This window comes from Oryctolagus cuniculus, chromosome 8 (genome assembly GCF_051225735.1).
Source record: "Oryctolagus cuniculus isolate XC-2025 breed Fujian yellow rabbit chromosome 8, ASM5122573v1, whole genome shotgun sequence".
Classification (NCBI taxonomy): domain Eukaryota; kingdom Metazoa; phylum Chordata; class Mammalia; order Lagomorpha; family Leporidae; genus Oryctolagus; species Oryctolagus cuniculus.
The window spans coordinates 58,501,610-58,789,967 of record NC_142874.1 but is presented as its reverse complement, the minus strand read 5'-3'; positions in this window follow the sequence as shown (position 1 = coordinate 58,789,967).

Here is a 288,358-nt window from a genome sequence, read left to right as displayed (position 1 = left end):
AGAGAGTTTCCCAACTCTTGAATTCCTTTATTTTATCCATTTTTGGACTGAAGCTGAGGTACAACCTCCTCCCCCTCTGGATAAGCCTCTGGGTGTCCCATTGGATTGAGATTATCACAAGGTTAACTGCCTCATCTCCTTCTAGTGCTCATTCAATGTATTTTTACAAATACACCTACTGAACTACCGTTTTAGAAACTGCAGCCATTCTGCTCACTTATTCCCAATCATTTTGGCTCTGCTCTGCAGGTTTTTTCCCTTGGCCTTTATTAGTTTTTAACACCATAGACATATAATGCCTGTTATTTATGTTCTCTCTCTGCTTAACTGGAATATCAGCTCCACAAAACAGGGATCTTGCTGTTTATTTTCCTAGATTATCTAGACCACCTAACAATGCCTAAGGCATGTGAGTAGCTTAGTAGTAATTATTTTGTGAATGAGCAAGAGAAGGAAGGAAGGAAGGAAAGAAGGAAGGAAGGAAGGAAGGAAGGACGGAGGGAAGGAAGAAGGGAGGGAGGGAAGAAGAGGGAGGCAGGGAGGGGGAGGGGAGGGAAGGGGGAAGAGAGAGATAAGAGAGAATGGGAGGAAGGGGTGGTGGGAGAGAAAAAAGATGGAAAAAAAAAATGGAATCAAACCAGGTAGATAGGAAGTATTGTTGTTCTGGTATGGTAGTCTCATCCCCAGAAAGCAAACCAAGTTCAGATTACTGTTTAAGCATATAATATAGTTTGTCTCAACATGATTGCCTAATCTCCAGAGGTATGTCCATATTTAAACTGTTACATCCTAATTATTGATATTACTACATTTAGAATATATAAAAATTGCTAGCTAAGAATTTCTAGCTAAAATTCCTAGCTAAACCATACTGAGTTTGTCAGGTATGAACTTCAACTAAAGAGCAAAGAAATGTTTTTGCATAAGTACATCCAAATACTGTGTGAAATACACACATAAAAAAGATAACCAGTTGTTTATTCGAAATTCAAGTTTAGTTAGAAGCTTGAGTTTTTATTTTTGTAACTATGGTAATCTAACCAGGATGCCATTCACCCTCACTTATTTCATGGCATGCAGTGAGGTTTCTAAATCTTTGCTTGGCCTTAGTTAGCTAGTCTGTGTTTGGTCATTTCTGTTTGTGAAGATCTGAGATATGGATACATGTCTTATGCCCTTATGAGCCTACAAACGTAAGTGAAGCTTTTGATGTTCTCCAAAATTGTTCTGATATGGGGTTTATGGTCTCTCTCGGAAGACCCATAATCCCTATCTTCCCTATCTTCTACTTCTATCTCATCTGCAATTTTTTTTCTACTTTTGAAGACTGCAGAAATACGTAGATGAACCATCATGGAAATTTCTATCCAAATATGTATTTAAGTTGTGGGGTGATTTTGAGATTGTTGTTGTATCCTCTCTCTCCTTCTTCTCTAAGAATATTGGCTTTGGAATAAAAACAAAATCTAGGAAGTGGCTTGTAGGTTCATAAATCATTTGCTTTCTGGCATAGTCCTATCCTTTTGTAGGGCAAACTGTGAAATGCTGCATGGTTTCTGGAATAAGAATAAATAAGAATCAAAAACAAAAAGATAACAGGTTAATAATATTTCAAAATGTTTATCTTAATAAACAGTTGCATTATGTTATTCTAATTATTGATCAATTTTAAATCTGTTCCACTTAACTTAGGTAATAACTACATCTTACTCAATATCTTCAACCAAATGTAGAAGCAGTAAAACAAATATTTGAAGTCTTCATCACAGCAACATGTAAAAATGAATGTAACTGGCAAAACAAGCACATTTGGTTAATAGAACACAATTTACAAAGCCCCTTATTTTAAACACAAATTGTCTACTTAGACACTAAGAAGAAAAATTTTTAAATTTCCAATGTAAATTTACACTGAGCAACTGTATTTTCCCATTCCTCCCATGCATTTTATCTATCCTACAATAACAAAAGAAAGATCATATGAATTTGATTTAATTTAACTTCTTTCAAAGATCTAGAATTTGATCACTTGATTTAACTATAAAATTCAAAATGCTAGAGATATACAGGTACATCATATACAGACTCTGAAAGAGTCTGAAATTCTTATTTTATTCTTTATTCATAGTTATCACAGAAATAGGCATTGTGGTTCTGAAAAAATCTATGTCATAGAGAAATATCAGAAATAGTTATTCATTTATGTTGTCAAAATTATTAACTGTGAAACATCCATGTGTGCAACTGTGCTAAATAATATTGTAGAACTAGAAATATGACTACAAAATAAATATTTGCTTAATTAAATGGATTAGATCCATGATTATATATTCATGATTATATCACTGAAATGATTATAGATTCCCTTCTATCCCACAAAAATTCAGAAAATCCACACAAGAGAGAAAGGGAGAGTAGCTTCAGTTCACGGAATTAGAACTAAATGGTGGAGTTAGAAACGTGCCAGGAGATTCCAATACAATCCCATCAAGGTGGCATGTACCAATGCCATTGCACTAGTCCAAGTGATGAATTTCAGTTCACAACTGATCACACTGATAGGTCTAAGAGTCAAAGGGATCACACAAACAAGACTAGTGTCTGCTAATACTAACTGATAGAATTAAAAAGGGAGAGAACGATCCATCATGGGAAGCGGGATACACAGCAGACTCATAGAATGGCAGATGTCCTAAATAGCAACTCTGGCCTCAGAATCAGCCCATAACGCTTTCAGATATGGCTGAAGAGCCCATGAGAGTATTTTAGGCATGGAAAGCCAAGACACTCTGGAAAAAAAAAAAAAAAAAAGACCTAAATGAAAGATCTCTACGAGTGAGATCCCAGTGGAAAGAATGGGGCCATCAAAGATGAAGGTACCTTTCTCTGAAGGGAGGAGAGAACTTCCACTTTGACTATGACTCTGTCAGAATAAGATCAAAGTCGGCGAACTCAAAAGGCTTCCATAGCCTTGGCAACTCATGACTAGAGCCTAGGGAGATTACTGATGCCATAAACAAGAGTGTCCAATTGTTAAGTCAACAAGAGGAGTCACTGTGTACTTACTTCTCATGTGGGATCTGTCCTTAATGTGTTGTCCAATGTGAAGTAACACTATAACTAGTACTGAAACAGTATTTTTACATTTTGTGTTTCAGTGTGGGTGCAAACTGTTGAAATCTTTACTTAATATATACTGAATTGATCTTCTGTATATAAAGATAATTAAAAATGAATCTTGATGTGAATGGAATGGGAGAAGGAGCGGGAGATGGGAGGGGTGTGAGTGGGAGGGAAATTATGGGGGGGGGAAGCCAATGTAATCCATAAACTGTACTTTGGAAATTTATATTTAATAAATAAAAAATTAAAAAAAAAACAAAAAAAGATAATAAATACTAATACAGAACCCTACACAGAATTCTATACTTGTACTCCATTCATCTGCCAAATTGGAATTCCTGATTTCCCATTTTGAGTCTTTCTATAATGACTTTTTAAATGTAGTTATTATTTTTAATTGTTTTTTTCTTAGTCTTCATAATAAATATATGAATGGTTAAGAAAAAAGAACTTAATGTGAATTTTCCATGTATTTTTTGAAGCTTTTTGTGTATTCCATATTCTACTTCCTCTATGCTATTATTTGATGCTACTCCTTGTTATTTGTCATAAAATATCTTTGATTCATCACTATATCATTTGATAATTGTTGGTTTTCAGTTCTTTATAATAGAAAATATCTAACTTTAGTTGTGACACAATAGTTTGCATTTCCAAAAATATGTTCCAGAGCATAGATGAAACATTTGCAATATATTGGACAGAAAATCTCTGCAGATTTGAGGATTTACTGTTATTTTAATTTTATACCAATGGGGTCACTTTTTTTCAGAATAATATGTTTGATATAGTTATAGCAATCAAACTATTTCACTTGCCTAATAGATACAATGAAATGATATTTGTATCTAGAGATTCCAGAAATTGGAAAGAGGCATTAACTTAAGCCTTAGATCCTAGCAGACAGAGAAACTAGGCTATTTCAACACAGATAAATATAAGAGGCAAACCAATTAAATGAATAATTCAGTCTAAAGAAATTACACTGTCAGTTTTTTAGAAGTGACAAAAATGGTTTGAATCCTAAAATTATATATGCTGTTTATTTTTATCAATATACTAATATTTAGCCAAACTAAAATCATTTTTACTTAATACTAAAATATTCTTTGAAAATATGCATTGCTAAGCAAAACTGACTTAGAATTAAGACTATTTGCTAATACACAGTGTATTTTTGGTCTAATTACAAAAAGTCATCATATTAAGTTGTGAGATATGTGATATGTCTTGCTGATAAAAGTAGTGGAGAGATATAAAACAATGGACATAGTCACATTAATAATTGTACCAATGTCTTATTTTCTTTTAAGATATATTGTATTTATTTAAAAGGTAGAGTGTCAAAGAGAGACAAAGAAATCTTGCATTGGCGGTTTCACTCCCCAAATGACCACAACAGCCAGAGATGGGCCAAGGCAAAGCCAGGAGTCTGGAATTCCACCTCGGACTCTCACATGGGTGGCAGGGGACCAAATAACTTCGTCATTATCTACTGCCTTTCTAGGTGTATTTGCAGGGCTTGGATCAGAAATGGAGCAGCCGGAACTGGAACCTGTACTCTGATATGGGATACTGGCACCGTAGGTGGTGGCTTAACAGACTGAGCTACAACACTGGTCCCAACAATGTCTTATTTTCTAGATAAATTTTTAAACAAAGTATAAAGAAAAATCAAGAAACTCAGGACTGTTCTTGGTTTTCTTTCTTCCCTCCCTCAATCTAAGATACTAATGTTGATGTATTGTTGGCATACATAGACTTCTAGTAAGTATTTATTGAAAGAAAAGAAGCAGTTCATAAACTTAAGCTGGGAGAGCACATTTATTACACAGAGACAAAAAAAGTAAAACTATTCAATTCAAGAAGCTCATAGGACATGTATCCAACACGTGGGAAAACAATAGAGGAAGAGGCATGATGTCTGGTCAGAGACATAGTAAGAGTGGTCCCTAAAGGAGGCTTTGCTGTTGGCCATGTTCAACTTCAGGAAAGCCTACCTTTCCTGACTTGTTAGAATGGGCTAACCTACTTCTAAATGCCATGCCCCCATATGAAAGAGTATTGCTTATTCTTATTCAGGATTTTTCCTTCTTCTTCTTCTCTCTCTGTCTCTCACTGAATTTCAAATAAATAAATAAACCTTTAAAAAAAGATAACCTTTCCAAAGAAATGTGGCGGAGTAATGGTGTATCATTTCCCAGTTCCTGTGGTGTCCTGGCATCCTCATGTGCCCTGTGATGAGGGACTACCACATAACAGTGGAGACTGAAGACCTGGGACCCATCTAACCATTGGAGCCAGAATATCAACGCTGGTGCCAGAAACAATTAACTATGGTTTTTAATACTACTTTATTAAAAGAAAATTTTTAAGGAAAACTTAACTTATAATAAAAAAAAGTAAAATTGTGTCTGAGAAATTTACAGCTGCCCAAGGAACCACTGTAATACCCCCTCTCTCAGTCATGGGAAAATAGCAAGAAGCAGAATTTGTCTCTGATGGAAAGTAAGGCACCAAAGTGAGCACAAGTTTGTGTCTTGCATCAGGAAAGACCATTGATAAGCAGATAATAATTCCTGTCCCCAGGTCAGAGCCTGCAAGAACAACATCCCGAACCTGCTCTAATCCAGAGTAGAAACTGGTGGCCTCATTCCATTGAATTTATCTCCCAGTCAATACCACCTGTGGTTGGTTGCAGTGACTTCAGGCCACAAGGCTCCCTCCGTAGCAAACAGCCCATTGCAATATGATCCTTGGTTCTACACTATGCTGTACTATCCTCAGTGGACTGTGAGCTCTGAGTGTGATCTAGTATTTATGGCCCTAGGACCGCTAACTCCATTGTTTCCTAACACCTGGCATCATAACGTGGAGAAAGGAATTGGACTCTTGGAAGATGCAAAGGTATCTGGGTGATATGACATTTCATAGAAACCTAGGGTGACATGACATTTTTTTTTTTTTGACAGGCAGAGTGGACAGTGAGAGAGAGAGACAGAGAGAAAGGTCTTACTTTTGCCATTGGTTCACCCTCCAATGGCCGCCGCTGCCCGTGCGCTGCGGCCGGCACATCATGCTGATCTGAAGCCAGGAGCCAGGTGCTTCTCCTGGTCTCCCATGCGGGTGCAGAGCCCAAGGACTTGGGCCATCCTCCACTGCACTCCTGGGCCATAGCAGAGAGCTGGCCTGGAAGACAGGCAACCGGGACAGAATCCGGTGCCCCGACTGGGACTAGAACCCAGTGTGCCAGCGCCCAGGTGGAGGATTAGCCTATTGAGCTGCGGCGCCAGCCCAGTGACATGACATTTCATAGAAACCTAGAGCCAGCACTGAGGGTACTCACATGACCCTATCAGATTTAGGCAGATGCTTCCATGACCTTGGCCACACTTCTGAAAACTGTAGTATCCAAATTCTCCAGAATTCCAGGCTAGTGCTTCTACAAGACTGCCACAGCGACTGGAAGCAGACACTCCATGATCTCAGCTCTATCCCCAGGGATTCTTTTGAGACCCATGTATCCCTGCTGGGACTGAGAGTGGCACCCCACATCCACACCACTACTGTCACCAATTGCTATAAAATAAGATAGAGGGAGAACATGCTATAGTTTCTTCAGAAAATAAATCCATAATATCTTACTGAATATAAACCTGACTGCATGCTTCATGGAAAGGACTTTCACCAAAAAGCTTCTTGTTAAAACTGGCCAAGGGGCTGGTGTTGTGGCATAGTGGGTAAAGTTGCCACCTACACCACTGGCATCCCCTGTGGGCATCAGTTCATGTCCCAGCTGCTCCCTTCTGATCCAGCTCCCTGCTAATGTCCTGGAAAAGCAGCAGAGGGTTGCCCAAGTTTTTTGACACCTGCCACCAACATGGGAGACCTGGATGAAGCTCCAGGATCCTGGCTTCGGCCTGGTCCAGCCTTGGCTATTTCAGTCATCTGTAGAGTGAACAAGGAGGTGGAAGATTAATCTGCCTGTCTCTTCCTCTCTGTCTGCAACTTTGACTTACAAATAAATCAATCAAACTTTAAAAATAACAGATCAAAACAACTAAGCCACACATGTGTAAACAGGAATATAGGGACAAATGGCATATGAAAGGGAAGGCAACAAGCTAACCCTCAAAAAGCAACAATGCTTTAGTGAAAACTCCAACTGAATAAAAGTTATGAAATGACTGATAATGAATCCAGTAGAATGATTACAAGTATGCACTAAGAGACACAAAAGAACATAGCCAGCTGAAATAAATCAGGAAAATAATGCATTATATGAGTGAGAAATTCAGCAAAGGGATAGTGATCTTGGAAAAGACTAAACAAAAACATTGGATGTTAAAAACTCAATAATTCAAATGAAAAATTCAGCTGAAAGCTTTAAAAATAGGCTGGATCAAGCAGAAGAAGAAATATATGAATTTGAAGGCAGCCTTTTGAAATATCACAGTCATACAAAAGAGAAAGGAAGGAAGGAAGGAAGGAAGGAAGGAAGGAAGGAAGGAAGGAAGGAAGGAAGGGAAAGGAAGAAGGGAGGGAGGGGTGGAAAGAGAGCAAATGAGCAAGAAAGAGATAAGGAAAAGGAGAGGAGAGGAGAGGAGAGGAGAGGAGAGGAGAGGAGAGGAGAGGAGAGTGAAGTAACACCTTGACAGTAGGGACTCCATTTTGGAGCACTTGAGACTCCATTCTGGGAAGGTGCCCCCTTCCCCCACACACACATTGTGAGACTCTGGTCTGAAACTATGATCTAAAACAGTTGGACAATAGCAGTCCACTACATCACACTTGGCAGAGCATAGAAACCCCCTAGCATGATCGCTCAAGCTTGGAAGTGGATAGGCTACACCTGAGTTAATGATAAAAATGTAATTTGTCTGTGTCTTACATGATTAAAACCAATACCTGGATTAATGTCAAGATTATAATTGAAATTGTTAAAATTGTAACTGGTATTGTCAAGACTATAATTGACACTAGTTTCGCATAGGTTTTAGGTCAGCTTGATCCCAGTAACCATGTATTCCCCCTGTTCCTAGCAACCATAAATTCCCCTCCCGATTTTGTGGTTTTTGCCTTTAGAAACCCTGTTCCTTTGGGCTTCAGGGTCGAGAGTTCTTTAGGACATGAGCCCACTCTCCACCGCCAGCAATAAAGGACCATCAAATTTTATCAATGTGTGGAGCTCCTTTGTTTGCACTCGCTCAGGTACAACATTTTGGAGGCCCCAGCGAGATATGGAGACCACCACCGGGAAGACCTCACTCCGATCCTTCCAGGTTGGTGCTCTGGCCATAAGGCAGGCACCCCCTGATGATGTTCCAGGGCCCCGTGTCCCAATTCATCGACCTGGGAGGCTTGGCTCAACCTCTTCACTGACCAATTGGCCTTAGGTCCTCTGGTAAGTGACTCCTGTTTTCTGGTGACGCCCTCTGGGTATTAGAGGTCTGATGAGATGCCAACACAGTCTGCGTTCTGTTTGAGCACGACGGCTTTAGGGCGGAGACTCTGGTCTGGTTAAAGAAAGGCCTTTCCTGGATGTACTGGTTTCTGTTCCTGTTTCGTGGCCACATTCTGATGTACTGTCTGCATCCTCAATCCTGGGAGGTAAACTCTTTTTTCTGTCCTGCCTGTTTGTCTCCTTTATTGCTTTCTCTTTGGAGTCTCTGTCCCTTCCCTGAGCATGGGCTCTGCTCAGTGTAAGGGGACACCTTTTCAGTGTATGTTCAAATATTTCTCTCTTTTAAATCTAAAAAGATTGCTGCCTTAAAAAAATTGACTTGTAACTTTCCCAAAGTTTTCTGGCTTGGTTTTTACAGATCTGGATAAAAAATAACAATGGGTGATCAGCCCTGATGTGGATTTTTCAATCTCTGGTTTATGTCATTGATTTCTAGCTGGAGTTTTATAAAAAGAGTAAAATCCCATGTAAATGTAATTTTGACCTTATTTCAGATAAAGGTATGATACAATATCAACATGTTAAGTCACTGAGGTGTAACTGCTAAATATAAATTAGGTAAAGGTAAATGAGATAAATGTGTCTAAAAAATGTTTTCATTAGAGCCCATTCTCCACTGCCGGCAATAAAGGACCATCAGATTTTGTCAATGTGTGGAGCTCCTTTGTTTGCACTCGCTCAGGTGCAACAAGAGGAGAGGAGAGGAAAGAAGATAAAAGGAGAGGGGAGGGAAGGAGGGGGAAGGAAAGGAAATTTAATAATGATGATAACCTCTGAGACATCTAAGACAACAAAGTGAGCAAATATTTAAATTGATAATGAAGAGAGCAGTAGAAACTTAGGAAATCTATTTAATACATAATAGCTGGGGCCAGCACTGTGGCATAGAGGATAAAGACGCTACCTATGCCTGCATCCCATACGGGTACCAGTTCGAGTCCCTGCTGCTCCATTTTGGATTCAGCTCTCTTCTATGGCCTAGGAGAGCAGTAGAAGATGGCCCGAGTGCTTGGGCCCCTGCACCCGCGTGGGGGACCTGGAAGAAGCTCCTGGCTCCTGGCTTCAGATCAGCACAGTTCTTGCTGTTGCGGCTATTTGGGAAGTGAACCAGTGGATGGAAGATCTCTCTCTCTGCCTCTATTGCTGCCTCTCTATAACTTTTCCTTTCCAATAAAATAAATGAATCTTTAAATATATACATAATAGCCAACAACATTGCCAATATGAAGAAAGATATAAACACATAACTACAAGAGCTATCACTGCTATCACTGTCCATACTTAAGCAATGGCCCTCTTTGTTGAGGTGGTATTATCTTATGAAACCCATGAATAGATCTGTGAAGAGTCTTCCAAACCAGGTTCCCTCCAAAGTTCAAAAAATAAGAAAAGAAAGAGAGGGAAAAACAAGCAATTATAGTACAATAACTTACAGGAGTCACAACTTTGTAAAAGCAACAATGAAAAGAACACCAGGTAATCCCAAATAGAAGAGGCAGGAGAGCCAAGAATTGTGCTAAATACAGTATTTCCCAGTGTGAACCAGGAGCTCTGTACTCATATCACCCTGGAGAATGCAGTCATTGTGTAAAAGCTGCTGCTCCTCCGCACGCGGAGGAGCCGCACCGGACCGGGCGCTTGTTGTTCCCTTTTTTTACAAGTCCTTTCTATAGTAAAGTAAGAATAAGTAAACAGCAAACTCCCAAAGCAAGAATGAGTAGAGAGAAATGAGAAAGAACGAAATAACGAACTTCCCCGCGAACTCTCCAACGCACTCTCCAACCAACCCACACCACCATGCCGTCTCTCTCCTCCTATATAGTCCTCTCCACCAATCCCAACTCGGCTGCCCACACGCCGAGCACGCCGCTCTCCTCCAATCAGGAGCAGCTCCTGCAGCTTGTCAAGTTGGTGAGAGGCAGCTGGGTAGAAGCTGTTTACTTCTCTCCCAGCGCCATATTGTGGGAGAGCAGATGCATAGAATAAATCTTAATTCCAGTAACAGTATAGTCCGAATTGCTCCCCACAAAAGCAGACCTCTGGCCTCAGCCCAGAACTTCTGATTCCACGAGTTAAAGATTCAGGAACTTGTATTTTGTCATTTAGTATAAGAATTAATGCTGGAGCCAGAGCTGTGGAGTGGAACAATAAGCCACCATTTGTGGTACCAACATCCCATTTGGGTGCTGGTTCAAGAACCGGCTCTTCTAATCCATTTCCCTGTTAACATGCCAGGGAAGGCAGTGGAGGATGGACCAAGCACTTAGGGCCCTGAACCTACATGGAAGACCCAGAAGAAGTTCCTGGCTCCTGGCTCCTGGTCCAGCCCTGGCTGGGCTGTTTTGGCTATTTAGGGAGTAAACCAGTGGATCTCACATCCTCTCTCTCTCTCTCTCTCTCTCTCTCAATCTCTCTCAATCTCTCTCTCTCTCCCCCCTTCTCTTTATGCCTTTCAAAAATAAATAAATAAAATCTTAAAAAAGAAGTAATGCACACTGAACTTTTATAACTTTTGTCTTAGGACCTCTCACATATGTGCACCAAAAACATTGAGTAATAAAATACAAAGTAGGGAAATTTTACTTAGACAATGGTATTTTAGGTATCAGTGATTCTTGGATGGAGTATGGATCAAACTTCAACTTCTTAAATGAAGTGAAAAGTGTTAGAAGAAGAGAGGAAGAGGAGATGGAGAGCAAGCAGCTCCTCTCCCCCAGGCAAATAGAGATCTTTCCACACCCAGGTTTCAGGCTCCCACCCTTTGACCTTGGTTCTCAGATGTCATTCATCTCATGATGTTCTTGTGAGGCCATAAACCAGCTAACTGTGTGACCAGAGAGGAGATGGTGATGAGAAATAGCAATCATGGCAGTCGTGGTTGCTAAGAGGAATGGATCCTAAAATATACATATTGAAGTATATGTGACACACACAAGCGTGAAATGGAAGCGTCATTGTCTTTCAAAAAAGAACTGGTTGAGCTAAGAGAGTGGAGTGATGAAAGTCTACTTTTTGCCATAACTCTTTGTACCCTCTGAATTTTCTATCAATAACCTATTTAATTTTTTTTTTTAAAACTTCTCTCCTGGAAAAAAATCCCTAGAGCCAATTAGTGATTATTGTCATTTGTTAAGAATAAAAGCTCAGAATGAATAGCATGGATTTGTAATAGAATCACTCAGTCTGGTCTTGTTACTTTTGCTAGCATTCATCCAGATCAGTATAATGTTAATTTTATAAGGCTATTCATTGAGAAATAAAAAACACAGTAATGTATTAAACAAAGATGATGCAATTATCAGTAATTTGTAGGTTCTTATGCAAATGACACTATTGTCATCTGATATAGTATCTCTTCATTTACTCCATTATTCAGTCCCCATAATCTTCCATATTATTAAATAACCATATTTTAGTTTCTTAATATTCAATAGCATATATTCATGAGATGAAATTAAAAATTAACTTTCTAGAGTGAATTAGTTTAACTTCTAACTTTTAACTTTATGATGTCTCTGGTAAAATAGAAAAATATATGTATCCTAATATAACTTTTAAGAGAGCATCTTAAAAGGAAAGGGAGATTTTTAAATTATTTTTTCTTCATAAATTTGCTTTTAAAATAATTTAATTATATTGAAATAAGTAATTATTATAATTTTTAAGATTTATTTATTTATTTGAAATGCAGAATTAGAGGCAGAGGCAGAGAGAGAGAGAGAAAGACTTTCATCCACTGGTGTACTCCCCAAATGGCTACAATGGTCAGAGCTGCACTGATTCAAAGCCAGGAGCCAGGATCTTCTTCCAGGATCCCCACAAAGGTGCAGGGTTCCAAGGACTTTGGCCATCTTCTACTGCTTTCCCAGGCCATAGCAGAGAGCTGGATGGGAAGTGGAGATCCCTGGACTCGAAGTGGATACTCAAACCAGCACTTATATGCGATGCTGGCACTGCAGGCAGCAGCTTTGCCAGCTATGCCACAGTGCCAGTCCCAGTAACTGTTTTTTTCTATTCTTTTATTTTTTTACCTTTTTACTATATATTATTTACATGTAATGCTTGTACATTTGATTTTAGCACATATATACTGTAAAAACCAAACATACAAGGTAACTAGCATTTCCTTTTCCTTATCTTTTCTGATTGGAGCCTTCTTCCAATACTTTGTACAATATTTTGAGTCATAGTCACTCCACTGTGCAGTGGGACCAAACTTGTCACTTTTGACTGTGTTTTGTTACCGATTATTTGATATCCTTTTACTTCCCCTCCCTCATCCTTCCCTGCCTATAGTAATAACTATTCTAACTTCAAAGCAACTGTTGTTTTTTTTTTAACTTCCAAATATGAGGGAACATGTGGTATTTGTCTTTCTGTGTTGTTTTATTTCACGTAACAATGTTCTCCAGTTCCATCCACTTAGCTGCAGTTGTCAGTATTTCACTGTGTAAGGCCAAGTGATATTCCACTGGATATGTTCACCATATTTTCTTTATCTATTCATCTATGTTGATTTAATTTCTTGGCTATTATGAATAGTGCTGAAATGAATATGGGAGTACAGCTAACATTTTCATATACTGATTTAACTTCCTGCAGATATATACCAGAAATAAGATAGCTGAGAATATGTTAGATCTATTTTACTTTTTTGCTTTTTTGAGAAACTTCCGTACTATTCTCCATAATGACTGTATTAATTTTTGCATTCCCTCCAACAGTTTATAAAGGTTCCTTTTTATGTACATCCTTGCCAGTGTTTGTTATTGTTTGCCTTTTTCAAAATAGCTATCCTAACTGGAGTGAAATGATACCTCAATCTGGTTTTGATTTGCATTTTCCTACTGACTAATTGACACCGGGAGTTTTTCATGTATTTGTTATCCTTTTTTTTTTTTTTTTAATTCAGAAAGCAGAGAGAGAGAGAGGTCTTTTACCCACGGATTCATTCTTATTATGCTGATAAGAATCAGGGCTGGACTAGGACAAAGCCAGGAGCCTAGAACTCTGTTCGGGTCTCCTACGTGAGTTTTGTAAGATAACACAAACTTGAGGCCAGTGTTATACTGGGTAAAGATACCACCTGCAAAGCTGGCATCCTGTATTGGCATCAGATCATGTCCCAGGTGTACCACTTCCAATTCAATTCCCTAATAATGCTCATAAAAAGCAGCAGAAGATGATCCAAGTGTTTGGGCCCCTGCAATCCACATGAGAGATGCAGATGAAACTCCCATCTTTGGCCTGGCCCAGCAATGGCCATTGTTATCCCATGGGGAGTGAACCAGTAGTTGAAGTTCTGATCTAAAGCCAGCAGCCAGGACCTTCCTCCAGAGCTCCCATATGTCCAAGTACTTGCGCCATTCTTTGCTGCTTTTGCAGATGCATTAGAAGGGAGCTGGATCAGAAGTGGAGCATACAGGACACAGACTGGTGCTCATATGAGATCCCGACACTGCAAGCAGACGCTTAATCTTCTATTCCACAGCACCAGCCCCAGGGCCCCTCTTTTGTTCTTACCACAGCCAATACATTTAGGAATCAGTACATAACTACACAAATCATACAGTACTTCACATTTTATTTTCATAAAATTTTATCAAGTATACATTTTCCTCACCCTGTTTTAAGTGTAACAAATTATTTTGAGGAGAAGTTGGTTGACTGCATCTAGTACACTCATTTCTATCCATCTGTAATAGTCATCTACTTTTACCATCCTTTATTTAAATTTCCTCGTGATCAGCATTTAGGTGATTGTTCTTGATCATTACAATAATCATGCATAATCAACATTTAGCATGCATTCTACTGCTAGTCTGGATGCTATTGTTTGCAAGATATACAGAAAAATCCAATAATGTTACTCCTGATTTTGTATTTTACAGCAAGCTTAGAAAGATCTTACTGATTTTTTGAGTTTATAAATATGATTTCCCTTGTTTTTAATCACAGTAATTACATGTTGATGAATGTAAAATATGTTGTCACTATTGTAAAAATTGATACATAGATCCAACCTTCTATATTTGCATTTCTACATAGCTATTCAATTGTGTCTTCAACAATTCCTATGTTGCATATAGCCTAATTGCAGTATACTAAACTCCTTTTGAAGATTTTTTAAAATTTTTTATTTATTTATTTGAAAGGCAGAGTCATAGACAGAAAGAAGAAGAGACAGGCATAGGGATCCTCCATCCACTGGTTCACTCCCCAGATGGTTGCCATTGCCAAAGCCCGGACATTTTAAAGCCAGGAGCCTGGAACTCCTTCAATGTCTCCCATGCAGATGCAGGGGCCCAAGAATCTCTGCTATTCTTTGCTGCCTTCCAGGCCATAAGCAGGGAGCTGGATTGCAAGTAGAGTAACCAAGACTAGAACCTGGGACGCTGGCTCCACAAGCAGAGGCTTAGCCCACAAGCCACCACGCCGATCCCCTAAACTTCTTTTGAATGTGGGCATACTTCAGGATTCTTGATCTCCTAACATTTCTATATTTTCAGAATTTACTATTTCATACATATATTCACATCAGCACACTATGTGACTAAATATATCCTGCCAAGTTTTCATTTGCATTGCAGTGCATATGTAAATAATTTAATAACATCTAGTCTATTTTAGACAATCCATATATCTCCATTTATTGGATCTGGCATGTCCCTGAATTTCCTTTTATTCCTGAGAACGTGTGTGTGTGTGTGTGTGTGTGTGTGTTTGTCTATGACATGTCATATACCTACCTCCTACAAATAAATTAATTCCTGATAACTGCATCTTTCTTCCTGCTGTTGAAAAAAGAATCTCCTCATTCATCATATTGCATAACTAATTCTATTGAAAGGCTATTTCTTATCAATTTTTTAAAATACTTTTGTCATATAGATTACTGTTGCCAAAGTTTTCTTTCCTTTTATAAAAAATGTTTATTTATTTATTTGAAAGTCAGAGTTACACAGAAAGAGAAGGAGAGAGAGAGAGAGAGAGAGAGAGAGAGAGAGTTCTTCTATCTGCTGGTTCACTCCCCATATGGCCTCAATGGCTGGATCTGTGACAATTTGATGCCAGGAGCCAGGAGCTTCCTCCTGGTCTTCCAAGTATGTGCAGGGACCAAGAACTTGGGCAATCTTCTATTGCTTTCCCAGGCCATAGCAGAGAGCTGGATCAAAGTAGAGCAGCTGGGATTAAAATCAGCACCCATATGGGATGCTGACCCTGCAGACAGCAGTCTTACCTACTACGCCAGCCCCGCCAAAGTTTTCTTTATTTTTTCCAGATTACCAGGCATACTGCTGTGAAAAAATTGACACTCACACACTGATCTTGTGTAGCGTTTATTTTTGCCTTTATTTTCATTATATGAATTCTTCATAAATTTATGATGATACTTTTGAAATTCTTGTCTTTTACTTCAATATTATGTGGACATTTAACTTTTGGATTAACATATGTTTCTACATATATATATATATATATAGACGTGATTGTAATAAAGATTCAAATTCTCTTATGATGTTTGCTGAAAGATTTAAAACCTAGTCATCTCATCTTCTCATATTCTTCTAATGTTATCAATTTGCCAAATAGAAAAGCAAAAATAAACCAAAAAAAAAAAAAAACAAAAAAAAAACAGGCTCTCCTGATCTTTGAACAAGTTGGAAGTCTGACCAACACAAGTTCTGCCCTATACTTGTGTGGGAAACTTCAACTACCCCAGTCTCACCCTTAACCATGTCAAACACCAAAGTCAGTCGAAGTCAGTTCTCTCTCTCTCTCTTTTTTTTTTTTTTTTTGGACAGGCAGAGTAGACAGTGAGAGAGAGAGAGAGACAGAGAGAAAGGTCTTCCTTTTTCTGTTGGTTCACCCCTCAATGGCCGCTGTGGCCTGCGCGCTGCAGCCGGCTCATCGCACTGATCCGAAGCCAGGAGCCAGGTGCTTCTCCTGGTCTACCATGCGGGTGCAGGGCCCAACCACTTGGGCCATCCTCCACTGCCTTCCTGGGCCACAGAGAACTGGCCTGGAAGAAGGCAAACGGGACAGAATCCGGTGCCCCGAACGGGACTAGAACCCGGTGTGCCAGCACTGCAGGCGGAGGATCAGCCTATTGAGCCACAGCGCCGGCCTCTGCCTCCTCTCTGAAGCCATTTTCAGATTGGCTTAGGACCTTGCTCTGTTCTACTAGAAAACTTATTATGTGAGTAATAAATCTCTTTCTCTGTATATTTGTGTGTGTGTGTGTGATTATCTGTCTTGACAGATCCTTTACTCGGTGAGAAATACATCCTGCTTATGGTGTGAACACATCAGTAACCAGTGATAATTTATATGGATATTGAAATAGATTTAATTAATAATTTCATGTTAAAAATGTTCATCTATTCCTTTGATATTAAAAGTTATCCATCAGGGATATTGAATTTTATCACATTGTTCTCCATTCCCTAGAGAGATTATTTCATTCATTTACAATTTAACTTATGCTTCTGTGTTTTTATATTTCCTAGACTGGAGCTTCTTCTAGATCTCCCATGTGGTTGCAGAGGCCCCGAGGACTTGGGCCAGCTTTTACTATTTTCCCAGGCTAGTGCACAGAGCTGGATTGGAAGCGGAGCAGCTGACACTGAAACCAGCGCCCATGTAGGATGCCAGTTCTACAGGCAGTGGCTTTACCAGCTACGCCACAGTGCTGGCTGCCATATTCTGTTCTTGAGTGTTGTGGCATGAATTCGAAGTATACATATGTGGGCTTTTCTTGGGAACTTTTATGATACAGTTGCAAACTGACAGGCAATATGAAGTTTTTAATCTATAGCATTGTCATATTAGTCTACAAGGTATATCTCTGTTACTGTTTCAACCTAGAATTGTACTGCATTTTTCTTGAATTAAGGATTTAGAAATAGCTAAGTGAGATCTATCGCATTGAACCTGCTTAGATTTTGCTCACCCAGCATGTTTTCCTTATTCTGGAAAAAGTAATCAGAATTTTCCTGAGAATATTTCTCAGTTGTATTCATACTTATATAATGAGTTATAACTTCATTAATAAATGAGATAGAAGGAATACTGCAGAGGCCAATTATTAAATCAGTCTGACAATCTCTAGGTTTTTGTAGATTTTACTTTTCTATTGTTTTCTTCACCATCATCATTTTTATTTTATGTTTCTTAAGAAGCACTAGAGATGCGCATGGAACTTAGGTAAGAATATTTTGGACAGTGCCTCAAAAGTTGCAATTTCCTCATAAATAAGCATGGACATATTACCTAATATATGCTACTAAGTCTCAACTTGTGAAAATGTAGTTCATTGTCATTGTTTAGTTCATTTAGTTCATTGTACTCTTAACAGCTCTTAGGGAAATGTAAGTCTGAGTAGAGAACAGCTAGCAGGTTCAGAGTTCACTGGGGAGTGATGTCAACCTAAAGGAAAGCCAAACCAAAACATGAATGATGTCATGGCATTGCAAGGCCATAGGTAACGATAAAAGTGAGGCAAAACATATGCTTTTTTGATATCTACACCAATTTGAGTTGACATTATTTCTTACAGTGGAAATAGTTTCAGTGAAATACCTTCCTTAATACAGAGTATTTGTTTTCTAGGCCATAAATAAAATACAGGAAAAAGGCTATAAATTAAATCCAAAGTTAAAGTCTGTTTCTCATGAGCTGATTTTTCTTTCTTTTTTTTTAGTTTTTTTTTTTTATTTAGTAAATATAAATTTTCAAAGTATAGTTAATGGATTACATTGGTTCCCCCCGACCCATAATTTCCCTCCCACTCGCAACCCTCCCATCTCCCGCTCCCTCTCCCATTCCATTCACATCAAGATTCATTTTCAATTATCTTTATATACAGAAGATCAATTTAGCATATATTAAGTAAAGATTTCATCAGTTTGCACCCACACAGAAACACAAAGTGTAAAATATTGTTTCGGTACCAGTTATAGCATTGCTTCACATTGGACAACACATTAAGGACAGATCCCACATGAGAAGTAAGTACACAGTGACTCCTGTTGTTGACTTAACAATTTGACACTCTTGTTTATGGTGTCAGTAATCTCCCTAGGCTCTAGTCATGAGTTGCCAAGGCTATGGAAGCCTTTTGAGTTCACCGACTTTGATCTTATTCTGACAGGGTCATGGTCAAAGTAGATGTTCTCTCCTCCCTTCAGAGAAAGGTACCTCTTTCTTTGATGGCCCCGTTCTTTCCACTGGGATCTCACTCGCAGAGATCTTCCATTTAGGTCTTTTTCTTTTTTTCCAGGGTGTCTTGGCTTTCCATGCCTGAAATACTCTCATGGGCTCTTCAGCCATATTCGAATGCCTCAAGGGCTGAATGAGCTGTTTTTTCTACATACCCTTATTCTTTGTCTCCATCTTATTTTATAAATCCTGCTGTTAATATTCTTGGAATACCTATCATAATAAAAATAAACAATATGAGAGCCTTCAAAAAGTCCTAGATAATTTGCATTATCTTTTCATTCTGTTTGACTGTGAACCCTTTGAAGCCCTGCCATACAATCAATAATTTAAAAGGTCTGTATAATGTCAATAAGACACTGGTTCTTTAAAATTGAATTGAGGGATTTGAACTGATGTTAAGCCACAATCTACAATACTGGCATCCCATATGAGTGCAGATTTGAGTCCCAGGTGCTCCACTTCTGATCCAACTGCCTGTTAATGAATCTGGAAAAGCAACAGAAAATGGCACAAGAGCTCTGGTCCCTGCCAACCACGTGAAAGATGCGGATGGAATTCCAGGCTCCTTACTTCTCTGAGGATCACTGCAAACAATTACAACCATTTTGAAAGAACTAGCAGATAGAAGATATCTAATCCTCTCTCTCTGCCTCCCTTCCTCACCCTTCTATTTCTCTCTATATAATCCCTGCCTTTAAAATTAAAAGATCTGTAAAAAATAAATAAACAAAACTGAGGTGGAAATTATTATTTTTATAAAATATATTAGTTAAAACAAATTCTATTGCTGATACATAGAGTCAGAAAACTATTTAATATTGGCCATTTCACAATGCATATAAATAATAAATTTTTACCTAAGTAAATTTTATACTTGTCTTGTAATTGCAATGAATTTTAATATGTTAACATTTAAGTAGTAGACTCTGACAAATTAATTTCATACTAATTAATTCTTAAACTACTAATTGACACTTGATATATGTGTTAATTGATATAAATAGCATGGTCGTTTATATGTTAAATGTCAAATGTGTGTTTCTTAGAATTAAGATTTATTAACAATAAATTAATTACAAATATAGGCCATGCCATGTAATGTTAATCATATTAGAGTCTTGTCTGGAAACTTATTCCATTGAAAATTTTCAACAAACTGGTAAATGATGAAAGTAGTTTGGGTTTTTTTTTTTTTTTTTTTTCAAAATGTTTAGGTTTACCTGTATAACAGGAAAACTGCACAGTGTCATTTGTTTTCTGGATATAATAAAATCAAAAATTATTTTGTTTGAAATTAAACTTAAACAATACTAACAGAGGCACAGAGAATATATTCTCACCCACTCATCAAGAATCACTACTTCTTTTATTAATATAGACTCATAATTAAAGTTAGTAAATCCTAAATATCCAGAGGAGTCATAAATTCTGCAATGTTAAAAATTTTAAAGTAAAGGAATAAGATAAAAACTACCAATTACACTATTTCTAAATAAAAAGTATCAAGGTGGATAGAATTTACTAATCAATTGGTGAATATTCTTTAAAAATAAGATCAAGAATAAAAGAAAAAGCAAACCTTTTGAAATTCATACCAGAGATAAATTTTAATCTGTACTCCTCTTTAAGTTTTCTCTCCTTCCAATTAGGTTTTTCTCCCTCTTTTTTATTTCCGATGCTTCTAAAGGAAGAAAATTTTAAATTTATGATTTAAATATAATGAATTTTAAAATGCATATGATGTTCATTCTGTACAGACATCTAAGAACCTGAGCATTCAATACTTCTCCTATAGACTCATTAGAAGTCCATATAGAAAGAGTAGATAGATGGAGAGCAATATCACATATATGACCATGTTAAATGAACATGTAAACAAAATGGTACACTAGAAAAAATACAAAGGAAGTCCATATTGGCAGATATCAAAGACAAAACAAATGATATAGGTCTGCAGGAAAAAATTACAAAATAGCAGAAGTAAGGCATTCATAAACAATAGTTACCTTAAAGGTAAGTGGAAAGATAGGTAGGTATAATAAATAAATAAAACATATGCAATAATAAGCTTTATGAAGATACTCATAATTGGTCTATTGGAAGAATAATTTAAAAATAAAAAGATAGAGAAAGGTATTCTATGCAAATAGTATACAAAAAGGTGCAAAGTTAGCTGTATCAATATGGGACAAAACAGATTTTGTCAAAAATTGTTACATAAGATAAAGGACATTACATATCACCATTAAATATGAAAATTATAAACATGTACAACATATACAACTATACCTACTAAACATATTTTTCAAAGTGTCTGAAAATGTAAAAACAAACATTGAAAGAATTGAAAAAGAAATAGACTGCTCCATAATAATTAGAGACATCAAAACTCCATCTTCAATAAAGTATAGAAAATATAGACAAATTTAATAAGGAAATAGAGCCTTTAAACAACACTAGAAGCTAATAAAGATAATACTCAACAACATACTTAACAACATAACATAATAATCAACAAAATATATGATCTAAAATTTACATTGGTAATTCAATAGAATCAATCATATATAATACCAAAAATAATTTTCATTAAATGGAAAACAAATAAAAATCATACAGAATATCTTATCCAATCATTGTGAAATACAACTAGTAAAACAGAAGAAAAAATTTTAAAAATTGACAACTATTCAGCAATTTAGTAATATAATTTAGTCAATGGTAATGCTGTAAAACTAGAAAATGCTTTTAGATGAATAAAAACTAAAATAAAACATAGCCATGTGACTTACCTCTATTCTTCAGTTACCTTGTCTTTCCTGGGTCATAAACAGACTTACACATCTCCAGTGGAGACAGAAGACAGCCCAGCATGTTTGCGACCTGCACTCTCTTATGTATGATTCTTCTTCACCAAAGGAGCCTTGTAACAACACGAAAGAAATCTTATCCTCTAGTCAAAGGGAGCACATAAACAAGTCTAGTACCTGCTAACACTAACCGATGGAATAAATAAAGGGGAGAGTGATCCAACATGGGAAGTGAGATACTCAGCAGACTCATAGAATGGCAGATGTCCTAAACAGCACTCTGGCCTCAGAATCAGCCCTTAAGGCATTCAGATCTGGCTGAAAAGCCCAGGAGAGTATTTCAGGCATGGAAAGCCAAGACACTCTGGCAAAAGATCTCTGCGAGTGAGATCCCAGTGGAAAGAACAGGTCTTCAAAGAAGGAGGTACCTTTCTCTGAAGGGAGGAGAGAACCTCCACTTTGACTATGACCTTGTCTAAACAAGATAAGAATCGGAGAACTCAGAGGGCTTCCATAGCCTTGGAAACTCATGACTGGAGCATAGGGAGACTACTGATGCCATAGACAGGAGTGTCAATTGGTAAAGTCAACAACAGGAGTCACTGTGCACTTACTCCTCATGTAGGATCTCTGTCCTTAATGTGCTGTGTATTGAGATCTAATGCTATAACGAGTACTCAAACAATATATTTCACTTTGTGTTTCTATGGGGGTGCAAACTGTTGAAATCTTTACTTAATGTATACTAAACTGATCCTCTGTAAAAAAAAAAAAAAAAAAAAAAAAAAAAAAAAAAAAGAAATTGTCAACTCCCAACTTGACTCTCACTGGGATTAAACATGACAATAGGTCTGATCTGATTTCATCATCATTTAAAAAAATCATCTATTATTTTTCACTTTATGTTTCTGTGTGGGAGCAAACTGTTGAAATCCTTACTTAATGTATACTAAGCTGATCTTCTGTATATTAAGATAATCGAAAATGAATCTTGATGTGAATGGAGGGGAGAGGGAGTGGGAAAGGGGAGGGTAGTGGGTGGGAGGGACGGTATGGGGGGGAAGCCATTGTAATCCATAAATCGTACTTTGGAAATTTATATTCATTAAATAAAAGTTTAAAAAAAAAGATGCTGATATTATATAAAAAAAGAAATCTTATCCTCATTAGAATCAGGAGGCTCTCCGTAAGTTATTGTCCAGTAACTTTGGTATGTTATTTTTGGGAAATAATTTTAGAAGCCCTTGATCTATCTCTAAATGTTGCATTAACTACCTGTGATTTGAAATTGCTGTCTAGCTAGAATGCACCTGCTATCTAGAGTGAAGCATAATCTAAAATTATCTAGAGGTAGCCATGGACTAATATTTTCACTATTGTGATGGAACTACTGGAGACAAAGAGTCAATCACAGCTGTGTATCCGTAAGATAAAAGGCTGCTGCATTCTCTGATTTCATGGAGACTTCCACTTTCTGCATTGTTGAAAAAGCTTTTAGGCCACAATAAATTGTGATACAATTCAGAAAAGGACTTTTTAACCAATATTAGTTATTCTGATGAGCCTGTTGAAGGAGCATACTAGAGCAGTGGATTCACAGATGCAAGGAATCCATCTCCATGTAAACATGTTAGAAAACAAGGCAAATCCTTCAGTAACAGTGAAACTCAGTTCACTATCCACTGTTTTCTAAGATTTTCATTCTTAGAAAAAGTCTACCTCTATAGACAGGGATTGTCAAAAGTATAGTACACTGATGAATCTTCTCTATAAAGAGAAGCAACAAAGCTTTGAGGGTACTAGGAATTGTACACAAGTGCAAGAGGGTAATTTAATTGTACAGACGAGAGGGATGGAAATTTAATCCCACATATGTTTAATTAAAATTAACATTATTGTATGTATAGATTATATGGGCTCTCCAAAAAGTCATGATTTAAAGGAAATTTATAGATCTAAATGCATCTATTAGAAGAATCTTAAATTAATATCAAATTTTTACATATTAAGGACTAGAGAAAGAACAAACTAAATCTAAACCCAGGAAGAAGGAAAATCATAATAAATAATTTAGTAGAAATAAAGAAAATAAAGAATAGCAAATATAGAGACAATTAATGACATAAAAAGTTCATTCTGTAAATATGCCGGGAAGAGATCTTCATTAGGTCATTCCTCATGTATTTTATACAGAGTCAATATTCATGGATGTGATACCTAATGAAGCCAAAGTCTAAAGAGATTGTGAAAGACTATTCTGTGCCTTTAAAGATGTCATACTTGGTAATCTATGCATACATTACAAATTTATGAATCGATGCTAAATATATCTTGCATTTGAATTCCCTTTAAAGTCATTTCTTCACAAGGAAAAAAAGAAAGTCTTTGAAAAGATTAATAAAATTGGCAAACATTTAACTTAACCTAGAAAAAAAATGAATGAAGGAGCAAATACCTAAAACAAAATCTGGATATGAGGAAAGCTGTGAACTTTGTAATTACAAATATTACAAAAATATTACAAACTGTATGAAAACAAATTATCTGAAGTAGAAGATATGTAGAAATTCTTAAAAACACAAACCCCAAAACTGAATCAAGAAGTAGAAAATTTCGCTAGAACTATAACAAGAAACTCAATCAGAAATCAAAACCATTCCAATTAAAAGTCCAAGTATCAGCTGGTAAATTCTGAGAAACATTGAAAAAAAAAAAAAAAAAACTAAAGCAATTATACTAGAACTCTTTTTTTTTTTTTTTTTTTTTTTGACAGGCAGAGTTAGACAGTGAGAGAGAAAGAGACAGAGAGAAAGGTCTTCCTTTTTTATGTTGGTTCACCCCCGAAGTGGCCACTACAGCCAGTGCGTTGCGCCGATCGGAAGCCAGGAGCCAGGTGCTTCCTCCTGGTCTCCCAAGACGGATGCAGGGCCCAAGGACCTGGGCCATCCTCTAATTGCCTTCTCAGGCCACAACAGAGAGCCATACTGGAAGAGGTGCAACCGGGACAGAATCCAGCACCCCAACCTGGACTAGAACCTGGGGTGCCGTGCCGCAGCTCACTAGGCTAATCCTCCGCCTGCCTGGCCAGTTATACTAGAACTCTTTCAAAAACTTCTATAGTGTTAATGATCTGTGATTACTTAATATTAACTGTATTTGGTTGAAATGCTCATTTTTCCATTCAATTGTTGTTTATAGCTATTGTCTATATCCCCTCTTAGCTAGGATCTATTAGCGCTTTACTTGTTAGACTTCTTATTAGGTGAAGTATTAAGCCTTCTTACTGTAATGGAAATTTACAATATTTTATATAAAAATGGAGGGAGAAAGGTGGAGAAAGGAAAGGAGGGAGGAAGGGGTATGATTATGCTATTAGAATTGTATTACCTGTCACACTGAATCTGTTAAAAAGTAATTAAAAATAAAAATTAAAAAACCAAAAAGATAAACAGACATTTCCTAGCATTGAGTCCATCATTACATTAATACCAACCAGAAAAAGATACAAGAAAATTATAGGCTAATTTTGAAAAATGTATTTATTTATTTGAAAGGCATTGTTACAGAAAGGCAGTAAGCAGAGAGAGAGAGAGAGAGAGAGAGAGAGAAGTCTTCTATCTGCTGTTTCACTCCCCAAATGACTGCAATAGCTAGAGCTGTGATGATTCGAAATCAAGAGCCAGGAGCTTCTTCTGGGTCTCCCACATCGGTACAGGGGCCCAAGACTTGGGCCATCTTCTACTGCTTTCCCAGGCCATAGCAGAGAGCTGGTTGGGAAGTGGAGCTGCTGAGATTCAAACCAGTGCCTATATGGGATACCGGCATAGCAGGCGTGGCCTCACCCGCTACTCCACAGCATTAGCCCCAAGCCAATATTCTTAATACCTATGATTATATTCCTTCTCCTTCTCCTTCTCCTTCTCCTTCTCCTTCTCCTCCTCCTCTCCTCCTTCTCCTCCTCCTCTCCTCCTTCTCCTCCTTCTCCTCCTCCTCCTCCTCCTCCTCCTCCTTCTTCTTCTTCTTCTTCTTCCTATAATTCAGATTTTCAAATAAATATTTAAAAAATAATACTCAACACAAGAAGAGCAGAGGGAATTTCCTTAATATGAAAATGTCATGTTACTATCATACTCAACAGTGGATAACAGAAAAATGCCCCCTAATATCAAAGAAAAGAAGATGATGCGTGCTTTCACCACTGCTTTTCACAACATTCCTGGAAGTTCTTGTCAAGGAAGTGAGGCAAGAAAAAGAAGTAAAAGGTTTTCAAATTGGGAAGGAATAAGTAGAATTGCCTATATTTACATATGTCAGAATATTATATATAGAAAATCCAATAGAACCCAGAAAATAGCTGTAGTAGGAGTTTCGATATAGATAAAAAAGAGTTGTTGAGTTTTTTGTAAATCTATAATTACGAGACTTTTACCTGATTACTGTATTTTATTCCACGAAGTAAATAACTCAATCTTTGAAATCCATTGGAATGGCCGGCACCGTGGCTCACTTGGCTAATCCTCCGCCTGCTGTGCCGGTGCCCCGGGTTCTAGTCCTGGTTGGGGTGCCGGATTCTGTCTCAGTTGCTCCTCTTCCAGTCCAGCTCTCTGCTGTGGCCCGGGAAGTCAGTGGAGGATGGTCCCAGTCCTTGGGTTCCTGCACCTGCATGGGAGACCGGGAGGAAGCACCTGGCTCCTGGCTTTGGATCAGCGCAGCGTGTTGGCCGCAGTGGCCTTTTGGAGGGTGAGCCAACAGAAGACCTTTTTCTCTGTCTCTCTCTCTCATTGTCTAACTCTGCTTGTCAAAAAAATAAAAACATAAAATAAAATCCATTGGAATTTGAACAATAGAAATGTGTGATATTTTGTTTTTTATATTTATTAACAAATAATATTAACTTGGTAATACTCATAGAATAGTGGTTTTTTTTTTCTTCAGAAATACTTCACACATGTAACTGCAATCTGGATTTTAAATTGTGAACATGACAACTATTAGAACCAATAAAAAAAACTTAGTAAATCAAAATTAACAAGTGATTGAGATTTTCCTGGAGAACCTTGATTTTGAAAATGCCATACAGTTTAGGCAAGTAATTTGAGAAACTAGAGTTTAATTGATATTTTTATTTACATTTTCAAATATTAAATTATCATCAAAAGTAAGTTATAAATAGCTTACCATAAATTTTCTTCCTTTTGACAATAATTTTTGTTGTCACCTATGTATTTCATACAATAATAAAATACAAATGAAAAACATGGAGTTATTTTGTTAAAAGTTGGTGTCATGATATAGGAAGGTACTTCAAAAGGTTCAAGACACAGACTGAGACAGAGACATCCCACATCAGAGTAGTTGAGTTGGAAACACAGCTCCACTCCCAAATTTGGATTTCTACAAATGCACTAATAGGTTACAGGTGATAGCACAATTTCTTTGGTATCTGCCACCAACTTAAGAGACCATAATGAAATTCCCAGCTCCTGTGCATCTGGGGAATTTATCAACAAACAGGGAACACTTTCTGTTTCTCTCTCTCTTTCTGTCTGACAGCCTCTCAAATACTGTTCAAAAAGAAGGCAGCTATTTTGTTGCAAAAAGTTTTGAAAGCCATGTATATTTTTTGATAGCAAGCATTTTCCATGAAACGTTTGAAGATATTCCTTTGCATAGTAAGTCACTGATAAATAGAAATTTAGATTTTTACATTACACCATCCTTTTCCTTAGTGCACTGCCTATGAATGAAGCTGAATTTGGTAAAATATCATTTATTTAAACACAAAATAATACTTTTCTATTGAATATTACTTTTAGGCCTAACATAAAGTTGGAACTTAAAATGTACATAATCAAAATTTCCAGGTTTGCAAATAAGCAACATCTCTGAAAATATAGAAAATATGAAAAAGATACCATGCTTAATAAAAGACAAAAATAACTGCATTCCATCTGTTTGATGCATAAACATGAAGGGAACTCTTTTATAAACCAAATTAAGCATTCTTCACTGAGTACAGAATGGACCCTCTTATATAGTATCTCACCTTAAGTTCTTTTTATCTTTATATGATAACTTTTACATTAGACGTTGGGCTTTTAGGATGGCATCCAAAACAGAAAGAATTATGACATGAAAAATGATTTGGATGTTTTTTCTAAATAAATAATTGTAGCCAGAAACATATCAACACTGTAACCATATCATTTTAAGTACATAATGTATAAAGAAAAGGTCAGGCGGAATAAACAATTTCTACCTTCTTATATATATGCAAAATGTCATTGGCATCATTCACTGAATATGTTACTGTCTATGTAATTCTCTAATACATTTTAACTGTCATTTATTTGCATTTAAAAATACATTATTACTTTTACTCTTGACAATATGTCATATTAAGTATTCTGAAAACTCACACATTATAGACAATGGGAAATGTTGAATATGATAACACTTTTATATATTTTTCTGAATTCATAATAAAGCAAGGATAATAAACCCAAGTAGGATAATGAAGAGATAGCTTAAAATGGTTGTAAAATTATGCCAATGTTTTCTCTGTTAGTTTTTACTGATGATAGTAACTTGGAGTCCTAGAGTTTAATAATTTACTTGAGCCAAAATGTTTAATTATCAATAGGGGAGGTGTTGTCATACTGAACATTAGAAAGTCAGGACCATTGATTGATTGCAATCTAAATGAAAAAATAATAATGAAAAATTAACACTTGGCAAAGGAAAGCTACAAGATAACTTGTATATTTAGACCTTGGATTTATAAAGATACAACAGAATTCCACCTAAGAATTATCAATTATAAACTTCCTTCATATTGTTTTCACATCTGACTTTCCATTTTGCATTTTATCCTGGACATTCAGCATCAAGAAAAATTTTAGATATGTTGGTTTTGTAACTGAGTATATGGAAGAATTTGATGCAAATTTTCTATGGAGGAATACACCTGAATGCGGGTTCTAACATTCAGGGCTGTGCGAACTGGAAGCTGGGAATTCATTCCAGTCTTCAAAGTCTTCCATGTGGATGTCAGGAATCCAAGCACTGGAGCCATCACCTTTTGCCTCACAGATTGAACATTAATTAACAGGAAGTAAGAATCAGGACCAAAGCCAGAACTCTGGTGAAGAAGGGATACAGGCATCCCAAGAAAGAGTCATATTATCTGCTGCACCAAGTGTTCACCCACTTGATCTATTTTAAATTCACATTTGCTTTATTTTTCAAAATGAAATGATATTTGATGTAATAAAGCATTTTAGATAAAAATATTTTCCAAAATGTATATTACATCATGACACAGTTTATAGGTAATTATTTGTTATCATTTTATATTGTATATTAATAAAAATAGACAATATGATCTTTATTTTAAAAATAATTGAATGAGGTTATTACTCTAAAATGATACATACATAACACGCCAAGGCTGTGATTGATTCTAATTCAAAGTTAACAGCCTTTTTTATGCATTTTTTGTAAAGAGTATTGTCAATTATTTCAACATGCATTGAATAACTACTTTTTTTAGAATCTTTGTGTTTTGAAAAGCAGCATAGAACTTTGAAATCAGCAGCTGATCTAACTTGAGGGGGTACTTTAATGGAAAAATGGTTTATTGATGTTCATAAATATTTCTACATATAAACAAATGAAGGCTTTAGTTTTCATTAAAATATAGAGGTATGTTTTGCCTTTGTGTGTAAATATATGTATATTTATACAATATATTCCTTCTAAAAATCATCTTATGTAATGTTTATATAAAAATTTTTATTTACCTTCATTGTACAACTGATTTTTATTTTAACCATAAGGTGGAATTAATTTATGATGATTTTAATATTACAATTGATGACATAATGTAGGAGTTATGCATAGCAATACGGGTACTACATTAATCAACAAACAATATATGTATAAAAATATGACACACTGAGCAAAATATGTGATGCATGGTGTAAGGCTTAATCCTGCATGCAGCATATTAAATTTCACTACTATATATGAAAGTGAAAATTAAAATGCATAATTCAACATTTATTTTAAAATTATCTTTTTTATTTTTATTTCATATGGAAAGAAAAATATATAAACTCACATCCATATTTTTAGATTATAAATCATTTTTAAAGTTTATAAAATGAGCTTAACATTATGAGTCTGAAATAATTTAGTAAGCAACATATCTCATTTTAAGCATTATATATTGTAAATGTTGATTTCATATGAAAATCACAATGTTTCTACATGCAAAGTATTGAAACAAGGAATGGATTGACACATGCAAGGTACTGATTGAACATGGATATCTGAAATTTTGTTTTGGTTTTTAAAATGACTTCTATTAAATGCTTTCAAATGATACATACAGATAAGCTTTGTATTTATTATTGTTTACTCATTTGAAAGGCATAGAGGGAGAGAAAGATTGGTCTTCTCTGGGAATACACTCTCTAAATGTCAGCAATACTCAGGACTGGTCCAGGCCAAAGGCAAGGTTCTGTAAATCAATCCAGTTCTTCCAAATGGGTGGTGGCAGGAGCTCAATTACCTGAGACATCATTGCCTTCTGGTGTCAGTGTTACAGGAAACTGATGTCAGCAGCCAGAACTTAGAACAGAACCTAGGTACTCGAATTTGAGGCACAGGAGTCTCAAGAACCAAGCTATAAATAGGCTCTCTATACTTGGAACATATTTATGAAGTCATCAGAGTACTGTTTTCAAAGTTGATGACACATATTTTGTTTTATGTTGCTAATAGATTTTAATGAAGCAAGATTGCAAAACACTCTATAAGTAAATAATTATCTATTCCATAATAAATTGTTTCATTTTTTACTGGCAAGCTATATTGAAAGATAAAATCTTAAATAAACACTTTAATTTTTGTCATTTAAATTACAATACAAATTAAAATAAAGTAGATATATATTTTGGTATTAATATTAAATTAATTTGTAACCAAAATGATCTGTTTCAAACAGAGACTATATTTCTGAAATTACAGAAATGTATATGAATATAGTGAATCTTTTGTTTATACCAACCAGAAAAATGTACATAGTCTTTTTCAATAATTTGCAAGAGTACTGAAAGGTTGCATTTAAATTAACAACATTTTAAACAACAACAACAAAAGCAATGAATGGTAATTCATTATAATTTTGATTTTAATTTTTCTGATGGCAGGTGATATTGAATATTTTTTCACATGTTTTATTGGCCATTTGTATTAAACTTTTGAGAGCTGTCTATCCAGGTGCTTTGCTCATTTCTTACCTAAATTGGTTCCTTTTTTGTTGAGTATTTTGAGTTCCTGGTATTTTCTGGCTGATAGTTCTCCATCAGATAAGTAGCTTGCGATATTTTCTCCAATACTGTCAGTAATCGCTTAACGCTATTGAATGTTCCTTTGTTGTCCTGAAGCTTCTCGTGCATTTGTAAAAAAAAAAAAAAATCAGTTGACTGAACATGGATTCATTTCTGCAATCTCTATTTTCCATTCCATTGACCTACATTTCAGTTTTTACATCAGTAATCTGCTGGTTTAATTACTGTAGCTGTGTAATATGTTTTGAAGTCAAGTACTGTATTTCCTGCAGCTCTTTTTTCCTCAGAATTGCTTTAGCTATTTTGAGTCTGTCATGGTGTCACATGAATTTTAGGATTTATTTTTCTAATTCTCTAAAGAATGTCATTTGTAATAGAATGGGGTTGCATAGAATCCGAAGAATGTCTTAAGTAGTATGGACATTTTAACAATACTAATTTTTCCAATCCATGAACATGGACCATCTTCTCTTTTACTATGTTTCCTTTACTATTTGTTTCATTTGTATTTCATTGTTTTCAATAAATAGATCTTTTATTTCTTTGGTTAAAGTTTTCAGTAAATTTTTTAGCTATAGTGAATTGGATTGATTTCTTGGTTTCCTTTCATCAGGTTAAAATGATCTATGTTGATTTTATATCCTACAACCTTATTTGATTGGCTTATCAGCTCTAATAGCTTTTTGATGACGTGTGGGTTGTGCCATGTATAAAATCATGTCATCTACAAATATGAATATTTTGACTTCTTCCTTTCCAATGTTGATGCCATTTTTTTTTTCTTTTCCATAATTGTTCTTCTGATACTTCTAATACTATTTTGAATGAGACAGCTGAGCACAGTTAGAATGGCTATAAAGGGGCCAACACTGTGGCTGAAGCCCTGGCCTGAGGCACTGGCATCCCATATGGGTGCCGGTTCTGTCCCGGCTGTTCCTCTTCCAATCCAGCTCTCTGTTATGGCCTGGGATAGCAGTAGAGGATGGCCTAAGTCCTTGGGCTTCTGCACCCTTGTGGGAGACCAGAAGAAGCTCCTGGCTCCTGGCTCTGGATAGGCACAGCTCCAGCCATTGCAGCCATTTGGGGAGTGAACCAGCTGATGATGGAAGATCTCTCTGTGTCTTTACCTCTCTCTGAAACTCTGTCTTTCAAATAAATAAATATCTAAAAAAAAAAGAATGGCTATAAAGTCACAAGTGCTGGTGAGGATGTAGAGAAAGGGGAATTCAAACATTATGGGTGGATATTAAATTAATACATTTACTGGGAAAAATAGTATGGAGATGTCTTAAACCACTAGAGGGGCTCAGGCTCTGGTGTAGTGGGTAAAGCTGCTGCCTGAAGTGCTTGTATCCCATATGGGTGATGGTTTGAGACCCGGCTGCTCCACTTCTGATCCAGCTGTCTGCTATGGCCTGGGAAAGCAGTACAGGATGGCCCAAGTCCTTGGGCCACTACACTTGCAAGGGAGACCAAGAAGAAGCTCCTGACTCCTGGCTTTGGATAGGCCCAGTTCCACCCATTGTGGCCATTTAGGGAGTGAACCAGAGGGTGAAAGATTCTCTCTCTCTTTATCCCTCTCTCCCTCCCTCTCTCCCTCTGTCTGTCTCTCTGTAACTCCACCTTTCAAATAAATAATTAAAAAAAAGAAACATCAGAAATTCAACTGTCACATGACCCAGAAATCCTGCTACTGAGTATATATTCAAATGGAAGGAAATTATCATATTACAGAGATACCAGCTTCACCTTGTTCATTGTAGCACTATTTTTGAAAATATTTATTTATTTGTTTATTTGCGAAGCACAGATACAGACAGAAGGTGAGACAGAGAGAGAGGTCTTCTATCCACTGTTTCATTCCCCAGATGGTCACAATGGCCTGTGATGGGCCAGACCAAAGACAGGAGCAAAGAGCTTCATCTGGACTCCCATCTGGATAGCATGAGCCTATACACTTGGGACATCTTCCACCACTTCCCCTGCCTATTAGCAGAGAGCTGGAACTGAAGAGGAGCAGCTGGGACGTGAACTGGCGCCCACATGGGATGCCAGTGTAGCAGGTGGAGACTTAACTTACTATGCCACAGTGCTGGCCCCCACTGCAGCGCTATTAACAGTAGCCAAGATATGGAATCAACAAAGCTGTCTATCATCAGATGAATGACTAAAGAAAATGTTGAATAAATACACAAGGGAAGATTATTCAGCTGTAAAAAAGAACAAGACGCTGTCATTTGAAGCAAAATGGATGGAGCTGGAAGAAACGTTAAGCATAGTAAATCAGAGACAGAAAGAAAAACGTCATATGTCATCACTAATATGTGGAAGCTAAAATAATTTAATTTGAATGTACAATAGTGATTAGTGGAGTCTGGGAGGTGTAAGGTTGGATGTAGGGGTTTTGGGTAATGAGTCCCAAACCAGAGTTAGATTAAAAAAAAAAAAAACAAAAAAACAAAAAAACATCCTAGTATTATGCATCATAATGGGGTGACTATAGTTCACAAAAATTATTTTATATTTCATTATCAAATAGAAGAGTTTCATTGCTCCAATCATAAAGTACATAAAAGAGGGAGAAATGCTGAATCACCCTGATTTAATCAGTGCATTTTATCTATGTGTTTTGAAATGCCACACTGCAGCCCATAAACATGTAGCATTACTATTAATTGAAAGCTTTAAAAATAAAATGTTGAACTCAAAAAAAGCAATTGGAATTGTTGCAAGCTATTTATTTTATTTTCTCAGTTAAAGTATGTGAGAACATGTTTTTCATTAACATTCTGAGCTTTTAGCAATGATAAAATATAAATTGCTTTCAAAATATTTCAAAAAATAACCTTTGCATATTTTCTAAACCATTAGTTCATTATTTGCAGCTTTAAGCCATACCTATTAAGTATCTAATATAATAAATTTCCCCTAATAACTACTTTTAGCAGTTTACATGTCTCATGAATAAAACATGCTAAAATAGGGTGGTTATCTTGGCACAGTTTGGTATGGCTGCATCCCATTTAAGGTGCCTGAAATTGAGCCCATCCTCATTTCTGATCCAGCTTCCTGCAAATGTGCACGCTTAGAGGCAGCAATTTATGACTTCAGCACATGAGCCCCTGCCACCTATGTGGGAAACGTGGATGGTGTACGAGTCTCTTGTCTTCAGCGAGACTTAGCCCCAGTTGTTGCAGGCATTTGAGTGAACCAACAGATGGAAGATCCCTGTCTCTGTCTTTCTCCCTCGTAGTTTATCTTCCTTTCAAATAAATACATATATGAATTTTTAGAGAGGAAGAGAAAGAGAGGGAGAGAGAGAGTTTATTTTGGTGCAAAAGTACTTAAATCCATGACTTTTTATAGTATGTATATTTCATGAGGCTTTTAATAACACCGCATATGCATGAATTTCAATTTATTTTGCATCAAAATGAATTTATCTTTCAATTCATTTTCAACAAACATTCTGAAGTACCCAAAAATATACTGAATCCTTAAAGATAATGAACGAGAAAAGAGTTAATTATTAGTCATTAAAGCATGAGACAACCAAAAAAAAAAAAAGAGATTATTATGCAATATATAGTTACCAAACTTAGTTAATACGTTGAATAATAAGTTATAAAACAGAAGATCCAATATTTTGTTTGGATAGTTGAAATATTTTTTCAAGAATATGACCTAAATTTATATTTTGAATGTGCTTTTATAGTTTCTATACTTATGTGAGGATACAAAAATACTCATATATGCTCTCCAAAAAAAAGTAGATTAGATTGAATGGGTCTTCTCAGAATAGTCTTATTATCTTAGTTGTATACTGTTAGAGATAAAGAGGAAAAAATTTAAGTAGATATTCAATTTATTGTTGTTAATTTTTTAAGTTTGATTTATTTATTTGAGAGGCAGGGTTACAGAGAGAGAGAGGGAAGGACAGAGAGAAAGGTCTTCCATACACTAGTTCACCCCTTAAGTGACCATAACTGCTGGAGCTGGGCCCATCCAAAGCCAGGAGCCAGGAGCTTCTTCCAGGTCTCCTACAAAGGTACAGGGGCTCAAGCACTTGGGCCATCCTCTACTTCTTCCTCAGGCCACTACTGGAGAGCTGGATCATCAGTGGAACAGCTCAGATAAGGACTGGCTGGCCGTAAAGGATGGCTCAGCAGGCAAAGGCTTAACCTACTGGCCTATTTACTCTTCTTAATGATCTAAAAGGTTTATATGAAGTCGTGACTCTGGATGTGTGTGTGTGTGTGTGTGTGTATGTGAATACTTTACAAAGTCTTGAATCAAGGTATTATCATTCAGGTCCTTTAATCTTACTATTCTGAAAAGTATAGATGTAAGACAAATAACCCAACTATAACATTAGAGATGAGAGTCAATGCAGTAGAAATGAAATACTCTTTATATTGCCCATCATTTCTGTCTTCTTAACTATAATAGTAAAGAAAAATCTTTTTCTATATATAATTAAGTGAAATATAATTTAAGATATTTATTGGCTCTAAAATCATATTTTAGTGTAAAATAAAATTATTTAAATATATATTCATGAAATGACGCCATGATGTAGACTTAATAATATCTGTTAACACAAAGTACTAGCCTTATTTTATTTATTATTTTGCTTTAGTTGACTACATATATTTGTTTCAGTAATATATTTTCTTTGAAATACCATAAAATATTGAATTAAAGTGCCCATTTCAAATACACTTTACTGAATAACCAGTAAATTACTTAACATAAAATTAGATAAGCAATTCTGTTGTATACCATCACAAATAACTATAATTTCTAATGAAAGGCATGTTCCAATTACATCATTCTTTATCTACATAAAATAAACGTTCAGTTAGCACTTTGTATTTAAGGCACATAGAATACCTGTGGTTTGAAAACTGAAATGATATATTGAGTTTCAATAGCGACTTTAATTTATTGTTTCTTCTTTTCAAATCATGAAATACAAAGCATCCATATAGTATTCATGCTGGGCTAAGATTCAATCATTCTAAGCTCAAGAGTGGGTCTCATCATGTTATCACAAGATTGCAAACAGCTTATTATGCACTAGAGCTGTATGGACACCTTAAAAAAACCTTTTAAATGGTAACCATGCTGCGCTCAAATGAGACAATTATGGATTTAAATGGCTCTTAGTAGTATTAAGAGATTTATGAGTATTGTGAATGGTGAAACAAAAAAAAGTCTTTCCAAGTGGTGAAAATGCTGAATGTGATTTTTATTGCTAACAATATACTTATATGTCTTTTTTTATTTTATTCACAATCATAAAGATGTAACTGTCTTTTCTCAAATATAGACATTTAAAGCATACTTAGATTCTAAAGATGCCATTGCTGATTAAATACATATTATTTTTGGAAATTTAGCATTTTAGGTTAACTCTAAAATTTGCATGCCTACAATTTTACACATAACCTTTTATTATTTATTAGTATTAGTTTGGGGAAAACATTCAAATCTTCACACCACGGACGGGTCTAGATTTTCAATTTAATTAAGGAAAATGAATTTCTTTTGATGTCCATGAATTTTCAATTACTCCATTGTCTTGATCATTAGCATTTGTGCAGGATTTTGGTAGATTTTTTTGAAATATAGAATTCAGAATTATATGCATGGGAGGGCTGGCGCCATGGCTCACTTGGCTGATCCTCCGCCTGCAGCTCTGGAATCCCATTAGGGCACCGGGTTCTGGTCCCTGTTGCTCCTCTTCCAGTCCAGCTCTCTGCTGTGGCCTGGGAAGGCAGTGGAGGATGGTCCAAGTGTTTGGGCACCTGCACCCATGTGGGAGACCAGGAGGAAGCGCCTGGCTCCTGGAATTGGATGGTACAGCTCTGGCCCTGGCGGCCACTTGGGGGGTGAGCCAATGGAAGGAAGACCTTTCTATCTGTCTCTCTCTCTAAAACAACAACAACAATAACAAAAGAATTATATGCATGGGTATTATTTAACATTCCTTAATGATGTTCTCTTCCATAATGCATGTGTTTAAGTTAAAATTCATTTATAGTATAAATGTTTTCCAGTGTTCACTATCCAATTTTAACCATGATAATGACAAGACTCTAATGGTTTTCTCTAGATAGTTATAAAGGATTTAGATCTTTGTGAGAATCAGAGATTAATGGAGTTGTAGTCAAGAAGATGTAGATTTTAGTGCTGTCTCCTACTGCTCAGAGGAAGTTGGCCTCTTAAATCTTAATCTATTAACTTCTAATGATTGCACTACACTGGGTTTTCTCTTAGTTCTTGTGTTGATTTAAACAATAGTTGAGCTATTATATCAAAGAAAAAAGTAGTTCACCTTTGGGGTTCACTTCTTATTTTTTAAATTATCTTATATAAGCATTAGAAATATTAGAATTTTATGGAAAGTCTGAGAATAAAATGCTCCAATTTATATGGGAATAGAAAAATCACAGGTGGAGAATTATGAGAAAAAATGATATTTAGATGTTTCTCTGAGAAATAGGTGATTCTAGTTCATGCTAAACATGAAAAGGGCAAAGAACACATAGGTTCTCTACCCTGGGAATTTGATACCACCATGGTACAGGTATAGCCTGTAAGACAATGAGCTGTTTTTGTTGTTGATGATGATATAATTTATTTATTTATTTATTTACTTTTATTTAATAAATATGAATTTCCAAAGTACAACTTTTGGATTATAGTGGCTTTATCCAGCCCATAACCTCCCTCCCACCTGCAACCATCCCATCTCCCACTCTCTATCCCATGCCATTCACATCAAGTTTCATTTTCAATTATCTTTATATACAGAAGATCAGTTTAGTATATATTAAGCAAAATTTCAACAGTTTGCACCAATCCAGAAACACAAAGTGTAAAGTATGTTTGAGTACTAGTTATACTGTTAATTCACATAGTACAACACATTAAGGACAGAGATCCTACATGGGGAGTAGGTGCACAGTGACTCCTATTGTTGACTTAACAATTGACACTCTTGTTTATGGTGTCAGTAATCACGTGAGGCTCTTGTCATGAGTTGCCAAGGCTATGGAAGCCTTTTGAATTCGCCAACTCTGATATTATTTGGACGAAGTCATAGTCAAAGTGGAGGTTCTCCTCCTTTCAGAGAAAGGTACCTCCTTCTTTGATGGCCTGTTCTTTCCACTGGGATCTCACTCACAGAGATCTTTAATTTAGGTCATATTTTTTTTCTTTTTTGCTAGATTGCCTTGGCTTCACATGCCTGAAATACTCTCATGGGCTTTTTAGCCAGATCCGAATGCCTTAAGGGCCGATTTTGAGGCCAGAGTGCTGTTTAGGACATCTGCCATTCTATGAGTCTGTTGTGTATCCCGCTTCCCATGTTGGATCATTCTCTCATTTTTAATTCTATCAGTTAGCATTAGCAGACATTAGTCTTGTGTATGTGATCTCTTTGACTCTTAATCCTATCATTATGATCAATTATGAACTTAAACTGATCACTTGCACTAGTGAGATGGCATTGGTACATGCCACCTTGATGGGCTTGAATTGGAATCCCCAGGCTCATTTCTAAATCTACAATTAGGGCTAAGTCTGATTGAGCATGTGCTGAACTGTGCAACTCCTCCCTCTCATATTCCCACTCCTATATTTAACAGGGATCACTTTTCAGTTAAATTTAAACAAATAAGAATAATTGTGTGTTAATTAAACAGTTCAACCAATACCATTAAGTAGAACAGAAAAATACTAAAAGGAATAAAGTATATTACAGTAAGGACAAGGGCTGATCAAGTCACTGTTTCTCATAGTGTCCATTTCACTTCAACAAGTTACCTTTCAGGTGCTCGGTTAGTTTTCACTGATCAGGGAGAATATATGATATTTGTGACATTGGGGCTGGCTTAATTCCCTCAGCATGATGTTTTCCAGATTCCTCATTTTGTTGCAAATTACCGGATTTCATTTTTTTACCACTGTATAATATTCTATAGAGTATATATCCCATAATTTATCCAGCCTACTGTTGATGGGCATTTGGGTTGATTCCAGGTCTTAGCTATTGTGAATTGAGCTACAATAAACATTGTGAATGGGTTCGATCTTAGCAGTTCTTTCTCAGCCATGGAATTGTCTGTGTATACAAAGGCTGTTGATTTTTGTGCATTGATTTTAAATCCTGCTATTTTGCCAAACTGTTCTATGAGTTCCAATAGTCTCTTAGTGGAGTTCTTTGGCTCCCCGAAATAAAGAATCATATCATCTACAAAGAGGGATAGTTTGACTTCATCCTTCCCAATTTGTATCCCTTTAATTTCTTTGTCTTGCCTAATAGTTCTGGCTAAAACTTCCAGAACTATATTGAATAGCAGTGGTGAGAGTGGGCATCCCTGTTTGATACCAGATCTCAGTTGAAATGCTTCCAACTTTTCCCCATTCAATAGGATGCTGGCTGTGGTTTTTTCATAAATCGCTTTGATTGTATTGAGGAATGTTCCTTCTATACCCAGTTTGATTAGAGTTTTCATCATGAACGGGTGTTGTATTTTATCAAATGCTTTCTCGGCATCTATTGAGATAATCATATTGTTTTTCTTCTGCAGTGTATCACATTGATTGTTTTGCGAACATTGAACCATCCCTGCATACCAGGGATAAATCCCACTTGGTCTGGGTGGATGATCTTTCTGATGTGTTGTTGCATTCTATTGGCGAGAATTTTATTGAGGATTTTTGCATCTATGTTCATCAGGGATATTGGTCTGTAATTCTCTTTCAATGTTGCATCTTTTTCCGGCTGAGGAATTAAGGTGATGCTGGCTTCATAAAAAGAATTTAGGAAGATTCCCTCTTTTTTGATTGTTTGAGAAGAATTGGAGTTAGTTCTCCTTTAAATATCTGGTAGAATTCAGCAGTGAATCCATCTGGTCCTGGGCTTATCTTTGTTGGGAGGGCCTTTATTAGTGTTCCAATTTCTGTCTCAGTTATGGGTCTATTTAGGCTTTCTATGGCTTCCTGGTTCAATTTAGGTAGGTTTTATGTGTCCAGGAATCTATCCATTTCTGATAGGTTTCCCTGTTTGCTGGCATACAGGTCCTTGTAGTAATTTCTGATGATTCTTTTTATTTCTGTGGTGTCTGTTGTTATGTTTCCTTTTTCATCTCTGATTTTATTGATTTGGGTCTTTTCTCTTCTTTTTTTAGTTAGTTGGGCCAATGGAATGTCAATTTTGTTTATTTTTTCAAAAAACCAGCTCCTCGTTTGGCTGATCTTTTGTAATTTTTGGATTCAATTTTGTTTGATTTCTCCTCTAATGAGCTGGTTTCTTGACCCATTCCTAATCCTGTGTCTAGTAGAGATGGCTGGGCTGTGTGAACAGAGGAAGTTAGAGCAGAACAAATGTGACCCGGTAGACAGAGAGCCCTGTTTGTTCTCTTCAGACAACCTCTGGCTGTGTTTGACACAGATGGAAGTGTGTGGCCCCTCTGCCCTGGGAAGACAAGGAAGCATAGTGAGAACCTAAGCTAAACACAAAAACAGCATTAGCCACTGAAGACAGGGAGCATTAGTGGCACCAAGAGTCACAGTAAACTCTAAAACAGAAAAGCTATACATTTCAGAATTCTTTAGCACAGGATTTGCATTGATAACATTTTTTATTTAGTAAATATAAATTTTCAAAGTACAGTTAATGGATTACAATGGCTCTCCCTCCATAATTTCTCTCCCACTCGCACCCCTCCCATCTCCCGCTCCCTCTCCCATTCCATTCACATCAAGATTCATTTTCAATTCTCTTTATATACAGAAGATCAATTCAGTATATATTAAGTAAAGATTTCATCAGTTTGCACCCACATAGAAACACAAAGTGAAAAATACTGTTTCGGTACTAGTTATACCATTACTTCACATTGTACAACACACTAAGGACAGATCCCACATGAGAAGTAAGTACACAGTGACTCCTGTTGTTGACTTAACAATTTGACACTCTTGTTTATGGTGTCAGTAATCTCCCTAGGCTCTAGTCATGAGTTGCCAAGGCTATGGAAGCCTTTTGAGTTCGCCGACTTCGATCTTATTCAGACAGGGTCATAGTCAAAGTGGAAGTTCTGTCCTCCCTTCAGAGAAAGGTACCTCCTTCTTGGATGGCCCCATTCTTTCCACTGGGATCTCACTCGCTGAGATCTTCCATTTAGGTCTTCTTCTTCTTTTTTTTTTTTCTTTTTTTCCAGGGTGTCTTGGCTTTCCATGCCTAAAATACTCTCACGAGCTCTTCAGCCATATCTGAATGCCTTAAGGGCTGGTGACAACCAACTGAGCACCACAGGGGAAACCTGTTGAAGTGAAATGGACACTATGAGAAACAGTGACTTGATGAGCTCTTGTCCTCACTGTTGATGTACAATGTAATACTTTATCCATTTTAGTATTTTCTCTTTGTTTGGTTCTAGTACTACTGGTTGAACTCAGTGATTATCACACAATTATTCTTAGGTGTTTAAATTTTAACTGAAAAGTGATCCCTGTTCAATATAAGAGTGGGAATAAGAGAGGGAGGAGATGTACAATTTGGGACATGCTCAATCGGACTTGCCCCAAATGGTGGAGTTAGAATCATGCCAGGGGATCCCAATACAATCCCATCAAGGTGGCATGTACCAATGCCATCTCACTAGTCCAAGTGATCAATTTCAGTTCACATTTTATCACATTGATAGGTCTAAGAGTCAAAGGGATCACACAAACAAGCCTAGTGTCTGCAAATACTAGCTGATGGAATCAAAAAAGGAGAGAACGATCCATCATGGGAAATGAGATACACAGTAGACTCATAGAATGGCAGATGTCCTAAATAGCACTCTGACCTCAGAATCAGCCCTTAATGCATTGATAACATTTTAACAGGTGGGCTAAACTATATCACTACACACTTTACACCTTACAATTTGCCAGGTAGTACTCTGTACCCAGGTAACTACATGAAGCCAATTTATTCCTCCCTCCAAATTCAGTAGCTAATAAAAATCCCTTTTCTAGAAATCCAGATGCTATTTAAGAACGGAGGAAAGACGTGAAAAAATTTTATATACAAGAGTAGTTCAAAATTAAAAAGAATTAAAAGAGAATTTATTTTGGTCAATTGATATTTGAAAGTCTTTTTGGGGCCGGCACTGTGGCTCACCAGGTTAATGTCTTGGCCTGAAGCACCTACATCCCATATGGGCACCTGTTCTAGTCCCGGCTGCTCCTCTTCTGATCCAGCTCTCTGCTGTGGCCTGGGATAACAGCAGAAGATGGCCTAAGTCCTTGGGCCCCTGCACCCATGTGTGAGAACTGGAATAAGCTCCTGGCTTCGTTTTTGCACAGCTCCGGCCATTGTGGCCAAGTGGGGAATGAACCATCAGTTGGAAGACTCTCTTTCTCTGCCTCTCCTCTCTCTGTGTGTAATTTTGACTTTCAAATAAATAAATAAATAAATCTTAAAAAAGAAGGTTTTCATTATATGAATTTTCTATAAGTTTTTCAGTATCTCTTGCATCTCAAAGATATTATTTAAACATAAATTTGATAAATTTTTCTGTCAAACAACTCTTAAAGCTAGATAAGAAATAGAATTCTTTTTTCCCTAACAAATCATTGTGGTAGATGGTCCAAAGGACAGACCTGATGTATTATAAACAATACCATTTCTAATGCATTTTCCCATCTGAATTGTAGTGTGAATAAAACCGCATTGATGCTGCTCATGAATCATAATTTTTTAGCTAAAGTTTAAGGGAGTTTTAAATAAAAGACTGGGGGAAGGTGCTCGATTTGTTTTATGTGCCTTGCATTAATTAGTCAAATAAATAGCAACATTAATTATGCCAGGAGCAGAATAGCCTAAGGATGACAACACTGATTTTCCCAGATGTGACTCATTATGGATAAATAGAACTGCTACCATGGAGTAGGGAGTGAGGAGAGTACTGTGATGCCCCTCAGATACCCCTTAGCCCTCAGATGCATGTAGCCAGAGTTCCAGGCAACTGCAGTAGACAGCAGACCCTGTAGACTAACTAACGCCACGCAGCCTGGAGAGCATTCTTGGTGCTCCACGAAGGTAGATGCACATACCAAAGTGGGGTTCCCTCCACTGGAATCCACCCAAGGCCAGTCACATCAGGAAACTGTGCCCTGGTCCACTATTCTATTGGATGATGTGGAGAAAGAGGAGACGACATTTTATTTTGACTTGTTGATTCTGCTCTTTTGAGTTTTTTCTAACCCCAATCAGCCCTAGTCCTTATCCGATGTTTTCTGACTTTGTAGAAGTCTTCCTGACTCCTGGTATAGCTAATGAAAGTCAGCTTCGAAGGGGAGCATAGAACACGATATTTTATATCCCAACAAATGAGTTCTGAGTAAATGAAATACTGTTTCAGTAACAGAATTCTGCATATTTCTATTTCAAGAACATTTCTTTCCAACTTTGCATCTATTAGGCCTTATTTAAAATATAGAAGGGATTTAGAAAGGAAAATTGACTTAAGATTAGTTAATTCTACAGCCTGTTCTATTCATTCTGTAACACCCTTTTCTAAAGACAACACATTTCAAGGTAATTACTGCCTAGCGGAAACATCCTGTTTCAATGTCGAAATGAATTCCATTTAATACAATGGAGAAAGAACACACACTGAGAACATACACATGAGATCACAGACATAAAATAAACAATGGCATGTGTCTTCATGCCCACACTTCCCCCCTTCCACTTTTAAATGTAACTTTTCTATGACTGCTTTTCATTTAATTTAGAGGTTGTGGGCTTGACACTAACACGTATTAGTAATCATTTTGACCTAGAAATGAAACATTCTTTTGGCTAGTGAAAAATTACCTTTTCTCCACTCTAAACCCTGTATCTTCTCAAAACCTTCATTGCTATTTCAGTGTTTCTGAAAGTTAAATTTGCAAACTCCAAGAAATATTGAAAAGCCCTAATGAATTAAAGTTTGATTCAAGATTCTGCAAGTCTTCTTAGATAGAAGATTGCTCTGTTCCAGAAAAGACCTGAGCTTTTAATGAATGATTTTGGTGCACTTGTGTTTTTCCAATGTATGTCAGCATATAATTAAAACATCAGTTATGGTAGTTTCATGACTACTGTGTATCAGTATCCTATCTAGTCCTAGTGATACCTTACACATTTTTGCAAGATCTCGCAAAGTATAAATAGATCTCATATCAAAAACTTTAAAATTGGAGGCTGTTTTATAGAAATTTTCTATTTGAGTAACCATTACCAAAATATAGAGTCAAATGTGTTGATTAGAAGCCAAAATAATAATTAGAATATTAGGGAGTTGGGGCCAGTGTTTTGGCATAGTTGGTTAGGCTGCCACCTGCAATGCCAGCATCCTTTGTGTGTAGCAGATCCAGTCCCTGCTGATCCACTTTCCATCCAGCTCTATTCTAATGTACCTGACAAAGCAGCAGAGCATCATCCAAGACCTTGGGACCCTGTCATCCATGTGGGAGACCTGGATGTAGCTCGTGGCTCTTGGCTTCAGCTTGGTCCATCTCCTGCAGTTGTGCCCATTTGAGCAGTGAACCAGGGGATGGAAGACCTCTCTCCGTCTTTCCCTCTCTCTCTCTGGAGCTCTGCCTTTCAAATAAATAAAATAAATCTAAAAATAGAGAGATTTAGAAAGTCATTGTTTTTTAAGGCTTTCTCAGAACATTTATAATAAATCATGGAAAAACAAGTTATGATTTTCAAAATAATGTTGATGACAAACACTATTTTGCTATAAATTTTCAATTTTAACACGTCATTATTAAATTTTGAAATCTATACTATTTTATAATACTAATGATCTTATTTTCTTTTCCTTTGCTAGAATAGTAATCAATATTTTAAATAGTAAAGCAACTTATTTATTATGTTGTTTTGAAGATAAATAGCATTGAAAATGACACAAAACTATTTATTAACAAAAATATATTAAAGCCACGTAATAAAAATGTACTTTTAAGATAATAATGCTGTGTTTGCTTAATTTTTTCTAGGATTAAATAAATAATAATAAACCAAAATGTTATTGTTTGTATTATCTTCTGATAGTAACGTAATAAACAAATATGGAATAAAGTATGTTTAAGTAATATATGCTTGTCATAATTCAATGAAAAATAGTCTTAAAATGAAATCAGTCTTTTTTGTTGTCATTCAAATCATACAATATTTTTAAAGTTATTCTAATTACTGTAGAAATTGTATTGGAATATCCAGACAACAAAATAAATTATATGAATTTGGAACAAATATTTTGAATATTTATTTCCTTAACCCTTCTTTCAAGCAAGATTAGGTGATGCCAAAATTATCTACTGATATTCTGCTGTGCATACATAGTGTTCATTTTTTAAATTCAGCTTCATTGAGTTGGAAAATGCCTATCAGCACTGTGTTTTGTGATTCACAGTAATTACAAAGTTAATTTTGCAAATCTCATAAGCTTAGCAGTTTAAAGATTTATTTGAATTCCTTAAATGATGTGCTTAATAATATTCTGAGCATTTTAAACAACTTCATTTAACTCAAGTAAATAATTTTAGTTAAAAATGGCATTGGGTTTCTTTTAAATTAATTTATATTTTTGTCATTTTGAATTTTAAAGAAAAATGTAATCTTAAGAGATTAGCTAAAGAAAAACCCTCATCTCAAAAAGTTTCTTTTTGTCTAAAATATTTTAACTAGCCATCTCCCTTTGAAGATATTAGTATAGTTTCAAAGGAGAAGCTATGGTGTTTTAATCTGTTACTACTCATCAGTGTCAGTTTTAACCTATGTAAATCTAGTTTGTTTCCTCTGGGACTCATATACCTTCTAGTATTACATTATGGTGCCCCTTTTGAGAAAATAAAGTTATTAAAATATTGTTTAAGCATGTATTTTGTCACTGGAATTATATTTTTGGAATGGAAAAGTTATTATTTGTAATAATACAGGAATTTGGAGTGTTTTATTTTCAAACCTATTTATTTAACTGCTAGACAGAGAGAGATGAGACAGATAGGGAGAGAAGGAACAATCATCTGCTGGTTTACACACCACGTGGCTGCAGTGTCCACAGCTGGATCATGCCAGAGTCAGGAGCCTGGAACTGAATCCATATCTCCCTTGTGGGCTCCAGGAACCAAGTTTCTTGAGTTGTCATCACTGCCTTCCGGTGTCCTCATCAGCATGAAGGTGGAGTCAGGAGTCAGAACTAAGTTCAAATACAGGATTCCAATGTTTTATGTGAGCATTTCAACTGCTACTAAATGTCCTCCCTTGAAGTATTTTTAACATTGATTTGTTAGCAAAAGAGTTGAAGTTGGTTTGGAAATGAAGATAAAATATAAATTCATCTATAATATATAAATAAATATATAGTCATTGTGTAAATATTTAACATATCACAAGATAAAGATGAAATCCCTAAAGATAAGGATGAAATTCTAATCTTTCTTTCTGAACATTCTTATTTGTTGTCAATTAAAATTCTAAAAATTTTTTTCAAGGAGAAGGAAAAAGGATAGGCGGGAGAAAGAAGGAGGGAGGAAGGAAAGGAATATCATTATGTTCTTAGAATTTATAATAAACCACATTTAATCTATTAAAAACTAATTAAAAATTAAAATAAAAAAAATTAAGAAAAAATCCTACTGTTATAGTTATTATCAGACATGAATGAACACATGATTTTTTTAAAGATTTATTTATTTATATTTGAAAGGCAAAGGTACAGAGAGGTAGTAGGCAGAGAGAGAAAGAGAGAGGTCTTCCATTCCTTTGGTTCACTCCCCAGATGGCTGCAAAGACCGGAGCTGCACCAATCCAAAGCCAGGAGCCAGGAGATTCTTCCTTGTCTCCCTCTGCGGGTGCAGCAGCCTGAGGACTTGGGCCATCTTCCACCGTTTACCCAGGCCATAGAAGAGAGCTGGTTAGGAAGTAGAGCAGTCAGGACCTGAACCGGCGCCCATAAGACACATAAATTTAACACAATGAACATAATTCAATTTTTTCACGCTTTACATGTTACCAAAGACTACAGAATTGAAAATACTATTCTTAATATTCTTATTGTCAGTGTTTATCAAAGAACCTAAGTCAGATACTAAATAACTGTTTCATTAGTGAATAGGAGTAATAAGAGGAATTTCCAGTTACTATGTGATCCAAAAGTTTTCTAAACTGTACACCTTACCACTATACGATAAAAATATTTTTCTCTGAAGGGAGGAGAGAACTTCCACTTTGACCATGGCCTTGTCTAAATATGATCACAGTTGGTGAACTCAGGGGGCTTCCATAGCCTTGGCAGCTCATGACAAGAGCCTAGGGTGATTATTGATGCCATAAACAAGAGTGTCAATTTGTTAAGTCAACAACAGGAGTCACTGTGCACTTACTCTTCATGTAGGATCTCTGTCCTTAGTGTGCTGTACATTGAGATTTAATGCTATAGCTAGTACTCAAACAGTATTTTTCACTTTATGTTTCTGTGTGGGAGCAAACTGTTGAAATCTTTACTTAATGTATGCTAAACTGATCTTCTGTATATAAAGAGAATCGAAAATGAATCTTGATTTGAATGGAAGGGGAGAGGGAGTGGGAAAGGGGAGGGTTGCAGGTGGGAGGGACGTTATGGGGGGGGGAAGCCATTGTAATCTATAAGCTGTACTTTGGAAATTTATATTCATTAAATAAAAGTTTTAAAAAATGTAAAAATCAAAAAAATAAAAAAGAGCCTAGGGTGATTACTGATGCCATTATATTCATTAAATAAAAGTAAAAAAAAAATTTTTCTCAGTGTAATATATTTGCATATTTTATCATAATGTTATTTTTTCAAAGCATAAAAATTCAAAATAAAACAATAAAATTATTCTTTTAGTGTAAATTTTTAAAATTTTGCCAATACATTATATAATTATTACTACAATGAAGATACAGGCCAGTTTCATCACCTCCACATTTCCATGTTCTACTTGCATCAAAACCCTGTGCTCATATATTACATTGCTTATAAATATGAGTTGTTTTATATATATAAATGTTTTTATTATAGTACATAATATGCACATAAATATATATATATATATATATATATATATAATGTCTCATTTGAGTCTCTTACCACCCATGTAAGTTATGCTTCCAACCTCATGGTTTGTAAGCTTGCCCAGAAATAAGACCACTGTTGAACGACACAAAAGTATAAGTGAATATTTTAATGCCACAATCTTTCCTGCTGCCTGTGGAGTCTCTGCTGAAGTGAATCAGGATTGGAGCTCTCGGAAGAGACAGAAAGCAAAGCCACGTCATTTGCCAGGACACTGTGGGTCTCTGTCCAAGTGGAACAAGTTGATTTGGAACACTGGAATTTCATTCTATTCTGTTCTGGGGTGTTCTTTTTTTGTTTGTTTGTTTTCTTTCTTGTAAAGGCAATTAACTAGTCCCAGGAAGGATCCTTCAGTTATATAAAATTTTGTTTTATGAAATGTCATGGCTCCATCATATTTTTGTCTTGTTCTTCCAATTGGTATATACAGCTTTCAGAGCTCTTGTATTTGGAAGGCTGGAAGGGCCCGGACTTTGAAATAGTGTCTTGGTTTCACTTTTTTTTTTTGTTGTTTGCTTGTTGATTTTTTTTTAAACTAAAGCTATATAAAGCTTGTGGATTAAACAGAATAAATTTCTAAATTTAAAATTAAATATATATATATATATATATAATGTCAATATGTTCTACATATTTTAGTCAAGTAATATATTTGAAGTAGGCTTTGGGGGCATTTTAATGTTCAATTTCTGAACAATAAATAATGTTGAACATCTTTTTATGTGTTTATTTGCCAGACTTAGATGGTTGTGAAATATCAGTGCAAAACTTTTGTCCTTTATTTTATTAGGTTCCTTATAGTTGAGTTTGGGTAGTTGTTTATACATTATGGATACAATCACTTTAGCAGACAGATAATTTATAAATAATCTCACCATGTTGGTAGCTCATATATTTTTCTTAAGAGTATTTTTGAAGAGTAGAGTTATATATTTTATAGTCCAGTATGTGTCAAATTTTTCTTTTCTCGAATCATGTTATATCTATGAATCTGAAACCCAGCCTAAAGTCACACCAATTTTCTCAGATGATATTTCCATTAGAATATTTGTTTAAAAATAAATATATTTAGGCCTACCATCAGTTTTGAGTTCACTTGTGATAAGTTGCAAGGCATGGGACAATTTTGTGTGATGACATCCAGTAATACCAGTATCATTCATTGAAAAATATTTTATTGCTTGAATATTCTTTGTAAATTTATGAATTTACCATATATATGTGGTTTCCATCTTTGGACTTTTACTTTACACACAACACCGATATATTTATATTTCCCTCAGTACTATGTTATAATATCTAAAAATCAGGTATCTAGAATTCTTCTGTTATTCCAAAATTGTGTGTGTTTTGTTCCTTTAAATTTCTGGATACACCAATCATGCACTATTGTTAAACTTACAAGTTAATTTTAGTAAAGTACAGTAGTCCTTTTTAAAGTTTTACATGGATTTCCAATATAAACAACTATGTATATGTGGACAGAGTTTGAGCTATTGCATTTGAACCTTTATGCTTCTAATTTTTCTGTCTTATCTCACTGATTTGAACCTCTATTACAATACTGAATAAGAATGTTGTTAAAAGGCTTACTTGCCTAATTCCAAATTATAGGAAATCCATTCGGTTGTTCCCCATTAGCTATGACATAAATTGTCATTTTTAAAAGATACCCTTTGTACAATTACAGAAGTTCCCCCAGTTACTAGTTCTCTGTTTTTATCAAGAATGATACTTAAAATTTTAATTTGATTTACTGCTTCAGCTCATAATATAGATTTTTTTTTCTTGAATCTGCTCATTTGCTCAACTAAAAGTACTGAATTTTGGGTGTTGAAACAATTTTAAATTAAAAAAACCTGTTGATCACAAAGAATTTTTTTTTTTTTTTTGACAGGCAGAGTGGACAGTGAGAGAGAGAGAGAGACAGAGAGAAAGGTCTTACTTTGCCTTTGGTTCACCCTCCAATGGCCTCCACAGGCGGCGCGCAGCGGCCGGCGCACTGCACTGATCCGAAGGCAGGAGCCAGGTGCTTCTCCTGGTCTCCCGTGGGGTGCAGGACCCAAGCACTTGGGCCATCCTCCACTGCACTCCCTGACCACAGCAGAGAGCTGGCCTGGAATAGGGGCAACCGGGACAGAATCCGGCGCCCCGGCTGGGACTAGAACCCGGTGTGCCGGCGCCACAGGCGGAGGATTAGCCTAGTGAGTCGTGGCGCTGGCCACAAAGAATAATTTTTAACATATATTTCTAATCAGTGTTCAAGACAGGTATTTGCCTTTAGCTTTCATTTCTCGGGGATATGTTTGTGAGTTTTTTCTAACAGGATAATGACAAAGCTCACACCACAGAAGGAGCTAAGCAAAAATTTAGTTCATTTGTGTAGTCTCATAGTGCCACACACACCAAGAACTTGTGAAAGGTTTAGTATTCGCAAAAAAAAAACCTCATTTATAAAAGGGCAGACTTTTCAAGTTGACCTGGAAATGTCACTATAAACAAGGAGATTTGCTTTACCATGGTTAGGCGGTGAGGCTGGGTGCAGTTTCCTACACTGAGGCCAAAACTTACAACTGCTAGTGTTCGTTGATCATCTAGATGAGGTTGTGTTTGTCGGGGTTTTCTGGTGTGAAGTTATTTTTTTATATATTTATTTAATTATTGAATTTATTAGATAAAAAGAGAGAGGGAGGGGAGAAGGGTGGTCGAGAGAGAGAGAGATCTGATTTAACGGATAATCCCCCAAATGCTTGAAACATGTGGGGCCAGTCCAGGCCACATGTAGGGGTCAGGAACTCAGTCCTGGTCTCGCACATGAATGGTGGGAACCCAAATACTTGAAGCAGCAACACTGCCTCTCAGACTGTACAATTAGCAGAGAGCTAACTTGTAGAACAGAACCCAGACACTCCAGTGCGGAATGTGGCCAGCCCAATTGGCAGCTTCACCCTCTGACAATTGTCTTCCCAAACTATTCTTTTTTCCCCTTTCCACAGTGTACTCTTTGAAAGGAAGTCATTGTGGACAGTCCACACTCAGAGACTGAATCCATTCTCCTCAATTCTGTCCGCATTACTAAAAACAAAGTTTAAGAAACAGTCACAGTCAGAGGCTGGTGCTATGGCACAGCTGGTAAAGCCATAGGCCCTAGTGCTAGCATCCCACATTTGTGCTGGTTCAAGTCCTGGCTGCTCTACTTGCACCTCCCATCCAGCCCTGTGCTAATGCACCTGGGAAAGTAGCAGAAGATGGCTCAACTGCTTCAGCCTCTGAACCCACATAAGGGATCTGAAAGAAGTTCTTGACTCCTGGCTTCGACCTGGTCCAACCCAGGATATTGCAGCCATTTGGGGAGTGAGCCAGAGAAAGGAAGATCTCTCTCTATCTCTTCCTCTCTCCTTGTAACTCTGAGTTTCAAATAAATACATCTTATTTTTTTTTAAAGAAACAGTCACAGTCAACAGTTATGAGCCTGAGACATGTTTACTAAATACAATGTGGTATTCCAATGGGATCCTGAAATAGAAGAAAAATATTAGGTAAAAGTTAAGGGTATCTGAATAAAGTATAAAGTTCAGTTTATAATAATGTATCAGTCTTTTCAATAAGTGAAACATATGTACCATATCTCTTTAAGATGTAAGTATTAAGGCAAACAGAGTTGAGAAGATGGGAATTATTTGTAATATCTTCTCAATTTTCTGTAATTAAAATTAAAGTTACTTTCATACAAAAGAGTCTTAACATACGTAATAGAAATGGTTCTTTAGTCATTGATACCTGTGTGACTGTGGTTTTTGGCTCATTTATTTTATTTGAGAGAGAGAGAGAGTATGTGCTCCTATATGCTGGTTCATTCCCAAGGAGATGGGGTTGGGCCAAGGCTAAGACCAAAGAGAAGAATTTTAATCCAGGTGTCCCATGTGGGTGACAGAATGTAATTTCTTGAGCAATCATCACTGTCTCCTGGGTCTGCACTAGCAGGAAGCTGGACTTGGGAACTGGAACCAGGTACTGAGTCCAGCCACTCTAACACGGGACATGACATCTTAACCAGTAGGCAAAACACCTGGTAATGTATTTCCATTTGTTACAAACACAGAACATCGTTCTCACACTACATCTGTGTGGCACCAACCCTATGACAAAAGGTTCCTGCATTATTTAATGAGATGAAAATGAAGTTGTTTTTGGAGATTTCCTTTTGGATGTATGAAATGACTTGTGATTTTCTATACTTCAACTAATCAAGTAACAAGAGATAAATTCATTTTTAAAAATTAGAAATAAGTGCATTATTATGCAAGATAATGTTATTGTTATGCATATAACATATCATACTGAACAAAATGTAAAGTTAAACAATTTAAAAGTTACCACATTTTTGGTCGTTTCTGGCAATAAGTTTGTACCATTTCCCTGTGAAAATGCCTTTCCTGCTAGGATATTATGTCACTGTTATAGTGCCATCAAATTTCAGGTAGAGATGAAGTAATCAAGAAACCCAAGGTTTTCAATTGTTAAACCCCAACCCCCAGTATAGCTGTATTTTGAGTAAGAATTAATTAAAGTTCAACAAAGTCATAAGGATGGGGCTTTGGATTGTAGCATTAGTTTCCTTGGAAGAAGAAATACCAGATATTTCCCTGTCAGTCTGTCTTCTCTCCAACTGCCTCCCCCTGACACAGAAACACACACCAGGAAAAGACCATGTGAGTATTCAGAAAGAAGCTCGTTTGTCTGCAAGACAAACTGGCAGCTGATCTCAGCCTCCAGAACAAAGAGAAAATAAATATCTGCTGTTTAAGCCACTTTGTCAATGATGCTTTGTTTTGGTATTGTGAGTAGACTTATGTATCTCGGGAAACAGGAAAGTTTTAAATAGCATGTGCAAAATGAATTAAACAAAATGTATTAAGTATATTGGGTTTCATAAAGCTTGCAATATAAGAGAAATATAAAACAAGGCACTTTTTTAAGCATTTAATTTTTTTTTATTTATTTAAGAGGCAGAGAGACAAGACAGTGAGTTCCCATTGCTGGTTCACTCACCAAATGCTTGCAATATTTGTGGCTCAGCAAGACCTGAGCCAGGAGCTGGGAAATCAGCCAGGGTCTCACATCTGGCTGGCAGTGTCCCAAGTGCTGGAGACATTGCCCACTGCCTCCCAGGAGGCTGAAAGCAGGAGTGGAGTGGAGTCTCAAGCCAAGGCACTCTGACGTGGGACGGAGGCTTCCCAACCAGTGCATAAGCCCTGAGGGAAAACCCTGCCCCTTATTCTTTCAGCAGACATTATTTTATGAAAGATAAATGATGAAAATTATGTTATGATATGAATGGAAACAAGAAATATATTGCAGACCATAAACAATGTACAGAACATCTGTCAAAAAGTTGCCACATTTCACATATTGTACATCACTTTTACCTGTTATAGTTATCCTATCCTCTACATAGATGTGCTATCTATAAATTATCAGTTGTCAGAAAAGTATTTTAAACACTTTTTCTGTTTTATTTTTATTTTTCTTTAATGTATAATAAATTATTTTTAGACACCAGTAAAGAAAACATCATAATTGCCTAATGGTAAAGCTAGAATATGCTCTTTCTGTTACAAAATGACTGCTCAAAACTCTTTTTCTTTGTTTCAATTACCAAAAAAAAATTAACATTGTATATTTGAACCACTACACAAAAGTATTTAATAAAAGATAGAAAACATTTTATGAAAATGATTGTTCTATTAATCAATTATTTTAAATATTGTAGTTTTAGCTTCAGAGATATTGCTTTCTTCATGAAAATAAGATCATAATAATATAGTTCCTGTTATAAAATTGCCTTGATCATGTGGGTGCACACAAGATTAACAGAGGGAGAATGACAACAGATTCCCACAAATATGTCAAAAGCAGATTGGTGGGTGACTTTGGAGCCAACTCATTGTGGATGGAGTTGGAGTCCAACTAATTGATATTTTGCAATAGATGTGTAAATGTAATTAACCCTATCTTTTCTGATTTACCAGTTTCAACAATAAATTCCCAGTTAAAATGAAAATAAAACAAAACCAGTTATTTGAAATCATATTAATATAAAAACAACCAAGTCATTTCCAAGTTAAGCTGTTTTACTTTCTTAAATATAGCAGTTTTACCTATTTAAAAAGAAACAAAAATGGCTGGCATTGTGGCACAACAAATTAAACCTCCACTTGCAAAGCTGGCACCCCATATCAGACTACTAGTTTGAGTGCTGGCTGCTCTCTATCTAATCCAGTTTCCTGATATTGTGCCTGAGAAGGTAACAGAAAATGAGTTACATGTTGGGGACCATGGCACCCATGTGGGACACAAGGATGGTGTCCTGGTGAGTATCTTCACCTTTGCCCAGCTCTGACTGTTGTGGCCACATGGGGAGTGAATCAGAGATTCACAGATATTTCTTTCTCTGTGTCTTTCTCTCTCCCTTTGTCATTCTTCTTTGTAAATAAATAAATAAATCAGTAAAGAAAAAATGAAAGAAAAAAGAAAAATATTTTTCAAAGAAAAGCAAAATATAAACTAGACAATTTGTCATAAACATGTATTATGTAGAGTTTATGTGTTATTTAATAAAAGTTTATCTGAGAATTCCAGGAGAACTTATGAATTCTGTATTACAAGTTATTAACATTTTTGAAGATTGTTTATTTATTTGAAAGTCATAGATACGACCTCATAATTTTTAAAAGAAAAAAATCACTATGTAGATGAATTATCACCCATCATAATTAATAAATTAGAGACACTAAGACATTCAAGCATCTATTCTAAGGACCTCTTCTATCTGCACTGGAAAAAAAATTGGATGAAGCATTTGGAAAAATTGAACCATTTTATATGTTATGAAACTAACACCCACTTCCATATGTTCATGTTAATTAATTTCTCTCTCCCAGATATATTTATTTACTTGAGAGGCAGAGTTACAGGCAGAGAGAGAGAGAGAGAGAGAGAGAGAGAAAGAGAGAGACAGAGGGAGATTTTCAATCAGCTGTTCATTCCTCAAATGGCTGCAACGGCTGGAGCTGGCCCAATCTGAAGCCAGGAGCCAGGAGCTTCTTCTGGGTCTCCCACGTGGATGCAGGGACCCAAGGACTTGGGCCAACCTCCACTGCTTTCCCAGGCCATAGCAGAGAGCTGGCTAAGCAGTGGAGCAGCTGGGACTCAAATGGGCCACCCATATGGGATGCCGTTGCCATAGGCGGATGCTTAACCTACCAAGCCAGAGTGCTGGCCCTGAGAATTCCATTCTTACCCTATTACCCAGATCAGCAGTCAAAATTATCTCTGAAAATGCGCAGTTAGAAATGTAAAATATTTACACCCACCTTCTCTGAAATGAAGAGGCATGTGAAGGGAAGAATGGATGTCACACATATCACATTTATTAAGTGAAAACAAATAAGCTTATGAACTAATCTCATTAAAAATATCAATGACTTAAATGTAGGATGCAATGCAAATTTGCTGCCTTGATTGGATCAGTGTCTACACTTTATGATTTCTGTAGGCTACATTAATCCTTTAGCTTTCTTCTTCTTTTATCTGACTTTTAAAAAATGTTACTTTTTTTGAATGCAATTCTTTCATTAAATACTTTAATTTAGATACATCTTTCCCTCTTTGTCCTTCTATTCCTGCCATCTCATATGACCTTTTAACTGCTTTGCTAAATGTCCCACCCTTCTTTTGCCCCTTTTAGATGAATTTCAGCAGGACGTAATATCACATTCATAATGTGCTAAATGAAAAGACTGCTGCTTTAACAAATAGATTTGGGAGATGGTTCATCTGTTCAAGAGTTAGTTCCTAGTTTTGTAAAGTATTTAGTACATGCAAAAGGTCTATTTTCTTTTTTAAAGATTTTTATTTATTTATTTGAGAGAGAGAGTTACAAGTGAGAGGGAGAGACAGAGTGAAAGGTCTCTGTCCGCTGGTTCACTCCGCAGATGGCTGCAAAGGCCGGAGCTGCGCCGATCCAAAGCCAGGAGCCAGGAGCTTCTTCTGTTCTCCCATGTGGTTGCAGGGGCCCAAGGACTTGAGCCATCTTCCACTGATTTCCCAGGCCATAGCAGAGAGCTGGATCTGAAGAAAAGCAGCCAGAACTAGAACCGACGCCCATATGGGATACTGGCACCTCAGGCAGAGGATTAACCTAGTGTGCCACAGTGCTGGCCCCAAAAGGTCTATTTTCATGCAGAAATTACAACTTTCAAATATTTTCCAAATATCTTGCTTGTCTTTCTCAGGTAAGGCACATTAAGCTAGTAATAAAAATATTAGTTAAATCATATTTTGATTTTAAATACATTTAGTCTAAGCTATTTCACTTCGATCAATATGCATGTACTAATATAATATGCTTATCAGAAATACAGTCTTGAAAAATAAGGACTGCTGCCTTGCAAAACTATGAATTCAACCACAGGTTTGTCTTGACTTCTTTGTTCTGAGCTGTCGTGCATTTGACTTTACTATTCAGAGTTATCATGGATATAAAAGATCAATCCAGGGCTAGCATTGGGGCATAGTGGGCTAAGCCCCCACTTGTGGTTCCTGCATCCCATATGGACACGTGTTCTAGTCACAGGTGTTCCTCTTCTGCTCCAGCTCTCTGCAATGACCTGGGAAAGCATTAGAAGATGGTCCAAGTACTTGGGCCCCTGTACCCATGTGGGACCCTGAGGAAGTTCCTGGCTTCAGACTGATCCAGCTCCAGCTGTTGAGGCCATCTGGGGAATGAACCAGCAGATGGAAGACCTTTCTCTCTCTCTCTGTCTCTGTAACTCTACCTCTCAAATAAATAAATTAAATCTTCAAATAAATAAATAAAATGTTAATCCATAGAAGAGCAATAAAAGAATAACTTCTATGTGAATGACCTCTATGTTCTTGAGATACATATATATGCAAAACCTGAGTCTTTTTTGTCTATTTTTCTGTATTCTGGTCTATTTAAAAGTTGAAAAACCAATTTATCTGATCTAATTGCTAAGATATAACTAAGTTGCGAAATTCAATGAGCCCATAAGGAATTATATTTGTTCAATTTTAATGAATAATTCTGACTACTAGTCAAAGCATTCATGGTCTTAGAAAACTGTTAACTATCAGCAAATAGAATAAATTAGTCTTGTTAGTTTGGGATGTCAAATACCTATGAAACCTTTCCCCATTAGCACAGATGTGACTTTCTTACATATGTTTTGTATCCCAAGAACCTGTAATTCAGCTTTTATTTACACATGATTTGGTTCTAGTTTCCTAAAATAAAGAGCACTTATTCAAGATTCTGAAAGGCTTTCTATTTCTCTTGTCATTATCTAAGTAGACTAAAATGGTATTTCATAGTTGAGGTTCCATATACATACAATATTTTAAAGTATTGTCATGGAGACAACTAGTTTTTCTGAATCACTTAATCAGGACCATTTTGATATACCACTGTTCCTGAAATCTTAAAATAATAGTATGATTGGGGCCAGCGCTGTGGCACAGTGGGTTAATGCTCGGGCCTGAAGTGCCGGCATCCCATATTGGTGCCGGTTCTAGTCCCGGCTGCTCCACTTCCAATCTAGCTCTCTGCTATGCCCTGGGAAAGCAATGGAAGATGGCCCAAGCCCTTGGGCCCTTGCACCCACGTGGGAGACCCAGAGGAAGCTCCTGGCTCCTGGCTTCAGATCGGCGCAGCTCTGGCCTTGCGGCCAAGTTGGGAGGGAACCATCGGATGGAAGACCTCTCTTTCTGCTTCTGCCTCTGCCTCTCCTCTCTCTGTGTAACTATGACTTTCAAATAAATAAATAAATCTAAAAAAAATAGTATTATTTCAAGTGATATTGCATACTTTGGTTAGAGTTTTTAGATCATGTTCAAAAGATAGTAATAATTATTGCAAATGCTATAGTATAGTTTCTTATTAGTAATCTTCAATATATACTCTGTAAACATTTTCTTATAATGCATATCATTTTAATGATTTTACCATTACTCTTTAAGGAAATATTTAATATTATACTACTAGTAAAGAATGTAAGTTATGAAAATCTTTTTATATGTAAATTCCACTTACATTAACTTATGAAAGTCACTGAATGTAAAGACAGCAAAAGAACAGCTTGGGGGACTATTATGCAAGCCACAAAAAGCTAAATTCACCAAAATTAAAAATAAGTTGGAAATGTTATGATAAAGCCACATGCTAACTTTTGGAATTATTTCAGCATTTTCATACTTCTTTTATCTTCACATAAGCATGAATATTATCCATTTTTTTTAATGTGTCTCATCATTCTTCCAAAGAGAAACAAAAGGATTACATGGCTTATTATCATCAGTTTACATAATAAGTATTTGATATACTTCAAGAATGCTAATGTTTTTCATTTCCTTGATTGGCATTATATCATTCAAAGAAAGCAAAAGAAAAATTTGCATCACAAAATCGTTGGCTAACTCAAAGCTAAATTTATTATTTTTTATTTTTATTTCTTTCTTTGTGTTTGCTGAGGCAAAAATACCTGAAAATCAAGGTGCCCTCAGTTATAGCTAGCAGTCTAGTCAAAATGCTCAATATTCCAGGAAAGGAGAGCAATCCACCCTTACTCCATATGGTGTCTCCTCTGTTATGTAATACATGGATTCTTTTAGACTGTTTTGAATGTCTCTCAAATAATTTCATTTGCATATACACTTATTTGTTTAAGAAAGCATATGATGGCCTCTAGTGGCACAGAAAGAAACATCAGTGCTGACATTTACAAATCTTTAACAATGAAAAATATTTTGACTGAAGTAAAATAGATGAGTCTTATGCACATGTTGTCTAAGATATTTAGAAATTTTTAAAACATTAGTTTCAAAAAATCTACACACAAATAGCTTAATATATATATTTAATTTTATATAGAATAAGTGAATACTTATGTATTATAAAATTATTGGACATATTTATTCAGAGATGTGAAGACTGAATTTAAAAATTTTATGATACTTATTAATATTTTAATACTTAAGTATTTTTGAAAGTTATTTGTGAACAATATTAATAGCATAACAATAGTATTAGTTAATGTTAATTTGAATTCATTATGTGCCAAGTACTGTGCTGTTTTACATGTGGTACCATTTTTAACCTACAATAACCAGTTCATTTCACATTATTATAATTGATACTTTATAACAAGGAAAAAAAAGCTTTCAAGAATATATATATTGAGGTCAATATCTCATATTATAAGGACAGAAATAGGTTTCAGATTTCTGTGTCCTGAACTAGCAATAGCAATTTTATAGTAATTGCCAATGTAATAACTTAATTATACTTAACTTAACCAACACCTAACTGTAGAAAATAACCAACTCATCATTCAAAATGAGGCTGAAATTTTTACAAGAATTTGAAAAAACAAAATTGAATATCACTTTGATGCAATTTTTTTTGACAGGCAGAGTTAGACAGTGAGAGAGAGAGACAGAGAGAAAGGTATTCCTTCCATTGGTTCACCCCCAAAAAGGCTGCTACAGCCAGCGCACTGCGCAGATCCTAAGCCAGGAGCCAGGTGCTTCCTCCTGGGCTCCCATGCAGGTGCAGAGCCCAAGGACTTGGACTATCCTCCACTGCCCTCCCGGGCCACAGCAGAGAGATGAACTGGAAGAGGAGCAACTGGGACAGAACCGGCGCCCCGACCGGGACTAGAACCTGGGGTGCTGGCACTGCAGGCGGAGGATTAGCCTAGTGAGCTGCGATGCGGGCTGTAATTTTTAATGATTAAAAAAAAAGTGCATGGGACTTTTGTAAGATTATAATTCTTAAATACATTTATTATTGTACTTAAAATATACTTCAAAGTCACTGTTTTAAATGATTTTTATATAATTCACTTTATTTTTAGTTTTTCTTATTGAATAAACAGCTGACATACTTTATTAGAATACATAAATTACCAATAGTACAGAGAATTTGTACCCCTTTACCTAGAATAGTGATTTTTTTTAACAACTGGATATTCTAAGTGAAGCAAATTTATACTTATTTTGACAGAATTAGCTAAAAAAATCCACAGTTTACCCAATTAGTGGGTGCTGGTATTCTTTTTATTTTCCTTTCTTCCTTCCTTCTCTGACTCCCTTCCTTCCATTGTTTTTAGGTATTCCTATGCATATAAGTCTCTGATATTTTTGATATTTTAAAAATTTACCTGAACTAAAATAAATGGATTTTTTTGGTGAGAAATCTGAGTTTTAATAAACATAGAGGTTTGCCAAATTACTGCTAGCATCAGAATTATTTCCATCACCCAAAAATCTTGCTTCAGCTGCCTTTACCTTGAAATCCAATGCTTGACATCCATTGACCTTGTTCCTATGGTATGTCTTTTTCTACAGTAGCACATAAATGGGATTATGTACTGTATCACATTCTGATACTGAATTCGCTCACTCAGCAAAGTGCCTTTGAGATTTGTCTGTCATTGAGTTTATCCATAATTCAGTCCTTTTTATTGCTGGACAGGATTCCATTGTGTGAACATACAACACATTGTTATCAATTCACTTGTTGAATGCAGTTTGTTTTGTGTTTACTTTAAGATCTAGCTGGTCTTATAGTTATTACATTTAACTTTGTCAATGCTGACATGTTTGTAACTTCTGATTAACCTTTGAAAAATATTATTACCCATATCGTATTATTTTTTTGCTTTCTGCACGTTTTCCCTCTGAAACTGAGACTTCATATGAAGGAGATAAACTACTGTGGTGAAATTGCTAAATCTCTACTTTGATTTTATTGAGCCTTAAGATGATGTCTTTGTAGTGCTCACAGATTTCTCGTAAACAAAGATCAATTGCACAACAAACTTCTACAAATTATTTCCTTAATATTTGCAACTTATTTTAAAATCCATGCAATAATTATTATACATAAATATAAAAGGAGGATTGCATTTATGGATTTTCATTTCCTACATGCAGTGAACTATTTCCTAAGCAGACTTTTTTTACTATTAGGATGTTATGTAGGGACAAACGTGGGATAGAAAAGAAGAAAAAGCATAAGCATTGTTTTGAGCGTCTAATTTGATGGTTCTGATTAGTCTCATAGGTTAAAAAGGACCGCCAAGGGGAAAAAGAAAAAAGGTACTGTAAAAACAAATAGAGTAAAGACAGCTTTCCTTGGAGGAGCTGTCAGCAGCAGCTTTCAATATAGCAATGATGATAATGTGCAATGTGATATTTTAATAACAACTCAATTTTCTCATAAAATGTAGCTTTGCACTTTTAAAATATTATACTACTCTTGCAGAAATACTTTTAAAATATCATGTGTCTCAAGGGGAGAGGGAGTGGGAAAGGGGAGGGTTGTGGGTGGGAGGGACGTTATGGGGGGGGAAGCCATTGTAATCCATAAGCTGTACTTTGGAAATTTATATTCATTAAGTAAAAGTAAAAAAAAAACAAATAAAATTAAAAAAATATATTGTGTCTCATCATTTTTCTGTAGTGTAGTGGTAACCTCTAACTTTCACGAGTTCTCATCTATTCGAAAAATCTGCTTAGCAAAATCTCCTCTCATTCTCTATCTTTACCATCATTTATGTATATGTCTATGATATATAAATATATAATAATCAATCTTCTTATAAATAATAAATGCAGGCTAATATGTGTAAGAAAATTTTTATTTTGGATTTTTTAGTTGCCTTGAAGAGACAAACCAGTAACATCACAACGTAGTAGTTATTGTGTTGTAATTCAGGATATTATATCATCCTGAGCACGTTTGTTTGCTTTATTATTTGAAATATACCGGCTATATTTCCAAATTTATTATCCTACATAGACCAACATGAATTTGAGTTTGAGGACATTATTGAATTATTATCATTTCCCAAGTTCTTCTCCATCATCTAAATCTCTCATTCTTCCCAATGTCAAATCTAGAGATTGAAATTATTTCCAATGTTTTCAATCATTACTTTTTATATTTTATGCTACATGTCATATTAAATAAAGTCAGAGAATAATAATTATTTTCCTAAATCTGCTGAAAGATTTCGCATGTTCATTTTTCTTCCCTCTGTACCTAGTTGTACAATGCACCAGCCTGTTAATGGAGAGTTGAAATATATGATGAAGCCCTAACCTCTGTGTGACTGTATTTGGAGATTGTTCCTTAAACAAAGCAATTAAGATAAAATAATGTTACCAGGGTGGGATTCTAATACATCATGGCTTATGTCCTCAAAAATAGGAACACAGTGTACATGTGCCCACACAGAGCGAAAGTCATGGAGGACATAGAGAAAAGACAGCAAGGTGCAAGCCAAAGAGTGACCTCAGGAGACACAAAACCTGTCAATACCAGAATTTTGGATTCTAAATTCCAGCACTGTGAAAAAGTAAAACTTCTACTGTATCAATCAGCTGGTGTGTGGTGTTTGGTTATGGCAAACCTAGCCAACTAATACAGAAGGAATATCAGTTCAGTGAATTTCAAACCATGCTAGCAAGAGACCTTGATATAGGGACAAATTACATTAGAGCTTAGTGTTATTGAATATGTTTAAGGGACCGCATGTAGAGGGTGTTCATAAACTGGCAAAGGAACCAGTGTTCACAACCATCTCTTTGTTCCTTATTTTCTGCCAAAAGCTGCTTTATAAGCCTTTAATGCAGTGAGTTACTCATTACTTTTCAGTAACTTATTTTCCTACATAAAATGGCACAATATAATTTGATAATAGGAACTGTGACTACCACAAAGGAGATTATGATAAATAACCTGTATATTAACATGGAAATATTACTAAGTTTGCTAAACTTATTCTAGCTTTAGAGTGATGCCACTCAGTTGCCAAATCATATATGTATATTTTTGTGTGGTTTGACATACTCATGCTTTTGGGGAGAGTATTGGTACAGCAGTTAAGACATCACTTGGGGGCGCCAGTGCTGTGGCTCACTTGGTTAATCCTCCGCCTTGCGGTGCCGGCATGGCATCCCATATGGGTTCCGGGTTCTAGTCCCGGTTGCTCCTCTTCCAGTCCATCTCTCTGCTGTGGCCCGGGAGGGCAGTGGAGGATGGTCCAAGTCCTTGGGCCCTGCACCTGCATGGGAGCCCAGGAGGAAGCACCTGGCTCCTGGCTTAGGATCTGCGCAGTGTGCTGGCCGTAGTGGCCATTTGGGGAGTGAACCAATGGAAGGAAGACCTTTCTCTCTGTCTCTCACTCTCACAATCTATATCTCTACCTGTCAAATAATAAAAAAAGACATCACTTGGGATGCTTATATCCATATTGGAGTTCCTGGTTCAAATCCCAACCCCTATGCTTCTGATTCCAGCTGCTTAATAATGTACACTCTATGAGACAGCACATGAAGGGTCTCTGCCACCCACCTAGGAGACCTGGATTGTGTTCTATTATTTTTGATTCTTGGTTATAGCTAATTAGGTGAAACCTCATGTGGCTTTTATTTTCATTTCCCTGACAGCTAGTTATCTTGAGCATTTTTTAATGTATCTGTTGTCCAGTTGTATTTCATCATTTACAGAATATTTGTGTATTTCTTAAGTTGATTTCTTTGTTCTTGGGTGTTTCTGCAGCTCTCTGTATATTCTGAATATCAATCATTTATCAGACACATAGCTGCTGTTCACTTTGTTTCCTTTTGTGTGTACAAGCCTCTTACCTCGATGTAATCCAATTTGTCTACTTTTGCTCTTATTGCTTTGGATAAGGATGTTTTGGCAGTTTAGGGTCTTTTATGTTCCCATACGAATTTTAGGATTTTTTTCTACTTCCATGAAGAATATTCTTGGAATTTTGATTGTGATCACTGTGAATCTGTAAGTTGCTTTGGGTAGTTTGGACATTTTGATGATACTGATTGTTGAGATCCATTATATGGAATTTTCTTTCCTTTCTTGCGCATCTCCTTGTATCTCTTTCTTTAATGTTCTATAATTTTCATTGTGGAGTTTTTTTGTATCCATGGTTAAATTTATTCCAAGATAGGGCCAAAATATGGCATAGTGGGTTAAGCTGCCGTCTGCAATGCCAGCATCCCATATGGGCACTGGCTCACACCTGGCTGCTACACTTCTGATCCAGCTCCATGCTGATGTGTCTGGGAAAGCAACGGAAGATGGCCCAAATACCTGGGCCCTTGCACTCATGTAGGAGACCCAGCAGAGGCTCCTGGCTCTTGGCTTTGGCCTGTCCCAGGACTGGCCTTTGTTGCCATTTGGCGAAGATCCAAATTCATGAAATTAGAGATGCAAAAGGTGATGTTACAACTGATACCAGAGAAACACAAATATGATATATCTCCTATACATGTTTAATTTATATAACTGGATGAATTTGAACATATGTTGTGATAGTATCTCTACATTCAATGTAACGGTGTTCAACAAAAGTTTTATTGTCTTCCGTGGTGTTTCTCTGTAGGGGCACTAACATGAAATCTACACTGCCAGCAAAGCTTTAAGTATGCAATACCTTGTTGCTTACCTACAGACACTATGTTGTACAGCAAATTTCTAAAGCTAACTAATCTTATCTAAATAAAGTGTTACGCCCACTGAAAAGCACTCCCCTACATATCACCTCCCCTAGTTGCTGGCAGCTAAAGTTCTATTGTCTGCTTCTGTGAGTTTGGCTATTTTAGACGCCTCATATAAGTGCAATTATACAAAATTCGTCTTTCTGGCACTAAATATATTTCACTTAGCATAAAGTCTTCCAGTTTCATCCAAGTTGTTGCAAAAGGCAGAATTTCATTTTAAAGACTGAATGTTATATCATATACGCATTCCATATTTTCATTGTCCCTTCATCCACCAGTGGAGATTATATTGTTGTTGTCACATCTTGATTATCATGAATATTGTTGAAATGCACAAAAAATTAAGAATGCTGTATACTTAAAATTTGTTAAAAGGTTTTTTTTTTTTTACATTCTTAATCACAGTTTTTATGTAGTGTATTTTAGAGCACAGTAGCTGAAGCATCCTGCTAATTGTGCTTCTATAGCTAAAGAGCTACAAAATCTATTGTCATTGCCAATAGGGTCTATCACTTGCCCAGTACAAATCAGCTTGATGTTCAGTGATCAGTTCTCCTTTGGTTTATGTGAGCCTGTATTTCTAGAGGAAACTTGAAGAAAGTAGGTTAATGAGATGACATGCTGCTCTTTCACTGTAGTGACATTTGAGCTATGGTCACTTCTTAATAGCTTCCTCTTCTGTATCCATTCTAGATATTCCCACTGTAAGCTATCATATTGAAAGGGATTGGTGGTTTACCTGATGGTATGACTAAAACATTAGCTCTCAGATTCTGAAAGCTTTATAATTACATCCCCTTTCATTTTGAGGTAGCTGCAACATGTGCATTTCAGTTACAAGATGGCACAGGAATACCCGGAGACACTTGAGTGAATCGCACGTTTTCCACATTCAGTCCTCCCTGATACCACAAACACAGAACCCTACCCCTTCTAGTTGCTGAAAAGTAATTTCCATTGTGGTGAGTTTCATTCCATTAGTCCCTGAACACATATCATCCAAAGCACTCTGATAGTGGCAACCGTAACTTTTAATTCAGTGATTGCATTGGTTGTCCCCTTCACAAGCATGAATTTTTGGGAGATCAAGGACTCCCATCGAGTGAAATTCAGAGTTGTGGGAATTGAGTCATATAATCCTCCACTGGATCATTGAGGGTTATGGAAAGTGGGCCACTCACTCTTACTTCCAACCCTTGTTTGACAGACCCATGTACCATCTTTTACCTTATAGAGATCTTCAATTTAACAAATGCAATGCATTCTGAAGAATGAAACACTATTTCTTTTCCGAATATTTCCTCTCATTTTTGAGGGAAATAGAAGACAAGATGAATGTTCTTTAGATCATCTGCATTAAAAGGAATTTCTGACCAAACCATTGGGGAGTGTTCATGCCAAAGTTATTCATCAGAACAGATCTGTGTCTGCTAGGGATGGGTTTGCCTTGTGCATTACCACATTCATTCAAGGGTTGGGAAGCTTGGCTGCAGTACAGATATGAAAATGGGTTTCATAATGGAGCACCTAGATCTCCTGACCAATTAGACTCTGTATAGTCAGAGATCTCTCAATTGAGATAGAATTTCTTTTACATACAACTGAATGAGTAGGAAAAGCCCTGGTATGGTTCACTGATGGGTTACCTTAGAATGTATGTACAATTAAAAAAATAATGTTGTCATTATTATGGCTACAGTTAAGAAAGATCCTAACACAATGGAGAGGGAGGAACTTCCTAATGGCAAATCTGTGATTAGTGTATGTTTATTTGGTGCCCCATGATCAAATGTTACAAAGCCTACCAAAGTCAATAGTGGAGTAAGATATTTAACAATGCATAATATTGTGCAGAAGATAGTCCGGTCTTTTTGCAGATTATCTGAATTGTGACTTACCCACTGAAATTTCCTGTAAGCTTTTTACTTCTAAAAGAAAACAATATGCCAGATCTCATGTTTTAAGCAGCCAATCTTATCTATGGAAATATGACCCAATGCAAGTTCTTTTCTTGCTTTAGGAATAACACATAACTCATAGTTTTTTTATGAAAGAAGATATATGCTCAGAAAAAATAAGTTATGAAAGTATTTCATTTGAAAACCTGGATGTCCCATTAGGTCCAGTATTGGGCATTGCCTAAAACCTCCATTACAACATGGCACCTGTCGGATGTTCGAGGGGTGTGTCTGCGGCTGCTGTGGTTATGCCACATAAGATCAGATCACCGGCAGGGATAGGTCCACTTTTGTTCTGGACACGTGGACAGTGCATAATCCCTATACTTTGCTTAAGATGCCCCTGTGCGTGGTCCACCCACGGCTGCGTGACCTTTTCGCTGATTGGCTTCCCTGCTGCGCATGCCTTTTGTAAGCCTTATAAGCCTGAACACTTCCTCAATAAAGTAGTTCCTGCTTCGACAGAACTCACGGGTGCTTTCTGTGTTCTTGACCCGTCGACCTTACCTTTCCTGTTCGCCTTGTCGGGGAGTGCTTGTACTGTTCCCTGCTGGTCAGGGGCCAGCCTCGGGCTTAAGACCCCAACAGTCCAGTGTGTGTTTGTGGTGGCAGGTATAGGATACAACTCTTATCTCTTACATATGAAGGGTTACATGAACATGTCTCTGAATATTGGATCCTTAAAAGCCTCACTGAAGCAGCTGGCCTTTGTTCCCCCCAAACTTTCAATAATTTTACTAGAGCAAATGCATGTGTGGGAGACACAAGTAAGACTGAAAAGCAACTCTGGCTCTAAGGAAAGCAGAGGGGAGAAGATAGGGTGTATATGTCCTAGAACATCCCTTAGCCTGAGCAGGCGCTGATGAAAGCATGAAGGCTTGTTTGTTCCAGTGCCCTGCGACAGAAAGGACCTGTGTCTCTTAAGGATGGGTGTGATTTGTTGTACCAGCACATCATTCATAAATAGGCAAGTATGTCTGTGGTACAGATATTTCAGTGGGTTCCTGAGGGAAGCACCTGAGCCCCTCTTACTCAATAATACTCCTTGTATTTGGAGGTCTGCTGATGAATTCTTGTGAACATTTCAAAATATTTCACAGCATTAGTATGCACACATATATGCATGATCTATGATGTCAAGCAGAAATGATATTAAATCTTACTTCCACAAATTTTGGGAGCGTGGTCAATAATTGTATAATATACACACCTGGTATTATTTCAAATGTGTATAATAGCATGGTAGTACACCTGGAATGAATAAAAATTTTTATAAAATCTCTGGCTCAGAGTAGGTAAGCATGATAAATGCTCTGCAGTATTGACTTTTAGATGATCTTGATTTGCAAAAATCACTGAAAAATATAATCAACTGTGAATGTGAACGTGGGGTGAAATATAAAATGGAACGCTAGAGACTGCGTGTGTGTGTATGTGTGTATGTGTGTGTGTGTGTGTGTGTGTATTTAATAAAGGTTTCTATTTATACAATTTTCAGACCAGGACTCAGTTAGAGATGTCTATTATTAACGTTTTTAAAAGATAGGAAGAATTTTTTATGAGAGAATTTTGGCTGCAGGGAGAGCTGAAGAATAAAGAGCTAAATTACATGGCCACACAGTGGATTAGTAGTAAAGTGTAAGGCATTTTGAGCATACTCACATATCAAAGTGTTTTTTAAAAGAGCAAAATTAAGAAAAAAAAACATTTATCAGTGAAATCTGAATTAAATAAACCTGTTGATTATGTAGATATTTGTTATTTTAATATTGCCCTATCTTATTTTACAGTTGTTCAGGAATCTGAAATCTTATTCCCCATGCGTTGTAATTCTTTAAACATTAGTAATCTATATTCGACACTCTTGTGTAGGGCTTGTGTCTGGCTTCAACTGGACTTAGCAAAAAAGGGAAAATGAAGGAGACTAGCCATATCCATTACACTTAACTGTTAACAATAAAGAAAAGATTAGGTGGAATAAAAATTGCATTGCACAAGTACCTGCAGTAGAGGAAAAATTTATCAAGAGGATTAATTCTCTCTAATGAGGAAACACTTTTCTTTTGAATAGCAGGCTCTTAATGGTGGCAAGTATGAATAGTTTAAAATGAAAATTGTAAAATACTTAGTAGCCTGCAGTGATTTGGTCAGTATAATTTTCAAATCATTTACCACTTTATTTTGATATCCCTACTAAAACAGTTCATGCTGTGAAAATGTCTCTGCTTTTCAAAGTTAATATTAATCAAATTATTTAGAGCTGAATTGAAATTAATGATAACCATTCAGTTGTTTAGTAAATGCCCTTTAATTTCTTTTGGTTTTAGTAAAATTTTATTGTATGCAATGAATTAGGTGTTGAGTGTTCTGAAGGAACAGAAAGTTTATATAGGAAGCAAAAATTAAGTAGTTAAAAAGAGCAGGTGAGCAGCCGGTGTTGTGGGGTAGTGTTTTAAGCAGCCATCTGCAGTGCCGACATCCCAAATGGGTATGGTTCCAGTTCTGGATGCTTCTCTTAAGATCCAGGTCCTTACTACTATGCTTGGGAAACCAGCAGAAGATGGACCCGCCATCTCATGTAAGAGACCTGGGAGAAACTTCTGGCTCCTGGATTCAGTCTAGCCCAGTCCAAGCTATTGCAGTCATTTGGGAAGTGAAACAGCAGTTGAAGATTCTCTCTCTCTCTCTCTCTTTCTCTCTCTCTTCTCCAACCCCACCCCCTGTAAATCTGACTTTAAAAATAAATAAATAATTTTTAAAGGAGCAGGTGAATGTGTACTGAATTTCAATACTGCCTTTAGAAAATTGTACACTTTCTCAACTTGAGGACACAGAATTTTTTCATGGGCTCATTTTCAAATGCATTGCCATCAGGATTTGTAATATCTGTCATCTCTGAGTTTTATTTTGAATAACTTCCTTATTTTGTTTTTAATTTTCATCAAAACTAAAAAAATATATTTCTGGTAAGAAGCTTTTGAAGATGCCTGAATTTTAACCCGTAAACATTTTACAGTTTTTGGGGTTAGTTTGTCACGATAATCATTTGGAAAAAATTTTTAAAAATATGCACATTGGATCCTATTTCAAAGACAACAACTCAATTAATGGTTTTGGTTTTGTTATTTAAATTTTTATAGCACCTTATTTTTAATCGACACATAACAGTTGTATATATTTATGGGGTACAGAATGATACGTTGTGTAATGATCGAATTAGGGTATTAAGCATACCTATCACTTCTGATTTTTATCATTTCTTTTTGTGGTGTGGACACTTAGCATTCTCTTTTCTAGCTACTTTGAAATATACAGGGCGATATTGTTGACTATAGTCCCCTTTCTGTGTAGCTGAGCACCAGCAGTGATTTCTCTGATCGAACTGGCCCTTTGCACCCAGGGACTATCTTCCTTCATCCCACTCCTTCCACCTGTCTCAGATGCTGATAACCAATGATTTCTTTTAATCATCCATAAGTACAATACCATATTTAAGCAAGTATCCTGAGTGTTATTTTTCACTCTCCAGGTTGTTAAGCACAAATAGCTTTTGCCAAGATGAATTACTCTTTTGAGGATAGGAGAGGGAAAAAAATACTGAATAAGGGGATACATGGAGCAATATGAGACTTAAATGTTCAAGAGAAAAAAATAGGCAGACTAGAGCCTGCATTGTGGTCCAGTGGGTTAAACCACTGCAGTGCAGTGACACTTGCATCACTTATCATAGTACCAGTTGACATGCTGGCTGCTCCAGTTTCTTTCTTTCTTTTTTCTTTTTCTTTTCTTTTCTTTTCTTTCTTTTTTTTTTTTTTCTTTTTTCTTTTTTTTTTTTTTTGACAGGCAGAGTTAGACAGAGAGAGAGAGAGAAAGGTCTTCCTTCCGTTGGCTCATTCCCCAAATGACCACTATGGCCAGCACACTGCACCGATCTGAAGCCAGGTGCTTCCTCCTGGTCTCCCACATGGGTGCAGGGCCCAAGAACTTGGGCTATCCTCCACTGCCTTCCAGTGCCACAGCAGAGAGCTGGACTAGAAGAGGAGCAGCTGGGACAGAATCTGGCACCCCAACCGGAACTAGAACCCAGAGTACCACGTTGCAGGCAGAGGATTGAGCCACGGCGTCGGCCCCAGTTTCTAATCAGTCTACTAGGTTAATCCTCTGGTTAGGTTAATGCCACTTGGAAAGTAGCAGAGGATACTTGATCACTTGGTACCCTGCTACCCCTGTGTGAGTATCAGAGGGAGTTCTCACCTCCCAGGTTTGGTTTGACCCAGCTGTGGCTGTTGTGGCCATTTAGGATATGAACCAGTGGATTGAAGATTACCTCTGGGTCTTCCTCTCTGTGCCACTCAGCCTTTCAAGTAAATAAATAATTATTTAAAATACAGTAAATCTGCCATTAATATTGAAAATTGTTTCAGTAAAGAAATTCAGACATTCACTTCACCACTTTCTTTTTGGGAGTCCATGGTGTTGAAACTTGAGGGAAAAAGAAAGTGGAAGGCCTGGCTTTCCATATAGTGTGAACTTCCCCTATCAATTCATGAAGGAATAAAAACTGGAAATAAACAGGGGAATTTTGCGTTTCCAGATTCAGCCAAATGAAAGCAACCTTGAATATCATGTAGCTCAAGGTTTTTCTTCTCTAGGATAGATCTGATGAGATTTCACAAACCTGAATAACCAGAGTTACATTGCATTGGGTCATCCAAATTAATAAAGGTCAGTTAACTTTAATGAACATTTTTTTCTTTTAAATTAGTGAACACTATCTACACACAACTATTTATTTTGTAATTTAACAAGGTGTGATTTCTTCCAAAAGAGAAACTAGAGTGCAAAATCTATTCCTGACCAATCACTTCAGAACATCTAAGTATTAAATTAAGTACTAAGCATCAAAGTTCTAAGTTAAGGAAAATATTAGTCCTTCCTTCTAAAGATATTGAAAATTTATTCAGATCACCTCTTGATAAACAATATTTTGTTTTATTTAAATTATCTAAATTTAATTCCTTGACAGTTGCAATTTAACCATTTATTTTTAGAGAATATACCTTTGACTTAAAATTATTCACTTTTATTTATTAGTACTTTAGTTAACTGGAATAAGAAAATAGAAGTATTTACTTCCCTTTATTTCATATGGTCAGTTGCATTCATAAAAAACGAATATTATCAATTCAAAAAAATACTGCAGGGCAAGCTGTGAGCAATAATAATTCTACTGATGCAGTTGCCAAGCACACTAATTATCCTAATGATGATTCAGTTGTCTGGTAATCACATCCCCCAAGGACCACATACACTCAATCCAAACAGCTGCAGAGTCCTCTCCAGCATCATTTTGCCTTTCCCTGTCTTGGTAAAAACTATAGAATGATATTTTGTTAGCATAAAATAATCATCATAGCTGAACATGAATTGAGCATACAGATAGATAGGCAAATGTGGAAGAGTAATCGAAAAGACTCCTTATACAGGGAACTGAATCCTGTCATTTATTTCTCCAATGTCTGATAGAAACATAATTTAGATCACAAATCTCTCCAAGCCAGTAGATAGGGTTTATCAAGGCTGGCTCCAGTGCCTAAGGGTCCTGGCCATGGCAGCCCTTCTCATACCTGAGGTCTGAAAGATGACCCTTTATCAGCCCTCAGAAATCTGGTCCTCCCATGGGTTGTAAGAGCTCCTTAACCACCAGGCTGTTCAATTTACATTGCATAGAGTACAAACCAAGGTGGAATTTGTTGGTAGAATTTCCTTTTTAAAAGTTAGATAAGAAGAAAATGACACTGGGTTAGGCTTTCAGGTAGGAATTGAAATTTGACACCCTTTGAAAGGGCAGTGTGGGCACTAAAGGGGACTGGCTAGGAAAGTCTTCAGATTGCAATGACATTCTGAGAAACACTCAAGCAATCAATGAGCAGCCCTAGAAAAAAGATTATCTGATCAAGATAACCATCCTGAACTCAATGATTGACTTCGAGTAATCTGGGACTTAGTTTGCATGCTGATTTGGGTCTCTAAAATATAGAAAATATGAGGGATTTTGGGTGTGGACATGGTGGTTTAGTGGCTAAAGCCATTGCCTTCGACACTAGCATCCCATAAGGGTGTGGGTGGGAGTCCCAGCTGCTCTGCTTCTGATCCAGCTGCCTGCCAATAGCCTGGGAAAAGCAGTGGAGGATGGTCCAAGGGTTTGGGCCACTGTCACCCATGTGGGATACCTGGAAGAAACTCCTGGTTCTTGGCTTGGGCCTGACTCACCCCTGGCCACTTTTGCCATTTGGGGAATCGAAGATTTCTCTCTGTAGCTCTGACTTTTGTACAAATGAATAAATCTTTAAAAAGAGAAAAAGAAAAAAAGTATAAGGGGTTTTCAAAAAGTTCATAGAAAATGCATATAATGTAAAACATTATTAATGGATTCCAAAATATTTTTACACCAAAGTAATCTTAGCTTTTCATTCCATTTTCCACAAACTTTTTAGAGTGTCCTTATACTTGTGGAATCTGTCAGTTAAATACATTCCTAAAAGCAAGTCCTCTGGAGAGATTTGATCAGTGCACTCACATAGCTGCTGTGGCAGGGATAGTGAAATTTTAATCAGTCACTGTTCCTTCTATCTTGGCATGTCCTATGTTTCATAAACATTTCAAAGTTTCCATTCTAGAAATACATGACTAAAGATAAGTGCTCTTATGTTTTGTGTTCAGGGAGTATAATATAAATCTACAGTTCCCTGTAGTATAACATAAAAGTTGACAGGAAGAAACAAAATAAAGAACCCAAGGGATTCCAGAGCCACAGTGTAGGACAAGGGTCAGGAAAATTTCTCTTTTAAAGGGATGGAAAGTAAACATTTCTGGCTTTCATACCACATGGTGTCTGTTGCAGCTATCCAGCTCTGCCTTTGTAGTTTAAAAGTAACCATAGAGAGAGTACATAAATGAGTAAGTGTGGCTATGTTCAAACAAAACTTTTTAAGAAACAGTAGTGGGCAAAACTTTGTCTGTGGACCACGGTTTTCTTACCCTTGGTATTGAATAATTTACATTTGTTCCACAAGTGCTCCTCCTCTCTGCACTTAGAAGTAGGAATTAACCAATAGGCAATAGCTTCAATACAAGCTATATAGAAGCTAAACATGGAAGAATATGTTTTCATTGACAGGATATAATGATTGCTATTGAAGTGAATATCTTCAGAACATCACAGGCACACTTAGTGATGAATGGAGTGATTCTTCTGTGTTTTAAGACTGAGATGCAGGCCACACAGGCATTTATGCTTCAATGGAATAGATAAGTATGTGGAAGGCTGACATGGAGGTGGAGGAATGAACAGAAAATTTAATACTTTTCTCAAAATTTTCTACTTTAATTATTTCTTATATTAAAATGGAAACTATTTTTAAAAAGAATTAATATATAATTCATGATATAAGAATGTCAGAAAAAAATTGGAAATGTTTTCATTTTATTTTTCAGCTAATAAAACAAAATAGAGAGTCACTTGTTACCCAGCTGAATTTGAAATGGTTTGATTTACTTTGGATTTTCCTAAAACAGCAAGGACAATAAAAACTTAGATGTAGATGTACTTTGGAAATATATATTCATTAAATAAAAGTTTAAAAAATAAATAAATAAATAAATAAAAGATGTAGGCAATTCATTTGGGAACTGGTGTTAAGAAGTGGGGATAGGGCCGGAACCCTGGCACACTAGGTTAATCCTCCGCTGGCAGCACCGGCATCCCATATGGGTGCTAGTTCTAGTCCCAGTTGCTTCTCTTCTGGTCCAGCTCTCTGGTGTGGTCCGGGATGGCAGTGGAGGATGGCCCAAGTGCTTGGGACCCTGCACCCTCATTGGAGACCAAGAGGAAGTACCTGGCTCCTGGCTTTGGACTGGCGCAGCTCCGGCCATTGCGGCCACTTAGGGAGTGAACCAAAGGAAGGAAGACCTCTCTCTCTGTCTCTCTCTCACTCTGTCTGCAACTGTGCCTGTCAAATAAATAAATAATAATAATAAAAAGAAGTGGGGATAGAGTGAGACAGAAAGGATGGACTATTCATTTAATGGAACAACTGTCAGAGTCACCACAAGAGACATGCAGGTTCATTTCTTTTGGAAACTTGAGCAAGTACTGCTTGAGACTTTGAATGGCTCATCTGCAGACCATAATTATTCCTGAGATTTACTCAGTCATGGGCCGTATCATATCTTACTTTTTTGAGAAAAGTCCCCAAATGAGTAAAGGCTACCAATATCAGGGATGCTTGCAGAAGGATGCCAATAGGTTGGTGGTGTAATGTGGTTCACCAAAATAATATCTATAGTATACAAAACTGAAATCAGAGATGTGCATTAGGTTATTGTTACATATTAATGTTAGCTGTCACAAAACACACCGAACACCAGAGTAAGGGAAAGGGTTTATTGGGGAACACCCAACAGACTGGAGTGAAGGGGTGGCGAAGGGAAAGAGAGACCACGTGTCTGGGATGGGGGTCTAATATAGTTTTTCTAGGGGGTGAGCAGTGAGGTAGGAATTAGCCAATCCCATTAGGTTGGGGGTGGAGCTTGGCACAGGTAGTTTGGGCCATGTGGCTACCTGGCTTTCAGTAATGGTGGCTGGTACCAGGGCATAGAATGTCAGTAATGGTGGCCAGTACCGAGGCATAGAATGTAGATCGCGCCACAGATAAGAGACTGCACCTGTGCCATTTCCCTAACAGTTATGAAATACAGTGAGCTATCTGTCAATAGACTTGTAGGCGACCACTATGTACATTACGTATAATCAAGGTATTTTATATGTTTTCTCCTGATTGGGATACCGTTTTCTATCACTTTTTTAGGTAAATAAGGGAGCTATGTGCCAGATATCTTGGCTTTGCAGGTATCAAAATAATAAATATACTCACATGTGTTATTCTTTTATTTTTAATTAGCATTACTTAACATCTGCAATAGAGAGCAGACCATCCATTTAGCTGTTTGAAAAACTGTCTCATTTTCTGAAGATAGATATCATTGACTTACCCACCCAGTTTTCTTCTTTGTATTGGCATTGGATTATCTCATTAATAACCCATCCTTTCTAGAAATTTAAATTTTTGTATTTCCACAAAAGTTTTCTAATCCTAAAGACAATGGTGGGTTATATCAGCACTACCTAGTTCAATGACTAGCAGGGATATTGTGAAATATGGAGGAACTGATTCTGCCATCCTAATATGCAACTGAATTTATTTTCTTCACTAACTCTACATGTAGTCTGATGGGAAAATTCTACTTGGAACCAGAGCAAATGCAGAAGACAAAGGGGATTTGCTGGAGTTATTGGACTAGTTAGTACTCACACATATCTTTTTGTAGCCATATGATAAATATATTTCAATTTGTATATAAACTCTGACTAATGGGTGGTGACTGCCTGGAGGTCTGTGTTGAGAAGACTCCCACCTATATACAATGAATAAGCACAACTTGGCTTGTTATTTATATTTTCAGAACATAAGGTAATGGCTGCTTCTTAGTTATATATTTGCAACCTACCGTGGGGAGTAATTATAATGAGAGCTATGTGGGAACACATCTTCCCCACTAACTAGCTGCAAACTTGGCCTATTAACTCCATTGTGCTTGATTATTTATAATAAGGTTAATATTAAAACCAAACTAAGTATGTTTGTGTTTTTATAATCAGGGGTTGCTGAATTAATGAAGCAGATATTGTGAAGACACTTAGTAGACTGCCTGACAAAAATTAAGGATCGAAAAAAATGCTTGTAGTTATATTAATAACAATCATGATCTTTTGAACAATTAGCATCATTTTTACTTGTGTCAGACATGATGCCAAGAATTCACACTTCTTTTATTCTTGAACAACTATATAAAATAGCAATTTTTACAAAAGTTATGCAACAAAGAAAATTGAGCATTGACAACATCTTTCTGTTACATAAGGTCAAGAAATTAGATTTGGGAAAAGTTTGCTCTGATGAGGGATTTACTGACTTGATGGGAACTATTGTTACTTAGGAGTATATGTGCATCCATTCTTGCAATAATGGCATCATTTTGTGATACAAATAAAACAACAAATTTTGTTTGAACAACATATTTATGCAAGATGTGTTTGTAATTATCTGAGCTTGAGGAAATCAGTAAAATGGGATGTAGATATTGGTCTAGAAGTGGAAATTTTCCTGTAGAATTTTATAGAATATTTCTTTTAGAATAAATGGAAGCAAAATCACATTAACCAATTCTAATTTACAATTAGAAATATATTGCATTGCTAACAGAGCTACCATTAGATAAAATTTGCTTCTCCAAAAACATAAATAAATAAATATCCTTGAGCTGTTTGAAAAGCTTTTGGGAATACATAAGCTGATAATACAAGAACTCCTCCTGAAATTTCAACTCCAGGGAAAAACACAGTAAAAGAATTATGTGCACCATCCATTGTTACAAAGGAACTCTCCAAGCTCTTATTGTATTAGAATGTAGATTAGGTCAACAAGAACTTTGCATAGAAGGGCACATTCTTTTCTAAAGTTGATTTGTTTTGACCAATGTGTGCAGTGAAAAATTATCTTGTGGTTCTCTTAATGATTTCAGGAAAGAACAGAGGTTGGATGAGGCAAAGTAGTGTGTAAGATGTGAACAATACCCAGAGAATTAGTTCCCACACAACTAGTTAATATATTAAATCACACTAGACTAAGTGTCTTAACTAAAAATTTCTCTAGAGTTAAAAAAAACTTTGTAGTCATTCTACAGCAGAATTACAAAATGTCTGAACTGAAAGACAATGTAATCAGCATAACCAATACCCCTATATCTAAAAAATGTGTGATAGCATCTTGGTGAAGCTCTATCCTAGCAAAACCAAAGAGATTTCCTATGTATGTGCAGGGAAGAATTAATCATTAGAATCGTCTTTTTACGGGTGGTCCCCATTGTGATTAGACTACCTTTCCACAGAATGAAAGTTGACATTTCTTTCAATATCTATTAGTATATTCAGAGTCCTTATAGCCCTCTTAGTGATTTATTTAATTTTCTACTTCCAGTGAATATTCCATTTTTATTGTAGCTCACTTCAGATGTATCTACTCCTTTTTGCACTACCTTGCTCTGTTGTAAACAACCCTGGACCTAGAACTTACAAAAGAACTCCAAATACTCATTCTCTGTGAAAAAAATCTTACTTACAATTCAGGTTGTATTCACTGATTACATTATGACAACTTAAAAAATGTGGCCAAGCTGAATAATAGGTATCCTTTTTCATAAAAGCCTCATTGTCATCCTGACCTCAAAGAATATCTGATTAGTGGTTGTCTTCCACTTATTTGTCAACCAGTCTAATCTGCACTGTATCTGAAAGTGGAAAGTTGCTTCCAAATTTGCTAATTTATTCTGGCCTCTCTTTTCCCTGAACTAAATAGAATGTTGGACCTTTCTTTGGATACTCCAAATATTATTAGGAAACATCATGAGAATTTATCTATGTACTCATGGCCATATAGGCTTTATTAGTAACATAAATTATGACAGAAACTTTGAACTATGTGCCCTTCTTTCAACAAATAGTGAATTTGTTGAGTGTAGCTCCTTTCTCCATCTCTCAATACACATGAGAGAACATTTTTATGATTTATTTTGCCTGGCACAAAGCTATCTTTTTATTCTCTTTTGTGAAAGTAGAAGTGCCCACATGAAGTTTTTGTTTATTTATCAATGCTTAAATTTGCTTTTTCTTTCCTTTGAACTTCAGATTTTCATGGAGCCTTAGAGTTGATCTAAAATAATTTATTTTTCTCTATCCCAAAACAGCATTGCTGGGTCTTGTAACAGATAATAAATTTGATTACACTTGCCTTAAATACTTGGACGTTAAAAATGTCCAAAAAGATTCCATGCTATTTGGTGTTTTAATTATATGCCTTTATTTTAGTTATATAAATTATATCTATTTGTGCTTCTATAGCTTAAAAAAACACATCATAATGTAATTTTATTCCTTATGTTACAGAAGTATGATTCAAATCCTGTGTGATTTTTCAGTGTATAGGCAAAAAGATACAAATATAAAGTAAGTGAAAAATAATTATAAGAGAAAACTGTGGGTGTTCAGTTAAAAAATAACAATGAACATTGGCAAAGATCTAAATAAGCATTATTCAGAAATGGTGTGAGTTGATTGACAAAGATGTATTGCAGTAGGATTAGTCACAGATGCAAACAATTTACAGGATAATTAGAAATACTCTTTGGCATATTGACTGACCATTAAAAACTAAATTCATTTTAATAAATCTATAATTATGAAACTGTGCTGTGATGGATTTGTTTATGAGCCTCCCTGTCTTTCATCTCCACACCCGTTTGCTTATGTCCTTCACAGGCTGAAAAGCACACAGGTGCCTCTGCTTTAGTGGTTTGGTGTGTTCATTGTGTTAATGATGGTGTCTTCATCTTTGTTAGGAAAAGCAATGATGATCCGAATTAATAACCATATTGACCAACATTATTTAAAAATAAATTACACTGCCTAAATATACTAATAAGTCACTTAAAATTAGTTACTGCTTAAGGTTTTGTTGCATAAAATATGTTCATGTGATACAGAAATTGGGCAAACATAGGCAAAAGATACAGACTTTTTGAAATCTTAATCACATATTTTATTGTTTGGGCTTTTTGGATATCTTTCTAATTAATCAGAGGCTTGTAGTTAGCATAGCAATTAAGATGTGGGTTAAGATTTCCATGCCCCATATCACAGTGTCTGGTTTCAATATCCATTTCTGGATCCAGATTCTAGATTATTGCTAATGTGGACAGAGGGGCAATGGATATGACTCAATAGTTGGATTCCTGTAGGAGAGTATGACTGGAATAATTGGATCCGCATGGGAGACCTAGATGTTATTCCCATGTATGACCTGGGCTTTAGGACCCAGGACATGCAGATCCTGATTCTGACAGGTTAGACAACACTCAGAGTTGTTTCTGAGTTTACTTCTCCTTTACTCTCAGTAGCAGTGAGAAGAGCACACGAAACAGCCACTTGCCACCAACAGCAGTGGGGTCACAGAAGATACCTACCCCTGTGTGCATGGCAGCATCTGCACACACAGACACCTACACACATCCACACATGGCCACATACAGCCACATCTACCAATAGCCACATACATGTGGCAACACCACCTAGCCATGCCCTGCAATGGCTTATATGGGTCTACAGACAAAAGTGGCCCAGAGCCAAACTGTTACGTAACAGTTACTTACCATCTCACCAGTTACTCTAGAAAGAGATATGTGAGCACATGCAGAAGGGGGCCTCGGCAAAAGCTGTGGGGAGTTGATATATTCACTTGCCCAGGTTCATCTCCTCAATATCCTAGCTTCCACGTCCAGCTTTAGCTCATTGTGAACATTTGGGGAGTGAACCAATGAATGGGATATCTCTTTCTGTCTCTCTGTCTCTCAATTAAAAAAAAATCAAGAGACAATTATATTTTCCCCTGTTTTAAGGTACAAAATTAAGTTTAGAATATTCACCAGAAGGCAAACAGTTCCTTTCATCTTCTCAATATGAATATGCTTTATGACATTCAAAAGAATTACCTTGGCAGTTGACTATGTGAGTAACATAATATCATCAACATAAACTTAGTTTTACACCATTGCTAACTCTTCAGAACAAACTATCAATTAGTTGATTATGATTAAGTTTGGAAATTTATTTATCTGAGTACAATTTCAAAATGACTTCAGAAAACTTAATATTAGAATATGTTTCAAGCAATATTCAGGTACTGGGACACAACTGAAAGCAGGAAGGTAATCTAACTAAAGGTCTTTCCTTATTTTACTTTAACTGACAGAATACACATAGAACAGTTCCTACCATATCAGTCTTGGGACTCAAATAAATTGTGCAGTGTTAAGTACTTATCTGATTTATTTATATATATATATATAATATTAAGTCATATATAATATATATGTATAAAAGCAGAATTGTATCAGTAGAGATATTTGGAAAATTGCTAGTTTGACAGTGATACAAAAGTTCATTGCTTCTTTAAGTAAACTTTTTTTTTGTTCATCTTTGTTTTTTAGGACCAAATACTTGGGTCTGAGATTATGATACAGCAATGTAAGCCATTCCCTGTGATGCTATCATCAGGTATTAGAGCATAGGGTTAAGTCCTAGCTACTCTGCTTCTGATTGAGCTTCCTGCAAATGCACCTGGGAAGAAATCCTAAGATGCTCCAACTACTCATGGCCCCTGCCATTTATGTGGGAGACAAGATTGCTGTTCCCAGTTCCTAACTTCACTCTATCTTAAATCTAGCTGCTGCAGACACTTTAGTAGTGAATCAACTTTTCTCTTTCGATCTGTTTTGCAAAATAAATAAATAAATAAGCCTTTAGAAAAAAAGTATATATGTAAGGTTTTGCATGATTTTTTTTTTAATTTATTTGACAGGTAGAGTTATAGATAGAGACAGAGAAAAGTCTTCCTTCCGTTGGTTCACTCCCCAAATGGCCCACTACAGCCAGCGCTGCGCCGATCCGAAGCCAGGAGCCAGGTGCCTCTTCCTGGTCTCTCACGCAGCTGCAGGGGTCCAAGCACTTGGGCCATCCTCCACTGCCTCCCCTGGCCACAGCAGAGAGCTGGTCTGGAAGAGGAGCAACCAGGACTAGAACCCTGTGCCCATATGGGATGCCAGTGCCGAAGGTGGAGGATTAATCTAGTAAGCTACAATACCGACCCCTTGTACGAAAAATTTTAACACAGTATTTGAAATATATTTTGTACATTTATAATTTTCAATAGACTACAATTTATAATTCAATAGCACTCATCACAGAGCTTTGTTTTTATTGTTATCTTTTTCATGGCAAAATTTTAATGTGATTAATATATTGATAACTGGATGATGATAATGTAAATATTCATAATAAAAAAGGAAGTGACTCAGAAATCAACTATGGGTACTTTATATTTTTAAACAATTTAAAATAAGACAACCTTCTTGCAGATATTGAAGCAAGTTATTGATGATTAAATGCCATTCAGATGCAGTAACCAGAATTTTATGGCAAGCAATGTGTTATATTAGTCAAGAAGAATACAACAAATATGAAAATATGACATTTTTGCTCGGACTAATTGCATTAAGTTATGGAAGAAAACATGGAAAAGAAATTTGAAAATGCATTGACAAAATATTATCCATAGCACTTATTTTTAAATTTAAAGTTAAGCAATCATTTGGCTGGAATGACTTATTCACTGAAAATATTTTATTATAATGATCATAATTTTAACAAATATGAGTATCCTAAATCTTAATTATTATCATTTGGTTGTTACATGCAAAATTTTACAACTTTATAGTTGGGAGAGTGTTATCAATCTTTTAAAAACATGTACATTCACTTCAATATCACTAAACAGAAAGTCTCCAGGAGGGCAAATCTATTCAAGAGGTTTCCTTCCCTCCCCTTCTCTTTGTAGCACTCCAACTGTGTTAAATCATGCAAAGAGAAAAGGAACAAATAATTCACTCCAAGGCTGGAAATCAATGTTGCAGAATACCTGAGAGATAGAGGCCACTCATCAGCAGGCCCAACCAGGCATTAAGAAATTAATGTTGAATAACCAAGAGGATAGGAGCCTGCTGTGGTTGTTTGGTTCAACGCTTCATGGGGCTTGGCTCACACAGAGAGCATACACTTTAGAAATATGAGGTAGATGATGCTTTCTTACTTAGTCTTCGTTCCGTCTTTGAAGCAGTAATTGGTTGTTGAAATGAGTTACTAACAATACTCTTAGAATTTAATGCCCCAAAGTGTAGGCTAGAGAGGCCCTGCTGTTATTTTAGCTTTTACGTTGGTGGCTTAGTTTGTGCTGTTGGCATTGAAAGCACTCTTTCGGGAAAACAGAAAATTCTGAAACTGGAACAAATGATTACGATTTCCCCTAGGGTATTTTTTGGTTTAGGAGAAGTGGGATCCAAATCTTGCAACTTGAAAAGGGTTAAAGTGACAGTGTATCTAAGAAAGCTCAGAAGATTTCTTTAATTCTTTCTCGAAAGCATCCCTTTTGTTTTGACTGAACTAAAAGTCCCATTTGGGAAGGAGCAACAACATCAACTCAAAAGAAGCCACAGCTCTATTTGTTTTTCAATCACTACACTGATGTGTTTGGATTTCTTCTGAGTATGGGCATCCCTCCATAGATTATACAAATGTTTTAATAAGATATTTCACAATGTAATTATCTAGAAAAAAACAAAAGCCACTAATAATCGCAAATTATATATCCTCACCTTTATCAGCCGCAACAGCCTGGAGCTGGACCAGTCTAAAGCAAGGAGCCTGGCGCTTCTTCCTGGTCTCCCATGTGTGTGCAGGGGCCCAAGGATTTGGACCATCTTGTACTGCTTTTCCAGGCCATAGCAGGGAGTTGGGTTGGAAATAGGGCAGCTGGGACTTGAACCTGTGCCCATATGGGATGCCAGCACTACAGGTGGTAACTTTACCTGCTATGCTACAATGCTGGCTCCTATTGTCCATGTCTTTACTGGATTGTTTGCTTTTTGTTGAGTTTCTTGAGCTCTATAGATTCGGGATACATTTTTTTTTCAGTTGCATAGTTTTCAAATATTTTCTCCCATTCTGAATCTTCTCTTCATTTTGCTATGTACAGTAATACATAGTACTACTATGTAGCAGTACAGTAGCCTCTCAGCTTGATGTAATCCCATTTGTATATTTAGATATTTACTGTCTGTGCTTCTAGTGTCATTTACAAGAAGTTTTTGCCTATACCAATTTATTTTAGAGTTTCCCCAATGTTCTCTAATTATGTGATGGTATCATAGATTTAGTTCTTTGATCACTTTTGAGTTGATTTTTATGTAAGGTTTAGGTAGGGGTCTTGTTTCATAATTCTGCATGCAGATATCCAATTTTCCCAGCACCATTTGGTGAAGAAACTGTTTTTTCTCCATGGATAATTTAAGTTCCTTTCTCAAAGATTACTTGGTTGTAGATGTGTGGATTGATTTCTGGAGTTTTGACTCTGTTCCACTGGACTTCATGTCTATTTTTCTGCCAGTACCAGGCCGTTTAGATTACTGCCCTGTAGTATGTCTTGAATCTGGTATTGTGATGTGTCTGCCTTTGTTTTTGCTGCATAAGATTGTTTTAGCTATTCAGGGTCTCTGTTTCCATAAGTACTTTAGCATTTTTTTCTAGAAATGGGAATAATTCAATTGATATTTGCATTGTGATTGCATTGAATATATAAATTATTTTGGGTAGTATGGACATTTTCTTGCTATTAAATCCATCCATTCCACGAACATGGAAGATTTTTCCATTTTCTTGTGTGTCTTTTACTATTTCTTTTTTTGTTGTTTCATAATTTTTCATCACAGAGATCTTTTCTCACTTTGTTTAAATGTATTCCAAGGTATTTAAGTTTTTGTAGCCCTAGTGAATGGAGTTGATCTGAGAAGTTAATTCTCAGCTGTGCCAGCCTGCAGCACAATGAACCAGGTTTCCTGAAACAGAGAGTGGGAATGCGGGGACAAGGACGCAAAGAATGGAGCCAAGACAAATCCTGATCAAGGCTCCTTTATTCAACATATCCAGTAGTATTTAAACATGACCAGTTGTATACAAGAAGGCACACAAAAGATTTACATATCCAAAAGCCTTTTGGGGTTACAAAGAGTTCCCAATAAGGTTCTTCCTGCCTCTTCCTGGAATCTCCTTAGCCTTTTGTCTGTGCCAGGGTGTCTCCATCCATATTTTTAAGTGTAAACAAAAGGGGCGACTGCCTGTGGCTGCCCACTCAGCCATAACATTGTCTATATAGATAGGCCATTGATTTTTGGGTGTTAATTTTACCAAACTCTTAAAAGTTTTATGATATCAATAGTCTCTTAGTGGAGTATTTTCCTTCCTCTGTATACAGAATCATGTCATCTGCAAATAGGGATAGTTTGACTTTCTTGTTTCCAAGTTGTGTACCTTTTTTTTTCTTGCCTAAATGCTGTAACTAAAACATCTAGGGCTGCATTGAATAGCAGTTGTGAAAGTGGGCCTCCTAGTCTGATTACTGATCTTGGTGAAAATGATCCAATTTTCTCCTTTCAGTAAGATTTGGCTGTGTGTTTATCATAAATTGCCTTGCTTGTGTTGAGAAATGTTCCTTTAAGACCCAGTTTGCTTAAGGTTTTCATTTTGAAAGTATGTTGTAGTTTATCCATGGATTCACTGTCTCTATTGAGTTAATCATATGACTTTTATTCTTCACTTTGTTAATGTGATGACATTAATTGATAGGTGAATGTTGATCCATCCTTGCATATAAGAGATAAATCCAACTCTGTTCAGATGAATGATCTTTCTCATGTGTTGTTGGTTTTGATTAGCTAGTATTTTGTTGAGGATATTTTCATCTTTGTTATCAGAGATATTGGTATATACTTCTTTTTCTCTGTTATTTCTTTTTCTGGCTTAGGGATTAAAGCAATGGTGAACTCATAGAATGAGTTTGGGAAGATTCCTTTCCTTTTAATTATTTTGAATAGCTTGAGAAGAATTGGAGTTAGTTCTTCTTTAAATGTCTCATGGAATTTAGCAGTGAAGCCATCCGGATCTGGGCTTTTATTGTTCTGAGGGTCTTTATCACTGATTAAATCGCTGTCTTAGTTATTGATCTCTTTAGACTGTCTATGTCTTCATGGGTCAATTTTGATAGTTGCATGTGTCCAGGAATCTACCTATTATTTGTTGGTATTACAGCTCTTATAGAAATTCCTGATGATTCTTTTTATTTCTGTGGTCTCTGTGACCTTTTCTTTTTCATCTCTGATTTTATTGATTTGGGTCTTCTCCCTCTTTTTTTGGTTAGTTGGGACAATTGTGTGTCAATTTTGTTTAGTTTTAAAAATACACTTTTTCAGCAGGCGCTGCAGCTCATTAGGCTAATCCTCCGCCTTGTGGCACCGGCACACCGGGTTCTAGTCCCTGTCGGGGTGCTGGATTCTGTCCTGGTTGCCCCTCTTCCAGGCCAGCTATCTGCTATGGCCAGGGAGTGCAGTGGAGGATGGCCCAAGTGCTTGGGCCCTGCACCCCAAGGGAGACCAGGAGAAGCACCTGGCTCCTGCCTTCGGATCAGTGTGGTGCGGCGGCCATTGGAGGGTGAACCAATGGCAATGGAAGACCTTTCTCTCTGTCTCTCTCACTGTCCACTCTGCCTGTCAAAAAAAATAAAAAAAAATACACTTTTTCATTGACTTACCTTTTGCATTTTTTTGGTTTCACTTTTACTTCTGTAATTTTAATTATTTCTTTCCTTCTACTTATTTGGAGTTTGGTTTGTTGCTGCTTTCTAAGTCATTGAAATGTATTGATAGCTCATTTATTTGATGCTTTTCCATTTTATTGATGTAGGCACTATTGTTACAAACTTACCTCTTAACATTGCTTTCGCAGTATTCCGTTAGTTTTGATTCATGTTGTTATTTTCATTCATTTCCAGAAACTTTTTGGTGTCCTTTCTGATTTCTTCTATGATTGAGTATTCCTTCAGGATCATTTTATGCAGTCTCCCTGTGTTTGCATATATTCCTGAGATTCGTGAGTAATTGATTTCCAGTTTCATTTGATTGTGGTCAGAAGAGATGCATTGTATGATTTCAAGGTTTTTCAATTTGTTTGTTGATTCTTGTTTTATGGTCTAGCATATGGTCTATCCTTGAGAAAGTTTCATGTATTGATGAAAAGAATGTTTATTCTGCAACTGTGGCATGAAAACTTCTGTAGATCAGTTAGGTCCCTTTGGTCCATAGTGTAGATTAGCTCTGCTGTTTCTTTGTTGATTTTTTGTGTAGTTTATCTGTCAATTGACAAAAGTGTGGTGTTGAAGTTCCCCCATTATTATTATATTGGAGTTTATGTCTCTCTTTAATCCATTAATATTTCTTTTAAATAGCCAGGCACTCTGGTATTGGATACATATACATTTATTATAGTCATGCCTTCCTGTTTCATTGATCCCTTAATCATTACATAATTTCCTTCTTTTTCTCTTTTAACAGTTTTTGTGTTAATGTCTATTTAGTCTGATTTCAGTCCACTAGTATCCTTGTTGGTGTGATGTGTTTCTTGTAGGCAGCAAATAGATGTGTCTTGTTTTTTTAATCCATTCAGCTAGTCTGTAACTTTTAACTGGAAAGTGGAAGCTATTTACATTCAAGGTGTCAATTGATAAGTAACAACTTGACCTTGCCATTTTCCCAAATATATTCCTATTTTTATTTGTATTTCTTTTGTACTTTTACTGAAGGATTTTTTTACCTTCTCATTTTTGCATAATGATGGCTATTTTTATGTGTTTTTGTGAGTAGCAAATCCTTAAGCTTTATTTATAAGGCTGGACAATTGGTTCCAAGTTATTTCATTTCTCTTTACTATGCAAAGTCTTTATTTCACCTTCATTTATAAATGAGACCTTGCAGGGTGCAGTATTTGGGATTGACATTTCTACTCCTAAGATTTGGACTATGTCTCTATATTCTCTCCAAGCCCATAGGGTTTCTGATGAGAAATCAGATATGAGTCTAATTGGAGATCCTCTGAAAGTAAACTTGCATTTGTCTCTTGTACTTCTTAGAATCTTCTCTTTATGGCTTACTGTTGAAAGTTTGACTACAATGTGTCATGGTGACGATCTTTTCTGGTCATGTATATTAGGAGTTATATGTGCCTTGTGTACATGGATGTCCCTTTCTTTCTCTAAATTGGGGAATTTTTCTGTAATTATTACCTGGAATAAGCCTTCTAATCATTCTCTTTTCCCACACCTCCAGGAACTCTGAAGGCCCATATGTTGGGTCGTTTGTTAGTATCCCATATATCTCCAACACAGTTTTTAATTTTTCTAATTTCTCCTATTTTCTGGCCTGAGAAATTTCCAAGGATTTGTCTTCCAGCTCAGATATTCTTTCTTCCACCTCACCAAGTCTGTTGCTAATTTCCACTATATTTTTTATTTAGTGTATTGAATTCTTCATTTCTAATATTTCATTTTTATTTATCTTCAAAACTTAAATCTCATGGGAAAATTTTTATTCCATGGCATATGTGTAGGCAGACTTTGGACAAGTTAGGGTCAATCTTGGTTTGTGGAATTCTTGGGATAAGAAAGTCACATATTCCCATCCCGAAGGAGGATGATAATCAAGAACACTCTGTTAAAATTATCTGTGTTACCAGAGGCCCAGTAAGTTGCTTGCTATGTTGTTATCTTTTGTGCTTCTTTGTTCTGCAGCTGTTATGTATGAATACCACTGAGACACTAGAATAAATGAGCCTTGATCAGCCTTGTTGTTTTGGCTCCATTCTCTGTGCCCTTGTCCCTCTTTTCATTCCCACTCCCTCCTTCAGGTTCTATTCAACTAGTGTGGCTGGCCTTCACACATAACTCATGATTTTGCTTCTCATTGCTTCTGAATAATCTTATGATTAATCTTTTCAATTCATTTGAGGTATTTCATCAATCTCTACATTCTAATATTGAAGTGTTTTGTTCTTTTGGGAGAGTTTTGTTTTATTCATATTCTTTTTTCTTGAATTTCTGCATTTATTTTTAGTCATTTGTCAAAATATTTGTTTGTTTTTCTCCTCTGGTGGCTTTTATATTTGAATAATGCCTCTGAGACTTAGTAGAGTGTCTGCTCTTTAAGTAAATACCCAGAGGTGTGTGCTGGGTGTGGCCAGGGAGCTCTGGTTAGTGCTACAGTGTAGGGCAACTCTCCAGGGTAACACCCAAGTTGGCCATGGTAAATCTCTATTTGCAGCAAAGACAAATGTGTGATCACCTCTGTTGGTGTAATCACATCTTCATCTCCTCTCTTCCACGGATATGAATGGCCTGGGCTATCCTACGGTGGGTGCCACATTCACCCATGTTGCCATACGAATTATCTAAAGGATCTGCATGGTCCCTATATGAGTATGGATCCTGCTACAATGACCCATCCCAGGCAATCAGCAGGCTCTGAGCATCCTGCACCATGCAGACAGTGATTTCCATGAGACCTAGCTACCTTCTGTGTCCTATGGTGTTGTCACAGAATTTCAACAGTCTCATCACACAAGATTCCCACAATCATAGGGTACAGAGGATCTGCTCCACTCTGCTAGCTTGTCCTGTCCATGGAGAGGCAGAGGTGATCCTAGAGCTAGCTGCCTGTGGGTGCTCCACCTTGAGCCCTGGAGCATATGAGATATTGAGAGGCTGGGGGCACCTCACAGTCCTATGTAAGTGATAAGCCCCCTGTCAATCCTCCCAACCAGACTCAAAGTAAGTGGGGAACAAGAATTTTTAACTCTGAGAAAATCCCTGGATCGCACCCTTGCACAAGAGTCACTGCAGCTGCTACTCTTTTCTTATTTTTTTAAATTTTTAATTTTTTTTAATTTGACAGATAGAGTTAGATAGTGAGAGAGAGAGAGAAAGACAGTGAGAAAGGTCTTCCTTCCAATGGTTCACCCCAAAATGGTTGCTATGGCCGGCACTGTGCCAATCCGAAGCCAGGAGCCAGGTGTTTCGGTGCTGGGGCCCAAACACATGGGCCATCCTACACTGCCTTCCCAGGTAGAGAACTGGACTGGAAGAGGAGCAACTGGGACTAGAACCAGAGCCCATATGGGATGCCAGCACCGCAGGCGGAGGATTAACCTAATGCGCCATGGCGCCAGCTCCCATCTGCTCCTCTTTTCGAAATAGCACCTTCTCCCCACCAATTGTCAGGTGTTCACAGAAGTCATTACATCTGCTACTATGTCAGTGTGGCACCATGTCCCTGCCAGTTGCTGAGCATGCCTAAAAGTGCCACAGCAGCCGCTACCAGTGTCAAGATGGCACCCTTTTGTTGCTGATGCCTAGTTGGGGAATGGGGAGAGAAAAACATGCCCTATTTTCCCTGGGTTAGGCAGGTAATCTCTAGGCTTCCAGGCTGTATTCAAAGACAGCTTAGTCCTCCAGGCTGTCTCCCTCTAGCAATATCAATAGTGGCAAAGGCTACTGTGGTCTGCTCTCACTTAGCTCTCCTAAACTGGTGCCTCCTCCAGCTCTCAATTGCAGAGATCCAGTGTTGTGTTTGCTTTTGTTGCTATGCATCTGCAGTTTCCACACTAATCCACGGTGTCCCTCTACCTTCTGTAGAATTTCCACTGCAGATTTCACTCCAAATCTCCCCTAGGAATGCATTTCCTCAACTTTTTTTTTTTTTTGTAAGTCAATGGAATGAAAAAATTTTTTTAACTTTTATTTAATGAATATAAATTTCCAAAATACAGCTTATGGATTACAATGGCTTCCCCCCTATAACGTCCCTCCCACCCGCAACCCTCCCCTTTCCCACTCCCTCTCCCCTTCCATTCACATGAGGATTCATTTTCGATGCTCTTTATATACAGAAGATCAGTTTAGCATACATTAAGTAAAGATTTCCACAGTTTGCTCCCACACAGAAACATAAAGTGAAAAATAAGAGATGACTTTTAAATGATGATGAAATCAGATCAGACCTATTGTCATGTTTAATCCCAGTGAGAGTCAAGTTGGGAATTGATACTTTTTGTGGCTGTTTCCCCTAGCCTAATGCAAAATGTCTTTTCCCTTGGAATTTTCCCTACATATATTTGATACCCAATGGTACATTACTTTTTAAAATAGTTAAGATGTTAAGTTTCACAATATGTATATTTTACTTTTTTAAAAAATTTATTGAATGTATAGAAATGTCATGAATTTCATATATACAGTGATACTTTCCACCATACCCTCCTTCATACTCATGCTCCCTGCTTTCTCCCTCCTCCCTCTCTTATTCTCATTCTTATTTTTTACAAAGATCTATTTTCAGCTAACTTTATACTAATAAGATTAACTCTATGCTAAGTAAAGCGTTCAACAAATAGTATGAAGGAAAAGGAAACACTGTTACTCTACAGTTACATTTAAAAATTAAATATTTTTTGAATTGGTAAAATAACTAATTTCACAAAAATAATAAAGTACAGTCACTTTAGTTTGATACAGACATTATTTATTCCCAACAAGTCTGATTCCTATTAATAATAAGTGTTTTGGCAAAAGCTTCAGAGAATATATACTTACATATATTTTAGGTACTTAAGGTTATATTTTCTCTGTGCAATTAACTAATATGAATTAGATATGAGACGTCTGAAGCATCATACCCATAGTAATTGCAATGCTTGGTGTGAGTCCTGGAGATATGATCAGAAGTAATGCCTGTGTATTTACTGATGCAATATTTTAAAAGCATTACTTCAAAAGTAAGGTAATAAAAATAAAGTGAATGATTATATAAATTTTATTTATAGACATGATATATTGGTTTAAATAATGTTTTCAAAGATATTCACTAGCAAGGAATATCTTAAATAATATTCTTCATGAATTCTAAATAAAATTTCAATTATTATTTTTCCTTTTTTAACTTTTATTTAATAAATATAAAGTTCCAAAGTACAACTTTTGGATTATAGCGGCTCCCCCTCCCCCATAACCTCCCTCCCACCCACAACCATTCCATATCCCACTCCCTCTCCCATTCCTTTCACATCAAGATGCATTTTACAATTATCTTCATATACAGAAGATCAATTTAGTATATACTAAGTAAAGATTTCAACAGTTTGCACCCACACAGACACACAAAGTATAGAGTACTGTTTGAATACAAATTTTACCATTAATTCACATAGAACATCACATTAAGGACAGAGATCCTACATGGGGAGTAAGTGCACAGTGCCTGCTGTTGTTGATTTAACAATTGACACTCTTATTTATGACGTCAGTAATCCTCCGAGGCTCTTGTCATGAGCTTCCAAGGCTGTGGAAGCCTCTTGAGTTCACCAACTCCGATCTTATTTAGACAAGGCCATAGTCAAAGTGGAAGTTCTCTCGTTCTCTCCTCCGTTCAGAGAAAGGTACCTCCTTCTTTGATGGACTGTTTTTTCTGCTGGGATCTCACTCACAGAAATCTTTCATTTAAGTCTTTTTTTTTTTTTTTTTTTTTTTTTGCCAGAGTGTCTTGGCTTTATATGCCTGAAATATGCTCATGGGCTTTTTAGCGGAATCTGAATGCCTTAAGCACTGATCTGAGGCCAGAGTGCTGTTTAGGACATTCTATGAGTCTGCTGTGTATCCTGCTTAAATAAAACTAATTTTTATTAAGAAATTATAGAATTATTATTATTATTACTATCATTGTTAATTTGAAGAAATCAGATAAGAATTGCTTTGCTATATTTAAAAAAAATAATGACATAATTTTTGTCTTCCACCCTGCAGGTTCATGTTAAAGAAACATCTCGCTACATTTTTCCATTTTAAAGTTACAAATTTGGATTGAGGAGAGTTTGAATGTGGTGGAAGCCAGTCCTGACACTAAATATCTTCCTTGTTATAACACAAAATTAACTCAGGAAGTGTAGACTAATCACTTAAAACTTCCCCAGAGGCTGTTGATCTCCAGTAGTAATTAATTTCATTAGGCAAGGATTTGTTAAATGCCTACTATGTGCTATATATTATGACTAGTAATATAAGAACATATACTTATGCCATTGTAATCCATAAGCCGTACTTTGGAAATTTATATTCATTAAATAAAAGTTAAAAAAAAAGAAGTAAAAAAAAAAAAAAGAACATATACTTATGTGACTCTTTTACATCCCAGAATAGTATTTACTAAGTGATCTGAAGAAGGAAAAAGAATCACAGCCCAGTAAAATTTATTTCCTTGACTACAGTGTTCCTTAGAATCCAGACACAGAGAAGAAAGACGTGGCAAGATTTAAATAATTTTAATATAAAGTTAATAGGATTTCATAATGCATCAGGTTCATAATGCATCTTTCATTGTTTCGTGATAATTAACTCATACTTCATAAATAACAAGCTTAATAAAGAAGTGTAGCCAACCTGGCTTGAGTTCTGATGACAGTAGAACCTATGAACTTAAGCAAAGCACTGGTTTAATACTTGTCATTTCAAGGTAAGATATAATCTATAATTTAACAAAACATGACATAACTAAAAATTTAAATATTTTTGGAGAGCAAATGTATAATGGCAAAAATAAATAGAATTGGAAATAGAGCAAGGCAACAGAATGGAGCCATGACTGCCAATGAAGGCAGATTTCTTCATGTATGTGTCTATTTTGAAAAGCAAACTCTATCTTACATAAATTCTTTTTTGCTAAAGAATATTCAGACTATTGATGAATATAAAATTACAAAGTGTTATGATTCCATGGACTCAGATTTCTTCTTTAGATAAAAATATTCTGTTCAATGATGACCTTCAGCCAGGTAGTAATATTATACTTTATGAAGTAATTAAATATTTATGATAATCAAAGAAAATATAGACATATATATGTTGATGAACTTTATGTACACTCTTTAGGGCAGATATATGAAGTCATTGAGTAGAAATACTTCTGTTTATATATTTTGCATAGTGAAATGCCAATCAGCTAGCTTCAAAACAGTTGGAAATTGACTATATGCACACTTGATGAGTTTAGTACTTTGCAAGCCATTTTCAATGAATGAACATGTCGTATAACTTTTTCTGTCCAAATACTGACAGTGAACTGAGCATGATTTAAACTGTTTATAAGTTGATAAGTTTATAGTATGTGGTACTGGATAAGCAATCATCTTAAACAAATTTAAATGATTCTAAATCAAGCTTGGAGGCAATGTTGTTTACTTTGAAAATAGGAATATATTCTCTGTTTTTGTCACTGCAAAATAAGAGTTGTTACTGAAGATTATCTTATCACAGTATAGTTTAACTGGAAAGTTACAGAAAATTTATTGCACAAAATATTTCTTTTATTGCTCATTTCTTATCATTTTCTACTTTAACTTCTTCATTTTTGTGTTATACCAACACACACACATACACACACACACACACACATTCTTCATTTTTACCATACTATCATCTGATTGAGAAAGTAAGTGGCTACAATCAGATGTTAAATATATTTTTCATATTTCCTTGGAACCAATAAAGGAATTAGACAAATCCAAATGTAATGCACATATCATAATTTTTTAAAATAACATTTATTTGAAGAATTTTTGCAATGTGTCCTTTGATTTGATAAATTGAATAACATTAAAATTTAGAATATTAAGCATTTAAGATTTTTCTCTTAATTATAGCATGCATTTTTACAATGAATGCTTTATCTTTTATTTGTCCATGACATTATTAATTTCAATTAATTTCAGAAAATAGATTAGAAATGTCTTTAATATCATTAAACAACATTTATCATATCTATCTAACAGTACTGTTTTCAGGTAAACATATATTCTTCACTGTTCTTTAAAGTTTTCATACATGGGGTGCAGGAGGTAGGGTCTTATTTATACTTTCCCTTCTTTGTTTCCACACAATTTAATATTTAAACTTTTCCATACATTTTTGAATTTTTTAAGGTGATGATTTTCTTCATCCTTTCTCTATTACCCTTCATCTTCCACAAATCATTTATCAGATCTGGAGTACCCAGGAACTTCAATTAGCAGAACTATCTAAGACTAGGAATTCAGATGAGAATTGACACTAGGGATGAAGCTTGGTGCCAGCCACAGGTATTATGCAGTAGATACACGTTAAAAATCTGTCTTCCCCTTAGAGATGTAGATACTGGATATATCAGTGTTTGCAGTGTTCGGTGTTTTTCCCCTGATTGGACAAATATATTTTTAATTATTATTTGGAATTTTAAACATTATTTGGAATTACTACACTGATAAAATCAGGTTAGATTCTTATATGTCTGGTGCTCTGAGAGTCACATCTTTCCAGAGAGAAAACATGACGTTTGCATAATATATCTGATACTTTCTGTCGCTCCCCCTCTTCGTGGAGGAACGACACAGGACCCTGCGCTGTTCTTTCGTCTGCTCGGCCCTCCCCGGGTTTGCTGCTGGTTCTTCCCGGGTTGGCTACTGTCCCTTCCACCTCCGTGGAAGGGCAGTTCCCCCTGGCCACTTTCCCCACTTCCGCAGGGGAGCGGCACACCGCCGGCCGGCTCTCTCGGGGGCTGCACAGGTGTTCCCCTTAGATGTTCCCCTTAGATGTTCCTGGTGCATGCCGTCTCTCTCCTCCTTTATAGTCCTCCTCTGCCAATCCTAACTCGGCTGCCCACACGCCGTGTACGCTGCTCTCCTCCAATCAGGAGCAAGTCCTACAGTTTATTGGCTGAACTGGAGGCAGCTGTGTAGAAGCTGTTTTCTCCTCTCCCAGCGCCATATTGTGGGAGAGCAGATGCATAGAATAAGTCTCAATTCCAGTAACTTAGTCCAGTCAGGATTGCTCCCCACACTTTCCAAAGCACTATTATAAAAATGATACATTTTTTCTGTGGATCTGTGTTGCTCCCCATTTTCTCTAGGTCAACATTACTTAAATTTTTAGATGTATTTTCTCTCAACCTTATTCTCCAAAATCCCTCAAACCTCAATTGGAATTGAAATTTCTTCACAGTGATTCTCAATATTTCTTAATGACATGCTATGTGACTGATACTTCTATACACATTTATTATTTTTAATGTATTTTAATTGTTTGAAGGAATGATAGAAATATCTATATGCTGGTTCTTTCCCCAAATGCCAGTAACAGCAAGAACTAATGCAAGTCAAAGCCAGGAGGACAGAATTCACTCCAGGTGTCCCATGGGAGTAGTAGGATCCCAAGTACTAGAGCCATAAACTGCTGACTTTCTGGGTACAAATCAGCAGGAAGCTGGGTCAAAACTGAGAAATCTGGGACATGAACCAGGCACTCCAAAATGGGATGTGGGTGTCCCAAGTTTTGTCTCAACTTTTGTACAAAATGCCCATCTCTACTTTTTTGTTACTGTATTTATATAAATAAGTCTCATTAAGCAATACATACCATCATTTACTCCATCATCACCTACTATATAGCAAATAATTTATACGTTTGGTTCCATTTATTCATTTTTATCCACAAAAAATTTTTATTTTCTTTTTTAAAATGATGTTTTATTTATTTGAGAGAGAGGAGAAATAGAGAAGAGAGAGATTGCATCCACTGAGTCACTTCTCAAGTGGTCACAACAACGAGATCTGGGCCGTATTGAAGTTAGGGACCACAAACTCCATCCTGTTCTCCTACATTGGAGTCAGGAAAACAAGCACTTGGCTATCTTCCTCTGCTCTCCAGGGCTCATTAACTGAAACTGAGATGGGAGCAGAGTAACTGAAACTCCAACAGGCACTCCGATATGGGATGTTGGCCTTGCAAAAAGTGACTTGACCTGCTTCTCCAAAATGATGGCCCCTAAAATATTTTACATGGGTTTGTATACATTCTAGGTTCTGATAATAGAATTTTCTACCCTTATTCCTTTGCCTCTAGAACAAAAGTTCTTACTGTTTAAGCATGTAACCCTTATCAAAGATGAGGAATGCCCACGCTGCAGGCCTTAAAAGACCCATGTGAAAGAATTCAGTCTGGCCCTGTAGAGGCAACTGCAGGTGGGACTCAAAATTCAATAAATCTATAGAGTTGATAATTTTGTATGGCTCATAAATGATGTTATAAATATCCAAATGTCTCACGATAAAGAAAAGGTTCCCCATGCATGTGTGCACCTAAACTGGAGTTTGAACATCAAGTTACCTGGCATTAAAAAAAAAGTCAAGGGTTATATTAATATATCATAATCCCATTTTATTTATTGAATATTTTGAGGATATAAAATGGTTAGTATGTAATTTTATTCTATAACCCCTTTTCTTTAATTACTAAATTACTAAAATCTTTAAGAGCAACCGAATCTTGGTTAACTAATAATGTCCCTTTCCAAATGGGAAAGCATGTTATGGACACTCATTATAAGATTTCGCCAATTTTTTTTGGAATGTAAGCAACTGTTACAAACTACAATTATCATCACAAGTCTGACCACTCAATGGACTTCCTGACATAGAAGCAGTCAACAAGTTTATTATATAAAATTTTTAAGAGCCATTAATACTAAGAAATTACATTTTATCATTCCTGGCTATTCTTTCATCCCATAAATGTTTAAGTACAAGCAATACAAAATTATAGCTATGATAATAAACTCCTGATTGAATTTCACACAACATTCAACAGATGCTCACAATATTTGGACCAATTTTACTTTAAAGTTTAAATTATTCATCATTAATGTGAAATTCAAATTAACTCACATCTTATAACTTTTATTTGTTAAGTCTGATAATCCTAACCTGAATCCCTGGTTCCAATCTTAGTTCTACAGCCAACTTGAGTATATTTTATAAACTCTGTGCCTCAAATTTCTAATTTGTAAAAATTGGGTGATAACTGTATGGACCTTATTGATAGGCTGAAGATGTTTATATGTGTATGCTTTAAATAGGTGTATAGTAAATGGTATCTGAGTCAGAATGAACTTTATGTAAGTGTTTTAGCTGTGGTACTTTTCTCTCTTTGATAATTCCATGGAACAAACATACTAAAACTCATTGACCTATTGGCAAACACTGCTTTGTTCACTGAGATATAGATCAGCTAACACCTCTTTTATAATGGAGCATTCATTCATCTTCTTTTGGCCATTGAAAATCATAAAATCATGTGGTTAACTCCAATATCAATGAAGAAGGAAGTAGAACTCTCCTAAAGAGGGAATTCCAAGGGAAAAATACATATGTTATGGGAACACAATCTTCCAGAGTTATTTTTATTGTTGATGAGTCTTATTTAGCTCACATACTTTCAGTATGAAATTTTCACACAGCACAATGCCAGTACGAGAAAGTACCCCAGTTCCATACCAACCTGAAAGACAAACAGAAAAGGATTTTTTTCTCTTTTAGAAGGGACCTAGCACAAAGGGTTAACTCACTTTCTAAAAATCCACTCTTTTGAGAGCTTACTTTGAGAGGCCAGAATTAATCCCTTTTTGGGATCCCTATGGCCCAAATGTCTTGCACTGGATCCATCTTTAAAAGCTCCAGCACTTCAATAGTACCAGATGGGAGACTAAGCTTCCATAAGTACACAGACCTGTGGGGTATGTACTCATATCTTATTCAAACCATAGCATCCTGCCCCTGGACCCCAAACTTCATTTCCTTTTCACAATGTGAAATATGATCATTTCATCCCCAATAGTCTAAAAGTCTTAGCTCATTTTAACATCAGTGAAAAGTCCATGTCCAAAGTCTTATTTTATATGAAATGCAAATTTCTTCCAGCTGTGAACCTGCTAAAATCAAAAATAAGTTATTTAATTTCAAGATATAGTGACAGGATAGGGAAAAGTTAAACATTGCTATTCCAAAATATAGAAACGGAAATTTTAAAAGAGTAACTGACCTAATGCAAGACTGGAGCACAGAAGAACAGATATTAAAACTTAAAACTCCAGTTCTGATGTCTTCTGGACGTTGTGGTGAGAGGTGGGCCCCCAAGACCTTGGACAGCCCCAGTTTGTGACTTTGCGGGTCACAGCCCATGTGGTTTCTCTCACAGACTGGCTTTGTACAATGGTGCTTTCAGCTTTCGCAGACTGGCATTGCATGTTACTGACAGCACCATATAGAGTGCTGTCTGCGACTCCACTTCTGTGGGTCTGCTGAGTATTATCCTAGAGGAGACTCTTTGTGTTGATTCCAACCTGCAGCAAACTTCCACCTGGCCTCCCAGGATTTTTTTGTGTGTGTGTGTGTGTCTCAGTGGTCAATCCCGTGACCCATATCTCTTGCAGAATCAGCACCATGTAGGTACCACCAAGATCAGCTTCTCTCTCCCTTTAGAGTGGCAGCACAATCCATATATTGATCTAATTGAACCATGGATAGAGCAGCCACAGAGCACTTTGTTAGTAGGGAGCTAAATCCAAAGGCAGTCCTTGATAGTGAATCCTAGAGAATGCCCAGCCCATTTTCTGAAAAAGCAAGAATATGCTGTCAACAATATTTGGACCTATGATAGAGGAGGCAGCTTCACAACTCCATTCTCTTTAGTAAGTAATTGCTTTTCTGCACCCTTAAACACTTTTCCCCCTTTTCACTCTTGCTACTAATTTTCAAAATCTTTGCATCTGCTTTGCTTTAGGTCATAGGTTGCTTCTGAATTCTACTATGTGAGGCTGATATAAGCAAACCTGAATGTTTTGCTGTTTAAATAGTAGATGCCTATACTAGATACCTCAGCTCATTGCTTTGACCTTCCTGAAAACTCTAGAGCAGTGCAGTCATATTTTTGACCAAGGTGTCAGAAATGTGGCCTTTACTACATTTAGAATAGAATTTTCTTAATTTCCTCTGCACACTCTTTTTTACATGACCAATTATCCAATCCTTTAGCATTCTTTACAAAACCAATTATCCAGTCCTTCAACTATTCCAGCTCACTCCTAAGAGTCCTCATCAATATTGCCTGTACTACTTTTTTTTACAGCAATACAGGCCTTTTCTAGGCAAGTTTTCCAAAGTCTCCCAGTCACTGCTCATTTCCCAGTTTCATTGGTGCTATTATATTTTTAGATATTGTTAAACCATCTACCCCACTCCTCAATACAAATTTCTGGTCTTAGTCTACTTTGTTTTCCTATGACAAAATACCTGACATGAGTAACTTGCAAAGAAGTTGAATTAAAGCGTAGTTTTGAAGGCTGAATATCCAAACAGCATTGTGCTAGTTCTGGCAAGGGCTCTCTGACTGTATTCTCTGCATGGCAGAGAATCAGAATTGGAAGCAGCTAGTTGCAGAAAGAGCTATGTGCATTAGGTCACCTTCGTTTGTAACAACTCTCTCCCTGAGAGTTTCTATACCCCAAAGGCTAGGCATTAATCCTCTCCAAGAGTGGCACACATAACTTAATCACCTTGCACTAGCTCCCAGCTCTTAAAGTTTCTACATTGAAACAATCACTCTAAGGACCAATCTGCCAACACATGAAACTTTGGGGTGTACATTCAAACCATATCTAATCACGACATTTATCCATTATCTCTGAGTGGCATGTGTACATGCACACCTCACTAATTATACAGAGTAAAAATTGCCATGAAAATATTAGGGCAGGAAGTGTAATGAGGTATGTGTGATGGCATGTTCATTCTTGAAAATACAGAGATAGAGTCTTTTATTAGGTGACAGTTGGGAATGGTATCAGTATAGTCGTAGGAATCCTCTGATACATACTGATTATGGCGATTTCAAATAAAATCTACTGATCCATATAGCCACAGAACCAGGGAGTTAAAGTCAGGCAAGACACAAATCTAACATGATCGACCATATAGGAAAAACAATCCCATTTAAAAAATGTACTAGAATTTACACACAAAATTCAAAGATGATATGTAAATTCCACCAGCATATATTGACCAATTAATATGCCAAGAAAGAACCAAACACACACACTTGACAGATATTCTCAGAACAAACATCATCCAGTAAGTAAACCATTCAAAACAACCCTTGAAAAGTATTGATGAACCAGAGGAAGTAGAGATGTCTTCAATTTGAAGGAATAACAGAGAAAAAATTTTAATGCTTTATGTAAATTCATCATCAATGGCTGAGATTACCAGAAGAATAAACAAACTTCCAAGAGTAGAATGGTCCTTTCAGAGACTGGAGTAATGGGAAATGGGAGATGATTAACAAAGGGTTGAGATAGGTAGCATTAATATGCTTTTTTTTTTTTTCTTATAAAAGTTCTCCTTCATGGTATGGTGTAAATGGTGGGAGAAACACACACACACACACACACACACACACACAGAGAGAGAGAGAGAGAGAGAGAGAGAGAGAGAAATTTTCTATCCTTTCATTCACTCTCTATATAACCACAATGGCCTGCAATAGGGAAGATGAAGTGGTTTTGCTTTGGGTTAGACATGATCAGGAAATGGTGTTATTTCTTTGAATAGTCTGATAAATCTTATCTAGAAAGTGTTAGGAATCACGTGTTGGCACAAGCATAAAAGAAACTGAAGAACCAGAAGGACTTCTAATTGGATAAAAGCAGTGGCCATTCAGGTTAGAAGAAGTTGATATTGGTTATGTTGTGATATATATTATATATAATATATAATGATGTAATTATATATAATACATAATAATATAAATTATATATACTATATCATTATTTATATATTACATATTATTATATAATATATGTTCATATATTATTATGTATTATTATATAATATATGTTAATATATTTATATGGATTATATATAATGATATAGTATACTATATATATTATATATGATGCATTAAGCTTTTCTCTTTAATGTCAATGAATTTAATTTCAATAAATTCGTTATAATAGATGAGCGAGAATTGATCTTTGCACTTTTGGAAGTCCCGGTATATCATTTCACTTTAGTTCTCATTCTCTAAAGTTTTATCCTTGTTTTTCTGTTTGTGTTTTGAATATCTAATTTTTAGTTTATGCTTCTCATAAATATATTTGAAGCCTAACAGAACTTAGAAATATAAATATTTAAAAGTTATTTTACATCGTTGATCTGAGGATGTTATTAAGATAAATTATATGAGAATAATGAAGTTCCAAGCAATGGGATCCCATATCATATGCTAAAATATAAATTTCACAAGAAATTAAACAGAAACAGTAAATTTTAATTTATTATTTTGAAAAGTAACTCATATCTTTATCTCTAAACAGACTTTTGGTTTCAAAGAATCAATGTGGTTTCTTTTTTATTCTTATAAGTATAGGAATTAAACAAAATGAACAAAAACACCAATACTACGGTCTTCGAGGAAAACCATGTAGAACTTTACAAAAGAAAAATGAGATTATGACCAATGTTTTGTTAAAAATTATTTAACTCAAAAATAATATTAAGAGGCTTCTTGTTAGTATGATTTTTGGAATATTGCAAAAAAATTATGCACATATTTATTTTCCTCCAAGCAATGGCAAAAGACAAAAATAAGACTTTGACTAGTAAGAGAGATTAATATCTTAAATATGATTTTATAAATTTGAGCTACATTTAACCTATTCATTGTGATTTAATGATGAAGGATATATATTTCCTTGAATATTTGAGTCCAAACTTTTTAGTTATTTATTTTTATGTTATTTGAAAGTTAAATAGAGAGAGACAGAGACTGAGTTAAGAGAGGCAGAGATCTTACGTCCAATGGTTTACCCCCAAATGTTTGCAACAACTGAGGATTCACAGGTCCAATGTCAGGAGTCAGGAACTCAATCCTGGTCTCCCATGTGGTGGCAGGAGCCCAAATATTTGAACCATCACCCCTGCCTAACAAAGTGCATTAGTATATAGCCTAACAAAGTATATTAGCTGGAATCTGGAACTTGAGTCAGAGCCATGCACACTGATAAGGGATGTGAACGTCCCAGGAAACATCTTAACCACTTTGCCAAAGGCCCACCATAGATATTTTGAAAAATTAAAGATAATTAATGGGAGAAGATGTCTGGCCTAGCAGGTAAAATGCTGTCCTGGGAAACCTCTGTCCCAAACTGTAGCCCCTGGATTCAAGTCCTGACTACTCTATTCTGATCCAGCTTCCTGTTAATGCTCACAAAGCTGCTTCACATTAATGAAGCAGCAGTGATTACTTAAATACTTGGATCCATGCCACACGTATGAGAGACCCAGATTAGGTTCTTGGCTCCTGGCTTCAGCAGTTCTAGCTATAATGAGCATCTGGAGATGGAACCAGAGAATGGGAGCTTTGGCTGGCTGGCCAAAAAACTAAATGTCTGCTTCTCAAATAAATAAATATTTTAAAGACAATTAATAAAATGAACAAATACATGCCAATTAAAAAGTCGAGCTCTATCACAATAAATTAAAATTTAAATATTTATTAATAATATTAAATTTCAATGCTGGTTTATTGTATTGTATTAATATATTTAATATACATCATATATAATATATCTATACGTTTATTATATTAATATATATTTAATATGTTTAAATTAATATGTTTATTATATTAATACTAATACATATTAAAATAAAATTAAAATATTTGTTATTGACACATTTTAAAATTCTTCTCTAGAATTATAAAGACATTTTCTCAAGTAATATTATTATGTAAACATTGTGCAGACAGAACCTTTCTTTGCCATCCACAGTTATTTTAAAGGTTTTTCTTTACTCAACAAAAATTTTTTTCTCTGAGAACTGAAGTACAGACCATATGATTTAATTTCATCAGAAATGTCTGGCAATCTGTAGTTTATTTTTGCTGGCCACCTTGTACAGGTCATAGTGTCAGAAGAAGATATACTGGCATCTAGATAATAAGTGAATAGTGTTATAAGTGAAGAGTTTACAATTATTCAGCTTGAGTATCTTATTTTCAGATTGTCATTTCAATTTGAGCACTAATTTATAAGACATGATAAAATTACATAAATCTTTTTATTTATTAATTTCAATTTTTCAAATTTATTTGAGAGAGAGAAAAAGATAGAGTACACATATTCCTTTATACGGAGTCACTGGCAAAGGCCTGGAATGGCAAGATGTGGACTGGAGCTGAAGTTGAGAATGCTAACATCACCCACATCACCCTTGTAGGTGCCAGGAACCCAGTTACTTGAAGACTACTTCCCAGGGTCTGCTGAAGCATGAAAAATAAGTAAGGAACTGGAACCAGGGATGGAACTCAGGCTCTGTAATGTGGGAGCAGGGCATCCTGGCTGCTAGGTTAATATCCGATCTTCCGCCATTTCATGTTTATTAGTGACTAACTGTACACAAGTGTGGTGCACATATTACACATGCACTTCCCTACCCTTGTGATTCAAAGTCTTTGGTTTTTGGAATTTAGACCTTTAAAATCTGGAGTTATACTGAAAATTAAGATATCAACTATTTGAGGAGCCTATCACAACAAGAAATGTCACATTTGCCTGACTGTATCCATCCTTGCATATTACAGTATTAGATGAAATTGTTTACTGAGTCTGTGCACATGTATCAAAGAAGTTACACTCTGAATAAGAAAAACCCATCTACAGAGTCCTGTGGCTGGTAGTGATTAAACGAGGCATCACAGCTGAAAAACTTACCACAGTAAAGTCTGCATTCATGCAGTTATAGAAGGTTAGACAAATGGGAAAGATTTTAAAGGTGATTTAGGTTAATTCTTTTTCGTTAAAATTGAAGAAAGCAGCAAACTTAAATTAAATAACTTATTTAAAATCACAGAGATAGAGCCAATGAAATCAAACTTAATGGTTTGCCTTCCATCTTGTAAACTAACTTAACTAAAAGCAGTGTTAACTAAAATACACTCTATTGTTTCAACTCAAACTTTAATTTAGAGGAGGGCTTGGAGAGCGTAGGAATGGAAGATTTTGTAAGTAGTACATAGTGTCAGAAGGAGCCTAAAAATAATCAAGATAAAATTATTAAAAAGAAAGTTTACCCAGATATTGATCAGCACAAATTATTTTTGTCTTACCTAAAGCCACAGTAATCCATAAAACTCTTAGACCACATCTCCATAATGTTTTCTTGGAAGTGACTTCATAGCAGTATTTTTTTGGCATATATTCTTTTTGCCAGCACTTCTAAGCATTACAGAAAAAATTAAACAGTCACATAAATACCCAACAAAAAACTTTCTTGATGATGTTTGTATTTAAGTATATTTTAATAAATTTCAAATATGAAAGCTATAAAATACTCCAGATAAAATTGAAGGAAATAACTAGACTTCAGGGTATGGAAATGCTAGTAGAAAAGTAAGAAAGAAAAGAAACTGGATTTGAATGGAGATGCAATTAAAATTATTCCTAAATATAATTTTCATCAATATTGGATGAATAATAACTATGTTAAGCAACCCATTTTTTAAGTATTCCTGCTCATTACTTTAGACAATGTACAGCTACTGTGTTGCTTTGAGCTCACTCTATAAAATTTGTTCATTCATCATTTACTCAATAGAGAACTGCCAAACACCTATTTTGTGTCTAGGATTGCTTTATGTAGTATGCCTCAGTCAAAAAAACTAGGTTATATGACCCCAAGGTGCACACACTCTAGAGAAAGGGGTTATTAACCATAGATTTGAGTAAATAATTTGTTTAAAGGATATGATTACAGTATATGGTCATAAGGAAGTACAAATATAAAAAAAGAGAAAAGCTAGGCAAATTAACTGGAAATTTCTAAATTTTCTATCTATCGGGGGTCAGTTTGAAATCTTGCAAGGAAGTTCCTATAGGCCAAATTGCAAAGGTGAGCTGTTAGTGAGATCTTGCATGAGGTCTAGGATGTAATCAGCATGGGTACAGAGGAAGGGCATCTGGGGATGGGAACACCCAGGGGGAAACCATACAGTTGGAATAAGCCTGGTGTATTGGAAATACAGGAAAGCATTCATTGAAGCCAGCACAAACTAAGCAAGGAGAGAAAGAATAGGTAAGACACTAACAATTGATTTGATCTCCGTTCCTGACCCAAAGCTCTTAATTCCTTCCCAGCAGGGTTACTTTACTCATAGATGTATCTCAGAACTGTTACTTTTCCACATTAAAGTAACATGTGGAAACTTTTCTGAGACCCCATCCTGTACTGTTTCTGTGGTGCTATTCAGAATCAGGAGCTTTTTCCTAACCGGTTACAAATTTCTATGCAACTTTTTAAAAATTTTCTTTAACACACATAAAAAATATAACTTTTCAAAAAAACACATTATACATACCAAGAAATGGATCACACTGTTAACCAATACCCAAATTAAGAATAAAGCATTACTAGTACCCAAATAAAATTTTGAAACGATTACTTTCTCCATTCTTAAATTTAAGATATAAGAACATATATTTTAGGTATGAATCTGTTTTATTTTTTTGTTTAAGGTATATGACTTCATGTATTAAATATATACAGATTTGAAAACATGATGTTTCATGATTCTTCCCCTGTACCTCCCTTCTACCTCTACTCCCACCCTTCTTCTTCCTTTCCCATTCTTAGCATTTACAGAGATTGACTTTCAGTTAATTTTATACTTATTAGATTAACCCTACACTAAGTAGAGAGTTCACCAATTAGCATGAAGGAAGAAAGAAAAAAAAAAAAGAACAAAACAAACCAATTAGGAAAAATGTTGTTCCTCGACAGTGAATGCAAGCACTGTTTGAAATCATCACATCTGAAATTGTCAGTTTTGCTCCTATAAATTACATTTTAAGTACTCTATTGGTCACCACATATGAGAGAGTCCATATGGTATTTTTCTTTTTGCGACTTGCTTATTTCACTAAGTATAATGGTTTCCATTTTGTAGCAAATGACAGGATTTCATTTTATAAAACCGCTGTGTGATATTCCATAGTATGCATATATACCATAATTTCTTTATCCAGTCTTCAGCTGATGGACATCTGTTTTGATTCCATATCTTAGCTATTGTAAATTGAGCTGAAATAAACATGGGGGTACAGATCATTCTTTGATACGCTGATTTTATTTCCTTTGGATAAATTCCCAGGAGCAGGATGGCTGGGTCATATGGTAGGTCTTTATGCAGTTTTCTGAGATACCTGCAAATTGTCTTCCACAGTGGCTGTACCAGTTTACATTCCCATCAAAGGTGGATTAGGTACCCTTCCCCCCACATCCTTGCCAGCACTTGTTATTTGTTGATTTCTGTATGAGAGCCATTCTGACAGGGATGAGGAGAAACCTAATTGTGATTTTATTTTCATTTCCCTGATCGCTACTGATCTTTTTTTTTTCTTCTTTTATTTTTAAATTTTATTTAATGAATATAAATTTCCAAAGTACAACTTATGGATTACAATGGCTTCCCCCCCATAATGTCCCTCCCACCAGCAACCCTCCCCTTTCCCACTCCCTCTCCCCTCCCATTCACATCAAGATTCATTTTCGATTCTCTTTATATACAGAAGATCAGTTTAGCATACATTAAGAAAAGATTTCAACAGTTTGCTCCCACACTGAAACATAAATACTGTTTGAGTACTAGTTATAGCATTAAATTTCAATGTACAGCACACTAAGGACAGAGATCCTACATGAGGAGTAAGTGCACAGTGACTCCTGTTGTTGACTTAACAAATTGACACTCTTGCTTATGGCATCAGTAATCACCCTAGGCTCTTGTCATGAGCTGCCAAGGCTATGGAAGCCCCCTGAGTTCACCAACTCTGATCATATTTAGACAAGGCCATGGTCAAAGTGGAAGTTCTCTCCTCCCTTTAGAGAAAAGTACCTCCTTCTTTGATGACCCATTCTTTCCACTGGGATCTCACTCGCGGAGATCTTTCATTTAGGTGGTGGTTGTTGTTGTTGTTGTTGTTTTTTCCCAGAGTGTCTTGGATTTCCATGCCTAAAATACTCTCATGGGCTTTTTAGCTGGATCCGCATGCCTTAAGGGCTGATTCTGAGGCCAGAGTGCTGTTTAGGACATCTCCCATTCTATGGGTCTGCTGTGTATCTCACTTCCCATGTTGGATCATTCTCTCCCTTTTTTATTCTATTAGCTAGTATTTGCAGACACTATTCTTGTTTATGTGATCCCTTTGGTTCTTAGTCCTATCATTATGATCAATTGTGAACAGAAACTGATCACTGGGACTAGTGAGATGGCATTGGTACATGCCACCTTGATGGGATTGAATTGGAATCCCTGGTATGTTTCTAACTCTACTGTTTGAGGTAAGTCAGCTTGAGCATGTCCCTCCCAAATTGCACATCTCTTCCCTCTTTTATTCCCACTCTTATATTTAACAGCAATCACTTTTCAGTTAAGTTTCAGCACTTAAGAAGAATTGTGTATTGATTACATTATTCAACCAAAAGTATTAAGTAGAACAAACAAACAAACAAAAAATACTAAGAGGGATAACATATTAATTTGCTCATCAACAGTCAGGGTGAGGGCTGATCAAGTCACCATTTCTCATAGTGTTCATTTCACTTTAACAGGTTTCCTTTTTGGTGTTCAGTTAGTTGTCACCTATCAGGGAGAACATGTGATATTTGTCCCTTTGGGATTGGCTTATTTCACTCAGCATAATGTTTTCTAAATTCCTAACAGGGATCACTTTTCAGTTAAAATTTAAACACCTAAGAATAATTGTGTGTTAATTACAGAGCATTTCCCTGATTGCTACTGATCTTGAGCATTTTTCATGTGTTTATTGGTCATTTGAAATTCCTGTATTGAAAAATGTCTGCTCAGGTCTTTTTCGCATTTCTTGACTAGGTTGTTTGTTTTGTAGTTGTTGAGCTTTTTACAGATTCTGTAAGTTAATCCTTTGTCAGTTGCATAGGTTGAAATATTTTCTTCCATTTTGCCAGATGCCTCTTCACTTTACTGTTTCTTTGCAGTTTGGAAATGTCTCAGTTTGATGTAACCCCACTTGTTAAGTTTGATTTTGACTTTGACTGCCTGTGTTTCTGGGGTCTTTTCCAAGAAATATTTCCTTATGCCAATATCTTATAGGGTTTCCCTAAAGTTCTCTAGTAATTTGATTGTATCACATCATAGATGAAGGAATCTGATCCATTTTGTGTGGATTTTTGTGTAAGGTGTAAGGTAGGGGTCTTGTTAAATGCTTCTGCATGCAGAGATCCAGTTTTCCCAGCACCATTTATTGAAGAGACTGTCTTGGCTCCAGGGATTGATTTTTGTTCCTTTGTCAATCATAAGTTGGTTATAGATGTGGGGATTAATTTCTAGAGTTTCTATTCTGTTTCATTGGTGTACAGGTCTGTTTTTATACAATTACCAGATCCCTATTTGGATCATTAAATAGTATTCTGTATATCTTCAACACTGTTTCTAATTTTCTAATTTCTTCTTGTTGTTTTTGGTCTGACCATAAAATTTCCAGAGATTTGTCTTCTAGCTGGGATATCCTTTCTTGTGCCTCACCAGCTCTGTTTTTAAGGTTTTCCACTGCATTTATTTGATCTATTGAACTCTTCATTTCTAGTATTTCATTTGGATTTATCTTTAAAATCTCAATTTCATGGGAAAAGTTTTCATTCATATCATATATGGTTTTCTTTGTTTCATGGATTTACTTCTGATTGCTCTTGATGTTGCTATGATTACTTTTTGATGTTCCTATGATTAATTTACATTCTAGCATTTCCTCAATCTCTTCATCTTCACATTCTAATACTGAAATGTTTTTGAATGTTGTTATGTTTCTTTGAAGGAAAAGGATCATAGTGTCTTCCTTATTCTTATTCCTTGAATGTCTGCATTTATTTTTAGCCATTTATAGAATTTTTTTTTCTTTTCCCTTCTGTTGGCTTTTATCTTTGAGCTATATCTTGTGCCTTAGTGGAATGTCTACACTTCCAGTGAATACCTAGAGGTGTGTGGTGGGTATGGCTTAGGGAGCTGTGGTCAGTGCTCCAGGATGGGGCCTGTCTCCAGGATAACACCCAAGTTAGGCGTGGTAGCTCTACTCTGGTTAACTGGATGGAGAGGAACGGTCACCTCTGTTGTTGTGACTACCGCTTCTCCACCAAGCTGAGGAATGCCCAGGTGTTTGGCCTCAGAGTATTCAACACTCATGCACCCTGTCATATGAACCAAACACATGATCTGCACAGTTGTTCCCATGAGTACGATTCCCTCTGCTATGAGCTGCTCTAGGCAACCAAAAATCTCTGAGAGTGTGTGGCAGCACTTGTGAATGCCCAGAACCCAGCTATACTCTGCCGCCTCTCCCGCAGTCTCAGAGTTTTCTCAGTCTCAGTTCCCAGAGTTTTTCGGGTCAAGCAATACCAGTGGGGCCACTCCACCCCACTAACCCATCCTGTCCACAAGGAGACTGAACTGGTTCCAGAGCCTCTGTCCGTGTGTGTTCCAGCCTGCTCTCCAACCAGATTTGATGTCAGTGGAGAATACGGGCTTTTCCCTCTGGTGAGATCTCTGGATCACAGGCATGCACAATACCTAACAGCCACAGCCTCACTTTATTAAATGAAAAAAGTTTAAATAAGCATGTTTCTCAGTTCAAATAATTCAGTATTTGCAACTAAATGAAATTGTTAAGTATATTACCTTTATTGGATATGAGGCTTGGGTTACTTTAAATCATAAGTGATAACATGCAAATTATTTTCAAAATTCATTTACCATTAAATTTTTTATTTATTTATTTGTGGGGCAGAGAGAGAAGTAAAGCGCATACTTGGTTTGCTTCCCAAATTTCCAAAACAACAGGGGTTAGACGGGAGTTAAAATTGAGAGCACAGAATTCAATCCAGGACACCCATGTGAGTGGCAGGATCCCAATCACTTGAGCCATCACTACTGTATCCCAGAATCTGTATGAACAGAAAGTTGGAATCCAAAGCTGGAGTTGAGAATTGAACCTGGGCACTTTTCATGTGGGATATGGGTACCCTAACCACTAGGTCAAATGCCTACTCCATAGTTAATTCATTCCATTATGTTCCCAACACTTCAAGTGTTATGTCTTTGTTATATATTACATGCATTAGTCTTATCAATCATAAATGTTTCTTTAAATGAAACTGAAATTAAATGAAATTGAAATTTAAGTAAATGAAATTTACATTTCTCTTTAAATTGACTCTATTTTAAAAAGTATTTCTCTTAAAACTTCCCGGTACTGAGGTTCATGTTTTTGTCCTCACTAAGATCCTAATACTCTTCTTTTGGGAAACTGCTAAATATAATGCATTTCTAAGAGATTCAAAAATTAAGCTTAATTTTTGCATCTCTCTCATGCTCATGTTATTTTTTAGATGAAATACCAGCATACATACCAGAAAGGAGAGAGAACATATTCTGAATTATACCTTTCAAACATCACCTTATGTTTTCTTCAGCATCATTGGCTGAGTATTACTGGCAGTGGGAGATATTTTGGCAGTGTTAAGGTATGATTTCCTACTTGCTTTCAAATATGAGCCAAATGGATGAACAGCTGGGAGCTTCCAGTCCTGGAGAAGTCTATTCACAAGAGATGAAGTCATTGGCATGGTCATAGCGTAATCTTAATAGCTCCTTGACTTTTGCTCTTTGGCACAGATGAAAAGTAAAATAAAATATCCTAAAAGTAATAAAAAATAGCAATGTTTTCTACAATATCATAAAACAGTTTAATTTATATATCTCATTATAAATCCTAACTCTATAATGAAAAATTAAATTTAATGCCTAAATAATGCATGCATTTGAGGCATAAATTGTCAATCTAAGTATTTTATTATACTTTCTTTTGTTAAGATTAACTTTGATTTAAGGAGTTGAGATTAAAATAAATTTGAGAAAGACATTTTATAGTATCGTACAAGAGAAATTATTGCAAACTACTCACTATGCATTTATTTTCTGCCCATGCAAATATCACATACTGAAGTCTCCAGTAGAGGTTAAAATACTATTTCCATTTTCATTTTTGAATAATTCTGATACTTATGCTTGGGCATTCCTTTTTAAATACAAAATATTTTGAACAATTCTCTTCATTTACTTCATTATAACTTTATCCATATAAATACCTTAAATTCTTTAATGCTTAATCCTTTAAACTTGTCATTGGTCCTTTTTATTTGGATTATATAGTTCTCAGTTTCCATACAATTTCTAATTGTAATTTCTTATGTTGTACAATTACATGTGCTTGTTGAAGATAGCTTAAGAATTTTAGAAGGAAGGATTTTATAATATATTCTTTTCTTATACTCTAACTTCTGGGGCCGTTGCTGTGGCATCGCGGGTAGAGCCGATGCCTGCAGTTTCGGCATCCCATGTCAGTTCGAGTTCTGGCTGCTCCACTTCCAATCTAGCTCTCTGCTGTGGCCTGGGAGAGTAGTGGAAGGTGGCCTGAGTGCTTGGTCCCCTGCACGCATGTGGGGAGACTCGGAGGAGGCTCTTGGCTCCTGGCTTTGGATCAGCGCAGCTCTGGCCATTTCATCGAACTGTGGAGTGAAATAGTGGATGGAAGACCTCTCTCTCTCTCTCTCTGCCTCTCTTTCACTTTCTGTGTAACTCTGACTTTAAAATAAATCTTTTAAAAAAGAAAAAAAACTTGAACTTCTGTATCATGCTGTAATGTAACCTGTTGCACACTCTCTCCTTCCCTAATAACAAACTACTATTCTGTGTAGTAAACCTGTGTAAGCAGTAGGAGTTAGGAAAATCAAAAGAAATTGACTGTATCCTGTGTTTTAATTCACTGTATAGAGATAATAAGGGTACATGTAGATGATATCAGGTACTTAGTGTTAAGATATATGCAAGCATAATAAGAAATTTTGTATAGAATCACTGAGAATTTCACAATGCCTGGAGTAGTGTTTCTGATGATTATATGTAAATTTTCAAGAAAAGTAGTGATATATTTTTACCTTGGATAGATAACCCTGAATTTATTATTTCAATTCATCTCTTTGGAACATTTATGTAAACATTATTTGGTATGAGTTCAGTTCTTGCATTTTTGTAAAAAACTCTTGCCTGTTTTCAAGTTGAGTCAGCTTTTCATCATTACAAGAATTATGAGAGAATGTAGTTATGAAGGAAGGAAATTTATTTGGATTCATTGTTTCTGGGGGTAACAGTCCAAGATATGCAAACATTATTAGTTTGGCTGTCTGGTGAAGTGAAAGGATAGCAGTGATAATTTTTACAGAAAAAGGATCACCTGGCTAGCCAGGAAGCTTAGAAACAGGGTAAGTTCAATTTAGCTTTTATAACTATCCCATGAGAATGACTTTTGGAGGGTATACTCCCAATGACTTAAGGACCTCCCAGTAGGACCAACATCCAAACACAAACAATTGGATAAAGTTTCCACCTTCTTGGTACCATTAACTTATAACTTGAGATAAATGTTTACATGAGTTTGAAAGCCATATTCTATTCAAAGTATAGTATTTCTTTAGCTGTCAATGGAGAGTTAGAGTATAACCCTCTGGTATCAAAAGCTTTTGCAGTAAACCACATCTGTATTTAGTACATTTCCTGCTATACAGTCCAATCTCACATAAATGCCTTTTTTAATATATATATATTTTTTTAATTTGACAGGTAGAGTTATAGACAGTGAGAGAGAGACAGAGAGAAAGGTCTTCCTTCCATTGGTTCACTCCCCAAATGGCTGCTATGGCCAGCGCTGTGCTGATCTGAAGCCAGGAGCCGGGTGTTTCATCCTGGTCTCCCACATGGGTGCAGGGGCCCAACCACCTGGGCCATCCTCTCGCTGCCCTCCCTGGCCACAGCAGAGTGCTGGACTGGAAGAGGAGCAACCAGGACTAGTACCCGGCTCCCCAACCGGGACTGGAAGCCGATGTGCTAGCATCGTAGGCAGAGGATTAGCCAAGTGAGCCATAGCGCCGGCTTTTTTTTTTTTTTTAAATTATCATTTGTTTCACATCGATGCTTGTATTTTCCTAAAATAGCATTTTTATTATTAAATGTAGTTCAGGGGTAGATTTCTGTAAGGTTTATAAGGAACTTGGAAAATTCTCTTAAAATAATACAGCAAGGGTGCCGGTGTTGTGGTGTAGTGGATAAAGCTGCTGCCACCCACAAGATATGGGCACTGGTTTGAGTCCCAGTGGATCCACTTCGGATCCAACTCCCTGCTAACGTGACTTTGAAAGAAGCAGAAGATGGCCCAAGTACTTGAGTACCTGTACCCATGTGGTGCTCCTGGCTTCTGGTTTTGGATCAGCCCTGCTCCGGCTGCTACAGCCATCTGGGGAATGAGCCAGTGGATGAAAGATTTATCTCTCGCGCTCCCTCTCCCTCTCCCTCTCCCTCTCCCTCTCCCTCTCCCTCTCCCTCTCCCTCTCCCTCTCCCTCTCCCTCTCCCTCTCCCTCTCCCTCTCCCTCTCTCTTGGTCTCCCTGCCTCTGCCTCTTTGTAACTCTGCCTTTCAAATAAATAAATAAATATTTTTAAAATATAGCAAGAGAAGTTTTGAAAACAGCAAAAACACTAAAACAAGACAAAAGCAGATTTGAATGTCTCTGTAAATTGACTAGACATAATACAGCAAGTTGAAAATTATTTACCATAGTGTCCTGATTTTTTCAGTAAATAAAAAACAATTGAAGATTTTGATATTTAGCACAAGGACTAATCAGTCTACCCTTGATTAACTTGGTGATAGAAATATAGTCTGAGTAACTCCCACTTTCTATTCTTCTGCCATGACTCTGCTCCTGTGGTGCAAATAAAGCACTCTACACAAAAGAAGAGGTCACAACAAATGGCAACTTCCTGTCGAGTCCTTCTTCCACCAAGTTCTGGTACTGTTGCCGGAAGATTCCATCCTGGATGTGAGGCCAAGCAGTCCACACCTTCCCCACAACCAGCACTATGTGGTGGAAATTGTACTCATGGATTGCTCTGATGTATTTGACTTTATGAGAGTAGGGCATGAAAAAATTCATCTGCAGGGATAATTTTCAGAATTACAGAAGCAAATACTTTGGAAGTACTAACCCACAGAATTCAAGTGGGGAAAAGTGCACCTTTTAACAAAGTTTAGCAGAGAGAGCTAAGAATGGATACAACCTAAAAGGGACATCTTAGGATCAAAATCTGTCCTAGGTGGTCTTGAGGCAATGGACATACTCAAACAATTGGAAGACCACAAAATTAGATATCCAGGAAACAATTCTGAGGAAGCCAGGCCTAAATGATGTTTTAAAAGAATTAAAGGACAATTTGATGACAGTCACTGAACAAATAGGGAATCTCTAGAGAGAGGAAGAAATTACAGAACTTTAGAGATTCTATAGTTCAATATATTATAACCAAAAATATTACTAAAAGCGGGTCAAGCATATTTAACCTGACTCCCCCAAATAATCAGAAGATTTGAATACAGATCAGGAGAGATTACCCAATTGGAGGATTAAAAAAAAATGGAAGGAAAATAGAGATCTCTGGGACACTACTAAACATACGAACATATGCTTTAAACAGAAAGAAAAGAAAGGAAAAGTTGAAACAAAATGAATGTCTGAAGAAATAATGGTGATAAACTTATAAAGTTTAATATGCACATTAATCTACTTATCTAAGAAATTCAGTGAACTCCAGGTAGAATAAGTGGCAGGAAAGTTTTGTAGATGATGAATATGATTATGGCATGATTGTGGTGACAGTTTCATGGTTTTGTGCTTATCTCCAAATTCATTATGTTTTATGAAAGTATGTTCACCATTTTGTGTTTCAATTATACTTCATTAAGTGGTTTTAAAAATAAATGCATGAAATCACACACACAAAACTAATACATTTTGAAAAAATAACAAATTATTAATCAAAAATTGCAAATATTAGGTGGTGGCATTTGTTGTAGTGATTCAGATATGGCTTTGTGTGAATACATCCCATATCAGCGTGCCTGAGTTTGAGTCCCAGCTCTCATGCCTTACCAGCTCCTGTCCATGTGTCCCTGGGAGGAAACAGGTGGTAAATAAAGCCGTTGGGTCCCGGCAATTCACCTGGGAGACTCAAATTTATCTATTTTTTTTTTAACTTTTATTTAATGGATATAAATTTCCAAAGTACAGCTTATGGATTACAATGGCTTCCCCCCCATAATTTAGATTTAGATTCTGCCTGGCCCAGCCTCAGCTGTTAAAGTCATTTGAGAAAAAAAACCATTGATTGGGAGATCCCTCTCTGTGTAGGTGTGTACCTTCCAAATAAATAAATAAAAATTCATTTAAAAATGCAGATAGTGATACACTTCTTTTATTTGCTCAGGTACAGAAGGTAAGAGTGTGAAGGTAGACTTGTTTCATAGGTGTATGAGAAGCACAGGAACAGAGCTCAATCCCAGGGTCACAACATCTCTTCATATTGAAGATCATTACCAATCAGGAGATTTGGCACTGTTGACTTCTTAGAAACATGAACTGTCACCACACCATGAATACACCTAACAGAGAATATCCTGCAAGGTGATAATTATATAATCATATTGCAGTAACTTACCTTCGTCAGAGGATCTTCTTCACCAGTCACAAGGTTCATGTCTGAGACTCCTATGACAAGAGACACATTAACAAGAGAAAAGCATACAAGTTTATTTCACATAAGTTTTTTACAGACTTTTGTTCTTTTTTTCCAATTTTTTATTTATATAAGGTGAACCATTCCATATATTTTGTATATTCAGATTTAGGAGCATAATGATACTTCCCACCCTACCTTCCACCTACCCAAACTTCCTTTCTTATTCTTTTAATATTTACAATGAGATACTTTGTTTATCTTATAATCATGAGCTTTGCCCTTCGGTAAGTTAAAAAAATACAACAAATAGTAAGAAAAAAAAATTGTGCCTTAACAATAGAGGCAAAGAATCTAAATAATATTTTTTTGAAAAGCAGAGTTATAGAAAGAGAGGTGGAAAGATGGGGCTTGGAAAAGGAGAGAGAGAGAGAGAGAAAGAGAGAGAGAGAGATAGAGAGATAGAGAGAGAGAGACCTTCCATTTGTTATTTCACTCCCCCAAATGACTGCAATGGCCAGGCCTAGGCCAAGCCAGAGCCAGGAGCTTCAATCAGGTCTTCAACCTGGCTTGCAGGTGTCTAAGTACTTGGGCCACCTTCTGCTGCTTTCCTGGTGCATTATCAGGGAGCAGATCAGAAACTTGAACAGGTATCTTTATGGGATGCCTACATTGCGTCAGGCAGCTTAACCCACTATGTCAAAATACAGGGCCCATGTAAGTTCTATATAACACAGAAGACTTCAGAAATGAAGACAAAATAAATAGGAGAGGAGCATGTGTGCTTTTATTCTTAGGATTGATGAAGACTCGCCAGCCCAGGACAAGCGTAATTGGACTAAAAGTCTATGAAACAATGGAATAAACTTGGTGGGGAAGGACTTAGCTAAGTATTTGTTGTTCAGACTCTTCTCTGTATCACTATGTCTTCAGAGGTAGAAGCATTGCTTCACTCTGGAAAGCAGATCTCATGACCTCCTTTGGGACAGAAAGCTAAGTGTTCAATAAACTCCTTCCGTGGAGAAGGGGCAAGGTGAAGTTGTGAGTGAAATTCCTGCTTCTGCTGTTTTTTTCAAATGGCAAAGTCCCATATTTTGGGATTGTATATTCTGAATCCTATCACTATATTGAAAATAAATATCACCCAAATTTTGACATTTAGATGAATAATGCTGACTATCAATAATTTGCAACAGATAGTTCTCAAGCAAGCCAGAAACAGGTACAAAATTGAATAAGAGATCTTTCTGCCTGTTTCTTCATGGACAAGGTAACTACTTTAGCTACCTTAGTATATCTGAAAAGATTCCAAAACAAAATGTGTTATACCAGTATGCACATCAGGAGTTCCTTGACTTCATTGTAACTTCTAGATGAACAGTCATGAGGAAAGGCTGTGTGTGTGTGTGGGGGGGGGGGTTGTAATAGAAACAAATGTAAATTAAATGTAAGAACCGAAAGTAATGGCTGGGTGTTTATTTTGGCATTAAGATAGCTCTTGCAGTGCTTGCATCCACTATCTGATTAACTAGATTTGTGTTGTCTCCCCTCTGGATTGTAGCTTCCTGTTAATGTGCTTCCTGAAAGGCAGTAAGTGACGGACTGAGTTCAAGGGTGCCTGCTACCCGTATGGGAGACCCGGTTTGAGTTCCCAGCTACTAACTTTCAGTTGGTTTACCTCTGGCTATTGGAGGCAGTTGGGAGGGGATTAGCAGATGGGAGTTCTTTCTGTCTGCCTTTCTGCCCCTCAAATAAAATAAACAAATGAACGTTTTTAAAGATTTATTTATTTATTTGAAAGGCAGAGTTACATACAGAGAGAATGAGAGACAAAGAGAGGAATATATATCTGCCATCTGCTGGTTCACTACTCAAATGACCATGACAACTGGGGCTGGACCAGGCTGAAGCCGGAAGTCAGGAGCCAGGAGCTTCTTCCTGGACTCGCACATGAGTGAAGGGGCTCAGGCACTTGATCATCTGCAGCTGCTTTCCCAGGCTCATTAACAAGGAGCTGGATCATAAATGGAGCAACCAGGACTTGAACTGTACCCCTAAGGGATGCCGGCACCACAGGCTATGGCTTATTGCACTACAGCTCTAGCCCCTAAAAAATATTTTTAAAACAATGGGAAATTAAAAAAAGAATCTTCCTTTAGCAGACATTTTAACATGTTAATGAAATTTAAAACAATGCTGATATTATATTATAACTATATAATATGGCTTGTCAAAGCAATAAATAACTCAATATCTAAAGTGCATTTTTTTTGTAAATAAAAGCAGTTACCTTCATCAAATTTAACGTATTGGTGAGTGCTGTGTTGTGCTCTCCTCACCTAATCAAGAATACTTCTAAGCTGAGAGCACTGCAGTTGGTCAATTACACTTGTACTCATTGGAGAAATGTCAGCAAACCAGCTAACATTATGAAAAGCAGATAGTTGTAAAAAGAAGAAAGCAAAACAAAACGTGCTGCTGTTAAATGTATTGCACATGAACACAGAACTAATGTATATGAGAATCATTTGACCTTTTCAGTACATGCCCAACAGATTGATTCTTCAGGGTATCTTGCTAGAGCATCATTATAGTTAGGTCATATTTCACTTGCCTTTGGTAATGCAAAAAATATTTTCCAAATTGGTTGTTCCTACTACTAGTAGATGAGAAATCCCTGTGTTCAATATTACTCTCAACCTATTGTTTTCTTTCATGTTTAATCTTTTGCAATCTGGTGGATATGAAATTGTTTCAAGTGATGATGATTAATTTTCATTTCACTAATCACTAATCCAGTTGAACAAGTGGAGGGAAAGAGACTCTTGATTAAAAGTTTAAATGCATAATCTTAAAATGAGATTAAAATTTACACTAGTTTATTGTATGTAGCCTATACAGAGATGCTGCTGATTTCCAAAATAAGATTAAAACTTTAAAATTTTCCTCAGAAAATTTTAGGTTTCAGGATTTTTAGAACCATATATTTTACTATTCTTGAGGAAGATCTCCAGTTTTCAAAAGTAAATTTACTTGAGAAAGCAGGGCCGGCGCCATGGCTCACTAGGCTAATCCTCCGCCTTGAGGCGCTGGCACACCGGGTTCTAGTCCCGGTCTGGGCGCCGGATTCTGTCCCTGTTGCCCGTCTTCCAGGCCAGCTCTCTGCTGTGGCCAGGGAGTGCAGTGGAGGATGGCCCAGGTGCTTGGGCCCTGCACCCCATGGGAGACCAGGAGAAGCACCTGGCTCCTGCCATCGGATCAGCGCGGTGCGCCGGCCACAGTGCGCTGGCCGCATCAGCCATTGGAGGGTGAACCAACGGCAAAGGAAGACCTTTCTCTCTGTCTCTCTCTCTCACTGTCCACTCTGCCTGTCAAAAAAAAAAAAAAAAAAAAGTAAATTTACTTGAGAAAACAATCAAAGCACTTTGTGTGAAAATAAATCCGTTGATAACACTGTATTGCACATGATGTTATCTCCTCTCAAACTTCAAGGCTTTCAAACTTAGCTGGGGGCAGGAAGGAGGAGTATATGGAAATTGGTTCGGTTTCCAGATGCAATTAGTTGTAAGTCCTTCATTTTCGTTGTATTGAAGACTAAAGGACAAACCAGTGACAACAGAATCAAGCACATGGGTAGTCAGCTAAGACCCTTGACTAGTAGTAATTTATCATAGAAATGGTGCCTGTTTTCTTGATAGAATTTGAAAACAACTTTCTGCGTGATTGAAGTCTTCGTCAATAATTCACTCCAATGTATGACAAACATTACTTTTCTTTAAAAGATAAAAAAAAAAAAGATCAGTGTAACTTTAGGAATGAAATAATAATTAGTTGAGTATATGAGTTACATATGTTTTTCCAAATCCTTTTTTGCTCTTTTAGACTTTTGTATGCATGTTACAATCACACTCTAGGTACAGTTTAAAAGGTTGTACAGTATGCTTATTTTTCCTGTGAACAAATAATTTAGGAAGCCAAATCATGAAAGTGCATGTATTTATACTTTCTTCAACTTATGACTTCTTCAAAATATTACAATACCACTAACTTGTTAAGATAGTGTCTGTATTAAAAAAAATATGTGGGTGGCAGTATTTTGTCACAGTTAAGCCACCACCTGTGGTTCAGGCATCCCGTATGGGAGCCGGTTCAAGACCCAACTGGTCCACCTCCAATCAAGCACCCTGTTAATGCACCTAGGAATGCAGTGGAAGATGGCCCAAGTGCTTGGGTCTCTGCACTCCATGGGAGTCCTAAAAAAGCTTCTGGGTCCTGGCTTCAGCATGGCACAGCTCCATTCATTATGGCCATTTGGCAGCAGATGGAAGATCTCTCTCTCTCTCTCTCTCTCTGTGTGTGTGTGTGTGCAACTCTGTCTTTCAAACAAAAATAAATCATGAAAAATATATACATGTGTCTATTATAAAAATTCATAAAAGGTTTAAATGATAATTTGTTACACCAGATAATCTAGTAATTTTATATACATCTATATTAAATGAAATAAGTCAGTCTCAAAAAGACAAATACCATATGCTTTTCCTGATCTGTGGTAACTAAAAGAGTATCAAAAATGTAACATATATGAATGTGCTTCACATTTTGACATTCAATAATTGCTTCTATAGTTGTCTTTATTGTTGAAGAACAACGTTTTTTTCTTCCCACTATTTTTACACTGTTTAATTAGTGTAGGGTTGATCTTGTGAATGTAAAGTAAACTGAATGTAGATCATTGTAAAAGCAAAAAGATAGAATAAGAGAGGAAGGAGGAGGAGGGAGAGGAGTGTGGGCAGGAGGGATGGTAGGGTTCAAAGTATCACTGTGTTCCTATATATATATATATATATATATATATGAAATACGTGAAATTATTTTACCTTAAGTAAAAAAATTAAAAATACATAAAATAGACCATACTTTCTTAAATATTGGCACTAAAGTGTTTGTCATCTAGATGTGTATTAAGTGAATATTGATTTGATTGTCAGTAACTAAAAATATGAGTATATTCAAATATTGAATGTTTGCTTTTAAGAGGAAAACTACGATAGGCTGGTGCCGCGGATCACTAGGCTAATCCTCCACCTGTGGCGCTGGCACACTGGGTTCTAGTCCTGGTCGGGGCGTTGGATTCTGTCCCGGTTGCCCCTCTTCCAGGCCAGCCCTCTGCTGTGGCCCAGGAGTACAGTGGAGGATGGCCCAGGTGCTTGGGCCCTGCACCCCATGGGAGACCAGGAAAAGCACCTGGCTGCTGCTACCGGATCAGCGCGGTGCGCCGGCCGCAGCGCGCTGGCCGCAGCGGCCATTGGAGGGTGAACCAACGGCAAAGGAAGACCTTTCTCTCTGTCTCTCTCTCTCACTGTCCACTCTGCCTGTCAAAAAAAAAAAAAAAAAAAAAAAAAACAAACTATGACCAAGAAGGGAACTTGTCAAAGGAATGTGCAATTTTTAAAGTGATTTTTAACATATCATGGGAAACTGATTTTTAAATAAGTCTATTCATTATTAAAATCATTCAACTGTTATGTAATGGTATTGAGAATAATGATGTGGTATAAGAATTGCATTGTGTGCTTTATGCTTTTATTTTACCTTTGTCTATTTTCAAATTCATGAGTTTCCATTTTACCTAACCTAATATAAGGCCTATTTTATTACATAATTGTTAGCTCTCATCTTAACATTTTCATTTCAGTTCTCAGATACTTCACCAATATTATTAGATAATACTAAAATACTATATTTTAATTTTAAAATTCTGAAGACATACATACATATGTGGATGGCACCATCTTCTAGTTTTGCGTCTCCTATATTGTGATCTTTGCCCTTCAGATTGGTCCCAGTAGTCCTTTCTTAGTGTCTTTTGTCTCCCTGTGTATTTGGTATCCTACTGATGCATTTGCATGGTTTACAATTTCAGTTTGCCACTGTTTATGTCCGTGTGATTCTGAAGCTACTGTTTTTTTTTTTTTTTTTTTTCCATGTTACTGCTGTGCCAACCTTCGAAATTGATTTGCTGGCTAGGAAGCCCCTAAACTGTCACAAACACTTCCTTCAAGAGAATTAAATGTGCATCTTCAGCAGTGAGTGCTTTGTGGTATCTAAGGCATCCTTAGTTGCAGGATTCAGTGAGACCTTTGTACCTTCCACAGGTTTTATGTGATGGATACAAGCAAATGCAAAATTCTCTGTGTTAAGTGTCTATCCAAAATTTAAAACATACTATAATTGTAAAATGTTTAGTTATTGTCCATTAACAAATAAGTACAGCTCATTACTGCCTTTATAACCTGGATGAGAAAATTTGGTATTTTGAAGAACAAATTTATCGTATGATTCATCCTATTTTCTTCTGAAATTGTTAATACAAATTTATTTCTTCCACATTTATTATGCACATTATGTTCAAGAAATCCTGACACGGAGATTACAGTCGTACTTCAGAACAGAATAATATGTGATTCAAAAGAACAGTCCATACACTTGCTACACAATCATGGAAAAAATATTACAACATACAAAATGAGAACAAAAACTATTTTTGACTCTGTACTTTACTAATACCATAAACGTACTTAAAGACTTTGGAGGATCTGTGAAATCACCACGTGAGAAGATATATGTAGTCATCCCTGGAAAAAAGTCGCAGGTGCATATATATCTGTCTGTCTTCTGTGAGACAGTGTGTTCAGTATGGATAAGGCATTAAAAAAAATTCTTAGGTCTGGAGCCAATGACAGATACAATGTTTTTGCAGTTGGAATAAAACTGACTTCAGAGACATTACTGTGAAGGTTAAGTTGAAGATGTGAAAAACCTTGAGGCAAGAAAGCAATGTAGGTGCTTTAAGACATGTATTAATTAATTTATCTACCCAAATCCCAGAATGCAATTTGCTATCCTTCAGAATGTGGTTGATTTGTCAGCTTAACTGCTGAGCCCCAACACCTGCTGTTTTCCCCATCTTCTAGGAGACACTGATAAGCAGCAAAAGTGACTACTACGGACATTTTAATATTCAGTTCACCTCTTTCACCCTTTGCCTCAGGGCAGCTAGCACACTTTGCACAACCCGAACCTTAGCAGGATTTGGAAGAATTCACCTTAGGGAAATTAAAACTGCAGATACAGTCAAGGGACCTATGATTACAAATAATCCACAAACCCCTGTTATTTGACAATACTGAGCTAAACTGGCCCAAATTCAGAGAGTTGGCAGAGTGTTTCTTGGGCAGTTTGTGCATTATAAATAAGTGCAGCAATTTCTCAGTTTAAGTAAACTTGACTATGACAACAAAAATAGTTTTTTTTTTTTTTTAATATTGGACAGCATTTTAATGGATTTTCTTTGTTGGGGATTCTTAGATAAATCTTACTTGACTCCATTTCATGCTGATATCTCACAAAGAACAGATATAAGGTCAATGCTAAGATGTGTTGTTCAAGATTCCCACTACCTCCCCCACATGGCCTACATCCCACAATTAATTGGCCCTTTCAGTTGCTCCAAGGCCACCCCTCAGTTTCCCCTTAGTAGAGGCATCCCAGTTTACACTCGTATCTGCATGGTTCTTCCTGGTTCCCTTATAAGTGTTGCTCCCCATATCCCTCTCTCAGAAACATCCCAATACAAATTTCAACCTCCAAGTTATGTCTTAGGATTCCTAACCTAAAGGAGGCAATGAAATAAATAAGAGTAGTTTAGAAAAAGAAGAAGAGGTAAAAGACAAATTCAAGTACTACTGCTCTGTCCAGCTTGTATTTATGATGCTGAGATGTTCCACTTTCATCACAACTTCTCTTTGAGGAAAAGAGCTAATTCTGGAAGGGGGCATTAAAGAATTTCTTGAAGACTGGTGTTAAGCAAGGTGGAAATGAATGGTAGCTTCCTAGCTGCTGCTTTCCTTTAGCTAAGGAATGATTTCAGAACTCCAAATGTGTCAGACAATAATAAATCATAAACAAAATGATAAATCAGACTTTGGATTCTTGCAGAAACTTTCCATTTACTTTTTTCCAGCTCAGAATCTTTACATTTTTGTGATGTCTTGCATGCCTTCTGGTAACTGGATGTATATTTCTTCCCAAGGATGAAGTTTCTGTCTCTCCAGTGATGTAAGGCAACGGGATCTGCAAAGAGATTCATGTCTAGAACCATGACACAGAACTGTGCATATATATCTTCTAGGAGTCTAACAACCGTTTATGGTTTGGTGCTTAATGAAAGATCAATGTGCTGATGGTGCTCTGTGCTTCTGAGAAGAATGGAAGTAGTCATCTTTTTCACAATTTTGTTAATCAGTACAGATCATGAAAATGCCATATGTCCTTCCCCCCCTTTTTTTTTACTGTTTAAAGAGAAGTTTTACCAATAATTCTCATAGTACAACACATTAAGGACAGAGGTCCTACAGAGGGGAGCAACTGCACAGTGACTCCTGTTGTTGATTTAACAATTGACACTCTTATTTATGACATCAGTGATCACCTGAGGCTCTTGTCATGAGCTGCCAAGTCTGTGGAAGCCTCTTGAGTCCACAAACTCTGACATTATTTTGACCAGGCCATAAACGAAGTGGAAGTTCTCTCCTCCTTTCAGAGAAAGGTACCTCCTTCTTTGATGGCCCCTTCTTTCCGAGGGGCTCTCATTCGCAGAGATCCTTCATGTGGAACATTTTTTGCCACAGTGCCTTTGCTTTCCATGCCTGAAATGCTCTTATGGGCATTTTAGCCAGATCCAAATGCCTTAACGGCTGATTCTAAGGCCAGAGTGCTGTTTAGGGCATTTGTTACTCTATGAGTATGCTGTGTGTCCTGCTTCCTATGTTGGATCGTTCTCTCCTTTTTAATTCTACCAATTATTACTAGCAGAAACTTGGTCTTATTTATGTGATCCCTTTGACACTTAATCCTATCTTCATGATCAGTTATTAACTTAAACTGATCACTTTTAACTAGTAAGATAGCATTGGTCCCTGCCAACTTAATGGGATTTGGAGTCCCTTGGAAAGTTTTTAGCCTCATCCTCAGGGGTAAGTTCAAGGGAACGTGTGCTGAACTGTATATCTCCTCTGTCTCCTATTTCCCACTCTTATTTTTAACAATGATCAATTGTCAATTGGCTTTAAACACCCAAGAACAATTCTGTGTTAAATAAAGAGTTCAACCAATGGTAGTAAGTAGAAAAATAAAATACCAAAAAGAATAAAATAGTAAACTGTTCCTCGACAGTCAGGACAAGGGCAGATCAAGTCATTGCTTCTCATATTATCAGTTTCACTTCTATAGTTTCCTTTTAGGTGCTCAGTTAGTTGTCACAGATAAACATCCTTCCATTTAATTAATTTCTCTAATTTTCTCCTTTAAATTCCTTATTAGAATTATTCTAAACAAGTATTCATGTCTGGCTTTGGCATTGTGGCATAGCCACTGAAGCCATCATGTGCAATGTGGCATCCTATTAGGGTGCTGGTTCACATTCCAGGTGCTCCACTTCTGATCCAGCTCCCTGCTAATATTCCTAAGAAAACAGCAAAAGATAAGCCAAGTGCTTGGGCCCCTGCAGCCATGTGGAAGGTCCAGAAACAGCTCCTGGCTCCTGAATTTCAGCTTGTCCCATCTCTGGTCTTTATGGCCATTTGTAGAATGAACCAGTACATTGAAGACCTCTCTTTCTCTCTCTCTCTCTCTCTCTCTCTCTCTCTCTCTCTGTGTGTGTGTGTGTGTGTGTGTCTCCTTCTCTCTCTGCAGCTATTTCATATAAATAAATAAATCTTTAAAAACATATACATTTCTATAGCAGTTAGGAGTATGGATATTGACATTATTTATGTCACACTTGATTTCCTCTAATGGCATTTAGTAAGTTAGAAGTAAAATAAACTTTCTGTCTATTACAAGAACCAATATGTCTATCTATGTGATAAAAATACTAATACGACCTAATAACCAAGAGTGATATTAAATTTAACCACAGAGTTTTTTCAAATCACAAATATAGTATATGGCATATTGTCAGTATGAAAAAGTCAATTGGAATAATAGTAAAATATTTATTAACATAATTGATTTACTGAGAAAATTTTAAATAATTTTTATTATTTCTGTAAAGTTTAATTATACTGTGTTTTATCCTATACCACGAGTAACATTTGAAAATTGGAATAGAATATCTTTAGTGAGTTGAACTCCTTGAAAATTATGTCCTCTATCTCACTGGGTTCCTTAAATGAGTTCTTCATAGATTCAGATGCCTCATCTTTTCATTTCTCTGTTTCCCCTGTCTCTGCTATGGAAATCTGTTTTTAAAGCTGCTACATATACCATTTACACATATCCATGCATTTTCAATGTGTTTTTTTACAAAAATATTAGATTCAAAAATGTTGCAGAATAAAGGGCAGTTTTTTTCTGGTAAAATTTTTAGGCAAATATGGTTATACTTCCATTTGAAACATTTCAAAGTGTAGCAAGAAAGTACTTCAACTTAGGTATGTATCACTACAGATAGCTAAATGTTTAAGAAGGCACATCCTTTAAGAGCACATTCTCACTTAGTGTTACTATTATAACACAATAAATAGTTCTCCAGTGATCCAAGAGATACATCCTCAAGCACTTAGTTCCAGAATTCATTCTTAGGAACATTTGGATCATTATGCACACTTAAATCTATTATTTTGAAAAATCCTGAGAAACAGAAACCAATTGCATTTGCACCCACTTATCCTTGAGCATTTTCATGCTTCTTTCCTCATCCCCACAAGTTGCAGATGCATAAATATACTACTAATTGGAGACTGAGTGGAGAGTATAGTATACATATAGATTCCATATAAAATATAGTATGTATAACATAGTATGTAATGAAATGATTTAAAATAGTCATATATATGCTTATTACATATACAATTATTATCAGATGGGGCTACATTCAATGCCAGCAAATATTAAATAAAATTAAAAAGAACTAAAAAGTCCTATGAAGTTTACACCTGAGTTCCAATTCTGTGGTTACATAATCCCTAGAAATTTCTAAACATAACAGGTCAATGAACTATAATACAAAATTGTATTGCCTTAATAAACTTCATGCATGTAGTCAAAACAGTGCTAGCTAAATGTCAAATCATTTTTATATTGTTTCAGATTGGTATTAATATTTTAAAAAGGGAAACTGATTTTTATTAAAATTTACTCTGATAGATATAATATTTTCAAAAGCAGGAGAGATAAGAATGATAAAAATAAGCAAATCAAATGATTATTTTGCATCATTGATATATGCATTGTATGGGAAAATATAAATATTTTTAATTTATACCTTTATCTAGTTTGAAGTAGAAAATAAAAATTTGATATGTATTTAACCTTGAATTCTGGTGATCAAACAAATGAATTTTTATTTGTCCAAACTGCATGGATAAGTCAAAGACAAGATAAAGGTAAACAGAAAAGAGTAAAAGGAAAAAATGAATGAAAAAACACCAAGAACTTTAATGCATATAAAAGGGAAGAGGATTATTGCAAGCAATATTTTTTTGTTTCACTTGCTATCTATAAAAGTGCTTTTCTAATTACTCTCAGATTTGTCTTAGTTGCCTGCAACGTATTTAATTCAAGTGGCTTGCATTAGGATTCTAGAAAGAATTGGAGACAGAATCCTTGTAATTAAAATTCCTTCTGAATTGTTGGAGATACTGAAATGAAAACATGAAACAATAGGAAAGTCTTAAAAGCGGAATGTAATTAGAATGCAATATGGACTAATGTAGAGATTAAGAGGAAAGAGAGTGCAATAAGGGCTAAAACAGCTAAGTATATCAGGAGATAAAAGAAAAAAAAAGCTGAATCCTCTAGATAGTAAAAAATGTTTAGATAAAGGGTCAAGAATCAATTGTTCTGATCAGAAGAGTGAAACTGAGACTCATTTTTAATTTGAAATATAATAGCAAAATTTGAATCATAATTAAACTTCTTTCCAAACCAATCTTGTAGAATTGCTATATTGTTTGTTCTTTATTCTAGGAGAACTTTTTTTTTTTCAGTCTTGTGTAACTTTGTAACTGATACTTCATTTCACCCCTGAGGTCATTATAAAGAAAGGAAGATTGGATGATATGGTTATGAGTCAGCAGTGACAGTTTACTCCCCAAATTGAAAATAATAGAGAACAGATCCTGCTCAGGAAATTTAATGTTTATATCTAAAGCTTCATTCTCATAATACTTCTCTGATTTTAAAGCATCTCGAGCCAAAAACACTTAGTAAAACACCTTCCTAATTTTAAATCCAATTTGCACCCTAAAGTGACATTCAGATAAATAAAATTTGTTTCATTAACCTTGTTGATTTTCCAAAAAATAAAAATCCAAGATGTGAGACATTGAACTTGCTTCAATTCAGTCAGTCACACACTGTCTTCACAAGGTGTCGGGAAGACTCAGCTGCACTCCATGAAAATGTTTTATGTGAAACACATAGAGGAAAGCAATCACTAGCTTCAGTTTCTTAGCCACAATTACATTTGAAAGCTGAAAAGTGTTCATTTTATCTGATCCATGCATAAATCAAATCAAAACACAATAAAATGACAATGCTTATTATTTCATTTAATCTTTTATTTAGCTATATTCCATGTATGCTAGATGCTCTGTGGGAAATTAAGATAGATTTAGTTAAAATCTTCCTGAACATAAGCTGCAGCAACAGTTCCTGTTCCAAATGTACTTTTTAACATCAGCAGATAATCCAACAGAAGATACCCAGGGGAAAATACAAAAGGACATTTAGGGACCAGCACTGTGGCACAGCGGTTTAACGCCCTGGACTGAAGTGCCGGCATCCCATAAGGGCACTGGTTCGAGACCTGGCTGCTCCATGTCCAATCCAGCTCTCTGCTATGGCCTGGGAAAACAGTACAAGATGGCCTAATTCCTTGGGCCCCTCCACCCACGGGAAAGACCCTGAAGAAGCTCCTGGTTCCTGGCTTCAGATCAGTGCAGTTCCGGCTATTGTGGCCAATTGGGTAGTGAACCACCAGATGGAAGACCTCTCTGCTGCTCCTCTCTCTGTGTAACTCTAACTTTCAAATAAATAAATAAAAATAACATTAGTATAGCTGTTTGGTGTATTAAAATATGATGATTTACTTTATTGTTATCATTCCTTAAATTACAATGAAATGAATCTATGAAAGAGAAAGATAATATTTCATTTGAAAAAGAAGGAAGTTCTTTATTACTGAAGTGCTAAATTAATGAAGTGTAGGACTGAAGAGGGAGTTAGGGTGGGAACTACTCACCAGATTGTGGAAGACCATATTTGTGGGGAGCAACTCGGACTAGACTAAGTTACTGGAATTAAGACTTATTCTATGCATCTGCTCTCCCACAATATAGCGCTGGGAGAGGAGTAAACAACTTTTACGCAGTTGCCTCTCGCCAACTTGAGTGATGACCTGCAGGAGCTGATCCTGCTCCTGATTGGAGGAGAGCAGCGTACTCGGCATGTGGGTAGCAGAGTTGGGATTGGTGGAAGAGGACTATAAAGGAGGAGAGAGACAACATGCACCAGGAACATCTATCTGAAGGAACACCTGAGCAGCCCCCGAGAGAGCCGGCCGGGGGTGTGCGGCTCCCCTGCGGAAGTGGGGAAAGTGGCAGGGGGAACCGCCCTTCCATGGAGGTGGAAGGGTCGGCAGCCCACCCAGGAAGGACCAGCAGCAAACCCGGGAAGGGCCGAGCAGACAAAAGAACAGCACAGGGTTTAGTGTCATTCCTCCACAAAGAGGGGGAGCGACATAATGGTGCCGTGACTCTGATAGGAAACCTAGGAGGGAAGAAGCAGGAAGAAGTGGGAAAATACCGGAGAGAGAGACTAGGGAAGAGCATAGGGAAAAGCTGGACGGAAAAAGTGCAGGAAGAAGTTAGGATTGAAAGCGAAGGTGAAGGCTGGAAGAAACATAGACTCGGATATGGACTATGGCGGGGAAGTTAGGAGAAATCTATGGTTGAAAGCGAAAGTGAAAGCTAGAAGAAACTTAGACTCGGATACGGACTGTGGGGAGAAGCCAGGAGAAATGAGAGGGGAATATTGTTGGAAGAAAAGTTAGGGAACATACCGGGTAGAGAAAAATATGTTAGGGAGGATGAAGCCGCGGGCAGGCTGAAGCGGAGACATAAGCTAGGTTGGGATTCCTCAAGTCAGCCCGGGGAGCAAAAGGCAAAAAACTAAAACCAGAAGCAGAGACGTAAGCTAGGTTGGAATTCGTCAATTTAGCCCGGGGAGCAAAAGACTGGAAGCCAAACCGAAAGGCGGAGACGTAAGCTAGGTTGGATTTCGTCAGGTTAGCCCGGGGAGATTAGACTGAAAACTAAACCAACCGATGGTGGAAACGTGAGCTAGGCTGTGATTCGCGGAAGCTGCCGAGCACAGAGAAAGCGCATGGGGCACAAGCGGAGAGAGCGCACGGGGCGCAAGTAGATAGAGCGCAGGGCTGGCGTGGAGACCGGGGAGCGCGCGCGAAGCCGGGAAGCCACGCAGATGAGAGAAGCGTGGGCTGAAGCAGCGCAGAGCTGGGAAGCCACCGCGGGGCGAGGCGCCAAGAAGCTGTCTCAGGGCGGGTGCCGGGAAGAAAAGGGGATAAGAGAAACAGAAGTATAGAAGTAAAATGAGAGAAATAGGAATGCTGGCAGATAGAAGTAAAATAGGAGAAATAGGAATGCCCGGAGATAGAGAAATAGAGAAAAATAAGGCCTCCCCACAACATGGCAATGAGAGGGCTTGGATTCGGTCTGCCTGATTAGTAAGACGATAAGCACCTGCAGGCGGCTAGCAGAATATCCGCTGCAGGTTACCGAAGACAGGCACGTTATCAACACCAATAAGTCTCCCCAAAATACGGCAATGAGAAAGCTCGGATTTGGTCTGCCTGATTAGTAAGGCGATAAGCACTTGCAGGCAGCTCGAGCAGAGCATGCACTGCAGGGCACCGAACACAGGCATGCATCAGCGCCTAAAAACCTCCTCACAACATGGCGAAGAGAGGACCCAGATTCGGTTTGCCTGATTGGTAGGGCTTGTAAGCACCTGTGGGCAACTCTAGCAAGCAGAGCAGAGTGTGTGCCGTGGGGCACCGAAGACAGGTGCGTATCAGCGCCAAAAAATAAAAGGAAAGGGGGAATTGTGGGGAGCAACTCGGACTAGACTAAGTTACTGGAATTAAGACTTATTCTATGCATCTGCTCTCCCACAATGTGGCGCTGAGAAGGGAGTAAACAACTTTTACACAGCTGTCTCCAGTTCGACCAATAACCTGCAGGAGCTGATCCTGCTCCTGATTGGAGGAGAGCAGCGTACTCGGCGTGTGGGTAGCAGAGTTGGGATTGGTGGAAGAGGACTATAAAGGAGGAGAGAGACAACATGCACCAGGAACATCTATCTGAAGGAACACCTGTGCAGCCCCCGAGAGAGCCGGCCGGCGGTGTGCCGCTCCCCCGCAGAAGTGGGGAAAGTGGCAGGGGGAGCTGCCCTTCCACGGAGGTGGAAGGGATCAGCAGCCAACCCGGGAAGAACCAGCAGCAAACACGGGAAGGGCCGAGCAGACAAAAGAACAGCGCAAGGTCCTGTGTCGTTCCTCCGCGAATGGGGGAGCGACACATATTAAGCAATTTACTGTTCAAAGTGTATATGTGAATCCAGGAAATCATTTTTAGAAATGGCATGGTAAAATGGAATGATAAAGAAAATGTTCACTGAAAGGAGTTGTTTCAAAGGGTGAGCCAATGAGGATATGAATTTAAATGATTTTTTAAAACTTTTATTGCCTTAGATTTCTTTCAAAATTTGAATCACACTCTCTATTGCAAAAAGATGAAAAGTAAATATATACATATGTACAGACAGAGGCACAGCAGATGTTGACCATATCTCTAAAATTGAAATGAAGAGAAAGTGGTTGACACATTGGTCTTGGAATAGAAAAATAATGGTGGTGGCAAATTCAACTCTTAGAGATAGAAATATAGTGTATGGGGCCCGTGATGTGGTATAGCAGGTGAAGCTGCTGCCTGCAATGCCTGCATCCCATATGGGCACCAGTTCAAGTCCCAGCTGCTCCACTTTCGATCCAGCTCCCTACTATGGCCTGGGAAAGCCATAAAAGATAGCCCAAGTGCTTGGGCCCCTGTACCAGCATGGGAGACCCAGAAGAAGCTTGGATCTGCACAACTCTAGCCATTGTGGCCATCTGAGAAGTGAACCAACAGACGGAAGATCGATCTCTCTCTCTCTCTCTCTCTCTCTCTGCCTCTGCTTCTCTGTAATTCTGCCTTTCAAATCTTTAAAAAATATGTACTATATGTAAGCTCCTAGAAAATTTCTGATTATATAGCAGGGTTAAATGTTTTTCCTATAGTGGTATGAAAGAAAAATCTCCTTCTCAGATAAGTTCCACTGAGGAACTATTCTCTGTGAAAGAGAGACAACAAGCTTTCCAGTCATAGCTCCTCCTGAGTGGCAGCACAAGATAATAGTGTATGATATATTTAAAGGTAAAACGCAGTTTTCATAGTTTAGAACACTGTGAGAACCATCTCAACAGACCCAGAGATCATTTTAGATGAGTTTTCTATCGCAAATGTATCACAGTTCAACTCTCCCCTCTGATCAATTCTCACAGTGTTTTTCCATAGAAATATTCTTAGTAGCCTTAAGGTAAGAAAAATCACAGATACTAGAGTTTGGTTCATAGAAATATAACATAATACCTGCTGAAAGATTTTAAGGACATGTAAGTTTTAAGCTAGAAGCTATAATGATGCAGGGGAGAAGGGGATTGGTGGAGTAAGGAGTATAAACTTAACATTCACTGACTAGAACTGCAAAAAATTCTACTCCTATGGTATTATTTTTTCAAATTGATTTCATGAAGTAAAGTTGTGACATAGAAATCATCAGAAAATTCATAGACTTGAGCTTGAATTTTCATGCAAGTATAACATTTTCATATGATTGTTCATAAATAAACATAATGCATCATCCTAAGTCTACTCCAGGAGATGTGAACAAATAGTATTTGCAACCCTTCACAACACTTTTGGGAGATTTACCTAGCATATTTTAAAAGGATCTTAGAGGGGCCAGCACAGTGGCACAGTAGGTTAATCCTCTGCCTGTTGTGCCGGTATCCCATGTGGGCGCAGGTTCCAGTCCCGGCTGCTCCTTTTCCAATCCAGCTCTTTGCTGTGGCCTGGGAGAGCAGCAGAAGATGGCCCAAGTCCTTGGGCCCCTGCACCCATGTGGGAGACCCGGAAGAAGCACCTGGCTCCTGGCTTCGGATCGGCGCAGCCCTGGCCATTACAGCCATTTGGGGAGTGAACCAACAGACGGAAGACCTTTCTCTCTGTCTCTCTCACTGTCTGTAACTCTACCTCTCAAATAAATAAATAAAATCTTAAAAAAGACAGATGCTTAAAGATGTGTTGCACACAGAAACACAGAAACACGGTCATCAATATGAAAGAAGGTAAAGGAAGGAAACCTCAGAGCAAAAGATCACAGGGAATTCAAAGCATATATTAGAACTTATCTTTGGCAAATGGCAGGGCAAAGTTACTACTTTTCATTAGTCACATTGAACGTGAATGGCCTGAACTGTCCAGTTAAAAGACACAGATTGGCTGATTGGGTTAAGGAACAAAACCCATCTATTTGCTGCTTACAAGAAACACATCTTTCCAACAAAGATCCATACAGACTGAAAGCGAAAGGCTGGAAAAAGATATACCATGCCAACAGAAATGAAAAAAGAGCGGGCGTAGCCATCTTAATATCGGACAACATAAACTTTACCACAAAAACTGTTAGGAGAGACAAAGAGGGGCACTACATAATGATTAAGGGATCAATTCAACAGGAAGATATAACAATTATCAATGTATATGCACCTAACTACAGGGCACCAGTTTATCTAAAAGGTTTGTTAAGGGACTTAAAGGGAGACTTAGACCCTAATACAATAGTACTGGGGGACTTCAATACTTCAGTCTCAGAAATAGACAGATCAATAGGACAGAAGATTAACAAGGATACAGTAGATTTAAACGACACTATAGCCCAAATGGATCTAACAGATATATACAGAACTTTCAATCCTACAGCTAAAGATTTTACATTCTTCTCAGCAGTACATGGAACCTTCTCTAGGATTGACCACATACTAGGCCATAAAGCAAGTCTCAGCAAATTCAAAAGAATTAGAATCATACCATGCAGCTTCTCAGGCCATAAAGGAATGAAGTGGGAAATTAGCAACTCAGGAATCCCTAGAGCATACGCAAACACATGGAGATTGAACAACATGCTCTTGAATGAACAATGGGTCATAGAAGAAATTAAAAGAGAAATCAAAAATTTTCTAGAAGTAAATGAGGATAACAGCACAACATACCAAAATTTATGGGACGCAGCAAAAGCAGTGTTAAGAGGAAAGTTTATATCAATAGGTGCCTACATCAAGAAATTGGAAAGGCACCAAATAGATGAGCTTTCAATTCACCTCAAGGATCTAGAAAACCTACAGCAAACCAGACCCAAATCTAGTAGGAGAAGAGAAATAATTAAAATCAGAGAAGAAATCAACAGGATTGAATCAAGAAAAACATTACAAAAAATCAGCCAAACGAGGAGCTGGTTTTTTGAAAAAATAAACAAAATTGACACCCCATTGGCCCAACTAACTAAAAAAAGAAGAGAAAAGACCCAAATTAATAAAATCAGAGATGAAAAAGGAAATGTAACAACAGACACCACAGAAATAAAAAGAATCATCAGAAATTACTACAAGGACCTGTATGCCAGCAAACAGGAAAATCTATCAGAAATGGATACATTCCTGGACACATGCAATTCTGGCCAATAGAATGCAACAACACATCAGAAAGATCATCCACCCAGAACAAGTGGGATTTATCCCTGGTATGCAGGGATGGTTTAATGTGCGCAAAACAATCAATGTGATACACCACATTAACAGACTGCAGAAGAAAAACCATATGATTATCTCAATAGATGCCGAGAAAGCATTTGATAAAATACAATACCCGTTCATGATGAAAACTCTAAGCAAACTGGGTTTGGAAGGAACATTCCTCAATACAATCAAAGCAATCTATGAAAAACCCACAGCCAACATCCTATTGAATGGGGAAAAGTTGGAAGCATTTCCACTGAGATCTGGTACCAGACAGGGATGCCCACTCTCACCACTGCTATTCAATATGGTTCTGGAAGTTTCAGCCAGAGCTATTAGGCAAGAAAAAGAAATTAAAGGGATACAACTTGGGAAGGAAGAACTCAAACTATCCCTCTTTGCAGATGACATGATTCTATATTTAGGGGACCCAAAGAACTCTACTAAGAGACTACTGGAACTCATAGAAGAGTTTGGCAAAGTATCAAGGTATGAAATCAATGCACAAAAATCAACAGCCTTCGTATACACAGACAATGCCATGGCTGAGGAAGAACTTCTAAGATCAATCCCATTCACAATAGCTACAAAAACAATCAAATACCTTGGAATAAACTTAACCAAGGACGTTAAAGATCCCTACGATGAAAATTACAAAACCTTAAAGAAAGAAATAGAAGAGGATACCAAGAAATGGAAAAATCTTCCAGGCTCATGGATTGGAAGAATCAATATCATCAAAATGTCCATTCTCCCAAAAGCAATTTATAGATTCAATGAAATCCCAATCAAGATACTGAAGACCTTCTTCTCAGATCTGGAAAAAATGGTGCTGAAATTCATATGGAGGCACAAGAGACCTCGAATAGATAAAGCAATCTTGTACAACAAAAACAAAGCCAGAGGCATCACAATACCAGATTTCAGGACATACTACAGGGCAGTTGTAATCAAAACAGTATGGTACTGGTACAGAAACAGATGGATAGACCAATGGAATAGAATTGAAACACCAGAAATCAACCCAAACATCTACAGCCAACTTATATTTGATCAAGGATCTAAAACTAATTCCTGGAGCAAGGACAGTCTATTCAATAAATGGTGCTGGGAAAATTGGATTTCCACGTGCAGAATCCTGAAGCAAGACCCCTACCTTTCACCTTACACAAAAATCCACTCAACATGGATTAAAGACCTAAATCTATGACCTGACACCATCAAGTTACTAGAGAACCTTGGAGAAACCCTTCAAGATATTGGCACAGGCAAAGAATTTCTGGAAAAGACCCGGGAGGCACAGGCAGTCAAAGCTAAAATCAACTATTGGGATTGCATCAAATTGAAAAGTTTCTGTACTGCAAAAGAAACAGTCAGGAGAGTGAAGAGACAACCGACAGAATGGGAAAAAATATTTGCAAACTATGCAACAGATAAAGGGTTAATAACCAGAATCTACAAAGAAATCAAGAAACTCCACAAAAACAAAACCAACAACCCAAATAAGAGATGGGCCAAGGACCTCAATAGACATTTTTCAAAAGAGGAAATCCAAATGGCCAACAGACACATGAAAAAATGTTCAAGGTCATTAGCAATCAGGGAAATGCAAATCAAAACCACAATGAGGTTTCACCTCACCCCAGTTAGAATGGCTCACATGCAGAAATCTACCAACAACAGATGCTGGCGAGGATGTGGGGAAAAAGGGACACTAACCCACTGTTGGTGGGAATGCAAACTGCTTAAGCCACTATGGAAGTCAGTCTGGAGATTCCTCAGTAACCTGAAGATAACCCTACCGTTCGACCCAGCCATCCCACTCCTTGGAATTTACCCAAAGGAATTTAAATTGGCAAACAAAAAAGAGGTCTGCACCCTAATGTTTATTGCAGCTCAATTCACAATAGCTAAGACCTGGAACCAACCTAAATGCCCATCAACGATAGACTGGATAAAGAAATTATGGGATATGTACTCTTTAGAATACTATACCGCAGTAAGAAACAACGAAATCCAGTCATTTGCAACAAAATGGAGGAATCTGGAACACATCATGCTGAGTGAAATAAGCCAGTCCCAAAGGGACAAATAACATATGTTCTCCCTGATCGGTGACAACTGACTGAACACCAAAAAGGAAACCTGTTGAAGTGAAATGGACACTAGGGGAAACGGTGACTTGATCAGCATAGCCCTGACTGTTAATGAACAACTTAATACATTATCCCTCTTAGTAGTTTTTTTTGTCTATTCTATTTAATATGACTGGTTTAATTCTGTAATTAATAAATAGTTATTCTTAAGTGTTAAAATTTAACTGAAATGTGATCCCTGTTAAACATAAGAGTAGGAATAAGAGAGGGAAGAGATGTACAATTTGGGACATGCTCAAGCTGACTTGCCCCAAAAGGTAGAGTTAGAAACATATCAGGGGATTCCAATTTAATCCCATCAAGGTGGCATGTACCAATGCCATCTCACCAGTCCAAGTGATCAATTTCAGTTCACAATTGATCATAATGAAAGGACTAAGAGTCAAAGGGAGCACATAAACAAGTCTAGTACCTGCTAATACTAACCGATAGAATAAATAAAGGGGAGAGTGATCCAACATGGGAAGCGAGAGACTCAGCAGACTCATAGAATGGCGGATGTCCTAAACAGCACTCTGGCCTCAGAATCAGCCCTAGAGGCATTCGGATCTGGCTGAAAAGCCCATGAGAGTATTTCAGGCATGGAAAGCCAAGACACCCTGGGGAAAAAAAAAAAAAAAACCTAAATGAAAGATCTCTGTGAGTGAGATCCCAGTGGAAACAACAGGTCTTCAAAGAAGGAGGTACCTTTCTCTGAAGGGAGGAGAGAACCTCCACTTTTAATATGACCTTGTCTAAACAAGATAAGAGTTGGTGAACTCAAAAGGCTTCCATAGCCTTGGAAACTCATGCCTGGTGCATAGGGAGATTACTGATGCCATAAACATGAGTGTCAATTTGTAAAGTCAACAACAGGAGTCACTGTGCATTTACTCCTCATGTAGGATCTCTGTCCTTAATGTGCTGTACATTGAGACTTAATGCTATAATGAGTACTCAAACAGTATATTTCGCTTTGTGTTTCTATGGGGTGCAAACTGTTGAAATCTTTACTTAATGTATACTAAACTGATCTTCTGTAAAAAAAAAAAAAAGAAATTATTAATTCCCAACTTGACTCTCACTGGGATTAAACATGACAATAGTTCTGATCTGATTTCATCATCATTTAAAAAATCATCTATTATTTTTCACTTTATGTTTCTGTGTGGGAGCAAACTGTTGAAATCTTTACTTAATATATGCTAAACTGATCTTCTGTATATAAAGAGAATTGAAAATGAATCCTCATGTGAATGGAAGGGGAGAGGGAGTGGGAAAGGGGAGGGATGCGGGTGGGAGAGATGTTATGGGGGGGAAGCCATTGTAATCCATAAGCCGTACTTTGGAAATTTATATTCATTAAATAAAAGTTAAAAAAAAATAATCTTAGATCATGTAACCCAAGGCTGCTGCATTGCTTGAAATAACCTACAGTAGTCATCGCAGGATTTAATGTAGAACCATGCATTATAATTGGAAGATTAGTTGTCTAACAAAGTTCACTGCCTTTATTAGCATTTTTTTCTCTAGTTAATGTGACAGGCCAGACAAAATGCAAGAAAATAGCACTTGGAATAGGTGATCATGGGCCACAACGTTTGGAAGATGAAACTATCAGGGAATCAAGAAGCAATCAGTAAAAGTGATGCCCAGAAAATTGCTAATATGGAGATAAGGAATATGTAAGAAGATTTCACAGTACTGTACAGCAACTAAGCATCCAGACTGGAGGAAGATAATCTCTGGATTCAAACATGGCCTTTTTTCCTTTTAAAAATATATATTTTGGGGAGAGAAGAGGGAGCGTTCACCTTACTTCTGCTTCAACTTTCTTTTATACAGAATAAGGTTTTTGTAGTTAAACCTCATTGGGATAAAGTAAAAATCGAATATAAAACACTGTTTGAAGAGTACCTGGTATATAACAAGAACTATTATCTATTTCTAATATTCATCCTGAACATTTTTAGATAGTTATATATGTAAGTAAACAGACAAGGAGACCTGGATAGTTTATAATAGTCATGTTTCTAAAACGTCTTTCTGCATTTCTCCAAAATATTTTTTATAAGTTTTTATAAAAATGACTTTCACTGATTCACTTATTTTATATTAAATTTATAATTTTTTATATTAAAACCAATTATAAAGCTGCGATATTGACCCCAATCATCTTATTTAAAATATTTATTTATTTATTTGAAATTTAAAGTAACAGAGAGAGATGGAGAGACAGAGAGAAAGAGAGAGGTTTTCCATATACTGGATCACTCCCCAGATGGTCACAAAAGCCAGGAGTGGGCCAGGATAAAAGCCAGAGCCAGGAGCTTCTTCCAGGTCTCCCAGTGAGTGACTGCGACCCAAATGCTTGGGCCATCTTCCGCTGTATTGCATTTAGCAGTTTAACCCACTATGCCACATGCTGGCCCCTTGAATCATCTTATAAATCAGTATTATGTTGATCGTGGACAACGAGGTTTCCCTGGTCCATTTTATGAGCTAAAGGCATATACAGTATTATTAGTTTGATCACAAATTGAAGCAAGTAACAGACCCTAATGATAATCATTTATATGTCAAGTTCTAGGATAGACTGATTACATGAGTGATATCTCTCTTAAAATACAAGTATTTACAGTAAGTGATAACACTAATAAGTTCTATTAAAATATTTGAGTGTTGCACAATTATCGCTGTATTGTAGATGGAATTGAATAATTGAGAAATAAATAGTTTGCTTATATCATAATTAAAGTATTGCATGACAACAGTAATACAAAGCAAACTGTGCAAGTATCAACTTACTAACAAAGTTTCTGATGTTTTAATCTGCCAATGACAATGAAGGTTAGGAGTTCTGGAATTAAGAGTGGACCTACTAAAAATATTCCTATGAGAAAAATACTCCTTAATGAATATATTCTGTGATAAAAAATTTCCTATAAGAAACTGTTGCTATTATTCATTTCATTGTATGTGTTAGAAAAATGTTGCAGTGTGACAAAAATGGTTTAAATTTTATTCCTGCCCAAATTAGTTATAGAGTTGAATGTAGGAAATCAGATTTGTTTGACATATATTTACGTCAGGGTTATCCATTATGTTTTTCAAGGAGTTAAGTTTCATTTATCTGAAAAATATACTTTCTTAGAAATATTTGCAAATCCAGCCATGGATTTATTTCTTTTGTTGTTGTTGTTGTTGTTGTTGTTGTTGTTGTTGTTTTGACAGGCAGAGTTAGACAGTGAGAGAGAGAGAAAGGTCTTCCTTTTCTGTTGGTTAACCCCTCAAACGGCCTCTACGGCCAGCAAGCCAGGAGCCAGGTGCTTCCTCCTGGTCTCCCATGTGGGTGCAGGGCCCAAGCACTTGGGTCATCCTCCACTGCCTTCCTGGGCCACAGCAGAGAGCTGGAGTGGAAGAGGAGCAACTGGGCCAGAATCTGGCGCCCCGACCGGGACTAGAACCTGGAGTGCCGGCGCCGCAAGGCGGAGGATTAGCCTAATGAGCCTCATCGCCAGCCATGGCTGGATTTAAGATAGCTCACTGGAGAATAAAGCAATAGATATTAATTATTGCAATACTAAGTGAGGAAATTCCTCATATTGCTAATCAGTAAGTAATCTGAATTTTTAGTAAAGAGGAAAAAATCTGAAATGACTATTATCTGTTTAGTAGCACATAATTATTTACCTGAGAAAATATTAAATTTTATTGTGTTATATCTTAGATGGTGTTTAAATTGCTATACACTTTTGTGCTGAACATGCTTTGTAACTTGCATTCGATTTATACAGGAATACATATAATATATATGTACATATATATATATATATATCAGTATCTATATTATATATATGAGAAATTTAAAGTATCTTTGTAACCATGCCTTTTGTAAAACTGCATATGAAACATGTAAAGGCCAAAATGATATTTGTAAAACTTGTTTTGTGTTGTCTTTATTTTTTTAAAAAATGCTGTTGTTGTTTATTACAAGGAGTTGAGAAGCTAGAAACAGAAAAATAGCTTTTCTCCCTAAACTCTCATTGTGTCTAAATTAATTTTGTTATTTATGTAACTGCTGCAAGACCAACAGTGATTTTATAGAAAGTTTTACATTATACAAAAGAAAACACAGACATCAGCAGAAAAAATGGGGAGAATATGTGTAGTGCTATATGGTATGTTGAGGATTTTTATGGATGCTAACTGCTATGCATCTTTCTATGTGTGCCTGCTATATGCCTACAGATTCTGAAAATTGTCTTATCAGGAAAATTTCTATTAAATGATACTTCTTTTCCCTGTCCGGTAATCATGATTTTCAACAACAAAAATGTACTGATTCAGATAGAATTTTTCTGTTTAAATGTATATAATAATTAAGATAGCAATAAATTATAATCTCTTTTGTTTAAATCACTGCATGGCTACAAAAGAAGAAACATTAATTCTGCTTACTGGCAGCTATTGCCTGTGCACCTCGGGTTGGAGTAAAGTATTGAGTAGATCTGCTTCCACGCCAATTTTAGATGTTTGGAATTTTGTCCTTATTATTACAAGAAATATGTATTTATTATTAGTACCACTATCACAATTGTTATTACTACCACTATTGCCTGCTGTAATTCCCCAGGTATAACTATGTATGTGCATTTTTCATGCATTTCTTAACAAGACCATACTTTCTCTGCCTTAGTGGATGTGGAGTATCACTGTATTTAATTAGATATACGATTATGTGTGCGAATTAATAATAACACAGGGAAATACAACAGTGGGAAATGCATCTCTGTGTTAGCAAAAAGGATTTAACTGTGAAGGAAAATGCAAGACAATTCTCGATATTATCAGCTTTACTAATAACTCAAAGGTTGCAGCTACTAAAACCAAACTTGCAGGTACCTGTAGAGGCTTTATGCTTGCTCTCCAAACAGTATATGTAGCTCCCCACCAAATAAGCTATCTTTCTTTTCTTCTTCTTTTTTTTTTTTTTTTACTTTATGATAAACTACACAGTTTCTGGGTTGTATATGCAGGAGCAGTGATATAAAACGGGGTTCCTTCATTTTCAAATATATTCACATTTTTCTCCATTGCATCATACCCATGTAACTGTACCACTTTTGAATATTCCATAAATTCAAAACATTTGTGCTTGTTTCCATAAATAATCTGTATATCACTTTACATGCCAATAAAAATTTATATACCATATCTATATCTATCTATGTAGATATCTATATCTATCTATCTATATCTATCTATCTATACATAGATATCTACATAGATAGATATATAGATATCTTATATATCTCCATATAAGATATGTATAGATAGATGTCCCACGATCATATTTGCAAGTATGCTTTGTTCGTGACCATTTGTTCTTGGATGGAGAGAGAATGTACATAGGCCTCACTTGGACCCTTTCCTTTCTAAATGATACAAACATGAAGGGATATTGAAAAGAACAAGAATAATTACCACCTGATATAGGGTAGAAATTGGTGTCCCAGAGACATTTCCAGATTTGAACGTCTTAAGTCTTTGATATATGCTTCATAAATGAGAACTCAAAACAGGGTTATAGATAATGAGATCTGGTCAAATTTATCCAGTGATCCGATGCTGTGATTGTTAGTAACAGAATTGAAAAGACTATAAAATCACAGAGGTAATGTACAATTTATGTTGAGATAGTGTCATCTGTAAATTATGAATCCTGTGAAAGTTTCAGCTGAGTTCTTTCCTCATTATATTGTATGGGGAGTTTGGCTTAGTATATGTTACACATACAGTTTTAAAATTTGTCCCTATATAATTTATGGAGCCACTTGAATTTTAAATAAAATATTATACACCAAACCATTCTCTCTCTTTTTTAAAAATGATTTTTGTTTATTTTTAAAGATTTATTTACTTATTTATAAGTTAGAGAGAGAGGGAGAGTACAGAAAATAAGAAAGGTCTTCTATTCACTGGTTCACTCCCTAGATGGCCACATTGGCCAGTGCTCAGCCAGGCTGAGGCCAAGAGGCAAGAGCTTCATCAGGGTCCCCTACATCGCGCTGAATCTCAAATACTTAGGCCATCTTCTGCTGCTTTTTCCAGGCCATTAGCAGGGAGCTGGATCAGAAGTAGAGCAGCCAGGGCAGGAACCAGCACCCACGTAGGATACCACATCGCAATGCCACAATGCCCATCCGAACATTTTCTTTTTAAAAAATATTTATTTTATTTACTTGAATTGCACAATTACACAAAGAAGGAGAGCGACAGAAAAAAGATATTTTGTCTTCCAGTTCACTCCCAAAACAAACACGAAAGCCTGGGCTAAGCTAGTCCAAAGCCAGGACCCAATAACTCCATCCAGGTTTACCATGTGACTGGCAGATGCCCAAGTACTTGGAGCATCATCTACCACTTTCCCGAGTGCATTATGTGCTCTGATATGTGATGCTGGCATTGCAAGCGGAAGCTTAACCTGCTGCAGCACAATGCTAGCATCAACAAAACATTCTTATTCACTAGTTTAGTGAGACTAAAGAGACCGAATAACACTGTAACTGTGGGCATTCACCCACAGTTATTTGCTGATCTGTTGCAAAAGGAATTATGGCATTTTACCAAGAAGATTTTATTCCTGAGCTCAAGATTATATCAACACTAATATAATGAACATCCTTCACTCATGCTGTCAGAAAGTCAGAGAGGAGCCACTTCCACTGAACAAATCAAGAGGAGTACATAATTGTTCTCATTTGGCTCAAAAATGCATTAATGGAAAATGAACACTGAAGGGAGAAGTGGTTAAAATATGATTTTTATATTTTTGATTCCCTTTGATTTATTTTTAATGACTTAGAGAAATTAATCATATAATTCTTTACTTTTATGTCATCTACCCCAGGAACCATTGTAATTAGATGGAGAAGATAATAAAAGAGGAGAAACTGTATTAATTACTGATGCTTGTAATACCGGTCCTTAGGATGTCAGCTAATCCATGATTTCCTCCTTTTATTATTTTCATGTTTTTCTTCTCTTTTCAACATTACCTTCCATATGCAGATATACTAGGGATTTTCAAAAAAAAATCCTATGCATTGTTTTAGGCATTTTTTTTCTCCAAAATACATGTATTTTTAAATTTTTTCTCCATAAATTCTTTTAATTTCAGTTCTCCATAAGTCTTCTGAATTAACCTTGTATCTGTTCTATTACAAATAAATTAGAATAGATTAGTATATTACACACAAACACAAAAATCGATTTTCCTAAAACATAAACAATTAACTAGTAGCAATTTATGGATATCATGTTCCGACATGGCTATCCTGAATGCTTTATTTTTTTTTAATTATAGGAAAATAAGTATTTTAAAGATTTTTTCATTTATTTATTTGAAAGGCAGAGAGGCACACAGAAATAAAGAGAGACAGAGATAGTGTGGTGGAATGAAAAGGCCATGCCAAGGTGGCCACTGGCAAGGGAGCTTCAGTTACTCAGGAATGGCTTTGAAACCCACCTGGCAATGGAGCCTGCCTGGCAACAGGCTGTGATTGGATGGCTTTGGAAACTGCCTGGCAACAGGCTGTGATTGGTTGGGGCATAGACCGCCCCTTGACCAGATTGGCTGGTCTTGGCTATATAAGATGTTGTACCAACTGAAATAAACGAGTCTGCGGGCTGCTCGCCTCAAGCCTGCTTTCACCCAACTCCCGGGGTCTGTATGGTGATTCCAAGCCTCTTCCACCACCACGCTGCTCCTCTCAGAAACGAATCCACTGCAACATTGTTGAGAAATCAGTGGCAACAAGATAGGTTTCTTATTTTCTGATTCTCTTCCCAAATGCCTACAGCAACTAGGGATGGATCAGGTAGAAGCAACAGCAGGAACTAAGTCTCAATCTCCTATATGCTTTCTGGGAATTAAGTAGTTGAACCATCACCTGCTGCATCTCAGGGCGTGCATTCAAAGGTAGCTGGAACCAGCAGAACAGACCTGTACCCCAGGTACTCTGTTAAGGGTTGGTCTTACCCCAAGCAAAAACTATACTACTGTATCAAAAGCTGTACCTTAACAAAGGATAAAGCAGCTTTGCATGACATATGATGAGTATCTAAGAAGCAATTTCATTTATATACTCTAGCAATGAACAATGGTACAAAAGCAAAATTTAAAAAGTGTAATAGTATAAAAATATAACATTTTGGAATACATTCAAGAATAATTAAAAAACATGTACTCTGAAAAATGCAAAACATTATTAAACATACAGAGTTCATGAATGGAAAGACATTCTATGTTTATGGTTCAAAAGGTTTAAATTGTTCAATGATAACATTCTCCACATTAGTTATAGACTCATTGCAATTAATATCAAAATACCACATTTTTTTTTTTTTTTGACAGGCAGAGTGGACAGTGAGAGAGAGAGAGACAGAGACAGAGAGAAAGGTCTTCCTTTGCCATTGGTTCACCCTCCAATGGTTGCCGCAGCCAGCGCACCACGCTGATCAGAAGCCAGGAGCCAGGTACTTATCCTGGTCTCCCATCGGGTGCAGGGCCCAAGCACTTGGGCCATCCACTGCACTCCCTGGCCACAGCAGAGAGCTGGCCTGGAAGAGAGGAAACCGGGACAGAATCCGGTGCCCTGACCGGGACTAGAACCCGATGTGCTGGCGCCACAAGGCGGAGGATTAGCCTAGTGAGCCGTGGCGCTGGCCACCACATAAATATTTTACAGAACATGACTACCTGACTATAAAATTCACAAGGAAATTCAAGGGACCCATAATAATCAAAATAATCCAGAAAAAAGCAAAACAGACATGGAAGCCTCATACTTTCAATTTCAAAACATCTGCAGTAATCAAGGTTGCGTAGTAATGGCATAAAAATAGACACATAGATTAACTGAATAGAATTCAGAGCCCACAAATAAATCCCTACATTTATGGTCAATTGATTTTTGGCAATATGCCAAGACATTTCAAAGAAGGAAAAATAATCTCTTTAGCAAATGATTCTGGAACAACTGTACATCTACATGCAAAAATGTATTTAGACTTGTAATATGCCATATAAAAATTAACTTAAGTGACTGGTGTTTTGGTGCAGTGGGTTAAGCCACTACCTATGATACCAGCAACTCATATTTGAGCTCCAGTTAGAGTCCCGGCTTTTCCAATCCTCATGCAGCTCTCTTCTCATGCACCTAGGAAGATGGTCTGAATACTTGGGCCCCTGTACCCATGTGGGAAACCAAGATGCAGTTCCAGGCTATTAGCTACAGTGAGGTCTAGCCCCACCTCTTGGAGCCCTTTGCCAAGTGAACCAGCAGGTGGAAGATCTCTTTCTTTCTCAGACTCTCCCTATCTGTCAATACTATCTTTCAAACAAATAAAATAAAGCTTTAAAAATAACCTAAAATCTAATAAATATATAAAACTCAGAACAAACCATAGAAATAAATCTTTTAGGGAAAATCCTTTGGAACCAAACCCAAAAGCAGAAGAATTAAATAAAAAAATCAAGAAAAACATATAAATACATATATATATATATAGTAATTTATCAAGATTAGCTCCTTTAATATTGTAAGGATTGTCATAAAAAGCAAATGATAATTCACAGGATTAGAGAGGATATTGTAAATCATATTATCTGATATGGGATTTATGTCCTGTATTATATAACGAATTCTTAGAATTCAGTAATTAAAAGATAGACACCCTCTATTAAATATAGGCAAGGGATTGGAATAGATATTACCTTAAGTAAGGTGCAGAGATGTGCATTAAATATTCCTCATCACTATTAGCCATGAAAAAAACACAGATGAAAACTACAAAAAAACACTTCCTACTAAGAATATCACATTCAGTATGCCAATGTTGTTGGCAAGGATGGGAGCAACTGGAACTCTCATACATCACTAATGGAGCTGCAAAATCATGCATCTACTCTGAGAGCACTCCGATACTTTTTCAGAAAATTAGAATTGGCCTATGGTCTTGCAAGTCCACTTCTAGCTATACAATCACGATTACTCAAAATACATGTCTTAACAAAACTTATACAGAGATGCTCATGGAAGCATTATACATAATTATTCAAAAGCAGGAACCATTTAAGTCCATCAACTGTTGAATAAATATACAAACCGTGATATATTGGTGCAATGGAATGTTATTTTAAAATAAAAAGAAATCAAGTACTGATGTATACACTAATGTGAATGGACTTTAAAAATACTGTTAGATCAAAGAAACCAAATATAAAATGCCTCATATTTTATAATGCCATTAATATAAATGTACAGAAAGGCAAATCTGTGGAGAACATTCTTAGATGGTACTATGGTACATTCATAGCTGGTGCTATGGTACAGCGGGTTAATACCCTGGCCTGGAGTGCTGGCATCCCATATGGGTGCCGGTTCGAGACCTGGCTGCTCCACTTCCCATCCAGCTCTCTGCTATGGCCTGAGAAAGCAGTAGACGATGGCCCAAGAGAAATAAAGAGAATAAATATATAATATTACAAACTTTATACATGGTTAACATTTTCCAAATGTGAACTCCGAGAAAGTAATCAAATAAATCTTTGAACCATGTGAAATTTGTATAATTACTTATCATTAGAAATCTACCAGTCAAACCTAGGGTTTTGTGTGTGTGTGTGTGTGTGTGTGTTTTGAAGGAGGCTACTGGTACTAAATTCGAGAGAGGATGTTTCCTTCTTTCAATAACTGTCATAATTAATGTACACTCAATTTATAGGTCTGCTGGGACTTTTAATTTCTTTAATGCCTTCATTTTTATTTTATTTTGCCTTATTTTTATAATTCCTGATTTTTGTACATTTTGACTTCTGTCTGGAATTGACATTACATAGATATTGGACCATATGAATATACCCATGGTTTCTCAAAATTTTGTTTATTCTGCTCATTTCTTTTTTGGTATATGAGAGAATTTATCAGCTGTGCAACTCTCTCCACTTCCAGTTGTATAAAATCTTCAAGTCAGTATGTTATTTTATTGAATAATACTGGTTTATCTATTAAATTGGCTTTCACTTGACTCATTACTTGAGCTAAACTGTCTTCTATATTGGCACAAACACTCTTATTAGTCTCCCACGATAGCAATAGCACACCTTACACAGCCTGCTGTCCAATTTCATGTCTGTCTTTGTTTGCTGTTACCTTTTCCACTACAGCTCTTGATATTTGCCTTGCAAAAGCTGCCATGGTATCCAGGTTGCCTTTAGTTTGGAATACGTAAACATGCTGTAGTTTCTCTGAAAACTGTATATGCTTTCTTCTTCTTAAGAATGACATTCCTGCTGATGTTTTGGTGCAGTGGGTTAAGCTGCTACTTAAAAACTAGCATCCAATATATTAGTATTGGTTTGAGATTTTGATTTCTCCACTTATAATCCATTTCTGGCTACTATGTCTGAGAACCCAGTAGATGACTGGTATGATTGCCCATATACTTGAGCCACTGCCACCCCTGTGGGAGACGTGAATAGAGTTCCTGGCTCCTGGTTTCAGCCTGGTCCAGTCCTGGCTCTTGCCATTATTTAGAGAGTGAACTAGTAGATGGAAAATTCTGTTTCTCTCTCTCTCTCTCTCTCTCTCTCTCTGTGTGTGTGTGTGTGTGTGTGTGTGTCCCTGTCTCTGTTACTCTGCACTTCAAATAAATAGATAAATCTTCAAAAAATAATAATGTTCCTTTTAACCTTTGAATAGTATATCATGGTCTTCACTTTCTAAATCCATGCTGTTTACCAATTACTCACATTTAATTCAACTACCCACATCTGAATTTTGGATCCCTGCACTTAGTTGATAAGCAGATGTCTTTAAGATGTCTGTTTTCTAGTGGTTTCCTCTAAGAATCTCTAGGTACCGTTTTCATGAGATGGGGTGTTTCATCAATGGTCACAGAAACTGCAATCCAGTTGTGAGTGCCACCTTTTTTCACTGTCCTTTCTGAGTTCATAACATTCCTCCTAATCACGGGTTATCACATGACTTGCTGAACAAGTCTGTCCCATTTGTTTTTATAAAATTCCTTACAAAAGTAAACTTTTCCCTCTACATCTGGTGGAAAAAAATTCTACTCTTTTTTTTTAAATCACAAATAATTTATTCTTCCGTTAGAGTTGATATGGTTTTAAATAGCAACAAAGTACACAGTGGTGGAAAATTGGCACAGAATCTATAAGCATTTCAATCACAATAAGGCTGTTTATGCTTTATCTGTTCAAACTTGATGCCCATTATCCACTGACCAAGATGAAAGAAAACCAATTCTGACCTTAAAACACACATACACAGACACATTCACTCTCTCATACACACAGACTGAAATGCTTCCTTTTGATTACAGCATATTGAGAACTTATTCAAACTTATGCCCTCCCCCTTCATTTTGTTTCCAGTTAGAAGTGGGAAAAAACAATTCAATTATAAAGAATGCATCTTATTCCCTAGGCACGGGCAACTGTGATGAAAATAGCAACTTACCTTTGGGCTAGATGTTTTCGGATTATGCTTAAATAACTGTGGCTAGAAATTTCTCAGTGCATGTTTTCCTGCCCAATGTAACATCCCTGAATTGAGCTAAAATAATCAGGCACAGGACAGTCTCAAATAATGATTAACTATGCCATGCTTATAAACAAGGTGATCTATAATGCAACCTCTATGCTTTTAATACAAATCTGAATAAACCTCATCAATAAGCATTTTCCTGAACATCTCTTTGTATTATGTTAACCAACATAAAAAAGGGGAAAACATAAAATGTTCCTTTATAAATGGCATTATCTCCAGTTAAGAAAGTTGAAATAATATTTTATCATATAAACCAATTATCCTTTGAATGTTAAAAAGTAAAATTCCTGGGTCAACACTAACTCTCCTTTGATATCATTTATAAAATGTTTTGATATTATTTTCTAAGTTCCCTGATTACTCAAACAAGGTAAAATTAACACTTTCATTTTCAGTTATTGCTATCTTAAGAGAGGATTACCACTTCATTTACATGAAGCTATTACCAAAGATACTTCAAATCAAACATAAAGTAATTCTTATTGCCTCACATTTTAAAACAGTAATATAAATGGTCTTTATAAAAAGGTTTTAATCCACAAAACTGGAAGGCTTTTAAATAATGTCTTTTTACCCAAAACTGTATCACAGTGCTTTTCATTATCTAAGAGATAAAAGGGATTTGAATTTCCTCTAGGAGAATCTAACAGTGGACATATGGTGTGCTTTGCCTCCTCTCTCACCTTTATCTTTATAGGACACCATTTTGAGACCCAAACGATCAAGCATCTACTATGCTCCAGGCCACATTAACAGAGGATTTCTGATTCTGTCCAGTGCACAGTGTACCGCCTTGCATATTCATCACATGAAATAAACATAGTATACAAATATTGCTGCTGTAAAAAGTGTACATTTCCCTCTTCCCCTTACAAAAGAATCTGTGGAAAAGTATTAAATTCCCTTAACCTTCATACACATACAAAGCTGTTCACACCTTTCAGTCTGTAACAGTCCATTTGAAACACAGTTCCAAAATCATTGCAAACTGGTTATGTCATTGCAAAAAAATCCTACTTTTACTGAGTCAAACATTTTCACATAAGGCTTGCACTCCACAATGACTGAGCACATGTTGACAGATTTTTGTCTCTATAATTTCAAAGGGTTTGAGGTTGTGGAAGTACCGGCAGAGAGATGCATCGGCGGTAGTCTCCTACAAGACTGAAACACTTAGCTCTCAGAGACCATCTCTTGTGGCTCTACCGGGACTTCAAAAATATCTTCTATATTATTGCTGTGGTTGTTGTTTACTCTATCCAAGCTTGGAGACAAATCTTTCGAAATATTTCAGTCAAAAAAAAGAATAAGAATAAGAATAAGAATACAAATAGGAAGAAGAAGAAGGAGGAGGAGGAGGAGGAGGAAGGAAGGAAGGAAGGAAGGAAGGAAGGAAGGAAGGAAGGAAGGAGAGGAAGAAGAGAAGAAGAAAATAGAAACAGTGAAAATAAAGTTCAAGTTTTATGGTATACTATCAGATGATCTAACATACATTTCATAGGATTTACTGAAGATTTGGAAAGGAATGGATTAGAAGACCCATTTAATAAATAAATAGCAGAAACTTTCCCCAATTTGAAGATAGGGAAATCAGAGTATAGGAAGCATACAGAACTCTTAGTAGACACAATCAGCAAAGATCTACTCCATGACACAGTATAGTCAAACTATCAAAAGTAAAACAAAAAGAAGAATTTCTAAACTTTGCATAGGAGAATTTCTAGATCTCCAATTAGACAGATGAATGATTTCTCATCAGAAATCCTACAGTCTAGGAGAGACCAGGAAGATATTATCCCAAGTCCTAAAAGGAAAAAAAAAAACAAAACCTGTCAAACTAGAATATTGTACCCAAAAAAACTCTAATTTATGAATGATAGTGAAATAAAGACCTTCCAAAACAAACACTAATTGAAAGAGTTTCTCACCATTAGAAATAATACTTAATGGTGTACTAGTAGGAGAAACAGAGAACAATAGTCATCTTTATGAAAGAATGTGAAAGTAGACAATCTACTAGTAAAAGTAGAAAGGAAATCCAAAGCAATCAATAGGAAAATTTATGTAAAAATGGCAAGACCACATCATTACTTATCAATAATAACCTTGAATATATATGGCCTAAATTCTTCAACTGAAATATGCAGACTGGCTGGCTGCATTAAAAAAAAAAAAAAGGCCTATCTATCTATCTATCTATTTGCTATCTGCAAGAAACGTACCTTACCAACAAAGATATACACAGAATGAAAGTGAAAGGGTGGAAAAATAATTCTATGGTAAAAGAAAGCAAAAAATAACAATAGTAGCCATCCAAACATTATACAAAATACACTTTAATACAAAAGTTGTTGAAAGAGACAAAGAAAGGCATTATGTAATGATTAAGGGAACTGTTCAACAGGAAGAAGTGACTACAGTAAATGCATAAGCACCCAATGTGAGGGCGCCTGGTTTGGGAGACGTAGACTCCAATACAATAATAATGGGGAACTTCAATTTCATCAATAGACAGATAAACTAGAAAACATACACGAATAGCCAAAATAAGAAATACAGGGAGTTTCAAAAAGTTAACCAAAATAAGCAACATAAAAATTATTCATGAATTTCAAATTTTATAGCACCAAAATAAAATTATCTTTTTATTTCACTTCCCATGAATTTTTTGAAGTACTATCAAAAGCAGAATCCCAACAGCCTTTTATTTTGTTTTATGTAATGAAACTAACATTCCATTGAACAATACAACAAATCTATTAAAATATTGCAGGGTTTGGCATTATGCCTAGTGATTAATAAACCAGTTAGGACATAAACGTCCTACATCAGACTGCCTGGGTTCAATCAGCTCTTATTCCTGATTCTGACATCCTGCCAATGCAGAACCTGGGAGGCACTAATTATACCTCAAATACTTGAGTAGCTGTCACTCACGTAGTATGCATGGATCGAGTTCTTAGCTTCTGGCTTTGGGTACCTGACTATTTCAGGCAACTGGGGAGGGAAGTAGTCGACAAAAGTTCTCTTTCTCTGTCTCTGTCTCTTTGTCTGTTTCTCTCTGCCTCTCGATTTAAAAAAAAAAAAAAAAAACTAGAATAAAATGTATGAAGTATGAACAATGTGGTCATATTCAGTGATTTTGTTAACTATAAAAATACTAGTCTCTGAAAGTAAACTGATAAAATATCACAGTACTAATTACATTAAATTAAAATCCATATTTTCAACATATATTAAAATAATTTGTGTGCTTTCTGTTATTGGGAATATTCATTAAATACTGATGTATTTTGAAGCATTAATTTCTTAGTAAAATAAATAACTTCCTTTAACAAAACATTGAAATTCACACATAATCTACACACAAAATTCTAAGAATTTCAATTTTAGAAAAAATTCTAAAAACTTATCTTCTCAACTTTGGTTAACACAAAGGCACTTGGAAAAAATTGCAGTTTTCTTCTTTATTCCTCACAGTAAGAAAAAAACTAGATAATTATATACAGAGTGCTTGCCTTAAGACCTTTGGTATACCTGAAGTATATTACAAATAAATGCATATTATTAAAGGAGGGAGGACAGTAACTTTTATAAAATCTGTGGTCTAATTTTAGATTATGTTAATGTTAAATTTTATAATTAGAAACATATTTCTTGACTAACATAAATAGAGATTCCACTACGAGTAAGTATCATGAGTTTACTTTAAATATTAGATACAAGAATGTTGGATACCACATGCTCTCCATTACATGTGGGAGTTAAAATTGAAAAAGAAGAATGAAATGGCCAGTGTGTATTGCTGCAAATACAGTTTTGTCAAACACTGTTTTACATCATTGTCAAAACAATGATTAAGGGGTCGGCGCCGCAGCTCAATAAGGTAATCCTCCGCCTGCGGCGCCGGCACACCGGGTTCTAGTCCCTTTTGGGGCACTGGTTCTGTCCCGGTTGCCCCTCTTCCAGGCCAGTTCTTTGCTGTGGCCCGGGATTGCAGTGCAGGATGGTCCAAGTCCTTGGGCCCTGCACCCACATGGGAGACCAGGAGAAGCACCTGGCTCCTGGCTTCGGATCTGCATGGTGCGCTGGCCACAGCGCGCCGGCTGCAGTGGCCATTGGAGGGTGAACCAATGGTAAAGGAAGACCTTTCTCTCTGTCTCTCTCTCTCTCACTGTCCACTCTGCCTGTCAGATAATAAATAAATAAATAAATAAATAAATATAATTTAAAAATTGGATAAGAATAATATATTAGGGGCCAGCACTGTGGCATAGTGGGTAATGCTGCCGCCTGCAGTGCTATCATCCCATATCTGTGCCAGTTCAAGTCCTGGCTGCTCCACTTTCTATCTGGGTCTCTGCTATGACCTGGGAAAACAGTAAAAGATGATCCAAGTCCTTGAGCCCTTGCACTCACGTGGGAGACCCAGAAGAAGCTCCTGGCTCCTGGCTTTGGATCGGCACAGCTCCAGCCATTGTGGCCATTTGGGGAGTGAACCAGCAGATGGAAGACCTTTCTCTTTCTCTCTCTCTCTCTCTCTCTCTCTCTATCTCACTCTCTCTCTCCGCCTATTAAGCCGCGACGCCGGCCTTTATCTGATTATTTTTATAGCCCTTGCCTATATTCACAGTGAACTATGTTTTTTTTTTTTTTTAAATTTTTGGTTGTTTAATTCTTTATTTAGTGAAGCATTAAGCCATTGACTATAATGTAGAATGTAAATTAAAACTATGTTATATTAAAAATTAAAAAAGAAAGAGAGAGTGAGCAAAGAAATACAAAAACAAAGAGAGGAGAGATGTAGGGAGGAGGGTTGAAGAAAGGGAAGGATCACTGTATTCTTAGGATTGTCTCTATGAACAATATGGAATCAGTTCTCTTGATGTTAACATCACATTAACAGTTACCATCACATTAACACGAGAATCGTGTTGTAGTAATTACTGTGCATTTGCTATGACCTTAAGAATATAATGCATTAATAAATTCCTTTTAAAAAAAGATTCACAAGAGTTCCAACCTGGAATAAAGAGCTGTATAAAGTGATTTCACTCATCTACACTGTCTGGGACATTAGTCTTTCAAAATGTCTTTGCAGTTGAAAAGCTACCAAAGATCTATATGGAGAGCTTTCAAATATAATAGACAATTAAAAGGATAGCAGTCATTTTAAGTTTGAATTTCAAACTTCAAATCTCTGGAAATATTTTAAATAATATATATTATATGATTTATAATTCATTTACTTCTTGGGGTTTAGTGCTATGCTTAAAGTTCGTGAGATTTGCACAAAATGTAGCCTCAGATCTTTCATTGCCAAACTTTGATCTAAGCCTGATTGAAAGAAATTTATGGAACGTGTAAGAAGGGAATCACATGCATTCTTCTAATTTATTTATCCTGCAAAGATAAAGCTGGGATCCCACAAAGATGAAACTTAGATAACATTGTTTTACATGTATACATGGACATGTTTGCATGTCTTTCCCCTGTGTTTCACTAGGGGAAGCCATACTCTATAAATATTACTTTTCTTACTTTCACTTTGAAGTTACAGCTTCAATTACTTTTATAGATAATAAATCAAACAATTCTATGAAATATGTTATACTATCATATGGGTAAATTATGTTGAATATTAATTAGTATTTTATTCTCCTATTTGAAAATCATTTTAAGAAATTCTCTTAGCTTTAAATGACAGGGTAACTTCACTTGTGTTAATTGTCTTTTATTAATGTACTAAAATTTTATTATTTTCAACACATGTTGAATACTACATTATGTTTAGTGAACCCATCAAAATATACAAAAACAGTTCATTAGTTTATAGTTTCCAATTCCTCTGAGAAGACACAAAATAAATACAAATACAACAATGACAGATAGCATTAAATCCCAGGTAGTAAAATAATTAGTGTAAGGGAATGGGCTAAAGGGGGATTGTGGCTACTTCTTTTATAACACAGGTTGATAAGAAAAAACTTTTGACCTTTCAGACATTTAACAATGCAAAAATGACATTAAAAATCAAAATGAAGTATTTTATGTTTCTGAAAAAGCAAGTTTCAAGTCCTTGATTTAGGAACTTTTGTATGTGACTGAAAATGGTACAAAGACCATGGTGACTGGCATGGAAAAGAAAAAGGAAAAGTGCTAAATGAGCCTTAGCAATGTTCTATAACCAGTTAATGTGTTGACGTACAGGTTAGAATAAAGGGTTCACATTTTATTAAAAGAGTTTTAGATATTCATCAAAGATTTTCTGTAAAGAACCTAGATAACAGATGCTAATTTTTTAAGGATTACTCTTCTGTGAGGATAATCTACTTATTGTGTGGGAAAATGTCGCTCCCCCTCTTTGCGGAGGAACGACACAGGACCCTGCGCTGTTCTTTTGTCTGCTCGGCCCTTCCCGGGTTTGCTGCTGGTTCTTCCCGGGTTGGCTACCGTCCTTTCCACCTCCGTGGAAGGGCGGTTCCCCCTGCCATTTTCCCCACTTCTGCAGGGGAGCGGCACACCGCCGGCCGGCTCTCTCAGGGGCTGCTCAGATGTTCCTCAGGTATTCCCCTTAGATGTTCCTCGTGCATGTTGTCTCTCTCCTCCTTTATAGTCCTCTTCCACCAATCCCAACTCTGCTACCCACACGCTGAGTACGCTGCTCTCCTCCAATCAGGAGCAAGATCAGCTCCTGCAGCTCAGTCAATCAAATTGGCGAGAGGCAGCTGTGTAGAAGCTGTTTACTCCCTTCTCAGCGCCACATTGTGGGAGAGCAGATGCATAGAATAAGTCTTAATTCGAGTAACTTAGTCTAGTCCGAGTTGCTCCCCACAATTCCCCCTTTCTTTTTATTTTTTGGCTTTGATACGCGCCTGTCTTCGGTGCCCCGTGGCACACACTCTGCTCTGCCTGCTAGAGTTGCCCACAGGTGCTTACAAGCCCTACCAATCAGGCAAACCGAATCCGGGTCCTCTCTTCGCCATGTTGTGAGGATGATTTTAGGCGCTGATGCATGCCTGTGTTCGGTGCCCTGCAGCGCATGCTCTGCTCTGCTAGAACTGCCTGCAGGTGCTTACAAGCCCTACCAATCAGGCAAACTGAATCCGAGCCTTCTCATTGCCGTATTTTGGGGAGACTTATTGGTGTTGATTCGTGCCTATCTTCGGTGACCTGCAGCTCATACTCTGGTTGAGCTGCCTGCTGGTGCTTATCGCCTAATCAGGCAGACCGAATCCAAGCCCTCTCATTGCCATGTTGTGGGGAGGCCTTATTTTTCTCTATTTCTCTATCTCCGGGCATTCCTATTTCTCCTATTTTACTTCTATCTGCCAGCATTCCTATTTCTCTCATTTTACTTCTAAACTTCTGTTTCTCTTATCCCCGCGGCTTCCTGGCACCCGCCCAGAGGCTGCTTCTTGGCGCCTTGCCCTGCGGCGGCTTCCCGGCTCTGCGCCGCTTCAGACCACGCTTCTCACATCTGTGCGGCTTCCCGGCTTCACACGCACTCCGCGGTCTCTGCACCCTTCACTCCCACACCACGGCCTCAGCACCAGCCCAGCGTTCCCTATCTATTCGCGCCCTGTGTGCTCTCCCCGCTCATGCCCCACACACTCTCTCTGTGCGCGGCGGCTTCCGTGAATCACACAGCCTAGCTCACGTTTCCGCTTCTTGGTTTTCAGTCTAAGTTCCCCGGGCTAACCTGACAAAATCCAACCTAGCCTACGTCTCCGCCTTTCGGTTTGGCTTCCCATCTTTAGCTCCCCGGGCTAATCTGACGGATTCCAACCTAGTTTACATCTCCGCCTCTGGTTTTAGTTTTTCTCCTTTTGTTCCCCGGGCGGACTGATGAGTCCCAACCTAGCTTATGTCTCCGCTTCGGCCTGCCCGCGGCTTCATCCTCCCTAACATATTTTTCTCTACCCGGTATGTTCCCTAACTTTTCTTCCAACAATATTCCCCTCTCATTTCTCCTGGCTTCTCCCCACAGTCCGTATCCGAGTCTAAGTTTCTTCTAGCTTTCACTTTCGCTTTCAACCATAGATTTCTCCTAACTTCCCTGCTATAGTCCGTATCTGAGTCTATGTTTCTTCCAGCTTTCACTTTCGCTTTCAATCCTAACTTATTCCTGCACTTTTTCTGTCCGGTTTTCCCTATGCTCTTCCCTATGCTCTTCCCTAGTCTCTCTCTCCGGTATTTTCCCACTTCTTCCTGCTTCTTCCCTCCTAGGTTTCCTATCCAAGTCACGGCACCATTATGTCACTCTCCCTCTTCGCGGAGGAACGACACAGGACCCTGCGCTGTTCTTTTGTCTGCTCGGCCCTTCCCGGGTTTGCTGCTGGTTCTTCCCGGGTTGGCTACCGACCCTTCCAGCTCTGTGGAATGGCGGTTCCCCCTGCCACTTTCCCCACTTCCGCAGGGGAGCGGCACACCACCGGCCGGCTCTCTCAGGGGCTGCTCAGATGTTCCTCAGGTGTTCCCCTTAGATGTTCCTCGTGCATGTTGTCTCTCTCCTCCTTTATAGTCCTCTTCCACCAATCCCAACTCTGCTACCCACACGCTGAGTACGCTGCTCTCCTCCAATCAGGAGCAAGATCAGCTCCTGCAGCTCAGTCAATCAAATTGGCGAGAGGCAGCTGTGTAGAAGCTGTTTACTCCCTTCTCAGCGCCACATTGTGGGAGAGCAGATGCATAGAATAAGTCTTAATTCGAGTAACTTAGTCTAGTCTCAGTTGCTTCCCACAGGAAAACATTATTCAAACCTAGAAGGCAAGAACCAATTGGAAACCTGTTTCAATAGAAAACAAGATGCTGGTTGGTGCTCCAATGAAGCAGAGAATGAGAAGATAATTATTTAAATTTGCGATATGCTTTAAAGATCCTTCTTTTGAGAATTTGGAACAATTATAATTTTGTTCAATACTACTTGAATGAATGATTGTGGCTCATTGTTGATTTAATAATTTGATAAATAATTGCTGAAGTTTATACTATGCAATACTCTGAAACAAATTTTTCCTTTTCCTGTCTTCAATAATTGTGTCTTTCTATAATAGTTCTATTTCAGATTTGTAATGAATATGCATGTTTACATTACATTATAGCTATTTGGAGATGTCACATTAAAATCTTATGAAATCCAGAGAGACCTAATAAAATTAAGGAAAAAACACACAAATTTTTAACCTATTATTTGAAAACAATATGATCAAATTTCAAGAAAAATTATTTTTTCACTAATTTGTGTTCCAATGGCTATGCTAAATGAAATACTTTTAAAACAAATGGCTTCTATTTCAGACAGATTATATGATATTGAGTTATTTACCTGTTTGGCCTTATTATCATATTCTACCTATGGATTTTGAAAGTCAAAAACAGGAATAAAAATTGTGGGGACCCATGAGCCGGCCATGGGCCCACATGCTAAGGCTTAGCTTGCTGACCGTTTGCAATAGTTACTGCTGTGTGGATGTTTATGGTTTCTGTTGAGCTGCAATATCGGGACCGTTTCATAACCCCAGGCTTGAGTCAAAACAACTATGGCCTTGGGGCTTCCTGTACTTCTTTTCCCACTGACCAAGGCTGAGAAAACACCAGGTGGAAGCTTGTTGTTAGCACCCGAGTCGCCTGCTACGTGACCAGGAGCTTGATTGGATGAAGGCGTGTGATCACCTTTATGGTTGGACAAGGAGCGCATGGACTGTGCGTGATCAGGCACCCGATTGGAGCACCGCCGCCTGGACTGTAGCATGGACTAAGCTTACATTACATGCTTCTGCAATGATATACTATATAAGCTGTTCATGAAATAGTAACGGGAGCTTCCCCTTTCTTTCGGAGCTCCCCTTGCTGAAGGGTTTCTTTTTCTATACTGTTTAGATAAAAGTCTACTGAAGACCGATCAGCTGGGAGCAGTGTCATTCCTTTGCGGGCAAGGGAACCACAAGTGGTTCCGTGACTCGGATACGAACCGAGGCTGCTGCGGCCACAACGCAGAGTACTCAACACTATACGATACACAGAGCTATAAAATACAGTTAAATAAACATTTAAATAAAATTATACTATACTAATTCATCTCTTCCATGATAGTGGATATCAATTGCTTTTTTTCACTTTATCTTTCTTTCCTATTTTAAAAAATTGTCTTTTTTATTTGAAGAGCAGACAGATACAAAGAAGTACAGAGAGATCCCCAACTTTGTTTAATCCCCAAATGCCTGTAGCATTTGGGTTGACAAAACCTGAAGTCAGGAGCCAGGAACTCAATCTGAACTCCCACGAGTGGCATGGATGCAACTACATGAGCCCTCACTTGCTGACTGTTCCTGGAGGAACATTAGCAGCAACCTGGAATTGGGAGTGGGCTGGGATTGAACCCCCACACACGGATATGGTATATCAGAATGCCAAGTACTGTCTTAGCTACTTTGCCAAGCACTTACCCTGATAATGATAGTTTTTATATCAATAAAATGGGGCTGGTATATGTAGATTAAGTGTGTGAGCATAACTATGACTTTATACTTCAATAAACAGACATCCAGCAATGTATAATTTATTTGCCTACAGAAACAATCTTTGTGAAACTCTACTGAATCATCCATTTCTTCATAAACTTCTGAGATATAGAAGGCTATAAATCACAAAAATCTCTTATTCTGAATTCTGACAGCAAAGACATACCAAGCACCAGTGGAACACTCAAGCACATTTTTCTTCAACTGGTTTAATTTGAAAACACTTATCTTCCCTTATAAATGCTATAAAGCAATCATTAATATACTGTCATGATATCATTAAAAGCATAATGCTATCTCATCTGTCTGCAAAGGAGTTTGATATTACTAATGTTAATAAAAACTTCATGATACAGTTTTGAATGAAGCAACAATCAGTGAAAGTTACTCTAAGCTTCTTAAGATGATTGTGATACCTGCATGCCTATTCTTTAAAAAATAGATGGCAAGAAACTGCTGATAAATATACAAAGCACTATCGATAAACCTCTAATGCAAATTACTCTTCCATCAGCTTCTACTCTAAGAAGTTAAACTGGCTTAAAATTTCTGATGTTTTTGCAAACATCTTTTTTATGTATGTTATTCATGTTATATTCAATATCATTTTTAGATTAACTATCCATCAAAGTATTATTTTAAATGAATTTTAACTATCCATCAAAGTATTATTTTAAATGAATTTTGTAGCATTATTCTGATTCATGTATATAGTTTTATTGATTTTCATGTATGGCTATCTGTAGTGATCATAGTCATTCAACAGTTGTATCCAACAAGTATACTATTAACTATCTCCCCATTTACTTACATGCCTCTCATTCCAGAGCATGGTAAAGTCTTGATCTGTTCTTGCTTGATCAGTCTCTGATCTTAGGCTCCATTACTTTCTTTAGGCAGCACAACTTTGACAAAAAAATGGAACTTAGCACTGTAAATCTAGCCAGTTCATGTCTCACATCTTGTTCATAGTTGTTTCACTAAGTTATCATTACTTAAGTAAAAATGTCACATCATTTTGCATACTAAATTCAGTATCACTTGGAAACTGACTATAACCTTAATAGTTAGCCTTATCTTTCCACTATTTCATTTTAAAAATTCTTCTTTCCATTCACACTGAAATACATTTTTAATAGATAAGAACTCTATCTCTATAACTGAATACCTTTATTCTAAGTATTTTCTATAGCTGGTATTTTTTTTATTTCCAGAAAATATTTTACCATTTGTCAAAGTTTAGTTAAGTTGACACTATTGAATTTGCCTGAGATCTACAAAAATCAATGCTTAAGTCCCCCCCCCCTCTCTCTCTCTCTCTTTCTCTCCCTCTCTTCTCTCTGTTTCCCAAGGATACATTTTTCCAATCTATCTAAAATTTTAGTCATTTTTTTCAGTAATGGATTTTCTTTATTTATTGTGAATCACTTAGAATGGGAGGACATATTTGATTCAAATTTGAAGCCAATTTCTGAACCATCAGCACTATCTTCCTACATCTGAATTAGCACGAAGCTGGATTTAGGAGCCAGAACTGGGAATCACTAGGAGATTAATCCTAAGGATACAGAACTGTTGAACACTTCCTAAGATTCTGGGGTCGCAGAATTCAACCTGAAACAGACTGCTGGCAAGCACTAGGTAGAACTCTGGAGCATAGGAGGTCTACAGATCCAGAGGGTGCTGACACTTAAGATGTTTTCACAGGTTCCAAAGTTTGATACTTTAGTCCTATTCCCAGCCAAGCATTACTGCTTCCATGGCTCCCCCAGTACTTGCACACAACCTGAAGGCAACGTGTCAGCAACAACATGTCATGCCATCAAGGACTCTGACTTGGAGTCAGAAATCAGATCTGATTTCTAAGTCTCACCAGGTGCAACTCTTTTGAAAATGTAATGAGTAATTATTTGAGAAAAATCAAACATTTGGAACAATTAAATCAATAAACAAATTTTGAGAATTACTGCATTTATTATAATTGCTAATATAGTTAACATATAGAACAAAACTTAAACTAAGGTTACTATTTGGAGAGTAAATTCAAAGTATTGTGTTTATTAAAATAAATGAACAAAATGGGGTGTTATGAAATTTGCTACTCTCATCATATGTTGCTGTATTTAAAACTGTGCTTGATGCATGTGTTGAAAAACAGAACAGACACAAGCTGAAGATTAAAGTCATTCACTGGAAGAGCTAACTTAAACATATCCCTAAAATGTAGGGAAAAGGCAAAACTGAAAATACAAGTGAAATGGTAAATGACACTAATGAAACACTCAGCAATCCTAGTATCTGTGTAATTGACACTCTTAAATGAGAGAAGGAAAATTGAAGAAACTATTGATTATTAGAAAAATTAAGTTTTATATTGTATCCAATTTGCTTAAATTTTATTACTTCCATATCTGGAACTTTATCATAAAAGTCATGTGCATATTTTCTCAAGTGTATACCCAACCACTCTTGCTTTCCTCATAAGAAATAAAACCCTAAATTTTAGCTGATCATCTGATTTTGCTTATTTATTTGAAAGGCAGAGAGAGAGAAAGAGATAGAGACAGAAGTTTTCTATCTGCACCTTCTGTCTTCTAATGCTTGCATGCTCTGCGACTGGGCATGTCCAAATCCAGGAACCTGAAACTCAATCCTAAAATTTCCTGTGAGTGAAAGGGAGTCAAGTAGTTGAGCAACCACCTGCTACCACCCAGATTGCAGATTAGCAGGAAACTGGATCAGAAACAGAGCCAGGACTTCAATCTAGACCCTGAGACCCAAATGTCCCAAGAGTAGATGTAACTGTTGAGCCAAACACCTGCCACTGGTTATCTGCTTTTATAATGGAAAGACAACATTTGAGACAACCTTGCTGTAGAACTCTATCGTGAATGTTATAAAACAGCAATTTGACTTTGGAAAATCATTTTTGTTTCAAAGATATAATTATGCTTTCCACATCCCTTTATTTCTCTTCTTGCTACCTAGAATATGAATATGTTGGTAATTCTGGGGAAAGATGAAAATTCAAAATAAACAGGGTAGATATTGAAGTTATTTTTATTTTTCTTTTCTATTTCAAAAAAAAAATCTTCACTATCCTTTTACTTTATTTTCTTTTCTCCTTTTCTGCCTTGATCTCCCTTCTCTGTTTTTTTTTTTCCTTCCCAGAATTCAACTATCTATGCATATGGTGACAAAGAATATAAAATATGTGTAAATAAATATAATTCAACTGAGCATGATGGAAAGACTAAGTCCTATTTCCAGGTGTTAGATTTGGAAAGGTATTTCCAGATAGTGAAAAATATGATAATATAATTTATACAAAGGTACACCTCAAATATATATGTTACAAATGACTAAATATTTCTTTTAAATATTTCTTTCAAAATCAGTATATTATATAATATTAAAGGAAAAAATTAGTGAAGAATACAGAAAATAACATTAGAGAGGGCCAGTGCTATAGTGTAGTAAGCTAAGCCTCTGCCTGTGGTGCCAGCATCTCATAAGGGTGCCAGTTTGTGTCCAGGCTGCTCTTTTTATGATCCAACTCTTTGCTTATGGCCTGAAAAACAGATGAAGATGGCCCAAGTGCTTGGACACCTACACCCATAAAGGAGCCTCAGAAGCAGCTCCTGGCTCCTGGCTTCAGATCAGCCCAGCTCAGCATTGGGGCCATTTGGGGAGCAGAACTGATGGGTGGAAGACATTTTCTATGTCTCTCCCTCTCTCTGTCTGTAGCTCTGCCTCCCAAATAAAATATTTAAAAAAAGAATAATCCAAGTTTCAAGCTCTAGTCAGATAACTCTTCCTGGGTCTAATAGTTTAAAAAAGTACAAAAATGAGTATACTTATGATTCCAAAGTTTTAATTATGGACCTGCAGGGTTATAATGCACTGTGAATCCCAAGATAAGCAGACTAACCTCCATTTGTAATGGAGACAATAGGAACATGCTCTGTGACATCAGAGGTGACCCTCAGAATTCTTCAAATCAGTCCCCCATTGCCCCGAAGTGACTTCATATGCCCTATTTTCCTTTCCCATAATATTTGTATCATTTTCTTCCCGTCTGAATATTCAAACTTTATCACCTGGACATAAAATACTGTTTGGCACTCCACAGCATTTCACAAGATCCCTTGAGAAGTTCTATACATTTCCAAAAGAGAATTAAATACTAGTTATGTGGGTCACAATGATTTATTTCAAGTCTCTAATAGAGTAAACTCAGCTATGCTTGTTTAGTGTAGGCATGAGCAATGTCTCCAAAGAAATAAGCCCTATAGTAGTTTTCCAAGCATTAGAAAGTACCCCGGAACTGAGTTTCTAAACTGTCATCCAAATCTCTGCACGGAACTGTTTCCTGGATGAAGGCAACCCATAATGACAGCAATTTGTTATCTCAGTAACCTATCCTTCTGAATGTGATCTGAAAGGTGTCAAATTCATATTGTTCATTTTATAGAGTATAGTATTAGAGTCAGCTTCCAGGGTACATAGTTTTCACCCCAGTAAGTGCACTTGATTTTAATCTAGTATTTTCTCTAACACATTTAGTATACAGTTTAAAACAAAGAGGTAATAAATTCTTAAAAGATGTAAAAGTAATTCTAAATAATATAAATAGCACTATATATCTACCAAATTAGAATATCTTTCAACAATCATAAATGTGTAATTTAATTCAAGCTAGCAAAATCATTATGACATGAACAATATGCTTCCATCACAAATTTATGTATTTAAACACAAATAATAACTTATATGAAATGATTTATTTTATTTTAATAGTTGTAACCAGGAGAGGTATAAAGGATTATGAAATTTCCATAAAAGTGAAAGCAATGAGATCATGAATGATTATGTATGTAATGTTAATGGGTTCAGATTTCGTATGCAGAGGAACAGGTAGGCTCTTAAAGATTTTCAGGAGAATGACAGAAGGATCATTCTTTCTGCTGTTTAAAGGAATGAATGGATGAATGGAAAACCAATTAGGTGCTTCTTCAATAGTATTCTACCAAGAATGGTTCATCTGCACTAAGTTCCTGGCATTGGGCATGTAGATAGTGTTCATTCCTATTCATGAAATAGAATTATGAGGGAAATGGCCACGTTCAAATCAAGCTCACTCATGAAAATTCTTATTTTCAAAAATATTGGTATTAGTCCAATCCACTTTAACAAAGCTAAACTTCACAAGTGACTTTGGCCTAGCTATAACAAAGTACTTCGGGATTTTACTTTTGTCCTTTTCTCATGCAACCTAGAAATAAAGAATTTAATACTAAACTGTAAAAATAAATACAAGATTTGTATATATTTTCTGGTTGTTTCTTCTGTGTGGAAAATTTAAAGTCAAGTTAAAATGATTTTTGTTCACAGATTTTATCAGAAAACATGCCAAATGGAGAGCTGCACAGTGCCTGGGTAATCACTGTGATGCCTAACTGTTCTCCTCACTTCTGTTTTTGTCTCTCACAGGGTATTTAAATGGAGTACCCAGAGTAATTCCTTAAAAAATGGCTAAGAATATATTTCATTCTAATCAAAATCGCCCAATGACTTCTTATTTCACTTACAATTAAAAGCTCAATTCTTTACCATGACATACAGGACCTTGAAAAATCAAGATTTCTGTAACTGTCTTCTCTTTTCATATTTTCTTCACTTGTTGTAATCATATAGGTCTCCAAGCTTTTCCTGAAATGTATTACAAAAGCTTGCCATTCTCTAGCTAATCTTCCCTTCCTCGCTGAATCTCATGTTCTTTTCCTCATCACTTTCAGGTTGTTTCTCAGTTAAAACTCTGCTGTGAAAGACTTCTTTGAAAATCAAATTTAGAAGAGCAACCTAGGGGCTGGCACTGTGGCTTAGTAGGTAAAGCTGCCGTTTGCAGTGCCAGCATCCCATAGGGGTGCCAGTTCCTTTCCTGGCTGCTCCACTTCCGATCCAGCTCTCTGCAATGGCCTGGGAAAGCAGTAGAAGATGCCCCAAGTGCTTAGGCCTCTGCACCCACTTGGGAAACCTGGAAGAAGCTCCTGGGTCCTGGCTTCGGATCAGCATAACTCGGCGCAGCTCTGGCCTTTGCAGCCATCTGGTAAGTGAACCAGCAGGTGGAAGACCTCTCTCGCTCTCTGTCTCTCCTTTTCTCTCTGTGTAACTCTGACTTTCAAGTATAAAAATAAATCTTAAAAAAATCATAAAAGAAGAGCAACCCTCTTCATTTCACCATGATAACATTTTCTCTTCCTTTCCCTACTATCTTTCAACTCTAGCTACTTATTAAACATTACACACAGAAACCATTTATTATCTACTCTGTTCTTTAATGTCTGAAGTAATAACACGATGCTTATTTTTCTGGCCACAATTTCATATCTGTGGACTAGAACAATACTTGCACACAAGTGCCATTAAGTGGGGATTGTAGGGGACAGACAGGGCCTGCCTGATAGCAATTGAAGTTCTCCAATGATGCCTTCTGGACTTCTTAAAATTTTACTTCTTCTGTGGGCTGTAGGCAACGATTATTACATTAGATGATGCTTGTGGGAGTTTGGAAGAAAAGAAAATCTGCTTTTGTTTTTTGTCTTAAATCAAAAGTGACCATTGATGTCAGAATATAAGTACAAAATAAGAATTTCAGGTGCTCCATTGAAAGAAAGAATCAATAGAATAGAAAACACAATAGTTGCTACTTTCGTAGACAGAACACTGGACAAAAAGGGAAACAGGGAGCCTCCATTCCCCAAATTCTAAAAGTTCAGACAGCCATCATTTTGTGGAATGTAGCACAGAATAATAATTGGTAATTTTTGTAAAAAGTTATCTTATTTATTTGAAAGCGTTACAGAGAGAGGTAGAGCCCGAGAGGGGTCCTCCATCTGCTGGTTCACTACCTAGTTGGCTGCAACGTCTGGAGCTGTGCTGATCCGAATCCAGGAGCCAGGAACTTCTTCCAAGTCTACTATGTGGGTGCAGGGGCCCAAGGACTTGGGCCATCTCTTACTGCTTTCCCAGGCCATAGCAGAAAGATGGATAGGAAATAGAGCAGCTGGGACTTGAACCAGCGCCCACATGGGATGCTCAAGCTGCAGGCTGGGGCTTTAACCCACTGCACCATTGCACTGGCCCCAATAATTGATATTTTTAAAAATAGCATACTCCTTGAACATATTCCTGATGAATTTATCCCTTGATCATTACATAATGCCTTACTTTTTCTCTTTAAAAAAAGCAGTGTATATGAGAGAAATTGATATTTTGAGATTTGATTATTGTTTACGGCCCTTGGCTCTACACTTGAGGAACAGTGTTTTTTCTATTTACAACTTGCTGAAGTCTTCATTTAGTGATTAATTTAGTGATTAAGCTTGTGATTACAAAGTAAATTGAAAGTATGTCATTGTAAATATTAAAGAAAAAAAACGAGGAGGAGGGAGGGTGGGAATGAAGGAGAGAGGGAGGGTAGGATGGGAAGTGTCATTATGCTCTTACATATGTATATATAAAATACATATAATTTGTTCCCTTTACCTAAATAAGCAAAACTTTTAAAATATCATACTTAAGCAAGTAGGGATTATTTATTTATATGAAAGGCAGTTGGAGAGAGAGAGAGAGAGAGAGAGAGAGAGAGAAGACCTTCCCTCCTCTTGTTCACACCTCAAATGGCCACAAAAGCCAGTTCTGGACCCAGCAGAAGCCAGGAGCCAAATTCCATTCTGGCCTTCCATGTAGGCAGCAGGTATCCAACTTTTGGGCTGTCTTTCACAGGCTTCCCAGGCACATGAGCAGGAAGTTGCAGCAGATGCAGAGCAGATGAGACTCAGACTGGTTCTCTGATATGGGATGGCAACACTGTAAATTGCAAATGATATTAGCAAATTGCAAATGGCAGCTGTTTGATCAGAAAGGAGTAGAAGCTGTTCTCAAGGCATCTCTAGCATGAGGGAGAGCCAAATTGGACCAGGGCAAAATCTGTGGTCCCAGGTCCAACGTACAGCTACATATTCTATTTACAAAAATTTGTTGTACTTGATCTGGAAAATATCTCAGAGAATTGTGATAGGTGGAATGCTAAAACAACTTCCCTTTTTTCTAATATCCCTCACCTATTCCTGGGACTGATATGCAAAGGATTTCACTATCATAATTGATATACCTTACATAGGAAAGGATTCATTTTTATGTGAACAATTTTTCAAATGCAATTACAGTAACTAATCAGTTAACTTTCAGTAAATCAACAGGAACATCATCTGGGTGAGCACAGTCTAACCCCTGGAATCCTCTGAAGGGAATGGTAAAGTTTCTGCTTTTATTTGCTGTTTTTTTCCAGGTTGGTAGCAGAAGAGGATGTCAGAGTTTCCAAGTATTGGAAGAATCTTCCCTCTAGTTTCTCAGAGCTGGAGGGAGCCCTGTGCTGAGGAACACAGTGTCAAGTAACCCAGTGAAATCCTTAGATGACAACTTGAAATGAAACAAAGAAAACAGCACTATAACCATAAGGAATTGAATCCTTCAGCAATGTTAATATGCCTTGAAGCAGATTATTGGCCCGAGACTCCCGAGACTTAACAGCATCATTTCAAATGTTGTTGAGGCAAACCTCTGACCTACAGAATGGTGAAGTTAAAAAAAAAAAAAAAAAAAAAGACTGAGTGCTGTTATTGTCACTGTGTTTGTAGCAGTTTGTTGCACAGTAATATAAAACTAATTCAATAATCTTATTTACTTGTAAAACTAGAGTGTGGCTTTAATTGGAGTATCAAAAATATCATAAATCCAGAATTTTCGCTGCATGGTAAAATTAGGCACTCCTTTAGTTAAATATAACCAGTATAATTGCCTCTGATTGAGGTTGGACCCTTTATTTCTTCAGGTTAAACATAAAAATATATGAGTTTTGTTCTCTGCTCTAAGTGATGACCATGTGTTTTCAATTTTACCTCTCATTAGGAAAATACATTTTTGTAATACAATGATGTATACTGTTTTGGTAGATGTATATCTGTATGCTTATTAAGAAATATTTAGGGACGTGTGCTATGCCATAGTGGATAAAGCCATCATTTGAGGCCCTGACATCCCATATGGGAGCATGTTCAAGTCCCTGGTACTCTACTTCTGATGCAGCCCCCTGATAATTTCTCTGGGAAGGCATCAGAAGATGGCCCAAAGGCTCGGGCCCCTGCACCCTTGTGCGAAACCCGGAAGAAGCTACTGGCTCCTGGTTTTGGATCAGTTCCAGCTATTGCAGCCTTTTGGAGAGTGAACCAGCAGATGAAGATTCTCTCTCTCTCTGTAAGTCTGCTTTTCAAACAAATAATCTTAAAAAAAAAAAAAGAGAGAGAGAACTATCTAAATGTATGCCATCTAGTTCTGTTTCCATTGCATGATTTTTTTTTTTTTTTTTTTTTGACAGGGAGAGTGGACAGTGAGAGAGAGAGACAGAGAGAAAGATCTTCCTTTGCCGTTGGTTCACCCTCCAATGGCCGCTGCGGGTGGCACACTGCAGCCGGCGCATTGTGTTGATCCGAAGGCATGAGCCAGGTGCTTATCCTGGTCTCCTATGGGGTGCAGGGCCCAAGCACTTGGGCCATCCTCCACTGCACTCCTGGGCCACAGCAGAGAGCTGGCCTGGAAGAGGGGCAACCAGGACAGAATCCGGCGCCCCGACCGGGACTAGAACCCAGTGTGCCAGCACCGCAGGCGGAGGATTAGCCTATTGAGCCATGGCGCCGGCCCATAGCATGATTCTTTAATACTCTTCAAAGGGTCTCAACTCTGTTTTAGTTCACAATAAAACATAGTCCAAATGATATTAAAATTAAAATGAGTTTGCAAGACAGTATTAGGTATATGATGAAAAGTTTAAATTAATAACAATCCTATTTGAATATTTAAATATTAATATGAGCACCTGGTCTAGGGGTTAAGCCACCAGTTGGGACAGCAATGAACCATAGCAGAATATGTGGGTTTAATTTTCTGATCAGACTCCTGACTCCAGTTTCCTACTACAGCAGACCCTTTGAGGCATTGGTGATAACAAGTAATTGCTACCTATTTGGAGACCTGGATTGAGTTCCTAGCTCCCAATTTCAGCAGAACACAGCTTCATCCCTTTCAGGAAGTTGAGTAAACCAGCAGATGAGATTTTCTCTATCTCTCCTTCTCTATCTCTATCTCTATCTCTATCTCTATCTCTATCTCTATCCCTATCCCTACCTCTACCTCTACCTCTAACTCTTTCATAAATAAATTTTAAAAATCAGGATCAATATTATAGATCGATATTTTAAAATGAATGCATTTACTGGGCAATATAAAAGATTAATTTCAAATCAACCTGTCCTACTCTGCAAGTTCACACAGAAAGTGAAAGTGCACATGCAAGAAAACAACACGGTCTGCAAACCTTAAATTAAATAGTATACCAAGGTTACCAGTAATGAGATTCTGGTATGGGGAGAAATAGTTGTCAAAGTTGTTCAGTTTGCATGATTAGAAAGATGCCAGGAACATTGGAAGTTTTGAGGGGGTGGTTTAACCTACATAAAATGTTCCATGCTGAGCTCTTCATCTTGGTAAGAGAAAAATATCCATGAATTTTAAACAGCCTTGACCATACCATCTTCAGGGCAAAATGCTTGTCAATGTGTGATCTGAAAATAGTACAATCAACCACATTGAAAATTCAGCAGTTTTCCTCATAGGAATGGATGTCTTCCTGACAAGTAAATACTGGGTTTTATTTTGGCCTGGGGATTTGTTTTGATAGAAAAGTTTATTTACTCCAAATAAATCTTATAAACTATGAAAATGAATCAGAGCTTCAAACAAGGTTAATTTCTATGCAAAATGCACCAACTGCCTGATTGTTCTTTATGATTGCTTTCTTTGAACAAAGATGTGATTACTCATCAATCAAATTAGTTTGAGACTCCTGTGGGCCTAATTCCTTGGTTAGTACATAGTTCATGTCAGCACATGCTACTGTGCCAGGGCAGCAAAAAAAAATTAGTATTATGTATTTGTTATAGTGAACTGTGAGCTTTTACCTTTTATTTTATTTTCTAATAAAATATTAACTCTCCAAGCAAGCAATGTTTCATTATCTTACAAAATCAAGGAAATTGAAGTATTTTCAGTGTTTGCATATTATTTATTGGCAAATATATTCTTGATAGGTATAAATTTAGGTAAATTGCTATAAAATGTTCTTAACTGGATTTATTTACTGAAATGACAGTGTCAAAATACCATATTTGTGTTTTATTATATTCAATTGATGAGAAGTGTAGCTTGAGAAATATGGCCTTTCTGTCATGTAAAATCAGCACAATGAAAATTGAAAACTTGACAGGGGGAGCAGGATTTATCCTAGATGTTGCAGAACCCATGTCCCACATCTAAGCATCTGGGTTCCATTCCCAACTCTGGCTCCTGATTACAACTTCATGGAATTGTAGACCCTGGGTAGAAAGCAGTAATGGCTCAAGTGATTGAGTTCCTGCTACCCACAATGCAGATCCATACTGTATTCCTGACTCTTGGCTTTGGCTTTCATCCAGCCTAAGCCACTACAGGCATTTGGGGAGTAAACCAGTAGACAGATGGGAGTTCTCCATCTCTTTCTCTCAAAATTAAAAAAAATAAAATAAAATTCAGAAAGACAAAAAATGTTAAAGAAGTATTTTCCAGAGTGTGTAAGTGGATGATGACACAGTTTATTTCTATTTTGCATTACTGGATATGACCTGATGAACAGGATAATTTTATCTTTTATGGTGAAGTTATATCATCCCTTTGCTCCAACTTTGAAAATGGGAAAATCTTCCTTGTTTGTGGATTGGAAGAGCTAATATTATCAAACTGTCCATACTCTGAAACCAATTTACAGAATCAATGTGATTGCAATCAAAATACCAATGACACTCTTATGAGATTTAGAGTAAACAATTCTAAAATTCACATGGAAACATAAGAGATGCTGAATAATTAAAGCAATCTTAAACAACTAAGCAAAACTGAGGGCATCTCAATACCAGATTTGAAGACATTCTATAGGACAGTAAAAATAGATATATATACCAAAGGAACAGAATGGAAACTCTGGAAAGAAATGTAAATATCTAAAACCAACTAATCTAAAACCAATCAATCCCTGGAGAGTCTGGATCTCTTCAACAAATAGTGCTGGAATAGTGCTGGAAAAGTTTGAAAATATGAAACCAGACCCCTACCTTTCACCTTTCACAAAAATCAACTCAAATGTAGAAGGTATCTAAATCTACGATGAGATACCATCAAATTACCAGAGGAGAACATAGTGAAAACTCTGGAAGACACTGGGATAGGCAAAGACTTCTTGGAAAAGACCTCAAAAGCACAGGTAATCAGAGCAAAAAAATGACAAATGACACTGCATCAAGCTAAGAAGTTTCTGAACTGTAAAGGAAGCACCCAGCAAAGTGAAGATGCAACTGATAGAATGCAAGAAAATATTTGTAAACTAAACAACTGATAAAGGATTAATATCGCGAATCTATAAAGTGCTTAGAAACTCAACAACAACAAAACAAACAGTCCAGTTAAGAAATGGGCTAAGGACTTGAATACACATTTTTCAAAAGAAATTCAACCACCAACAGACACATAAGAAAATGTTCAGTGTCATTAGCCATCAGGGAAATGCAAGTAAAAACCACAATGAAGTTTCACCTCAACCCAGTTAGAATGGCTCTAAAACAGAAATCAAATAATTATAAATGCTGGCGAGGATATTGGGGGACAGACACCCTAATCCACGTTTGGTAGAAATGCAAACTAGTACAGACATTGTGGAAGATACTATTAAGATTCCTCAGAAAGCTGAAAATAGTTCTACCATATGAACCAGCCATGCAACTCCTGGGAATTTACCCAAATGAAATGAAATCAGCATATGAAAGAGTTCCTTGTAACCTCATGTTTATTGCAGCTCAATTTCCAGTAGCTAAGTTATGGAATTAACCCTGATGCCCATCAACCAATGACTGGATAAAGAATATATGGTATATATACATTATGGAATATTACTCAGCTCTAGAAAGAATGAAATCTTGTCTTTCACAACAAAATGGATACAATTGGGGAAACCACTGTACTTACGGAAGTAAGCCAGTCCTAAAAAGACAAATAACATGTTTTTCCTGATTTATGATAATTAATAGAGTGCAAAATGTAATATATATTAGTTAAATTGATATTTTGATGATTGATTATTCTTTATGGCCCTTGTGTCTACTATTGTGGAACAGTGGTTTTTTTTTGAAATTTTTTGTTGATTACTTGCTTAGTGTAGAGTTAATTTTTGTTTATTTAATAAACTGAAAGTATGTCATTGTAATAAATTTTTAAAAAGAGGGGCCAGCATTGTGGCATAGTGGGTAAAACTGCCCTTGCATGGCTGGCATCCCATATGGGCACTGGTTCAAACCCTGGGTGCTCCACTTCTGATCCAGCTCTCTGCTATGGCCTGGAAAACCAGTATTGGAAGGCCCAGGGCCTTGGGCCTCTGCACTCAGGTAGGAGACCTGGAAGAAGCTCCTGGCTTTAGATTGGCCTAGTTCCAGCCATTACGGCCATTTGGGAAGTGAACCAGTGGATGGAAGACCTCTCTCTCTCTCTCTCTCTCTCTCTCTGCCTCTGCCTCACTGTAATCTTGTCTTTCAAATAAATATATAATACTTTAAAAATAAAAGAAAGAATAAGAAATGAAGGAGGAAGGAGGGTAGGAGAATGGGCAGGAGGGTGGTTAGGGTGGAAAGTTTCACTAAGCTCCAAAATTTGAAATACATGATATTTTTCACCTTATATAAATAATAAACAAATAAATAAAAGAAATAGTACATGGATATGGTGATAGTGAAAATTAAGGATACAAAATAGACTCTATACAACGATGTGTTAAACTGAGATACATATGTTAAATTTCCTTTAAGCTATTTTTGCTGGGAAGGCAGACAGGTTTCTTTTATCAAAATAAAAACACATTTGCTATAGATTGAATTTCTATGCCTTTAGAAGTTCATGTGTTGAAATCCTCAAATACAATTGTATTTGGAGATAGGACCCAAGGGAGGATTTTACTCTATTGATGGCTTTAATGCTCTTACAAAAAGAGGCATAAGCAGAACTGAATTGGGCAGCACCTTGATCTGGGGCTCCCCTGACTCCAGAATTGTGGAAATAAATTTCTGTTGCAGAAGCCACCCAGCGTATGGCACTTTTGTTATAGCATCCCAGACAAAGACAACATTGTTACTCATAACTAAGTGTACACTGTGGGTCTGAAGAATGGGGCAAGCAGTGATTTTTAACTCTTGGGGGTGACTTTTTAACAGGTACAGCATGTGTTAGATGGTGATCCAGAGATTCTTCTCCCCTAAAGCTCCCTGTCCTTTCGTCTTTCTAATCATCTTCACACTGTGGCTCAGTGTGATACTCTACAGAGGCCTGCTTTCCCTCCTAGGTCCATGTGTCAGATTCTACTGGGGATCGTCCTAGTATCCATTGTGTGCAAATCACAGGCCAAGCGATCTGTTCATTTCATAATCATAATTGTTTCCCGGGTAAATCATTATTCCTGCTCCACCATAACTTTTAACTAGACTTTATTAACCTACTTGAATTATCACTGATAATGAGAAAAACATGTGATTATTTTATGCCTTTCTATGAAAAAATTCTCATAGTAACCAAGCCTCCAAGTATCTCCTTTGTCAAAATGGACATGGGAATTTGGTTTTAAATGTCATTTTACTCATAGGATCACTGCCTCTTTGGAATAATTGTGATCTATGTTAAGGGGTATTTATTATAATAAAGTAAAGATGGTAAAAACATTAACTAGATTTAATTCATCATTTCTACAGAACAAAATAATGTACATTTTTATTAGAAAAGAAATACTCTTAACCTGCTCTTTCTAACAGACAATGTTCTGTTTTTAGCAATATGTCCAGTTGCATCAGCATTACTATTCTTCCATATCTATAACCTATGTCAAAATTGGTATTAGTTTCTTGAGATTGTTATAACAAATTGCCACAAAGACAGTGGCTTAAAGATAACCACAATGTTGGGGCTGGCGCTGTGGTGCAGCAGGTTAAAGCCCTGGCCTGAAACGCCCGCATCCCATATGGGCGCCAGTTCTAGTCCCAGCTGCTCCTCTTCCGATACAGCTCTCTGCTGTGTCCTGGGAAAGCAGTAGAAGATGACCCAAGTCCTTGGGCCCCTGCACCTGCGTGGGAGACCCAGAAAAAGCTCCTGGCTCCTGGCTTCGGATCGGCGCAGCTCCGGCCATCTGGGCGGTGAACCAGCAGAAGGAAGATCTCTCTGTCTCTACCTCTCTCTGTAACTCTGCCTTTCAAATAAATAAAAGAAATCTTAAAAAAGATAACCACAATGCATTACCTCATAGTTCTAAAGACACAAGTATGAAATCAGTATTAGAGGGCTGAAACTGACACAGGGTTACACTACCACTAAAGGTACCAGAGGAGAATCTGTTCTTGACTCAGAATTGCTGCCTATTGTTCTCAGCTTGTGGCTACAGACTCCAATATTTACCCCACCCCCCATTTTTTTTTAAAGATTCATTTATTTGAAAGGCAGAGCAACAGATAGAGATACACATATACATAAAGTGAAAGAAAGATTCCATCTGCTGGTTCATTCCTCAAGAACCAAGTCTGAGCCAGTCCAAAGCTGGGAACCAGGAAATCCAACCAGTTCTCCCTTATGGGTGGCAGATGCTGAGTCCTTGTTCCACCATCTGCTACCTTCCCAGGCACATTAGAAATAAGCTGGATCAGAAGCATAGCAGCCAGGACTTAAATCCATGCTTTGATATGAGATGCTGACATTGCAGGAAGTGGAAAATCATAATGCCAACCCCCCCTGACTCCTTCTTCACACAACCTTCTCTGTTCATTGTATTCTTATATTCAGAATGCAATATTCTTTCATGTTACACTTAATGGATTAGGCATGGCATTTTTCATTGAACAAGATTTTTCTCTGCTTACAGGGAAGACTTGAAAGAGTCTTATTTCTGTAGTTTTCCTTCTTTTAGAAGGAAAAACTCCATTAGAATCTCTTCAAGATAGGCAGTTAAGTTTATGGAGTCTGAAACTGCTTGGGTGTGATGCCAATAGTTAACATAAGGCCAGTGTTTATCGTCCTCATTTAAAGCCAATGTCCCATTACCTTCAACAGGTATTTTTCCTTTTTTTTTTTTTTTTTTAGTAAATGTTGTGCCATGTAAACTATGTTTATAGATTATAATGTTTGTATCCATTTGCTTAAACTATATATATGCATATATTTATCTACAAAATATAATCAAATAATACAATAAACCTGTATTGTTTTCCATGTTATGCTTTATAGAATTAGTACTTTACATACATCAAAGAGTTTATTATACAGTTTCAAAAATTATTTATAATTGCATCCTTAATTTAAAACCTATGATTTTGAGATTTTAACCAAATAATAGAGTCTGATTGACAGACGGAATGTCTTTTTTAGAGCAATCTACCCATTATATCACCATATGAGAGTCTGATAAACATAAAGATTTCAAAGATGTTGATAATATTTTATCTTTTTCAACTGGGTCAGTAGGGATATTACTATTTATTTTATTTGTATTCTTTCCCTGCACACATATATTGTACATTTTGTGTGTGTATTCTTTTACAGTTTAAGTAAAGTCAAATTTATTCACATTGTCAAAATGTGCATTAACTCGGCATATTTCCATAGGGAAAGGCCCAACATGTTTGATGCGCCCAACAGCATCCCTTCCACTAGACATTTCTGAGGCTGCAGATCTCTGTGGGGATTCGCAGCACTGTCAGGCCTGACAGCTTCGACACTTTTTAGCGGTAGTTCCTGTCAGATTTTTCTCTGTGGCTTTTTCATCTTTTCCTATGCTGATTTTTTGTTTAAACTGTTTCTTGTATGCCTTCTCTTGCATTTCTTAAAAAATAAAATAAAACCTATCAATTATCAAGGAAGAGAAAAAAGGAAAACAGCTATATCATAGATGTGTGCGGAACTTGTATGTACATTTGAAGTAGGAAGGGGAAGCTTCTTGCACTTTGTTTCTATACAATAATGTCACAATATTAAAGATTTCCATATTCTTTCATATTCAGGCAATTATGAGTTAAAGCTTACTGTTACGCTATAAATATTCACATTCATTACTTTCATTTTTGCTATGGGAATCATTCTAAACAAATATAAAAAACTTTGAGAAGTTTATTAAAACTGCAAAATGTTGAAGTTCGCTTAAAAGGTTTGAAAGTTTTTGAGAGCTATCTCTATTCACAGTGTATCAGTTATTCAAAATTTTATTCAGGACTTTATTTTGAGGTTAAAACACACACAAAGCAAACACTGGTCGAGAAACAATGCAACCATTGGAAGGTAGAGATGAGCTCTTTGGAGGGATACACCAATGGCAGTAGTGGAGCTAGGGAAAATCTTAGCAAAGAGCTTCTTTTATAAGGAAGAAGAATACAGATTAGAGATGGTGTGTTAAATTATATTAAGCCAGTAAATCTGAATTTTTTCTTCTATTTGCCTTTATTCTGTGAAGATTTACAAACACACACACAGATATTTATATATATATGTATATGTGTATGTGTGTATATATATATATATATATTCGTGGTATTCAAGATAACTGTGAAAGAGAAAAGCACATACAAATAATTTGATTTTTCGTTGCTATATAGGTGTGAGATTTAGAGGTGGTGGAAAAAATCTAATTATGAAATTTTAGGTTATGTCTGAATGATCAGTAACGCAGTTTATGATTTTTGGAATCTGAATTAGTTATTCTTGGTTACAACCAAGCTCCAAGCTCTTTCCTACTGTTCATTAGTATTGTGGGATTGGAAGGTATGGAAATTAACTGTTTCACAGGAGCTTTGGCTTTTAAATAAAGATAGCAGTAGTAATACTCTCTAGCTGAAGAGTTGTCCAAAATCTGTGAAAAAATATATTTTATTACCTTTATCGAAATCCTCATTGAATAAGCTATAAAATTATTTGATAAATGATTAGAATTTCACAAAATGGAAAGAGAAATTCACTAAAACACCATCCTTTTTTTTAGATCTACACAATATAAATAGTAATTTTTACCAGTATATCACATGCATTCACAATAGAGGTGATATCATCCAGACAAAAAATAAAATGTGAAAAACATTACTCTTTCTTTGTATAAAGCACAAATATACCTCCAGCACATAACTAAATACATGCTATCTCTGATATTAAATTTACAAGGATATATCAAGAAAAACATTATTTAAAATTGTGTTTGAGGAGGCAATAATGGCAACCCAAGGCATTTAATGAAATATATGAATAAATAAAACAATATATTTTCTTAAATGGAAAAAAATGTCTGATTTTTGACATTTATTCCAGAAGACAGTACAATGCAAGTGTTGTTGGCATACAATTCTCAGTGGCTCTCTCGCATTTCTGTATACCTTGTGAATAGAGACAGGCTGACTTTTTTCTGAAATATCTTCTCAACGATTTCTATAAATGTAGCAACTATAAAATATGTAGTGTACCTCTTTGAAGCAATAGACTAACAAATTTTCTGTTCAGAATAAGATCTTCAGATTCCTTAGGCTAAGACTCCCTTTCACACTGTGTGTGCAGGTGTCACCTGGCAACTTTGATTCTACTGGGTGATTTGGGGCTCAGAAAACTTGTGGCATGTAAGAAGTTACTGATTCCCTGGTTACTGCCAGAATAATTGCTGTGAGTAATAAAGTTGTTTGTCCTTCAACCCAAAAGTTCTGCTAGCATTGGCGCATGTAGGACAGAGAAAATTTGTAGCTTGCGTGTATGGTAAATCTCAGACTCTTTAATTTTTAACATGTGTAAGACTTCAATTTTATAAATTAGCTTCCTAATTTTCTATAATGTGCAAAATTAAAATTTTGTTTCTTAAGTGTGAGGAGTTAGTTTTGTCAAATACAGAAATTAGAATGTTGCTGTTTCCCATTGTTGTTAAGTGTTAGAGGTGATAGTTCGGCCACTGCCTATTAGTATCACATAACAATTTTTTCAATATTTTTTCTTATTCAAAATTATTATATGAGCTAATATATAGGTCCTATTAAGATAATTTGTACACTTTGCATTATTATAAGCAATTACTCACCCTTTACTCTTTTGTGATATCATGTCCAAATGTAATTTTATGACTTCTGAATATTTCAATGAATATATTGATTCTTTCCTCAACTCATGGTTTTATTATATAATTGATTATTCCAGTGAAATGAAATAACAAATTCAGTAGTATAATGATAACTGCTGTTATATATGAACCATGTACAGAAAGTTCCCCATTATGTTCCAAGTTTACTGTTGAATCAGCTTCCGCTTACTGCCTAATTGATAATCACTAAACCTGGATTTCTCATGTCAAGAAAAAATTTGGTTTATTGCTGTAGGATTTTCTGCTGCAGTAATCCTGCCTGTCTTTACTTGTGTCAAATTCTGCAGTAGTTATTCCCATGACAGGGTTCATAGGGGCTTTTCTATTAAGTTGAATTCTAAAGTCAAGTTTCCCCTCAGGATTACTGAATGCCAAGCTGACAAAATACTAGAAAGATTTTTTTTCTTTTCTTTTTAAATATAGTCCACTTTCACTCTGTTTTTGTTTGCCTTTTTTAAATCAGAAGAAAAATATATATATGTATTTTGAAATTTATGTAAAGCTTTATATTTATATAAAAACTTTATATTTATGAAGAAGTATAAGTTTAATTTAAACTCTCTGTATTCTGAAGCAGGGAGATTTTTAAATAGAAAATGTGTATTGGAGATAATAATGGGTGAATCTCCACTAATTTCTTTTTGATTCTGTTTGTTGTTTGATAGAAGACATTACACTAAAATCCTTTGTTTCAAATAAGCATAAAGCTATGCACTGAAAATTATGCATTGGAGTTAAAGGTATTTGCTCATAAAATATTCAGAGAGATATTGGTTTTTAACTCATACATGAGTTCCTCATTTCTTCAGAGAAGCTAGTTAATGATTTATTCATGGTCAAGAGTGTATCTCCTGTTTCAGTTTTTGGCAACAATCTTGCCTTGGGTTCTCTTTGCTCCTTCTACCATACCCCTCAAAACAAACAGGATTTTATGCCTCAGTGAAACATTTATCTGTTCCATCTTCACTCCCAACCTTTGCTTGGGAGTGTAAGATGGATTAGGTGGAATATTTTATATTGCAAGTCTTAGTTGCCTCGAACCATTGCATTCACAAAATGTATGAATGGGAATGCTTTAAGAAATGTTGGTACTATTATTAATAATGTGTTCCTTAGTAAAATCCCCACAGGGAATATTTCTAAACAGAGACTGAAAAGTGGTTTTATATGGAGAGCAGTGCATAAGTCTGCCCAAGTTACTTACTCTAATCTTAACAGAAAAAGCAGTGGTGAAGGACATGACACCTAGAGAGAGAAATGGGGACTTTAACAGCTGTCATAAAATAGTAGAAGTGACTTGGATATACCTAGTGTATTTTTTTTCTAAATAAGAAGATTAGAGTCACTGGCAGAAGAAAATAATTGTAATTTTTATCTGAGATTCAAACATTTTTCAAATAAACTAAAGGAGGTTATGGGAGGTATTTTCAGTAAGGATCGATCACAAATAAATCAGAGATTAAGCAAAGCAAGTAAAATTTTCAGGTTTAAAATTAGTGATTTTGAAATGTTTATTTTTAATTTAATGTTTCTTTAAAGTTTTATTCATTTCAAAGGCAGAGTGGCAGAGAAAGAGAGAGGCGTCGGGGAGAGAGGGAAAGAAAGAGAGGGATTCCATCCATTGGTTCACTCACCAAATGACCGCGACAGCCAGGTCTGAGCTAGGGTGAATGCAGCAGCTACGGATTCCATCTGGATCTCCCATGTGGATGGCAGGGACCCAAGTACTTTGACTAGCTGCTCAGGAATATGAGCTGGGACTCAAACTAGCACTCTGATACAGGATGATGCTATTGCAAGAGAAAGCTTAACAGGCTGCAGCACAACACCCAATCCCCCAAACTTGTGGTTTTTTAATAACTGATATCAACAATAAGAAAATATTTCTACAAGCCAGACATTATCAATGACTGAATTGGGAAACCAAAATGAAAATAATTGGATGCCAGGGTGACAGAGTCCAAGCAGTGGCATTCAACTGCCAAAGGCATGGCAGATGTGGCTACTATAGTAGTGGACAGCAGAGTCAAAGCATCCATCACAGTAGTCTGATTACACAGACCTCTAGTGTTGGCTAAGCATGAAATAGATAGGAAACCCACTAAGTTTTTACTTGACTTGTATGAGCAGAAAAGTTCTAGATAGAAAACATAAGTCAAGCCTGAATCAGAGAAGCAGCATAACAACTAATCCACTAATTCCTAAATTTGAGCCAGTTCACATGCCCAAAACTTCCCTGACAGGAGGGAAAACTGAGTCTTGTATGTTAGAATTTCTCAAAAATTTAATTTTTCAGTCTTTCTCTCAGCCTTCCCCAAAGACACTATGGCTTTTCACCAAGGTAAGTGTGCATTGAGATTAAAGAAATGATCAGGCTTCTCAAGGGTTGCCGGACACTGACTCTGAACTGTTGCTAATTCCAGGACAACCAGTATTCTGGGAATCTGAAGGAGAAAAGTTTGAAGCTGGCAGTTGTTGGCTTATGATGTTAGAGAAAGAAGCCATGTATGTTCATAACATAAAGATGAACAGTGCAGTAGCTGGTGCTGATATAGAAGCAGCAGCATGTTATCCAGATCTAGTGAAGAGAACTGATAAAGGTCCCTACATTAAACAAAACACTTTCAATGATTACAAGATAGTCTTCTGTTGCAAAGAAGATATCATCTAGAACTTTCATAGCTAGAGAGAAGTCAATGTCTGAAATTAAAGCTTCAAAAGACTGATTGCTTGTTTTCCTAGTGGTTGATGCAGAAGACTAACATTAGTTAGTCAACATTAGTTATTATTAGTTATTAGTTATTCAACATTAGTTGAATTATTAGTTATTCAACATTAGTTGAATACAATGTTCAATTACCATTCAAAGCATCCTAGAACTCTTAAAATTATATTGAATCTACTCTGTTTGTGCTCTATAGATGGACCAGCTAAACCTAGGTTAGAGGACATTAGCTTACAACATAGTTTACTGGATATATTAAGCATATGATTAAGACTTACTACCCAGGAAAATAATTTATTTCAAAATATTATTACTCATTGGCAATGCCCCTAATCACTTACGAGCTCTGATAGAGATGTACAATGAGAGTAATGTTGTTTTCATGCTTATTAACACATCTATACTACAGCATTTAGATCAAGGAGTAATTTCAATTTTAATCTATTTTTATTTATTTTTAATGATACTTTGCTTATGAGTGTACTAAAGAGAAAAGAGAGAAAGCAAGAGCAACAGTGAGAGTAAAGAGTGAGAGCAGGGTGGGAGGAGTATAATTAATCTTTCTTACACTGGTTGGTGGGTCAGGGCCAGTCTGAAATCAGAGTTCTGGAACTCAATCCAGGTCTCCCTTATGGGTGGTAGATACCCAAGTACTTGAGCCCTCATCTTTTTCATCCCATGGTGAACATTAGCAGGAATCTGGGTCATAAATGGTGGCAGGACTCGATTCTAGGCACTCCATTATGGGATATAAGTGTCCCAGCAGGAGCTGGATCTGTTGCACCACAAAACCTGCCCTCAAGTCTTATTATTTAAGCAGAACTTCTCATGGGCAGACATTTGGTTCTGGGGTTAAGCTGCCAATTATCTTGTCTGTGTCCCGCATCGGATTGCATAATGATGGTTCAAGTCGTCAGGTTCTCACCACCTATGTAGGAGAGAGACCTGGACTGAGTTTCTGGCTCCAGTTTCAAAGCTCCAACCATTTCTAGTGTTGAAGAAGTGAACCAGCAAATAGGAGATCTCTTTGACTATTTCTCCCAGTGTCTGTTTCCTTCTCTCATTCTCTTTCTCTTTTTCTGTTTCCCTAACTCTCAAATAAATTAAAAAAAATATATTTCACAAGGCAGTAATTCCTCTGATAGAAATGGAAATCTTATGAGAAGGATTCATTATTCCTGATGCCATTAAGAATATTTTTGATTCAGAAGAGTTCAAAATAGCAAAATCAAGAGGAGTTTGGAAGAAGTTGATTCCAAAGCACTCATGAATAACGTTTAGGGAGTTAAGGCTTCAGTGGAGGAAATTAATGTAGAAATAGTAAGAAAATTAGATTTAAAGGTGGAACCTGAAGATGTTACTGAACTGATACAATCTCCAGATAGGAATTTAATAGCTGAGAAGTTACTTCTTATGGATGAACAAGAAAACTAGTTTCTTGAGATGGAATCTACTCTTGATGAAGTCACAATTGCTGAACTGAGCATGGATTTAGAATACTGCTCAGACTTAATTGATAAATCAGCAGTGGGGCTTGAGGGGATTAACACCAATTTTCAAAGAATTCCTTCTGTGGTTAAAATACTATGAAATAGCATCACACCCTACAAAAATCTTCTGTGAAAGGAAGAGTTGATGAAGCAAAATGCATTATTGGCTCATTTTAAGAAATTGTCAGAAGCACCTCCAATCTTAGCAATCACCACACTAATCATTCAGCCTCAATAAAAGATCTTCCAACAGCAAAAAAGTGACTTAATTGATGCTAATATGACCTTCAGCATTTTGCAGCAGTAATGCACTTTATAATTAAAGTCTGTATATCATTTAGATATAATGCTATTGTGTTTGTAACAAACTCCAGTATACTTTGAAAATAACTTTAATATGAGCTGAAGAATCATGAAGATTGTGTGACTCACTTTTCTATTTGCTCTGTTTGTGATTTGGAACTGAACCTATATCTCCAAGGTATGGCCGCATTCAGAAGCTGGATAAATACCTACCACCATTCCATAATCCATGAAGTGAGGACTGTTATGATGGGGAAGGCCAGGTAAAAGTCACTAAAATTGTACCCATCTGGAAGAAGTTAGTAATTAAAGGAACAGTACATTCCTGGGAAAGAGCCAAGATTAGTGTCTTGAAAGACACAGAATCGGTGACTCCCAACACATCCCTTTTAACTTAGATATTCAGCATGTGCAAAAATACATTAAAGATTGATAGTGGATTATAATGAAGTCAACCAGATGGTGATTCCAACTTCAGTGATGGTGTCATTGTGTTAGGAAATTATATACAGACTCTCATTTTTAATATTCAGCTACTGATCTGACAGATCCCTTTTTCTTCATAAGGTCCAGCAATGCATTTTGCTTTCAGATGGTAAGGCCAGAAAAGACCTTCACTGTCCTGTCCCAGTGAAGACAATTCTCCAGACCTCTCATAATGAGGAGAAGTTTTGAACAACTTTCCTTCTCAACAAGATAGTACATTGGCCTATTCCACTGATGGCATTATGTGCATTTTACGTACAGAGTCAGAAGCAACAACTATCGGATACTTAGTGCTAAGAAATGTCTGTGCCCAAGTGTAAACAACATGTCTGCCAAAATTCAGGGGTCTTCTGCCTCAGTGAAATTTCTAGTGATACAGTGATGTATGGCTTGTCAAGACATCCATTCTGACATGAAACATAATTTGGTGCATCTGGATTCCTTAGAACCAATGAATCCACACAACATGTAGTGGGCTTCTGGATTTTTCAAGACAACATAAAGTCTTGTTTGGGTTTATTACTTGAGCCCATTGTCAGGGTCACTGCAGTTGTGAAGGGTGCCAGAATACTAGAAGGCTTTGAAATGGGTCCAGGTTTCTGGGTGAGCTGTTTTGCTCCTTGGTACAGCAGATTCAGCAGTATTTTCAGTGTCAACAGTATAGAGGGAAGTGTTCAGGAACCTTGACAGGTCCCAATAGGTGAACTGCAGAGAAAGCCTTTGGGATTTAGCAACAGAACCCTTCCATCCTCTGCATATAACTATCTCCTTTTGATAAACAGCTTTTGATACATAATTAGGCCTTAATACAGATTGGATTCTAAATCATGAGTTAACAGATTTATCATGCAACTGGAGCTGCCTATCTTGAATTGACTGTTACCTGACCAAACCATCGTATTTGGTGTGCTCTGCAGTACTCTATTATCACATTGAAGTGGTAACTATGTGGTGAAGTCTCAGCAGGCCCTAATGGCACAATTCAGTTACACAGACAGCTCAGATGCCCTTGATTCCCTGTCCTGTTGCATTGTCTTGTTTCTCCTAGCCTGTGCCTATAGTTGCTTGGGAACTCCCTTGCAATCAGTTGAGAGGAGAAATTGCTTGATTTACACATGATTCTGCATGATATTCAGGAATTACAGCTGCTCTGAAGGAACATCTTGAAGGAGAGTGGTATAGAGCCATCTTCCCAGTGTGCAGAGCATCAGGCTATACATCTGGTTGTCTACTTGATAGGAGGAATGACAGCATGTATGAATACATGCTAACTCACAGGCTATGGCCAATGAGTTGGCCTGACGTCAGTTTTGTAGCCAACAAGATTTAAAAATTGGTGAAAACAATTTGAGGAAAATGTATGTTGATTGATCTCTCTGCATGGGACAAAAAGCATGAATAATCTTGTGTTCCATGTGAATGTCTGCTCAAGTAATAACACAGCAGAGAGGACTTAAACAGGATGATCTGTTTGTGTTGACACCAGTCAATACCTTTTACCAGCCATTGCACAGTGTGTATACAAATAAAGTGGTCATTATGCAGGGATGGAGGTAATAAATGCCCTCAGAAACATGGGTTTCCACTATCAAGTCTGACTTGCCCTGGTAACTGCTGATTCCCCAGTATTCCAGCACAAGGTATAAGCAGAGTCCCCAGTATGACGCAGTTCCAGTAGGTGATGAGACAGCTACCTGATGGCAGACTGATTATATTTAACTGTTCCAATTATGGAAAGCAAAGCAGTGTGCCTTTAATGGAATATATGCTTACTTTAAATACAGACTTGCCTTCCCTGAACACTTTAACTTCTGTTAAAGCCACTATCCATGGAATTACAGAATCCATTATCCACATCATTGTAATCTATGCAGCTTTGATTCTAACCAAGGACTGCTCTGATAGCAGAAGCGCTGCTAACAAAAACCTAGGGGAATTCACTGGCCTTACAATGCTTCCTACCATCCTGAATCAGCTGGTTTGACAGAACAGTGGAATGGCCTTCTGATGACTCAATTACAGCACCAGGTATGGACTAGCCTTTAAAGATTCAATTACAGCACCAACTAGTTAGCAATTCTTCCCAAGGCTAGAGAAAGATTCTCCAAAAGGCTGTGTATAAATCAGAGTTCTCCACAGGAATATAATTAATAGAATACATAGATAGATAGACTGTTAGATGATAGATTATGGAAATTGGTAAACACAATTATGGAGGCAAGAATGCCCCACAATATGTTATTTCTGAGATGAAGAACCAAAAAAAAAAAAATGATGGTGTGATTCAGTTGACTTTCAAAGTCCTGGGAAAAAAGCTAAGAAGCCTATCAGAATAAGAAGGAAACCCTTTCTGTTTGAAAATTTTTGAGCTGGGCTATTGGACTCAGAATTAGACTTGAATTTGTACTATTGAATTTTCTGGGTCCTGGGCATTTGGACTTAGACTAGAACTTATACCTTTGATTCTTTGGAGTTGATAGCTGATGGCTTCATATATTGGGTCTTAAATTCCATAAATATATGAACCAATTCATTATGAAAAATCTATTTAGACTGATAGATGATACATAATAGATAAAGTAGATATAAGATAGAGATTACTTGTTTTATATATATATGTATATTCGTGTGTCTACATATATATAAATATATATCTATACATATATGTCTAAATATGTATCATATGCATCGCTATACAGATATACCTAAACAGAGATTTACAGATAGATATGTATAATGGGTAAACACATGTATTTATGTTTGTGTTAATGATTCTGTTTCTCTGCAGAACTTACACTGATATAACATCAAATCTCAAAAGATAGGCACTTATAAACTTATAAAAGCCCAACGATAAAGAAATTGTACTTACCCTAACTCTGTCTTATGTTGTTTTTCCTATTCTATCCACTTCATATATGAGTTATTAACAACTAAATTGATATCACATCCTACTTATGAATGGTAACTCACAATTTCAAATACCACATTAATAAATAATAGGAGTAAGGGGATAGAGCTGAGATACCAGAAGATGGTGGTGTTTTTCCCGATGAATATGAATTGAACAATTATGAAATAGATTATAATTATAAGACTAAAAGAGATGGGTTTAATAAGGCATATATATCCAGTAGAAAAAATATAAAATTATTTCTCTTTTTTTGGACAAGATTAGAACTATTTTGCTTCACGTATTGGTGAGAGAATTTATGTAACAAATTGCAACATGCTAAAGTGAAGACAAAAGAATTCTGGAACAAGTCACTCAGAATCCATGCTATATGTATGAGGTCTGAACAGATATTGGCCCCTCCTCCAACATAATGAAATTTGGAAGTCTTTCTTTAATTAGGTTTCTATTAATTAAATTCTTTGGTTTGAGAAAAGTAAAACAGCTGAACAAGTACATATTTAAATTTCACATCACAAATGGAAGTTTAATTCCAATCACTCAGGTATCTCCATGAGGTATTCAAGTGGTATTGAATTCCTCTTGTATAAGTGTCTCTCCCCATTGCCATGTAATGAGCCCAGATAAGAAGGGAAAACTTTTCCCAAGCAAGGTCAATCCTTGGGAAATTACTGCACTCAGTTCTGCAGAATTAGGACACAAACATTGGAATCTGAACATAATCTCTCATATGTTTCCCAAAGGAAGTCTAACCTCTGTTCCTAGTTACACTTTGAGAAAGAACCACAAGAATCACTTTCTAGTTTAGATAATTCTTGGAAGACCCATTACTGCATTGCTAGAACTTACAGAACTTTCTTTGGATTGTGTACAATAAAGTTTAACTATTCTTTCAACAGAAAAAAATGGTAAATAAGTCACAAGGCACTATACCAGTCACTAGTCAGTATGGAAATTCAGAGGGCAAGACAGGATTGAATGATAATATTCTATGATCCTATTCTTCTTCCATATTTTTTTATTGAGGCTGTGGCCTCTATATGACTTGTGCATCCAGTTTCACTGGGGGGATTGTTAATAAGCCTGTGATACAACTAAAACCTACACAATCTTTTTTTTTTTTTTTTTTTTTTTTTTTTTTTTTTTTTTTGACAGGCAGAGTGGACAGTGAGAGAGAGAGAGACAGAGAGAAAGGTCTTCCTTTGCCGTTGGTTCACCCTCCAATGGCCGCCGTGGCCGGCGCACCGCGCTGATCCGATGGCAGGAGCCAGGAGCCAGGTGCTTTTCCTGGTCTCCCATGGGGTGCAGGGCCCAAGCACCTGGGCCATCCTCCACTGCACTCCCTGGCCACAGCAGAGGGCTGGCCTGGAAGAGGGGCCACCGGGACAGAATCCGGCGCCCCAACCGGGACTAGAACCCGGTGTGCCGGCGCCGCTAGGCGGAGGATTAGCCTAGTGAGCCGCGGCGCCGGCCTTAAATACCGATTTCTACAACTATAAGATTGTGTAGGCCGGCGCCGCGGCTCACTAGGCTAATCCTCTGCCTTGCGGCGCCGGCACACCGGGTTCTAGTCCCGGTCGGGGCGCCGGATTCTGCCCCGGTGGCCCCTCTTCCAGGCCAGCCCTCTGCTGTGGCCAGGGAGTGCAGTGGAGGATGGCCCAGGTGCTTGGGCCCTGCACCCCATGGGAGACCAGGAAAAGCACCTGGCTCCTGGCTCCTGCCATCGGATCAGCGCGGTGCGCCGGCCACGGCGGCCATTGGAGGGTGAACCAACGGCAAAGGAAGACCTTTCTCTCTGTCTCTCTCTCTCTCACTGTCCACTCTGCCTGTCAAAAAAAAAAATAAATAAATAAAATAAAAAAAAATAGAAATCGGTATTTAAATGTACACATCAACAATACTCATATTCTTGGCTTTGTTCAAAAGTCCTAAGGATTCCATTCTTGGATTTTTCTATTAGAGTTGGACAGAAGTAACATATGTATATAGCCTTCCTCTCTTTTGCACTCCCAATATGGCCCTTTTGAACCTGCCAAGTCAAATGATCCATGTGGCAAAGAAAATTCCATGGAAACATGGATAGCTGTAGAAACAGATTTTAGTGGCAAGGGTTGCAGGCTTTCAGAATATAGCTGTAGGTCTTGACCAGGCAGGTCTATAGTAAAAATAAAACAGAACATTCTAAAATCAAAAAAGGAAACAAAACATGAGTGTCTGTATGTTAATTCAAAGATGAGTTGGGAAATATTATATATTTCTTTGGGCTGGCACCGCGGCTCACTTGGCTAATACTCCGCATGTGACGCCGGCACACCAGGTTCTAGTCCTGGTTGGGACATATTAGCAGGGAGCTGGATCAGAAGTGGAGCAGCCAGGACTTGAACCAGTACCCAAATGGTATGCTGACATTGCAGGCAGCAGCTTAATTCTCTATGCCACAATGCCAGCCCCATGTAGTATTACTTTTAATCCAAACACACCTCCCACCTATTCTTTGTTGTATGTAGTGATTTTATTCTCCGATGAACTTGTACATTTTGATAAATATTTTTGGATAGTAGCAATATGGATAAAGCATTAAAAAGTGTTTAATCCCTGCCCATATAATCAATCAAGCCACAGGGAATAAAGTATGTCCTCATAGAACATTTTCATTAGAATATCATAATAATAAGTCAATAAAAGATAGTGTTGAGAAATCATGAAAATATAGAATCACAGGGGAATAGGAAAATACAAAGCTAAATAATAAAGACATGGAGGCTAAAAATTTCACAAAAAATTAGCAGACTTCATTAGAGAAGACACTCTATACTATCCACCTGCTTATGGATAGTGTTCTGGATTAAATAGCTGCTTTTTGGTTGTTAATTTTTGATGGAATTAATTTTTACTGATTTTTTTTTCTGCCACTGAAAGAGAAAGAGAAACATAGAGAAATAGATATCTTTCACCTGCAGGTTCAATACCCAAATTCCCTCAACAGTGGTGATTGGGCTAACTGAAGACAAGAACCTTGAACTCAATGCCATCTCCCATGTGTGTGGAAAAGACCCACATATGTTAGCCATCATCTACTGCCTCCCAGAGTATGCAGTTACTGGAAACTGGAACCTAAAGCACAGCTGGTGCTTAACCCAGGCAGTTAGACCTAAGATGTGAGCATCCAAAGCAACAACCTGGCTGCTGCATCAAATATCTGTCCTTAATTAGCTATATAATAGAGATATCAATTAAACTATGTTAAATAACACCTAACTAGCATTTTTAAAACCCATTTCAGTTCTCTATTAAGTTTCATTTTGGAGTGAATAATCAAGGTGCAATGCCAACTTGTGTCTCAAGCCTTTGCAATATGTAAAGGGCTAGTGAAGAAAAAAGCAGAGAAAAAGGAAAGAATAGAAGTAAAAGAGAATGTAGCAAATTCTTTAAATCTCACAACATATAAGAAGAATAATTTTGCTGAATTTAGAATTTATTGCATCAGCTTGTTTTATTATTCTTAGATTATTTGCATTCTTTTAATGTTTTATTATCTTTGAATTTATCCTATTTTAAGAATGTCTTGATCCTGTTAAGAATATCCCTCCCCTCAGTTTCACCATAGATTATACCACAAGGTAATGTTTAATACCTAATAACCCCAAGTCTTACTGATATTTTTATTTTCTGCTGTGTGTTTCTGTTCTGCAGTTTTGTCATTTGCACATTGGGTTTCTGCTAGATAAAAAAATGACTTAGCAAATGTAAGCAACTTACTGTAAAATTTTGCAGTTATCATTAAATGAACACCCTGTAAATGCTGGTTGCCTTAATAAAATTCCTAATTAAAGAGACTTGTTAGAAACTATAAAACAAATCCCGAGGTCTAGGTCTAGGTCTAGCCATGTGACAGTCAAGTTTTTCCCAACTTTATTATCTGTAAAACACAGCTAATAGAAACTTCCATCTACCTCACAGTATGCTGATGAAAATCCTAGTGAATGTTTTGTGATGGTTTTAATTTGATCATGTCTTAGTGGAGTGCAGGGGAACACAAAATCATTTTCTGAAGTCTCATGGTGCAAAAATAAAATGCAATTCTTGAACAACTTGACTGGGAGCACATACTGGAAAGCAAAGGCGTTAACTTTGTTTTTGAACAGATTCTGTTCAATTGCATCTTCCTGGTGATTGATTTCAGCTTTCCCATAATTTCCCTGCCCATTTATATTATCATAATTCATTGAGTGGAATTATGTCTCTCTGCCTCCTGAAATTTTAGATAGAAATTTTACTCAACTTTAGTAATGCTTTCATTCTCTTATGCAATCCTCATTTGAAAGAAAGGTAATTGACGAACTCTTTGGTATATTCCACGTCATATTTCAATTTAAAGAAATTGAAGTTCTGGGGCCAGCACTGTCGCACAACAGGTAAAGCCGCGGCCTGCAGTGCTGGCATCCCATATGGGCACCAGTTCCAGTCCCAACTGCTGCACTTCTGAACCAGCTCTCTTCTATGAACTGGGAAAGCAGTAGAAAATGTCCCAAGTCCTTGGGCCCCTGCACCCTCATGGGAAGACCCGGAGGAAGCTCCTGGTTCCTGGCTTCGATGGGCACATCTATGACCATTGTGGCCAATTTAGGTGAACTAGTGGATGGAAAACCTCTCTCTCTCTCTGCTTCTCCTTCTTTGTTTCTCTGCAACTCTTTCAAATAAATAAATAAATCTTTTTACTTAAAAAAATAAATTGAAATTTTGTTTCACTTATGAGTGTTCTAATCAAATTTTACATTTATTTTAAATTTTAAGATGAAAACAGTGCTCCAGTCAAAGACTGAAAACACTGCCCATCAGTTCTGCTTTGGATATGGGGTTGTATTTACATATTTTTGTACTTACTGAATAGAAATTATCAGTGTCTATGAAATCTTCATTTTCATAAGGTAATTTTGTTAAACATTCATAATTATAGCTATTCCCTGAGACTATTAGTGCATTCCTTTGTGTAAATTTTGATTAAAATATTTTTGTACCGAAAGTAAATATAAACCTTAATGAAAAGAGGAAAATGTTAATTTTATTATCACTAAAGCTATTAGCTTTTTCATTATACTTATCCATTTCTGAGAGCTCACCACTTTGAAAATTCCATTGAGCCTTTGCTATCACAATTTTGTATATTCATGGTTCTATTTCTGTGTTTTTTTTTTATTTTATAATTTGAGAGTAAAGCAGTAGAGAGTGCTCACAGCATTCCTTTATGATATGAAGTTTTGCTAGTGTCTATGACAAGAACACATTATAAATGAATTTAATCTCTACTATAAGTTTTACTTGATATTAGATTTAGTTGGCAATGTGAAGCTGGCTATAGAGACTAAATGCTTTTACATGCCCTGAAACTAACTGAGTTTGACCTCTTAACACTAGAACATTAAGGAGATATCATTTCTTCATTTCCCACAATTTCCTGTTGCAAAACTCATTTACAGTATAATTCAGTGCTTGTATTATGTTTAATGTCTCCAACTACAAACACAATGTCAGTGCTTCAGTTATAAAATATAATTAATTTTAAAATGCACTTAATAAATTTAATATATGAATGATTATTCTATGTCTAATATTTAATATAAATTATGATTTATTGAATGTGAATCATAATTATTGAATATAATACATTAATGAATTTTAACAGTTTTTTTTAGTATTTTTTAAAGCCTTGCTTATTTATTTGAATGGCAAAGTGACACTGAGAGAGAGTGAGATAAGATCATCCATCTATTGGTTCACTCCATAATGGTTGCAACAGCAGGGTCTGGGCAAAGCCAAAGCCAGGAACCTGGAACTCCATCTGGGTTTTCCATGAAGGTAGCAGGGCCTAAATACTTGGACAATATTTTGCTGCTTTTTCAGCAACATTATCATGGAACTGCATCAGAAAGGGAGCAGCCAGGATTGGAATCAGTATTCTGATACAGAGTACCAGTGTTGCAAGTGGCAGCATTTTTTCAGTCTTTAGAGTTACCTGGTTATTTGTGGGTAGCACTGTTGGAAAAGATTAAACTAATACAATCACGTAGTGTCACAAACAACTGGATGCTTTACCTAAGTGGTATAAATAGAGATTGGAATGATACCAATGTTTTGGTTCTTTTCAAAGACTTTATTTATTTATTTATTTTGAAAGAACTACAGAGAGGTAGGAGAAACTGAGAGAGGAGAGAGAGAGAGAGAGAGAGTTCTTCCATTCACTGATTCATTACCCAGGTGGCAGGAATAAACAGCACTAGCAATGGACAGAGCTAGACTGAAGGCAGGAGCCAGCTGCTCCATCCAGGTCTTCCATGCGGCTGGCAGGGGCCAAAACACTTGGATCATCTTCTGATGTTTTTCCCAGGCCATTGGTAGGGAGCTGGATCAGAATTGAAGCAACCAGGATACAAACTGTCATCCATAAGGGATGAATTAACTTGTTACTCCACAATGCTGTTCCCCAATAACAATGTTCTACCAAGTAAAGATCGTAACCCGTTTCTAATCATCTTGGTGAATTATTTCATTTTTATAATATCCATACTAAATGTTAATAAAAATAGCATAATATTTATGCAAATTACTCATATTAAAAACATTTTGGTGAGAAAGTGGAAAATACTATACTTTTCTGACTCTCTTTAATGACTTGCCGTATCTTCACTTCTAATTTCTCAAACTGCTGTGGTATTGTACTTCATAAACCTTCTAGAAATTCCCACTTTCAGTAGAGAATCAAAGCATAAAGAGCAAATAATATTTCGGTATTTTCATGAAATTTGATTTCCCTTGATGGCTCCCTAAAAGGGACCCCCAAGAGACCAAGACAACACTACAGTCACCATACTAGTCCTGTTTCAGAATTTATTTACCGTAAGTAAAAGTGAAAATTGTATGACACAAATTAATTGCATTTTTGAACTCTTGGAAAACTCAAAATAAATAAAATATAGTACTGTTGGAGGAATTTAATTGAATAGAGCACAAAAATCAAATGCTATGGTGACCAAAATGATCGAGAAAGGGGCTGATGTTGTGGCATGGTGGGTAAAGCCACCACCTGCGATATCAGCATCCCATATGGACACTGGTTCATGTCCCAGCAGCTCTGCTTTCAATCCACCTCCCTGCTATTGCACCTGGGAAAGCAGTGAGACCTGGAAGAAGCTCCTGGCTCCTGGTTTCAGCCATACCCCACCTTGGCTGTTGTGCCCATTTGGGGAGTAAACCACTAGATGGAAGACCTCTCAGTTCTCTCTCTCTCTCTCTTTCTCTCTTTCTCTCTAACAATGACTTTGAAATAAACTAGCAAATCTTTTAAAAAGAGAAAGTACATTGAATGCTTTAAAAAAAAGATGGAGAAAATTAAAGAGCAAAATGAACTACAGAAAAGGAGAAAGCTGTTCTACTGTGGGAGTAGGCTCACAGTTCTCAGCCTCAGATGCACCTGCTAGTCACCTGGGGAGAGGCTGTGGCACTGTTCAACTACCAACATGCAGTGCCCACCCAGGGTCACATCATAGAATCTTTGATGGTTGTCCCTGCATCTGTATGTTTAAAAATGAAGCCCTAGGGATTCTATAGTTCACAGTGAAGGCTGAGAACTTTTAGAATCATAATACACAAGTGTCCTATGCAAATAATCAAGATGAATATTTAACACAAGACATATGACATAAGTGTGACTAGCAAATGTTGAACACATTTCATTCAAGGTGATGTGCACTTGTGTTTATTTTGAAAAATATGGGGTATACAGTTGAATCTGCTCTGATGTCATTAAATCACAAGGAGAGATTTTGACAGGAATATAGAAATTTATATTTTTAGTAACAATCATCTAAATGTTACATTTTCCAAAGTTTGATCAAAGTTCTGAATTTGCCGAATACTAGATTGTTAGTTGTTTTCCCTTACAGTCTGCAGACAGATACTTCAGATGTGTGACTCAGCAGAGCAGAAACCAGCTCCAGGGCCAGATTTTTGGTACAGCATTTAAACTGCCGCTTGCGACATATGCATCTCATATCCAAGTGCTTGGTTCTAGACTGGGCTTCCATGTTTCTGATCCTTCTTCTTGCTAATTCACACCTTGGGGAGAGCAGATGGTGGCTCAAGTACTTGGATATGTGCTCTTCACATGGGAAACCTGGATTGATTTCCTGGCTCCTGATTTCAGGCTGGCCCAGGCCTGGCTGTTTCAAGTATTGTTGGGGAGTGAACCAGAAGACGAATGATCTTTCTCTGTCTCATCTGTCTGTTTCTCTATTTTTCTCTCTTTCAAATAAAATGATAATAAAATAAATTTTAAAAATATAATTACCTTATACCTGACAAGAAAAGCACATGTTCTGCCAAATTAAACTGACATATTTATGAGTGATTCTCAGTGTTTATTGAATAGTTATTTATATCATTTGGAGTTTACTCTTTTTTTTTAAAGATTTATTTATTTATTTGAAAGTCAGAGTTACACAGAGAAAGGAGAGGCAGAGAGAGAGAGAGAGGTCTTCCATCCAAAGGGTCACTCCCCAATTGACCGTAATGGCTGGAGTTGCACCAATCTGAAGCCAGGAGCCAGGAGCTTTTTCTGGGTCTCCCACGCAGGTGCCGGGGCCCAAGGGCTTGGGCCATCTTCTACTGCTTTTCCAGGCCATAGCAGAGAGCTGGATTTGAAGAGGAGCAGCCATAACTAGAACCGGCACCCATTTGGGATGCCGGCACTTCAGGCCAGGGCGCTATCCCGCTGTGCCAGAGTTTACTCTTTCATAAGATTTCATATTGCAAAATCATGAGGATAGAGAATGAAGTATCCCTCCCCCCTTCCAAATCTGTTGTGGAGACTAAGTGGTACACAAAGTACTGGAGGCATGCAGTACACAACAATATGTGTTCATTTTCCCACAAAATAAATGTTTTGTCTATGTGGTTTTCAGTGTTTTCTTGTATTCTAAAATTTTAAGTTCCAAGAAGGTAAAAATCTTTAAGTTAGAAGAAGGAAAAAGGTAAAAATCTTTAGTTCATCAACATCCCAATGTTTAGTACAGCGCCTGGAATATAGCAGCTTTTCAAACAGCATTAACCCAACTTACGAATAGATGGATATAAAGAGAACATTAGGCAGAGAATTTCTGCTTAAGTTGCCATATATTTCCTTCTTTTTCATAAACATTTCTATAAGAAAATTGGCAGAATTTGACTAAAGACAGTCACTTAATTTATGATATATTTACTTGGAAAAATTATGGATGAGTTCACTTTCCAAAATTTTAAACTTTATTTTGTGATTTTTAGCTGAAAATATTTTAATGCAAATGATAATATCATGCATGTGTCACCTTTTAAGTAGCATAGATATAAGTGATCTTAGCAGAATATTAGACTTTAAGATAAAATTTTATGTGTATCAATGTGTAATCTCTGTTGCCATAGAAATTTATTCTCTCAACAATTTCCGTACATCTTTGATTTCAGAAAAGTGAAAAAAGGTCTGGAAAATATGTGAGTGAGAACTTTTTTTTTTTCTGATTGAGCTACCTTTTTTTGCATATTCATGACAGATTAGGGCATGATGCATGAATAAGAAGAAATCATGCCCCTAATAGAAATTCCGTTTGAAATTACAAGCATGAGATTATGACAGGTGTCGCTCCCCCTCTTCGTGGAGGAACGACACTAGACCCTGCCTAGGCTTCATATCCGAGTCACGGCACCATTATGTCGCTCCCCCTCTTCACGGAGGAACCACACAGGACCCTGCGCTGTTCTTTCGTCTGCTCGGCCCTCCCCGGGTTTGCTGCTGATTCTTCTCGGGTTGGCTACCGACCCTTCCACCTCCGTGGAAGGGCGGTTCCCCCTGCCACCTTCCCCACTTCCGCGGGGGAGCGGCACACCGCCGGCCGGCTCTCTCGGGGGCTGCACAGGTGTTCCTTCAGATAGATGTTCCTGGTGCATGTTGTCTCTCTCCTCCTTTATAGTCCTCTTCCACCAATCCCAACTCTGCTACCCACACGCCGAGTACGCTGCTCTCCTCCAATCAGGAGCAGGTCCTGCTGTTTATTGGTTGAACTGGAGGCAGCTGTGTAGAAGCTGTTTCCTCCTCTCCCAGCGCCATATTGTGGGAGAGCAGATGCATAAAATAAGTCTTAATTCGAGTAACAGTCTAGTCCCAGTTGCTCCCCACAACAGGATTTGTATAGTACTGAACATGAATGCTGTGTGACTCTAGGATAAGTTGTATTCATATTCATTATTGATCTAGAAAAATAATAAATTATTTTAAGCAATTTGGCCAGGGCACTTAAATCTGTATTTTTCATGAAAGATTAAATATCAGGGAATTTTTATTGATGAAATTCAAAGACTGCAATATATTTTAAAATTTCTTCTCCTTTCTTCTGTGCATTCCTGAACTAAGTCTACCTGTGTTACAGTGCAAAGCTGTCAGAGAATCAAACCTCTGAAGACTTTGGGTCCTTGATACGTGGAATTATTAGAAGGCTCTTGTCGTATGTTAGCAGTCAATGAAATACCAGTGCCAAATGCCTGCTAGCTGGGATATAGGTCAGCTCACTGAGAAGGTAGTGCCTTAACTATGCGTTTGGAGTGGCAAATATGCCACAATGGAGGGTCACATGATTCTTCACTGACACCTGATTCAGAAACCAGGACAGTATCTTTTTTGATTTTTCAGTCTTAAGATGAAGGGAAGATAACTTTTCATATATGGAGTACTGTTAGGTAAGGTTGGCGCAAGGCAAAGCCCTGATTTATCTCATAAATGCTATCACTGGCATTAAAATTGAAGAAAAACACTTAAATTATAAGAGTCTGTTATGTTTAAAATGTGCTTTAACTTTATATGAGGCAGATGTTTTAGCTAATTCTAGGAAACAGACTTAATACTCTGAAGAAACAAAAATCAATAATAAAATAATGGCAACAATAGTAACAATAATGGTTACTTAAACGGCCCATTAAAATTGAGTGGAACTTTCTTAAGGCCTAAGTCTTAACAAAACCTGATTGTACAATGGGCTGAACAATCTGGTATATTTATCATTCAATGTTTCTATACACTGCAATGCTACAGAATCAGAAAACACATTTTCTGGTACAGGTAGCCCAGAAAGATTTCTGTGCCCTTCAAGAAAAACAGGATATTTTAATTGAATATTGTCTTTTATATTGTTCAAGGCAAAAGTTAGATAAATTTGTAAAATATACACTGTATTTCATGCATTTGTTACATCAGCATACAATGGTTCTTTTTATCTGGACCCTTAATTCATTCATGTCAGCAGATCTCCTTAATCTAGAGGGAATAACCTGCAGAATTTTATGTACACACAGAGGTAATTATTTGCTCACATAAGAAAATCTATACTACCAACACTGTGATTTTCATTGGATGAATCAGAGTAAACCGTTATATTTTGACCCAAAGGGATTCAAAATTGTAATACTGTTTTTGTGTTCTTTTTATGAAGATATTTTGTAGGCTCTGATTTTAATTAAAATATTGTTAAAGTGAACAGCTTCTACTTTTTCCTGTTTTGTATTTGATATCAAATAATGCCAGAGCATATTTTTGTCTATTATATGAGAATGCTGAATTTTGAATATTATATAGTACTCTAAGTGATATTATTATGATGGAGTTGGTGATATATTTCTTCACTAACTGTCTTAACTTCACTTAAAGCACTGTCTGTGCATATGTTTATATATATATATGTAAGATATTCAAAAAGTTTGTGGAAACTGAATATTAAGATGAACTATGCATAGATTTTAATTTTTGCACCAAATTAAACATATATTTTAATTTCACTTTCCACAGACATTTCAGATTGTCCTCATATAGATGCGTGTGCATATGAGTGCATGCACCCATTCCAGATGACATTAATTTTTATGGTGTATATGAGTATTGAAATTGAAAGATGGCTCAGTTTCCAAGCATAAAGTTAAAACATGAAATCAGAATGGAAATGTTAATAAATTTCACTTCAGAATAAATCAGAACTCTCTTTTGATCACCTTACTCAGAAAAAATGCATAATTATAAGCTCAAGTTAAAAAGGATAAAAATTACAATAAAATACATAAAGTCAGATTTTTAGGACCTCAAAATTATACCAGATTGGAACCCCATTACTCATTCACTTTCCTTCCAAAGACACATGGATAGAATTGGGCTCTTTGTCCGCAAACATACATGATTGCATCCCTGAGATTTGCTTCAGTTTCCTTAAGCATTTATTTTCCTCAATGAGTACTCAGGATGAGCAGTTGTCAAGAAACAAGTAAAACTTTGTTTTTATCATGGATGGAATCATTTTTTCCATGATGTCTGTGAAGGTAGAATTGCTTGTTGAATAAGAAGCACAATTTGTAATGGTTACATGAAATGCTTTTGTCAGAAATATTTGGAATAGCTGTGTGATGTTGACAGGAAAAATATCATTATATTATTTATAATTATCCCTTTGTCAGTGATTACTGTCATTCTTTCCTGACATCCAGACGGGTACTTGGGGCAGACCTTTATAGATTTGAAGGGCTGGGCTAAAAAGAGACAGAGACAGTGAGGGAGCGAGGGAGAGAGAGAGAAAGGGAAACTCTCCATCAGCTCTCTCTCAAAATCCAAATTATGGCTAACTGAATCCAGGAACAGAGTACACTTCTTACAACTTTGAGGAAGATATCTTTTGTGGCATTTCCTTTCAGAATACAGAAGAAAATATTATGAAGTCACCACACAGTTCTATATACAGAAAATACAGCTTTGACTCCTAAATTCTGCCTTCAACACAATATGGCAATGTTATTTTCCAGGGAAAATGACACATTTCCCATTTCCAAATAAAGTAAACTTTAAAGTGACCACCTATGTTATTTCTCAGAAATATATTTTTGTATAGGTGTCCATGCTGTGTGTTCTCACATGGATGAATTTGTTGCATCAGCAAACATAAGACCTAATCACCCTACTTAGAATCATGACCTCTGTTATTCTCCCAGACAATTTACCAGAAAAATAAAAATGTTTCTTAGCTTTAGTCAATTGAATGAATATATGTGAACTAAATTTAAATAAAATATGCATTATATGGGAAAAGAATATTGAAATCGTTTTCCATTCTCCATTCTAAGGTTTAATAAAATGAGTAATTATAATCTTTTTTGAAATGGCTTCCAATATACCAAAAGCCATATTGCATTGAGAAAATTAGAATTATAATGCAATGAGAAGGATTAATTTTGTGAAATTTATTGCTAATGGAATGCTTATTTTCCTTTAAAAAATAAGTGATTCTGAAATTAGAACCATAGACTAATTCTAGTTTCTCCCATTTTTAATTACACTTGCCTTTGACACTGGTTTCTCTATATTTACTTCCAATTAATGATTAGAATAGGGAATATTGTTAAGATTGAATTAGAACACTGATATTTTTATTTAATTGAGTTCCTTCCTCTAAACATCTATTTACTTATTTACAAAATAAAGATGAATTTTGTTTCTAATGTATTTTCGGGACTTTTAGGTGCAAAATCAATTTATTTAACTAATATTCACTAATATTTTCAATATTATAAAAATATGATTCTTCATCTAAATGGCATTAACAACAGAGTGTATGTATTACTATATTTATTCCTGGAAAAATTAATAAAACTATTGGGATGTGAAAGAAAAAATGTTTTTTGATCATTGTCTTTGAATATTTCCAGAATTTAATAAATATAATGTTGTGTGCAGGTTTCTTGTCTCTCTCTCTTTCTCTCTCTAGGTATTTCATCTATGTGATGTAAATACAATTAGACTTAATCATCTCTTTTGAGAAAGATGATAAAGCCTTAAAAAACACACACCAATGGGAGGTACCTGTTAAACACTGAATAATTCTTTTTTTTTTTTTTTTTTTTTTTTTTTTTGACAGGCAGAGTGGACAGTGAGAGAGAGAGAGACACACAGAGAAAGGTCTTCCTTTTCCGTTTTTTCACTCCCCATGCTGATCAGAAGCCAGGAGCCAGGTGCTTCCTCTGGTCTCCCATGCGGGTGCAGGGCCGTAGAACTTGGACTATCCTCCACTGCACTCCCGGGCCATAGCAGAGAGCTGGACAGGAAGAGGAGCAACCAGGACAGAATCCAGCGCCCCAACTGGGACTAGAATCCGGTGTGCCGGTGCCACAGGTGGAGGATTAGCCTAGTGAGCCTCGGCGCCGGCAACAATGAATAATTCTTAGTAGCAATATTGTATGTTATTGTTCTATCTTTTTTTTTTTTCCTTTTCAACCATATTAGACTCTGGCCTTGACATAACTAAATTCAATATCACTAACATCTTGATTATTAGTGTACCACATTTTCTCTGGATTTTTGTTTCTCTGTGATAAAGGTGGAAAACACATCTTTCCTGTAGTCCTAAATAAAGTCTCAAATTCTAACAGATCAGTGCAGTATTTTAGCAGATAAATGTAGCCTTTGATCACATTTATTTATTACCAGAGATTTGAACAAATTATTAAGGAAGCACAGGCCTTGGGATTAGCTTTTCTTTTAGGAATGAAGGATGAGCTCATAAAGGAAGTGACATTGTGACTAGAAATGGATGAATAGAGAGGAGAAGGATGGAAGATGAGTGCGCTGTGCAAACAAATGGGAATATTAATGGGTCACATGTAGCTATGCAGCTGTGAACAATCTGGTATTTGAAGATAGTGCAATGAGGGCATGTTGGTGCCAGACATTTTAAATACACAAATATATAAACAGCTCACATAGATACAAATGATGATAACAAATAATTAATATATATTGTCTCAGTGTATACTGTCATATTCTCAGAAGTATTTCCCTACTTTTGGAATGGTGAATTTTCTGAATATATGCCACTGATTTTCCTACTGCATCTACCTTTGAGGCTGCTTATTTCATGTAAGTGTGGGTGTAAAATCAAATTTCAATCGATTACTACATAGAACTTGGTCTAGTTAGATGTGAAAATATAAAGCTTGATTTCACGCAGACATGAAATGTGGTTAACGTATCAGTGCTCCTGTACAGAAGCTTCTTAATTCTAGTTGAAAGCACATTTTCATTTTTGAATTTCCTTCCTTCCTAAAAAGATATAAATTTAATTTCTGCTTTGTTTAACATTAGTGGCCCTCATTTCTTTTTCATCACTGAATAATATTTCACTACATGGAGTTACGATGGCCTGTGTACCTGTTAAGTTATTGAAGAGCATCATGGTTGATATCAACCTTCAACAATTATGAATGCTGTTATTATTGTACTGGGTTTTCTGTTAACTTAAAATCTCAGTTCATTTTAATAAATACCAGGGAGCATAATTGATTTATTATGCACCAAAATTTCTCTAAACAGTCACAATCTTTTAAGGCTGCATCAGCTTTACTGGTATATTTTTGCCATTTTTTAAATTTCATCTCAGTCACCTTGACTTGTTCTTAGTGTACATTTGATATTTTACTTTTGATATCTTTGTTTCATTCAGACCATGACCAAGTATCTAGAGATCAGATTGTTAAATCCTTGATCACTAATACCAGAACACTCTCCAACATTTAAGATAACATACATTTTTATGGTTGTCCTTTAAATTCTTTTCTGTAGGTGACTAAATATTCCAGAAAGCAGTAGCAGCCTTCTTTCTGTCAGGTTCAATTGAAAAATGCAGTTAGATCCCCATTTGTGATTTAGCATAACAAGGGCAATGTAGCATACGGGAAAGAAAATGGGATAATTTAATATATTTTACTTTAGTATTGAGCCTATCTTTTGCTGAATGTGTTTTGCGGGTACGGTTTGTGTCATGAAATTTGTTTGGGTGGTGACTTTTTATTGTGTATTTTTACTCTCTAGTCTGTCTGGTACAACTGTGATTATTTTAATAGAATTTACAAAGAAGCATACTAAGTATACTTAATTGTGCTACTTTATGGTTAATGGCCAGAGATACACCTTAGTTTTCAATCTTCTACAATACACATATTTTAAAAGTCAAATAAATGAGTATTGAAATTATATCTCTTTTTTAACAAAAAGTTAATCTTTTACATTCACGTGAATATAAAGACTTGCCTTACATTTTAATAACAGCATTTTATTTAAGAATTAACCATTTATTTTCTTTTAATAGATCAAAGTAGCTCATGATATAAATCTGATAAAATGCTTCAAAGTATCCTTATTGTCATAGCAAATGCATTCATTTCAAATGTGCAAAGGTTATAAGGGTCTCTGGACAAACAGGGAAAATTACACAAAAAAAAGATTACTGATAATATATAAGAGATACAAGTTTTGGTTGTTCTAAAATGCTGTTTATTTGCCAATTTTAGTCTCTAGTAAAATGATTTATGATTAATTGAATGATCCTAATCATAATCCCTCTAATCTATATTTAATGAATTAATATAGAAGTACAACATACATTTCTCAAAAAAGGTAAATTATGTCTAATTAAATTGAAAATTCAGATACTTTTATTTAATTTTCATTTATTTATTTTATAGGCAGAGAAACATAGAAAGGGGCAGGTAGAGACAGAGAACTCCCATCCACTGGTTCACTTTTCGTACCTGCAATGGCCAAGGTTTTGTTGACCAAAGCTGGGGCCAAGAATTCAATCCAGGTTTCCCATCTGGGAAGTATGTGCCTAATTTCTCTACCTCCACTGCTGCTTTCCATGCTCTGTAATAGCAGGAAGCTGGAGTCAGAAGCCAGAGGTGGACATCATATCTAAACACCCTGACACAGGAAACAAACATCTTAACTGCTAGGCTAAATATCCACCCCTAACGTATCTTTTAAATCTTACATTGAAAAATAAAAATAATGCTTTATTTACTTACATTAATAAGATTATTATAATGATCTGGCTCTGAAATATCTTTTTTCTCTCTTCTATTTTGTATATGGTTTGATTTATTAAAAAAATGTACAAAGTCCAATGTTAGCTCCCAAGGTAGTAGAGTGGAATAGAAAGATAGGACCTAGCCTATGGAGTCATATTGCATAGCTGAATACTTGGCCTCCATCTCTTAGTTGACCTCTATGAAACTTTGGGTAAGTTACACTAACTGTGTTTGCCTCAGTTTCCTCATCTAAAGAATACTGAGCTCTAATGACTACATGTGGGCAGCGCTGTGAAGATTAAATGTGTCAATCTATGTAAAACCCCTAAAACTACTTTTCCAGGTGGAAAAGCACTAGACCAGAGCTGTAGCTTATCATGAGAAAGAGGATATTGTGCTTTGCATTCGTTCTATGTAATATGTGACTGATGAGTTAGTTCATGTTTAAATAGACACTGTAAATTCATCAATGTGCATCACTTATATAGTCAAATGGATAAAATCTCACGTACATCCCAACGAAAAGTCTTGTTTACCTGAGTCGGTATTGGTATGCTGGAAAGTTTAATTTGAATTTAACTTCATTCTGTGTGCATCTGAAGCAGCAGAAATGCTGGACAATTCTCTGGTGTAGTGAACATGGAGAGAGGGCAAGGGAGAGGTACCTGTGTGAAGGGTGTGTAACATGTTTGAAATATCTGATTTCCTGAGTCCCATGGCAGAATCTTGGAGTTCATGTGGGGAAAGAGTGTAACATTTGAGCTGGCATTTTGGAAGAGTACAGTTGTAAGAACATTATGTTAAAACAATTTTGTGTTCGTATCTGAGTATCTTTAAAAATTTGCTCAGTGGGTATAAGATTTTCCAGGTTGCTGAAAGAAACCAGAGGGGATCCTCATAAATTTCCTGTCAATCTCAATCAAAAAAAAAAAAAAAAAAAAGAGAGAGAGAGAGAGAGAGACAAACAGGGAAACTCTACAGCTATGTTGAAAAACAGTTGCAATATTAAAATGTTTTCAGAATTCCAAATTCTTTTAAAAATGTACTCTCTTGGGATAAAATTACTGCTTTTGATGCTTTCATCTGCTACTCCATTTCTGATCCAGCTTCCTGTTTATGTGTCCTTGAAGGCAACAGAAAATGGCTCAAGTGTTTGGGCACCTGCCACTCGTGTGGCAGACCCAGATGGAGTTTTAGGCTCATGGTTATTGTAGCCATTTGGGGCATGAAACAGTCCATGGAAGATTGTTATCTCTCCTTCGCTCTCCCTGACCCTGTGTTTCAAATAAATATATCTTTAAAAAAAAGCCACTGTTTGGGATGACTGGATCCCTAATCAGAGTCAGTTACTGTATTTAAAATTCAGTGTTGCCATTGAGAAGCTGAAGATGATGTGGCTTAAATGCTCTGTGTCTCCTTCAGGTGTATCAAGTGCGCATGAGTCATCATCTCCCTCTCAGTTTGCATGAACAGGAAGCTGGGTCCAAGAAGATTAGCCAGAATTTGAACGTCACAGTCTGATATGGGAAGCAGGCATCCCAATGCAGCTTAACCCACTACATCACAACAGCCACCCCAACAAAAAAATAAAAGGTACTCTCCTCTCCTCGCTAAATCAAGAACTTGTCAGAGAAGTTGCTCGCTGCATGGGAAGGTTGTTTGGTTCCCTTTTTTCTTTTTCTTGCCTGTTTTTGCTGTGTCTATGAACCAAAGATTCTGACCACTCTTTGTTGGCAGGTAGAAAGAATACCAAGAAACTGAATGGATAGGTTTCTTACCTGATTAATATGGTCATGAAATGGTGGTAGAGTTTTGACATCAAGCTCATTGTATGTGGAGATGATCAGATCGGTTTCTTGTGGAGATTAGCAGACTGCCTCCCTCGCTGATTCACAGGGCCAGTATATTTAATGAACAGCTCCAGGACCGGGAGGAATACATCTCTCGTTGCTGGTTACTCTCTGTCTCCCAGATGTACCTCTGTTCAGCTTCTGTGACTTCTTCATTGCGAAGCATCTCTTGGAGAGGTCCTAAGACAGTACCACAGTGAACACTTCTGTGCAGGTTAGGCTTACATCCAGTCTGAGGGAAAATCTCTAGACCCTTGTTCTGACAGAAAATTAAGTACACTCCTTCTAGACCCTGAAAACCTCAACTTTCCATTATATTTTTGGAATATTATCATTCAAAATCAGTTGCATGCACAGTCCCCGAGGTGGAGTTCCTCTCATGCAGAATGGCTATGGCCTGCATGGACAATCCTCTGTCTCTGTACACAGACACACACATCAGACAATAGTGAGCCAGTGCTGGGAAATTGCTCGACCTGTCCTTTTCAAAGGTCATGGGTGGTGGGAGGAATGCAAGAAACCGTTAGCGAGTGCTCCTGAAAGACTGCCAAGCGAAGGTAAGCTCCTCTGGTTGCAACACAGACCTATACTTATCACAGATTCCCCATGATTTCTTGCTCTTCCACCTGGATAAGTTTTTTTTGTGTTTTTTTCTTCCCCAAAATTGTGCTTAAAAACCCCGTACTACCAGCCTCTTCAGGTTTTGCCTCTCTTGGAGCCCCTCTCCAGGCCACTCTGGCTGGAGGTCTTTGACTTAAATAATCTTGCTATTAAATAAAAAAAAAAAAATCTTCATTTGACTGAGCATGTCTGTACTGAGTCACTGTGTTTTCTTCAAAGATTTATTTATTTATTTATTCAAGGTTTATTTATTTATTTGAAAGGCAGAGTTACAGAGAGGCAGAGGCAGAAAGAGAGAGAGAGAGAGAATAGTTTTCCATCTGCTGGTTCACTCCCCACATGGTTGTAAAGGCTGGAACTGTGCCGATCCAGAACCAGGAGCCATGAGCTTCTTCTAGGTTTCCCATGTGGGTGCAGGGGCCCAAGGACTTGGACCGTCTTCTACTACTTTCCCAGGTCATAGCACAGAGCTGGATCAGAAGTGGAGCTGCCAGGACTCGAACCAGCACACATATGGGATGTAGGCACTGCAGGCGGTGGCTTTACCCACTTTGCCACAGTGCCAGCCCCCTATTCATTTATTTGAAAGTCAGAGTTACAGAGAAAGGGGCAGAGACACATATAGAGAAAGAGATCTTCCATCAGTTGATTCGCTTCCCAGATGGATTCAATGGCGAGGGCTGGATCAGACCAAAGCCATGAACCAGGAGCTTCATCTGGGACTTCCATGTGGCTGCACAGCCCAAACACTTGGACCATCCTCCACTGCGTTCCCCAGGCCATTAGCATGGGATTAGATTGGAAGTTTAGCAGCTAGGACTCAAATCAGGACCCATATGGATGCCAGTGTCACAGGCGGCAGCTTTACCCACTACATCACAACACTGGCCCACTAGGGTCACCTTCTGAGCCTTATTTTATGAAAGTTTTGCTTTCCAAAGACCTCAACCAAATCTGTTAATTTCCAAAAATGTAGTTCTTTTAAAATGTACGCTTTTATTTCTCATGAACTACCAGTCCTCTGACTGGTAACAGTTTGTACACGCATACATATTCAAACACACACACACACACACACATCATTTTAAGAACAAAGCTTCTAATGATTTTATTTGTTACAAATATCTTCTTCTATTTTGTGTCCTGCATTTATAACATATAAACACACATGTAAATATAATAATTATTTGTATACATATTTCAACTTTTGCCGTTCAATGTATCAGTCTTCTTTTTTAGTACTTTTAAAGTTCTATAAGAATTTTAAAGCAAAGATCCAGTTGATATTCTACATAATCTACATAGTTGATTGTGTTACTTATGAATCAAGGATCAGGAATACTTCTGAGCTAGACTAGAGCTCAATAGTCTCTTTTCAAAGCCACACTTGATCTTTTTCTAAGATTTCTCTCAACAGTTAAGTAGTGGGAAGGTAGTCCTGAAAATTCTGCAGTGGAGCCAACTTCCAACATGGGGCTGAGATCCCAGTACTTCTCTTTTTAGAATCCTCCGATTATATAATGCAAGTTCTCCTCTCTTCTCGGAATTGTAGCTCCCCTTCTTAACTGCACTCCAAAAGCCTAACCACAACAACGTCAGCAGCTCTCAAGTGTAAGGAACTATCTTTGTCTTTCCATCATGCTTGGTGGGAAAGCTGGAGGCTGACAATATGGGGAAGAAGCGGTTGTAGCAGGACACTTTTAAGAGTCTTTTTTTAGGCCGGTGCGGTGGCTCAACAGGCTAATCCTCCACCTAGAGGCGCCGGCACACCGGGGTCTAGTCCCGGTCAGGGCGCCGGATTCTGTCCCGGTTGCCCCTCTTCCAGGCCAGCTCTCTGCTGTGGCCCGGGAGTGCAGTGGAGGATGGCCCAAGTGCTTGGGCCCTGCACCCCATGGGAGACCAGGAGAAGCACCTGGCTCCTGGCTTCGGATCAGCGTGGTGCGCCGGCCACAGCACACCAGCTGTGGCGGCAATTGGAGGGTGAAGCAACGGCAAAAGGAAGACCTCTCTCTCTCTCTCTCTCTCTCTCACTATCCACTCTGCCTGTCAAAAAAAAAAAAAAAAGTCTTTTTTTTTAAAAAGATGTATTTATTTATTTATTTGGAAGGCAAACTTAAAGAGATGCAGAGAGAGAGAGAGAGATCTTCCATCCACTGGTTCACTCCCAAGATGGCCTCAAAGGCTGGAGCTGTGCAATCTGAAGCCAGGAGCCACCTAGGTTCAGGGGCCCAAGGACTTGGGACATCTACTGCTTTCCCAGGCCATAGCAGAGATCTGGACCGGAAGTGGAACAGCCAGACTTGAACTGGAGCCCATATGGGATGCTGGCACTTTGGGCAGCAGCTTTTACCTGCTACTCCAAAGCATTTACCCCTTCTAAGGGTCTTTTAAATTGGACACAATTCATCTGTTTGTGACAGCTATGTACCACAGAAGTTTATTTCTATGGCAGAAATTTTGCTCATCCTGCTGTTATCTGAGTAAAAATGGAGGTTTGTTTATGTGTTGAGTTTTTAAATCAGAATACTATTTGATAGCACATATTGGATTCTAAGATATTCTTTTCTATTATTTATGTTACAAAATAAGCCAAAATAGACCATATTTGCAGGAAAATATTGCATTAAATTTTTAAAAGAAAGTGATCCCACACTGTAAAATAATCTAACTTTACTTACCAATAGAATTGTCTACTAAATTGTTGAAGCTATTGGGTACAATCTTCCAAGTTGGTGGGCAGATGAAAAAAGGGAAGGAAAAGAATAATTTCTACTAGTATAACTTGTACTAGTGTTTGAGTCCTACATACTTAATTGATAATTTACTGTTTATTATGTAGTGTCTTCTATTCAAAACCATTCAGTGAATCTTTCAGTTATTAATTGCACATGGGATTTGTTTTTGTACTGTGATAGCTCTTCTGAAAATGAAGTTATAACACAGGCTATGTGAAAATTTACAAGGTGCTAATGAGCTTTCTTCAAACACCACAAATTATTTAAGTAACTTAATGCTGTTGTTATTTTTACAGTGTCAGAGGAGTTTTCACACTAATATAAGGCAGCCACATAATTTATTTCTCTGTTTTCAAACTTCTAAGCATAAATTGAAAACATAAGCATAATGTCAAAGAGAATGGCATTAATTTATTTCTTTCAAATGTTATATGTTAAAAAGTATTTTTATTCCAGGGAAATATATGATTGAATTTGGTCTTTAGCAATCTGAAATTTTTTCTTATAGCTTTGAGATAGGGGATGTGAAATGAGATAGTCCTATCTTTAGAATATTTAATTTCTATTGATTCTAGTTTTATGCCATGCACTAAAACTTGATGTATGTATGTTACTAAAAGCTTCCCTATCATATCTATTTTCAATCCATCACATTTGATGTCAATTTGATTCTTGTCTCATAGAGATGTAAACATTGGGTAATGATAAATCTATTGTTTCTCATGCAATGACACACTGGATCAAGGGCCCTAGACAAAGACAGGGAATTCTAAAGAGTAAGTAGAAGTTGAGTTGCTTGTAAGACAGAAGGAAATGACCAAACTCATGTTTTTTCAAGAACCCACTGTTATGATAACTAGCCCAATCCCACAATATAGGCAAGGCCCTCATGGCAAAAATCACACCTAGAATTCACACATCTTAACACTGTTTCATTGGAGATTAAGTTACCAACACATTAACTTGGGAGGACTCATTGAAATCACTGAAAATAGGAATACTATTAATAATGATTATATAACATAATAGTGATTATTTGTTGGGATGATAATATAGAATTCTATATAAGTTGATCCCTTTGCACAACTCTGGATAGGGATAAAGAAAGTGCTACTTCGGGAGGCTGAGTAACAGGAGTGCACTTTTTTTTTTTTTTTTTTTTTTGGTCAGGCAGAGTGGATAGTGAGAGAGAGAGAGAGAGAGGTCTTCCTTTTGCTGTTGCTTCACCCTCCAATTGCCGCCACGGCTGGTGCGCTGCGGCTGGCGCATTGCACTGATCCGAAGCCAGGAGCCAGGTGCTTCTCCTGGTCTCCCATGGGGTGCAGGGCCCAAGCACTTGGGCCATCCTCCACTGCACTCCCGGGCCACAGCAGAGAGCTGGCCTGGAAGAGGGGCAACCGGGACAGAATCCGGCGCCCTGACCGGGACTAGACCCCGGTGTGCCGGCGCCTCTAGGTGGAGGATTAGCCTAGTGAGCCGAGGTGCCGGCCAGGAGTGCACTCTTAGAAGTTAGAAAATAAAAATGGGAGGGGCTGGAGCTGTGGTGTAAGAGGTAAAGACACCGCCTGCAGTGCCTCCATCACATGTGAGCACCAGTTTGAGACCTAGATGCTCCACTTCTTATCCACCTCCCTGCTATGGCCTGGGAAAGCAGTAGGAGAGGTCTAAGTGCTTGGGGCCCTGCACCTGCATGGGAGAACTAGAAGCAGCTCCTGGCTCTTGAGTTCAGAACGGCATAGCTCTGGTGGTTGTGGCAATTTGAGGAGTGAAACAGCGGATGGAAGACCTCTCTCTCTCTCTCTCTCTCTTTCTCTCTCTCTCTCTCTCTCTCATTCTCTCTGTAACTTGGCTTTTCAAATAAATAAATAAATCTTTCTTTAAAAGTGGAAAAATAACTAAATCTTACCTATTGTGAATTATTGAAAGAGATATCTGGTTCATACAAATACTCAATGTCAACTTTAATGTGTTTTCTATTAGTAAGAATGAATGCTATGTTCTACCTCAAATTACCATTTTAAGTCTTTGAAACTAAAGCTCCTTTATTTATAAGTAATGCAAAACCAGATTAGGTGTGGAAATATTGAACACATTAATCAGCTTATGATTTTAAAACCATATTTGCAAGCATATGTGCCATATACATCTCAGTTAAAGTTTTGGACATGTATCAATAGAGTAGCACTGTGCCTTGGTATGACCGATCTGCAAAATTCCTTGCTCGTTTTAGATTAAGTGAAATTCTAGGGGCTTTTAACCTATAAACATCAAGACATTTTCAATTCATATGCATGTGACACGGAAAGAGAGAAATTCATTTTTCATAGTAAAGTTTAAGGTTTAACTCGGTAGTTTCTGGACCAGTGACTCTCTTCTCTAAGATTCTCACACACACTGTCTCTTTGTTTCTTTCATTTAAGCAGAACTCTAATAAAGAGAGTTGTAATTTATAGTGTAGCTTTTAACTGATTTAGTTACCTCTGTTTACATGGCTGCAATTTGACAGGTATAAAATTCATTTAAACCTTGTACCTCAAATTTCAAAAGAGTATTTGTGTTTCCTTCAAATGTATGCTTTAAAATCAAAACATAGAGGTTGGCAAATTTGGAAGATGGAGTTTTGGAACCTCTACTTAAACAAGAATATGCCTTTGTAATAAGGTGTATAATTTTTATTTGATAATAATGTAAGTAGGAATAACAGGGAAAATTAAGAATGCCACCTCAATTTCATATGCTAAGCAAATATTTATATCTCCTACTATTTCCATGTTGCTTATTATTGTAAGATATTAACATAAAAATATTTTACACCAAAAGAGAATTTCAAGGTTATTTAGCTCAAGATCTTTCTTGAATAGGTTAAAAAATAAAAACCAAAAAAGTTAATTGAGGTTTCCAAAGTGACACAGGTAATAAAAAGGAATTCAACCCTGATCTGATTAAAGATAAATACTGTCTCTACCACATATTAAATTGTCTTTATGGACTGCAAATTAAGTAAACAACATTATGTATATTCTAATATGAAATCCACCTCATACACTTATGCTTTCACAAGGGCAATTTTGCACAGTCACATTCTATCCTAGACTCTTATTTACCAGAAATAATTTGCAATATAAAAATGAGAGCAGAAAATTCAAATGATATAAGTCCAATCTACACAGGGCTTCTGTGGACATGTACATGTTCCAACATATAATCAAATAGTCCTGAAAAGCATACTTTTTCATTTAAAATGTTCCATATAAATACACACATAACTACACTGGAAAAATCAAGAGAGGCTTTGCAAGTTTTGTTGTAAGAATTACTAGGATATATAAAATATTTCTGCTTATGTGGGACCCATTAATATGCAGCCTTCTCAGTTTAAGAGCATTTTACTGAGGAAAGAGATACTGGTTCTCACTACAACATACAGAAAAAAAAAATACTCGATGTAGGCAGAACTCTCCACTACAGAACTCAGTTCTAATGTCAGACTCTTCTCAAAATCTAGCTTTGAGTTCATGTTGTCTTTCCATGCTCATGCAATACAATATATTTTCCTTAAAAATTTTTGTGAAAAGTTGTATATAAGGATGCTATTTTGGTACAAAAATGTTAAATCTATGTATTTTTTCATAATACACATTTCTGTGAATTTTTAAGAACTTTTATATACCACTAACATTAGTCCATTGGTTATATTGCCAGATTGTTTGATAGTTTTAACTTTAAATAACTACTCAGCCATAGAATTTGGCCTCAGGATCTAGTTTACCTAAGACACACCCTTTGATAAAAATATTTCTCTGTTAAATGGACTGCTTCATAATTTACACAACGATCTTCACAAGGTATAAAAGACTATTTATGGATAACTTAGTAGTTTGGGTTGCTGCCATTTTTCTTTTTCTTTTTTTTTTTTTTTTAATTTATTTGACAGGCAGAGTTATAGACAGTGAGAGAGAGAGACAGAGAGAAAGGTCTTCCTTCCATTGGTTCACTCCCCAAATGGCTGCCACAGCCAGCGCTGTGCCAATCCGAAGCCAGGAGCCAGGTGCTTCCTCCTGGTCTCCCATGCGGGTGCAGGGGTCCAAGCACTTGGGCCATCCTCCACTGCCTTCCCAGGCCACAGCAGAGAGCTGGACTGGAAGAGGAGCAAACGGGAGTAGAACTTGGCACCCATATGGGATGCCAGTGCCACAGACAAAGGATTAGCCAAATGAGCCACAGCGCCAGCCCCGCCATTGTTTCTTTCTATATTTTGTCATACAACAATGATTTTGCATTCCTGTATTACAAAAGGGTGTCTAGTCCATACAGAAAAAAAAGGAACAATTGCATTAATTAAGTATTCTAAGCAAGATTAAAAAAAAAAAAAAAAGCTCAAGAGCTCTCCTGTTAGAATTAAGTAATATAAAAAGCAAAGTTACTCCTAACCTTTATCAAAGGTTCCTTTGTCTTGTGAGAGAAGAAACGATCACATCAGACACATATAGAGAGGAAATGTAATGAAGAGCATGAAAGTTAATAGAAGTGCTCTTGTCCATTAGGGTCAGGCCTGTAGTATATGAGAGGCACACACTATTAGGCATTGCTTTTGCTATTGCTATTTCATATCAACTTAATGTAGGTGAGCACCCTGGTCTTTTGCTCCAATTAAATTAGTCAAATTTATATTCTGAAATGAGCAAACAGAAGAGGGGGTTATTTTCAACTCTTTCCTCTCTTGGAAGTCCCTCTCCATGCTGTTCTGGCTGGAGGTCCTTGACTCAAATAAATACTTTTAAATCTCTCTCAAAAAAAAGGGGGGGGGGGATAATATAAGGAATCTTCTACATTCAGGACTTATCTTTCAAATTCTATCCATTATTCCAAATACACACAGTAAAATACATTAAATCAATAATGTCATGTGGATTGGATAGGATCAAAAAGAAACATAATTTTTTTCCTGTGTGATAAGATGGATCATTGCAGAAAACTCAAAAGAATTCATAGGTATAAACTAGACAAAATAAAGGAAATTAGCAAGATAACCAGCTATAAATTCATAAAGTGAATATCAATTTTATTTTTACACCCAAAAATATTTCTTGTATTCTTAACAGCTATTGTCTTCTATTTATAAAGCACATAGAAATACGGAGTTCTCAAATATAAATTTTAAATAATTAACATTTTCTTTTAAGGGTAGAGTTACAGAGAGAGAGGGAGAGACAAAGAGAGAAAGAGGGAGATCTTCCATCTTCTTGTTCACTCCTCAGACATCTGCAACAGCCAAGTCTGCACCAAATATTCAGATATATAAGGTAGGAGTCCTAAAATGCAAAATAACGCCATTGCCCACAGTGTCTGCCTCTCAAACATAATTCTAATATCACTATATTTTCTGTTTTTGTGTGTCACTGGCCTAATGAATTATGTTATTTTACATTTAATAATTTCTTCTCCCCACAGCAGAGATTATTTTAATGATTCTATTTAAAAATTGCATGTAAATTTTAATAAAATAATTTGGGTATACCAATAAACTTCTTTTAAGATAGGATACCTTATGATTCATGCTGCAAAAAACAATGCTACATTTATCATTAATGTTTTCTTTTTTGGTTTTATCAAAATCCTATCGTCATTCTCTTGATTTGCTAAGAATTAAGCTTGTCAATAACAGTAGGAGCTGGTTGGTGTTGAGGATATATGAATTTCATATGTTCTAATTATAAGAATGATAGACTCAAATACTTCTATCAGAAGGGAGTTACAAGTGTATATAAGTATGTTGTTCAGTGGTTGTTCCCTTATAGAAGGAATAGAGAAATAGAGAAGACTTTTTTCTGTTTTAAATACCATAATTAAAATCGATTTTTTGATGTATGTCTTTGAAAAACTAATTCTGCTTACATTGCTAACATGGAAAAAGAATCAAGTTCACTTATATTGAAGAAACAATGTTTATAGTTATAAAATAACACTTATTTACTAGATTTTTTCATAGTTTATAACATTCCACAACTATCAAAATTTTTACAAGCTCTTAAAGTCTTGTTTATTATGTCATAAATATTTTAAATTTAGTCCATCTATGTAATTAAAGCTCATTAACAAGACTTTGTGAAATTTTTATTAAATGATAAGTAAACAGCATTAGAAATATCAAAATATTTTTTGTGGTAGAGGGTCAAATATTTAACCACATCAAGGAATTTTCTTAAATTGGTTAGTGAATCATGTTCTGTGTTCAGTAATAAATTCACCTTTCAGTTTGTAAAGTAAATGAAATAGTTTTCTTGAATAAAGAAATAACTTCAAAAAGAGTGCTTCATAATAGCTCTCTTAATTAAGAGCTTGTCCCTTTTAAAAAAGGAGACATATTTCTTATACTTTTTTCTTTCTTATATAAGGACTGGTAATAATTCATATTCTCAGAATCATGCCAACTTCTCTACTTATATTTTCTGAATTAACCAGAGGGAATCAATCTATTGTCACACATTCTCAATAATACATGAACACATGTTATTTAATCAGATATATTTTTCTGTGATTCATCTGTTTATTCCTTGGTTTAATTAAATAAATCATAATTCCCTTCAATATTATTTTTGCAAAAAAATGTAACATATATTAAATAGATTGCCATACATTTTTCTAAAGCATACCAGTTTATTTATCAGATTTGATTTTAAAAGCAAAAGGATTTTTTTTAATTTTTACATAGGTTAAATAGTTTCATATTTTCAATAACTTTAAAATATAATAATGTATTGTTTAATAGTTCATTGAATCTTGTAACAAATTTTTTAAGTCACATTTATTTAATCACTTTCTTCACTAGCCATAAACTCTTGGGTAATGATGAGGCTATATTGTATGTAAAACACTATAGATTCATTCAAATTTTATGAAATGTTAATATTTACTCATAAAGCTTTCATGGAATTTTAGCTACAGTCAATATTAGCTTTTAATCTCACTATATAGTACAGAAGTATGATAAATAAACTATGTTGTTCAATATACTTGAAGATAAACTACCATTATTCTACCAATTTTCTCTGGGAATCTACAACTTTTCATGATCTAACTCTTTACAAATTGGTCAGTTTTAAAATAAGAATTATTCACATATTTAGTTGAAAAGCTATTTATCAAACTCCTAATATATGACTAGAATAATCTATCTTAGCCAAAGAAGATAAGTGGGTGAATAAAAAAAGGTATAGCCTTCAGCGCAGTGCACCGGCCGCAGCGCGCCAGCCGTGGCGGCCATTGGAGGGTGAACCAACGGCAAAGGAAGACCTTTCTCTCTGTCTCTCTCTCTCACTGTCCACTCTGCCTGTCAAAAAAAAAAAAAAAAAAAAAAAAAAAAAAAAAAAGGCATAGCCTTCCTCACATAGAGACTAGAGTTACAGGAGAGAAGTAAAACATTCATACACACTGATACACATGCAATCAAAGAATGAAGAAACACAATTCCAATGTTGATGCAACCCATAATAGGGTGGAGAGAGTCAAATAGTAGGTAGGTGTTCCATATTAGGTTTAAAGAATGGGAAACGTGGCAGAGATAAAAATAAAAGCAGTTTTAAAGCAGAAATTAGTATGATGTGTTCCTGGTACTGAAAGATCACCATGGCTGCAATAAGAAAAAAGATAAGGGATGAATTCAAAAAAGTTCCAGAGTAGATGCATAAGCTACAATCACACTAATTCATGTGTAAACACAATTTTAAAGACCAGCCTGGCCAAGAGAGTAAAAGATCTCTGCAATAAAAATTAAAAGCATTAAAGAAGGAAATAAAGAAGACTCACACAAAAAGTTGGAAAATCTTCCATGTTTGTGAATTATTATCACCAAAATATCCATGCTACCCAAAGCACCTTATAGATAAAATGCAGTCCCAATCAAAATAGCAACAACATTCTTATCAAATTGAGAAGAAGAAATGTTGCTAAAATTAATATTGAAACAAAAGAGACCCCGAATAGCTAAAACAATCTTAAACAACAAAAATAAAGCTGGAAGCATTCTGATACCAGAATTCAAAACATATCACAGAGGTTGGTGCTGTGGCATACTGGGCTAAGCTTCCATCTGTGGCACCAGAATCCCATATGGCCACAGGTTTGAATCCTGGTTGTTACTCTTCAAATCCTGCTCTCTGATATGGCCTGGGAAAGCAATATAAGGTAGCCCAAGTGCTTGGGCTCCTGCATCCGTGTGGGAGACAGGGAAGAAGCTCCTTGCTCCTGGCTTCAGATTGGCCCAGCTCCAGCCATTGCAGCAATTTGGAGAGTGAACCAGGGGCTGGAAGACTTTCTCCACCCTCCCCCCCCCCCCCCCCCGCCGCCACTTCTAACTCTGCCTTTCAAATAAATAAATGAATCTTAAAAATAAAAGCATATTACAGAGCCCAGTGCTGTGATGTAGAGGGTAAAGCAGGTGCCTGCTGTGCTGACATCCCATATGGGCACTGGTTTGAGTCTCAGCTTTTCCACTTCCAATACAGCTCTCTACTATGGCCTGGGAAAGCAGTAGAATATGGTCCAAGCCCTTGGGCCCCTGCAACTGCATGGGAGACCTGGAGGAAGTTCCTGGCTACAGGTTTCAGATCAGCCCAGCTCCAGCCATTGTGGCCAATTGGGGAGTGAACCAGCGGATGGAAGAGCTCCCTCTCTTTCTCTCTGCCTCTGCTCTCTGTAACCCTGCTTTTCAAATAAATACATAAAAATCTTTAAAAAATAAAAAAGACATACTACTGGGCAGTTATAATCAAAAAAGCATGGAACTATTACAAAAGTAGACATGTAGACTAGTGGAACAAAATAGAAACCCTAGGAAACAATCCACACTTCTACAACCAACTTTGACAATGGAGCTAAAATCAATCCCTGCAGAAAGTAAAATCTCTTCAACAAACAGTGCTGGGAAAAATGGGTCTCTGCACACAGAAGTATGAAACAAAACTCCTTTGTTACACACCTTATCAAAAAATCCACTCAAAACAGATCAATGGCCTTGACTAAACAAGTTCAGAGAATGATATTTTCATAGACACCATCATTTTGCTATATTACTAAATTTTGAGATCAAAGCACTCACGTAGATATCAAAGGTAGTTTGCTTCCTCAGTTTCAAGAGTAGGCAGGCCTTGTATGTTTAAATAGATCTGATGTCTGTTGTTAATAGCTTTTAAATCGATTTTAAATGCTTCTTTAATTACTACATAAGTACTCTAAATTCGATAACAAAAAGGAAATTTCAAAACTAGTATTGAAAAAAGTAAATTCTAATCAAAGAGTAGAACATGCATTTTGGAATCTGAGTTATGAAGAAATATTCATAACACTGAAATGAGTCCCTGAGAGTTTCTATGCTAATTTGTTTATGCTTGTCCATACAAAAAAAGTGTACTTTGAATAAAGCTTGACCAGCCTCATGTCACCATAGATTTAAATTGAACTAGCTATGGAATATTGAGAAATTGCTGACTCTATTCATTTATTGTTTGATTTTTCATGCCTGTGAATGAAGCTTCTCTTAGCATTTTAGAAACTCAATGTGTTAGACTCATGTGAGAATACACTACTCTGTAGTGTCTTCAAACTCAAGAACCATACTGGATTAGAGAAGTTAGCTGTATCAAATGGTTTTGATGTTATCCAATCTAGATGCCCCTCTAGGTATTTTCTGTCTATCCTTAAAACCCAGAACACACAGGCATAAGCTTATTGAGCTTTAATTTCAGCAATAAGCTTCTGGTTGTTGTCTGAGGAAATTATTCTATCTAGCCATTTGAAATCTATGATTGCATTATCTGTGGGAGACTGCAGACAAAAACTATCACTGTTAACTTCCCCAGGTGAAGATTTAACTTGGTTTCCTTTATTTCGCAGAAGTATGCAATGTATATACTACCCCTAAGGAACCAATGTACTTTCTGTTTTTGATAACAGCTCCATAAGTTACCATGTATAATTCTTTTCTATTCCCTGCTTTGAAACAGAACAAATTGTTGGAAATTCACATATGTCCAATAAATTTGGGACTCTCTTGCTTATATTTACTTTCTACTAGCAGTGTGTGTTGATTTCTATTTCACTTTTATTTGGTGGTCTTACTGTCATCTGTCACTGTGCTTTTTTGACAAAGATGAAGATGTGCATAAATAAAAATGTTACAGATTATAAAAATTCCTTAAGGCAATCAATGAAGGAGATTTTTCAACCGCATAGCTCATGGTTCTCATTACTTCACAGATATGTGGGTGTAATGGTCTGAATTTGTCCACCATTCGTATATTGAAACCTTATCCCCAGTGGGATGCTATTGGGTGGTAGTGTTGTGGTCTAGGTTGGGGTCAGTCCAAAAATCTGTATTCCAGGTTCTTGCCGTTACTGACAGAAGCATTCTAAGTAAGCAAAAATGTGACTTGCAAAGTCATAATCTTTATTAAAAGATGAGGAAGTCGCACACACACACACACACACATACACTCCACCTGGGCCATGTTCAGGAATAGAGTGGGCCAGGAAGGGAAAAGATGAGTGAGAGAAAGACAGAGATTTCAGTACCCTGTTTCCTCTGGGTCCACGGGAAGATAGCATGCCCCTCCCCACTGCTGAGCTTCTTATGAGCTTTGAAAGGGGAGTGGATATGGGACCACCCCAAGTCAGAGGAGGTACATCCTGGGGGATTGTGGATAGTATTCCATGAGGTGTGGCCCTAATCTAGCCACTTATCCCATATCAGTAGGATCTTTGAGAGGTGATTGGGCCAAGACCTGGGAGCTCTCACCCATGGATTTGTGCTCTTATAAGGTTGTGAAGAGAATGAATGTTTTTCTGCCATATAACACAATGAAAAGACAATCATCTATAAATTAGAAAGAGGTTGATATCAAATCTGCTAGTGCCTTGATCTTGGATTTCTCAGGTTTCAAAACTTTAAGAAATAAATTTTACTTATTTGTAAGTCGCCTGTTCAATGGTATTTTGCTATAGCAGTCCAATCAGACTAAGATAGGGGACCAACACCTACTTGGTAAATACTTCACTAGTTTGCTCTCATTCAAATCTATTTCAAGATTCATAAGCCATATGCAAATTCCTTCCATATATTGCTCTTTTTGTGTTTAAGAGGACTCACAGCAATACCATAAAGTGAATCCAAGTATTATCAAAAATGTTATTTTAGTTTCATGTGCACCTTGCACTAATGTATAAACACTTGCTTTTGAGCATTGTCTGACAATTTTTAAAACAAAGGAAAAAATAGGTAAATTAGAAAGGTTAGGAAGAGTATTCAACTGCAGAACCTAAAAGGGGAAACAAGCTGCTATCAAGAAAGCCTCTTTTAGCAGGAATGAAATGTGGGCTGTTCTGTTCTGACTTTGTTTTGCTTTTCTTTTCTTTTTTTTTTTTTTTTTTTTTGGTTCTGTCTCTTTTCATAAAATGTCTATGACTGCCAAGCACTGGAAATCTCAAATACCAGCCTAGCAAGTCTAGGCTGAGTATTTATGTATTATTTAATTTGACACATGAGGCAAATGTAAGTAACAATATCTGCATAGTACTTTAAATTTTTTATAAATTGTCTTTATCTTGAATTTATCATTTAATTTTTAGAGAAAATACAACAAAGCAAGATAACAAATGAATGAACAAGCAGAAATATCAGAAATGGTGGGAGCAAAAAAAGTAGGATTAGTTTTAGTATTTTGGAGAGCAATGGTTTCCTTGTACCCAGGTCCTTGATTCCATTCAGCAACAAGGATTTCATACTGAAAGCAAAGATACACATTCCACAGAGTTGGGACTACTTGGGTGGAAGTAGCACCATCTCTGAACTATGTATTATATGTATTACGTGGATTGTTCAGTGAAAGAGGAGTACATTCTAAAGTAGGGGAGAAATATTGATGATTTCTCTGGGAAGATTCTCTCAGGTCTAACTACCACCTTTTTGTTTCTTATATTGTCCAATATTTCCTGTCTTAGCTGGTAGGCGCGTTATTTAGTATGCTAAGGTATTGTAATCAACATATAATTATCTCTGGGTCAATGCAGTCAGTTTTGGTCCATTCAACTTGTATGAGCATGTTTTAGACAGAGGATTTGTTTATTTTCAGAGCAAGAGAAAGCAGCCCATATTCTGTAGGTCTTCAGGTAGCAGGAACTTGTATCTCCAGGTGACTCAACTGGTTCTTTTGTACCATGTCTTAATTTCACCCTGGTAGGATTTGAGGATCACAGAAGTTAATTAACTCAATCTGAATGCCCAAAAGGTAAAAGCAGGACCCAGCCTCTTGTCTATTCCTCTTAGCCCAAGGTGCACTTGCCTGTTCTTTATCAAAAAGAATTCACTGACTTGAGGGAGTGATACAGCAGGCCTTATAAGGTTCTAATCACTGTAGTCAAGGAGTTGCTTGCTTCTTGAATAGGTAAGAATCTTGATGGCCAGTATTATCCTATGGTGGCTTGTGTATTGGAATTACAGGTTCAGGCAGAATATAACTGCCACCTTCATTATCACCAAGATCAATTTGGAGCCACCTGGCCATCATAAATTCCCTAAAGAGTACTACGTCTCTGAGTACTCAAAGGAAGATCATGAGCACCCATGACAAAACGGGAACTTGGACATGAGGTGATAATGCACCTGTCAACCCCAATTTCAATCTATAAGAGCCTTCACCATTAACTTCATGGGGAGCACAGGAATTAAGCAATAGCTGCCCTGCTCCTTGATGTGCACTTTGCGATAAACAGCTACTTACTTTCACCACCCTGATGTCAGCGATTGGCTTTCTGCATATCAGAGCAGCGGATCCAGTTTGAGGGTTCTACAGCAATGCCTCAAACTAGTTTGGTGTGTTGTTCAGCAATATAATTGTTGAAGTTTCCATGGCTGGTTAACAATACTATACTAGATGACAGTGTAAAGATAGATTGCTTCAGGGCTGGCACCATGGCATAGCCGGTAAAGCCACCACCTATGGTGCTGCTCTCCCATATGGGTGCCAGTTTCAGTCCTGGCTGCTCCACTTCCTATCCAGCTCTCTGCTATTGCCTAGGAAAATAGAAGATGGTCCAAGTGCTTGAGTCCCTGTACCCATGTGGGAGGCTTGGAAGAAGTTCCTAGCTCCTAGCTTTGGATCAGTTCAGCTCTGGCTGTTGTGGCCATTTAGGGAGTAAACTAGCAACTTTAAGACCTCTCTCTCTCTGCCTCTGCCTCTCTGTAAATCTGCCTTTCAAATAAATAAATAAATCTTTAAAAAGATAGATTGCTTCAATCAAAAATGATATTTTCATAATCAAGCTTAATTATTTTTCCAGTTTCCCATGCCCGAATATACAAGAAAGATTAAATCTACTCAGATTTACTCTTTCAATTTTAGCAAATAATTGTATGGGAGTTGTTCATAATTTTAATTTTAGGCCATGTTAAAATAGTAATTTTCTGAAGTTCCCATATTTTTGGTGAAAATTTATAAATATCGTTGTCAGCATGAATAGAGTACAAAGATAATTTTGATCTTAGCTTTTAAAAATGCATTATCTATTTCCTAATTTCTAACCTCCTTACTTATTTTAGCAGTTTGCTTTTCTAGACTGGAACTCATTTTAATAATAAGATGCATGTATATTTTTATATATAATAATAAGACAAATATAGTATTTCTTAAAAAAAAAAACTACTGTTATCTAATGTGCCAAAATAGTGCTCTGTAAAATACTGTTTTCTTTTTAATTATATAAAATAGAAAAAATAGATTAGTGTACTTGAGAAAGAAAACAGTTTGTTCAATACTAATCTTAGAGTATGCAATTTAACTTTGAGACTTTGAAGAATATTTTTATAAACCTTTTCAACACTTCCTCTGTGCGTGTGTATGTATATAAATACTAGTAAATTGGAGCTTGATTTGTACACAGTTATGATTTCAAATACTCACTGACACGATTCTGTCTGCCTGCAGTGAGGCTGCACATAGTAACTTCTGTATCCCTCAGTCGTCATGAAGCATGTCAAATGCAATGAGCAGCAGAGCATAGCAGGCTTGTGGAAATCTCTCTCTTTTCCTTGCTTCACTGCATTCTGTCTTGACCCAAGAAAGATATACCCGCATTTTAACATCACGTTTAAGCTATGAAACAATTCAAGTTATCCCACTAATCAAGATGAAGGAGCAAAAGAAGTATTGTTATTTTATGAATCAGAATCGAATCACATTCTCTTTGGAAAATAAAAATACTTTCTCAGCATTAATCAGAAAATTTAGTACAAAACAATTATCCATCCACCTAATTATTTTTAAAAAAATGGAGTTCGAAATTTTAAGTAACATGGACAGTTTCTCAGAAAAAAAATGTTTTACTAAGTACAAAATGTAAGAATTAAACATATTAAGGTACAATTACAATTCGCATTTACTATATTACACTATATTTACATTTTTGATTTGACATAAAAACCATGAATTTTCTTTTTTTATAAGAATGATTCTTGCTGATGAAATATAGTTAAAAGCAAAATTAATCTCCACCTAGAAAACCTCTCCACAAATACAGAAGTGAAAGACAGCATTTTTTTAAATGAATATGTATTAAATTAGAATAGGTTTGCATCACAGGCAATCCATTACAAGACTGCAAAGACAGAAAAAAATCTCATAGTTTTGTATAGTCAGATAATTATATTCCATACATGTTCTCAAGATAAAAATCTAGTTCTCAAGTAAAAGGACTTGACAGCACCATTTTTCACAAAGAATTCATTCAACATTCACCTGGTAATTGAGGTGACCATCTGCATTTACTAATTGGCTTAATTAAAAGGAAAAATAAACTTTTCACATCTTCCTGACAGGAAATAGTTTTGCAACTTAGAGCCAGGCGTTGAACCAAGTTCAGCAGCTAGCCTCTTGAAGAAGCTGGCATATAGGTACAATATTTTCCTTGATGATTGCATTTCAAGGACATGATTCCCCTTTCCTTAAGAAAGACATTCCTGGCTGTTAAATCTCCCAAGAAACTTATTTAAATTTTCAAAAGATTTCTATACCTTTCAAAAAGACTGAGAAGTAATAGAATTTTTGTGTTGTAAAGCAAAAGCTACAAGGAAAGGAGGGGGATCTCTTCCCATGTTTTCAAAGGCAATCATTAAGCCTCTTCTTACTTGTGTTTGCTTTCATACTCTACGTGCATTTTGTACCTACAGAGTGATTACGTTTTCAACACATTCTTCTAAATAATGCCATACGATATAAAGCTTAATTGTTAGCCACTTTCCTTATTGACATGTTATTGATCACGGAAATACACTAGTTTTATTTATTTTTATTATAGATTACTATTTGTTTTTAATAAATGTTGATAACCATAAAAATTATCCAAAACTTGAGGGTTTTTCATGGAGGGAAAGGGGTGTTGTGCACGGTGTCAGCAGATATTGCTTTGAACAGGCCAATGAAAATAGCTTAAAGCTTTCCTTGTGATTTTTTCTTAAAGGCTACATTTTAGCTTATTATGCAGTCTAGAAGATCTGTTACCTATTATTTTTAAAATAATAATTCATTTATTTGAAAGGCAAAATGATGGAGAGTCTGCGTTCATTTACTGGTTCCATCCTCAAAACCTGTAACATGAACTGGACCATCAAAAAATTGGAAGTCAGGAACTGTTTCTAGGTCTTCCAAGGGAAGTAACTCAAGTACGTGAGCCACCGTCTGCTGCCTCTCAAGCACATTATCAGGATGCTAGATCTGAAAGTGGAAGCAGAACTAGATCCTAAGTATTGGATATGACAAGCCATGACTTAATCTGTTGAACCACAGATTAGTATTATTATTACCTTATTATTTCCCTTTGGAACTTGTAGTTTATTTGTATATGAATGTATGGATACATATTTAAAAATCACAATAAATTTTGCATCTTTTAATTTCTTAAAAAGCAGGGGAATTTGCAGTTAATTTGAATTATTTTTGAAAATGAATTGTTTGTTAATATTTCCAGAAATTGGTGAGCCTTGTGGGTCCTTGCCACGTATTCAGAGAAGAATTCTGAATACTGGCTCAATTAGACCAGACAGCATGGTAAGTTTTAAGGATTTTAATAATGAGAGAAATCCATAGACGAGTGATGGTTTTATCTAAGGGAGACAGAAAAGTCTAGAGACAAAGTTGGGGTCCATACCAAGCAGAGAGCCAGCCAGGTGCAAGCCACATGCAGCAAGCACGTGTGCAGGAAAGCAGGGAGCTGGGGTGGGGAGGGTTTGGGGGGGCAAAGACTACACACCCTGAAGGCACTGGCAACAAGAGGAAGCAATAAGGACAACCAAGGGAAGGGCCCACTGTGGGGAGCCATTGTACCGCGCCCTAAAGATGGCGCCGGCTCCTTTCTCCCGGAAGGACTGGCGAGAAACAAACAACTCCTAATAAGGAGATGGCTGAGCTCCCTTCTGGTTTCCGCATTGCTGTACCTATCTCCGCACTTGGCTGCTTTTGATTGGTGTGCTGATGGCTATAAGAGGGATGGGAGAGGGAAGGAGGTGGAAGAAGAAGCTTGTTCAAGGTTCCTGAATAAACTGCTTGAAGAAGAGTTCGGGTCGTGTCTTCCTTGCTGGTCGAGGGACGCGACAGCCCACCATGCTTCTTGTCTTTTATCCACTTCCCACGGGGAGTGTTTACGTAGCCTGATTGTCAGGGATCATACAGGTGGGGTCAGGTAAGGACATGAGATCACAATGGGACATGGTAAAGGCTTGGTCTTCCAGTTCACAAATCTAATCAATTTTATCCTATCTGCCTGCCTACATCATTAAGCCCAATTATTACAGGTATTCATATTCTTTTTACATAAACATTTGTGAGCATTCAATTTATAATTCAGACACATTTGCAAAGTTAACCCTAAAATGATGTAATTTTATTGTATCATAGTAAATTAAATCGACTAAACACTGGAAATTCAGATACTAATGAAAAAATGTAGAAACAGTTATCATTCAGGATTTCAGCTTAAGTGGACTTACATCAGATTGATGTATTAATTTGCATTGCGTAAAATTAATGTGTGTTCATATAGATGCAGGGTAATTCAAAATGTTGATGGAAATTGAATTAAAAGAAATGTTTACTTTAGGATGCAAAATATTGTTTTGAAATCAAAACACGATTTTTCATAGTATGTATTTCCATGAATTTTTTGAAGCAACCTAGTAGTGTGTGTCTGTTTTATTTGTGTGTGTGAATTAATTTTATTTAATTCAATATATTATTTATTAATTTACAAAAGTTACAATATATTTACTCTGTAGTTAAAATTTTGAAGCAGTTACTGATACAAAAGTTTCTGATTTCTAATTTTGTCATACACAAAGCATTGAGATAAAAAGTAGAGAATTTTAGTCACACTGCCTTAAGAGTCTGGTTATGCTAATTAAACAGTTATGGCCTTGAACAAGATACTTAAACTCTCTGTATCTCAACTTCTTCATCTCTAAAATGAGTATGGTGGATTAGGTGTTCTGCACAGTAGTTGCTGCTACTTGGAACACTTGTAAGCCGTATCAGGGTGCCTGGTTCATGCCCTGGCTACTCTGCTTCAGATCCAGCCTCTTGCTAATGCACACCCCAGGAGGCAGCAGATAATAGTTCAAATGCTTGGGTCTGTGCACCCATGTAGAAGACCTAGATTTAATTCTGGGTTTCTGGCTTTGACCTGGACAAGTCCTGGCTGGTTTTGGGCATTTGGGGCATGAGTCAGTGGATAGAAGATTTCTTTGTCTCTCTGTCAAATAAAATGAAAATCAACAAATAAAAACAAATAAAATGAGTCAAGCAATCTTAATTTCTTCATGAGTTGTTGTGAGCGTTCAGTGAATTAATATTCTACGGACAGAGAGAGTAGTGATCGCTTCCCCACAAAAGTTATATTTAGCAACATGGAAGTGCTGAATCCCACTGCATGCTTCTCCCCAAAAGTTGCCTTTAGAAGACAAAAATGCCAATCCTACTCCAGCAGAATTTCCAGTTTTAACATGAGAATCACAAGGAAGTAGTGACTCCAGCATTATGAGTTTTCAGTTTGCCATGAAAGCAGAAAGAAATCACCAATTCCACCCTTCTGAAGGCTTTTTTGTCTTATCTTTAGCAAACCAGACAGGACAGACAACACTACAAACCCAGCCTTTGATGGGTTTGGCCATGGCCTTCTAACTGATTATGAACTGCTGTTTTTTGGGATTTTTTTTGCCTTGTTTTGTTTTTTCTTTTCCCAATCCATGTTTAGATGACTCAACTGACCACAGTTTCTCAGGTCTCCCACTCTTGGAGCCCCATGCCTGGATGCTACAGCAGGGGGTTTCTGACTTAAATAAATCTTCCTTTGCTCACTGCTTTGTCTGTGTAGAAATTCCTCTTTCGTGTGAGACAAAAAACTGAGGTCACCTTTCTTAGCTGCCATTTTACCCATAATAATATGGCAGGGTAATAATATGGTAGGGTGCTTGTGGGTTGTTTGTCAAGTATATGTTTTGCAGCTATCTATCTAAGACATCCTGAGAGCATGATCCTAATATCTATGTCTGAAGTTCCTTACTCTATTTAAAAATAAATAAATAAGCAACACAAAATTTAAAGAAATCCTCTGGTAATCTCATATTTTAAATTTTATTTGGCTATGAATTAGGATTCTGTTACTCTCAGCACAAAGACACAATGAACCCAAAAATTTTTATTGTATAACATGGCCAAACTACCTCATAAATTGTAGATATTTTTGACAACATATGGATAAAGTTAAAGAAGATTACACTAGACGGTCAAACATCATTTCATGTATCCATGATTTAAAAGGTTACTTTAACGACTTTTTTACTGCATAACTCTTTATTCAAGTGAACTGTTGTACAAGCCCTTGATGTGTGGGAGGATAGAACGACCTCATTTTCCTCTCACATCTGCCTCATACCACAACAGATGTTGCCCTTCTTGAGACACTGGGGAACTCACCGTTGCAGCAGAATTTAGTTTAAAATCTCTGCTGTGGTTAACATGCAGTATGATAAATCACTGAAATTTAGTCCTCTGGTCTAACTGAATATTTTTTACCTTCTGATCAATATCTTTCCATTCCCCATCCATAAACAAGATTATTTGACTGTAATAAATAAATAATAATTTCTACAAAAATAAAGAAGAAACTCTAAGAATTAAGCCCATGAGCTGGAGGCTACACCCCCTTGCCCCTATGTGAAGTCACGTGTATCCACTCACCTGTCAATCAGACTATATAACCAACCCCTTTAGGAAGTGAATAAGAGGCCTGGACCCATGCTTCTGAGGGCCCTTCTGCCAGCATTGCTCTCTTACCCGTGGACCCTCTTGATTACTGTCTCTGGCCTGTAGCCTAGAAAACATTAGTATGAAACTCCCTGTTTACTCTCTCTGATTCACTCTCCCTTAATAAAGCCCTCATGTCCCTACATTTCTCTCACTCTCTAAATATCTCTTAAACCAAACCACGTTGCATATCTCCTTTGAGTTGGCACTTAGAATTCTTATCTAAGTAAATGACAAAAACCTGAAATATTGAATTTGAGCTTAAGTTAGTCCATAACACACACACACACACACACAAGCACAGAAAATCAACCATGTAAATTTGTACTTTAGGTCAAATGAAAGTGTTGCATCCATTCGTCAGCTAACACAAAATGTTAGAAAAACCAGTGACAGTCACACATGAATTTTATTGAAAATGAGAAGCAAATGAGTGACAAATGAAAGAGACAAATGGCTTGTGCAGTGGATCAATAGGCTAATCCTCCATCTAGTGGCGCCAGCACCCCGGGTTCTAGTCCCTGTCGGGGCACCGGATTCTGTCCCGGTTGCCCCTCTTCCAGGCCAGCTCTCTGCTGTGGCCCGGGAAGTCAGTGGAGGATGGCCCAAGTGCTTGGGCCCTGCACCCCATGGGAGACCAGGAGATGCACCTGGCTCCTGCCTTCGGATCAGTGGGGTGTGCCAGCCGCAGCGTGCCGGCCGCGATGGCCACTGGAGGGTGAACCAACGGCAAAGGAAGACCTTTCTCTCTGTCTCTCTCTCTCACTATTCACTCTTCCTGTCAAAAAAAAAAAAAAAAAAAAAAAAAAGAAAAAGAAAAAAAAAGAAAAGAAAGAAAGAAAGAGACAAATGTGAAGCAAGGTAACTGATCAGGACTGGCCATCAATCGGGATCAACACTTCTTATCAGAGTGCAGCCCCCAACAGCAAGTTATATAGCTTGTCCACTAGTGCTCACAATTTCGAAACGGACCCCAGGTATGCCATGAACAATAAAAAGGAAACCCAGAATCTGGTTGTAAGATAACAGTTAGCAATAACAAATCCAATAACAGATCCAAGATATGGTTGTAAGGTAATAGTGAAGGACACATTTCGGTCAACCTAGTACTTGGGAATTTGGGCCCACTTAGTTTCACAAGATACACCCTTAGCCTTTAGCAAGCAAAGCTAATATGTACAGAAGCAAGAGGTCTGCAATTAGCTTTAGCCACTCTCACTCCATTTTGATTCTGATTTTACAAAAAGATTATTGATTCTTCATGAATCTATACTATTTTTTTAAACTTTTATTTAATGAATATAAATTTCCAAAGTACGATTTATGGATTACAATGGCTTCCCCCCCATACCGTCCCTCCCACCCACAACCCTCCCCTTTCCCACTCCCTCTCCCCTTCCATTCACATCAAGATTCATTTTCCATTATCTTAATATACAGAAGATCAGCTTAGTATACATTAAGAAAGGATTTCAACAGTTTGCTCCCACACAGAAACATAAAGTGAAAAATAATGGATGATTTTTTTTTTTAATGATGATGAAATCAGATCAGACCTATTGTCATATTTAATCCCAGTGAGAGTCAAGTTGGGAGTTGATAATTTCTTTTTTTTTTTTTTTTACAGAGGATCAGTTTAGTATGCATTAAGTAATGAATCTACCAAAAACTGGTCATTTTTCTTATGGTTGAGTACCAGCAAAATGGTAGAACAATATAATTAATGAAAATTATAAAATGGAGGAGTCAAAATTCCAGAGATGCCACATCTTGTTTAATATAGTAAGGCATAAACAAAGATATAAAATTTATAAAGCTAAAGTTCTGCAAGGATTTGTTTGTATGTGTTAAACAAATGAAGTCCATCAATTCAACAGCATTTATTTTATTTTTGTTATTTTAATTAAAATTTTATTTATTTGGAAGACAGAGAATGATAGACATAGACTGTGACATTGTCCACCCACTGAACTACTCCCCAAATTCTGTGATAGCCAGGTCATGGCTAGGCCAAAGCTAGTAGCCTGGAATTTATTCTGTATCTCCCAAATGCATGACAAGGTCACAAGTACTTGAACCATTGTGCTAACTCTCAGTGTTCACATTAAAATGAAACCAGAAAGAAGCAGGGCTGTGACTTGAACTCAGGAAGTCCTATATAGGATGCAGGTATACTGTGATGAGTCTTAGCTACTCTACGAAGCATTGGCCACATATGTTAAATGACAGCATCTGCTTCTTCCCAGACTTTGGCCAACAATATCTCTAATTTAACTTAAACAGTCCCTGAAAGCTTCCTGAGAAAATTAATTTGATTAAAAGAAATTTTAAAAGAGGGAAGATGTTATGGATACGTTCAGATCCCTGAATTTCTGTGTTTGGAATTATTTTTTGGTACTGAGCCTAGGTTATAATGGGGTGTCTATTGAGTGTCTTAATTAACTATTAGCTTAGCAAACTGTAATCTTTCTATGCTCTCTTGTTTTCCTTACTTAATTCACATATTTGTTTTTTACTTTCTTTCTGGTTCTCTCTTTTGGGTTTCATTTCAACCTCATAAGCCACCTAGAACCTCTGTTTTCAGTGAATAAATTCTTGTAATCTGTATTTATTATTTAGTATTTATTATTCATAATCCTGAAACAATTTGAACAAAAATGTGTTCATGATATACCCATCTATTTAAGGAACATTGTGGTCATGTCTCATTTACAAAGAATGAATTGACTTTTCAAAACATATTTTTAAATGTTGATGAGGATATGGAGAAAAAGGTACCCTAATCTACCATTGCTGGGAATGCAAACTGGTAAAGCCACTATGAAAGACAGTTTGGAGATAGCTCAGAAATCTGAATATAGTCCCTCCATATGACCTAACCATCCCACTCCTTGGAATTTACCCAAGGGAAAAGAAATTGGCAAATAAAAGTGCTATTTGCACCTCCATGTTTATTGCAGCTCAATTCACAATAGTGAAGACATGAAATCAACCTAAATGCCTGACAATGGAAGACTGGATAAAGAAATTATGGGATTTGTACTCTATGAAATACTATACAATGGTAACAAAATTTAAATCCAGTCATTTCCATCAAAATGGAGGAATCCGGAAAACATCATACTTAGTGAAATAAGCCAGTCCCAAAAGGACAAATATCATATGTTCTCCCTGATCTGTGACAACTAAGTGGGCACCTAAAGGGAAATCTAACACTATGAGAAGCAATGAGTTGATCATCCCTTGTCCTGACAATCAAGGACCACCTTATTTTATTCTTCTTATTATGTTATTTTTCTACTTAATACCATTGGTTGAACTCTTTACTTAATACATAATTATTCATAGGTGTTTAAATCCAATTGAAAATTGATCCCTATAAAACATAAGAGTGGAATAAGAGAGGGAAAAGATGTACAGTTTAGCCGAAATTTCCACAGACTTACTCTTAAGGGTAAAGCTAAAAACTTGCCATGGGATTCCAAATCCCATTAAGTTGGGTGGTACTAATGCCACTAATGGTACTAGTTAAAGTAATCATTTAAGTGCATAACTGATCATAAAGATAGGAATGTGTTGAGGGGATCACATAAATAAGATCCAGTGTCTTTTAATGCTATAAAATTGAATTAAAAAGGAGAGAATGATCCAACACAGGAAGCAGGCCACAGAGCAGATTCATAGAATGACAAACACCGTAAATACACTCTGGCCTCAGAATCAGCCCTTAAGGCATTCAGATATGGCTAAAAAGCCCATGAGAGCATTTCAAGAATGGAAAAACAAGACCTACATGAAAGATCTCTGTGAGTGAGATCCTGGTGGAAATAAGGGGCCATCAAAGATGGAGGTACATTTCTCTGAAGGGAGGTGAAAACTTCCACTTGGATTATGGCTGGTCTAAATACTGACATGTCAAAATACTGACAGAGTTGTGGACTCAAAAGGCTTCCATAGCCTTGGGAGCTCATGACAAGAGCCTCGGATGATCACTTATGTCATAAATAAGATTGTCAATTGTTAAATCAACAACAGGAGTCGCTATGCACTTGCTCCCTATGTAGGACCTCTGTCATTAAAGAGTTGTACTATGAGAATTAATGGTAAAACTAGTCTTCAAATAGTACTTTATATTTTGTGTGGATGCAAACTGCCAAAAACATTATTTAATATATCATTGGTCTTCTGTATATAAAGATAATTAAAAATGAATCTTAATGAAGAAGGGAATGGGAGAGGAAGTAGGAATTGGGATGGGAGTGGGGGTAGGAAGGCAGGTATGGGGGGAAGAACCACTATATTTCAAAAGCTGTACCTCAAAAATTTTATTTATTAAATTAAAGCTTTCTAAAAAACATGTGTTTAATTTTAATTGTTTTAAGTTTATTTTAGAAATAAGAGTACGAATAGAGAAAAAGAGAGTTTACATCCAATGTTTTGTTATGCCTAAAATGGCGGGGAAGAAAAGTGACCTTGGGCCTATTAGTCCATTTACCTCATCTCAGTTGCACTCTTCAAGCTCCCAAATGGCTCCTAGTTTTGTTGAAACAGGAGCCAGAACTCATGCTAGGTGTCCAGTGTGGAAGGCAGCATCCAAATCCCTTGAGTCATTATGTTTGTTTCCCTGAGTCTGCATTAGCAGGAAGCTGGAGTCAGGAGCTGTCGGACATGGACATCTTACCTAATGTCTGAATAGCTAGGCTAAAGAAATACCCACCTTGAATGAATCCACTTGTTTGAAAACTTTCAGCCCAACATAATCCTTAAGTTACCATGCCCATCCAATATCATAATGTGATCTGCTGGTGACAGCTGTTGCCAACTCTATTTTTCACCCCAGGTATTATCTTTCTACTATGGCCTTTGTTCTTAGTATTTACTAGGCTTTGCAGAAAGCTAAGCTTTCATATAATTATCTGACTCAAGAATTTATTATGGAAATTTGTGGAATCACTGAGGAAATAAAGCAGGTACATAGTAACACTATTTTATATAATTACATAGAACAACAAATTCAAAGATACTGTACCATAAAAGGAAGACATAAAAACTATACATTGACTTTCTCACAAACCCAAATCAATAAAACGATGATCTTGACAATTTGTTAGCAACAACAGTTAGATGAAATATCCATATAATAACAAGAGATGTCATATTCATTTTATATTCAAGTGATGTTATCCTTTTGGCATAAGATAGAATCTTAGAGCTTCAGGCTCTGAATATAATGGCTAACCAGCAGATAGATTAAGTGTATATATAGAATGGTAGGGGATGACTGAATCTCACACATCAGATGTTTTCAGTCAGACTCTACAAACAAGTGAATTTTTACATCATATCATAGGTAGTAGCTGTAATTTTCTAACACAAAGGACATCACCATGTACTAAATTATTTCACTTTGTGTATTGGGTGGATACAGAAAATCCTTTGATATTATGCCAGTTTTACTACCCCCTCACATTAAATAAATTACATCATACAATAGGAATAGTACAAAGGAGTGTTGAACAAAAACATAACTTGATCATGGTTTCTGTTATTTATCTTTAACACCAAATTCTTAGGGCTAGCCTATGACTATATCGCAGTACTCAGTGAACTCGTTTTGTAAATGTTCATCTCCTACTCTTTCCAACCTTGAGGAATTCAGAATGGACAGCATCTTCAAGGAAGGACAAAGTCTAATCAATTTTAAACTGTTCCTATAATTAAAGAAACAATATTTTTTCATTTGTTTTGCACACTCTGACTGTGGGGAATCCCAAAGGAGTCCCAAAAGAATTACAGAGCACCACTAACCTAAAAAAAGAAAATACAAAACCAAAATGGAGTAACTTAAACTAAGCAAAACCAAAATGGAGTTACTTAAGCTAAGGTCACTAAGCACCAGGAACTGCCTCGACCATCTGTCAGGACAGACACAGGTGGTGAGGCCTGATAAGAACTGGGGGACATTGCATCATAAGATGCCAACCAGCTGGCTACTGCATTACTTCACCCTCATTACTGCACCCCAATTGGTCACACCCAGAAGACCCCTAAAACAACATTGGTCACACCCAGACACCAACATCTGGTTGGTGACACCCCAAAAGATGAGTTTGTGATTGGTGACACCCCAGGGCACCTTGACCGCCCACCTTACCCAGAGAAGGGATGAAAAGGCAAGCTTCATAACCGTTCTTCATCCCCGGGGACCGTGGCTCAGTACATGTGGAACTCTGCCCGAGTCTCCACTGACTGAAGCTCTGCTCGCCACCCTGCTAGAGTCCACCTTGTCTGGACATCCCAGCTGCTGCCAGAGCTGACATTGGAGCCAGACTGGACCTTTCATCAGGTGACCTCTCCAACCCTTGATCTTGATGTCCATCTGGGAACTTCAAGCCTACTGCCCAGAGTGCCAGTCATCCCATGACTCCTGCCTTTCAATGACTGTTCTGAGATCCATAGCTCTGAGTGGTAATGGAGAATTTGGACTCTGGACTTTGGACTTCGGCTTTTTCATGACCATGATATGAACCTTGAAAACGCAGCATTCATATTACATCCTTAGCCGTGAGTGTTTAGATTGGTTATGCTTTTATGCTTTATATCTGTTATACTATTGCTGGATATTTCTGGAAGTTGCCATATTCCTAGATGTGTGTTATGAGCTGCGGACTAATGACATATTGAGTGATACTGACCTTTAGATGTGTGCCTTGTATATATATATATATATATATATATATAGAGAGAGAGAGAGAGAGAGAGAGATCTATATCTATATCTTTCTTTCTCTCTCTATATATATATATATCTATATAGGTCTATATAGATCTCTCTCTCTCTCTATATATATATATCTATATATATAGATCTCTCTCTCTATATATATAGATATATATATAGATAGATATATATATAGATAGATATATAGATATAGATATAGATATATAGATCTATATATATAGATCTCTCTCTCTATATATATATATATAGAGAGAGAGAGAGATAGAGAGAGAGAGAGTGGTATTGATCACTGAATAATAAATTATATTGAAAAGACTATCACAACTTTGTGTGATTCTTCCCCGTGCTCTGACATGTTGCGTTAGCCTTGTCGAGCTGCATGACAAGTGGCGCTCGCGACACCAACTCTGAAGGCTTTTGTACAGTACATCTGATCAGTTAAAGTCTGCTGAGCTAGGAAAGTTTATAATATGGGATAAAATGGTGAAGCAAATTATAAAAACTATCAGCACACTTCATGTCACAACGTGTGCTGTAATATTTCACTGTGGTGAAATATTTATATACCTGTTAAATACTGTAAGGGAGTCAACTAAACAAAGGCACAACATAATGCAAAATACAATTCAATTTGCCACAGTTCGATAACATTCATTGAGTATTAAACTTTTTAATTGTCTAAATATATTTGGAGTATCTTTTAAGAACATTATTATGTGTGATCTTTGTTTTCTTTTTTTTTTTTTTGTAACTTTCAGTTTTTTAGGGGCCAGTGATATAGAAAAATAATTCTTATCTATTAACAAATAAGGTTTGGAGAATTACTTGGAGTACCAGAAGCATAAAAACATTGACTTGCCTAGGGTTTTGGACAGGTGTCCATACAGAGCATATAAGCACTAATCGAGGTAATATAGTGATAGAGAGAATGCTGAGAAGATTGCATTTTCCCCTTGCTCTAAGCTTAAGGCCAATATCACACACCACCAAACAATAGATCCTTTATCCCTCATAGACTGTTTTACGGGAACTTTCTTGACTTGTGATTTTTCAGAGCCAATTATGTTCAGAACCATGAGAGAGAAAGTGAACTACTAATTTAATAAAAAGTACAACAAAACAAAATTTTGTAATAATAATCAAGCCATCTATTTAACTATCAGAACAGTGCAAAACATGCTGTGTATTTGCATAAATGTGTATTAACACATGCAACATGTTGAGACTCAAGATTAACATAAACCGACAATTGAGATATTGAAATACTATTTTTTGTCTCCCGGGCTATCTGTCTGAACATGCAGAAATATCTCATTTATTTCATATCTTGCTTTTAAAAAGTCAAGGAACATTAACTTAGGACTGAAAGATTTGTTAAGAATATTCTGCAAAATAGTTTATTAAATTTATGATTCCACAAAATTTATTTATAAGTGTTAAAAATGAAGTAGATTTTGATTAAATATAAAAAATTCAAATAATTACTGGTTTACACTAATGAAACACATCTAGGATCATAGAATTACCCTTTTTCCCTATCCAAAATGAAATTTCAATATTTAAAGATAAATAGCTTTAGTTACACAGTGGCAATTGTTTGGAGAGTTTGCATGCTATTCAAGAATATTTTAATGCTAAGCATATACTTTTGGTCAAATTCTGAGAAGAAATGTTTGACTTAAGACAAATGATAGTGTCAAAAGTAGACATACTTAAAATTGATGTGTGCTGTATCTAACCGCATGGTAAAAATCTGGAACTTGAAATCTGTAAGTCAAATTCTGTTCTCTGATACACAAAGTCAACAGTTTGCAAAATTAAATTGGGATCATTATTTACATTCATAAGAGAAGACAAATCTTTATTTGAAAATCATATTCTTTTGGGAGATGGCTGATTTATCAATATGTGACATCATCATTATATAAAAGTATGTTTACCTTTTGCTTACATTAAATGAGTCTAGCACAGTACTTAAATGAAATACAAAAATACTTACCTTAAATTATACATATGCACAAAAAGAATTCTGTAAAAATCAGTAACACTTACATGTCAACATATGTGGCACAGGACAGGGAAAGGAGCTGTTGCTGTTGAATTTAGAAAATAATATGACTGAATAGAATTGTTGAGAAAACAACAATATTATTAAAAATTGAATCTCTATATAAAAAGGATAATAGTGTAATTATGATGTGCATTTCAGCATTATTAAAAATTGAATCTATATACAAAGAGGATAATAGTGTAATTATGATGGCATTTCAGATAAGAAATTGTTTTGATAGCTTTTTAATAAATAGTAACTTTAAAAATATAGTGAGATTGAGTTTGTCATGTGTGCAAGTTTCCTCATACTGCCATAGCAAATTACCAATGTAGGGGGCTTAAAATGGCAGAAGTCTAGTCTCTCTCTTAGCTTTGCAGATTGAGAGTCTGTAATCATGCATGCAAGAGTGATTCCTACCAGAGAGCTGTGAAGGATAGTCGGCTACTTGCTTTCCTCTCAGAGTCACGCCACACCTTTGGACTTTCCTTGACTTTGGATGTATAATGGTCCTTTCTGTCTCATCACATGACAGCATTCTCTCAGTGAGTCTCTTTATCCCATATTCTCTTTTTATAATGACACCAGATAGATTGGGTTAGGCTTACTCTACTGCTATTTATTCTCATCTTCACTAATTACACTTGCAAATACTCCATGTCCAAATAAAGTCATGGAGTGATACTGAGGGTTAACATTTCATCTTTTTGGGGAAAACTCTTATATCTAAAATAGAAAATAAATATTTTAAATAGTTGTGCTGAATAATATGAACATGAGGTTGAAACAGGAACCCATATAACAAACATATTAAAGGAAGACAGTTTTGAAGGAGGTGCTTTGAAATGATTTTGTTGGCTGAGAAAATTCTTTGGAAATACTAATATGATAAAATTAAAACATCATCAACTTCAAATACGTGATAATGGAAAGAAATGTTGAGCTAGAGATTGTTAAAGAATGAAACTGCTACAAAATAATTTAGAATGCCATGAAACTACAGACAAGTAAAAGCAAATGTTTACAGGTATCAATTGAAGTCAGAGAAGACCCCCTAAAATATACACTGAAATGTGGCCCTTTAAAGTTCCCTAGAAATGCTATCCGGGATGCCACATGTGCTACCGGAATTTGGGGTGCCTTACAATTTCACCCCGATATTAATAAGCCCAAGAGGGTTCTTGCCTAATATTTAGAGAAGAATTCTAAATACCGACACAGTTAAATGAGGCAGCATGGTATGTTTTAAGCTTTTATTTAGTGAGAAAGATGCATAGGAGAATGAGAGCTTTATTTAAGAGAGAGAGGTAAATAAGGGTTCATACCAAACACCAGGAACTAGCCACGTGTAAGAGCATCTAGGACTGTATCTGGGCCAGGAAGCCTAGAGCACATGGCCCGAAGGCCATGCGCCCTGGAGGCATGGGGCTACAGCAAGCCCTTTCCTAGCAAGAGGCCAGGGAAAAAGAACATGCAGGGCCACACCGTGGCCCAGCTTTTAACTCACTTCCAAAGGGGAGTGGTTAATTAACCTGAGTGGCTGGTGGCCACCCAGGTTTGGCCAGGTAGGGGAATGAGGCCACACAGGGGCGTGACAAAGGCATCAGGTAGAGGCATGAGGTCACAAGGGGCATGGCAAAGGCGTGGTCTTCCAGTCACAAATCTGATCAATTTTAACCTGTATGCCTGCCTACTTCATCAATGATATGAAGAATAATTTAAAAATTCTCAGAGGACAACATCAAGTAAAAGAAAGCTAGTAAGTTGACATGGATCATCTGTCAAATCTTATGGGTTTTAACCTTTATTATCTGTTTCCATGTAGCAGAAGAAATGTCTAGGTCCTTTTTTTGTGGGAAATCTTATAGAACAGTCAACAAATGAAGCTGAGATCTCTTATGACTTTTCTAGTGATTATAAAAGAGATATGAAGAATGCATGGAAGAACACGGAAGTTTTACCACTTGGTCAATAAGAAGACAAGAAGCAAAGCAGAGAGAAAATGATGCAGTCAACATTCAAAGTGACAATGATGGATGATACATCAAACTTTGTGAATGACCCTTGTAGTCAAATCTTGGAATTTCAATTAATATCACACATGATAAACCAAGAATAATCTAAGCCTGGATACTGATCCAAGAAAAAAAACAAACAAACAACAAAATTGCAAAAAAAGAAGATCTCAACAGCAAATGAAGAAAAAAGATGCATTTATACAAAATGAGTAACTTTAGACAAACAGCTATATTTTCTGCAGTATAGTGGAAACTAAAAATTCCACAACAATATTTTAGTTAATCTTTGATAAACCGATATTCACAAAGGGAAAGATTTATGGATATGCTTCAAGAAGAAGACAAGATCCCAGGTGGATGTTTTGTCTAATAAAGAACAGAAGTTGAGACAAGGAATAAATAAAAATGTAGGAAAAATTATAATAATAATAATAAATGATATTAATGATATATTTTGTGGGATCGAAGAAAGCCAATAATTGTGATAGCAGGCATCCTTGCTTGGTTCTGGATCTTACGGGGAAAAATTCCAGCTCTTCCTAATTCAATAGGATGCTGGCCATGGGTTTTCAATAAATTGCCTGGATTGTGTTGAAGAATGTTCCTTCTATACCCAATTTGCTTAATATTTTCATCATGAAAGAATGTTGTATTTTATCAAATGCTTTCTCTGCATCCATTGAGATATCCATATGATTTTTGTTTTCAGTTTGTTAATGTGATGTATCATATTTACTTGATTTATGAATGTTGAACCATCAAGAATCTATAAAGAGCTCAAGAAACTCAACAACAACACAACAAACAGTCCAGTAAAGAGATGGGTGAAGGACTTGAATAGGCGTTTTTCAAGAGAGGAAATTCAAATGGCCGAAAGGCACTTCTCAGGATAACTAGCCATCAAGGAAATGCAAATCAAAATCACAAGGAGGTTTCACCTCACTCCAGTTTGAATGGTTCACATACAGAAATCAGCAAACAACAAACGTCAGTGAGGATGGGGGGAAAAGGGTACCCTAATCCACAGTTGATGGGAATTTACACAGGTGCAGGCACTGTGAGAAACATCAGAAATCTGAATATAGACCTACCATATGATCCAGCCAGCCCACTCCTGGGAATTTACCCAACCAAAAGAAATCAGCATCTGAAAGAATTATCTGTATCCCATGTTCATTGCAGCACAGTTCACAATAGCTGAGATATGGAATCAACCTACATGCCCATCAACTGTTGACTGGATAAAGAAATTATGGCTACACTATGGAGTACTACTTAGCTGTAAAAAATGAAATCCTGTCTTTTGCAACAAATTGGACACAATTGGAAACCATTATATTAGTGAAATAAGCCAGTGCCAAAAACACAGATATCATATGTTTTCTCTGATCAGAGGTAACTAACAGAGTACCTAAAATGTAATGTTTTAGGATATGGACATTTTGAGATTCAACGATTGTTTGCAGCCTTTGTTTCTTCTGTTGAGGAACAGTTTTTTTTTTTTTTTTTCTTCTTCATACTATTTGTTGAACTCTTTTACTGAGTGTATGGTTAACTATATGATCATTAAGTAAACTGAAAATAGATCTTTGAAAAATTAAGAATGGGAATATGAGAAAGAAGAGAAAGAAGGATTGGAGCTTGGGTGTGAGGGATGGTAGGGAGGAAGTGTCAGTATGTTCCTAAATCTGTATATATGAAATACATGAGGGTTGTATAATGTAAATAAAATTAAAACAAAAAAGAAATAAAAAATCTAGATATCTCTTATCTGTGACAAAAGAATAATTTATTGTACAAATTATCTATTATACACATTTAGTAGTGATTTAGAAGAGAATGTAAATATGGAAAAATATATGAAAATTATTATATTTATCAATGGTTGCTAAAATATGTAAGTTTCTTCTCTTGTTAGAAGAATACTAAGGGGGTTCCTATGAATGAAAAGCCTTTCTGAGTTTGTGTGGGTGTGGGTGTGAGGTGGGCTATTTGCTACAATTGCTTTTGTTTCTTTTTCTCTTCCTTTTAATTCATATTCTATTGCTATTTCTTTTTTCTTCATTTTATCAGAAATTTCATACTATAATCACATCAATGTTCATATATTCATATAATGATGTTATTTCTAATGATAATACTTTGGAACTTTTTTATTATGTGACTCAAAACTTTTTATAATGAAAAGCATGTGCATTTTTTAGTATATTTAAGCCAATATTCTAAAACAAATTCAGCATCTAAAAATATTCAGTGACATAACAAACTAATAATTATTAAAACTATTCATTAACAAAATATCATTATTTAAGGAGTCATGGTGTTATATTTAGTTTATAATTACTCACTATAATATACCTACATTCTGTTTATCTGTTATTGCCTCTATATGACTAATGGTTTATCCTGCATGACTTAAACATACCTTCACTGTTAATTTTCTTCCAAATCCTGCTGGCCACCTGTGTCTTCTTTGTCATCCCTTAGAGTACATTTTCTAAAATTCTTGTCCTTGGCAGTCTTCTCTAGCCACTCGTAGAATTTTTAGCTATCTGAAAATGATGTCTTCAAATATCACCAAATACTTCCTGCATGCAGATGCCTAGTCAAGATGCTATTTCTAGCCAGCAGCATCTTTGCAAAGTCACCAATGATCACCAAACAGCTTCATCAAAGTACAAAAATAATCCCATAGGAATAAAATCATCATTGTACCACAACCATCTCTACTTGTCTAGATGCCAACCAACCCTTAAAATATTGTTTCTTCTCAGGATTCTTTTCCTAAATCATCCAACTCATATATCTTAAAGGATTCTTACCTTCTTTTTTGTCTTTGCTCTAGCATCCATCCTTACTAAATCCTACAGATTTCATCTGCTTTATCAATCATATACCTGATCTTTTCCCTCCATTAGTTTAGGCAAATATTTTTTCCTCATGTATCATTTCAATCTTCCATATATTCTACATGCCTGGATCCCCACATCACTCACAAACTTTTTATACCTGTGTCAGAGTGATTTTGTGTATTTATTTATATATATTTATATATATATTTACAAAATTATATCACACCATTACTTCAATATTTTCACATCATTACTTCAATATTTTCTTCAACACAGATTGGCAAACTATGATCTGAAGACAAAAACCAGCTTCATCTTTCTTTTTGCGTCTTTATTGGAATCAAACATACTCTCCTTTTTAATTATGTATGATTGCTTTCAGTCTTATAATTGTGAAGTTGACTAGCTTGATGGAAAATATGTGGATGGCAAACCTTAAATAATTACACCTTTAGAGAAAGTATTGAGGCCCTGATTGAAATCCTAAATTCTTAACTGCTAATGTTACCCCTAATTTTTAATGTATTTCGAATTTTTTCATATATTATGATATAGTTATCAGTATATATCATTGTATCAGTTTCATTTTATGAAGTTTCATAAAGTTCTTGGAAAATGTGTGCAATGAAAAATATATGAATGAAGACTGGCATTACAGTGTTGCAAGTAAAGCTGCTGCCTTCAGTGCCAGCATCCCATATAGGAAATGGATAGTGTCTGACAGCTCCAGGACAGATGCAGCTACCTGATAATGACATGGGAAAAGCAGTGGAAGATGGGTGAAATGTTCGGGCCCCTGCTACCCAACTGGGCTACCTGGAAGACCCTCCTGTCTCCTGACTTCAGCCCAGCCCAGTCCAGGCAATTACAGCCAAGAGGGGAGTGAACCTCCCACTCCAATATATCTCTGAGTTTCAAACAAATAAATCTTTAAAAAAAAGGAAAAGAAATAGATATACATGAATTTCACAGCAAAATAGGACTATCTTTTAATTCCATTCTTCCATAATCTACCTGTATATCTTCTTAAACTGAAAGTTTTTAACAAATGAGACACATATTTTCCCAAATTTCTCATGAGCCTACTTTTCATGGAAATGCATGCAACATCTTTCATGTATTTCCTGATTACTGTGCAAAATTTTTTAAAAAGCTTTATTTACTTGACAGTCAGAGTTACACAGAGAGGGAAGGAGAGGCAAAGAGACAAAGAGACGTCTTCCATCTGCAGGTTCACTCTCCAATTGGCCGCAATGGTCCTGGGGCTCAAGGACCTGGGCCATCCTCCACTGTTTTACCAGACCATAGCACAGAGCTAGATTGGAAGTGGAGCAGCTGGGTCTTGAACCCGGCACCCATATGGGATGGCGGCACTGCAGGCAGCAGCTTTACCCGCTAGGCCACAGAGCTGGCCCCCACTGTGCAATATTTTCAGATTCAAATCAAGGTCTTACCTTGTCTATGAAGCCTAATCCCATGGTAAACTAAGGTCTCTTTGCCCTCTTCCATTCTGGCCTCACTATTCCCTGCACAGAGTATTTATCATGCAGGAATTGTTTTCCCAGTGCTCATTCGAACGGTTCTCTTTGGAGCCAGCCATATGGTACAGTGGGTTAAGCCACCATATGCAATGCTGCAATCAAATATGCATGCCAGTTTGTGTCCCAGCTGCTCCACTTATGAATCAACTTCCTGCTAATGCAACTGGAAAAGTTACGGGAGGTGGCACACGTCCTTAATCCTCTGCACTCCTGCAGGAGACCTGGACAGAGTTCCATGCTTCTGGCTTCGTCCTGGTCCAGCCCCAGCCATTGTGGCCATCTGAAGAGTAAACCAGTGGACAGAAGATCTCTCTCTCTCTCTCTCTCTATCTCTCTCTCTCTCTCTCTGTAATTGTTTCAAATAAATAAATAACCCAGTGTCTCTGCCTGTCATATAGTTAATGCTCCACAAACATTGCACTGCATATGCATATACAAGTGAAAAAAGTGTTGCATATATTTGAGAAAAATCTTTATTTGGATGAAAAAGTCATTTGCATCCATGTTATATGGAAATAATTTTTCTTTTATTTTCCCTGTACAAGTTTATCTTCTGAAAGTAAAAAAACAACATTTCTTGGCCAGCGCCATGGCTCAATAGGCTAATCCTCCGCCTTGCAGCACTGGCACACCGGGTTCTAGTCCCAGTCAGGGCGCTGGATTCTGTCCCGGTTGCCCCTCTTCCAGGCCAGCTCTCTGCTATGGTCCGGGAGTGCAGTGGAGGATGGCCCAAGTGCTTGGGCCCTGCATCCCATGGGAGACCAGGAGAAACACCTGGCTCCTGCCTTCGGATCAGTGCGGTGCGCCGGCAGCAGCGTGCTGGCTGCAGCGGCCATTGGAGGGTGAACCAACGGCAAAAGGAAGACCTCTCTCTCTGTCTCTCCGTCTCTCACTGTCTACACTGCCTGTCAAAAATAAAAAATTCCTAAATCAATTTCTTTTCCAGATTCCATTTGGTCCTATGCTGTGTTGTTTTCTTTTTCTTACTAGCAGGTTACATTAACTTGTTGAAATAAAACTCTAGTCCTCCAATTTCTCTTAAATATATATATATATATATATCTTTTTGCAATTGCTTTTTTATCAGTTTTTCTTTGAACAACTCTCATTACAAGAACCTAACGTTATTCAAGTCTAATTATAGCCCTGGTAATCTGGGTTCTCAGAGAACACATTACTGAATTTGCTACTGAAAACAAATAAACAACAAATCTGCAGAAATTATGGAGTTGTAGAACAATGCTTTAGTAGCTCACAATTGATTTTGATTTCATTGTGCATGTCTCTGTAGGAAATATAGAAAAATGCTCTATTGCATTCTCAGTTAATAACTTTTTCTTTCCAGTATTGTTAGTGAGATATTTTTCCTCCATGATAAAATGAGAAAAAATAGCTTGAGGATGGAAGTAAAGATATTGTTTGAAACAATAAAATTTTAATGGAATATTGTACAGGCAAAGGGATTCCATTATATAACTGCTCTGGTTCTTGCCAGTTCAGTTATATATCTGAATTGAACAATAGGATGGTCTCTATTTCCTAGTAGAAATAATCTTAGATGAAAGTAAATTTGATCATACTTTTTAATATTGTTTAATTCACAGTATCCAATTTCAGAAAGGAAAAAATTACTGTATAGATTCTATTCATGAACTATTTTGTATTAATCAAGGGCAGGCATACAGACACATGTGCACATTTTATTTCCCAAATTATATTCCAGAATATCTCTAAGGGATCAGTCTTAGGAGACTTAGTTCAAATTCACATGTGGTGAAATACAAATTTAAGGAACCAGTATAAATGCTAGTTCATCCTGGATTCCACATGCACATGCACACATGCACACACAACACACACTCACAGTGATTTTGAGCAAATTATTTAAGATACACAGATATATATTTGATAGCAATCTTTAGATTAAAAATTTTAAAAATACAAGGCTACCAAGAGATTGATTTGGTTTTTAGTTTGTTATTCTGAATATCATGTAGTTACATTCTGTCCATTATGTAATGAAAAATAAAAAGTACATATGATGACACTGGTTTAAAAGTGTGATCCTGCTAGACTGAAAACACTTCTTTTTAAAGAGGGTATGAATTATCAATAAATATTTGTAGGAATATCGTTGAGAGTTGGTTTGGAATATCTAGCAGGGGAGTGCATCTACTTGTAAACCTTTGACCAAAAACTGATCCTCCTCTAGCACGGAAAGATTTTCCTCTTCGAACAAGCACCCAAGTTCTGGAAGGACACATGCGGAGCAGTGAGGGATGAAGGGGACACCTGCCTAGCCCGTTGCACCAGTGGAATCAAACCTGGTGATCAATGGAGTGACAGATGTCATGGCCTGATCATCCTCAGATCCAACAGGTATATTTTTGCTACAAAATGTTCATGTCTTTTATGTATATACCCAGTATCAAACCAATGGTTAAGAATGTTATACTAGTATAGTTTTAATGATCTGTGATTATCTTAAAATTTACTATATATGAGTGAGTTGGTCATCTTTCCATTTGATTATTATGTATAGCCCTTGCTTATATTACCACTGAACTGGGATCTTTTTATTTTGTACTCATTGGTATCTTATTTAGAGGAGGATTAAGCCCTTGACGCTAATGTTAACTAAAAATATACCATCTCAAAAACTAAAAAAAGAATGAAGGAAGGAAGAAGGAGAGAGGGAAGGAAGGGAGAGGAGGGGTACGAGTTAGAGAGAGAATATACTCTTTTTTTTTTCTCTCTCTTTTTGAGAGGCAGAGTTTAGACAGTGAGAGAGAGAGACAGAGAGAAAGGTCTTCCTTCTGTTGGTTCACCCCCAAAATGGCCGCTATGGCTGGCGCGCTGAGGCCAGCGCACTGCACCAATCCGAAGCCAGGAGCCAGGTGCCTCCTCCTGGTCTCCCATGCGAGTGCAGACCCCAAGGACTTGAGCCATTCTCCACTGCCCTCCAGGGCCACAGCAGAGAGCTGGACTGGAATAGGAGCAACCGGGACAGAATCTGGTGCCCCAACTGGGACTAGAACCCGGGTGCTGGTGCCACAGACAGGATTAGCCTAGTGAGCCGCAGCGCCGGCCGAAAATATACTCTTATATTTGTATCTATGAACTACATTGAATCTGTTCTCTTTGTATTAATATGATATTAGCATGAAAATATAAAGTATCAGAAAAATAAATGCTTACATGCTATGTAAAAAAATAAGCAGATAGCAGTTAAATATGAAAATTAAACAATTTGCAAATATCTATGAATATACAATAGTCAGTATTCAGTAACAAATATAAAATATTGCTAAAAACAATTTTAATTCTTTAGGACATTGAGTTTTGCCTCCACACTACTGTGCATTAATTCATAGCTCCAGGTATATAAGGAAATCTGGTTATACTTTATTTCTGCTACTTTATTCATACCACTAAAGCAAAGTGGCTAAGGAAATGCAATCACAATTCCTGTTTACATAGAAAAAGAAATATTTATGGAAGTAATTTTTGAGGTATTCTTGTTATTTTTTAATTAAATTTTGTGGACTGTAAAGTCATAAATCCTTCAACAACAAAGAAATGTTACCTAATATGTCCTAGTCCCACTCATAGAGGTTAGAGTAAGAATTAAAAAAGCAAAATCATTCTTCTCATAATTTAATGAGTAGAGAAAGATACAAGCCACTAGAAAAGATAAGTTAGTAGGGGTCGGCGCTGTGGCACAGTAGGTTAAAGCCCTGGCCTGTGTAAGATGGATCCTTGCTAAAAGGACCCAAATGAGATGTATGTATCAGTCACAAGGCTTAAGACAGTGCTTGGGACACTGACAACCTAATATGGCAGTGCCTGGATTTGAGTTCTGACTCCGCTTTCAAATCCACTAACTTGTTAATGTGTACCTTAAGAGGTAGCAAACAATGGCTATAGTAGGAGGGTCGCTGCCTCTCACAAGATACCTAGATTGAGTTCCAGGCTCCGACCTTCAGTCTTGCCCAGCCACAGTTGTGTGAATTATGGGATGAGATGATAGAGGATCTCTATGTATCTATCTTTCAGACAGAAAGGAAAATAATCCCATTTTGTTTTGTTTTGTTTTTTAAACACCAAAGGAAATGAAGCAAGAACTTGTAGGCATCTAATATAAGAGTGTTCCCACTGAAAGAAAATGTTCAGTGCGAGAGTGACAGACAGGAACAGCAAAGGGATCAGTCTAAATAAAGTGAGATTAAATGAGTGGGGAAATAGAGTGGAGGTTCATGAAGTGGTTAGGATGGAGAAAGTGATAACGTCTAAAATTTTGCTATGGGTCATTCTTTTGTAGAATAAAACACAGTTTGTGTTTTAATGAAATACGATTGATTTCCTTGTGAATGAATTCTTTTCATAGGGACTCTGTATTTGTTACATGCCTTCCTCCCTTACAAAGTTTATTATTTCACCTTCACTATAGTAGATGTGTGTGATGCACTGCTTTCCTTTCATCCAATGAAGAAATATTCTGCATGTCATTTCCTATTGTGAGGCACAAGAAGTATCCTTTTGTGATATTTCAAGGCTGAAAGTGAACCTGCAGCTATTTTGAAGTCCACATTCCTTGTTGTCTACTTGCTCTCTGCTTATTGGTTTCTTTCTTTTTTTCCAAAGATTTTATTTATTTCTTTATTTGACAGGCAGAGTTACAGACAGTGAGAGAAAGTGAGAGACAGAGAGAAAGGTCTTCCATCCGATGATTTACCCCCCAAATGGCTGCAGCAGCTAGAGTTATGCCAATCCAAAGCCAGAAGCCAGGTGCCTCCTCCTGGTCTCCCATGCAGGTGCAGGTGCCCAAGCACTTGGGCCATCCTCCACTGCCTTCCAGTGCCACAGCAGAGAGCTGGACTGGAAGAGGAGCAACCGGGACTAGAACCCGGTGCCCATATGAGATGCTGGCTCCACAGGTGGAGGATTAACCTAGTGTGCCACGGCACCGGCCCCTGCTTATTGGTTTCTGACACAGGCCAGCCCAGCTTCTGCTCCTCCAGCCCCTAGATCACTTCTCTGATGCCTGTGCAGTGTTTTTGGATATAGCTTTGAGATGAAGACCACTGCCTTCCTTAGGAAAACAGTATCATAAATAGATGACATGAGCTGCTACAGAGTTCAGTGTGTCTTTCTGAAAAACAAACAAACAAAAAACAAAACTTAATGTCAATGTATTTCAGCTTGTTTGTGCTCCCCATCTTTTACCTACTGAGCCCTCTTAACTACCAGCCCCGTGGGCTCCAGGCTCCATCATCACTCATTCAAAAATATAGCTTTATCCACTACCATGATCACTTATGGCCCAAAGCTAGATCGACACACTAAATAAAGTCATAGAATGATACATATTGATAGATTGAAATATAATGTTTACCTTATAAAGTAGAGGGATAATTGATGGATTACTTTTTTAATATGTAATGGGTAAAGCTCTCAAAAACAAAAAAAAGTTTTATGTATAAATTCTTTCAGAGTGGAGAAAAATATAAATATTTTTAATCCATTAGTAAAAATAATTTATTTCTTAACTCTAATCCCTAATTTTTAAGGTAGTGTATAAAGGAATACAAGAAGGTAGAAAGGCAGGAAAGATAAAGAAAGGTCACATGATTATACATATTGATCTATAAAACTTATAAATTAAATGTTTAAAGAAATTAAGTTACAAATTAAATGTTTAAAAAAATCAAATACAATACTGAAGCTATATAGGTTTTATTCCATGGATACAAGCATATGCCATCTATTAGTATAACACTCACATGTTAATATTAAAAAAATAGATGTTAACCAATATATGTTTAAAAGACATATGTTAAATTGCAATATGAGGGGCTGCCATTGTGGCACAGCTGGTTAAACCAGTATTTAGAATGCAAGCATCCCATATCAGAGTGCCAGTTTGAGTGTTAGCTGCTGAGCTTCCAATGTAGCTTCCTGCTGATGTACTTGGAAGGACAGAGAATAATGGCCTAAATGCTTGGAGCGCTGCCACTCATGTAGGAGTCCTTGATGAAGTTTTGCGTTTTGTGTCTGGCGCTAGCGTAGCAGGTAAAGCTGCCGCCTGCAGTGCCGGCACCCTATATGGGCACCGGTTCGAATCCCGGCTGCTCCACTTCCCATCCAGCTCTCTGCTATGATCTGAAAAAGCAGTAGAAGATGGTTCAAGTCCTTGGGCCTCTGCACCCACATGGAAGACCCGGAAGAAGCTCCTGGCTCCTGGCTTTGGATCGGCACAGCTCTGGCTGTTACGGCTAATTGGGTAGTGAACTAGCAGATGAAAGACCTCTCTCTCTCTCTCTCTCTCCCTCTCTTTCTCTCTCCTTTCTTTGACTTCAAATAAATAAATAAATCTTTTCAAAAAAAAAAAAAAAAAAAGAAGTTTTGGGCTCTTCCTTTGGCCTGGCCCAGGTTCGTGCTGTTGTGGTCAATTGGGGTGTGAGCCAAAAGATGGAAGATAGATATTTTTCTCTCTTTGACTCTCTTTCTCTATGTCATGCTAAATTTCAAATAAATAAATAAATCTTTCAAAAATATTACAGTATGTGAAATACAGTCAAAAGTTTTAATAAAATTGGACAGCTTCATAGGTGAGGATGATGGTCTGCTACTACAGACAGGAATGTTCAGGTAAAATATCTGACAAATGTTAGAATGCTTCCTTGTCCATTTATAAAGACAACCACATCTTTACTATTAATCCCACTATATGGTTTCAGAAATCAGAAAAGCATCACAATGTCAAAGAATTTTACTTTCTGGCTTTGATCCTGAATCTAGAGATTCTGCTGTGACTGTTTTACTTATTTCAACAGTCTGGTGTTTTCTCCAGATTCAACATCTTTGTGAGGGAAGGGAAACTGCCATGTCAAGTTGAAAGAAAAATATTCTGTAAATCCTTGAAAGGATGCCCAAGGGGAAAATTTGACTTGGTTTACATGGTCTCTGGAGAATGTGTGGGAGTTTATGTTGGCAGAGAAATGCCTGCATCACAACTTACTCCTAATGATTTGTGATTTTGAAAAAGAAAAAAAAAAAATCTCCATTCAATATCAAGGTGTTAGAGAGAAGATCCAACCTATGACCTCATTGTTGTCTTTAAAATGTGGATCCTATGGGCGGATCCAAGGTTATCTAATAGTGAAAAGCCACAATGATTTCAGCAACAAAAGGTTTCCAGAAAAACAAAAGAAAGACCATGATCCCAGGAGATTACTGAGGGAAACTTTCCATTGATAAGTGACATGGGGCAGTGAGAAGGGAGGACCCACACACAACCACTGCTGGCCATGTTGCCAGCTACCCTTTTATCTGTGCAACCAGTGAAGGTTGAAACACCCTCTTGTAGAAAGAAAGAACGGAGAAAGTGCCACTTCTCCCACTACCGGCAACTTTAACTTAGAGGGAATTCCATACTCCCTGTTGGCGTTCAGTCCAGCCCAGGGAGCTGACAGGGTTCTTAGTGATTACTCTGCTCCAAAATGGAAAGCCACATTACCTCCAACACTTCCCCTCACTACAGCATCAGACTCAACTTGCTGTGGTCAAGTTGCTGCTGGACTCTTGTAATCTGGAGGAAACATACAGCGCTGCCACTGCTGCAGCTTACAGGCTCCCAGAGTAGAGACAGGGTATGCTATGGATCAGAGAGCAGACCCCCTACACTTTGAGGCTATGGGAGTACTAGTAATAAAAGATGAGAAATTTGCAGATTTCAGAGGACTCCTGTGCACCTCCTGGTCTGACTAGAGACTCAGAGCTTCTTGCATACTATGGATGAATATCTAACTGGGGTCAGAGGATACACCACAGAGTGAATCAGTGCTCTGGATGGTGCACAGGCCTCGGAGGGCAGGCTGAGCTGGCAGCTCACTCTGAGCTGTGAATCAGTTGCTTGCTTCACCCGGGCAAGAGAAAGGTGAGGACTTAGCCAACACCAGCTGGCAGATAAATCCCCTGCCCCCTCTGACTATAGTCAGAGGTGTTCCACCATCTTGGGTATCAATGTAGATTCTCACAGCACCCTCAAACAGTGGCCAGAGCTCCCTGTTCCTACCTAGCACATACTGCTGCAGCACAAGTATAAGATTTAGGTGCACCAGAAAGCCACAGAGACCCAACACCAAGAATAAAGACTTCAATGAAAATAAAATCTCCAGAAGAGATAGAAAAAGAGATACCCTAAATGCACAAAAATCAATGCAGAAATACAAGAAACATGAACATGGAAGGAAATATGACTTACTCAAAGGAACACAATAATAAATTGATATCATTTTGTGAAGAAAGAGAAATTGACAAAATTCCTGAAAAATATTTTAAATAATTGTAAGGTTACTTGAAAATACAAAAATACTTAAGCGAAATTAGAAAATCAGTACAAAATGTGGTTGGGAACTTCAGCAAAGGGCTAGAGATATTGCAAAGAACCAAACAGAAATATTAGAATTGAAGCATTCAATAGCTCAAATAAAAAGTACAGTGGTATTTTAGTGAGAAGAAAGATTCTTGAAATATCTTAGGCAAAAGAAAAAAGAGAAAAAAAAAGAAGCTGAAAAAAAGTGTTCAGGTTCTATGGGATATCATCAAATGACCAAATACATATGTCTTAGAAGTTCCTGAAGGAATAGAAAATAGAGTGGCTTAGAAAACCTATTCAATGAAATAATTAGCAGGAAAATATCCCCAATATGGAGAAAGGTATACACCTCCAAATACAGGAAGTGCATAGAATCCCAAGTAAGCATGAACAAAACAGATCCTCAAATCAAACTTTCAGAAGTGAAACATAAAGACAATAGCTAAAATTTGCAAGAGAGAAATTCTAGATCACTATCAGATTGACAGCAGATTCATTAACAAAAACACTACTAATCAATGGACAATTGAGAAATATAGTCCAAGTTGTGAAAGAAATTTGTAAAAGAAAAAAATCTGCCAACTCAGAAAGTTTTCCTCAGTGAAGGTCTCAGTCATACATGAAGGTGAATAATTACTTTACAAATCAGCAAAAATTGAAAGAATTTGTCACCACTAGGCCAGTCATACAAATGACACATAAGAATGTACTACATACAGATACAGCAAAAGACAATCAGAATCAGGAAAGAATGTGAAGAAAGAAAACTTCCTAATAAGAGAATAAAGGAGATTCAAAACAAACAATGGGAATATTTATGGGAAAATTGCAGCATTAAGTCATTACTTAACAATAACCTTAAATAGAAATGAATTAAATTCTCTCAGTAAAAGATAGACTTCATGTATATACAAACACACACACAAAAAAACAGACTCATATACATGCTGTCTATAAGAAACATACTTTATATATATCTATGTATATATATGCATATATGCATTTGTGTATACATACATATACACATATATACTGACTAAAAATTAAAGGATGAAAAAGATATTTCATGGAAATGGAAACCAAAATCAAGCAGGGATTGTTACACTCATATCAGAAAAAATAGACATTTTTGCAAAAACTGTCAAAAGAGACAAAGAAAGTGATTATGTTATGATTAAAGAATCTATTCGACAAGGATATGTGAGTATAGTAAATTATGTCCACCCAATGATCTTGGATACCCAGCTTTATAAAAAAAATGTTATTGTGAAAGGAAGACATAAATTCTTTTACTGTAATGCTAGGGGACTTCAACATCACAAGTTTATCAGTGCCAGATCAGCCACACAAAAAATCTAGAAAGAAACAAAAGAGCTAATCTATACCATGGACCAAATGGATCTAATAGATATCTACAGAACAGTCCATACTTTCCTTTAGTCCATGACACATTCTAGGATAGGCCACATACTTACCACAAAACACATCACTTCACATTTAAAAAATAATATTATATCATATACTTTTCTGACCACAGTAGAATGAATCTGGAAATTAACAACAAAAGAAATGCTAGAAAATATACAAGAACTTAACTGAACAACATGCTCTTGAATGAATAGTTGATCATAGAAGAAATCAAAAGAGAAATTGAAAAATTATTTTAAATTGTTGAAAACACTTTAACAACATATTAGAAATTAAGCACATATATCAAAATTTATGGAGCACATTAAGAGCAGTGTTAAGAGGAAAGTTTATAACAATAAGTGCTTACATCAGTAATTGCAAAGGGATCAAATACATAATCTAGCAGTGGGCCTCCAGGACTTAGGAAAACAAGAAAAAACTAGACACAAAATTAGTAGAAGAAAAGAAATAATAAAAATTAGAGAAGAAATAAACAGACTAGAAATTACAAATAAAACTATTCAATGATCATTGAAAAGAAAACCTCTTTTTTTGAAAAAGCAAAACTAATAGACTGTAGGCCAAACTAACCAATAAAATGGGAAGAAGATACAATTTAATAAAATCAGAGAAGCAAAAGATGTTACAACTGATATCACCAAAATACCAAGATAATTAAAAATGATTGTAAACAGCTATGCTTTAACAAATTGGAAAATCTAGAATACACGAATAAATTTTAGACATGCTAATTTACCTAAATTGTGGCACAAAGACAAACAAAACCTTAATAAATCAATAACCATGACTTAGATTGAATCACTAATAAAGAGCCTTCAAAGAAAGGAAGGTATGGGACCAGATGGTTTTACTGCTGAATTCTATGAAAGTTTAAGGAAGAACTAACTTCAGTTCTTAAACTATTCAGAAAAATGAAAGAACTCTTCTAAAGTCTCCCTATGAGGTCAGCATTACCTTAATTCCAAACTAGATAAAGACCCAATTAAAAAAAAAAAAACTATAAACCAATATCCCTGATGCATGTATATATAAAATTCCTCAACAAAATACTAGGATATCAAAGCCAACAACACCTCAAAAATATTACCTACTATGATTAAGTGGGAATTTTCCCACTGTTTCAGGGATGCTTCAACATACACAAATCAATAAAAGTGACATATAATATCAGCAAGATAAAGGATAAAACCCATGTGATTATCTCACTAGATGTAGAGAATGCATTTGGTAAAATACTCATCCTTTTCTGATGAAAATCTTAAAAAACTGGATGTACAAAAAATATATCTCTACACAATTAAAGCTTTATATGACAAACCCACAGCCAGATTCATATCGAAGGGAAAAATTTAAAAGCAATTCCACTAACATTTAGAACCAGAGAAGGATGCCAGCTCTCAGTACTATCATTTTATATGGTTCTGTGAGATTTAGCCAGAGACATTAGGCAAGAAAAAGAAATCGAAGGGATGTGAATTGGAAGAGAAGAAGTCAAATTACCCCTCTTTGCGGATGATATAATCCTTTATGGGGGAGTCGAAAGACTTCACTGAGAGACTATTTGAAATCCAAGGAGAATTCGGCAAAGTTTCAGGATATAAAATCAGTACATAAAAGTTTATATCAATCTTATACAACAATTCTCTGGCTGAGAAGGAACTTATGAGTCCCATTAACAAAAGCTACAACAAATTTAAAACTTTGTGGTAAATTTATCCAAACCTGTGAAAGATATCCACAGTGACTATTACAAAGCATTAATGAAAGAAAAAAAAATTAAAAAATGGATTCATGTTCATGTATTAGAAGAATTAATGTAACAAAAATGCCCAAACTACCTACAGTAATTTACAGATTCAATGCAATTCCAAGGGAATTCTTTATAGAACTACAAAATCCAAAACTATATATAGAAATACAAAAGACCTTATATATCCAAAGCAATCTTAAACAATAATAACTAAGCCAGAGGCATCTTAATGCCAGATTTCAAGACCTATTATAGACTTGTTAAAATCAAAGCCATCTGGTACTCTCACAAAAACATACATGTTACCCAATAGAGCACAACAGAAACCCCAGAAATTAATGCTTACATCTACAACTAGCTCATCTTTGAGAAACAAGTTAAAATTGTTCCCTGGAAAATGGACAGTTTCTTCAACAAATTGTTGTTTGGAAATCGGATTTCCATGTGCAGAGGTTTGAAACAATTCCTCTACCTTACCCTACACAAAAATCAACTCACAATGAATCAAGGCTCTAAACCTAAGACCTGAAACCATCAAATTTCTAGAGAAAAACAGGGAAAATGCTGCCAAGCATTGGCATAGGCAAAGATATTTTGAATGAAAACATAGGACAGGCAATAAAATAAAAATAGCCAAATATAAGTATATCACGCTAAGTAACTTCCATATAGGAAAGGAAACAGTTAACAAAGTGAAATGACAACCAACAGAATGTCAGAAAATATTTGCTAACTATACTTCTGGTAAACTATGGATATGCAGAATATATTAGAATCTCAAGAAACTCAATACAAACAACAAAAATTAATCCAGTTAATAAATGGCCGAAGGATATGAGCAGACCTTTTTCAAAGGATGAAATACAAATGACTAACTGACACATGAAAAAAATACTCAGAATCACTAGTCATCATGGATATGCAAATATAAACCACAATGATGTATCACATCACTCTAATTAGAGTGGCTATTATCCAAAAATCTAAAAATAACAAATGCTGGAATTTTTCTGGAGAAAAAGATACCCTAATATACTGTTAGTGGGAATGTAAATTGGTGATACTATTATGGAAAATGGTAAAGATATTCCTTAGGAAACTAAAAATATATCTCACCCTGTGACCCAGCTATACAAATCCTGGGATTGTCTCTAAAGGATATGAAGTCAATAAATGAAAGACATTCTTATATACCAATATTTATAGCAACTCAATTCACAATAGTAAAGTTATGGAATCTGTCGCTCCCCCTCTTCATGGAGGAACGACACAGGACCCTGCGCTGTTCTTTTGTCTGCTCGGCCCTCCCCGGGTTTGCTGCTGGTTCTTCCCGGGTTGGCTACCGACCCTTCCACCTCCGTGGAAGGGCGGTTCCCCCTGCCACTTTCCCCACTTCCGCAGGGGAGCGGCACACCGCCGGCCGGCTCTCTCGGGGGCTGCACAGGTGTTCCTTCAGATAGATGTTCCTGGTGCATGTTGTCTCTCTCCTCCTTTATAGTCCTCTTCCACCAATCCCAACTCTGCTACCCACACGCCGAGCACACTGCTGTCCTCCAATCAGGAGCAGGTCCTACAGTTTATTGGTTGAACTGGAGGCAGCTGTGTAGAAGCTGTTTACTCCTCTCCCAGCGCCATATTGTGGGAGAGCAGATGCATAGAATAAGTCTTAATTCCAGTAACTTAGTCTAGTCCGAGTTGCTCCCCACAGGAATCAGCCTAGATTACTATCAACTGATAATTAGATAAAGCAAATGTCTACACGATGGAATATTAGCCATAAAAAAGAATGAAATCCTAACAATTGCATGAATGAATGGAACTAAAGATCATTACAAGTTAAGCAAACTAAGTAAAATCCACATACATCATGTTTCCCTATAATCATGTTACCATATAATCACATTACACTCTTATTTCTTTGGATTATTATCATTGTCATGAATCCCTCAATTTGTGATATTAATCTCTCTATTTTCAAGGGTAAATAGTACATATTTAAGTATATGAAGTCTGCATTTTAAGTGAATGCCGCAACATTCTAAAAAGTGAGAAATAAAAAATAGTAAGAAAATTGAGAACTAAAAAAGAAAATGTGAAGTCTAGGGGCTGGCGTTTTGGCACAGCAGGTTAATGCCCTGCCCTGAAGTACTGATATCCCATATGGGCGCTGGTACATCACCCAGCTGCTCCACTTCCAATCCAGCTCTCTGCTATGGCCTGGGAAAGCAGTAAAGGTTGGCCCAAGTCTTTGGGCCCCTGCACCCACATGGGAGACCTAGAAGAAGCGCCTGGCTCCTGGCTTCAGATTGGTGCAGCTCCAGCCATCACAGCCAATTGGGGAGTGAACCATCGGATGGAAGACCTCTCTCTCTCTCTGCCTCTTCTCTCTCTGTGTAACTCTGACTTTCAAATAAATAAATAAATCTTAAAAAAAGAAAATATGAAGTCTATTAAGTAACAAATATATCCATATCATCCTCTCTCCTTGTACTTTCACTCCCTAGCATCTGTGTGGGGGCCTTGTCTGGACCAGCCAACTTTCTCTTTTCACATCCATCTCTTTTCTATTGTGAATAAATGGAACAACATTTGGTGAATTTTCTTAACAGTCGATGGCACTACCCCATAAGTCACATAAACACTCTGTCAGACACTGAGAGTCCTTAGTGTCGCTCCCCGTCTTCGTGGGGGAACGACACTAAGCCCTGCCTAGGCTTCATATCCGAGTCACGGCACCACTTGCTGCTCCTCCGCACGCGGAGGAGCCGCACCGGACCGGGCGCTTGTTGTTCCCTTTTTTTACAAGTCCTTTCTATAGTAAAGTAAGAATAAGTAAACAGCAAACTCCCAAAGCAAGAATGAGTAGAGAGAAATGAGAAAGAACGAAGTAACGAAATTCCCCGCGAACTCTCCAACGCACTCTCCAACCAACCCACACCACCATGCCGTCTCTCTCCTCCTATATAGTCCTCCTCCGCCAATCCCAACTCGGCTGCCCACACGCCGAGCACGCCGCTCTCCTCCAATCAGGAGCAGCTCCTGCAGCTTGTCAAGTTGGTGAGAGGCAGCTGGGTAGAAGCTGTTTACTCCTCTCCCAGCGCCATATTGTGGGAGAGCAGATGCATAGAATAAGTCTTAATTCCAGTAACAGTCTAGTCCGAGTTGCTCCCCACACTTAGTACCAATTTCATAAGGAAAATTGTGAAAAAGTTTGGTGTTTTTTTTTTTGTGTTGTATTGTGGCTTTCAGCAAGTCACATATTGCATCAAACAAAAGATTATAATAAATTTCTAATAATCAACCTAGAATTTAGAAATACGGAGAAGTTTTGCAAAATGAATCATAATAAAATAAGTTGATAAGATTTTAAAAATAAATATGACTTGCTACCTTTATACAACAAATGACTATATTTCTAGAATTTTATAAATATAACATTTTATTTACTTAGTTTCAGTTAAATATATTTAAATCACATGTGTTAGAATTATATAAAATTTATACAACCACCAAATACTCTCATCTGAGAAAAAGATTAGGAATATTTTCATTAAAAATCAAGGAAATATAAGTGATTTCTAATTCTACTATATTTATGTCATTATGAGTTAATTTTTGGAATTTGAACAAATTTAAAAATTGAAAAATCAAAAATAGGATTGAAATGTACGGATGAAATATATGACAATCTACTATAATTTATCAGGAGTTGGTCTACATTTTGCTGGTAGACCTATTAACATCCATATTTATTAATAAATGTCATAATTATTTAAAAATTATAAAATAATCCATCTACAAATTACTCCATCTCTCACGTAATAATACAATTATTTCAAAGGTAAAGTGCTAAAATGCAAAAGACTATAATTTTCCTGTGATATGAAGAATAGATTAAAAAAAATCATGAGTAAAGGTCTAAATGGAAAGGCTCAATAGCTTGAAAGTGTCAACATTTCACAAGGTGGTTCTTAGATTTTATATTAGTCAAATCATTAAAGGACTGTGAAATAATAGCAAGAAAAGCCTGCACTGATAATCAATAAGAAGTTATAAGAGACAAGAATAATTAATTTACATAAAAATTTTTGCAACCCAAACAATCTAACACCAGGACTCCTATACTACCTTCAGTTGAAATGATCCTATTGAGTATACAAGTAAATGGAGAAAAGACAAAACCAAACACAAATGTTCCTGGGCAACTGGTTAACAACATGGGTTAATTCAAACCACAATGTATAAATTAAATACCAGAAGATAATTTTAGAAATATTGGCAAATGAGTAAATGTGTTTTGCACAGATTTAAAATGATTTTGAAAAACTTTTAGTGGGTAATTATTACTTAACTTGCCTAAGTGTATGTTCAGTAAGTTTGTAGATGTAAAAATTATAATGAATTGTGAATAATGTACAGATAAATAGAAATGTTTATAAATGCATATGATTTATTTTATTAAAACACATATGTCATATTATATATGTACATAGGTCAACAAATGGATTTCTCAAAGAAATCAATAGACATTACAATGAATAAACAAACAAGATGTGCAAAACATACCATTTTCCCATACAATATTAAGTATTAGTACTCCCATAAATATTTGGGATCTGAGGCCTTCTAAAAACTGTTAGTTTTAATGTATCTTTATATCCTTCCTTCTTCCTTTCTCCTATCTACCCAGCTAGCTAGCTATATTTCCATTATATTAACTTATCACTCTAACTGCATTTCTGCATTATAATTGCTTTCATGGAGGACATTCATTATCTCACTATCATTTACTATTTATTTAAATATTTGTTATTTGAGTAGCCATGCATTGTGGAACAGAAGTGTAAAAATTAGGAGTATCAGTGGAAAATATATTTTAGTTGTTTTTAGGTAAATATTATCATAAATAATACATTTAACAGTTATCATTAATTGACTCCAAAATTTTATGTGAAATGGTACACACATTTCTCATATTTAAGGCTATCTTCAGCAGAATGTTTTCCTTCTGAATTATCTAAGCAATCCTATGGAAAGAGTCTACTTAGTGTAATCCATATCCCAAGCCCTAAAGAATAATATAATTTCTAGTACCACAAAAGCAACAATACTTAAAATTTGCATGAAATACCTCCTTGAGCCAGGTATGATAGAAGTAAAATTCCTTGTTTTTTTTTTTTTTTTTTTTTTTTCTACTTTGTAATTTACATGCGTACTTCAGAAAGTTCATAGAACATGTATACTTTGTTAAAACCTTATTCGGGGCCGGCGCCACGGCTCACTAGGCTAATCCTCCACCTTGCGGCGCCAGCACACCGGGTTCTATCCAGGTTGGGGCGCTGGATTCTGTCCCGGTTGCCCCACTTCCAGGCCAGTTCTCTGCTGTGGCCAGGGAGTGCTGTGGAGGATGGCCCAAGAGCTTGGGCCCTGCACCCCATGGGAGACCAGGAGAAGCACCTGGCTCCTGCCTTCGGATCAGCGTGGTGCGCAGGCCGCAGCGCATGTCCGCGGCAGCCATTGGAGGGTGAACCAACAGCAAAGGAAGACCTTTCTCTCTGTCTTTCTCTCTCTCTCACTGCCCACTCTGCCTGTAAAAAAAAAAAAAAAATCTATTTGGATTTAATTTTTTTGCACCAAAATAAGTTTATCTTTTAATTTTATTTTCCATGGGTTTTTGATGTTCTCTAGTATATAAATTATGTTGCAGATTTTCTACCATCATTATAGACTTATCTATAATGAAGCACATTTTGTAATGCCACACTAGCCATTGATATCTGTGTTTCATAATTTATATACGTAATACTATTACAGATAAACATATTGTCTGTAACAAAGCACTGTAGCCTAATCAGCCACAAGCCTGCAAATGGATATGACATTTAACCAGCTATTAGGTATTTATGAGACTATGTAGAATATAAATAATGAAAGAAAAATGTTTAGCAAATAAAAAAATCTGTTTTGGATCAAGTGAACATTGCTTATTCTAAGATTATAACTTAATCCAATGGTTAATATGAATTACAATTTGTATTTTATTTAAGTACATTTACATAAATTATACATTCTCATAAGAACAGAGACTTAAGAAAATAAAATTTGTATTTTTTCTTTCTAGGATTCTATTATTTGAAAGGCAGAGTTATATCCAGATGGATGGAGAAGGAAGGAGGAAGAGAGAGACAGAGAGAGAAAGAGAATTTTTCATTTGCTATTTTACTCCCCAAAAGGCCCTAACAGTAATCTCTGAGCCAAGCCAAAGACCAAAGCCAGAAACTCAACCCTGATTTACCACTTAAGTGATAGTAGCCATCATTTACTGCCTTGCCATTCACATCAGAAAGAACCTGCCTCTGAGACAGAGCAGCCAGGACTCAGTCTAACACTGAGATAAGGGATGCTGGCACTGCGGCAGCTTAACCTGCTTTGCCACAATGCCATCCCAAGATTGGCACTCAAATCTACCATGAAAAACAATTATACCTTTAAAAAATATTGTTGGAAATCTACAGGATACTATTAAAAACCCAACATTTGGGTTCTAGGAGTTCCTGAAAGCATGGAGAGAGAGAAAGGATTAGAAGGCCTTTTTACTGAGATACTTGCAGAAAATTTCCCAGGTTTGGAGAAGGACAGAGACATCCTAGTACAGGAAGCTCATAGAACCCCTAGTAAACATGACTAAAAGAGATCCTCACCACAACATGTTGTAATCAAACCCAACACAGTGAAACATAAAGAAAAGATTCTAAAATGTGCAAGAGAGAAACGTCAGATTACTCTCAGAGGATCTCCAATTAGACTCACAGCAGACTTCTCATCAGAAACCCTACAAGCTAGAAGAGAATGGTGAGACATAGCCCAGGTACTAAGAGAGAAAAAACGCTGGCCCAGAATATTATATCCAGCAAATCTCTCATTTGTGAACGAAAGTGAAATAAAGACCTTTCATAGCAAACAGAAATTGAAAGAATTTGTCGCCACTCATCCGGCTCTGCAAAAGATGCTTAAAGATGTGTTACACACAAAACACAGAAACACGGTCATCAATATGAAAGAAGGTAAAGGAAGGAAACCTCACAGCAAAATATCACAGGAAGTTCAGAGCACATATTAGAAAATATCTTTGGCAAATGGCAGGGCAAAGTTACTACTTATCAATAGTCACATTGAATGTTATTGGCCTGAACTGTCCAGTTAAAAGACACTGATTGGCTGATTGGGTTAAGGAACAAAACCCATCTATTTGCTGCTTACAAGAAACACATCTTTCCAACAAAGATCCATACAGACTGAAAGTGAAAGGCTGGAAAAAGATATACCATGCCAACAGAAATGAAAAAAGAGTGGGCGTAGCCATCTTAATATCGGACAACATAAACTTCAACACAAAAAGTGTTAAGAGAGACAAAGAGGGACACGATGTAATGATTAAGGGATCAATTCAACAGGAAGATATAACGATTATCAATGTATATGCACCTAATTACAGGGCACCGGTTTATCTAAAACATTTGTTAAGGGACTTAAAGGGAGACTTAGACCCCAATACAATAGTACTGGGGGACTTCAATACTCCACACACAGAAATAGACAGATCAACAGGACAGAAGATCAACAAGGATACAGTAGATTTAAACGACACTATAGTCCAAATGGATCTAACAGATAGCTACAGAACTTTTCATCCTACACATAAAGAATTTACATTCGAGCCGGCACCGTGGCTCACTAGGCTAATCCTCTGCCTTGCTGCGATTAGCACACCGGGTTCTAGTCCTGATCAGGGTGCAAGATTCTATCCCGGTTGCCCCTCTTCCAGGCCAGCTCTCTTCTGTGGCCAGGGAGTGCAGTGGAGGATGGCCCAAGAGCTTGGGCCCTGCACCCCATGGGAGACCAGGATAAGTACCTGGCTCCTGCCATCAGATAAGTGCGGTGTGTTGGCCGCAGCGCGCCGGCCGCAGCGGCCATTGGAGGGTGAACCAATGGCAAAAGGAAGACCTTTCACTCTGTCTTTCTCTCTCTCTCACTGTCCACTCTGCCTGCAAAAAAAAAAAAATTACATTCTTCTCAGCAGAATATGAAACCTTTTCTAGGATTCACCATATACTAGGCCATAAAGCAAGTCTCAGCAAATTCAAAAGAATTAGAATCATATTATGCAGCTTCTCAGACCATAAAGGAATGAAGTTCGAAATCAGCAACTCAGGAATCCCTAGAGCATACGCAAACACATGGAGATTGAACAACATGCTCCTGAATGAACAATGAGTCATAGAAAAATCAAAAGAGAAATCAAAAAATTTCTGGAAGTAAATGTGGATAACAGCACAACATACCAAGACTTATGGGATACAGCAAAAGCAGTGTTAAAAGGAAAGTTTATATCAATAGGTGCCTACATCAAGAAATTGGAAAGGCACCAAGTAGATGAGCTTTCAGTGCATCTCAAGGATCTCTAAAATCTGCAGCAAACCAGACCCAAATCTAGTAGAAGAGAAATAATTAAAATCAGAGAAGAAATCAACAGGATTGAATCCAAAACAAAATTACAAAAAATCAGCCAAACGAGGAGCTGGTTTTCTGAAAAAATAAACAAAATTGACACCCCATTGGCCCAACTAATTAAAAAAAAAGACCCAAATCAATAAAATCAGAGAAGAAAAAGGAAGCATAACAACAGACACCACAGAAATAAAAAGAATCATCAGAAATTACTACAAGGGCTTGTATGCAAGCAAACAGGGAAACCTATCAGAAATGGATAGATTCCTGGTCACATTCAGCCTACCTAAATTGAACCTAAAGACATAGAAAACCCATAACTGAGACAGAAATCGGAACATTAATAAAGGCCCTACCAACAAGAAAAGCCCAGGACCTGATGGATTCACTGCTGAATTCTACCAGACATTTAAAGAAGAACTAACTCCAATTCTTCTCAAACTATTCAGAACAATTGAAAAAGAGGGAGTCCTCCCAAATTCTTTCTTTGAAGCCAGCATCACCTTAGTTCCTAAGCCAGAAAAAGATGCAGCATAGAAAGAAAATTACAGACCAATATCCCTAATGAACATAGATGCAAAAATCCTCAATAAAATTCTGGCCAATAGAATGCAACAACGCATCAGAAAGATCATCCACCCAGACCAAGTGGGATTTATCCCTGGTATGCAGGGATGGTTCAATGTGCATAAAACAATCAATGTGATACACCACATTAACAGGCTGCAAAAGAAAAACCATATGATTATCTCAATAGACACCGAGAAAGCATTTGATAAAATACAACACCCTTTCATGATGAAAATTCTAAGCAAACTGGGTATGGAAGGAACATTCCTCAATACAATCAAAGCAATTTATGAAAAACCCGCTGCCAACATCCTATTGAATGGGGAAAAGTTGGAAACATTTCCACTGAGATCTGGTACCAGACAGGGATGCCCACTCTCACCACTGCTATTCTATATAGTTCTGGAAGTTTTAGCCAGAGCTATTAGGCAAGAAAAAGAAATTAAAGGGATACAAATTGGGAAGGAAGAACTCAAACTATCCCTCTTGGCAGACGATATGATTCTTTATTTAGGGGACCCAAAGAACTCTACTAAGAGACTATTGGAGCTGGTGCCAAGGCACATAGAAGAATTTGGCAAAGTTACAGGATACAAAATCAATGCACAAAAATCAACAGCCTTTGTATACACATCAATGCCACAGCTGAGGAAGAACTTCTAAGATCAATCCCATTCACAATAGCTACAAAAACAATCAAATACCTTGGAATAAACTTAACCAAGGACATTAAAGAACTCTATGATGAAAATTACAAAACCTTAAAGAAAGAAATAGAAGAAGATACCAAAAAATGGAAAAATCTTCCAAGCTCATGGATTGGAAGAATCAATATCATCAAAATGTCCATTTTCCCAAAAGCAATTTATAGATTCAATGCAATACCAATCAAAATACTGAAGACCTTCTCAGATCTGGAAAAAATGATGCTGAAATTCATATGGAGACACAGGAGACCTCGAATAGCTAAAGCAATCTTGTACAACAAAAACAAAGCCAGAGGCATCACAATACCAGATTTCAGGACATACTATAGGGCAGTTGTAATCAAAACAGCATGGTACTGGTGCAGAAACAGATGGATAGACCAATGGAACAGAATTGAAACACCAGAAATCAATCCAAGCATGTACAGCCAACTTATATTTGATCAAGGATCTAAAACTAATTCCTGGAGCAAGGACAGTCTATTCAATAACTGGTGCTGGGAAAATTGGATTTCCACGTGCAGAATCATGAAGCAAGACCCCTACCTTTCACCTTACACAAAAATCCACTCAACATGGATTAAAGACTTAAATCTACAACCTGATACCATCAAATTATTAGAGAGCATTGGAAACTCTGCAAGATATAGGTACTGGCAAAGACTTCTTGGAAAAGACCCTGGAAGCACAGGCAGTCAAAGCCAAAATTAACATTTGGGATTGCAAAAAATTGAGAAGTTTCTGTACTTCAAAAGAAATAGTCAGGAAACTAAGAGGCAACTGACAGAATGGGAAAAAATATTTACAAACTATGCAACAGATAAAGGGTTGATAAACAGAATCTACAAAGAAATCAAGAAACTCCACAACATCAAAACAAATAACCCACTTAAGAAATGGGTCAAGGTCCTCAATAGATATTTTTCAAAAGAGGAAATTCAAATGGCCAACAGACACATGAAAAAAAGTTCAAGATCACTAGCAATCAGGGAAATGCAAATCAAAACCACAATGAGGTTTCAACTCACTCTGGTTAGAATGGCTCACATTCAGAAATGTACCAACAACAGATGCTGGCGAGGATGTGGTGAAAAAGGGACACTAACCCACTGTTGGTGGGAATGTAAGCTGGTTAAGCCACTATGGAACCTCAGAAACCTGAATATAAAACTACCATAAAACCCAGCCATACCACTCCATGGAATTTACCCAAAGGAAATTAAATTGGCAAACAAAAAAGCTGTCTGCACATTAATGTTTATTGCAGCTCAATTCAAAATAGCTAAGACCTGGAACCAACCCAAATGCCCATCAATAGTAGACTGGATAAAGAAATTATGGGACATGTACTCTACAGAATATTATACAGCAGTCAAAAAATGAAATCTGGTCATTAGCAACAAGACGGAGGAATCTGTAAAACATTATGCTGAGTGAATTAAGCCAGTCCCAAAGGGACAAATATCATATGTTCTCCCTGATCAGCGACAACTAACTGAGCACCAAAGGGGAAACCTGTTGAAGTGAAATGGACACTATGAGAAACAGTGACTTGATCAGCTCTTGTCCTGACGGTTGATGTACAATGTAATTCTTTATCCCTTTTTGTATTTTTTTTGTTCTAGTAGTATTGTTGAACTCTGTAATTAACACACAATTATTCTTAGGTGTTTAAATTTTAACTGAAAAGTGATCCCTATTAAATATAAGAGTGTGCATAAGAGAGGGAGGAGATGTACAATTTGGGACGTGTTCAATCGGACTTGCCCCAACTGGTGGAGTTAGAAACGTGCGAGGGGATTCCAATACAATCCCATCAAGGTTGCATGTACCAATGAAATCTCACTAGTCCAAGTGATCAATTCCAGTTCACAATTGATTACACTGATAGGTCTAAGAGTCAAAGGGATCACACAAACAAGACTAGTGTCTGCTGATACTAATTGATAGAATCAAAAAGGGAGAGAACGATCCATCATGGGAAGCCGGATACACAGCAGACTCATAGAATGGCAGAGGTCTTAAACAGCACTCTGGCCTCAGAATCAGCCCTTAAGGCATTTAGATCTGGCTGTAGAGCCCATGAGAGTATTTTAGGTATGGAAAGCCAAGATGCTCTGGAAAAAAAATAAAAGAAGCAGACCTAAATGAAAGATCTCTGTGAGTGAGATCCCAGTGGAAAGAATGGGGCCATCAAAGAAGGAGGTACCTTTCTCTGAAGGGAGGAGAGAACTTCCACTTTGACTATGACCCTGTCAGAATAAGATAGAAGTCAGCAAACTCAAAAGGCTTCCATAGCCTTGGCAACTCATGACTAGAGCCTAGGGAGATTACTGACGCCATAAACAAGAGTGTCCAATTGTTAAGTCAACAACAAGGGTCATTGTGTACTTACTACTCATGTGGGATCTGTCCTTAATGCGTTGTCCAATGTGAATTAATGCTATAACTAGTACTGAAATAGTATTTTACACTTTGTGTTTCTGTGAGGGTGCAAACTGATGAAATCTTTACTTAATATATACCAAATCGATCTTCTGTATATAAAGATAATTGAAAATGAATCTCAATATGAATGGAATGGGAGAGGGAGTGGGAGATGGGAGGGGTGCAAGTGGGAGGGAAATTATGGGGGGGGGAAGCCATTGTAATCCATAAACTGTAATTTGGAAATTTATATTTACTAAATAAAAAAAGAAAAACAATTATACCAAAGTGGTTTTTTTTTTTTTTTTTTTTTTTTTTTCAGGCAGAGTGGACAGTGAGAGAGAAGAGAGACAGATAAAAAAGTCTTCCTTTGCCATTGGTTCACCTTCAATGGCCGCTGTGGCCGGCGCACCACGGTGATCTGAAGCCAGGAGCCCTGAAGCCAGGAGCCATGTGCTTCTCCTTGTCTCCCATGCGGGTGCAGGGCCCAAGCACTTGGGCCATCCTCCACTGCACTCCCGGCACAGCAGAGAGCTGGACTGTAAGAGGTGCAACCGGGACAGAATCCGGTGCCCGGACTGGGAATAAAACCCAGTGTGTCGGCACCACAGGCCTAGTATTAGCCTATTGAGCCGTGGCGCCAGCCCCAAAGCTTCTTTTATAAATATAAAAATATATGTGCCTATTATAGAAGAATCCTGAAAAAATAGTGCAAGGTTTTTACCATTTATCATAAAAAAATTTCTAATGAATTCTATAAGGAAAATAATAAGAAAGCTTCTCTACTGTAAGAAAAAAGACTACATGAAAGAATATTGTTCAAACTGAGAACCTACTATGTTACACACGTGATCTGAAAGTATACAGTTGATGACCGGTCATCATGACATATACAATATTTGTTAAAATCTTGTTTACACTGTTAGTATATTTGGATTTCCATACTGAAATCTTAGAGTAATATTTCATTTTCAGCAGTAAAATGACAGCCAGCTGACAATGAATTACACATTTGCTATTTCTAGCATATTTTTGGTCAGGGCTCTGGTCTTTGGTGATATGTAATTGAGGACCATGTGTAGTGTCCCTGTGGCATTTCCTTGTGTATGGTTTGTCAGCCCAGGTAATTCACTGAAACAGTTTACATCTTCTTTGCTTAACAACAGCGGAAAAGACTGTTTTAAAGATTAATTTTAAAATGTCATGGAAAATATGTTATTTTAAATATCAATATAGTTGCTATAAGATTAATGTTATTGTCATTGCAATGGCCTACATTTTTTGATTAATTTTAGTGCTCTAAAAAGAAATTATGGAACTTTTTGTAGCATGTCTACTGTTTAAAACTGCCCTAGGATTACTTTAGAATACTGTTTGTTAATGCTAAGAAAAAGAAGCATTTTGATTAGATATGTGGAAGCTTATTTTGAAGCACAAGTGATAAGGCAATTATTTCATTTTGTTTCTACTCTTATTTCTTTGGTATTAAACATATACTAACTGTGGCTATTAGATGTTTTGTACCAAGGGAAAATATATCTTTTTCATGCACATATTTGAAATGATCTGATATATAGTTGTGCTAAATAAAAATTTGTTTATAATTATATCAACCTAAAACTAAACATTTTGCAGAAACAATGTTTTAGATGTATAATTTATATCTATGTATTTTTCTAATAATGTGACAACTCTACAAATATGAAAAGGAATCTCTCTTTGAGGTAGACATGATATTAATTGTTCAATATTTATAAAATCTTGCATTGCCAATGGCAATGCCGTTGTTGATACTGAACACTGATGTTATTGGCAGTTGTCTATTTATTATGATGCTTGTGTTTGTGTCTTCTTACAAAGGTATGACCAGGAAATTAATTACTGAAGCAACATTATTTTTTATTTAAATTTGCTTTTCCATGACCCTTTTTAATACAATCAGGATGTGTTTTAAAAGTTCTGTACCTAACTGTGAATTTGGTGTCCCTGGTTATCACTACTAGTTGATTACAATATATGCAGGTTGGTGTGATAGAATAGAGAAAAAAAAATGTCCTAACATTTTACTTGATACAATTCTTACTTGTATTTGTACCCCATCAGATACATATAATCTGCCTATCACTTTTTAAGGGAAAATATGGTAACGACTAACTTTTGTCTGTTCTGAACATTTTTCACCTTCCATTTTCGGTTCGCTAGTCCATTAGTCTTCTCAGTGTCTCTACAAGTCACAGGATGCACCACCAAAGTTCAAAGAGAAGATGTTTCATCCAAAGAGCCCAAGGTTCATGGCACAGGACTGGATCTCCATCTGAATCTTTTCTTTCCGATATAGGCACCACTTCATACTTGTATTTCAACATCCTACACTCATTAATTGTTACTCTACTTTTCTCTTCATTTTGGTGAATATATATTTTTTTTTGTTTCAGAGTCATTCTAACTAATGGGTTCATATTACTAGGTATGAAGATGACTACATTTACTACATTTTTATATGTAGCCTGTGAAAAGCAATTATTTTGTATTAATTCTTAGTTGTTTGGAAATCAGTAGTGATATGAGTGAAGTATTTCTGATCTGGTTGAAGCTAGGTAAAGGTAGCTTGTTTTGGTGTTGGTTACATTTATTTAGCTTTAGCAATTAAAAAAGGGCACATTTTGTCTAACAGATTTTCACTAGGTAAGAGACTACATTTCTACTATAAAATGTTTTTACATTAAGATTAACTTCTACTTCAGTGTCTCAGAATTCTTCTGCTATATCTTTCTTTTAGGATTTATTTATTTATTTGAAAGTCAGAGTTACACAGAGAGGGGAGAGGCAAAGAGAGAGAGAGAGAGAGAAAGAGAGAGAGAGGTCTTCAATTTGATGGTTTACTCCCCAGATAGCCGCAACAGCCAGAGCTACACTGATCCAAAGCCAGGAGACAGGAGATTCTTCCAGGTCTCCCACGCGGGTGCAGGGTTCCAAGGACTTGGGCCATCTCCTACTGCTTTCCCAGGCCATAGCAGAAAGCCATATCAAAAGTGGAGCAGCCAGGCCTTGAACCGGTGCCCATATGGGATGCTGGCGCTTCAGGCCAGAGCGTTAACCCGCTGCACTACTGCACCGGCCCCACCTCTGGTATATCTTAGCTCAGAGACTACTATTTATCTTGAAATGCCGAAACAATGATTCAGAAAAAAAGTTGTTTATGGTAAGTTCATTTATTTTTGGTTGAAATTATTCACACTGATTCTCCTAATTGGATGATGCGAGTAAGGTGGAGGGAACAGAAGCAGGATGAAGGATTCTGTTCTTGTCCTCAGGAGAGCTGGCTGTTGGTGATCTTTTGTTCTTTTACTGAAATCTCATTGTTACACAAGAGCTTGTGCAGATTACAACAAGAATTCTTTAGTAAATCTCCCTATCTCTTATGACATTGATCTACAAATAATTGGTAGTTAGTAAATAAATAAGGCAAAATGAAAAGAGATAAAAGAAAACTAAACACTAGGTATGCGAATTATGGAATGTGAAATCTAAACTTCAGGACCTAAAAGGGAAGCCTTCACTGCGGCCTCCCTGGTTCCATGGCTACAAGGTGTATTGAGGTCATATCATGCTATCTACAGCTTAACCAAGAGAATGTGCTGCCTATGGGTTGATCCTAATCCATTTTCAAATGTTAAAATAATGTTTTAGAGTCTCCACTTTTGTCAGTTTAAGATCTTGCAGTAAATAAAACAACAAAAAAACCTATAATTTTAAACTACATAGAGAAAATGCATTTCACTTTTAAAAATCCACAAAAGCAAGATATTGTGGAAATAATAGATAGCTATACAACATTAACAAAAAGAAACCAAGAAAAATAGAAGTTAAAAATAAACAGGAGCAGTAAAGATACTTAGCCTTCAGAGCTGATGTAAACAGCTGCATTAACAAAGAAACTTCCCCTCAGACTATAGATGAATAAGAAAATAAAGAACTGAAAATTTAGGCAAATCACTAACTTCTAAAGGAGATTTACCAGCTCATGAAATTTCCACAAGTTAGCCATCCAAAGCCAATTAATAAAGTCTATTAAGATTTGTTTCAGGCAGATGATTTTAACGATTTTACAAACTCATGATACATATGTAATGGTTTCTCACTCCTTAAATATGGAACAACTTCTAATGCTGTGATCCTTACATTCAGACATCATTTATGCTTGTATGTACTTATATTTATAAATTTTTATTTTAGAAGTTTGTTAGGCATGAATCCTCATACATGTATTACCTTCTCTTTAAAAACAACTTTAAAAAACTAAAATTACATTAAAGTATGCCATGATAAACCTGAGCCAATAAGAAATTGTAATTTGCTTGAATTATGTTTATTATGAATTTATTTATTGTTTCATTTATTTAAAGCAGAATAGTGAAATATCTCATATCTATTTTTCTAAATTAGAAAATAATCTTAAAAACTCCTTAAGAAATTTCTAGATATTTAGAGAGAATAACAGATATTATAAATCAGTAATGCAATTATCAAAGAGAAATATTTCTGTCTCCTGAATAAATGCAGCCTCAATATTCATCTGAAAGTTTATATAAATTTTTGCATCTTGTACACAACTTATCTTAACATATAATTCTAAGAATATCTCATATACAGCCTTTTTTTCCTTTGGTGGTTTGATAGGAGCACACATAATGTAGGTTACAATTGGAATTCATCAATAGATGATAATTGTTATATAAATAATTTAAAAATAGATAAATCAATTTTGTTTCTGTTATATCCAATTCTTTATATGAATTAAACATTTTTAGTAATTGTAACACTACTCTAGACAATCAAATTCTTTTTTTTTAACTTTTATTTAATGAATATAAATTTCCAAAGCACAGCTTATGGATTACAATATCTTCCCCCCCACATAACTTCCCTCCCACCGCAACCCTCCCATTTCCTGCTCCCTCTCCCCTTCCATTCACATCAAGATTCATTTTCAATTCTCTTTATAAACAGAGGATCAGTTTAGCATATATTAAGTAAAGATTTCAACAGTTTGCACCCACATAGAAACACAAAGTGAAAAATACTGTTTGAGTACTAGTTATAGCATGAAATCACAATGTACAGCACACATTAAGGTCAGAGATCCTACATGAGGAGTAAGTGCACAGTGACTCCTGTTGTTGACTTAACAAATTGACACTCTTTTTTCTGGCATCAGTAATCACCCTAGGCTCTTGTCATGAGTTGCCAAGGCTATGGAAGCATTTTGAGTTCACCAACTCTGATCATATTTAGACAAGGTCGTAGTCAGAGTGGAACAATCAAATTCTAAAAATAAATGTTTTAAATCAGAACTAGGATCAATATTAGAATAATGTATTTAATAGTTTTATGTAAAATTAAATGTATAAAATAATAATTGCATTTTTTAAATATTCAACATATCCTTATTTCTTGTGTCAGCATTCTCCACTATGCCTTGCAGTATTCTATATGCATAATCTATAAAACATAAGCTAAATTCCTTAACAAAGAGGTTTTGTGAGACTCATACATTGTTGATATATGCTATCAACATCAGCTTTCTCACATTAAATACTACTAACACTTTATTATCTATTGTAGATGAATCATTTCATAGTGGGGTCATTTTGGTTTCCATAATTGCATTATATTGGCATGTTATAATTATTTAATCATTAACAGGAGGCAAACACAAAATTTGATATCTTTCTCCAAATTATTGATCTAAAGCTGTTTGACATCAAAGAACTATATTAGTGAAACTACTACAAGACCTTTAAAGTAGTCATTTGAATTGTCAGTAAGTCAATATTTAAGAAATATGATTAGAAGAAGAAGTTGAACATCTGTGTTGATTTTATTTGATAATAATTTAATGAGTAGGCTTTAGTTGACAATTCAAAATTTAGTTAAAATTTGTTGAAATAAATTTTCTGAAAAGTTTTGATGTTTATAAATTTTAGAGATTTAAATGCATTATTTTGGTCACAATATAAATTAAAGTAATTCAAACTAACAAATGATCAAAATGATGCCACAATCTTATTTTATCTTTTCATTAATATTTATTTATTTATTTGAAAGGTAGAGGCCGGCGTCGCGGCTCACTAGGCTAATCCTCCACCCTGCAGCGCCAGCACTCCGGGTTCTAGTCCTGGTCCGGGCGCCGGATTCTGTCCCGGTTGCCCCTCTTCCAGGCCAGCTCTCTGCTGTGGCCAGGGAGTGCAGCGGAGGATGGCCCAAGTGCTTGGGCCCTGCACCCACATGGGAGACCAGGAGAAGCACCTGGCTCCTGCCATCAGATCAGCGAGGTGCGCTGGCCGCAGCACGCCGGCCTCGGCGGCCATTGGAGGGTGAACCAACGGCAAAGGAAGACCTTTCTCTCTGTCTCTCTCTCTCTCACTGTCCACTCTGCCTGTCAAAAAATAAAAAAAAATAAAAGAAAGAGAAAGAGAGAAAGAGAGAAAGAGAGAAAGAGAGAAAGAGAGAAAGAGAGAAAGAGAGAAAGAGAGAAAGAGAGAAAGAGAGAAAGAGAGAAAGAAAGAAAGAAAGAAAGAAAGAAAGAAAGAAAGAAAGAAAGAAAGAAAGAAAGAAGAGACGGAAAGAGATCTTCCATCCACTTGCTTCACTGCCCACATTGAACAACATTGTGGCTGGGCCAGGCTGCAGCCAGGAGCCCAGATATCTATTCCAGTCTCACACATGGGTGTCAGGAACTCATGTACTGCAGCCATCATCCGCTGTTTCCAAGGCTCATTAGCGGGGATCTAGATTGGAGCTGGAGCAGCCTGGACTCAAACTGGCCATCCAATATGGAATGAAAATCTTCCAAGCAGCAGCTTAACTTTCTCTACTACAACATCCAGCCCAGTGATATGTTTTTGAAATTATACTTCCTTTTTCCTTATTTCAGTTGTTGGTAGTAATTTTTCCTCTGTCAGATCAGAAACATGTAATGATGGAGACCTACAATGATACAGTAAAAGAAAGCACAACACAAATTAACATTGTCACCATAAAGGAAATTATACAAAATCTAAATTAATCAGTATATTCTTCCTCAAAAATGTTAACAAGATCACTGGTCAGTTGTCATCTGTATTTTAGTGTCATTTCATACATTCATCTATTTTTAAATAACTATTTTATTTGAGGCAGAGAGAGAGGGGGATGGACCCTTGATCAACTGGTTTATTTTCTTTTTGTTGTTGGTGTTGTTGTTGTTGTTTGACAGGCAGAGTGGACAGTGAGAGAGAGAGACAGAGAGAGAAAGGTCTTCCTTTTTGCCGTTGGTTCACCCAACAAATGGCCGCCGTGGCCAGCGCATTGCACTGTTCCTAAGCCAGGAACCATGTGCTTCTCCTGGTCTCCCATGCGGGTGCAGGGCCCAAGGACTTGGACCATCCTCCACTGCACTCCCGGGCCACAGCAGAGAGCTGGCCTGGAAGAGGGGCAACAGGCAACAGAATCCGATGCCCAGACCGGGACTAGAACCCGGTGTGCCAGTGCTGCAGTCAGAGGATTAGCCTATTTAGCCGCGGCGCTGGCCACAACTGGTTTACTTTCAAATGAGTCTGAAACTTAATCCAGATCTCTCATATGAATGGCAGGGACACAAGTACTTGAGCCATCACCTGCTGGTTCCTATTGTGTGAGGGTCACTGGAATCCTCTGGGATGCAGGTGGCATTTTTTTTTTTAATATCTATTTATTTGAAAGACAGAGTTACAGACAGATGGGGGAGGGGGGAGTAAGAAAGAGAGAGAGAGAGAGAGAGAGGTCTTCCATCCACAGGTTTATTCCCCAAGTGGCCACAATGGCAGGAGTTGAGCCTATCCAAAACCAGGATCTTGGAGTTTCTTCAGGGTCTTGCATGTGGATGCAGGGGTCCAAGCACTTGGGCCATCTTCTACTGCTTTCCCAGGCCAGAGCAGAGAGCTGGATTGGAAGTGGAGCAGCCGGGACTACCTCCTCCTTCTCCCCCACCTCTTCCCCCTCTGCCCAAATGGGATGTTGGCACTTCAGGTGGCGGCTTTATGTGCTATGCCACAGGGCAGGCCTCAGGTGGCATCTTAATTTCTGTTCCAAACATCCACTCTGAGCTTTACATTTCCTAAATTACTTGGGATTATTATTATTCTATATAGACTAATTAGTTTCTCAGTTTTCATAATCAAAATTTTAGTGTTAATCATTATGGAATTTGAAGATACCATCTTATGAAAAATTTATGCTTTTAAAAACTTGGTTCTTATAAAAGTGAAAGTAAAAGTCTAATGTTCATAATCTTTTTCTTTCTTGGTAGTCTAAACTAAGGCTTTTGTAACTAATATAATATCAACCATGGCAAATTATGCAATGTGAATATTTTCTTAAGCTTTAGCTTATGTTTTTGTGAATTTTAGAATTTACAGGCAAGGGTGACTGTCTCTGTCGTAAATCAAACTGCTAATATCTATAGCTACAGCCACAGGATAACAAATTCAACTATCACTAACTGGAACACTTGCAATAACAGCCTTATCTAAGAGGATTTATTACTACAGTTTTCTGAAAGGCACTGTTTAGAAGTACTGTCTCTGAATATTGTGTGTCATACAGAAGATATAAATAATTTATAAATCTACTGTCTATTCCTACCCACACATACCCTGTGTATGTAAATACACACTCTAAGTACTAAGGAAAATATAAGAAACATGATATGGAATAATCCACTCAGATCCCTGTACCCTAGGCCAGATATATTGAGAAGTATCTATTTTCTCTTTTTGGTTCATTTGCTATTTAGCTATGTTGATAATTAAGATTTACATATAAACAAGTAGATGATGCTTCCTAATGACCCTGTTTCTTGTTAGCACTTTTTCTGAATTTTAACTCAGCTCCAAAGCAAACAAATATGCTTACTGAATTGTTAGTCAGTGCATACTGCAAACCAATTCAGAGTCTTACAAATGTAATTTTTGCTTGCTCCTTCTCCATCTCCCCTTTCCCTCCTTGATGACACAATGCATGGGCATTGTGTTCAGCATTCTCAGACTCTGGCTTCTGATTGAGTTCCACCCATGATTAGCCTGAGAAGAAATCTCAGTGGTGAAGGAGAGCTAGGTCAGTAAATTTTTTCAGGCTCCCTCCCAAAAAGTTCATTACACATTGACTATGTTTTTCATTAATGGTGACTAATTTTCAAGGCTATTTCTTGTTCCCATAACCCCATTTGCCTTCATTTTTTCATTTTCTAGTGCAGGAGTCTATACTAGTACTTTAATCCCCATGTACCTTATGCAAAATTATATACTTAATTCCTAAATAAATAAAATATCTTTAAAATATCTAACTTAAATATGTCATCTGACTCCAGTTAAGATATTAACTAACAAATTTTAACTCATAAAATACATGTGTCATATAGTATTTCAATAAGGATAATCAGTATACTTGAAATCTAAGATAATATTAATAGTCATCTAATAACTTTAGCAAAGCAACCAGCTTTTAGCAACCACTGGGATATAATTATTCAATTTAAGGATAAAAAAGAATATTATGGCAGATAATTCAAAATTAATACCACAATTCAGGTAATGTTAAAATGTTAATGTTAAAATATAACTACTCTGAGTTAAGCAGCCACTTGGAGTATCCACAACCAACATTGGAGTGTTGGTTACTGTCCCAGAACCTCCTCTTCAGATCCAGTTTCCAGCTAATGCATCCTGAAAGGCTACATGTGATGGCTAAAGGCTTCGGTCTCTATTCACACATGGGAGACCTGGATGCAATTCCTGGTTCTTGGCTTCATCCTGTCCATTGCAGTTATTTGTGGGAGCCTCTCTCTCTCTCATTCTCTCTGTGTGTGTGTGTGTGTGTCACTATATCTATATCTCTGTCTTTCAAGTAAAATGCACATAACTAAGTAAACAGTTCAAAGTATGTTTAACCATCTCTGGCCAAGTGTTCTAACCATCCCAACATAAATTCATCTAAAATTAAAGAGTTTAATTACATTTTCAGTAATTATTGTGGTCCCTATGTTTAGAAAAATAATGAAGTTGCACTGTTTACAAATTTCTTTTTCAATATGCTTTATGATTAGATTTATATTATCTAAAAAGATAGACAATACAATATGAAAGGAAGTAGAGTAAATAAAAAGGATAAGATGCATTTCCCTTTTTCTTCATGAAATATAGCAAAGTAATGGAATTATAAAACTTGGATGGAAAACTGTTAAATAAAAAGAATATTACCCATTTCACTTAAAATTTGAGTATATTATTTATTTTTCATTTGGTTATATTTTCCAAACGTTGAGCCTAAGCACTAATTTGTCAATTTCCCTTCTGCAGTTCCACATTGTTAATCACTCTGTATGTGAAATGTAGACCTACTGAGCTTGGGCGTTTGGCTCGATTTGTTGCTATATTTCTCTAATGAAGCCAAGAATCCATTCCCAGTCCCAGTAGGAGCCATTTAGATTCACATTGGAACAAAAATATGTAATGTATATTTGATTTCAATATAGACTAGAAAAAATCAATTCATTCATCAATAAAGGAACTTAAATACTTTGTGGAAATGGAATCAAAAGATAAGTTTATTTTGATGCAAACATTTTATGAAACACATGCATAGTTTTTTCATAATACATGTTTCCATGAACTTTGTGCAGTTCTTTTATATGAATGTACTTAAAAATTTTCCCCAGCTTATCTTTTAATTTCATTTTGAAGTACCTTCATATATGGAAAAATGGATTTTGGGTTTTGATTCCTTATTTTTATATTATTTGCTTTTTAATTTTTCCTTATGCTGTGTTTTGAATGTTTTAGCAATATACCTAGAGGGCTCTCCTTCATAGTCTCAATGGAACACAAAGAATACCTGAAGGATGAAGTTATTTTCAAAAGCTTGTTTCAAAATGAAGTTAAATTATACATTTAGGATGGGCATTTGGTCCAAGTTCCACCTGAATACCAGTTTTCTGCCAATGCATACCCTGGGAGATAAAAGTTAAAGCATCAAATATAAACTCAAGGCAAGCAAATGTCCTGCTAATGTACGTATTATCTGGCCTAGAATATAACCCAGGGATCCATAATGTCATTATTTGTCATTTTTCTTAGAATTCTTTAAGACAATACAGATTTTTGATCTTTTTCCACATGGTATGAATGTATTGTCTGACATCTACTTCATTCTTTCTCATTCAGTAGTACAGGTCTTATATCTACCTTTGCATAGCCACATCAGCTAAGAAACACAAAATAACTTGAATCGTCTCTCATGATAGTCACTTTTTCATCATTTCAGTTCCAGTTAGTATGGCTACATCATGGCCAGAGACAGAACTCAAAAGTATTTCCACTTCTAATATATTAGTGCCGTTATTGCATTGTGGTACAGCAACATTTCTGTTATCATATTCATTGCCAATTACTTCTGCACCCTCAACCAAACAAATCCCTCTTATATTTCTCTTTATCAAATTTCTGATGTCTTCAACTTCTTCCATGTTTCCATAACATTTCATAATAAACCACTATACATAAATCTTGTCATTATTTTTGAGTTCTTTTGATCCATTTAATCCACTGTCATTATAAAACAAATATGTATTTTAAATACTTCAAATAGCTTGTAATACCTTACCTCTTTCAGTCAAACAGGGAGAACTATTACTCTAGAAATTTACAATTTTTAAGAGCAATTAGGGGCCCAATGTTGTGGCATAGCAGGTAAAGCCACCACCTGCAGTTCTAGCATCCCATATGGGCATTGGTTCGAGTCACACCTGTTCCACTTCCAATCCAGCTCTCTGCTCTGGCTTGGGAAAGCAGTAGGAGATGGCCCAAGTCCTTGGGCTCCTGCACCATGTGGGAGAACCAGGAAGAAACTCCCGGCTCCTAGGTTCTGGTTGGCACAACTCCAGCCTGTTGTGGCCATCTAGGGTGTGAGCAAGCGGATGGAAAGTCCTCTCTCTCTGCCTCTGCCTCTCTGTAACTCTGAATTTCAAGTAAACAAATAAAATCTTTGAAAACAGAGCAATTAATATATTAATGCTTCAGAATCATTTATCTTTTTCTTTCATAGAAAATTGAAACTGTTGTTCTTATGAGTAATTGAACATGAAACACAACTACTAGAAAACTATTTCGTTTCCTAAGCAAATTACCAGTGTTCTAGAGTGATTCCTGCTTCTTTATTCATACTGTCCTGATTGATTTAACGCAGTAGAGAGTCTTCTTGAGGCTGAAAATGGTTCTGCTATGCACAAAACTGGCAAGGTCTGCTGAAGAGTTTTTTCCAAAGTATTGAAAAAGAGACATAGAGATTTTGCAGAAACAGAAAGTGAAAACAAAGTGGTTTTATCTGATTTGCAGTATATTGAATTCAGCTCACTGTATTATTTATGCATGCTATTTTATTTTCCCCACCTTTTGTTTTTTACATTTTGGATTGTATTTACTGCCTTTTCACTGTGTAAATCCACGCTGGGGCAATGGTGAGACATCTTTTCAAAACAATCCATCCTTCTCTACCTACCTAGACCACATAAATATTCACACATATGAAAATCCTTTTTTTATGTGTTCCTGACTTTCCCTGGAAAAAAATCTTTCAAAATGATAATTGATAATCATTTATTCCTCTGGAATGAATAGGGGTTTGCTTCTCTCAAGCAAATGACTATTAGTCCATGACCCTTTTTATTAAATCTAAGGATCTGTCTCTTTTTCAAATTTTGAAAAGTTTGCTTTAATTTTATTTGAAATGCAAAAAGACTGAGAAAGAGAGAGATCTTTCATCTCCTTATTCACTCCCTAAATGCCCACCACAGCCAAGGCTGGCCCAGGCCAAAGTCAGGAGCCCAGAACTCAATCCTGCTTTCTCACATAGGTGGCAGAAATCCAAATACTTGAGCTAGTACTGACTAGAACTGGAAATAGAGCAGGGGCTCAAATGTGGCATTCTGACAGAGAAGGCGACTGGCCCAAGAAGCATCAATCCACTGTGGTTGATGTGTTTTGTGTTTTTCATAACACAGATAACATGACTTTGCACTGGAAATCCACATGATATTGTGCTCATGATGACAACCTCATCTAATTCTCGATGTGGTACCTCATCCTAATTCTCCATGTGGTACCTCATCCTCATCAAAGTATCCTAGGGTTGTGAGGTAGCACTTGTTGGTTCCAGAGGGAATAAAATTGTGAGATCTCAGCTACAAAGGATTTACTTCCTATTAAGCTTTCCCTTTAGTTTGAGTTTCAAATTCTGTTCACGGCAGCACCCCCCATCATGCAAAAATCAAATTAGGTTATATAAATTACACCAGAACAAACATGGCTCTGTTGTTCTGTTCATTTCATGGGTCACTATCTTCTCTGGGATTTTAACTAAGTAAATACAGTTATATAAATTGTCATTGTCTTTAATATGAAATATATGTGTATATATTAATATATAAATATCTTCTTAAAGTGATTTAAGTGTGTGGGTTTTTTTGTTTTATAATACAGATAAGTATGTCTCTTCAAAATATCAGTATTGCATATCTGCATACCGAGACAGTCATCATATTAGAAAGAACAATCTCAATAGTAAGTTGATATTGTTAGATGATAAATGAGATTTGATCTACTACAAACACTTTTTAAACTAGATTTCAAGAAGGAACAATCCACAGTCTTCATAAAAAAATTGGGAGGCTGGCATTGTGGCACAGTGGGATAAGCTGCTTTTTGTGTGATAATGCATCCTCTCTCTATGTTGGTTAGAGTCCTGATTGCTCCTTTTCTAATCCAGCTTCTTGCTAATGCATCAAGAAGGCAGTGGATGATGGTCCAAATATCTGGGTCCCTGCCACCCACATGTGAGAGCTGGATGGAGTTCCTGGTTCCTGGCTTCCGTTTGCCTTGAATAGGATATTGCAGTCATTTTGGGACTGAACCAGCAGATGGATGATCTCTCTCTTTCTCTTTCTCTCTCTCTCTCTCTCTCTCTCTCTCTCTTTCTTTGCCCCTCCTTCTCTCTTTCTAATACAAATTAATAATCACTATAGTATTTATATATATGTGCATATGTATGCGTGTATATATGCATGCATTTGTGTAGACACTTGAAAGAATATACAGACATAAGGCAGTGGTAACTTCAGTTTATAAATACTAATAATAGAGTCACATTTGTTATTCATGTTTATCCAATAATAGAGACATAAATAAAAGTGTTCCTCCTAAATGATTAGCAAATATTTTCAGACATAGTTATTTATAGTGCAGTATCTTTTAAATTGAATGTTTCTTGATGTGGAATTGAGGAAGTTTATTTTGTAAAAATCTCAATTTTTTTCTGCCAATGTTGAAAAATAATATATTTTTCATTTTTCACATCTGCTTAAGAATATATCATGACACATTTGTAGAAGTGGCATTCAGAAATGTCCTATAGAACTTTGGCTTAAGGATTTCTATTATTATAAAGTGGCATTCTTTCTTTAGAATGTAATGGCCCACTCACTCAATCCACTATATTTATTCAAGGAAATATAATAGAGTTGTTTCTCCAGACGACTGGAAAACTGAGAATTATAGATGTCTTCAGCAAATATTCAGGATCATTCATACCAGGCTGGATTCAAAGGAACAGTACAAACACTGAATACAGTCAATCTGTTTTAGTGTTAGCCACAAAACAACTTGTTTATTTGTTCAGTTTATTTCATAGTGCACATTTCTTTCTTTTATAGCTGTCCTCATATTTCAAACACTTTCCTCACTGAAACTTATCCATCAACAAGTAAAATGTACTTTCTGTGTTCCTGAGCTTTAAAGTATAATATAAGAACTATGGAGAAATTGTATTCTTTAAGGTATTTATCTGTCAGTGCTGAATTTAATCCTAAAGACTAGATTTTTCCTAGATGGGTTAGTATGCATTTTATTTATTCAAGTTGTACAATTTAGAATATAATAAATAGATTTCAATGTTTATTTTATATGAATAATTTTAAAAATCTACTAACAGTAAAATCAATGTTTTAGCAATACATGTTGGGTTCATATCTTTTCTTTGAAAATAACAAAGCAAAAGAAATATGGAAGGTAAAAAGGAAAGACTCGAAGGGGAAAAGGAAAAGGCAAGTTCTAAGCTGGAGTGATGATTACATGTATGGACAACAAGCTATTGGTAGTGCATGACCAACACAGGGAGAGTATTTTTATTTTACAGTTTTTTTTTTTTTTTTTTTAACCAGTAGGCTAAATGCCTATCCAAATAATTTTTTTTTAAACTTTTATTTAATGCTTATAATTTTCCAAAGTACGACTTATGGATTACAATGGCTTCCCCCCCCTACCGTCCCTCCCACCCACAACCCTCCCCTTTCCCACTCCCTCTCCCCTTCCATTCACATCAAGATTCATTTTCAATTATCTTAATATACAGAAGATCAGCTTAGTATACATTAAGTAAGGATTTCAACAGTTTGCTCCCACACAGAAACATAAAGTGAAAAATAATAGATGATTTTTTTAAATGATGATGAAATCAGAGCAGACCTATTGTCATGTTTAATCCCAGTGAGAGTCAAGTTGGGAATTGATAATTTTTTTTTCTTTTTTTTTTTTTTTTTTACAGAGGATCAGTTTAGTATGCATTAAGTAAGGATTTCAACAGTTTGCACCCCCATAGAAACACAAAGTGAAATATATTGTTTGAGTACTCGTTATAGCATTAAGTCTCAATGTACAGCACATTAAGGATAGAGATCCTACATGAGGAGTAAGTGCACAGTGACTCCTGTTGTTGACTTTACCAATTGACACTCCTGTCTATGGCATCAGTAATCTCCCTATGCTCCAGTCATGAGTTTCCAAGGCTATGGAAGCCCTCTGAGTTCTCCGACTCTTATCTTGTTTAGACAAGGTCATAGTCAAAGTGGAGGTTCTCTCCTCCCTTCAGAGAAAGGTACCTCCTTCTTTGATGACCTGTTCTTTCCACTGGGATCTCACTCGCAGAGATCTTTTGCCAGAGTGTCTTGGCTTTCCATGCCTGAAATACTCTCATGAGCTTTTCAGCCAGCTCCGAATGCCTTTAGGGCTGATTCTGAGGCCAGAGTGCTATTTAGGACATCTGCCATTCTATGAGTCTGCTGAGTATCTCACTTCCCATGTTGGATCACTCTCCCCTTTATTTACTCCATCGGTTAGCGTTAGCAGGTACTAGACTTGTCTATGTGTTCCCTTTGACTCCCAGTCCCTTCACCATGACCAACTGTGAACTGAAACTGATCACCTGGAACAGTGAGATGGCATTGGTACATGCCACCTCGATGGGATTGAATTGGAATCCCCTGGTATGCTTCCAACTCCACCACTTGGGGCAAGTCAGCCTGAGCATGTCCCAAATTATACATCTCTTCCCTCTCCCATTCCCACCACCATGTTCAACAGGGATCACATTTCAGTTAATTTTCAACACTTAAGAATAACTGTGCATCAATTACAGATCTAAACCAGTCATATTAAGTAGAACAGATAAAAAAAACTACTAAGAGGGATAATGTATTAAGTTGTTCATTAACAGTCAGGGCTATATTTTACAGTTTTAAGAAGTGAGAAATGTGTTTAGAGATTAAAATGTGGCACAGTTATCCAAATATTCTAGTTAATTTCTCTCATACTATTATACTCACGGATTCTGTACTAACAGATGAAGACCATGAGAATGAGGTAAATTTAAAATTCTTTCCCACCTCAAAAATATATTTCTATATGTATCCAGCAATAAATAAAAATGAAGTAACATGTTCAGTGTCTCAAAAATATCTTTCCAGGTCCTACTCCTGGCAGCCTGATGTCTGATAAATACCAACTACAGTCTATTTTCCTGCAATTATTTCTCCTTTCCTTCTTTGAAATTAGCTTTCATCGTGTCTTTTTGCATTATTTGGAAGCACTTTTCTTTGCAGTTTGGGCATAAGCACTCAGGGACATTTTATGTAATAGCGAAAATATTCTCTATATATTACAAGTGACAAGATTTCTAGACAATAATTTTCCCATCTTGAATACTGAGTCATTTTTAGTCATGAGTCCTGTTTTATTTGAGGACACCAGACACTGCCCTGCTTTAAAATTTGGAACTTACTGAACCTGCTAAATGAAATGGCAGAGAACTGGATTCCCATTAAGCTAATCTCAAATCTTTAATCAAATATTATTTAGTAAGGCCATCCTTTCTAAAACTGTAACCTTCTATCACAACACTCCTTATTTGGCTTCTTTTCTTTAATTTTTCTTGAGTTTTATCACCACTAATATATTATATAATTCCTTCACTTTTAATTTTGCTTGGTATTTGTCTTTGATCTCTAGAAGATAATATGTTCCTTTCTCAGCCTCCAATTACCCTAGTTAAGAGAACCACAGCATTCTATTAAAATTCAGTAAATGAATGAGTGTGTTTGCTTTGGTAAAAGCATAAAATATAGAACACTCGAAGTTCATTTCATTTGTTGAGATTGTTATTGCATATATGTCACTGAGGAAAACTTGGGTTTGCTCGATTAGCAAATTCAAAATCTTACAAAATGAACATTAAAAAGTTTACAGTTTTCTCACACCGCATAACCAACGTTGGTCTGTGGGAAATCAGCCATCCTCTTCACAAAGAGACTTAGACTCAGCATGATCTTGAGCATTTCAATGTGTTCTATAAATTAAAGGGCAAATTGTTAGCTTTCTGTTCTGTGATATATTGAAAAAGGCACAATTCCTGATTTATTCATTTTGATAGTACAGGTGACAAACCACTTTTGCCTGTCATATCTCCCCTTCTGGAATATTCTTCACACAGATTTAATCCATCACCAAGTAATTTGTTAGACTTTCCCTTTTGAATGGGGTAGAGAAGGAGCAAGGTCTTAATCAGGTGCAACTTGCAGTGCAGGTTACTGAGCTTCATTAGCCAACGAGCCTGTGTATCTCCTATTAATTCCAGCTTCTCTAGCAGTAGATGAGAGGGCTTTATGGAACCTTTGCCAGTCACTGATTAGAATATCAAAGCCCAGACCCTTAGTACTCTGAGGAGGCTTTCAAGAACATTCATGTGCTCTTCTACAGTAAACCATTCTCCTTCTGAAAACAGAAATCATCATATTGCTCAGCCCTTATTGATATTGTGAGATATCAAGCAGTCATGAATCTGAGTTACTTATCACAATATGAGTGAAACCATCACATTACAACAAATTTATGATAAGTAATTGGAATCTCTTTGATAGCATATTGGATTCCTGATGCAACACAGTGTTGCTTAAGCAAATGGTTATAAATCTTTAGAATCTATTCCTGCTAGAATGTTAGCTTTCTTTCAGTTATCTCCCTATGATCTCAAAGAGCAATATCTAGTAACAAACTATTTGAATAAAAAAATCTAGACAAGTATATGTGTGTACTTCCATATATTTGCTGATCTACCCTCGTTCCCTCCATTATATCAGCTGGCTCCAGGAATGGGGTAGCTCTCTCCACTTGCAGGGCACTGAGATGATCACCTGCACCTGAGATTGTGGAAGTCCTGCTCCCCATGACTGGGAATCCTGTGACTGTGCATAGATCAGGAGACTGAAAAGGGCATGGGTTGTGTCTGGTCTTTGGGCATTCACTGGGTCTAACTTCTGAAGCTCAGAGCTACCTCAGGGATGCTGGAGGGAGTCATTGTGGAGGGTTCTGTGCTCATATTACAATATGCATGGATTCTTTGTGTGGCTTATGCTCCTGAGTATGGGGGGTATGCAGACTCTGTGGGCTCACACTGGACATTTGGTTCACCTTGACAACAATGGGCTGGAGTTGTAAACATGACAGTCAGTGTGATATACTCTCCTATCAGCTGACAATAGAGATCTTTCACTCCCAACATGGTTGTCGCTTTGGACATTTGCCCTCACTAGAACTCTGGCCAGAGTTCCCTGGCCCTACCCAACACAGGATATCTGTTGAAGAAGCAATCATTCTACTCTATCAAAAGACACCTTTCAAAGGACGAAGCCTTCATTGGTGATATTATCAAGTGTTTATCCAGATGTATAACCAAAAACATAGAAATACAAGAAACATAAACCAGTAAGACTATATGATGCACCAAAAGAACACAATAGTTTAATATTGAACTATTAAGTTGAGGAGACTGATGAATTGCTTGACAAGAAATTGAAAAGAATCATTATAGGATTACTCAAAAAACACAGCGAAATACAAAGTTAAAATGTCCCTAAATGACATGGATGAGAAATTATTTCAAGAGATATAGATACTAAAAAAAAAACCTGAAAATATACAAATAAAGAATTCAATATGTCAAATAAAAATACAGAAGAAAGCCTTAAAAACTGACTTGGTGAAGTGTAATAAAGAATATCTGATCCAGAAGACAAATCTTTGGAAATTTCTCAGACAACAAAACAAAACAAAACAAAAAAAAAAAAAATAGGGGGAAAAACAGTATTTGAGATCTATGGAATGTCATCAAAGTACCAATACACTTGTCCTAGGATACTGAAACTAGGAGATAACAGGATGGTTTAGGGGCACTCACCAAAATAACAGCAGGAAATATCCCCAATTTGGAGAAACACATGGACATCCAAATAAAGGAAACACATGGAATCATTAATAGACATGGTCAGTAAAGACCTTTACCATGAAACATTATCCCCAAATTTTCAAAAATAAAACATAAAAAATCCTAAAATATGCAAGAGAGAAACAACAAGTCACAGTGAAAGGAACTCCAAATAAACTGACAGCAGGTTACTCATCAGAAACCCAATAACATAGGAGAAAATGAAAAATATAGTGAAAGTCCTAAAAGAAAAAAAAAAAAAAAAGACTGTCAACCCAAAATACTGCACTAAGTGAAGCTCTAGTAAATCTATATGCATGCAATGCTAAGACACTCATTAATTTAAAAAAAGATGTTAATGGATCTATAGGAAGACATATGCTCTAATACAATAGTAATGATGGACTTCAACAAGGCATTTTCATCAATGGACAGATCAACCTGACAAAAAGTCAACAAGGAAAGAATATTGACCAAATGGATCTAATTGATTTCTACTGATCACTTTATCCCACACCTGGAGAATATATACTGTCTGCATCAATGCAGAGAACAATCTCCAAGATAAAACATATATGAGGTTGTAATGCAGAATTCAGCAAATTAAAACAAAATTAAAACCATACTGTGGGTTTTTCTTGTTTAAAACGTATATATTAGCATATTTTGAAATTCAAAGAGAAAGAGAGAGGGAGGGAGGGAGAGAGAGAGAGAGGGAGAGAGATCTTCAATCTGTTGGTTAGCTCCCCAGATAGCCAAAAGGACCAGCACTGGGCCAAATGCCAGGAGCCAA